General features: G+C 57.7%; 27 protein-coding genes across 44 annotated transcripts; 9 read left to right on the forward strand and 18 right to left on the reverse strand.

Moving 5' to 3' along the window:
* Positions 1 to 10,754: 10,754 nt before the first annotated feature.
* LOC117644009 lies at positions 10,755 to 12,210 on the reverse strand (the record flags this gene model as incomplete). The annotated part of the gene is made up of 3 exons (XM_034383196.1): positions 10,755 to 10,782; positions 11,697 to 11,880; positions 11,952 to 12,210. Coding segments are annotated over 3 exons (471 nt in total), but the record flags the coding sequence as incomplete, so codon positions are not given.
* A 7,399-nt stretch (positions 12,211 to 19,609) lies between these two features.
* LOC117644010 (sodium/potassium/calcium exchanger 4-like) lies at positions 19,610 to 27,455 on the reverse strand (the record flags this gene model as incomplete). The annotated part of the gene is made up of 7 exons (XM_034383197.1): positions 19,610 to 20,615; positions 20,711 to 20,812; positions 20,912 to 21,106; positions 21,543 to 21,918; positions 22,059 to 22,246; positions 22,327 to 22,515; positions 27,326 to 27,455. Coding segments are annotated over 7 exons (1,506 nt in total), but the record flags the coding sequence as incomplete, so codon positions are not given.
* Positions 27,456 to 28,443: 988 nt separating this feature from the next.
* On the reverse strand, positions 28,444 to 40,002 carry LOC117644130 (protein ELYS). Its single transcript, XM_034383366.1, has 27 exons — positions 39,484 to 40,002; positions 39,254 to 39,369; positions 38,844 to 39,153; positions 38,607 to 38,744; positions 38,357 to 38,531; positions 38,033 to 38,267; positions 37,804 to 37,945; positions 37,587 to 37,716; positions 37,259 to 37,473; positions 36,981 to 37,171; positions 36,574 to 36,895; positions 35,763 to 36,492; positions 35,560 to 35,672; positions 35,322 to 35,466; positions 35,044 to 35,210; positions 34,741 to 34,942; positions 34,456 to 34,635; positions 34,204 to 34,345; positions 33,763 to 34,115; positions 33,423 to 33,665; positions 32,385 to 33,337; positions 31,914 to 32,282; positions 30,417 to 31,835; positions 30,196 to 30,338; positions 29,926 to 30,103; positions 29,637 to 29,847; positions 28,444 to 29,559 (listed from the first exon to the last, which is right to left on the reverse strand). Exons 1-27 carry the CDS (start codon positions 39,602 to 39,604, stop codon positions 29,295 to 29,297), a joined length of 7,908 nt encoding a protein of 2,635 aa, XP_034239257.1. The 5' UTR covers positions 39,605 to 40,002; the 3' UTR covers positions 28,444 to 29,294.
* LOC117644132 (N-alpha-acetyltransferase 80) lies at positions 39,908 to 41,926 on the forward strand. 3 transcript variants are annotated; one of them, XM_034383370.1, is made up of 5 exons: positions 39,908 to 40,043; positions 40,297 to 40,433; positions 40,560 to 40,696; positions 40,777 to 40,852; positions 40,938 to 41,926. In XM_034383370.1, exons 1-5 carry the CDS (start codon positions 40,041 to 40,043, stop codon positions 41,275 to 41,277), a joined length of 693 nt encoding a protein of 230 aa, XP_034239261.1. In that variant the 5' UTR covers positions 39,908 to 40,040; the 3' UTR covers positions 41,278 to 41,926. The 3 variants fall into 3 exon arrangements, with proteins under 3 accessions (XP_034239261.1, XP_034239262.1, XP_034239263.1); XM_034383371.1 differs by having other exon boundaries at positions 40,783 to 40,852; XM_034383372.1 differs by lacking the exon at positions 39,908 to 40,043 and adding an exon at positions 40,065 to 40,211.
* Positions 41,830 to 43,642, reverse strand: LOC117644131 (flavin reductase (NADPH)). Of its 2 annotated transcripts, XM_034383367.1 has the most exons (7): positions 43,484 to 43,642; positions 43,316 to 43,397; positions 43,077 to 43,241; positions 42,912 to 43,001; positions 42,692 to 42,823; positions 42,439 to 42,573; positions 41,830 to 42,138 (listed from the first exon to the last, which is right to left on the reverse strand). In XM_034383367.1, exons 2-7 carry the CDS (start codon positions 43,386 to 43,388, stop codon positions 41,987 to 41,989), a joined length of 747 nt encoding a protein of 248 aa, XP_034239258.1. In that variant the 5' UTR covers positions 43,389 to 43,397; positions 43,484 to 43,642; the 3' UTR covers positions 41,830 to 41,986. The 2 variants fall into 2 exon arrangements, with proteins under 2 accessions (XP_034239258.1, XP_034239259.1); XM_034383368.1 differs by lacking the exon at positions 42,439 to 42,573 and having other exon boundaries at positions 43,484 to 43,641.
* Positions 43,643 to 44,094: 452 nt separating this feature from the next.
* Positions 44,095 to 46,927, reverse strand: LOC117643649 (tektin-4). The gene is made up of 12 exons (XM_034382651.1): positions 46,900 to 46,927; positions 46,678 to 46,780; positions 46,563 to 46,590; positions 46,229 to 46,482; positions 46,022 to 46,160; positions 45,729 to 45,950; positions 45,497 to 45,657; positions 45,181 to 45,403; positions 44,942 to 45,096; positions 44,436 to 44,604; positions 44,288 to 44,357; positions 44,095 to 44,205 (listed from the first exon to the last, which is right to left on the reverse strand). The coding sequence occupies exons 2-11, from the start codon at positions 46,752 to 46,754 to the stop codon at positions 44,310 to 44,312; spliced, it is 1,476 nt and encodes a 491-aa protein (XP_034238542.1). The 5' UTR covers positions 46,755 to 46,780; positions 46,900 to 46,927; the 3' UTR covers positions 44,095 to 44,205; positions 44,288 to 44,309.
* Positions 46,928 to 54,704: 7,777 nt separating this feature from the next.
* LOC117644011 (homeobox protein MSH-D-like) lies at positions 54,705 to 57,821 on the forward strand. Its single transcript, XM_034383200.1, has 4 exons — positions 54,705 to 54,775; positions 55,172 to 55,305; positions 55,388 to 55,557; positions 57,555 to 57,821. Exons 1-4 carry the CDS (start codon positions 54,705 to 54,707, stop codon positions 57,819 to 57,821), a joined length of 642 nt encoding a protein of 213 aa, XP_034239091.1.
* A 240-nt stretch (positions 57,822 to 58,061) lies between these two features.
* On the reverse strand, positions 58,062 to 61,453 carry LOC117644013 (DNA helicase MCM8-like; the record flags this gene model as incomplete). Its single annotated transcript, XM_034383201.1, has 13 exons — positions 58,062 to 58,265; positions 58,338 to 58,499; positions 58,578 to 58,800; positions 58,887 to 59,020; positions 59,116 to 59,328; positions 59,409 to 59,569; positions 59,658 to 59,880; positions 59,958 to 60,113; positions 60,196 to 60,557; positions 60,634 to 60,787; positions 60,866 to 61,098; positions 61,172 to 61,333; positions 61,408 to 61,453. Coding segments are annotated over 13 exons (2,433 nt in total), but the record flags the coding sequence as incomplete, so codon positions are not given.
* A 600-nt stretch (positions 61,454 to 62,053) lies between these two features.
* Positions 62,054 to 64,241, forward strand: LOC117643306. The gene is made up of 9 exons (XM_034382140.1): positions 62,054 to 62,211; positions 62,347 to 62,531; positions 62,641 to 62,737; positions 62,816 to 63,002; positions 63,115 to 63,244; positions 63,325 to 63,448; positions 63,524 to 63,654; positions 63,731 to 63,911; positions 63,996 to 64,241. Exons 2-9 carry the CDS (start codon positions 62,392 to 62,394, stop codon positions 64,185 to 64,187), a joined length of 1,182 nt encoding a protein of 393 aa, XP_034238031.1. The 5' UTR covers positions 62,054 to 62,211; positions 62,347 to 62,391; the 3' UTR covers positions 64,188 to 64,241.
* A 460-nt stretch (positions 64,242 to 64,701) lies between these two features.
* Positions 64,702 to 66,923, forward strand: LOC117644014. The gene is made up of 3 exons (XM_034383202.1): positions 64,702 to 64,996; positions 65,405 to 66,562; positions 66,662 to 66,923. Exons 2-3 carry the CDS (start codon positions 65,406 to 65,408, stop codon positions 66,921 to 66,923), a joined length of 1,419 nt encoding a protein of 472 aa, XP_034239093.1. The 5' UTR covers positions 64,702 to 64,996; position 65,405.
* Positions 66,924 to 66,952: 29 nt separating this feature from the next.
* LOC117643310 (1,5-anhydro-D-fructose reductase-like) lies at positions 66,953 to 68,777 on the reverse strand. Its single transcript, XM_034382146.1, has 7 exons — positions 68,572 to 68,777; positions 68,340 to 68,510; positions 68,055 to 68,264; positions 67,738 to 67,982; positions 67,492 to 67,651; positions 67,312 to 67,409; positions 66,953 to 67,236 (listed from the first exon to the last, which is right to left on the reverse strand). Exons 1-7 carry the CDS (start codon positions 68,635 to 68,637, stop codon positions 67,200 to 67,202), a joined length of 987 nt encoding a protein of 328 aa, XP_034238037.1. The 5' UTR covers positions 68,638 to 68,777; the 3' UTR covers positions 66,953 to 67,199.
* Positions 68,778 to 69,087: 310 nt separating this feature from the next.
* LOC117643309 (aldo-keto reductase family 4 member C10-like) lies at positions 69,088 to 71,685 on the reverse strand. Its single transcript, XM_034382145.1, has 8 exons — positions 71,562 to 71,685; positions 71,058 to 71,146; positions 70,528 to 70,612; positions 70,233 to 70,403; positions 69,733 to 70,166; positions 69,493 to 69,652; positions 69,321 to 69,418; positions 69,088 to 69,239 (listed from the first exon to the last, which is right to left on the reverse strand). The coding sequence occupies exons 2-8, from the start codon at positions 71,111 to 71,113 to the stop codon at positions 69,182 to 69,184; spliced, it is 1,062 nt and encodes a 353-aa protein (XP_034238036.1). The 5' UTR covers positions 71,114 to 71,146; positions 71,562 to 71,685; the 3' UTR covers positions 69,088 to 69,181.
* A 458-nt stretch (positions 71,686 to 72,143) lies between these two features.
* Positions 72,144 to 74,518, reverse strand: LOC117643308 (1,5-anhydro-D-fructose reductase-like). Its single transcript, XM_034382144.1, has 8 exons — positions 74,367 to 74,518; positions 74,084 to 74,172; positions 73,630 to 73,714; positions 73,366 to 73,536; positions 72,854 to 73,287; positions 72,620 to 72,779; positions 72,435 to 72,535; positions 72,144 to 72,359 (listed from the first exon to the last, which is right to left on the reverse strand). Exons 2-8 carry the CDS (start codon positions 74,134 to 74,136, stop codon positions 72,302 to 72,304), a joined length of 1,062 nt encoding a protein of 353 aa, XP_034238035.1. The 5' UTR covers positions 74,137 to 74,172; positions 74,367 to 74,518; the 3' UTR covers positions 72,144 to 72,301.
* Positions 74,519 to 74,943: 425 nt separating this feature from the next.
* On the reverse strand, positions 74,944 to 77,201 carry LOC117643307 (1,5-anhydro-D-fructose reductase-like). 2 transcript variants are annotated; one of them, XM_034382142.1, is made up of 8 exons: positions 77,125 to 77,201; positions 76,855 to 76,935; positions 76,537 to 76,621; positions 76,251 to 76,421; positions 75,711 to 76,123; positions 75,454 to 75,613; positions 75,271 to 75,368; positions 74,944 to 75,188 (listed from the first exon to the last, which is right to left on the reverse strand). In XM_034382142.1, the coding sequence occupies exons 1-8, from the start codon at positions 77,184 to 77,186 to the stop codon at positions 75,128 to 75,130; spliced, it is 1,131 nt and encodes a 376-aa protein (XP_034238033.1). In that variant the 5' UTR covers positions 77,187 to 77,201; the 3' UTR covers positions 74,944 to 75,127. The 2 variants fall into 2 exon arrangements, with proteins under 2 accessions (XP_034238033.1, XP_034238032.1); XM_034382141.1 differs by having other exon boundaries at positions 75,693 to 76,123.
* A 581-nt stretch (positions 77,202 to 77,782) lies between these two features.
* LOC117643311 (aldo-keto reductase family 1 member A1-like) lies at positions 77,783 to 80,524 on the reverse strand. Its single transcript, XM_034382147.1, has 5 exons — positions 80,294 to 80,524; positions 78,844 to 79,221; positions 78,431 to 78,678; positions 78,098 to 78,352; positions 77,783 to 78,015 (listed from the first exon to the last, which is right to left on the reverse strand). The coding sequence occupies exons 1-5, from the start codon at positions 80,363 to 80,365 to the stop codon at positions 77,970 to 77,972; spliced, it is 999 nt and encodes a 332-aa protein (XP_034238038.1). The 5' UTR covers positions 80,366 to 80,524; the 3' UTR covers positions 77,783 to 77,969.
* A 989-nt stretch (positions 80,525 to 81,513) lies between these two features.
* LOC117644015 (uncharacterized protein DDB_G0271670-like) lies at positions 81,514 to 83,048 on the reverse strand. Its single transcript, XM_034383203.1, has 4 exons — positions 83,030 to 83,048; positions 82,079 to 82,938; positions 81,707 to 81,999; positions 81,514 to 81,619 (listed from the first exon to the last, which is right to left on the reverse strand). The coding sequence occupies exons 1-4, from the start codon at positions 83,046 to 83,048 to the stop codon at positions 81,514 to 81,516; spliced, it is 1,278 nt and encodes a 425-aa protein (XP_034239094.1).
* A 1,810-nt stretch (positions 83,049 to 84,858) lies between these two features.
* LOC117644016 (mucin-2-like) lies at positions 84,859 to 89,651 on the forward strand. The gene is made up of 3 exons (XM_034383204.1): positions 84,859 to 84,889; positions 85,115 to 85,267; positions 87,400 to 89,651. Exons 1-3 carry the CDS (start codon positions 84,859 to 84,861, stop codon positions 89,649 to 89,651), a joined length of 2,436 nt encoding a protein of 811 aa, XP_034239095.1.
* A 146-nt stretch (positions 89,652 to 89,797) lies between these two features.
* Positions 89,798 to 90,429, reverse strand: LOC117644017. Its single transcript, XM_034383205.1, has 3 exons — positions 90,262 to 90,429; positions 90,149 to 90,187; positions 89,798 to 90,069 (listed from the first exon to the last, which is right to left on the reverse strand). The coding sequence occupies exons 1-3, from the start codon at positions 90,427 to 90,429 to the stop codon at positions 89,896 to 89,898; spliced, it is 381 nt and encodes a 126-aa protein (XP_034239096.1). The 3' UTR covers positions 89,798 to 89,895.
* Positions 90,430 to 95,444: 5,015 nt separating this feature from the next.
* On the reverse strand, positions 95,445 to 96,188 carry LOC117643753 (fatty acyl-CoA reductase wat-like). Its single transcript, XM_034382828.1, has 3 exons — positions 96,001 to 96,188; positions 95,694 to 95,936; positions 95,445 to 95,596 (listed from the first exon to the last, which is right to left on the reverse strand). The coding sequence occupies exons 1-3, from the start codon at positions 96,087 to 96,089 to the stop codon at positions 95,452 to 95,454; spliced, it is 477 nt and encodes a 158-aa protein (XP_034238719.1). The 5' UTR covers positions 96,090 to 96,188; the 3' UTR covers positions 95,445 to 95,451.
* A 117-nt stretch (positions 96,189 to 96,305) lies between these two features.
* On the reverse strand, positions 96,306 to 97,748 carry LOC117643612 (fatty acyl-CoA reductase 1-like; the record flags this gene model as incomplete). The annotated part of the gene is made up of 5 exons (XM_034382594.1): positions 97,556 to 97,748; positions 97,080 to 97,310; positions 96,862 to 97,004; positions 96,654 to 96,763; positions 96,306 to 96,487 (listed from the first exon to the last, which is right to left on the reverse strand). Coding segments are annotated over exons 1-5 (852 nt in total), but the record flags the coding sequence as incomplete, so codon positions are not given.
* A 256-nt stretch (positions 97,749 to 98,004) lies between these two features.
* LOC117644019 (potassium voltage-gated channel subfamily H member 6) lies at positions 98,005 to 142,322 on the reverse strand. Its single transcript, XM_034383206.1, has 26 exons — positions 141,967 to 142,322; positions 132,364 to 132,618; positions 132,127 to 132,267; positions 131,905 to 132,028; positions 131,586 to 131,802; positions 131,238 to 131,502; positions 130,656 to 130,748; positions 129,730 to 129,857; positions 129,577 to 129,657; positions 109,819 to 110,062; positions 109,553 to 109,734; positions 105,571 to 105,725; positions 105,355 to 105,475; positions 105,071 to 105,191; positions 104,824 to 104,984; positions 104,603 to 104,751; positions 104,373 to 104,515; positions 104,103 to 104,296; positions 103,728 to 103,996; positions 103,413 to 103,598; positions 103,153 to 103,294; positions 102,971 to 103,071; positions 102,632 to 102,728; positions 101,541 to 101,623; positions 101,315 to 101,474; positions 98,005 to 101,227 (listed from the first exon to the last, which is right to left on the reverse strand). The coding sequence occupies exons 1-26, from the start codon at positions 142,040 to 142,042 to the stop codon at positions 101,141 to 101,143; spliced, it is 3,975 nt and encodes a 1,324-aa protein (XP_034239097.1). The 5' UTR covers positions 142,043 to 142,322; the 3' UTR covers positions 98,005 to 101,140.
* Positions 142,323 to 148,399: 6,077 nt separating this feature from the next.
* On the forward strand, positions 148,400 to 152,358 carry LOC117643686 (PRKCA-binding protein). 6 transcript variants are annotated; one of them, XM_034382713.1, is made up of 11 exons: positions 148,400 to 148,694; positions 148,950 to 149,071; positions 149,437 to 149,505; positions 149,602 to 149,736; positions 150,234 to 150,342; positions 150,440 to 150,568; positions 150,657 to 150,930; positions 151,012 to 151,145; positions 151,228 to 151,421; positions 151,510 to 151,768; positions 151,856 to 152,358. In XM_034382713.1, exons 2-11 carry the CDS (start codon positions 148,989 to 148,991, stop codon positions 151,958 to 151,960), a joined length of 1,491 nt encoding a protein of 496 aa, XP_034238604.1. In that variant the 5' UTR covers positions 148,400 to 148,694; positions 148,950 to 148,988; the 3' UTR covers positions 151,961 to 152,358. The 6 variants fall into 6 exon arrangements, with proteins under 6 accessions (XP_034238604.1, XP_034238605.1, XP_034238606.1 ...); XM_034382714.1 differs by having other exon boundaries at positions 148,954 to 149,071; XM_034382715.1 differs by lacking the exon at positions 148,950 to 149,071.
* A 1,385-nt stretch (positions 152,359 to 153,743) lies between these two features.
* LOC117643563 (endothelin-converting enzyme homolog) lies at positions 153,744 to 165,047 on the forward strand. 4 transcript variants are annotated; one of them, XM_034382512.1, is made up of 15 exons: positions 157,252 to 157,536; positions 159,416 to 159,580; positions 161,450 to 161,557; positions 161,637 to 161,787; positions 161,867 to 162,079; positions 162,230 to 162,519; positions 162,595 to 162,864; positions 162,944 to 163,092; positions 163,176 to 163,398; positions 163,489 to 163,612; positions 163,722 to 163,878; positions 163,956 to 164,134; positions 164,218 to 164,364; positions 164,454 to 164,593; positions 164,681 to 164,857. In XM_034382512.1, exons 2-15 carry the CDS (start codon positions 159,521 to 159,523, stop codon positions 164,855 to 164,857), a joined length of 2,388 nt encoding a protein of 795 aa, XP_034238403.1. In that variant the 5' UTR covers positions 157,252 to 157,536; positions 159,416 to 159,520. The 4 variants fall into 4 exon arrangements, with proteins under 4 accessions (XP_034238406.1, XP_034238403.1, XP_034238405.1 ...); XM_034382515.1 differs by lacking the exons at positions 157,252 to 157,536; positions 159,416 to 159,580 and adding an exon at positions 153,744 to 153,861; XM_034382514.1 differs by lacking the exon at positions 159,416 to 159,580.
* Positions 165,048 to 170,770: 5,723 nt separating this feature from the next.
* On the forward strand, positions 170,771 to 173,601 carry LOC117643541 (cingulin-like). 2 transcript variants are annotated; one of them, XM_034382474.1, is made up of 11 exons: positions 170,771 to 170,926; positions 170,993 to 171,142; positions 171,218 to 171,405; positions 171,472 to 171,866; positions 171,944 to 172,039; positions 172,118 to 172,307; positions 172,385 to 172,449; positions 172,523 to 172,598; positions 172,683 to 172,856; positions 173,144 to 173,394; positions 173,469 to 173,601. In XM_034382474.1, exons 1-11 carry the CDS (start codon positions 170,782 to 170,784, stop codon positions 173,488 to 173,490), a joined length of 1,752 nt encoding a protein of 583 aa, XP_034238365.1. In that variant the 5' UTR covers positions 170,771 to 170,781; the 3' UTR covers positions 173,491 to 173,601. The 2 variants fall into 2 exon arrangements, with proteins under 2 accessions (XP_034238365.1, XP_034238364.1); XM_034382473.1 differs by having other exon boundaries at positions 171,218 to 171,866.
* Positions 173,594 to 189,945, reverse strand: LOC117643539 (1-phosphatidylinositol 4,5-bisphosphate phosphodiesterase). 2 transcript variants are annotated; one of them, XM_034382471.1, is made up of 20 exons: positions 189,808 to 189,945; positions 182,241 to 182,430; positions 181,870 to 181,929; positions 181,543 to 181,680; positions 180,187 to 180,266; positions 179,789 to 179,924; positions 179,615 to 179,715; positions 179,376 to 179,542; positions 179,093 to 179,303; positions 178,757 to 179,015; positions 178,497 to 178,685; positions 178,279 to 178,411; positions 178,029 to 178,186; positions 177,590 to 177,961; positions 177,314 to 177,518; positions 177,013 to 177,216; positions 176,704 to 176,881; positions 176,428 to 176,631; positions 176,109 to 176,355; positions 173,594 to 176,030 (listed from the first exon to the last, which is right to left on the reverse strand). In XM_034382471.1, exons 2-20 carry the CDS (start codon positions 182,400 to 182,402, stop codon positions 175,962 to 175,964), a joined length of 3,273 nt encoding a protein of 1,090 aa, XP_034238362.1. In that variant the 5' UTR covers positions 182,403 to 182,430; positions 189,808 to 189,945; the 3' UTR covers positions 173,594 to 175,961. The 2 variants fall into 2 exon arrangements, with proteins under 2 accessions (XP_034238362.1, XP_034238363.1); XM_034382472.1 differs by lacking the exon at positions 180,187 to 180,266 and adding an exon at positions 180,876 to 180,955.
* A 1,787-nt stretch (positions 189,946 to 191,732) lies between these two features.
* LOC117643792 (mitochondrial ribonuclease P catalytic subunit-like) lies at positions 191,733 to 194,888 on the reverse strand. Of its 4 annotated transcripts, XM_034382890.1 has the most exons (9): positions 194,512 to 194,888; positions 193,820 to 193,994; positions 193,485 to 193,615; positions 193,276 to 193,398; positions 192,975 to 193,153; positions 192,629 to 192,869; positions 192,399 to 192,529; positions 192,126 to 192,306; positions 191,733 to 192,042 (listed from the first exon to the last, which is right to left on the reverse strand). In XM_034382890.1, the coding sequence occupies exons 1-9, from the start codon at positions 194,548 to 194,550 to the stop codon at positions 191,743 to 191,745; spliced, it is 1,500 nt and encodes a 499-aa protein (XP_034238781.1). In that variant the 5' UTR covers positions 194,551 to 194,888; the 3' UTR covers positions 191,733 to 191,742. The 4 variants fall into 4 exon arrangements, with proteins under 4 accessions (XP_034238781.1, XP_034238778.1, XP_034238779.1 ...); XM_034382887.1 differs by having other exon boundaries at positions 193,485 to 193,994; positions 194,512 to 194,887; XM_034382888.1 differs by lacking the exon at positions 194,512 to 194,888 and adding an exon at positions 194,286 to 194,421 and having other exon boundaries at positions 193,485 to 193,994.
* Positions 194,889 to 195,936: 1,048 nt separating this feature from the next.
* LOC117643567 (26S proteasome non-ATPase regulatory subunit 1) lies at positions 195,937 to 208,259 on the forward strand. Its single transcript, XM_034382519.1, has 12 exons — positions 195,937 to 196,102; positions 196,472 to 196,589; positions 196,700 to 196,869; positions 196,943 to 197,142; positions 197,237 to 197,449; positions 197,530 to 197,778; positions 197,866 to 198,092; positions 198,176 to 198,428; positions 198,512 to 198,700; positions 201,442 to 201,722; positions 206,684 to 206,915; positions 207,111 to 208,259. Exons 1-12 carry the CDS (start codon positions 196,084 to 196,086, stop codon positions 208,044 to 208,046), a joined length of 3,087 nt encoding a protein of 1,028 aa, XP_034238410.1. The 5' UTR covers positions 195,937 to 196,083; the 3' UTR covers positions 208,047 to 208,259.
* Positions 208,260 to 221,369: the final 13,110 nt, after the last annotated feature.

Raw genomic sequence — 221,369 nt, forward strand, 5'->3', positions numbered from 1 at the left:
CTTTTCACACGCATTCGAAGCTAGGGTCGCCAACCGGAGCGACCGATAAGACGAGTTCGTTGTCCCCACGACCGCCCACGACGGATTTGGTGCCAGGGTTGCCTCCGGGACGGGTCGCTTTTTTCCCGCGGGGTACGCAGTGAACAGTCGCCGTCCTGACCCCCGGCCCTGGCCGGCACCGCACGGCCCCTGCAGGGACAGTGTCCCCGCCAGCCTGACTCACGCGCCGCAATGGACACGCGCCCACGCCAGTCACGCCGCCGAGAAGAACAAGAGGGCCGTGGGCTTGCAGGGCTTGCAGGGCCTGCAGGGCGCCAAGGCCGAGCGTAAGAGCGACTCCAAGAAGGCCGCGGGCCGCGGCGCCGTGGCCAAGCACGCGGAGCTCGAAAAGTGAGGGAGGCTGCGGAAATGTGAAGGCCGGGGCACGCGGGCTCCGCGACACCGCGCCGGTGACGCGGGTGCCGTCGCGTACCCCAGCGGGGCCAGCGGCGAAAGGTTGCTCTCACAATCAAGTCGACAAAATGGTTATTTGCTTTCTGCTGGCTTGTAAAGGAAAAACTAAACTCTAAGAATACAATGTGGGGAGTAAAGGCTGCGTCGTGGGGTGCCCGAACATGAGAACGTCTAAAGAACGAGACCAGGAGGGAAAGAGAAAGAGTGAAGAAAGCAGCCGGGTGGGCTTTCCTTTGCCCTGTGCAAGCCTGCGTGAGGCACTTGTGTGCACTTTGTCGTAACTGACGCCCTAACGCTCGCTCGTGCCTGAGCACCGGGTGGCAGAGAGCCTGGCGGGGCGGGGCGGGGCGGGGCGGGGCGGGGCGGGGCGGGGCGGGGCCGGCAGGGCGACGTCTCGGCTAATCTGATGTTGCCTCATGTCCACCAGGCTGCCGTGCCCGGCGAGGCCGTTGCGGGCCTCCTCCGTGACCCACGACATCAGCCCATCCGCCCTAAAAGCTAGCGCCCGCGACACACTTCAGCGGCGGACTTACACTGCGCCGCTCCAAAATAGTGCCTTACGGGAGATAATCACGAATTGTTGACGTTCGTCGCTGTTTCCACCAACTTTGCGGCAATGCTGCTCCAACATCAAGCCGGTCAGTGGCACACCCTCGCAAGGGCTCGCGCTGGGGAGGTCCAAAGACTACCGCCCTGTAGAATGAGAGCGATTAACCGGCTTGATCGGCCGCTGTGGCCGCCCAAAGTCAGCCCAAATCACGACTTCCAAACACTTTAACCGTTTTCTACGCCAATTCTGCGGCCACACTGTTAGGTCCCATCACTCCGGCGGGCCGGACCACCCCGAGGGCCCACACCTCACATCTCGGCATCTTATGTTGTTTTGTCTTTCTTTTCCAGGTGGGACTAGGGGGACGGGTTCGAATCCCGTGTCGCATTGGAGATTTTCCCGGCCTCCTGATACGCGCTGGCCTGCAGCGTTCACCTCGTTCGCGAAATGGACTTCCTCGCATTGTCTCCCAATGGGGCGGGCCGCTTGACAGGCCGCGGGCCGCGTGCTGCAGGGCGGTCTCTGGGCGGTCCGCCGCGTCGCTCCGTCTCCGTCGCACCGCCGGGGCGCTACGGCACGGCCCGCGAGTGCGAGAGAGACGGAGCAGCCTGCAGGCCGCTCACGAGGTGCATCGCGCGGTGCATCAAGTGGTGGCAAATGCAGCGGCAAATGGAGCGCAGCAATGTGCCTTATGTAAACAGTGGAGTAATGCCGCCAGCCCCGCCCCGCCACGCCCCGCCACGCCCCGCCACGCCACGCCCTGTAGAGCCCAGGGCTCGTGCCCCGCCAGCCCCGCCAGCCCCGCCACGGCGTGGCGCCAGCCAGCCAGCCGACAGAGACCTGACCCGGACCCGACCCACATCGCCCGGGCCGGCGCGGCCCGTCGTCCCGAGTCGCGTTTATGGAGAGGATTAATTAAAATCATTTGTTTTAGGCAACCGAGCCGCGCCGAGCCGCGCCGCTCAGGCCGCCGCGCTGAGCGTGGCTTCGGCGGGCCTAGGCTTCCTGGAGGTGCGCAACGACGCCCCCGAACCCAACATGGCACGCGTCGCGGGGCTCCCGAAAACGGGAGGCGGAAAAAAAACGGAAAAAGAGGGCCGTGGACGCGGGTGTTTGAACCGCGGTCCCTGGACGGGACGGCTTGTTTCCCTGACTGCCGGCGTGGCGTTGCTGACAAGCCAGAGTGCCGAAGGCCCGTTCATCACCTCCTGGGCGATGTCCTGGACGATGTTCTGGACGATAAACGTCGCCGGGTTGTTCGCCTGCTGACTTTTGAGGCACGAACTCAGCCTGATTACTTCTCCTTCTTCTTCTTCCCGGCGACGAGGGGAAGCGTGGCGAAGAAAGGCATGCAAAGCGTGATGACGCCGAAATGTGTCGAAAACCGCGGCGAAGCGGCAGAGGGAGGGGTGGGGGCTGCATTGCAGAGCGGAGTACAAGGGGCGCTGGGAGACGTGCTGTGCCGTGCCGTGCCGTGCCGTGCCGCCAGGCTGTGGAGGACGGGTTAAACCATTCGAACGACGAGGCAAATGTGTTTCGCGCAGATTTAAACTTATGGATGAGCACTCAGGTAACTCTAAGGTGAGATTCTGCGAGTACAGAGTGGCTTGTGTATTTGGAAGACGCCAGTGTCTGCAAAATTGTGCATGCAGAAAATGAAGAGGGTAGCCTCTTCTTAAAATGGCGCTCGGCTGGGAGGAGAGCGGGAGTCGAACCCACGACCTGCCGTCGTCGTCGTCGTGCCTCATGGGTGGATGGGTCAGGGCTCTCGGTAGCCCTTCACCGCGGGGCGTGGCGCGACGGGACAATGCGAGACGCGACGCGCGACCGCCCCGCCCCGCCCCGCCCCGCCCCGCCCCGCCCCGCCCCGCCCCGCCCCGCCCCGCCCCGCGGCTTCGCAGACCGAACGCGAGGATGAGCCCAGGATCGATGGCCCACTCGTGACGAGGGCGTCTCGGAGGCGTGACGTGGTCGTGACGAGGGCGGGGCGGGGCGGGGCGGGGCGGGGCGGGGCGGAGCCGATGACACGCGTCACGGGGATAATGGTTACGTGTCGCGGACCCGCGGACTGACTTTTACGCCCCACTGGCGGCCCGGGGCGCGGCCAGCCCGGCCAGCCCGGCCAGCGCGCTGCAGTCACGAAAACCCAAAGTGATTCACGGCGAAAAATGCACGCGAGTCAGTGAGTCATTATGACACCGCGTGGGAATCGAGTCGGCCGGTTCACACGAAAAGACGAAAATAAAACCGCGCGCCGATAACGACGACCCCCCAGTCTGCGTCCGAGCGGTCGCTCCGTCTCTCGCACCCCGGCAGCGGGACGCCCCCCGAGCGCGAGAGAGACAGAGCGACTTCTGAAGCAGACTGCTGGACGGCGCATGGCTGCCGCGGCTTGGCTTTGGGGCCGATGGCGGCCGAGCCGAGCGTCGCGCCGTTCTGGTCCAGTTTCCGCGATGATCCGCGCGAGGTCGCCACCATCGCCAGCATCGCCCGTAAATCAGCATCGACGTAACGTCCGCGAGTCCTGGACCATCGCGGCATCGCATCGCGCGGCCCCACGGGGCGGGGCGGGCGGGGCGGGGTGAGCCAGGGCGGGGCTGGACCTACCGGTAAGTCACGAAGGCGACCTTTCAGGGTCCCGGGCCGCCCCGCCCGCCCCGTCTGACGGGAGCTGCAAAAAGGAGGCGCACCCACCACCGAGCACAGGCCCTTCTGGACCGTCGCGTCGGCTTGCGACAGGCCTCGTATACCAAGGGATGACGCGCTCGCTGTCTCTCTCGCACCCGGACGGGACAACCCAGGAGTGCGAGCGAGACAGAGCGACTAAAGCAGCGAGCCTGCTGCGGGACGCGCCCGCCCGCGCGCGGGTTGCCTACACTGCCTACACGGCACGCAGGAATGCGGAGTCGCCGCGTCGCGTGGTGCGGTGCGGTGTGGTGGAAGTCGTATTCCGGGACCAGTCGGATGCGGGCGGGCCGGGGCGGGTGGGGCGGGGCGGGGATGCGGTGGGCTCCAACGTGTGATTCGTCCGGAAGGTGGACAACTTTATCGACTTTTATGCAACCACCCGTGGCCGCTTGGCCGCCTGCAGGCTGATTCCGAACGGTCCATCGTCATCGTCCCTCCCACCCCTTCGGGACGCCGCTCGAGTGCGAGAGAGACAGAGCGACGGGCAGCCTGCCGTCCGGGGCGTGAGGTGGCGCCGCGCAGCACCCGCCTGGCAAGGACGCCGGGCCGGCCGGTCCTGAGTCACAGCGACCACGGCGGCCACCGCGGCCACGGGGGAGGTGCAGGATTCCGCCGCGTTCTGGGACTTGCCCCGCGTCGAGTAACGCACGCTAAGCGACGCTGAGTCACTCGCGGCCTTTCTGACGCCGCAGCTTGAAATACCGATAGGAAGCGTGAGTCACTCGATCACCTGCAAGAGCAACCCTCGCTGGAGCACGCTTTCAAAAAAAATATTTTTAGCAGATGATACCTTTACACTTGAAACATACTTAAAACTACTATACACATGAAGGTGTCAGCGTGCTTTTACTCTCGAGTCCAGAAACGAAGCGCGTATCCTAAACAATATAATAGGGGCTGGCTGCCGGGGCGGGCTGGTGCGTGTGGCTGGCTGGCAATGAGGCGCAGCCTGCGCGGAATTCGACAATCCCTCCTCGGTACAGCGCCAGCGGCACCGGGCGTAAACAATGGCACCCCCTCCTCGCTCGCGACGGCCTGCCACGGCCTGCGCGCAACATTGACAATCCCTCCCCGCCTGCCACGGCGCGGAATATCGCGCAACAATGCCTCCCGATTCGGCCCGGCCCGGGGCACTCGGGCCAGCTCGGGCTCGGCGGCGGGCGGTGCAGGCCACAGCTCGGCACGGCTAGTACCAAAGTACCAACACCGGTCACCTCGCTCGGGTCTATATGTTTTGTTTCATACACAATTTTAATTACTATCTTTGGAATGAGCCCGCATACTACCCCGTATAAGGAAACCGAACAAGTATTGACTGAGAAATTTGAAAGGGAAAAGAAAAAAAATTGAACTCTACACCCCCTCCCCAGTCTTAATGGGGAGGCCTCCTGCTTTACTTCGGTGTTCGGGATGGGAACCGGTGCTATCAGGTACCTGGGGTTAATCCCGTCAGCGACCCAAGCGTTCGCCGGGGGACCCAGTAGGACCCCAAAGCTCAGACAGCTGGGTCGGAGCACCCAGTGTGAAGCTCTTAGAGGGGCGGGACGTAGAGTGAGACGACAGAGAGACAGAGAGAGACTCAGACAGAGAAGAGGTTTGGTGGGAGCTTCTTGGTTTCGTAGGGTTGGTTGTGTACCCCATGGTACCCCCACTGTCCGGCGCTCCCGTACCGAACATACAGCGTTTTAGGCCAGCTTCAAAGGACTTATCATCGCCTCCCCGACGAATCGAGGAGGCACCACCCGCAACCACACACCGGGTGGTCTGGATTGATGGATCAAATACGCCATCGCTCCAGTGCCGAGGCCAACCCGCCGAAGCGGATTGCTTTTTAGACACCCACAGCGGAGTGGCCAGGTGAATGTGACTCTGACCACTACGCTATCACGCTTGTACGTCTGGCAGCGTGTTGGACGACGGGTTTGAGTTGCACTGGGAGGAAGGCGGTCGAAAAATGTAATGAAATGTAATGAAATGATGGGATTCGATCCCCGGACCCCGCCATCGGGATCACACGACTTTACGCTCTCGGCCGCCACGGCCCATGATGAGAGGGTCGGCGTGAGGTGGGTTCTTGACGCAACAGGACTCGACCGACCCGGTCAAAATATCGCAAGAAGTTGGGGGAGTCGAACCGCCGACCCTAGCACTTGGAACCGACGCCTCTACTCCCTGGACCACCACGTCCCATGCTCGGAGTGGGCTCACGTTTACGGGTTTGAACCGCACTGGGTGAGGCAGTAAAATCAAATGGAAATATTTGTTAGGAGTCGAACCTCCGGCATGTGGGCCTGTTGCACACGGCTCCGCTCGGATGGCCTCGAACCACCACCCTAAGTAAGTCGAAAAAACGTATGTGACGCTGGTATTCGAACGCCCGCCTGCGGTAACTCGATCCCACGTCTCTAACCTCTCGGCTATCACAGCAGTTGTGAAACGCGATGGATCATCTGCTTTCATTAACGTTCGTTGAATGAGATTTTTTTTTTTTTTGGTTATTGGAATGTGTGCGCAGGGAGATGAAGTGTTTGAATTCGAACCAATGTGTGCGCGGCAACTTCGAATTTGTTTCTTCTCCCTAGCGACGCCAGCCTGACTGCACCTTACCTCTCTCCTCTCTCTATCTGTCTCTGTTGATTGCCCACCCCTCGCAAAGGTCCGGCCTTGCTCCACAGCAGTCTGATGATTCCGACCAGTGCTTTCGTCGCTGTCTCCCTCGCGTTCCAGGGCGCCCCATGAGTGCGAGAGAGACAGAGCGACGAAAGCAGCACCGCTCGGAACCAGACTGCAGTCAGGGCGGCGCAGCGCAGCGAGTTACAGCCGCCGGGATGTGACCTCGCCCCGCGCGGCGGCCTGCTCCAGTGATCTCACACACACTCTCTCTCTCTCTCTCTCTCTCTCTCTCTCTCTCTCCCTCTCTCTCTCACTCACTCTCTTTCGGGCGGCTGGGCCAGGGCGTTTGGGCCTTCGGCCTTTCGGTGGACCACGATGCCCAGAGCGATTAATCGGCAAAGCACTGCTTTCCCACGAAATGGACCGCAGCCCCGCGAGCTGGCCTGCCGTGGCCTGCGCTGAGCTGGCCAGCGCGTAATTCCCCTAAATTTCTCTCTCTCTTTCTCTCTCCGCGGCACGGTCGCACAAGGGCCAGCAGGACCACTCGGCTCGCTGCAGCGCGTAAATACCGCCGGACAGTGTAGCTCTGTCTCTCTCGCACTCATAGGCCGTCCCGTCGGGGTGCGAGAGAGACAGAGCACCGCTCGGAATCAGCCAGTCTTGGTCCTGGTGATTGCCGCTGGCTTTTCGCACCCCGGCAGTGCGGCCGCCCGGACAACGGGTTGTTAAGCCGAGTGGCGCCGACGCAGCGCAGCTGCCACCCGCGCCGAGCCGCGCCAAGCAAGCAGGCACACTGACGAACGCCCAAATGAAACGTGTGAAATTTGAGCGAGGCCATCGGCCTTGCGTAAACAGTGGATAGCACGACAAAAGGCAACGCCCCTCTCAACCAAGGGGATGCATTTTCCGTCCGAGGCTGTAACTGGGGGCGCCCAGACGTTTCTTCATCGGTTTAGCTCTCATTGTAGTACAAGATTGGCGTGACTTGGGCGCCTTCGGCGGGCGCGACAGCATCCTGAGTTAAGTAGCCTTGCTTGGCAGGGTTTGGCAGGCGAGGCTGCTGGGGCGGGGGCGGGCCAGCGGCGCGGCGGTGGAGGTCGGTTGACCCCTTGGCACAGCGGGCTGCTGCGGGTGCGCGGCGTGGCGGCGGGCACGGCACGGCTGGGGATTGCAGCGATCAGGCTCAGTCAGCCTTTGCTCCAGAATGCGGGGAAATCCCCTCCCACGCCACGCGCTGCCGCCATGCTGCCGCCCCAGCCCCGGCCTTGACCCCTGACCCGCCCTCCTCGGGCCGCACGGATTCAACGCGAACCAAACGTATATACCTGCGGTTCCCAACCTTTTTCGGTTCGCGACCCCAAATTTGTAACAAAAAATTTCCGCGACCCCCAGGAAAAATTTCGCGACCCCACGCGACCCCTCCTTTAGCATGCCTTTGATACAAAGTGCGATAATCCACCTTAGTTTGGGAGCAGCATTGCCGCAAAGTTGATCAAAACGGCCACAAATGTCTTTGAAAAATCGTGTTTTGGGCCGACTTTAAGCAGCCTTTGCGTCTGATTCGAGGCGGTATTTCGTCCTCCCTCAACGGGCATTTGGTCTTTGGACCTTTCTTTAACATGCCTTTGTTACGGAGTGCGATTATCGGCCTTAGTTTGGGAGCAGCATTGTCTCAAAGTTCATGAAAACAGTAAAAAATGCCTTTGAATGCCATTTTGATCCACTTTGAGACAATACTGCTCCCAAACTAAGGCCGATAATCGCACTCCGTAACAAAGGCATGGTAAGGGAAGGTCCAAAGACCAAATGCCCGCTGAGGGAGGACGAAATACCGCCTCGGATCAGACGCAGTTGCTGCTTAAAGTCGGCCTAAAACACGAGTTTTCAAAGGCATTTTCGAACGTTTTGAACAATTCTGCCAGCCGGGAAACAGCCGCGATCCCAGGTGACCCCAACCACCTCGCCGCGACCCCTCGAAATTTTTCGCGACCCCAAAGGTTGGGAACCGCTGGTATATACCACAGAGCCCGCCCCAACCAAAGCAACATCTCTTTTGAAACTTTATTTGTTAGTGCGGCAGGGTGGATGCGCCGCCACTGCGGGGAGCTCTGACACTCTGGCAGGACATGTCAAGGACGATGATGCGAAGAAAGTCGTCGCGCATGAGACGGGCCGCGACGGGCCACGGGTGAAAGGGCGGTCCCAGTCCAGCACACTCCGAACGAGCCCTTTCGTCGCGCTGTCTCTCTCGCACTCACGGAGCGCCCCCCTGGGGGTTGCGAGAGAAAGAGAGAGACAGCGCGGCGAAGCACCGTTCAGAAGCCTGCAGGGCAGCGCGCGGTGATGTGATGACACGTGAGACAAGGGCCACGTCGCTGTGTCTCTGTCTGTCAGTCGCGCACGCAGCGATACCCCGCGCGTCAGGCCGCTCAGCAAGCATCCCTCCGCAAGGCACTGGCCACGGAGTATCGGAGGCTCGTTTACTTCAATTTTGGTGTCGAGTGTGCGAAGCCATTGATGCGATTGATGCACTGTGAGAAACGTTCACGGGAATCCCAACGAGATGCTAGTGAGAGATTCGCGCGTCGAGTCCCTTCCTGGCGGCGTCCTGGTCCGAGCGCAGCCGAGCCCAGCCCAGCGCCCGCAGGGTAGGCAACCCAACGGGCACCCACGCGGTGCGGGCGAGCCCTCGCGGGCCCAGCCAGGCGGATGCAGGGCCTGGCGACGAAGCACCTGGCTAACCTGTCTGACGAACCAACGACTCACCAGCTGACGGAGCCAATTCCCCTGAAACTCGCGACGTTGATCTGACGCATGATTTCTCCCAAGAAGAGTCCAAATCCATTTCAGTTCCACAGGGGGTGACTGTCGGGTCAGTTTCACAGTGTCTGTCTCTCCATCGGCTTAGATCGAGTAACCGCGCCTCTCCCCTGTCCTGTTGCTCTTTGACGCGCCGCGGCGCCACGCCTCAGCCCACCGAGCGCTTCCGTTTGGCAATGGTCTTCGCGGATTCGAGATCCGAGTCAACGACATGACGAGTCGCCAAGGGAAACTCCACAAGGGCAGTGCGCAACACGCGACACGCACGGCACGCATCACGCACACGCACACACACACACACACACACACACACACACACGCACGCACGCACACACACACACACGCGCGCGTGCACACACACGCACACACACACACACACACACACACACGAGGCAGTCACGCAAAAGTGTGATCTCATTGGCCCCCGGGGGTGGTCGTAAGTACTGGTCGTGAGAGGGGAGGGAAAGCGTTGCGTTGGATTTCAGCGTTACGGGATGGCCGGTGTCATCCTCCTGTACGGAATGTTTTTGTCATTGTTTTGTTTAGTTGTTGTTTTGTACCCCATCTCTGGCTCACTCCTTGCCTCGACGCGCCGGTCTGACCCGTGGCTAATGAAGAGCAGCCAGCCACTCCTTTGCTTTTTTTTCTAACTTTTTTTTTCCACCGCTTTCCAAGATTCTCTGCACCGCCGCGCGAAAGACGCCGATGCGCGAATCAGGCATAGAAGGCCTTGCCGCGTCCTTGGTCCACTAAACGCGGCACATCCAACTGCCGAATCAATTAGCATCATGTTGTTGTTTTCCTTTGTTTCTTTAGTTTCTCCTCGCGTTCGACCGTCTTCGTGGCGTCTGAGAGGAAGCTTCGAGCCGCGTAGAATAACATACCGCTGTATAGATTGTGCAATGAATCTGGTGGAGAGAAATTAACATCGTAAAAAGAAATGTGTCGTACGGACGGTCACTGCTAGACTAACGGGGCGGTGCGGCGTGGCCGGGGCGGGGCGGGGCGGGGCGTGGCGGGGCGGGGCGGGGCGGGGCAGGGCGGGGCGTGCTAATCACCCCATACCACGCGATTGCCGCTCGCTGCAGGCTTACCTTTGGCAATGGCGAAATGTGCCAGCGAACTCTTTCCGTCTTCATGAACATGGCACACCATTGCTTCTCGTGTTAAGTGTTGTTTGATTACGTTTTTGTTGCGCTTCTTTGCTTCTCATTGCCCTGCAGTCGTGCGCGGGGGATGGGATCGAATAAAAGACAGTTTTCACGATTTTCAGGTTTATCACAGTTGAGAACACTCAAGTGAATTAGTTTTGGACGGGGCCTAGTCTGGCTGCGGGGACTAGTTGACACGTTAATAGCAGCTGCTCTTCTGGATGAGTTTCTTTCTTTCAGCTCCTCGTACACCGCCGTTTGGGTCTTATTATTTACAAATGTATAGGCCAGCATACGAATCAACCAGAAGAACGATCGCATTGCAGGAGATGTTTTACCTCCAGCTCTACATGTAGGCCCTCATAGAGAACATCATACAATCGAGTAAACGAATTTTGAACGGCTTTTTTTGTCTTAATGCTATAACAGTTCTCAGAATTAAAAAAAAATCTTACAACATTTCTCACATACACTCACACTCAGGCACATGATAAAAAAATGAAGTGTCTAAAAAATAAAAACAACAAAAACAAAACAGGATGAACAATCTTTTCGCTATGTGTTCATGGCTCCCGGTTTGTGACAGACTCACTCGGACTCACTATCCGATTTGCACACACCACACCACACCCCGTCACTGACGCAAAAATGTCGACGGTTGCCTTCGAAGCGCTCCTGCCCTTTCACGTTGGAAACGGTGACGTTTTTTTTTTTTCAAAAAGATTATAACAAGAAAAATACAACAAAAACAACGCGGAAAATATCCAGTTTTCAGTATGGGCGGGCACCATGTCAAGAAGTTGACAAGTCAAAATGTGGATGTCGCAGAAACGAGTCGAAGGGGAGATGGGGAGGGGGAGGGGGACGGAGGAGAAGGCCGCCCGGCCCGGACGGCCCGGACGGGCCACTGGACAGAGCCCCGAGCTGAAGGTGAGGTTGGACCACCTCGTGGGGCCCATGTCGCCCATGCCGCATTCCGCGGCCCGCCTCGCGCCCTCGCGGCACTGCTGGCAGTGTGCTGGCAGTCCGCTGCTTGACCGGCGTAGTTTGACTCTTCTTTCCGCGACATTGGTGCAAAGGAGCGACAGAAAGGGGAGCATGGGGTGTCTGACAGAGTCGCTTCTCCTTCATCCTCTCATGCAGTTCGTGGCGTCCTCGGAGACGCGCACTGACATCGCGCACTGGTCACAGATTCACTCTCACTCACGCACACTCTCGCTTTTTCGCACTCGCACACTCACTCACTCACACATTCACAGAGTCACAGGCACTCTCGCTGGCCGGCCGGCGCTCACAGCCGCCGACTCCGCCCGAACGCCGCCCTCGACCTGTCGCTGGCCGCGGCGCCGTCGGCTGGCTCGCTGGGGGTGGCGGGGGTGGCGGCGGCGGGCGCGGCGGCCGCGGCGCCGGCCTTGAAGGGCCTGAGGACGGGCGACGACGGCGAGCCGTTGAACTTGCGCGCCGAGGGCGTGGGCGGGCGCGGCGTGGTGTTCGGCGTGCTGGCAGCGCCGGACTCGCTGAACTTCCGCTTGCTGTTGTTGTTGCTCACCGAGTAGGGGTTGGAGTTGGACGCGGCGCGCACGTTGTTGGTGGGCTTCTTGGCGTCTGGGCAAAACGACAGGGAACGCGTGAGCAGGTTTGTTGTGATGGGTAATGCTTGAGCACACGCTACTCACTGTTGGCGGGCTCGGCCCTGGGCGTGGTGGTGGACGTGGTGTGCAGGGCGATGACGGGGCCGCCGGCCGCAGCCTGCTGCCGCCTCCTCTTGAGGGCCGCGATCAGGTCCTGGTTGGAGCGGAAGGGCCGCAGCACGCCGTTGCCGACGCGCTTGCCCTTGGAGGCCTCGGTGGTGGTGGACGACGGGCCGTCGGCGCCCTCGGCGCCCTCAGCGGCCTCCTCCTCGGGGTAGTCGCCCTCCGCGCCCTCCTCCTGCTGGGGCTGGGCCGGCTGCGCGGCCTGCAAGGACAAGAGCAACGAATGTAGGCCAAGGTCACCGCCGAGAGGCATTCTGCTGGGGGTGGGCTGTCCACTCACCGGAGCGGCGGCCGCGGGCTTGGCGGCCACTGCTGCCTTGGTGGCGGGCAGTGGTCGCGGTGCTAGCGGCGACGGCGCCCTGCCCCTGGCGGCGGCGGGCAGTGCGGCGTGGCGAGCGGGGGAGGCGGGCTTGGCACCAGGGGCGGCCGCGTCCTGGTCCTCCTCGTACTCGGCGTACTCCTCGCTGACTTCGGCGACAGCCGCGCTGTGCGCCGCGGCGGCCAGTCCCAGGAGGACGAGTAGACTGTAACGAATAACGACAAAGTCACGACATGACCCGATGTGGCGCCGCGCCACGACGCCGTGCTCGAAGCCTTGCGACACGCCGGTGCCGGGTGGCGTGGCGCGGGGCGCGGGCCGTGCAAAGGTCACAGACTCGGAGACTCGGTGCAGCACCGCGACGTCCCCATCGCGCAGCATCGCGCAGCATCGCGCCACACGCCGCCCAGCCTCCGCGTTTCGCCGCGATTCGCCGCGTTTCGGGACTCCCGGGGGCATCCAGTGACATTTGTGTATCGGGGTCGCCGCCACCGCGCCGCTTGCCGCTTCACGCCGCGCGGGGAATTTCCCTCCCCCTCTCCTCCTTGACGGTGGCATGTCTCATGTCCGTGGGTCCGTGGGTCCGTGGGTGCGCAAACGATCAATGTGACGAGATAATCGTCGGCGTGCGGGGGTTGTCGGGAGGGCCCTCGTCAGAGGAGGCTCCCGGTATCCCGTGTGTGTGTGTGTGTGTGTGTGTGTGTGTGTGTGCGTGTGCGTACGTGTGTGTGAGCATGTGTGTGTGTGTGAGGCTCGCCAAGGGCAGCCCCCTGCCTAACCCAGTTCAACTGGATGGACGGGACGGGCAGCTTCGGGCGCGGCGGGGCGGGGCGGGGTGCGGCGGGGCCCGACGTTGTCACACGTGTATTGTGTGGATGACGAAGGCGGGGACAAAGAACAAACACCCTGGTGGCAGGCTGCCCCGCCCCGCCCCAAAGTTCATGTCGCAATAAGTGCTCGCCGCGTTTGTTCGAAAGCCGGTGGGATGACCGTCGCGGACCTGGCGGCGGCGACGATGACGTTGACGGGGAGGGCGACGAGGGGTTCGGCTGCCCCCGGCTGCTCCGCGCTCCACTCCTAGGGAACGCGCCGGAGTGGGTCTCCTTGGGGAAATGAGGGCGGCGCGGGCGCGGCCCAGACTTAGCCGGCCGGCCGGTCCATGACGTGATCGTGATCGTGCGCGCGGTGCGCCGCGGTGCCGCCGGCAGAGCCATTCCGAACAGTGTCCTCGTCGCTCTGTCTCTCTCCCGCCTGCGGAACGCCCCACGCGTGCGAGAGAGAGTCCTGAGGCCGGCGTGCCGCGCCGAGCGGCTTTCGGCGAGCCTTTGGGCGTCCGCTCGGCGTTGCTCTGCCTCGCTCTGCGTCCTCGTGTCAGAATGCTCGGCGCGGTGCAGCGCGTTTGGCAGGCGGAGGCGCGAGCCCGGCCGGCCAGGGTCGCGCCGCGGAAGCCGTCGGTCGTCAACGTGATTGCGGGCCGGCATGCCGGCCGGCCGGCCAGCCCAGTCAGCCAGCGCTACAGTTGCGGCGGCCCGCGGCCCGCGGGGCTGGCAGGGGTCCAGACACATGGCGTGCAGACAGACAGGTGTCGCGACGCGGCACTGCGCGGCGCCCTGCCCTGGCGGTGGTGCCTCCCTTCAAGCATCGACCAGCAGACTGATTCCGAGAGTCCCTCCCGTCACTCTGCCTCTCCCGCACCCATCAGTGCGAGAGAGACAGCGCCGAAAATGCAGCATGGCCCGGAAGCGACTGTAGCCGGCCTCCAGGACGACGCTGGCCGTGGCCGAGGTGGCCGCATAGGGGATCTCCGCCGCCTCCGCCGCCGCCTGCGCGTTCGGCCACTACTTTCGCCGGCCGGCTGACGGCTTTACACCGTCAGGCTGCAAGGCTGGAAGCGCGCTGGAAGTGAGGAGACGATAAATGGAAAGTAAAATGGCGAGACTCAGCGTAGGCAGCGGTTTAGACGTAACTCCGTTACATTGGCGCTGCTCCGCGGTGCTCGCTGCTCCGTGGCGCAAGCGGCGCCGCAACCTCCGCCATCGCCATGGTGGCGTGGCCCCTCGGCCCGCACCGCCCGCACTGCCGCACTGCACCCGTCATCGTCATTGCACATTGTCAGGCCCAGGCCGCCGGGCCGCCCTGCCCGCAGTGACCTTACAGGCATCGCAGGCCGGTCAACTTCCTCGCTGCGCCTCCGCCAAGTGCACCAAGCCTAACCCTTCCTGCGGCTGGTCAACTCGTGTCGGGAACACGCCGGCCGTGGCCCCTCGCTCCCGTCGCTGACGCCAGGCCGCCGGGGTGCGTTAGCCTTTACGCCCGGAACGTTATCGAAGAGTTCGGTCGGCGTGTGCTTCGGGTTGCCGCTCGGGTCGCCTCAGGTCGCGCTTCGGGTCGCAGCGGGTCGAGCCGGGTCGGGGCGTTATGCAACAGGCGGTGCCGCTGCGGTGGCGTGGTGGGGCCTCACCGTGGGGCCCAAAGGCGGTGCGACAGAGACAGCGCTTACCTTCTTGTGTCTGACGGCCTCGCGGTGAACTCCACGGCGCCTAGCGCCACGCCGTTGCACCGCGCGGCCTGCAGGCTCGCTCCGAAGAGTCGTCCCGTCGCTCCGTCTCCGTCGCACTGGCAGGGCGGCCCGTAGGGGTGCGAGAGAGACAGAGAGACGAAACGACTCTTCGGAATCGGCCGGCTGGCTGTCGCCGACCGCCGCCGGGCGTGCCTAGTCGCGCATGTCGCCGCCGGGACAGCCAGGAACAGGGAGCGGGGCGATGGGAGGGAAAGAAAGGGTCAAAGAGAACGGGCAGGTCAAAGGGAAGGAGCCGACGTCGCGGTGCCGCCGAAAACGAAGAGTCGCAAGACGCCGAGCGCCACTCGACCGCGCGCTGCGGAGCTGCGGCCAGTGCGTCGGTGCGGGACCGCGGGTCCCGCTTCGTGCCGGGCAGGGCACCCCGGCCTCAGGCCCGCCCTGGCCGCCGCGATCCGCCGCGACGCCGCGACGCACCCGGGCTAAAAATACCCCGGCCGGCTCCACTTGCCCCACTCGCATCGACGGCGTGGTTCGGTTCGGTTCGGTTCGATTCGGCCATTCGGGTCGGTCCGCCGGTCCGCCTTATATCACTCTTCTCTCGACACCTGAACGGCCTGAACGGCCTGAACGGGAGCGCTGGCTGGCGCGGTGGCTGGTTGCGTCACGCGGGCGGGGAAGGGGCGGGGCCTGCGACGGGGGAGGCACGCTGACGACGCTCCCGAGCCGCTGCTCCTCGTGATAATGTGGTCCCGGTCGCCGTCGTCGGCCGGGCCTCGAGTACTTCGGGTTCCTCCGGGTATCTCGGGTACCTCGGACCGAGACTTTCGTCCTGCCGCGCGTCGAGGTCTCCGTGTCTCCGCGGCACACAGTGTGCCACACACTCGCTGATACTCACGCTAGGGTCGGACGCATGTCGCTGCCGTTGGTGCACACACACACACACGCACACACGAGTACACACTCACACACACACAAACACACGGACGCACTCTGCACACACACGCGGTCCGACTGCCAGCCGGTGGACTAAACGCGGGGGCCGCGGCGTGGCCGTTTTATACTGCGGTGACGTCACCGGTCTCCCTCCGGCTCCCTCGGGACCCCCGACCCCACCCCCTCCCCACCCCCTCCCCGTCTCCGCGGAGCCGCGCCGCTTGCCGGTCTCCCTGCGAGCAGCCCCACCATGGCTGTGCCTCCTCCCGCCCCCGTCCCCGCCCCGCCCCTCGCCCCCTCCCCGAGCCACCACCGCCTTTAACCGTTAAGTGGCCGTTTTCAATCTCACCGCGTCGATTCAATCGCAAGTCACCTGCGATCGGCCGGAGGGAGGCGCCCATACCAAACAGCAAAACAAAGCACCTGATGAACCAACCCGAAACTCCGAACCCATCCCGGTTTCGGCGAGTGCCGGGCGTCAAGCGTTTCGCCGAGACGGAATTAGTGAAACGTGGCGTTGTGTCAACGCCACTGGCAAGATGGTGGATAAGAGAACCCCGTGCGACCGCCACCGAGTGCCGAATGCCCTTCTTGGCCAGGGCGAGCCACGGCCCCAGCTTCCGGTGGGGCGGGCGGTCCGACGGCCCCACCCCACTCCGATGCACGCGGACTACGGACGGCCCGTCATTTTGCAAGAGGGCTCGGGGTCGCGGGCCACTCCTACACTTTTGGCGCTGCGGAGCGTGGACGGCCGGACGGCTGGAGAACACACAAACGTCTCAGTCTGCCGGCCCGGGCGGCGAGAGGGCGAGAGAGGGTGGAAAGGGGGCACAATGACTCAGAGACACTTGGCAGAGCGACGCCCACTCGGTCGCATAATGTTGACGAGGGTAGCGGCCTGTAAGGTCCCCGTGGGCCGGGGGGGGGAGGGGGGGCACCGCAAAACCGCGTCAGCGCCACGCACACAACCGCAACGTAACGGAAGCGAGGGGGAGGGGAGGGGGCGGCACAGTGTAGGAGAGGCGCCGTGACACGATCGCTTAGCTTCGCAACGCGACGCCGCCAACACGTCCCCGGGAGGAGAGAGGATTTGAAAAAGATTTTTCTTAATTAAAAATTGAAGAAAGAAAGAAAGAAGAGGCGAAATGGGCGACATTCCCGGCGCGGTCGCGTAGGTCACGACGAGGGCGACTTGGCGCTGATGCTGGCGCTGCTCTTGCTGGCTCTGCTGGCGCCGCCGCGCCAAACTCGTTCCCTGTTTTGCGGGCGCGGTGCGCGGCGCGCGGCGCGTTCCCGCCACGCGACACGGCGGGCACGTGAAACTGCACAACGGCCTTCCCCTCGCTGGCGGACGGCTTTTTGATCAAGGGTCGATCGACATACGAAACGGCCGGCCGAATTCCGGAGCAGTTCCGGGTCGTTGTCGTTATGTCACCCCTCCGGGCCCTCCGCCCTGAGGGACGGCGACGGACGACCCGAGGGAGGACGAGGACGGCCAGGACGCCGAGGCCGGGCACCGAGAGGACCGACGTGCACCTCCAGCAGGCCGAAGGCCGAGGTTCCTAGACGACGTCGACGTGGACGGCGACCTGGCCGCGTCGCTCTTGACGGCCACCTCTCACTCTTTCCGAACGGATGGCTTGTTTGCTTGGTTCGGCTGCCCCGGTAATGGCGGGGCGATGGCGGGGCGATGGCGGGGCGATGGCGGGGCATGGCGCGGCGGCCAGGCGCCAGGGAGGCGAGCGGCGAGCCCGACCGGTATGCAGAACTCGGGGAGAAAAGTAAAAAGTGCACGCTGCACGCCGAGTCCGGAGAGTACTTTTGTCTCTCCGTCTCTTTCGCACTCGTGGGGCGCTCCCTGCAGGTGCGAGAGAGACAGAGAGACGAAAAGCCGTCTCGGAATGAGTCTGGTGTCTGCCGCTGCTCGAGTGCTTGTCCGAGCGGGCTACCCGTCGCCGCGGCGTCGCCGGCCTCCACGCTGTCCGCGGCGCAACGCCGACCGCGACTGTCGGGAGCGATTGTGAGGTGATTCGTCTTTTCAGCGTGATTCGTATTCAAGAAACTCTTTAAACTGGTGGCATTTTTAGACAAATATCTGTCTGTTTACGTTTGCATGGCGGACTGGTTCGTTCCGACGAGAGCGGCACAGCCGGGCACAGCCTCGGGCAAAGCGCCTGGCAGGTAGGCCGAGCCGCCACAACGCCGTGCTGCGCGGGCCTGCCTACTCGCACGGCGCTCAGCGGACTCCTCGCGCGAAGGGCCATCCAGCAAGACCCTCGCGAGTTTGATGCCAGCCCTTCGAGTGAGGATTGAAGTCCGAAATGCGCCGTCCGTCCAAACATGTCTTCTGGCCCAGCGACCCCAGCGTAGTGCGTTGGCCAGAGCGTCATATCGTATTCGAGGGACGGCCTGTCGGTCTCCAGCGTGCTTCCGAACAGTGCTTCGGTCTCTCTCGCACCCGCACGGTCGGCCCCGTGAGTGCGAGAGAGACAGAGCGACGAAAGCACTGTTCGGCGCGCGTACAGTGCAGTGGCCGCGAGGCGCGCCGCGTGGCAGTGCAGCAGTGCGGCCAACACACGGGCGGCACGCAGCACTGCGCTGCCACGCCGCGCTGCCACGCCGCGCTGCCACGCCGCGCTGCCACGCCGCGCTGCCACGCCGCGCTGCCACGCCGCGCTGCCACGCCGCGCTGCCACGCCGCGCTGCCACGCCGCGCTGCCACGCCGCGCTGCCACGCCGCGCTGCCACGCCGCGCTGCCACGCCGCGCTGCCACGCCGCGCTGCCACGCCGCGCTGCCACGCCGCGCTGCCACGCCGCGCTGCCACGCCGCGCTGCCACGCCGCGCTGCCACGCCGCGCTGCCACGCCGCGCTGCCACGCCGCGCTGCCACGCCGCGCTGCCACGCCGCGCTGCCACGCCGCGCTGCCACGCCGCGCTGCCACGCCGCGCTGCCACGCCGCGCTGCCACGCCGCGCTGCCACGCCCCGGGGTCGCGGAAGTCTTGTTGGTGTTCCGAAGACGTGCCGGTGTGGGTGCGGAGCGTGCGGACAGCGGACAAGCAACGGGCCGCACCGGAAACAAACAGCGCCGCAAATTCCTCGTCGACTGCGCTCGTTAAAAAGATGAAGTTAGAGAGTGCTGCGGCGGCTCGTTCGGCCCGAAGGGTTGGTTTCGGGACTGCTGTGAGAAACGATGGAGAGTAGTTGGGCTATCTTTGGGATAAACAATCCCTAAGTTTCGGTTTTCCTGTTGGCAGCGTTTCACCGACAGCCACTCGTTTGCTGACAGTGCACTCTCCAGCCAGGCCTTGCTGTAGCTTTCGATTCCCTCACGCCAAGTGATCGATTTCCGTAACCCCAATTATCTAATCCACCGTGGCCCCGGTTGCCTCTGTGGCCTCGAGACCGATCCCGGCCGTCGGGGCGGCACAGCGCGCAGCGCGCAGCGACCCAGCAGGGATGCATGCTGCGGCAATAAGGATGAGATGACACGGCCCGAGAAAGAGAGGGAGAGGCTCCGTCCCTCCGTCCCGTTGACAAGGATTACCGAGACGAGCGACCAGTCCGGTCGAGCGAGGCAGACGACGCCGCGCGACGCCGCCACCCAGCGCGGCGCTATTTCAATGTTCCCTTTGTCTCTGTGTCATTTTTACGCTTGCTTGTTCCTCCTTCGTATTGCTGTGACCGGCAAAAAATTGTTGCGCCGAAAATGTGGTGTGCTCGCAGGTGAGTGTCCCATGAACTCCGGGTTCTCATTTGGGATAAGACTTTCGGGGGAGGGGGGGGGGATAAGAATGAACCAGATAATTAAGTACAGTATAGACAAGATGTATTTCATTAGACTAGACACAATTCATATCTTGCAAGAGAGTGATAAATAAGTACAACGCATTTACGCATAAAAATAGACTTACATACACACATGCATACAAACACAAAAAAAAACAAGACAGACACTATGAGCACAGCCAGTAACGCTTCAGAATCAAATAATGGAAATACAACATCATTGGTTTATCGCCGATATTTACGGGATTTCCTTTCACTATCTATAAAGGGCCATGGAATAATTTGCTTACGTCATCTAAACACGCACAAAGATGTCTTTCTGTGCCGCTCCTTTGCTCCGCAGGCCAAAAAAAATAACACAATGCAGGAAGGTTTCCATAATCACTCAAGTACATAGTTACGTTAATAATAAATACTTCCAGCGTCGACAAACTATTTCTTTTATAAATGTTTTTTTGTAGTCGTTCGACACTTTACATCACAGGTTCCCAACAGGTACGTCCGCGTCGCACGCACGTTCGGTGCACGCACAGGCCTGTCGCGCCCCGCGTCGCGCGGTGCACTCCCAGTTTAGTATTCGGCGCCACACTCGCAGGGCGCCTCGAGCTTCGGGCTTCGAGTTGGACTCCAGTTTGCTGTGCCCTCCGCGAAGTGGAAGCCTGGAAGGCAGGCCGGGGCGCGACCGCCACGCGGTCAGGTCACTCGGTGGTGCACTCGGACTTGTGGTACAGCCCGAACACGTTGAGCTCGATGAGGACCAGCACCACGATGAACAGGAAGTAGACGATGAAGGTGGCGACGCCCTGCATGCGGCAGAGGCGGTAGCGCGACGCGAGCAGCACGAGGTTGAGGACGACGACGGCGCTGACGAGGGTCACCAGGTCGTAGGGCAGCCCCTCGGACAGCACGGTCCACGGCAGCCCCGGGAACACCAGCGAGCGCACCAGCCAGGGCATGCCCAGGTTCATCAGCATGTTGAGCGTGTTGGCGCCCAGCCCGTTGGCGATGCCCACCGAGCCCACGCCTGCAAGTGCAAGTCACGCGTCAGCCACACAGTCACGCAGTCACACAGCCAGGGCAAAGGACCGGGCCTTCGGGTCGTCCGACAGTGTACCGTACCTTTCCTGGACATGATGATGGCGCTGACGGCCTCGGGCGTGCTGCCTCCCGCGGCCAGCAGCGTGATCCCCATGACGGCGTCCGAGATCTCCAGCGTGTTTCCTGCGACAAGACGGCGGTTAGACGGGGAACAGAGCGCCGCCGTTGCAGTGTGCCCGCCTCGCAGGGCCGCAGCCGGTGCGGACCCGAACTCCGACTCACCGATGACGGCCAGCATCCAGGACACGACGTAGGCGGCCAGGGCGATCCACACGACGCACAGGACGAAGTTGAGGAGGTAGAAGCGGCGCAGGTGGGGCTTCTTGGTGTCCATGATGGTGAGGGAGATGGCCGTCCTCACGGGCCACGTGGCTGCGTTGAAGGCGCACCACGCCGCCCTCCGCCAGCTGCAGCCCCCTGTGGGAAAGGAGAGGCAGACGCCGCCGTTAGCGCTGGCCGACCAATCAGAGACAAGCAGCCTGTTTCCTCGGCGGTTGCGGTAGGTCGGCGTTCCGGCAAAAAAGACGAGCAGGCCGCGTCGCTGCGTCGCCGCGTCGCTGCCTTTAAGGCCGTAAAGCAGACGACTCGCGGCAGGGCGCATCGCCCCGCACCGCCCCGCCACCCGGGGGCCCTGTCTCCCTCGCACCCGCACGGGCCACCCCATGAGTGCGACAGAGACAGAGCCACTGCGGAATCCACGCGGCCCGGCCGAACCGCAGAAAGTGAAAAGGCTACTCCGGATCGAGAGGTGGCTGGCGGTTGGGACGCGGTTCGGGAGTGTGGAAGGCGGTGCGCTCCTCGCGGAACAGAAGGAGATGACCGTCAACACACTATGCGAGAGAGACAGCCGTACCTTGGTTCCCCGCCGTGAAGCTGATCTGGTTGGCCACCGCCACCGCCACCTCCGGGTCGGGCTGGGGCTGCGGCAGCGGCGCCGCGTCCACCACCTCCTTGGCGGCGACCTCGGAGCTGACGGAGGAGATCTCGTCGGGGCGCGACGCGTTGGTCAGCACGACGGTGGAGTTGGAGCGCGCCAGCAGCGAGCGCGCCCAGTGCGCCAGGCGGTGCTGCGAGAACATGAAGGCCAGGTAGGCCAGCGACAGCAGCACCATCATCAGGGCCTCGTACCACTGCACGCTGCCGTCCCACACCACGGCCGTCGTGACCGCGATGGCCGCCATGTACAGCAGGGAGTCGCGCACCACCGGCACCGCGCTGATGACGATGGGCTGCGGGCAGAGAGCAGGGCCAGCAGGGAGTCAGTTGGGCTGCCTACCTGCACGGCGCGGCATCTGGCGTCACGCGACGCGCGCGGGGCACAGCGGCCGGTGGTCTACCAGTGGAGCACACGGCGCACGAAGGTACTCACCCCTCTGGCGGCCAGCCCGATGAAGGAAGCCAGCCCCAGCACGTTGAAGGTGGCGCTACCCACGGTGGTGCCGACGCCCATGGTGCTGCGGGTCACGAAGGTGGTGACCACGTTGACGAACAGCTCCGGGGACGAGGACGCCAGCGACATGAAGGTGGCGGCGGCCACGTCCGGAGTCAGCCCCAGCTCTGGAAGGGTGGCAGCCGGTCAAGTCAAACCACCCCTACACCCTGGACGAGTGGCGGCTGGGGGCACCGCGTCGCCTTACCCTCGCAGATGATCTCCACGGTGGGGAGGAAGTAGAACTCGCAGACCACCGCGATGACGTAGAAGCCGTAGAAGGCGACGACGAAGTACAGCACGATGGCGCCGTGCCGCAGGTCCTCGGGCGAGAACAGGCTGCCCGGGAACAGGGCGTCGGTGTCGCACTCGGGGACGATGTCGGCCGGCCCGGAGTCTGCGCCGGAAAGTTTAGAAAATGGTTAGCAAACGCGCGCGCTAATTGCTTCAATCAAGGACCCATTGATAAGGAGGGACACTCTTTCGACCATTCTCTGTTGCCGACTAGCCTAATCTTAATCTTGAGGCTCGCCATCATAAACCTTCACCGAGGCCGGATAACAGAAACACGTGCGGCAGGGCAGGCGCGTCGAGGAGGCAGGGCGGGCAGGGCGGACAGGGCGGGCAGGGACGCCTCCAAGTATTTGACCGTCGTTTCGAGCCCTCTCCACGCCCTTGCCCCTGGTTCAGCCTGTGCACTGCAAGGCCGATAGCGCCAAGACAAGGCGCCGCACTGGATTCTCGGCACGTAGGGAGGTCAAAAGGTCGCGGTTTGACCCGACTCAAGTCATCGAAACCAATTCATAAAATGCGACAGTACTGACGTTGATCGGCTGTATTTGGCGAGTCGCTTTACCCCTTTCGGGTTCGGCCTCGCCACCTCGGTGCGAGTAGCGTGCGAGGCGACGACGCGCCGCCACCGCCAGGACGGCGCCAGACAGCACAGCAGCACGCCGTGCGCGGTGCGCGGTGGCCCGGCGGTGGCGCGGTGGAGGTGCAACGGAAAGGGAAAGTTCGCGAAGACGGCCCAGGCCCGGCCATGGCCCGGCGGCCCCCTGCAGCCCCCCCCGCAGCCTGCAGCCTGGGCCTCTAAATCACTCGGACACAACGGCGTACCCGCTACGGCTTGCCATGTCACATACGCCACAGTGTTGCCACTCAAGTGGCCGAAAATTCCCACGAAAGGGTTGCCAACCTCAGCCTGCCTACTAGGCAACTCTCGAGAGCCAAGCCGTAGGTTGCGGTTGGTAAACTAGTGGCGGTACCGCCGAACACACGACAAAAGTGGCTGGCTAGAGACAGCCCTAGGGCTTCTCTCGGGATCCTCCGAAGCAGGTCACTGCCTATCCTGGCCTATCGCGTGTCGCCCAACTGCCAAACTGCGGCAAGGTGTGGTGTGTGGTCTGGTCAGTGGGAGCGGCAGTGCGACAGTGTGGCAGTGCCGAGAACCAAGAGTGAAATGACGCAAAGAGCCCCGTTCCGTCGACGTGCTGTAATGCACGCCACTCTTCAGACGAGATTGGGGCTACTTCAGCTTCAGCCTTGCCCTCGAGTGCTGTATGCACTGCATGTCGAACGAGGGGGCGTGGGTGTGCCCGCCAAGCCCGCCATCCGCTGCGGTTCCGAGGAAATGTTTTCTTCCTGATTGGGTGCTTCGCAGAAGGTCCGAACTGACACTGACCACCTACGACAAATTCGCGAAGCGCATCAACGTATTCGCAGAAAGTGCGGGAGAGGCCGAACCAACGACATGATCGAAAGTTGACTGCAGACTGCTTTCAGAAATCAAACCTTCATTGAGGTCTTTTGTTCTAGGACGAGTGCTCCCGGCGCGTCCATGACCACGGTGTGCTGGCCAGGTGGTTGGCACACTAATCAGGAGAGTGCTTGAAGAAGTTAAAACCAAGTTTTGAGTCGAGATGGATGAATAGAATAAAATTCTATTGTTATAGTACTATAGTGATCCCAAGCTCCTCTAGAATCAAAACATTATTCCTGATTTTTTTCTGGTTTTATAGCCATTCTTATCGAAGATAAGCTGGGCCCTAGGGAAAACTATTCAGTGCACAGAGAGAGAGACGACACATTGCTAGAAACGCGTCATAAACATACACATACGTGAACCGCCAGAAACGTAGACGTTAACTAGAAAATCCTCGATTTTGTTTTTTACTTTGAGCTTCTTCTTTTATTTTCTGATGATAAGGTTCCCTTCACAATGGCCCCATCGACACCGCGAGGCTGAAAAGTTGCACCGCATGGTCACAGAGATTAAACACATTGTGATTAATTGATAAAAAGCTAGCACAATCCATTCATGGTTTTTTTTGTACTGTTTTTTTTTTAATGATGTCAAAGACTGCCTGATTACAGAGCGAAGTGGAGAGCCCCTGACCACGGCCGGGTAGGCAGTCCCGTTACACAGGCGTGTTCGGCGGGACTGTCTACCTCGCGTTACCATTACCATTAAGGGCCAGGCCACACAAGATCGTATGCCATTTCGGCCCCGACACGCTCGCCTGCACTGCAAAACGAGACATGGCCGTTCTTACTAGGGTAGGCGGCTGTCCTCTCGATCCTTCGTGGGACTGCGAGCCAAGTTTGGCAACAGGTTTGGTGTCGATATATCGATGTATCAATATATCAATGTATCGATATTTTTAATTTTTTTTTAAATTTTTTTAAATATTATTTTTAAAATTTTTGTCTGCGCTTGCAACTAGACAAAAAGGACAATCAATATCGAAAGCAAATCGGCGACGGGCGTGAATGACCGACCGGTCCTTCTTATCTCGAGTCTAAATGGGCAGGCAGGATCGCCAGGACAGTGACACTGCTGGCCGCCACTCGAGGAAGCAAAAGCCGAATAATCATGATGGCGAACGAATCGACTCGGCTCTGTCAAATGGACGCCGTCCTCGCCGGGCGTACGGGGCTGGAAGCTAGCGTCTGTTTCCCTTCGCAGGCGAGGTTAGGTTAGGTTAGGTTAGTGGCGCAGCCCCAGGACATCGTTTTCCTCGAAGAGGAAATCGCTCCGCTCCGCAGCGGCGCTCTTCTTTGAACGGCAGTTTTACACCGCAGATAACACGCCGGGAACGGGGATCCGCCGAGGAAAATCCACGGCCTGCGCGTCCGCGTCCTTCGTGGGAGGGACGGTTCGTTTTGTGTTTTTGGGACTTAGGCGGGACAGATTCCTGCAGGCAGAGCGATTCCAAGAAGAAGTACGTGCTGATGCGACTTCCTTCGACGCAACACGTGTTTGTGGGTGGGAGAGAGGGATAGATGGCGCGTGTGCATACCTACGCTCACAGCACCGTGCGAGGGCCACGCGCATGTAAACACGGCGAAAGCCGCAAAGAACATTTCTCCGAAACGGCTGTGCGTAGCGAGGCAGGGCCACCTCGACGTAATGAAGGGGGGCAAGGGCGCCCGATCATGATCCCCGAGAAATCAGTGCAGCCACACCACACACTATCGACTATCAAGCCGCTCTTGAGTAGCTTGAAGCGGCCGGCCGCCAGGGACGCCTCCGATAACTGGCTGACTGGCTGGCGGACTTGAAAGCGTAAGCGTGCGGCAAGCGTGGCTGGCTAGCCCGCCGCGTCCTCTGCAGAAAGGCAGTCCCGCACCGTGCGCGCGGTGCACCACCGCGGCGATGCCTCTGGGTCCTGAACGAGGTCCTAGAAGCAGCAGCAGCGGCAGTAGCAGCAGCTACGCGCCTCTCGCAGAAGAAGTTCCGCGAGATGTTTCAACAGTTTTATTTCCTTCGCAGCGCGGGAGTCGTGTGGAGACACGCTTGTAAGGGGCATCCCCGTCCGGCCGTCGAACAATGAGAAGGAGAAGGAAACCTCTCGGACTAATCGACTTAATCGGCAGAGGCTTTGAGGCTTTCCTCAACGGAGTGGCTTAGGTCAGGGATTGCGGGCCGCGCAAGCAGCGCGGTGGGGGGACAGCGGCCCCATTTGACCACCGCTGGAACCACCAAAGAAACATTGGACATGGGACCCGTGACCGAAAAACAAGCGGATCCGCCCTTTCAACAACAACATCAGTAAAAATAAAATTGCACGTTTTTCGTGAGTGAGCGGTCCCCTGCCGTCTGATAGACTCAGATAGCACTGCATGTTTTGACTGCCGAAACGGCATCGCCACTCGCGACAGTGAACAAGAGGACACGTTTTGCGCGCGTTTCGTGACAGCTTGAGGGACGGTGCCTCTGACGGTGCCAAAACTGAGTCGAATGAAGTGGAAAAAAAACACTTGTGTGGTCTGACATTTTATTTTTCATTCAGTCACTGTTTAGAGCTTTTGTCTATTTGGTAGGTGCGTTGGCCACAGGTTGATTGATGAGATTTAAGACCGCAGACTGACCAGATCACTGTAATGACTTTCATCTCGTTTGTCACTGACCCTGCCCTCCTGCCGATTGCCTTCTCTGCACGTTCCGCGATTAGTCATCACGTCAGTCCGACTTGGCGACCAAAGACCGAAACCTTCCAAAGGGCGAGCACTTGCCGCGCGCCGACGCGCCGCGCCGGACTGTCGACCCACCGTGACAGCTGGTTATCGCGATGGCACACCGACACGTCCACGGGCGGGCGAGGTCCGAGATGCCAGCCATAAGTAATTAGTAATTGCAGTGCAAGTGGAGTGCCGTCTGCAGTCGCTTGTCACTGCTTGTCGCCAGGACAGTCCTGGCGGGGCTGTCCGCGGCGCCCCGGGCCTGGTCCCGGCTGGTTCACACTTGGCGGCAGGCGCTGGCCGCGGCCGCACGGCGCAGCCAGTCGCCCAGACACGAGCGGCTCCGTTGACAAAGGGTTTCGAACTGAGCCGCCGAAATAGCCTTTGTCTCGTGTTTACTTGAGCTCAACAATAGCCAAAGCCGCAGTTTGGACATGCCTTCATTTACATGAGGAACTAATCAGGTAAACGTGAAAAAAAGGATCCCACTAGCAATTGGTTTGTGCCAGGTTTATTGAAAACGCTCGTTCAGTTGTGAACGGTATCATTTAGGACAAAAGGAACTTTTCCACCAGGTCCGCTGGGTCTTAATAGGGACTGGGTGTCCTCCGTTCCACTGGTCTCGTTTGGCGCCATCACATGCTCTATGCTCAGTCCTACCTGTCACCGCCTGGCTGCGCTGTGCAGGGAGCCATGTTTGGACCCTTCTCACACACCATATTGTACGCGCCGCAGCGAATGCTTACCCAAAGCGCGTCCCCAAACGGGGTCCTCGGCAGGGGTGCGGTTGGCGCCATGGTGGCCGTCCGCGGCGCTGAGGCTGGTGACGGCGCGCGGGGGTTGGTCGACGTCGACGTCGAGGCCGGGTGCGGGCGGAGGGGCGAGGGCGGGGGCGGCGCCGGGGGCCGCGGACACCGCCAGGAGGAGGGACAAGGCGCACGCCACGCCGGCCACGCCGAGCACCCGTAGCGCGAGCGCGTCTGTCATCGCGGGGGACCAAGGCTCACTGAAGGAGGCATGGCCGGGCCGACGTGCCGATGCCGACGCCGACGTGCGGCACGAGCCCGCAACGTGCCGCCCCGGCCCGGCAGCCCCGCAGCCCCGCAGCCCGGCCAGGCGAAAGAGCCCCGCCACGGCCCCACCTGGGTTGCCTTATCTCCTTCGCGCATGTCCGCACCCAAAGTAAGAGTACTAATCCGCATCGGCGCGGTCCGGATCGGATCATCCGCGACTCCAGTTCTCTGTTCCGTTCTCCGCCTTCTCGGCCTTCATGGACTCTGTGCTGTGGCACGGCTGGACCGGCTCGGGGGAAAGCCCTCCGGATGGAACACTTCTTTGGCCGCAAACTTCGAACCCGGGAGATCTAAGGCAGACACCCAGTGTCTCCCTCATTTTCAAACGGCGCCCGGGGAAATTGACATCCAAATTTGGAATCGTGTGCGTTTTGTCCGCCGTGGCAAACTGGCCCTACCATCTGGAAGGATGCTCTCAAGAGCCGGGATCGGGCTCAAGAGCTTGAACTGAGGGATATTGTGGAGACACCCGGTACAGTAGTTACTTGCGTCCGTGTGCCCTAGACCAACGTACTCGAGGCTGCACTTGACCACTTCCGGACTCGCTCGCAGATAGTGTCGTCTCTCGTCTGCGGTATTACCTCTGGTGTGTCTGGAGTTTATTAGCTTCATTCGGGATATCGATGAGTAGGGTTGGAAGGTCTGAGTCCTTAAGGACTCTAGAAGGCCTAAGCGGCTGTTTTGAGTGAACCTTTTTTTTTTTTTTTTTTCAGAAAATGAGAATTGCGCGGGTTTGCTGATCCAAGAAAAGGAGGCCCATGAGGTGACAAAATAAAATAATAAAACAAATGTTTCATTCATCATTTATTACAAATCCCGCTGCTGACTACAGAATCATCATAAGTTTCTCTTATACAGTACATGTAGAAAACCCACCATTTCAATATATATACAACTATGTACAACGCCAAAACGCATGCAATAGTTCTCACCCAAAAAGACAAAACAAAAATTAATAAAATAGACAAAGGGTACAAAGAAGAGAAAACTCATTAACTGACACTGGGGCATTTCTTTATAACAGATAATAAATATAAAAATCAGTGGCACTCAAGCAAAAGGGAAATAACCAAAACCTATTAATAAATTTATTTGGATCTCAGGATCGTATATCTGACATTTGAGTCCCAAGTTGAAGTATAGAAATTAAGAGAAAATGAGCAAAATTAAGGATGGGATAAACCAAGATAAATGCCAATTGCAGTTCAGCACAGAAAAAAATAAGTGTTCTAATTATTGTCAACAGGTTAAAACACAGTATACAAAGGATGTGATATTAGCTTCCACTGACTGACACAAAAAAAAGCATCTACAAAAATTCATTAAAGTGAGTCACATTTTTCAAAACTTTATTCAATGTACTTATCTGGAATTTCATTCCACAAAATATGATCAATCTTGTTCTTCAGCAAATTCAGTTATCAAAAATGTTACTTTCATACTGAGCTTTGAAAGAAAGAAAAAAACAAACCTGATTTAGTTTCACAGTCATGATGTATGAAATAATGTCAAAAGCAAGTTATAATGCATAGGAGCTAGCAACAAGTTTCACAGCCTATTTTATCTGTCACAATCAATTTACAACTTTGAGTCCAGTTTTGATAAACTACTTACAAACTAAACCTTTACAAACAAATTAAAGTTACTTCTTTTGTTTTCTGCTAGATGCTGACTGACGGGTGGTTCTAGTGGTTTTAACCACCTGCTGGGCCGCTTCTGTACTTGAGTTACTGTCTTCACTTTCAGTAATTTGAGGAATTGGCGCAAGAGAGATTTTTTTCAGTGGGTATGTAGTGTGGTAACCCCGCGTAGCTTTTTTGGTCTTCGTTTGAGGCTCAGGTTTTTCTGGAACTAGATCATCACCTTCCTTTGTAGGTTCCACGAAGTTCCAGCTTGGCCGGCCTGATCTATATTGGGTATTGTCTGAGATTAGAAAACCATGAAATCTGACAAATGTTATTTGTGTTACAGGCCATACAATTACCTCCTCACTGGACTGGCAGACACAGTATCCTCCTCACTGACTCTGCTGACTGATGACTCTTCTTTGATAGTTTGTAAAGCAGCTGTTTTAGATTGGCGAGTACTTTTCTTTGAAGCAGAACTACTTAAGTCGCTGCTTGAAGATCTAGATTTGCTTGGAGTAGCAACAGTTTTAGGAGGTGAGAAAACAAAATCCTCACTCATTTCAACATCTAAGGGGGATAAAAAAAGAAACATGAAAAGAAAATAATGCAACATTACTTCCATGTAACTTGAGCACTAAAACCCACCAGGATTCTCTGCCACATTTGCATGCTCCACTTGGGGGGGCGCAAAAGCGTACTGTTCACTGGGAGCTTCTGATGAGATGCTCAGACGCCGGCCTGACCTTTTGGTAGAACTTTTCCTTCCAGATGCTATTGATGATGGACTCATGGAAGCAACAGAATGGTTGTCTCCATCTTCACTCTGAAAATACAAGGCAAAAATTAAAACCCTTTATGGAACTAGATTGAAAAAATAAAATACCATGTCCTTTGACAGTAAAGTTGATTTAATACCTGCTGTGAAACACCTTGCAACGCACAGATACGAGATGATCTGCGGGTAGGGGTTCCAGAGAGGCTAGTAGGTGTACCAGGTTGAATTGATTTTCGCCTCCTAACAGAGCTCACAGGTGAAGCATCTCGATTTATTTCTGAAACTATGAGGAAAAGGGTCATCACCAAACATTCACATAGAGAAAGTGGATAAATTACAGAGAAAGAAAAGAAACACTCACAGTCACTGCTCATTGACTGGCGTCTGCGCCTTTGCACGGTGGGAGTTAGAGCAGGATTTATAACAGTTGAAGCAGTGGAGCTAGGTGAGTCAAGCAATTCTTGTTGCTGAGACTTTGCACGCAAGCGTTGAGATGACCTAACACTGCATACTGACATCTTGTCGTCCTCATCATCTGATGGTACTGCTCGATTCCCAACTTCTGCCACCTGACTTGGCCTGTTTAAAGAAGCATGACTCACTGCAGAGTTCATCTCAATGCTTTTGGCTAACAAAGCACGCTGATGTCTAGTAAGCCTTCTGCTAGTTTCGTAGGTTTCCATTGCATTTGAACTTCCAGATTCTGAATGCCCCTCAGAAGGCTTCACTTGGTCTTCCAATGCAGAACTACTCTGTTCAGAAGTTCGACGTCTGCGAGGAGTTTTTAAACCAGGTTTGCTAGTGGAAGTAGTCTCTATGTTCTTACTCTCCTTGACAACAGAGCTTGAAACTTCCTCAGAACCTTCCTCTGAAATTTTATCTAGTTTATCCTGAGCTACAACATCATTGGCACTCTCAGCAACAGAGGCCTGCGATGAGGTTGAATTCCGCCTTTTACGAGTCTTAATTTCAGGAATATTCAATTCTTCTGTAGCTTCGCTTGAGACAGAACTCACAGAACTTTGCCTGTTCCTCGCAGCATTCTTGGAACCACCTTGAGAACTAGCAGAGGCTCTTGCAGTCTTCTTTGTTTTAGTGGTAGCTTCAGTCTCTTCCAAAACCTCTGGAATTAAAGTCCTAGTTTCAGGAACATTCAAATCTTCAGTTGCCTCACTTGTGACAGAACTAAGGGAACTTCGCCTGTTCCTCGCAGCATTCTTGGAACCATCTTGAGAACTTGCAGAGGCTCTGCTAGTCTTCTTTGTATTAGTGATAGCTTCAGTCTCCTCAAACACTTCTGGAATTGTTTTTTGGTGAGATCTTGTTACTCGCCTGGTAGGCACATCATCTTCAAATGATTCCGATTTTGAAGAGCTGACTGATAATCTACGAGCTGTTGCCCTCCTCCTAGCAGACTTTGGTGTAGCTGGTTCAACAGGATTCGCAGAGGATGGTGTGTCAGCTACATTTACAGAAACTTTCTGTGGACTAGGACTGTAGTCTCTGGAAGACTTTAATGAGTTGGTATTCTGGATATTTCTCTCCTCAGAAGCAACAACAGCAGTGGCCTGGTCCACGTGTACAACTTGCATAACTTCAAGAGGGCTGCTAACTGAGGGAGGCACAAGCAATGCCACAGTATCAGAAGAGTTATGGGGCATTTCACTCAAATTCTCGGTAGAAGCTGCAGGTTCCAGTCTAAGCTTAGGCATATCATCATGATCCAAATCAACGGTATCTCTACAAGCAACTTCAACATGAGTAAGTTGATGATCATAAACTGGAACAAAAACCACAAAAAAATTAATCCAATGTAATGTGTTTTGTACAAAATAGAGTAGTCTTAAATTAATCTTACCAGTTGATTTTTCAAGATGCACAAATGTTTCATCAGTGCGCGTTTCAGGCTCCACATGTACAAGAGCTCCAGCCATGGTGATACTCTCGTGGTGAGGGGTATCTTCCTCAAGTTCATGTACACTGGTACTAATGTCCTCTGACTCCATGGCACAGGCATCATTAAGCCCAGCACTTTCTTCTGACACCTCAGGCTCAATGTTACCTGCCGTGTTGAGATCCATCCCCTCAGTAGAAATTTGAGCTTCAGAAACTTCAGTTACTGCCCTGGAAGTTTCAGATTCAGAATCGTCTGAAACTAGATTTTCCACATCTTGTTTGCTTTGAGACGAATCTGCACCACTGTCCAAGCTTGATTCTTCATCATAGTCTAGATTGTTAGGGAAAAAGTGATTGGTTAAATTTGAAAATGCAAGTTATAGAAAGAGTATGTACACAAAGAACCAAGAACAAATAGATGTTAAATTCTTACCAATGTGGCTGGACCTGAAATACTCATTGCTGTTCTCACTAATGAGTTCTCCACAGTCAGAATTCTCATCTTCCTGAGAGGAGTGCGAACTTTCAGACTCCTTACCTACATTACTTTCCCCTGCATTTTCAGTAATATCATCGCTTTCATCATCAATACTAACAATTTCGACTGAGCTGTTAGATTCAAGAGTTGTGTCAACTAGAACAGTATTTTCTTCTTTTTCTTCAGAAGCTGGCTGTGCTTTTTCAGGAGAAGAGCTTCTTATTTCCTGTTTGGCATCCTCTGTTAGATGAGCAGCCACATTTTCTTGACTTTGGACACTCACTTCATAAGAGATAGATTGGGCGGAGTACAATTCTAAGACATCAGTGGTTTCTGTACTGTCATTAGCAATTGCATTGAAGGCACCCACACTGGAATGTCCTGGTCCTGAGCTTCTAATTGGAGGTCTTGTTAGGCTGCCACTGGTGAGATGAGTTGTGGTGGTTTGAACACTAGTTTCATCAACACTTAGCTCTCCACCCCCCACCGGTTGTTTAGAAGAACTCTCAGAACAAGATTCAGTAGTCTGAAATTTAGTGTCCTTGACATTGTCAGGTACTAGCCGCACATCGCCCAACGATTTGGCAGAGAGACTTGCAGAATGAGATTTATCTTCAAGCCTGGCTGATTTGCGGACTTGCTGCACCCTATCAGAATTGTTCTTCTGGCTATTAGCATCATCGCTATCACTATCATCATGTTGTGTTCTTTTGGTACCAGTCACGCGCTGAGTTATTTCTCTTACTGATGGTCTTGCAAGGCTGTGGCGGAATGTAGGCGAGTACATGGTTCCTTGAGCTGAGCTATCAGCACTCAAAAACACTTCACTGTCTTCTGTACATGATAAATCTTCTTGAATATCTGATGCTGTCATACTTCCAATCCCAGAAGTCTCCAGACGCAAAGGCCTGCAATTTTTCAAAGATGCAGATTTAGACTCAAGTATTTCAAATGACATGACAAAAACAAGTTAAGCCAACTATAAATGCAAACCTGAATGTGGAAATATCACTTGGTGCTAATTTGGAAGAATCCTGGTTCTCACTTTCTTGAGAGTCGTCATCCATCACAGGACTCTCATCTCTGCAAGGCTCCTGGTCCACAGTATCATTACTGCTCTCATCTTGTACAGCCACTTCTGAATCAACTGGTTCATCTTGGTCATAGACACATATAGATCCTTTTCCAAAAGTTACACTGTGACCTGATTTCCCAGCCTTTCGAGCTTCAGATAGACTATCAGGAGAACACAAGAAAAAAGGATGACCATTACACATGACACCACAACAATAACATCAGAAAGAAAAAAAAGACAATCACAACAAATACTTACACAACCATTCTGGACAAACTTTTTTCAGGTGCCAAATTGCTTATACAGGATTTGGAGGGCGATTTAGGTGGAGGAGTAGGGGACTCAGAGGCAACAGAAACAGACAGGTCTGAGGACAGATCAGAATCGAAGTCGATGATTCTCCGAGCAGTGACGCCAACACCCACAGGTCCAACTTCCTCTTCATCTCCAGGTTCTGAGTCTGTTTCAGATTCCCCTTTATTGACTGTACGGGTTTTCGCAAAGGGCTCTGATTCACTGTCCTCTTCAGTAAGCTCCGGGTCGTTGGAGGTGGCACTAATTACGGCCCGACGCTTCGGAGACTCCGACCTCGATGCGGACGTCTGCCGCACCTTGAGGACAGAGTGAAATCAGTCATTAGAATGGTTCAATAACCATGCCTGTCTCCAAATGTCTCAAAATGCCACCTTATTCATTTACCTTTATGATCGATTGAGGGGTGACAGTTGAGTGCCCAGGACTAGAAGCAATCATTTGCTGTTGCAGTTTTGCTCTGGAACTTGGGGAGCGACGCTGAACAACAGGGGTGTTCAGGAGCACCAAAGTGTCAGCACATGAGTACCTACGACAAAAAATATCAAGGAAAATGATGAATTTTGAATAACAGGTTACATACACCCCCCCCCCCCCAAAAAAAAAAGGGTAATATTTTTAAAAAGATGGTGATAATACCTTGGTTCATAGGTTTTCTGTCTCTCCTGATGCTGAAGTTCGGCAAGAGCTGATTCCAGGTTCTGGAATCTACTACGCTTGCGGAAGGAGCCATCCATGGTTTCTTCGTCTTCATCACGGAATCTTTTCCGATCCCCAACTTTGGATTGCTCTTTGGACTCCATTAAAGCAGATGCCGGCCTTAAGTTTTAAATATGTATTCATTAATTCAAAATGAACTTCACAATTTAAGTCAAAGAAGAGAATAAAGCACTGATCAAAGACAGACAATAGGTCAGAACTTGCCTTGAGCGAATTGGTAATTTAGTGCGAGGTGTACACAAAAATGGGGTAGATTCGACTTCAGACATCATTGGAGGCACATTGCTAATTAGTTTTGCCCATGTTTCACGACTCTTTTCAACAGCCGCTTCAAGTAAAGATGATTTATAACGCATTTGAGGAGAAGCAGCCTTCAGATTAACAAATAGGGGAGTTGGTTTTTCCACTGGAGAAAACACAGGAAAGAAGAAGAATGTTTTAAATTATTTAGAAATTAATCATCACAAAATACATGTAGCAACAGTTGGGTCTAAATGAAGACATTACCTTGTGACCATGACTTTAATTTGGTCTGTTGCTGTGCACAATGGACAGCAAGCTTTCTGGTAACAGATGGCAGAGTTTTGTAGAATCCGTTGACCACAACATCCCTTGTTCCTCCAGACCGACCTTTCTTCCTCAGGTCCTGATTCACATCAAGAGCTTCCACATACCTGAAAAAAATCAAGGCAGGATTTAAAACACAAAAGCAAATCTTAAAGTAACAACACATATGAAGTTAAAATTATTAAATCAAACACCAAACTACTTGGTTAGATTTTCACCTTGATCTTTTAAGCAAGTACAGCACACGCAAATCATCTGCAGCTGGATGCCTTGAGGTTTCTAAGTACCGAGAGAAAGTAACCTCTTCTTCATCATCGAGAGAAAACTGTAAGACTGTTCGAAGATGGTTGCGCTCCTCACAACCTGAAAATATCAGTAGGAGGCGTTATTGACTCATATGCATGTGCTAGGGATTTAAGAGGTGAGCTTGTCAAATGAGATGAACAGCATTGATACCTTGGAAGAACTGGGATAGGAGACTTTCAAAATTGGCATCAGTGCGATGATTTCGTTGGTACATGAATGCTTCATCAATAAGGTCATTAGCTAACAACAAGTTAAGATGTAGCCTGTAACAGCAAAGATTTTACAAAAAAATTAACAACCACAACATTTGCTAGAGAACAGAGCCAGCACAACATCAGATTAGGAAATCTTACTTTATGTCAGAAGGCTCTTGAAGGGGAGGACGTCTTGCTCGAACATATCGAAGTGCCATGTTGGCTTGACCTTGCAAGGTGAGTGAACGAATAATGCACCTGTGCTGCCAGGGCACAATGTCTCGTACAGACACCAAAGGATCCAACAACATGTCTAGAGCAGTATCAAAGGCCTTGTGGTCAAGGTGCCAAAAAGCTTGTATCAGTCTCATGTTACCAATAGACATAGAGAAAGCAGCAGGAAACTTCATAAAATTCTGGAGGGTTGTCTGATATTGTTCATTGTCCAGAATATTGGCTAAATCCATCAGAACATAAATCACAATGCTGTGTTTGACTTCTAGAGCCACATCCTTGATGAGGAATGTTCGGAGAAGGGCCTGTATTGAAACTGGCGGGTACCGCCCACTCCCAGGACTTGCACTTGTACCAGCATCCCTTTCCCACTCTGAAAACACATTCACACCTCCTGGTTGTTTTCTAATAAGACCATCAATTAAAAGCAAATCTTCTAGATTTTCTAAAGCTTCATTGTCTTTTTGCTGCTGGAGCAACTGATTCAGTTCCAAGCGCCTGGAATGATAAAATGAAGCAATCATGTGAGCTGGATAAGGAACTGCTGGGTTCAGACCCTCAGGCAAGAGCTCCACATCAACCAGCCACTGAAGTACATCATAATACTGGCACTCAAGTTTTAATGCATCATTTTGCAAGTTCACTTGGGGCCACTCTGAAAAAGAAAGAAAAGTATGAAAAGAAGATCAACCATGATACATCACACATCAATCAACTGTTATTCACCAAGTCTCACCATTTAAAGCTAAGTGCCATTTGTTCTGTACCACATTTTCAAACAGGGTCTCCAACAAGTGAAACACTCCAACTATATGTTGCAATTGCCTTTGGGCACTGTTCTCGAGCTTTTCTCCTGAATGATCAAATAACTGTGCACAGATTCGGATGGCTAGTTGTTTCAAAACTGCAGCACGGTTCCATGCCACAGAAAGTAACCAACTCATTGTGCACCCAGCAGCAGACAAACGACCATCAGCCCATTCACGAGCACAGCGACAGACAAAGCGCCCTAAACGTTGTTCCAATGCCACACAAAGAACAAAAGTACGCTGTTCGTCCTGTAACAAAATTTCGCATTAAAACTAATTCTGTCGTTGAGTTGGACTGAGAGTAAAATTTAAAATTTAAGAATGATCAACTCACGACAGGGACATTGATAGCTCTGCTGACATCCATGAGAAGAGGACGCAAGCCTAAAGCTAAGCACTCATGAAATAAGTTAGAGGGAGTCATGAGAGCTCCAGGTCCACTTGAAACCAGATTGGACAAAAGTGCTCTCTGGACACCTTCATGTCTCACATGCACAACTTGGCGCTCCATAAGCACCTCAGATACTAAGAAGGGAGGAAAAGGCACTAAGTTAGACACAATAAAAAAGATAACAATTGAAGTCAATAAAATTCTAATGACTGATGACATACAGAATGACAGTGAGGACGGTCGAGTAAACTCCTCAACGTTTTGAACAGAAGAAAATTGGACTAGTGAGTTAGGATTCACTCGGACATCCAGCAACAGGCCACCACTAGCACTCACAGCACTTCCAAGATCATAAGACACTAGGTAACTAGCTACAGATTTGTGTCTAGAGGGACCTCCACGTTGAGGTAAGGATGATGGCATTTGATCAACATACCTAAAATGAGAAAGCAAACAAAAATTTTAAAAGTGGTTGCTTATGATTATTATTATTAATCACAATAATAATCAAAAGTTCTTTAGCAAAAAGTTTCGAATAAAATTACTCACCATTGGTTAATATCAAAAAGTGTCATGTGAGTATTTACAGGATTAACAGAGCTGGAGGGGCCAGTAGGCCCCCAGGTTTCCCAGACTATCAGACACAAACTGATAGCATTGCTGGAAGGTCCCATAGAGCCTAGATGCAGGGCAAACGAATTGATGCAAATTCAGAAGAGGTAGGGAGAAGAATATTTATAAATTTCAAGGTACAAATAAAACTCACTGCTGTCTTCTGGTGGGGATTGCACAGCACTTGACCCTACCATTCCCCTGCTTGCAGAGTACAAAGAAATGAGACGGCCACCTACAGTTTCATTTCCAACACACAGGTCTAGCTCAAAGCCGGTAGAGCAAATCATAAATCGCTAAAAATAGGAAGAAACGTGTCACATGCAAATTTGCAGAATTTTACTAGGTATTAATTTAAGTTCCATAAGTTAACAGGTCCTTACCTTGTAAAGGTGTCCATAATCCTGTATCCAAACTTTTTCATCATAGCACAGTGAGAACATGGTTGCTGCTGGAGGCCCAAACACTGGCACTGGGTGGTCCAAGTCACCTACTGGATCACTACGACTGAGACCACCTCTGACAGCCCACAGATAGCAATAGGCATTGGGATCATCACAAGCCTCTTGGAAAGAAAGTTGCACAACAGGATTTGGTTCATTCAATGGAAGGGTATAGCTGTAAAAAATAAGAGGACACTTGTAAGGCTGTGGTTCAGTAAACTGGCCAAGTTTGGAAATTTTCTATTAAAAAAGAACAAAACTTACACAAGGGACAGTGACTCAAGAGACCATATCTGAAACGATCCAAACGCAAATCCCACACACAAACTAGCAAGCTGAGGAACATGGAGAAGAGACGTAATTGTTGGGTCATCAGGCATAAAAGCATCACAATCTCGAAATTGCACAACTAATCTTTGATGTTTCAAAAAATGTTTTTCTGGAAGAAAGAAAGGCATGTAATTTAGTGCCTTAACTGAGTAATAAACTTGAAAATGGTCTTGTGGTTACTTACCATTAAGATGGAGATACAGATGGTCATGAGGGTATTCTTCCAAAAGATTGGCATCAACAGTTTTCAAAGATAGCAATCCACAAGGCTGCAGTTCATCCCGTATTCCTTCCCAATGAGTCAAATGGCCATACTTCAAAGCTGTTTTCACAAATTCAAATTTAAAAAGAAAATTAGAAGGATCCAATGATAAACTGCAGCAAACCATGACTATTTGGGAAACAAAGAAATTAAACTTACCTTCATCACATTCATTTCTTCTTAAATCAATGAGGAGAACTTGCCCATCGTTGGTGCCGACAGCAGCGATCCCACTCATTGTACTGAAACACTGATGGAGCGGACCAGTGGCTTTGCCACCCAAACTCACAATGGTCAATGCAGTTACTTTTGAGGGGATATTTATGGCTCTCAATATACGAGAGCCTGCCAAGCTGAACAGGCACAACATGCCACCCGTCAATTCGCATTCCGAGCCAACTACTATCTGATCTATAGGGCCCGATTGCCCCGAGGGCTTCAAATGAGGTAGCTCTGCGACACATGTTACCTGATAATGAAAATCAAACGTAAGGGTGGAAAAAAATTCCAAATACAATATTTACAAAAATCTAAACGTTAACAGGGACACAGAGAATAAAAAGAACTACCTTGGTCTTGAAATCTCTCACAACTGCGCCAAACGTCCAGGCAGCAATTTTGGCCCCATCAGAGACCTGCACTACTTCAAACTGAGGACCTTTCGAAAGCCAAGCTAGTTTTGAATCTGGAACGAGACCAAAGGGAAACCACATATAAAAACGCTGCTCAATGACTTTATTCAACAAATGGATAAACTAACGCTAGGACCCCCATAACCTCATAGGACACATTAGGATACCTGATAAAATGCCACCCAGCAAGGGGGTAGCTTCGTCTCGCTGATCTCGCAAACAATGTGTGACAGCTGCTGAGAACTCGACCTGCCCAGTGGCATTACAAGGTGCCCGGTCGGATTGCATGACTGCATGACAAAACGCACTCCCGGCTGCTTCAAGATCCTCACACGCGACGGCTACAGGTTTTAGAACGATCACAACTCTTGAGATTCACCAACGACCGGCAACTTCTTGTCAGTGGCTGCCACCGGCAATACTGTCTTCACCAAACGCTCTCACTAAGGCAGACGATAGTTATTTCAATTTTCAATTCGCCTCGAATTTGACTTCTTGAATGTATTTCATTTTCCCTCCTTCCTTCTGACTTTGCTTTGATTTTACAATTCTACGAAAAAGAGGAAGAAGAAAACACTTTTTGTTCTGATTATTGGCAGCCGGCTTGCAGGTGTTCCTGCCAATAGTGCTCCTGTCAGCAGAGCAGAAGACATGAGCCATTTAACATATTCAACTCTGTTAACTTCTTTGCTTTCATGTTCGAAGTAGAAATTTGGTGTCGACAATGGTAAATGATTTTTTTGTTAGATGCAACTTCCTCCTTCTTTAAAAATAAGTAGCACTTGCAAGTTATCTGCAATTATCAGTGTGTCCCAAATACTCATTGAAACCGTGATTGATACCTATGATAACACATGAAAATTTTTGTCTCATCGTGTCTTGATTCATCCCTTGGGTCGGTCCCGTAAAACCCCTCTCTATGTCTAAATGAAGTTTTTCGTAACATTCTTGTTCGTCCTGACTTAATATTAATTTTCCAGCCTCAACCACCGCCCAAATTGTTACCCCCTGACCCCGAAAATCCATGTGTCCTTGTACCACTGCATCAATATCCCGAATTCACCCTTGCGTGCGCGACTCTCCTAAATATGGAATGGCCCCGGAGTCAACAGGCCAGGTCAGTTTCCTGTCTTTGGTTTCCGAATTCTAGTTTACACTATTTATTCTTCTCCCTTTTTGTCTGTGTTTCATTCCAGTCTGTTATGAATGCTTTAACATATTTAACTCTGTATTTTTTTAATAGGTTGAACAGTCTGTCATCATGCAGTGATAATTTTCCTGTTGGCATGGTTCTGGTGCAATCTAATTCTCGGCAAGCTCTTGGTTTTTGCAAAGTATCCCTCATTCCAAATCTAAAAGATGCATGTTTTGTAGAGTCTGGTAGGTTTTTAACTTTTATGCTCATTTAGCGTCTTACTGCATAAAATTAGTGTCTGAATACATAAGGCTAACTTTTACAGTTATAGTTCATCCTCAAAACCGTGGAGAGGGGCTGGGATCACTACTAATGAAGAAGTTAGAAGAGTACGTTATCAGGTATGTCTCTTTCAAAGTTCTTTCAATGGTTGATTTATGGATTTTTTTTTATTTTTTTTAACAAGCTTTTCAATTATGTCTACAGCCGCAACCTTCACATTGTTTATTTATCAACTTTGGGTCAAGAAAAATTCTATAAGAAATTAGGATACAATGAATGTGAACCAGTGTCATTATATTCATTTGGGCTTCGGTCAATTTCCTCAGGGCCAAAAGATAGCAAAACAAAAAATATGGAAACAGAGACTTGCAGGACAATGATTGACAGAAAAATTGCTGAGGTTAACAAAGAGATGAAATGTCTTCTAACAGGTCCACCACCACCTCCTCCACCACTTCCAAAACAACCAATAGGTCATAATGTAATGTCAGTCAAAACATACATGAAAAAAGAATTGGCAAAACCCTGGGACTCAAAAGATTGAAACTAAATTATCATGAGTAACATGTTGCATCCATGTTGACATATATTGTCAGGCTTTTACCAGAACCTTATTTATTTCTTGTTAATTTGTTCCTTAACTATTTACAAACTAGCAAATGAATATCAGTGGTTTATGATGTTTTTTGTGGAACCTCATCCTGCAACTACTAACATTCTGTGATTAATTAAGCTGCTCTTTTTTTATCGAAATAACGCTTCATGAACTCTGTGATTGTAATTGTGATAGGTAGAAGGCTTTAATCCTAGCTTCATCATTGCTTGCATTTATTTAAGGCATTGCCAAGGTCACATTATTTTTGTATTATTTTAATACATGCTTTACTGTTCCTGATGGCACAATTTCATCTGCTTTCTTGTGTTCAGAAATGTATTAATTTTTTTGGTGTGTGATATTTTGATTTTGGTCTGCTAACCTGTGGTTAGATTCAACTCATCTATTACCAGAGGACACAAATTTTTGTAAGTCTATTGTTCTAAATGCTGAACACTGTACACCATACAGGGTCAAGGTGGTCAAGGACCAAAGGCAGTGTTTGTGATGTTTATAATGTGTTTATGATCAAATGATAACACAGTATTTTTTCTGATGTGATAAGATTTAACAAAATACATAGAAAAATTAAAGAATGTTATGATTGCTCCTAATTTCCTATATTTGGCACAACTCATGCATACCGGTTTAAAACAAATTATGCCTGGGGTGGTTTAGCAATACCAACCATTTGGCGATAGTGTTCAGGTTTATCCAAACAATCCACAAGGAAGAAGCCCAGGTCGTACTTAGAAATAACTCTTCCAGGAGATGACCCATGTTTAATTTGGTAATTTCCTGATGGCTCAGCTGCAACAAAATAAAGAGTAAGATTGAGATATGAAGTCAATCACTGCAATTACATCACAGAAGCACCCAAAGCCACAGAGTCAAAAATTCAATAGCATTGCACACTGAACTGAAATGACACTGTCAATAGCAAGCAGAAAGAACATAAAAATCTCATCCACACTCCAATTTGCTAAGAAGGCAAGACTTCAAGTTATCAACAAGGATAACTAGAAAACGAAGGAGGATGTGCCGGGATGATATTTAAAAATTAGTAGCCCACACCAACTCAAGGATGAGGGGAGAAAGAGGAAAACCTACACTCTGAGGTGGTGAAGGGCTTAAGCGCTTTGCGGCCAAGCCACAGGACAGACATGGCAGAGGCTGCAAGGACACCCATCATTCCATGTCCAGAGCTGGCCAAGCTTCTTATGGCAGGCCATGAGATCTCCGTGCCTGAGCACAAATTTTAGGGAGGAAATTGAGACAATGATTTTCTTAAAATAAATCTTGAAGCCTCATAGCATGCGTTACAAGGATACTATTAGAGCTGACAAGTTAGTAAATATCTTACCCGCAATGTGAGGTGGACAGACGGCAATCCAATCGCGATCACTGGCCTTGAGAGCATCGAGCATACGAAGATGATCTTTAGTCAGGTCACGAAGCATGGGAGTAACTTTATCAAGTTCCATAAAAAGGAAGGCTGAGGACAACAAGAGGCGATGGAGAAAAAGGTGATAACTGGTACAGATAAAAATGGAAGAGAGATATTTATAAAAATTTATACTTACAGGACATGCATCCTGAAACTGGTTTAATATTAGCTTCCTTCAACGCATTTAGCACATTTTTGGTGCCCTCAGACATCATTGTGGTCGGTTCTAAACAAATTTGATAAGATTTAAAATGTGTTCGAAGTACAGATATGAAGTGAACGTCCATGGTTCAGTACTTACTAACGTCATTCCGAGTACCCAACACGATGACAGCACCATCAACTCCCTCTACCGTCTTCTTCACATCATCATAGTTCAGCACATCACCCTGAACAATTTCAACTTTAGAAGCAACATCCTCAGGGAATTTGGAGGGGTCTCGTGCCAATGCACGAACTGCGAGTCCTTCAAAGGAGGCAAATATACATGAATGATGAAGCTGAAAATCTATATTATGTAAATTCAAGATGACTACAAACCTTTCTTCAGCGCTGCATCAACGGCGCACAGGCCGGTGTTGCCGGAGCCACCAAAAATTGCGATCTTCTTCATATTGTGGATCTGTCAAAGAAACAGTTACAACACTTCTACTATGGTGATACTAGCACTTACAGAAGTGAAAGGTTCAAAGAGCCGGTGAGACGAACCTCCCCTACGTGACTTGCAGCAGAATGATTAGATAAACCGACGTAGCACAGACAGGTTTAGCTGTATCTCATCAACAACGCCCAGCTCGCTCAACAACAAGCGCAAGCGAACGGCCCTCTCTCTTCCCCTCTCTCCACCTCTCACCCGCTCTCTCCAGCTAGATAAAGGCAGGAGGGGGCGGAGGAGGGAAGGGGACACCCTTCCCCCCTCTTTCCCCCTTCCCACTTTGCCACTGTGGCACCAGGAGAGTTTCGTGTCTTCAAACGGGCATAAACGTGGTTTCGATTGAGGAAACGTTTCATTTTTAAGTGCTGGTATTCCGTGCAGAAGGGTGTGTGCCGAGAAAGCATCGTTAAAGTAATGTATCGTGCGAATACGAACTATGTATAGGTTGGCAGTCCCGGGTCACGTGGCGCACTGGTCTGGCGCGCGCCAACTGACGAACAGTTTATCGTTGTAATTTGTCCTTGTACGCTGTGTAAGTGGTGCACTTACAGATGACTTTGAATTGTTAATGTACATCTGAACTTGCAATACACCGAAACTGAAAATTAGAAGCGGTTGTTTATCACTTTTTTTTTTTTGAATAATTGTAAAGCAATGCATTTTTCTTTTGAATTGTTTCCTAGCACGTTTTTCAGGAGGTCTAGAGACTTGAGTGGTTCTTGAAAGATCCGCCGCAGGTTGGTAGTTGCCGCGCTCGCGCCCTCCTCCACGCAGCCTGGCGGCACATCGTGAAAGGACACTGTAACAGGGGCAGAATCGAATCCAACGCACAAAAAAAGGCAGTATGACAGTAGTACTTAAACAAAATGAAGAGCACGGCTAGTGCAGGCCAGTGAGAGCGGCTGCAGGCGGGTAGTGTTGGCGGATCTGGAATTAAAAACAGGCTGTGAGAGCGCTCTTAAGCTGCTTTTGGCTTCCGAAACTGAAAATGAATTCCTTGCCCACCACTTGGATGCGGTCGCGGTCCAGGTACAGGTTCTTACGCTTCTGCACTATGTCCTTCTCGAGGTGGTTCCGCGTGTCCACGAGGCTCTGCAGCGTGTCCTCGGCCTGCTTCAGCTGCCCCAGGAGAGCGCTGCACTGCTCCGAAATCGACTTGACCTCGTCCACCAGACTGGAATCAGTTGTCAAAACAATTTAACCCCGATCATTTTCTCGATTGACTGATAAATTCCCCCTCAGCCGCCGCAGGCCGCCGCCACCATTCCCTGGCGGTGTGGCTGCGGCGCGGTGGATTCGGTGGGGGTAGGGTGGTTTAGGTAGGGGAGGGAGCCGCGGTGGCCGTCGCACTCGTCGCACCGCGACACGACCCGCGGCCTGGCCGTGATGGCCGTGATGGCCGTGATGGCCGACAGGGCGAGGCGGCTCCGTCCCCTCCCCATCCCCGCCCCGCCCACCAAAAGTGCAGGAAGTGACAGCCGCTCTTTCAGCTAAATTTTATCCTAACTCACCCATACTGCGGGCAGTCCCTGCAGTTTTCGATGCGCGTCCTGTCCATCCGGGTGCTGAGGCGCGTCTGGGCCACCTTCAGGGCCATGTCCAGCTGCCGCAGCGCACGCTTCAGGTCCGCGATCAGTCTCTCGGTCTCCATGATGCGGCGCAGGATCTAACAGAAGAAGACGCCTCTCCAGTTTGACGGGCTCGGCGTTTGACGACGGCGCGGCTTGGACGCGCCGCGGCGCGTACGCACCAGGGCCAGCTGGTTCTCCAGCTCCTGCAGCAGGGCGGTCATGACCTGGACGCGGCGCTGCACGGCCTCGTCGACGCGAGCCTCCTGCTGGCGGAGGTCGCGCGCCGCGTCCTGCACCGTGCTGTCGATGAGGTTGCGCAGCATCACGGACTTGGCGCGCTCGTTCTCCGACAGGCAGATGTCCTCGCGCGACGCCGCCTCCCAGCTCTCCGTCGTGGACTGGCTGCGGCCGTGCGGCGGAGAAGGCGGTCAAGTCCGTGTTGCCCGCGTTGCCGTGCCCGGGCAGGGCCAGGCAGGGCCTCCCCGTTGTTCCGACCTGTCCGGGAAGCGAGTTGCGCCCTCGTAGAACAGCGCGGTGGGGTCCGCGGTGCGCAGGCCGGCGCCGAGGCTGTCGATGTCGTAGGCCTCCTTCTTGTCGCTCCAGTTGGTGCTGAGGCGCGCCTTGGCGGCTTTGCTGGACCGCTGCTGCTCCTCCACCTGAGTGCGCAAAGTCACAGCAAACAAGAAAACAACGCGCGAAACCGGTGCTCGAACCGCCGTCTCCCTACCCGGAGCAGGCATCGCTTTATGAGGCCGCGGACCTCCTTGATGAGGGCGACTTCCTTGACGAGCTGCTCCTCGGGCTCGTCGCGCACCAGGTCGGGGTCGCAGCGCTTGGAGCGCAAGTCCAAGCACTCGCCCGCCACATTGGCGCACTTGGTGAGCACGCACAGCAGCCGCCGCAGCCGCGCGCGGTACTTCTCCAGGTCCTGGATTTCGTCCCACAGCGCCTGCCGCGGGGACCGAGAGGAACCGTCAAGCTTCTCGCCGGGCCCGACGCGCCCCGCTGCAGGGACCTCACCTTGTGGGCCTTGCGGACTTCGGCCAGCCACCGGTGCAGGTCCATGGCGCGCTGCTCCAGGCGGGCCGTGCAGTCGGCCTGGTTCTTGTCGGCCTCGGCCGCCACGTGCTGCATGCACGCCTTGCTGTTAAAGTCCACCCTGCGCCACGGAGAATATTAGAAACGTGTATCTTGTCGCTAATTTACCCAAACTCGGCCAGTGCCTACATGCCGGCGTTGTGGTTGTCGCCCGCGGCGCGCTGGAAGGTGTCCAGGTTGTTCTTCCGCCACTCGGGCACCGAGTAGCGCGTGATGGAGTAGCGGTCCACGACGGGCCGCGTGCCCGTCATGCCCGCCAGCGGGCCCCAGTCCGCCTTGCCCTGCGCCCACGGCCCCACCGGCTCCATGCCCTCCTGGACGACCTGGCAGGGGTGCGCGTCGTCCTCGGGCTGCGGCAGGAACGGTGCCATCCGCCCCTCCACCTTCGCGCCGAAAGAAAGTTCAGCGTAGGTAACACGGGGACGTGCACTGTAACTAGTATTGCGGAACCCGGATCACACACCTTGTGGAGGTCGGAGTCGTCGCGCTCCCTGGAAAAGAACGTTGTTCGCTAAAGGGAGGAAGGAAGTGGGGCCGGGAGTTCAAAGGACCCTTCCGACGGGCAGCGCGGAACTCACAGGTCGACGACGGCGTCCTCCAGCTCCAGGTCCGCGACAACCTCGGGCTCCTGCTCGTAGTCCATGTCCGTGTACATGTACTTGTCAGCCAGGGCGCTGCGCTCTGCAAAGGCCAAGTGACGCTTCATGCTCGCGGTCTGTTGTCTCACTTGCACTCATGGGGCGACTCGTGTGGGAGAGAGAAAGATAGAGCGACGAAACACCTGGGGGAAGGACACTCACTTGCCAACCCGCCGCCCGTGGGCCGGCCGCGAGCTTTCTGTGCTGCCGCACCTCCCGCCGGGCCCGCCCCCGCCCCCGCCGGGCCAGCCCCCGGCTGTCCGGATCCTGGACCAGGCCTCCCCGCCCCGCCGGCCCGCCCTAGATGAAAACAGAAATCAATATGTTGCAAAAAACGCGCGCGCACCCCGCCGGGACTCGAATCCACGTACCTTCCCCTGCACCAGACACCACGCCGCCGTAGTCCGTCGCCACGGTGGCCCTGGAGGGCGAGCCCCTGCCCGACAGGCACTCGGAGTTGAGGGTCATGGCGGAGCCCGCGGTGCGGATGGAGGGGCCGTGGGTGAGCGACGTGGAGGTGGAGTCCATGCGGGAGTACCCATCGTGGCACACCGCGCAGTGGCAGCTCGGCTGCAAAGCATCTCAAGCATTTCCGGTTCCCGCGTCATTTGCCACTTCTGAACCTGGGTTTTGATGCGAGTAACTTGGTCACCACTGACGTCGTTCTTCTTGTGTGACGGCATGCTCGCGCCGGTGTCGGCGGCGCTGCCGCTCCGACGGGGAAGTCCAGGGAAGTCACTCGGCCGTCACACTGCCACCCCTGGAGTGCCGCCGGGCACCGCGCCTCACCATGTCGCACTGTTTACAAACACGGGGTACGCGCGTTGGCGTGCGGAGGTTGGTAGTGGTTGGAAGGGGCGTCCCGCGCGTCCCGCGTTGTCAGGGCAACGCCAGAATGCCGCCAGAATGAAAGCGCTTGCCGCGGCAAAATGAAAACGGCCATCTGCACCGCCCCTTTCTTTGAGGCGTCAGTATTTACCAGGGGCGCCCCTTTTGCATAGCATGCTCACTCGCTGCTGCACCGGTGCACACGCGTGCGCACACACGCACACAGACACCGCGCCATCCTCTTATGTCGGCTCGGCCAGGATCATTTACCACATTATGGCACCTGCCCGCACATCACAGGAGCCGCCTACGCTGTTCAGCCGCAGCCCGCAGCCGGCAGCCGTGCGGTTTAGCAGTGCGGGTGCCGCCGGGGTTGGCGGGGTTGGCACCACTGCGTGGTTCGTGGCACACTGTGGCACACGCTGCCCATTGTTTCGCAAGGTTGGCGGCCTGCAGCGCCTCTGAGAGGGTCCAGGGTCCTGCAGTGCCGCCGTAATCTGCGTATGTTTGTCCCCGGCGCGCGAAGACGCGTCGTCGAGGACCGTCCGTAAAGTGTGGTGCGGCAAGGAGGCTGACAGTGGCTGACAGCTAATTTCACTGCAACCCAAGAGGGCCAAAGTCCAACTTCCAGACACGCAAAAATTTAGCAGCCCTTGACATTGTAAGAGGGAAAATGATGGAAGGTCTCCAGGGGCTGCTGCCACCGGCACGACGTCAAGGGGTTGATGATGGAGGCTGCCTGCAGGCCGGGGGCGGCGCCTCGCCTCACTAAGCGGCCGGCCGATGTCCAGTCCGATAATGGCGCTTACAGTGGCTAATAGCCTCCATTGAGCGGCCCAGAGCGGCCAGAGCGGCCAGAGCGCGGTCCCCGAGGACGCCGTCGAGGCCGTCGAGGCCGTCGAAGCCCGCTTCCTGGAAGCTTTCAGGCCGGACAAGGCTGCCGACGATATGGAAATAGGATTGTGCGCTCAGCCCATTTTATCGATACTCATAGTGTAGGGGCTGGGGCCGCTGGGGCCGCTGGGGCTGATCCGGTGTGAATGAAGCGCCGGTCAAAGTCCCGCGCCGCCGCCACCGCGCCACTTGCGGGCCGGGCGCCTCAATGGGCAGCGAGGAGGCGCTACACCGGCTGGACACGTTTTGAACTTGCCTCAATGGGGCGCCAAGCGCATGTTTAGTACCAGTGGATTCCGCGTTCGAAGGGCAATCCACAAAATTTTCCGCATATAGTTAGACTGGTATTCTGGGACACTGTCAGTGCCCTGGTCATCGGGGTGCTTTGCTGACGCGCTGACCGCGCTGATTGCCCTGCCCGGGTAAGTGAGCTACTTCCCTGCTCTCTGAAGAACGGAATGACTCAACGACAAGCGGATTACACGCAGTGCCCGCTTTTTCGCCGATGACGTCCGAAAAATGATTGGTCGGGCGAGCTGAATGAACGCGCGCTGTACGTAGCGGGCACATCGCAGCCGCCGTAACAGTCTTTCTCTTTACTGGCCACTAAATTATTCACATGCCAGGCTGTGATCGCGGTCCCCGCGGAGAGTCGCGAAGGGGAGGGAGGAAGGGAGGCCGCCGCTGGCGAGCTCGGCGAAGGTGTATCACTTGCAATATTACGGGGTAATCATCCACACAATGCAGTAATCCAAACAAGCTGGAGCGCTGCCCCCACGCTGCCCCTCCCCTCTCTCCCCTCCCTCCGTTTTCAATCTTGTCCCTCCGGACTCCTCTGCACTCGCTTTTTCACACTCACTGCGTCCGAATGGGCCGGGGCCAGCCGGGGCCGGCCGAGGCCAGGACGCCATCCCCTGCTGGCCGAGGCGGGCCGAGGCCGGGACGACGTCAGGGACGCGACGGACGGTGGATCCTATTACCCAAACGCACCGACAGGAGCACGGCCCTGCACACTGTGATTCCGAGAGTCGTTTCGCCGCTCTGTCTCTCTCGCACTCGTGGCGCGTCCCGAATGGGTGCGAGAGAGACAGAACGACTACAGCGACTCTCGACATCAGTCTAATGTGCAGCCCTGTGGCGCGGCGGCGGGAGATGCAACGTGGTAATGTTGGCAGTAGCTGGGGACGGGCTACATGCGCGCGTTTATGTGCGTGAGTGTGTGTATAAGTGAGGGGGGAGGGAAGGGGAGCAAATTGTTGTGTGGATCGGTAGCGAATGGCCACAAACACGCGGCAGGCACTACAAGTGACACAATTAAAACGCAAAACCGAAAAGCACCCGTTCCCCATGATGGCAGAAGCTGTCTCTAGCCGTTGGGTATGGGAGCATTCTTCGTGTCCAGGGAGTGTGTTTTCATGAGGACAATTCCTCCACTCGGTGGGGTCCTTCTGGAAAAAGGGTTATTCCTGGACCCGTCTCGTCAGGTCGCCGTCGATCCCCGTGATTTGTTATTGATCGCCTGACCTGGAACTCCTGGAACAGGCAACAGGCAAGGCCGGCCCAGGGGTGGTCTCCTCCAGTGCCTCCAGTGTGTCAACGCGGAGGGAAGAAAGGGGAGAGGCAGCCACGCAGAAAACAAATATTAATTAATAAAAGACGCAACGTGATGTCAGGACAACAGAATCGTCCCTGTTTCAAATAAAGTCGTACAATGTGATACCCTGCCCACACCCCTGCTGCCCGGTCGGCGGGTTCGCTGCCCGCCACCGTTGGCCCGCTCCAGCCCCGCTCCAGCCCCGCTCCAGCCCCGCTCCAGCGAAGCGTGCGAAGTTGATCCCCTCGGTTGCGGCGAGGCCTATTGTTGCTCGCGTCATGTTTTCCTACCAGAACAATCATAAGCTTTTAATTCTGCGGCCTGACTGCCGTTTTGAGGCTGCGGACCCCCCGGCCGTGGCACGCCGTCGTACGCAGTGGCGGGGCCCGGCGCTGGCGGTGGCGCTGGCGGTGGCGCTGACCCCCCAGGTCGTGGAGCGCCGCGCCGCCGCGCCGACCCAGACGGCAGAGGGGCGCCGACGACGCCGACGACGCCGCGGCGCGCGAGACAAAGAAGTGCCCGTTTCAGGTCAGGCGGGTTGCGCCTTTTCTCTTAGGCCGCAGTGCTTTCGGAAATTAGATTGGTGGGCGGCGTTGTCCGGGTGCAGGGGAGGCCGCCGTCAGAGGCAACCATTTGCTGGAGGCGCGTATACCGCGTACCGCGAGGAGGATGGCGATGTTGCGTTCGTTCTTGGTCCTTGGCCCTACTGGCCCGTCCACCTGGTCGGTGCCCTTCGTGTCCTTGTCCTCCATGCGAGCAGGGTGGACTTGTGCGGGGAGTTTCGGAGCTGCCCATCGTCGTCGTGCGTCCGCGCGAAGCAAGCCGAGTGCGTGTCCGGGTCGTCCAGGTCGGGTTGCACTGCAAAGTGTTGCAGTTGGCTGCAACCGGACACTGGCCGAAGCACGCGCACGCACGCACCACGACACTGCACGCGAGGCCGGAGAGGCCGGCGCCACGACCGAGAGGCGCAGACGGCGCCAGCACCACCTCACCACGTCCTCCCACTAATCCTCTGCTTCCCCGGACAGGGGACCGGAAAGATGCAAAACCGGAGGCTGCGCGCAGCAGCAGCGCGTTGTAGGAGTGTGTGTGTTTGTTTGAAAGCTTGTCACAGCTTTGCCCGAGCCATTGTCTGGCCTGGTCCCCGACATGTCCATCAGCAGCGGTCAGATACCATCAGATACCGATCGGACGGACGGACGGACAGACAGACAGGCAGACGGACAGACACAGCGATTGACGCGACAAATTAGCAGGGGACTCACTCGGATTTCACGCGACCGGTGAGAACAGGCCTTCGAGGAATAGCCGTCCTGTAGTGAATCGCCGGTCTCGGAACGATGAAATTGACTTGGCTGTTGCACGATCTGATTCAGCCCAGTCAAAACACCGCTCTAAAAATAGACCGTATTTATCACAGTAAATATTATCATATCAGTTAAGTCATATCTTATTTAAGTTTAGTGTGAAATGTTTGTTTATTTTAACTACTGGCCTGTCTGGTCAAGAAAGAAAGACGCCCCTGGCGTTCCGATTCGCCCTGCGCTCCTCCGCGCCCCTCGTGTTTCGCGCCGCAAAGGATACACAATTAATTAATTTGTCTTGAATAATGCTGCTCGTAGCGCAGAGCTGTGTCGCGGAGCGGGGTCGGCGGTCCCGCGCCTCTCGAGTAGCTCTCGAAGAGCTCTCGAAGCGACCCGATGCTATCGACGCCCACTTGTCGCTTCTCTGCGGTTCTCCGCTCAAACTTGCTTTTTTCCGCGCCGCTTTTCCCGATTCGTTCTTCGTTCCCACCGGCAGCTGTTCCTTGTCGCCCTCGTCGCCGCCGCATCGTATTATGTCATTATCTGCCATCGCGGGCGCGCGGCTCGGTCGCACACATTCACATTGCAATTCGCCGTGCGTTGCGTTGCGAGTTCAAGTGGCGTGCGCTGAGCGCTGTGTGCTACCACCGAACCGAGGCGGCGGCACGGCCCCCGCAAAGCGAGCGCAAAGCCCTCGGCCGAGGGAGGGAGGGGGTTGGACTCGTCGGACTGCGATGTCAACCGCAGGGCACCGCCGGGCTGCAGCAGAGAGATTCGGAACGGCCCGTCGTCGCTCCGTCTCTCTCGCGCCCTTACGGCACGCCGCATGAGCGCGAGAGAGACAGAGCGACGAAAATCAGTATTCGGAACGGCACTGCTTGGCTGGCCGGCCCGGCCACTCACAGCCTCTCGAACATGGAGGCCGTTTCATCTCTGCGGTCCTCGGCGTCCTCGGCGTCCTCGGCGTCCTCGTCCTCCACGACGCCCTCGCGAGGCTTGCGGCGCACCTCGCCCTTGACGGCGGCCTCGGTTTGACAAACCATTTGATTCGGAGATGCCGCAAAGACGGACCGACCCATTTCGTGGGAAGAGCGAGGAGCGACCCGGCGGCGCATCTGTGCCTAAGTCCTCCCACACCCGCACACGCAGACCCACAACACAAGGGCATCAACTCTCAAACGAAAGTTAAAATTTTTTATCAACATCCCGCTGCATCCGGTGTCGAACGTTCTGCGTCTATCGTCAACTCTCAGACATCTCTCTCGCCCGCGCGTACACACACAGTGCCAAAATATAGATTACCTGCACGCCGCGCGCTTCCATCTCTCTCGCGCTCATGGGGCGTGCCATGGGGGTGCGAGAGAGACAGAGAGAGACGCTCGCTGTTCGGGATGAGTCTGCTGCTACCCGCGACGCGGACTGGTTTCTTCCCGCTCCCCTCCTCTGGGCGCGCAGGCCAGTCAGGCCACGCCTCTCCGCGGCCAGCGGCGGCCACCCCGAACCATCCCCACCGCGACCACGGCGACGACCATGGCGAAGACCACCATCCCCCATCGATTCGTGGAAGCCGTGAAAGTAATGGAGACGGCCGTGTTGCTGTTGCCATCAAATATTGAGGCGCGAGCCGCTCGAATTACATGCAGCCAGCTGCAGGGCAACGCGCCGACTAGCCTCGCACAGTGGGCCAGAAGACCGGCGGAGGCGGCCAAAACTCGAGACGCGTTTTGAGCTCCAGAGTCGCTAAATGGGACTCGAACCGAACGTGTGACCCCATCAATGGATTGCTCTCCGAACGAGGAATCCATTGGTGGGGTCACACACTCGATTCGAGTCCTGTTTAGCGACTCTGGAGCTTAAAACGCGTCTAGAGTTTTGGCCGCTCCACTGGTCCTCTGGCCCACTGTGCCTCGCCTCGCCTCGCGCGGACTCGTCCAATTTTAACGAGTCTCAGTTGCAACGCTTTCGTCGCCCTGTCTCTCTTGCACCCCTACGGCACGCTCTGTAGGTGCGAGAGAGACGGCGTAGTTCGGCAGCCTGCAGGCAGGGCACCGTGGATGATGGAGGAGAAGATTACAGTGGCGAGTCCCCGCGACCTGGAAGGCGCAGTACAGTATTCACTGCGAGGAGGCTATCGTGCCTCGTGGAACGATCATTTGTGGGCCAGCCGACAGCCGTTAATAGCAATTGAAATAGCAATAGCAAAAGTAATAACATTAGCCTCTCTTCGCGCCTGCCGTGTAGGCAACGCGCGGGCAGCGCGTCGAGGCGGGACTGCCTACCCGGCCCCTTGGGGGTGCCGCGCTAAATGCCGCCTGCATATGATTCCCAGAGTCGTATTTGTCGCTCTGTCTCTCTCTCTCTCTCACCTATTCGGCACGCCCCATGAGTGCGAGAGAGACAGGGCGACGAAAACAACTCTCGGAATCAGCCTCTGGCGGGGAGACCTCGACGCCTGGGACTCGCAGTGCACGCCCGAGTTAGTAACTTACTTGGAACCCACACGCATGGAGTATGGAGTATTTGAATGTAGGCACGGCTGAATTGGTTGACGAGTGACTTCTCGAAGTAGGCTGAAAGCGATCGAACCTCCGCTATCGAAAAATTTAATTTTCGAAGTTTATGTTCTTGTCCTTATCTTCAAACACGCGTTCATCCAGCAGTGCTCTGAGAAGAAAATTATCCAAACTACGCGTTTCTTATTCCTTTTCAATTTTGCACATCATAAACGTTGCACGAATGCGGGCTGGATGGATAGCCTGGCTGGAAATGAGAGGCGTACTTCATTTAAGAAGACAATAGCCTCTTTAAACAATGTTACCGCCTCACTGCACTGAGCTACTTAGCGCACCCCATCGCCTACCCCTGCCCAGACTTCCCCTCCCCACTCCCACCCTGGCCAGGCTCCACCCACCTCTCAGATCGCCCACCCCCACCCCCACCCCGAGCCTTACCTGGCATTTAAATCAGCGGGCAAACCAAGCAGCCAGGCCGGCAAGGCGGGAAGCAGGGCAAGCAGGGCCGGGGGTGCCCGGAGTCCTTCGTCCTGCGCCACGCCGCCAGTCCGTCCGTCAGTGTCCCAGAGACCGCCCCGCCGAGCGCACGCACCAGCCTCCTGCTCATCCCGATCATCCCCGTGATCGTGCTCGCACTCGTGCCCCTGCACTAGGGTCGTCACCTAGAGTCGTCATCGACAATACATCCGCGCACCGAGCGATCTTTTTACTTCGACAAAATTTGACTCGCGAGTGAAAGTGCCTTTGTGATGTGCTGAGCACTGTGGTGGCATGGACGCAGCGCTCAACCACCACACCGCCGTCGTCCCCTCCCAGCCCGCAAACGCCACCAGCATGGCCGTGGAGGTGGCCGTCAACGCCCCGCGGTTCCACACCGTGCCGTGCAAGAAGAGGCCCTTCTCCTGGTACAAACCGCCCGCCAGCCCCGGAAGCCCGACCAACTTGGCGAGCCCCGCGAGCCCCGCGAGCCTCGCCAGCCCCACCAGCCCCTCGAGGGTCGGCAGCCCCGGCAGCCCCAGCAGCCCTGGCAGCCCCGCCAGCCCTTGCAGCGCCTCCAGCTCGTCGTCCGGCGGCTCCGGCCGGTCCGGCCACGAGGACATGGCGTGGACGCCGTCCGTGGCGCCGCTGCTGTGGCCGGGCGTGCCGTACCCGCCCCTGCTGCCGCCGAGCTCGGCCGTGCTGCACGCCATGGCGCGGTCCTTGACCACCTCCAGCGCGTTCGCCCCCCTGGGCGCGGCCGCGAGCACGCCGCCGGCCAGCACCCCGCAGCCCGCCGCCGTGCGCAAGCAGTCCGACTTCAGCATCGAGCACATCCTCAAGGACGCGGGCCGCACGTCCACGTCCCCGACCTCGTCGCCGACGTCCACCACGGCACACCCCGACGGCCAGTTCGAGTGGCTCAACTGCACCAGATACCGGCCGCCCAAGCTTCCCCGTGAGTACGACCGCACTGTAGGGGTGTCCCTTGTTCCCATGTGGAGCTCTCCATGTGACTCGCTGACTCGCTGGCTCCACAGGTACTCGAAGGCGCGACGGCCCCGCGCAGCGCCGCCTGGGCCGCAACCCCCGCATCCCCTTCTCGCCGCACCAGGTCGCCGTGCTGGAGGGCCGCTTCCGGCGCTCGCACTACCTCAGCAGCGCCGACGTGGCCGACCTCTCCACCGAGCTGGACCTGTCCGAAACCAGGGTGAGTAGCACTCCAGAGGTTCTGGAACCCGCGGCGGTTCAAAAGACGCGCCTTGGCTTCCCCCAAAACGATTTCTCTTGGCCGCTGAGCTGCAGTGCACGGCAGCGGGCGCATAGCCCGCCTGCTACCGGTGTAGGGGTGCCGCGTCCAACGCCTAGCGACCCGTGATCCGTGCCCGGACCAAAGGTTTGGTGGCACGAAATATTAGAAGCCGAACATGCAGCGAGGTGACGGGGCGGGAGCCCCACTTCCCCGCCGACCCCCTCCCCTCCCCTGCCCCGCTAATCGAAACTCGATATCCGCATCCAGGGCATCCAGGGAGTGCCGGTGCCGATGCGATGACGCGCTGCACCCGAAGCAAGGCGGGGCGAAGGGCGAGGTGGAACGAGATACTCTGTTAAATTATTGAGTCGTCGTTGAATCAATGGGCGGTGGAGTGGGTCGCCGGCGGCCGGCTTGCTTTGAGGTCCCCGCCTTGGGTCCTCGGTCTCCTCGGTAGCATCGTGACCCCCTCCCCCTCCCCCGTTTGGCGTGTCGCGTCGTCGCGTCCACTCCCGGTGACGGTGTCCACGGTGTCTACGGTGTGCTGCCCACTCGGCCGTGCTCTACTCCCGGCCGGCACTCGGCCCTTGGCCCTGGCGGAGCGGAGGGCTTCTCTCCGTAATCGACTTGTTTTTATTGTTTCCTGGCCGGCAGATCATATGCAAAAGGTGCGACAAAGTGGAGGGGCGAGGGGCGCACGAGAGAGGAAGGGCCGATCAGTTTGGCCGAGTGAAAGAGGTCGCTTTGATTTTTTTCGGCGATCGCACAAAGGGCGGCCGGCCGGCCTGGAAGTCGGCATCATGCCCTCGCTTTGCTTCGCCTCGGCCGGGCTTGGCCAGGCTCGGCCACCGCCATTAGCGAGTTGATAAGGTTTCGGCGCCTTCCGGGCAGAGGAGAGGAAGGCGGCCCTGGGCATCCGCTCGGCTGGAACGGCCCGTGCTGTGCTTCGTCGCTCTGTCCCTCTCGGGTCCCCATGCGACACTCATGAGTGTGAGAGAGACAGAGCGGCCAACGAACGGCGGATAAATGGCGGAGATTCGGGTTGATGCCATGGAGATGCATAGAACAGCCGACCGGTCGGGTCATCTGGTGGCAGTGGGTTGCCTACCGCCCCTGCGCCTCCCTCCTCCGCCTTGGTAGGCATTCCTCGTACGAGGCCTGCTCTAGTTGAACCACTCCGCGCATGATTCATGCTCCGTGGGTCTTGCAGTCTTGCTTGCGGCGCCGCCAGTGTCCCGGTCCCCCAGTGCATCAGGCCGCATTGTGTCCTTGTGCCAAAACAGATCGCTTCCACCTGTCGAGCGCATGCACACATGCAGTGCCACCCGACCGAAAGTGTTTTCACAGCGGCCTATTGTCGCGCGTCCCGGCGTCTCGCCTCCCGTCTCCACTAAGCCCCCCGACCTTGGCTGCCTTGGCATGGCAGGCTCAACACCCCCAACACCCCGTCGCCGAGTAGAGGCGCCCCGCCCCGGGGTCGAACAGTGAGCGTAGTCCTCCAACTTTGCTCACAACTTTTCTCCGGGGAATTGGATCCGATTCGTGAATCCGAAAGGGTTGCACCTTGCCCCATTGTGTGAAAGTTGTCCGCCTCCGCCGCTACCGCTATCGGGTTGCATACATGGCCACGGCGTGCTTTACCTGCTCGCTGGCGCGTCTAGCGGCGTCAGCGCGCTAGCCAGGACGGCCTGGCGTGGGCCTGGCGTGTTTCTGCCTCCAGCTTCGAGCCAGGCGGGCTCCGATTTCATGGGCCCCAGCCAGTCACTCGGCGAAGATGACTCACTCCGCTAGGTCCGAGCGGAGGGAATTCCCCCGGGGGTTCACTCTGGCCAATGACCGGCCTATTTTTTAAAACCAACGGACTGAGGCATTTCAAAAAAATAAAAATGTTTTGGTTCCCTTGAAGCTCTAGAGTGCCCAAGTGCTAACGAATGCTGTCTGCTTGTGTGTTGCAGGTGAAAATCTGGTTTCAAAACAGGAGGGCCCGGGAGAGGCGCGATGGCGAGGGTCGGTCGACGGTAAGTCCGCCGCAGCAGGGCGTCCCGGCGCCCGGCGCCCTCGCCAAGGCCGCCGTCAAGGTCGTCAAGGCACCCACGCCCTCCCAGCTGCCCAGGTCACAGGTGTCGGCCTTCTCAGCGCCCAAGTCCCACGTCAGGGCCAGCCCCTCGGCCAGCCCGGAGAAGTACTTCACCCTGGGGCTGGACAGCGCCAGCGCGCCTTGAAGCTGTGTGAAGCATCTATAGCTTTTAAGTTATTCTAACGAACTGATTTGAATTTAATGGCTGTGCAAATTAGACAAATGTTTAAGAAATTGTATTTTTAATAATAGCAAAGAAAAGTGTACATTTTCATTGTAAATATATCTCACTTGTACGCAGTACAAAATCACAATAACATTTCAAAAATTGTATCACAGAGAATGAAATATCTTCCAAATTCTAGATATCCCTGAGCTACTAGATTTAGTGGCCCCCTGACAATAACTGATAAAATTGTTTTCCCTTTTTCAAAAGAAATCCTTGAGTATTCAAAGTATTAACAAAATCAAAAAAGTCAGCTCCATGGACGCCACAGGTTTGAGCAACTTCCTTCATTTCAGAGACATCAAAGACAACTTTTGATTGTATGTCTGAGCGCCTTTGAAGGATTGCAATGAACTTTTTCGCCTGAAAAATTAAATGGGTTAAAAGTAGAGTATTGAATCCTCTGGCAATTCCAAACTGTATAAAAATATCTACCTTGTTGCGGCTGCTCATGCCAGACCCATTCTGAGATCGGTTGAAATCCAGCACACCCAGCTCATCTGCAAAGGAATCCACTAAGCTGTATCGGAAAATCTCTATAACTTCTAATGCGTCTTGTTCAGAAGCAGTTTCACGAAGTTCCAGCTTAGCTCTGGCCTGGAGGAAAATTATTTTGTAAAGGAAACAATTTAAAATTCTTAGATGAAACCAAAAATTAGATAGAAAATATTACACCTCAGTAAGTCTTATAAGAGATTCCAGTTGTCTCGTTGTCACGGGAGTAGAATCAGCAGTGTGGTGTTTCTTTCTCAAATCTAGATAGAATTGCCTTATAACTGCACCAGCTTCTTCTGACAAACTGGGACAAACATATTTGCGAGCATAGGCAATATATTTCCGCAGTAGTTGATGAGGAATTGGGTCAAAGGCTTCATTTGGATATAGCCTAAGTCGTTCACTACAACAGAAAAACAAAGTTTAAATAAAAGTGGACTCACTGCAAATAATTTGCAGAACAAGGCTAGAATGAGAATTCAGTGTTACCTCAGAGGGATATCCCCATCACCAGACGGCCTAGCTCTTTGAGACTGACTTGAAGAAGAACAACTAACACTGCCCCGGCTGCGAATGCCAGAGTGAAGAGCCATCACATGCTCTGAAAGAAGATTGTCTAAATGCTAAGTGTAAAAAAATCATTAAAAAAATGACAAATTTTAATTTTAAATTTTTATTAAAACTACCCTAAATATTAAGTTCTACATAGAAGACTCACTTCATTGGGCTGATCCATGAGTATGAAGATAAGGTCAAACCGAGAGAGTAATGGTTGACCCATACGGAGATTTTCAGACACGGTTTTGGCCCTGTTGTAATGACCACTGACTGGATTGGCCGCAGCCAAAATTGACGTTCTTGCAGGTAGTGAGCAAACTACACCAGCCTTGGCAATAGAAATGCTCTGTTGCTCCATAGCTTCTAAAAGTGCCTACAGATAAATATTCATTACAAGATATTTAAAAAATCAAGGATTCCAATCAAAAGAATAAAATAGACAAACTCATTCACCTGGTGTTGAGTAGACATTTTGTCAAATTCATCAATGCAACAGGAGCCTTGGTCAGCCAGAACTAAGGCTCCTGCCTCAAGAGCATAGTCTCCACCACTTTCTCTGGACAGAGTTACAGTAAGACCAGAAGTTGTGCTGGTGTTCCCACAAACATAAACCCCTGCAATTATGAACAACTGGTCAAGGAAAAGAAAACAATGGGTGGCACAGTTTTTATTGAGTTTTAGTGCCTGATGTGCGATACTAACCACGGGGAGCTACACTTGCACAGGCTTGCAGCATTTGGGACTTCCCAAGGCCAGGGTCACCAACAACCAGAATATGTGCATCACACCGGCTGTCACGGCCAGAATAATGGGAGCCTCCTGCCAAACCGAGGAGAAGACCAGCTTTCACAACCTCATGTCCAAAAATAGTTGGACATAGTGAATTCACAAGGAGCCGAAACAGTGAAGGCTCCGAGTGGATTTCCTGTAGGATAATTGGTACCGGCATATAAAATATTAAATGAACAACAGCAACCAGCAAAGACAGTACACTCCACTCACTTGTATTGCGTAATAGTCCTTCATGTTAAATTCTATGCCAACTGATTTCTTTCCTTTGGCAGTATTAGTCTTGCTGCTCATTATAGAAGCAGCCTCTATGTAAAGGAGAAACATGCTTGAGTTCTTCTGCTTGATAGTCTCTTCAGTATTGTGAACCTTTCAATGTAAAGAGAAAAAAAAAAGATTAAAATTTTAAAAAAATATTTAATTAACACTTTTAAGAAAATTAAACACCTACCCTCATTATTCCTGTGACATTTACAACATCACCCGGAACACATGAATCAACAAGGTCTTCCATTAGTTCAACTTCAACATTTCTTGGCACTCTGCCACCTTCTCGGTGTTCATCATCTGCTATTTCTTGTACTTTGATGGATTGATAATTTACGGTCTGAGTGAATGGTGAGGAGTGCTTAGGAGCATAGGAACGTGAACGACAATTATCACCACTGCATTTTGAGGGCAGGGTGTACTTGCCCTGTGGTTGTCGGACACATTGGATACTACCACAGGTATTACAGGAAAATGCCATCCATACACTCAAAAGTTTCAAATTTCCCACTCGGATGACGGTTCCTCTAATTGAGACAAGTTTACCTTGGAAAAGCAAATTTAATAGTTATTAGAAAATAACACAGTCAATCAAGACCACTAACAATGATTGCACATTTACCATAATAGTTGGCTTTAAGTGTCTTCAGCTGGAGTACAGGCTCATGGTTTAGAATTCTGGCACGAATCGCAGGGAGATTATGGGGTGGTAATTGAGCCTTTTCAGCCTCTGTTAAATGAGCACGGGTCTCTTCTTCCAAAGCTTGAAGTACGACCTGCGTGTTTCAGTAATACATGAGATGAAGGGCTTTAATAGATCAAGTTGAAATTAGTCACAAATAGCAAATACAGACCTGATGCATGCCGAGACCTAAGCACCCTAAAGTATGTTCCGGTTCCTCATCCAAATCATCTTTGAATGTAGGCCACTCAGAAATAAAATCATCATCAATTGATAATGTTTTCAGATCTAAGGCAAATGATCTCCTCTCTTCAATTTCACTGGGAGGGTAGAGTCGACGATGTTTTTTGATAAATGTTTCTGCAGCTCTAACTTTTCTGACAGTCACTGATCCCTCAGCAAATCCTACAAAGTAAAGTAAGAATTAAGGAAGAACAATACAAATTTTGATGGTAATGGGAGTGAACGATGATGTTACCTTCTAGATGGAAGTATAATTTCCATCCACGGTAAGGGCCTGGTACAATATCAAAAAGATTTGTGATTCTTTGCTGTGATGCTTGAGAGATCTGTATAAATTGTGATCCAGAGGCGTCACCAGTGTTTCCGGATCCATTGTTTTGACTGGCTCCACCTCCTCCTGAAAATACAATTTCCTCAGTTGATTTTTCAAAACACTGCATTGAAAGGCACAAATCAAGTCTCTAAAATTACCTCTCCAGCCTCCGCCTCCGCCACCACCCCCGCCTCCACCCCTACCCCTCCAATTTCCTCTCCAGCTGCCCCGGCCCCTCCAGTTGCCTCTGCCTCTCCAGCCGCCTCCTCCACCACCACGGCCTCGGCCTTCACCTCCTCCTCCTGGACCATCACTCATTTCACCGTTACTTGGTGATGTGCATTCCAAAGCTAGTCGTCGGCACAGGAACTAAGATGGAGATAGGCGCTTGCTATACAAGATGGAGAAGAAAGATAATAATTAGATTCACAAACTAGTTTTTATGATCGATCTTTGATCTTTTGATCGACCACTATTGGAGAATAATTAAAATACTTAAATACTTAACCTGGTTAGAGATGATGGAAATTTGAACAGTTCTTAGTGAGAAAAGGAGGCAGGTCAACACAAAGTACAATTTAAACCGGGTAAATCAAATCAAATATTGAAACGTCTGCTTCGAAAGGTGTCAATCCGGCAAGCCAAAGTAAAATACAAAACTTGCAAAGTTCGGAAAGCTCCAAGTCACTTTGTTTATTTTTGATTTCTGTGTGGCGCCAAAAGGACTACCAACACTAGTTTTGATGTCCCCAACTTCGATGAATCGAATCTCCTTTTTCTTTACACGTTGGCTACACTGTGTTTGTTTTGTTTATGTATGGCCGCCCACCTCTTGCCGTTTTAAATCGTGCAGTAATGCAGCGATTCTAGTTTTTAACAGCTTGAACTACACACAATGGCGGAACGAAACTACCGCCTGAAGCATCTGCTACAGGCCTGTCAAAAATAACCAAGTTTCGACGGTGAGGCGGGACGGGTCGCCCGTATCCGAATTGACGCTCGAACAGCGTCCTGTTCGCCAACAGCATAAATTATTCTGTCGTAATTGCTATTCTGACTTAAGTCATCTTTGTCACGCACTCTCTCAATATTAACAGGATCGCAATGTTTCATTTGAACTCGACGTGATCTGAGGTTCGGCAATGGACGCCGATGACTCAGAGTCTGGAAGGGAGCCCCGCCACAGCCACAGGGAAAGTCCAACTCGCTCTGCACGCTCTGCCTCAGGGGCGGACGGCGCGGACCTCAGGGGGAGCGCCTCGGAGAGACACAGCTCCAAGAGGTGGGAGGCATTCGGTCAACACAGTTCAATTTCACTATTTTAAATTTTTAGCAAATTTTGTGTTTAAAGGGAAAAATTATTTTAATGTCTTGATTGATTGTGTACCTAGGCGGTCCAAAAGGAGTCGTGATAGAGGCTTAGAGGAACGGAGAAAGCAGACTCAAAGTCGTCGGTCAAAATCACACCATGAAGAAATGCATGATTCAGTGAGTATATTGCTGTTGTAGATTTAAATACCTCGCAATGTATTTACTATATATTTTCACAAAGAAATGTCTTTGCAGCGATCCTCAGCTGGTGCAGGAAGAGGTGAACATAGTCGTCACCATAAGAAGAGAAGTAGATCAAGAGATGCAAAGTACGATGAGTATATGGAAACTCCTGTCACTAGAGTCCTTCGTGAGGTACCTGATGATATTTTAGATACGCCTCGTCCTAATGTCTATGGTGCTCAACAACATGCTTATTATGGTAAGTTATTTTTTCTGAAAATTATTTCATAAAATATGGCATAGAAATGGAAACCTAAGCCTTGATTAAATGCTTATTTGTAATTTCTTCTTAATTTCATGTACTTCTGAAGGTGATGGAGACAGCGAACACTACAGGATTCAAAAGGGCAGAGATTGTGTTTATGTTGAACATTATGATGGTTTCTCCTCCATTCCACGGCACAGTGCCTTCACAGGCCACGGCAGTGACCTTGATAAAAGGTAATCCTTTCTTTGGTCCCAATAAAAGTGTACTTGTTTCATGTGTATTACCTTATTTTTTTAATATTTTATTTTTTAAGGTGGTTTGATTTGAACACAGCCTCTTCTCTTGATGTTGCCATAGCTGTGCAAAAAGTGTGGATTCCACTTACTGACTTTTGCCATGGACTATTGGCAGGTGTTGCTCTGATGCAAGCAATAATAGTATGTCACAATGTGATTGTCTTAATGAGAACTCCAAAAAACTTATTCTCATTCTAAATTAATTTTTTTTTACAGGTCGATAGACTTATTGGATTTTCTCCTGAAGAGACAGCACATTTTGTGTCTTTCTACAGCAACTTTTCTCTAATTTTCACCACTATTTTTCTTCTTCTTGCCAGTGTGTGCCTTGTTTCTATTTTTGATAGGTAAGTGATCATGTTCTTATAAAATAATGAAATTCTTAAATTTTTTTTATGAACTGTATTATGTTTATTTTAACAGATTGGATCTTGCCCGAGGGGACTGGCCATATTTAATGGACCTATTTTCTGTACGTCCTCGTATCCCCTGGCTTTTAATTCCTGTCTACATTTGTGGACTGATTCTTGCACTTGCTGCTGCTAAAGGAGATGACTGGATACATCTCTCTCAATACAACCACTCTAATTTTACTCTTCTCAAGGTAAGTCTTGTTTTTCTGAAACCACTACTTGATTTTCTCATTTGTATCATTTAAAAATATTTATTGTTACTCTTGTTTCTGTAGGGAGACTTGGACATGCTGAGCTCTTGGCATATATTGAACTCTTTACGGTGTGCCTGTGTTGTTGTTGGATGGCTACTAATTTCAGTCAGTCACCCTCCAGATCTACTTTTGAACCTTCTAGTCGACATGCTTTCTCACCAGAATGCTGAAACCAAACCAAAAATTGAAGCTGGACAGTCAGCTTCTCACTAAATTATAACAGTGTACATAATTTCATTCATTTCCAATAAAGTCATTTTATTCATAGTTAGATTTTATAAAAATCTTACAATAAAATTCTTAGAAATGTTTGAATTTTGCCTGTGTGCTGCTTGAAAAGTCCCGCGCCACGTGCCAGCCCCTGGGCAGCAGGCAACCCAACTGCCACCGCCTGGGCAGGGTAGGCTACCCAACCGACGCGAGTTTCGCCGTGCGAATGTGAGGATGACTTCGTCCTTGACTCGCTCGGCGGACTTCGCGAAGGTTGCCGCTGCGTTTTCAGGGGCTGTGCACGGGCACGGGCTGTACCCTGTTGCTGTTTACTGGCAGTGCGGCCGGGCCGCCGTTTGGCTCGAAAAGCCTAGAGGCCCTCGCCAAAACACGCCGTGTCGTTTCGGCACCGTTACCTCGATCACTGCCTGCTCTGCCTCGGCCGGGACCGCGCAGTCGCCCACTCCGCCGCGGCCCGTTCCGTCCTGGCTAGCCCTGGCCGCCTGGCGGTCGCCGCCATGCCCTCGGGGTGCCCGACGTGCCCGACGCGGCGCGCGCAGTGTGCGCGGGCGGTGCGGGCGTGGTGGTGGTGCCTGCCCTTGTTCGCGCTCTTCTTCGTGTTGCCCGGCGCCTTCGTGAGGCCGAGCCGCGGCGCCTTCGCCAGGACATGCGGCGCTGGTCCCAGCGAGCTGTGGGCAGCCGAGGTGGCCTGAAGCGTCAAGCCTGAAGCCGCCCTTGCAGTGCTGCGTCCGCCCCCGCGGCCCAGTCCTGCAGTCCATCGGCGTCGCGCGAACACACTTCGGGAATTTTGAGTGAGTATGGCAGAACCGCGGTTCAACGCGGCAGTGTGGCTTCTTTTAAAATGGCGCAATAGTGTGCGATTGAAGGCGATGGCGTCAAGCGGGGCAGCGAAGCCAGCAAAGCCAGCGCCGGCAAGACAGCGCGACGGCGTCGCCGCGGTCCACCTGGACGCGGGCCAAGTGGTGCGCCGCCGCCGCCGCCACCGCCTCACCCGCATTTAATTAAAAACATCCGGCCGGCGGCTTGGCAGTGCGGCAGCACGACGGATCAAACTAACGTCAAGCCAAGCCGGTGCCAAGCACTGTTTTCACGGTTATCTAACGGAACGCCTGGCAGGCTGGCAGCCCACCACGCGGCGCTGTACCCGCACTGCCTACCCGCACGGCGCTCGCCTCACAGCGTGTCTGCTTGACTTGCAGGATGGCGACGACGCAGGTGCAGTCCCTGAGCCGGCTGTGCCTGACCACGCTCGCCGCCCCGATGCTGCTGGCGGCCGTGGTGGCGGCCCAGGCCGACGACGAGGCGGAGGCCGACGAGGGCGGCAAGCAGGAGCCGCAAGTGGTGGCGGAGACGCGCTGCTACCTGGAGACCGCCCCCGGGGACGTGCTGGAGGCCCTGCTGCAGGCGCTGCTGTCCTGCAACGACGTGCTGCCGTCGTCGCGGTACTGGGCCATGCGCATGCTGCTGCGTGCCGACGTGCGCTCGCTGTCCGTGGGCGTGATGCCGTGCGAGTGGCACGCGCGCGCGGTGGGCTGCGTGCGTGAGCACGGCAAGGGGCTGCGAGCGCTGGACCTGAAGGGCGCGTGGCTGCGCGGCGACGACCTGGCGGCCTTCTGCGACGCGCTGCCGCACCTCAACGCCCTCCGCGTGCTGGGCGTGCCGCACGCCGCCACGGACGCCCTGCTGCAGGCCGTGGCCGAGCACTGCGGCAAGCTCACCGCCCTGGACGTGTCCGGGGAGACGTCCCTGTCGCGCAAGGGGCTGGAGGCGCTGTGCCGTGGGGAGTGCGCCGCCACGCTGCAGGTCCTGGACATCGGCAACCTGGCCGAGGCCAGCGTCAGCGCGGAGGACGCGGTGCTGCTGCTGCGATCGCTGCCGAACCTTCGCTCCCTCGGCACGTACGCGCGGGTCGGCGCCGCCCTGGTGGCCATGGCGGACGACGGCGTCGACACCAAGCCACTGCGCCTGGAGTACCTCCGCGACATCGGCACGACGGCGCGCGCGGCGCGGGCTGTGGTGGCGCTGTGCCCCGCACTGCAGGCGGTGTACCTGGACGCGCCATGCCACGGTGCCCTGCCCCTGCTGGCGCAGCTCGACGCGCTGTCCGACATCAAGCTGCACCAGTTCGACGTGGTGGAGCTGGACGAGCTGCTGGCGCTGTCGGGCGCGCGCTGCACCGACCTGGAGCTGCTGTTCGGCCAGGGCGGCGCGCTGGACCTGACGCGGCTGGCCGCGCTGTGCCCCGCGCTGCAGCGCCTGGAGTGCTACTTCGTGGACTGCTCGTCGTCGGGCGGCGCGGCGTGGCCGGGGCTGCAGTCGGTGGGTGTGTTCCACGCCGCCATGCCGCGCCACGCCCTGCTCGACCTGGCGCTCGGCGCCCCCAAGCTGCAGCGGCTCGGCGTCGGCTGCTCGCTGCCGGACCTGAGCGACGCCGACGTGGCGGACCTGTGCGGCAGGGAGCTGCGCGAGGTGTGGCTGGCGCAGGCGGGCCGGCTGAGCCAGGCCGCCGCCCTGTGCTTCCTCACGGGCTGCCCCAACCTCACCAGCCTCGGCGAACTCAGCGGCTGGGACCTCGACGCCTTCCAGGTGGACCAGCTGCGGCTGCACTGCCAGCGCTCCAACCTGGACGTCAGCCTCTGGTACTTCCCCCGCAGCGACGCGCTGGACGGGCTGGGGCTGGCCGAGGACCTGGCGCAGATGGTCATCGCCGCGCCCTGAGCGCCGTGAGGGCATGAACCTCCATTCGAATAGGCCTGCTGTGATACTTGTGTACAAAGAGTGTTTGACTGTGAACTGCAATGATGGAACGATGGCCCACAAAGAAAACGCCCGTTTGGTGCTTTAAATGTTGTAAGTTTTGTTCCTTTGCATAGTGATAAAACAAATTAAAATAAATATACAGTATATAGGTAGTATTGAGTTCATTTCATTTCGTTTCTTGCGAAGCGACAGTCGCTTTCAATCGGCCGCTTCCCTCGTGGTCATGACGTCGTGTCATGTCTTCCACGGGTATTCCGGATGGTCCTCGACACTGTAGCCAGACACCCATTAGTACAGTATTGGTCCAAGCGAAGCTTAAAGCATGTCGTGGCACACTTTTCCTCACCCTCCGATGAGCTTCATGGTGAAGATGCGGCCCTCCTCACCGCGGTCCAATCCCGACAGCACCTCCACTTCCTCTTCCGTCAGTTCAAAGTCAAATATCTTGCAAGAAAGAAAAACATGACACAATTTGTCACGGGCACCCGCCCGGCACTCATTGAAACTGGGTAAAACCTCAACGCACTTGGATGTTTTTCTGGATTCTGGCCGCGTTGGTGCTCTTGGGCACCGCGAGGATGCCTTGCTGCACGAAGTGCCGCAACAGCACCTGGGCGGGGGTCTTCTCGTAGCGGTCCGCGATCTCCACCACTTCCGGCAGGCTGAAGAGGTCGGGCAGCTCTTCGCTGACAAACACAGTCAAATAACGGTCGTTTTTAAGTTTTTTTAAATTTATTGAACATTATGCTAGTTTCCTTGCTGCGCGGCCCACCCTTTGGACGTGGTGAGCCACTTGTTGGAGCCAGGGCTGCCGAAGGGCGAGTAGGCCGTCACGGTGATGCCCTTGTCCTTGCAGAACGCCACCAGGTCCTTCTGCTGCAGGTACAGGTGCATCTCGACCTGGTGGTTGGCGGGGGGGATGGTGCAGTTGTCCAGGATCCTCTGCACTTGGCTCTCGTTGAAGTTGGACACGCCGATGGCGCGAGCGCGCCCCGCCTCCACCTCGGCCTCCAGAGCCTGCCAAGAAGTAAAACAAAAAATATAGCAATAAATCAGTATTAAATATCGCGTCATGCAGGAAATACTGACCTTCCAGATGGCCAGGTGGTCCGTCTCCATGTCCAGGGCCATGGTGCCCACCCCGCCCGCCTTGATGTCGTCGGTGGTCTGCATGGCCTCGCGCAGCATGCCGAAGGGCACGTGCACCAGGTACAGGTCCACGTAGTCCAGCTGCAGGTTCTCCAGCGACATCCCCAGGAAGTGCGACACGTCCTCCTCGCGCATGCCCATCATCGGCAGCTTGAAAGGAAACCAAATAGAATGGCGGCCTTTGCATCAGCGTGCGTCACTGAGGCCCTGCCGGGCCCTGCTTGCCTTGGTGCTGATGAAGAGCTCCTCCCTGGTGACTTTGCCCTCGTCCAGCCAGGCCTTGACGACCTTGCCGACCGTCTTCTCGTTGGCGTACAAGTAGGCCGTGTCGATGAAGCGGTACCCCGCGTCCAGGGCGGCGTTCAGGGCCCCCTCCAGCTCCTCCTCGTCCGTGGCCTGCCCACAGCGATTGTCACAACACTGTCGAGACAAGCGACGCTCGAATCCGCTCACTGACCTGCCACGTCCCCAGGCCCAGCATCGGCATGACGGCCCCGTTGGCCAGGGTGACGGTCTCCGACATGGCGGTCGCGAAGCCGCGAAGCAGACGCGCCGATCCTGGGCAACCTGGGCCCCTGCCTGCCGGTGTCACTCTGAGAGGGCCGAATTTGGCCACGGGTCGTTGCAATTGATCCCCAGGGTACGACGGGGGGCTTGGCGGGGGCGGGGGTGATTATGACCAGCGGCCCGTCACGATGCCCAGTGGCGGGGCTCGGGGCCAGGACACTGTAATTTGTGGAGGTGCGCGGCCTCGGCCACGCCACTGCAAGGGGGTGGGTCGCGTGTCCTTTAAACGGGTCGCAGCACTTTGGCTGGAGGGTGCCTTGCAGTGCCTCACCAGACCTGCAATCAGCGCGCCATCCGTGTCAATAGGCCAACGGCAATCTGTTTGCTTCGCCTTGGGGCAGCTTCATTTAGTGGGGGAGCTCCGAGTACAGCCCTCCCACACGTAGACTTAATTAAATACGCTCGGGTGTATTGATTCAATTTATTGTTACTTCATTTTGGGTACAAATGATGTAGAGTGCAACTGTCGGGTTGTTGGGTTGCTCTGCAATGGTATGCGGTTAGGCGACTGGCTTGTCAAGTAGTGCCGTCCAGGGGTACTCGGGGTGGCTCTCCGACCTGGAAAAGGCAAGGGAAGGGGAGGTTCAGCACAGTGTACGACGGGGTGCTCGGGGCGCCTCCCGCGTGCACTACACCTACCCCCCGATGTGCTTCATGTCGAACAGCTGGCCGTCGAGGCCCTTGTCCAGGGCGTCCAGGGTGGCGACGTCCTTGCCGTCCAAGCTGAAGTCGAAAATCTGTCGACAGGCGCGAAAAAGAATTGTATAATTCGGAAAATGAAGCCGAAAAAGTTCCTCGGGGTTATACGCACGTCGATGTTCTCGCGGATGCGCTTGGGGTTGGAGCTCTTGGGGATGACGGCGACGCCCCACTGCACGGTGTGGCGCAGGAGTACCTGTGCGGGGGTCTTGTTGTGCTTCTGGGCGATGGCCTTGACATCGGGCTGGTTCAACAGGTCGGGAAGTTCCTTCCTACAAGGAGTGAAGAAGACATTCCATGTCACACAGCTATACTGTGCATGATGCCTCGTTTCGTTGCGTCGAAGACTCACCCTGACAACAGCGTCAGCCACTTGGAGCCGGGGCTGCCGATGGGCGAGTACGCCGTCACGGCGATGTTGTTCTTCCTGCAGAACCTGATGAGGGGCTTCTGCTGGTGGTACAGGTGCAGCTCGACCTGCAGGTTGGCGGGCGGCACGGGGCTGTTCTTGATGATGCGCTCGATCTGGGTCTCGTTGAAGTTGGACACGCCCAGGGCCTTGGCGCGCCCGGCCTCCTTCTCGGCCACCATGGCCTTCCAGATGGCCAGGTGGTCCGTGGTGAGGTCGGTGCCGTTGGCGTCGATGCGGCCATTGTTGTACGCCTCGCGCTTAACGGCGAACGGCATGTGGATGAGGTACATGTCGACGTAGTCCAGCTGAAGCTTGGTGAGGGACTCGTTGAGGAAGTACGGCACGTCGGCAGGCCTCATCCCGTAGACGGGGAGCTGCAATTACCATCAATGTTTCCACTGTCCTCAACAAAGGGTCGATCGTGTTGGTGGGGACCGTACCTTGGTGGTGATGAACAGTTCCTCGCGCTTCACCTTGCCCTCCGACAGCCACCGCTTGAGCACCTTGCCGATCAGGTGCTCGTTGCGGTAGATGGTGGCCGTGTCGATGTGGCGGTAGCCGGCCTCCAGGGCGGCGTCCAGGGCCTGCTCCAGCTCGCGGTCATCGGTCACCTGGACGACAGAGTCGAGCGTTTGAAGGCGGCAATCATAAATTTTCTTCATTGATCGAAGGAGTCAGCGATATGGCCGTAAGGCCGTACTAAACGGATGGACGGACAGACAGACAGGCACTCACCTGCCACGTGCCGAGCCCCACGACGGGCAAGTTGACCCCCGAGTTGAGCACCACCCATCCGACGTCGCTGGCTTTGGGCGGCACTCTGGAAACATGCATCGCGAGTGGCGCGCATTAGTGGGGCGGGGAGCGGCACGGATCGTCGCAGATTGCAGCGAAGTGCGAGAGGGCGAATGGGTGGGCACCGCATGCGACACTGGCGGAAAAGCCGACCACTTGAAATGTGGATGAAGGGGTACATAGCGCACGAGGTAGGTAATATGAAAGGCCGAACCGAAAACAAACATTAACTTTCGGTTGCTGGGTACGCATCCGTTTTCGCTCCGCGGTGAAGCAATAACTTGAAAGGGCCCGGCTTGGGCGTTGATCCAGCGCAAACAGGGACGGCGCCTCGGCTTAGCCAAACCGTGGTGGGGCAGGCTCGGCCCGTTCGAGGCCGCACGCCGGTGCCGGAGCGTCGGCCGGTGCTGCGCGGGGGGCTCTGCGGGGGGCTCTGCGGGGGGCACTGGCCTGGCGTCCTACAGACTCACCCGTTGGCAACAGCGAGCACCGCCAAAGCCACGCAGAGGCGCACAGACATCATCATGACTTGTTATTGTTCCAAACCAGTCCTGGACAACTGAAGGAAAAACAAACAGAAACACAGAGCGAATTTTTTTTAATTTGCTCTGTGAATGTGAGTAACAGACCGATTAAGAATTAACAAAGTATGTGCTGGCGGCAAAAGATTCGGACTTTTCAATTGTACTTAATCAATAATTTTGTGCCAACTAGAGTGGTTTACACTTCGTAAACAACGGAGCCCAAGTTGATCCATGAGATCATGGAGGTCATGCAAGCCTGGTGCAGGCCTAGACCTTGAGACTAGACGCTCATTGTCGTCAGCAAGCGCGTCACTAGGTAGCCAAATGCCTCGTCATCTAATTAGTGACGCGCATGAATGGACACAAGCCACCCGCGGTGTACCGCGTATATGTGATTTCCTTGTCATTATTTAACGATCCAAGTTCGGCGAGGTGGGCTTACAGGCTTACCTGGCTGGCGTGGTGGTGCGCGTTGTCTCTGGAGCCGGACTGGGCACTCCACTCCTCGCCACTCCCCGCGAGCGTCTGCGCAAAGGTGTCTGCGGCGCCGCGGCACCTGGATCACCCGCCTCGCGGATGCTGCGGGGCGCGCGGGGCACGGGTCGCGGGGTGGGGGTGGTTCTACGGCCCAGCCGGCCTGGCCGACCACCCCGTCAGCCCCCTCCCCCCCTCTCCCTTTTCACACCGGAAAATAAACAAACCACACCCACCTGGAGTTCTCCCACAAAGATCAACTCCTTCTAATTTTTTTTGTCTGCTTGCTGTATTCCGCGAGGTGGAAGGCGTTCGCGTACAGCGAAAATTTTTATGGCTAGTGTTGTGAAGCCGAGGGGATATTGCTCTCCTATAACGGGTTGGGTGCGATCTCTCGCTCAGACGACCGAGCGCCCGGCGGGGTAGGCCACCCATCGTGCTCGTCAGGGAAGTTCTAGTCTCGTGCGGGAAGCGAGCGAATGACTCATCTGGGCACACACTTTCGTTCTCTTTTCTTTGTTTCAATCGAGAAGGGTTTCAAAGTTAAGACACCAAGAATATGCGATCATCATTTAATCTTTGAAAAATCAGAAATGAGCAGAAAACAATCACGGCTTCTGTAGGTTAGGTTGCCTTGGAGATGCTGAGGTGTGAGCCCAGCAGAGCGTGAAGGAAGTTGAAAGCGACGGTCTGCAACTGCACTGCGAGGCGAGCGCCTAGGCGATGGGCTCGATGCGGAATGCTTCCCAGGGGTACTCGGGGTGGAACTCCACTCTGCAACAGGAAAAGGGGGATGATGTCACAGTACACGACGAGGGCAGGCACCACCGACGAGCACCGCAACCGCACCCGGGGATAAAGTTCTTGAGGAGGAAGAGCTGGCCGTCGATGCCCCTGTCCATGGCGTCCAGGGTGGCGACGTCCTCGTCGTCCAGGGTGAAGTCGAAGATCTGTCCGCAAACGCGAAAGAGAATAATTGTAAGCAGAGCGACACGTCAAAACAGTTCAACGGGATTGGGCAGGATGAGACGCACGTCGATGTTCTCGCTGATGCGCTTGGGGTTGGAGCTCTTGGGGATGACGATGATGCCCTTCTGTGTGATGTGGCGCAGGAGCACCTGTGCGGGGGTCTTGTTGTGCTTCTGGGCGATGGCCTTGACCTGGGGCAGGTTCAACAGATTCGGAGGTACCCTCCTGCAACAAAAAGAAAACATTCTCCGTAATTCAGAAGCTGCAACATGAAAACGCGAATGAAAACATTACAGAACCTCGAGTCGACGACGGCCTGGGTGCCGGGGCTGCCGATGGGCGAGTACGCCGTCACGGCGATGTTGTTCTTCTTGCAGAAGGCGACGAGGGGCTTCTGCTGGTGCTGCAGGTGCAGCTCGACCTGCAGGTTGGCGGGCGGCACGGGGCTGTTCTTGATGATGCGCTCGATCTGGGTCTCGTTGAAGTTGGACACGCCCAGGGCCTTGGCGCGCCCGGCCTCCTTCTCGGCCACCATGGCCTTCCAGATGGCCAGGTGGTCCGTCGTGGGGTCCACGGAGTTGTCGTCGAAGTGGACGCCGTTGTGGCCAGCATCGCGCTTCACGCCGAACGGCGCGTGGATCAGGTACATGTCGACGTAGTCCAGCTGCAGCTTGGCGAGGGACTGGTTGAGGAAGTATGGCACGTCCGAAGCCCTCATGCCGTTGACGGGGAGCTGCAATCGCCATCAATGTTTAAAAACCACAAAAAACAGCGACGAAGGGTGGGTCACGTTGACGAATGCGGTAGCTACCTTGGTGGTGATGAACAAGTCCTCGCGCTTCAACTTGCCCTCCGACAGCCACCGCTTGAGCACCTTGCCGATCAGGTGCTCGTTGAAGTAGACGGTGGCGGTGTCGAAGTGGCGGTAGCCGGCCTCCAGGGCGGCGTCCAGAGCCTTCTCCATTTCGCGTTCATCGGCCACCTGGTCATGAGACAGGCAATCGAAAAGTTAGCGAAAGAAGAGGACGATGATATGGCCCTAATGCTGTGCCGATGTTCACAGACATACACTCACCTGCCACGTGCCGAGCCCCACGATGGGCATGGAGGACCCCGAGTTGAGCGCCACCTTGGTCACGTCGCTCGCTTTGGGCGGCGCGCTGGAATCATTTTTAAGTGATACATATTATTTTGTTCTTCCGCGTGGTAGCAGCATTTTGAACGGCGACTGCCTCCTCGACAGGGCCGGCGCCCAGGCTTAGCCAAGCTTAGCCAAGCTTAGCCAAACCGTGCGTGTGGCATGGCAGGCTTGGCCAGTTCAAGGCCGCGCGAGGTCCTGCAAGAGGCAGGCGTCGGCTGGAGCCTCGCGGGGGTGGGGGCACTGCCGGGGCACTGCCGGGGCACTGCCGGGGCACTGCCGGGGCACTGCCGGGGCACTGCCGGGGCACTGCCGGGGCACTGCCGGGGCACTGCCGGGGCACTGCCGGGGCACTGCCGGGGCGCCGGGTACTGCGGCACCCGAGACTCACCCGTTGGCAACAGCGAGCACCGCCAAAGCCACGCAGAGGGACGGAGACAGCATCCTCGGGTGTTAGTGTTCCAAGTCAGTTCTGGACAACTGAAGAAAAAACAACGTAAAGAAACACGGAACAATAAGGAATTAATGATCAAACAGCTTTGTTAGACACTGCTTCAAAACAAAAAAGGTGAGGAGAGAGTGTGCTTTCTGTCGAATGATGACGTCGATGGGTTTAGACACCATCTCTTCCGTTTTTCTATCTTCTCTATCGAGCCAAGTTTTGAGAGGCTTACCTGGCTCGTCGGCGTGGCGCTGCGAGTCCTCTCTGGAGCCGGACTGAGACTCTTCTCACCGCGAGCGTGAGCCGGTGCCACCTGCTACCGCCTCGCCTAGCGGAGGCTATCCACGGAGCCCAACTAGCCGCTGGCCCCCACTCATTCTCATTTCCCCTCCGGCCCCTCGAAGTTAAACAATCCGCCTCCACCTGGGGCTGGCTCTCCCACTAGGATCAACTCTGTCCAACATTCTGTGCCCAGCCTATACTGGGTTCTGCCTGGTTCAGCGGGGTGGCCCGGCCCGGCGGAAAGTTCCACGGTTGGTGCAGCCGAGGCGAGGCGGCTCCCCTAGAGTTGGCTGGGCGTATACTATCATCGATAGGCCTATGATTTTTTGATTGTTCTGAGATACAGCGCAACACGCCTTGCAGTGTAGGCCACCTTTCCTACGCGCGTGTCGTCAGGGCGGCCTGCCCACCTCGCCTCAAGGGTTGCCGATGCGCCGGGCGCTAGAGCTCTGTGGCCCAGAGGCAGACTTGCTACGTTCTGTTTCCTTCATTTATCCTGTGAGGGTTGCAAGTAAAAACACAGAGTATGTACACATAAATAACTGCTTTAATTTTAAACTGTTTTTTTTTTCTTTCAAGGAGTTGACTCGTATCTTGACGCCCCAAAAAAGCATGGGCGGACGTCAGCAAGTAGAAAATGATGTGGTGTAAATTTTCTGGTGCTCATTCTTGAACGCGGATGGATGAATGAATGAATGATGTTGGAGCTGCTTAGGCCTTCTGTGGCGTGTTCCGCAGGGCAGGCCAGGGATACTCAGGGTGGTTCTCCGCCCTGAAAAAGGAAGACACAAGCATCAGGGCGAGCTCAGAGCACGACAGGTGCGCGGCACTCCCACGGACACAACCACACGTACCCGGCAAAGCCCTTCATGTTGAACAGCTTGCCGTCGATGCCCTTGTCCAGGGCGTCCAGGGTGGCCACGTCGTTGTCGTCCAGGGCGAAGTCGAAAATCTGTCCACAGACGCAAATATTATGATTCGGGTGACCGGCCAGATTAGTTTCAAGGTGTGAAAAAAAGGGGGGCGCTCATACGCACGTCGATGTTCTGGCTGATGCGCTTGGGGTTGGAGCTCTTGGGGATGACGATGATGCCCCTCTGCACGGTGTGCCGCAGGAGCACCTCAGCCGTGGTCTTGTTGTGCTTCTGGGCGATGGCCTTGACCTCGGGCAGGCTGAACAGATCGGGGAGATTCCTCCTACAACAAAAAGAAGGCGTTCTCTGTTATGCTGCACAACATGATAGCGAGCGTACCGTCACAGCACAGTGTAACACACCCCGATAGGACGACCCACTTGGCGTTCGGGCTGCCGATGGGAGCGTACGCCGTCACGGCGATGTTGTTCTTCTTGCAGAAGGCGACGAGGGGCTTCTGCTGGTGGTAGAGGTGCAGCTCGACCTGCAGGTTGGCGGGCGGCACGGGGCTGTTCTTGATGATGCGCTCGATCTGCGTCTCGTTGAAGTTGGACACGCCCAGGGCCTTGGCGCGCCCGGCCTCCTTCTCGGCCACCATGGCCTTCCAGATGGCCAGGTGGTCCGTCGTGGGATCGGTGCCGTTGTCGTCGAAACGGCCGTCGCTGTACGCCTCGCGCTTCACGGCGAACGGCATGTGGATGAGGTACATGTCGACGTAGTCCAGCTGCAGCTTGGTGAGGGACTCGTTGAGGAAGTACGGCACGTCGGCAGCCCTCATGGCGTACAATGGAAGCTGCAATCGCAATACGTCAGCTACAATTTATCTGGCACCCTCAACGACAAAGGAGCATGGCCTTAGAGGTAACGCTTAGAGCAAACGCGCATCCCCCGACAAAGTTTCACGTGGTTGGGGGCTGTACCTTGGTGGTGATGAACAGGTCCTCGCGCTTCAACTTGCCCTCCGACAGCCACCTCTTGAGCACCTTGCCGATCAGGTGCTCGTTGCGGTAGACGGTGGCGGTGTCGATGTGGCGGTAGCCGGCCTCCAGGGCGGCGTCAAGGGTCTGCTCCATTTCGCGTTCATCGGTCACCTGGACAAGGGAGTCTACATGAAACCTACACTGCTGATAATATTCCAGGAACTGTACGTGTGTAAACAAGAGGCAGCGCGCAAGAAGGCCGAGCACACAGACTAAATGGACTCACCTTCGACGTGCCGAGCCCCACGATGGGCATGAAGGTGCCGGAGTTGAGCGCCACCTTGGTGACGTCACCGGCTTTGGGCGGCGCGCTGGAAACAGGTGACACGGCGTTAGAAGGAAGTGTAGGTGCAAACAGAAAACGGGCACGGAGACGGGTGCTTCAAGTCCTTATGGCGAAGCAGTCTCTCGACCTTGAATTTGGAGCTGTTCCAGCACGGCTCAGTCGGACCATAATAGAGTGGGATAGAGGGTTCAATGCCCCAACAGGTGCCGCGGAGAAGGAGGGAGAGGGGGGAGGGGCTTTAGCGCGCAACAGACTCACCCACTGGCAACAGCGACCACCGCCAAAGTCACGCACAGGTACAAAGGCACCATCCTCAAGTCGTAGTGTTCCAAATCAGTCCTAATTAAGAAAACAAAATAACTTTAAAAAAGACAAAAATTGCAATTTGAACCAGTGGAAAGATATTCCTGCACTCGGTCATCACTCTAGTCACTCTAGTAAACTAGAGCCTGACAAATTTCTTACTAGTCCCACGTACTACATAGACACCGGTGTCGAACGAATTGCCACGTCAACATCATTACATACCGCCAAAGACAATTCATTGGTGCGTTAGTGGCAGTACTATTATCACACGAACGGTACCTCATGATGTTTCTCAGTCGTCTTTTCTTCGCACTTTTGGAGGTCCATGAGCTTACCCGGCTGGTCGTCGTGGCGGTGCGGGTCGCCTCTCGAGCCGGACTGAGCGGCCAGCGCTCCGCGAGTCCGTGACCGCTGGGATGCTGCAGAGAAGCGCTTTGTCTCTCACGCACTCCGAGCCATGAGAGCGATAGAGACAGAGCTTTTGATTCGCCCGGCAGTGCGCGCGGCCTAGCCACGAGGGCCGGGCCAACGCAGTCGGCCCGGCAAGGGTCTCCCCTCTCTCCCCCTCATGCGGCATCCCGTGCGGGTGCGAGAGAGACAGACCTCTCGTTCGGAATCGGCTTGCTGAGGCGCCTATCTTCGATCGAGCGCCTGGCGGGGTAGGCAACCAATGCCACGGGCACGCCTTCTGGGCGGCCTACTCCTTGCCAGTCCTTGCGGCCCTGCGAGCGCGTCCAATGGGCTGCCTAACTACTAGGCGCCGGCGCTCTGTGGCTCACAAAAGGTGTTCGTGTCAATATCTGCTCTGGTCAGAGTCTTGCCGACACGTCCTCTTTATTTCATTCAATGGAGCGGGGTTACGAGTAAGAACTCAAAGACAAACGAATAAATAAGCTCTTTTAATTAAAAAAAATCATTTAAAAAAGGCGCTATCACCCGTATTTTGAATAGAGTATCGCAGTGTAGGAAATAGTCAGCAAACTGTGGATGTGTAGTTGAGACAATAATAGAAGTAATACTGTCGGTGTAATGGCTCGGTGGGTAGTCGCCGGCTGCCGGCTGCCCGCTCAGGGGTACTCGTTGAACGGATATGCCGGGTCAGTCTTCTGTGCACTGCAAAAGGAAACAAAAGTGAGTTCCAGCTGCATCCTCGCCGACAGTAGAACCGCTTTTCAACGGTTGCCTCCCAGCTCACCCAATGAACGTGAAGTCGAAGATGCGGCCGTCCGGGCCGAGGTCCAGGGCGTCCACCTTGGCCACGTCCTCCGGGCTGAGGGTGAAGTCGAACAGCTGGATGTTCTGGATGATGCGCTCCTGGCTGCAGCTCTTGGGGATGGCCGCGATGCCCCTCTGTACCACGTGCTTCAGCAGGATCTGCCCGGGCTGCTTCTTGTACTTGGCGGCCACCTCCAGGATGACGGGGTTGTTGAACAGGTCGGGGACTTCAACCCTGCAAGATTGGACTACGTGAGAACGTTGCCGGCGGGGAAGTCCCGGGGAGTGCCGTGGCGTCGCAATGCATACTCACTTGGTGCCGAACCTCGACAGGAACGTGCTGGAGCCGCGGCTGCCGAGCGGCGAGTACGCCGTCACCACGATGTCGTTCTTCTTGCAGAACTCGACCAGCGGCTTCTGCTGCATGTTGACGTGCAGCTCGATCTGCAGGTTGGCGGGCCGGATGCGGCAGACGTCGAGGATCTTCTGGATCTGCCTCTGGTTGAAGTTGGAGAGGCCGATCGCCTTGGCGAGGCCGGCGTCCACGAGCGCCTCCATCTCCTGCAAGGGAAAGTGTTCAGTCAGGTCGCCGACGTCTCAGCGCGTCGCCGACGAACGGGACGCAAAGCAGCGTAATTACATCCCCGCCGCGAGGCTAGAGTCCTCCTCGTCACGACTCCACTAGCCTCGCGACGGGTCGCGCCGCGCGTGCAAAGGCCTGCGCACCTTCCAGATGGTGACGATGTCCGGGTCTCCGTTGATGGGGATCTTGCCGTCGGGGCCGACGGGGTGCATCTCGTCGCCGCCCTCGATGGGCACGAAGCCGAAGGGTGTGTGCACCAGGTACACGTCCACGTAGTCCACCCGCAGCGCAGCCAGGGAGCGCTTCAGGAACTTCTCGGGGCCGCCGGGCACCAGGCCGACGGGGGGCAGCTTGGTGACGAGGAAGAGCTCGTCGCGCGTCATGTTGTCCGTGTCGATCCAGCGCTCCTTGATGAGCTTGCCGATCACGGCCTCGTTCTCGTAGGCCGCCGCCGTGTCGATGTGGCGGTAGCCCGCGCACAGGGCCTCCTCCAGGGCCTCCTCCAGCTCGCCCGACGCGCACTGTCACAGAGAGCAATCAGGTTTAGCCACGGCTTAGCGAAAGTTGACGCCGTTAACACCGCCCGCCGGGCGACGGCGCGCACAATGTGCCGCACATCAGGCATCGACCGAGGGGAGACAAGTGGCTTCGTGGTTTGATGGATTCGGTCGGTGGGGCGACAGAGAGGGCAGCAGGTGTAAACTACGACACTAGATGACGGGATAATTGGGGTAATTGGGGCTCAAAATAAAATAGTTCGGCCCCACGCCACGTGCACATCGATCGCGGCGGTAGTCCTTCGCTTCGTCTGCCACCTTCCGATGGCATCGCTACCCAGCCATCACGCAACCGAGGAATGGACGCGGGCCTACACCGCAAAACAAAACTGCAAAAAATCTTTCGGTCAAAATGAGGCTGCCCGCCACTCGTCCTCGTTTGGCAGCGAGACATGGGGGAAGCGCCTGCATCGACAAAGATCGTTACATTTGACTGACCGACTTTTTGTTTCGGGCTTCAGGCAGCGCACGGCGGCTTTTTGGTTCGGGCATCCGTGATGCTCCACGGCGCTACGCCCATCACTGCGCCGTGACTCCGTGACATTGCAAACGCGGCACGGCACGGCACGGCGCCGCGTCCTTGAGAGAGGCAGGGAGGGACAGGGACTTCCCGGCACCACTATCTAGCTGGAGCGCGACAAGAGAAGAGACGCCGCCGCCGCCAACAGGAAGGACATGCAGATGAGGTCGCCGCGGCGCCGCGTCGCCGCCACCGACACACATTGAACAGTCTCGGCACCACGCACGCCAGGAATTTGCCGCCTATTGTGTACTGCTCTGCTCCGCACTGACAGCAACTGACAGCTCCACAGCTACACCTCTGCGGTCACGGTCAAGAAGATGGTGTGGCTGGAGCTAAAACACTTAGTCTAATGTAGGAGCAGAAAGAGGCCGGCCTGCACTGCGCCAGGAGTGCACTCCTCCGCCGCTGCGGGTTCAGACGGTCCAGACGACGCCAACATAACCTCCCGGCCGCCGCGGGCCGCGCCGCGACGCTGCTGCACTGCGAAACGTCACACACCGCCGGCTAACGTACCTGCCAAGTGCCGTAGCCCAGCAGGGGCATCTTGGCGCCGGTGTACAGCGTCGCGAACTCGGGGCAGGCCATGGTGGTTCTCGGTTCGAGTCTCCGAGTTCGACACAAACTGACTGATTCCCTGTGGGTCGCTGGGCGGGCCGGGCGAGCGTTTCCAACTGCACTGCACGACACCCAGCGAAACGCGTAGACACTCCCACCGAGGGGCCCGCTGGCACCGCTGGCACCGCTGGCGCTGGCCGGCGAGCCGACGGTGCTGCTGCGACGCGGCCGGCGAGCGCACTACGGTCGCACGCGGTGCCGCGGACGCGTTCGAAAACCGGCGCCATTTGTGGGAACTCTTTCGGCCGTCGGTCTGGGTACTGTACGCGAGAGAGGGGGACGGACGCCACACGCCTTTCACACGCGGCACGCCCCCTCCTCTTCCCGGTCTCGCGGCCCGCTCTAGTGCTGCCTCTGTAGTGCTGAGGAGAGGACGGCGGAAGCTCGAAAAACACGGGCTGCATGCTAGGCCCCTTTTGGCGCGAAGTTTGAAATAAAGTGGCGTCGATGATTCGGGAACTGAACGGCCCTGTTGTTGTCGTCGTTGAGTGACAAGCGACTCGGCCCAGTTAGCTCATGCCAACACCACTGTCACTTCTTAAGCTTACTTGTCCGTACTTTCACTTGTTTGTCCGACCAATGCGCCCTTTCCTCGCTCGTACTCTCTCTCTCTCTCTCTCTCTCTCTCTCTCTCTCTCTCTCTCTCTCTCTCTCTCTCTCTCTCATAGACGCACACACTCATACGCCCTTTTGGAGTGACCTCCGTACCCACCGGGTGCTTTCCGATAACTCCGGGAAGTGCCAACGAGATTAGCAGCCCGACCGTTTCTTATGGCTTTCCCTATCGCCCCCAACACTCGGGTTTAAGATTGTCAGCGTAAATCAAACAAAGGGTTACAAATTTATCACAGGTAAGAATTTATTTACAGTTTTCGTCGATTTCACAGCGAATGACGAACGAGTATGTACACGGGCGTCTCGCCACTCGGAGCAAGGCGATGTCACGGGAGGCTCGAAAAATGGAGGCGCTGGTCACGCGACATGGCGTCACTCGGAACGAGCGGTAAGTGTCCAGTAAGTCCCGACGACGGCGACAGTTTATGGCCGAAGGATGATTGAGCGCGGCGGCTCGGCCTTCGACGTGATGCTGCTCGCGGGGATTCCAGCCTCCAGCGGCCCTAGCAGGCGAAGGCCTCGCACTGCATGGCGGCGCCCTCGGCCGCCGAGCGGAAGGCCTTCCACACGGGGTGCTCCGGCGTGGCGGGGTCGGGACTGCGCAGCCACCTGTGCCAACACACCAAACCGTCAGTCAACACGGTCGCCGTCGCCAAGCGCGGCGCAGCGCGACAAAAGTACGAATTGGAGACGAACCTGAGCACGTCGGGCGTGGACTGGTAGGTGCTGGCGTGCTGGCCGAGCAGGCAGGCCGCCCGCTCCAGGCACTGCGCCCGGGTCACGCCGTCCACGATGACGCGGGCCATGGAGGCGCGCGTGAGCCCCAGCACGTTCAGGATGATGGGCAGGTTCTGCACCACGAGGCGCACCAGCTGCGCGGCGCCCATCACCGCCACCGAGGCCAGGAAGTTGACGGCCACCACGCGGATGCCGGACATGAAGCTGCCCAGCACCGAGATGAGCGTGGCCATCGGCATGGGGGACGCCGTCTGCGAACACCGACAGCGTGATCAATGCCGAGGTTGAAACGTTAAATTTTATTTTGAGCAAAAACGGCGCTATGCTTACCTCGCTTTCGCTAGCCGACGTCGAGGATGAAGACGGCGACGATGACGAGGAGGAAGAGTTAGCGTGGAGGTAGGGGGCGATGGCCTCCTCCAGGACGGACAGCGCCCCGGCGGCGAGGGAGCCCGATGTGGAGGACGAGGGCGGCGTCGACGGCGCGGCGGCCGGGGGGTTCAGCAGAGTGGGCACCGCGCTCTGGGGCACGTAGACGGGGCTGTTGGGGCCGCTGGGCACGGCGGGCAGGGGCTGCGACACCAGCCACGGCGCGTACGGCAGCGGCGGCATGCTGGCCACGGTCATGGGCCCCGGCATCACGGACTCCGACGCCGGCATGGACTGCACGGCAACGAGCGCCCCAGTGGAGGGGAACGACCCCATGGCGGTGCCGGCAGAGCCCAGCGATCCGGAGGCCATGAACGAGCCCATGGGGTTGCCATTGCCACCAGCGCTGAGTGACCCAGAGGACGTGAACGAGCCCATGGGGTTGCTGCTGGCGCTGGACCCTCCCGAGGACATAAACGGTGCCATGGGGTTGTTGCTGGAGCCGAGCGACCCCGAGGACATGAACGAACCCATCGGGTTGCCGCTAGTGCCCAGCGACCCCGAGCCCATGAACGACCCCATGGGGGCGCCATTGCCCAGCGACCCCGTCCCGGAGAAGGAGGCCGCAGGATTGGCCGCTCCGAGGGTCGCGAGCAGCGAGATCAGGTCCCCGCCACTGAACTGGCGCTGGGGCGCGACGGCGGGCGCGGCCACCACGGGGCTGTAGGGCAGGCCGTTGTTCGGGGCGGCGGACTGCAGCCCCGCCGTGATGAAGGGGTTCAGGAGCAGCTGCAGCAGCCGCAGCGCTCCGGCCGTCAACACTGAACACACACAAACACAATCACCGCACTGTCGCACTGTCGATTCGTTATTTCGTTGTTGTCTCACTGCACTGCGTTGGTCGAGACTTACCTGACCCGTCCAAGTACATGTTGCCGGCGAAGATGGCTATACGTGCACCTTGGCGACTGATTCGGGAGAGGGCTGGCGGCGGACTGCGAGCCACCCTGGGCGGCCCCTCTACTTGAAGACTTCGGCTCACCTGCCCGCCCCCACCGCCCCCGCCGCCCCCGCCGCCCGTCACTTTCCGGCCCGGAATGCGATGCAATTAGGCCGGGCGGCCTGCCGGTGCGAGCCTAGCCGCCCTGGCGCGGCCACTCACCCTTCACGCCGGTCGGCGGGGCGGCAGGGCGGCAGGGCCGGACCGAGTCAGCTCTGTCTCTCTCGCTCCCTTACTTTACCTTTAAAGACGCTCCATGAGTGCGAGAGAGACAAAGCGTCACTGCACGGCCTGCAGCCCCTGGCTGCTCTCTGCCCGCTGGCCGGCCAGGTGTGACTGTAGCTCAGTGCAGTCAGCCGGGCGGGTCACTCGGTCGCAGTCCATGCCGTGACGTAAAGCGTAAGCAGAGGCTGAAAAGAGAGCGTGCACTTTAAAACACACGACGGGCGAGGCCTCATTTCCCTGGCCTCGTTGATGGCTGCGCTGTTAATGAGCCTGCAGTCGACGGCCACCTTAACGGTTCACTTGGTGACGGTGAGGGGGTGTCTCGGCAGCCAGCCCCTCGCCGACGGGACCAGCTGGCTCTGTCTCTCTCCCACTCGTAAGGCGTTTCGCAAGGGCGAGAGAGACAGAGCGATGAATCGCGGTTCGGGTTCGGAGCCATCGTTCCACTGCCGCTGGCGACGGGGCCCAGCCGGCACGGTGGTCGCGGTGCAGAGCGGGCTCGGGTGCAGGAAGTGAATGGAAGTGGCCATTCTGGCGCTGCGCCGTGGCCGCGCCGCCTCGCCACGCCCAGCCCCGCCACTGGCGATTCGGGATAAGGGGATGAGAGGGATGAGTGTGTCGGAGACGACACAGGAGAAAGTGTAAATTGGAATGGTTAAATTTGGCTGCGTTAGGTTAGAGACTCCTCGCTGTCACGGCCGATGGCAGGCAACCCGATCGACGGCCACGAAGGCTTGTGAACTCACGCGTCGCGGGTGTCCGCGAGGGCAGGTGGACGCAGGGTGGCGCTGGCCAGGCCGCCAGGGCGCCAGGCGAGGCCCACGCCGGCGGGCCAGGCCGGCGCACTGCACTGCGCGGCTCCCTCGCGGCGTCATGGCGCGGCCGCGTCGTCGGCGTCACGCCGCCCGTATCAGTGGGCAGTATGGCGGTGCGGTTGGTGGCCGCCAGGGCCGTGGCCGCCAGGGCCGGGCTGTGCGCCGTCGTCGTCCTGGCGCTGGGCCTGCCCGGGCCGCAGCACGCCGCCAGCACCACGGTCTCCACCGCCGCCAACACCACGGCCACCACCGCGGTCTCCACCGCGGCCACCACCGCGGCCACCACCGCGACCACCACTGCGACCACCACCGCGGCCAACGCCACGGGGAACACAAGCACGACGGTCAGCGCGTCCACGGGGGCAAGCAACGGCACCGGCCGCCAGCTGTTGTGGGACGATGACCTGTACTCCGACCCACACCGCGAACTCATCCTTCCTGGTGAGGTGCAGCGCGTGGCCGCCAGCGGCGCCAGCGCACGGCGTCGTCGCGAGCCCCAGGACCGCGCGGACCGCGCGCAGACCGCCAAAGAGACATGCCGCGGACTCAGCAGGCGGCCGTACTTCAAGTGGCGTGGTGTTCCAGGCCGCGACCACGGGCTGTGCACCGGGCTGCGGTGCAAGGAGTGCAAGGCGGACTACCGGCCGGCGTGTGGCGTGTGGGACATCAACAAGTACTTCCTGTTCGACAGCCTGTGCGACATGCTCTACTTCAGCTGTATGACGGAGCGCAGTATGTATACCGTGGCCAGGGAATGAATTAGGGCACTTTAAACCTGACAGGGATTGAGATTAATTGGCAAGGAATAGGAACCGTTTCAAGTGACGAAATATTGACGCACGCTAAATTAATCCTAAGTTTAGTTTGAATCAATTATTGAGGCGGCTGGGCATAAATGACTGTTTACTTACGACACCCGGTTCACGTGTATTAAGAGTATTCTCCTTCCTTGTACAGATTACGCCCAGGTTGCCCTTGGCATGTGTACGGAGACTGAGCCGTCCTCCACCACGGCCATGTCAGCCATGCCAGCCCGGCCGACCAGCAAGCCGCTCAAGCCGAGCACCAGCATGGTCGTGGCCAGCACGAACATCGGCGCCGTGTCCCCGAGTAGCGCCTCCGCGACCGCATCCCCCTGGGCACCCACCCGCCCCACCCCCACCCTGCCTCCCGCACTCACCTTCCCGCCTTTGCCAGGCTTCTCCGACGGCCTGGTGACGGCGGGCACCCCGCCGGCGCCGCTGCAGCCCCTGGTGCCCCTGGTGCCACTGCAGCCGGTCGCGCCCTCGGTCGGCCCGGTCGGCCCGGGCGGCCCGCAGCACCCTGTCACTTGGCCAGCGCCGCCCACAATGCCTCCGATGCCCGGGATGCCAACCCTGCCGCACTTCGGCGTCCTCGTCAGCCACGCGGCAGCCTCCCACGCACCGCCCTCGCCGCCGCAGTCTGGCGGTGGATCCACTCTCAGCCCTGCCCCCGGCCCAGGCCCCGGCCCTGCACCCCCCACGGCTGTCATCCCCGGAACAGCCCCAAGCACAGCCCCAAACCCGCAGCCGGCTCCCTGGACGTCGCAGCACCCCGTGTCCACAGCGACCGCGTTGCCGCCTGTCGGCCCTGCAGGACCTGCCACGTTGCCATCGGCGGCCCCCACGCACGCTCCAGCACCTGGGTGGCCGACGCAGCCCCTGGCCCCGCCAGCCATCACCTTCCCGCAGCACCCAGCGGCCCCCAACGTGCCGGCGGGGAGCGTCTACTTCACGCTGCCCAACCTGCTGCCCTTCCCGCCGGCGCCCACCCTGCCGCCTTTCCCGGGCGCCCTCTTGCCCACCATGCCGCCCGGCGGGCCCCACCCTGCGCAGCACCCCGGCACGCTCGCGCCGTCGCACTCGGCTGCTCCTGGCTATCCTGGCTACCCGCAGCACGCCACTTCAACGCACCCTGGACTCCCTCCGCCACTGCCGTCTCCTCCCCCCGTGCCACCGCCGTTCCAGCCGCTTGTACCTCCACCGCTCCAGCCTCTAGTGCCTATAGTGCCTCTTCCGCCGCAGCTGCCCGCCACGCCCTCTCAGACGCCAGCACCTCCCCAGCACCCCCCTGCGACTCCCCCCGCCGCCTCGCCGGCGCCACCCTCAGCGACTCAGCATCCTTTGTCCGCGGTACCCCCTACACCCCCTACTTCGCAACCACTTGTGCCTCACCCGCTGGTTTCCCTGCCGCCGCCGCCGCCTCCGCCTTCGCTGCTGCCGCCCCCTCCACCACCCGTCCCGGCCCCATCTCCCCCGCAGCCGGTGGTGCCGTCCGCGACCGCCGCCAGCCCCGCGAACTCGTCCCCGAACTGGGGGCTGTTCCCGCCCTTCTGGCCCGTGGGCGGCACGTTCCCGCCGATGCCGACGCTGCCGTCCATGCCGACCCTGCCGTACTTCCTCAGCGGCTCCACGACGGCGAGCAAGGCCACGCCCCCGCAGCAGCCCGCCGCCCCCGGGCAGGGCGACGCGGACACGTCCCTCGCGCCCGGCGCCCCGCCCAGCACCCCGCCGCCCTTCCCACTGTGGCCCGGGCTGTACTGCCCGCCGTGCGTGTGCAATTGCCAAGTGAAGGACAAGGACAAGGACCGGTAGAGGCGCAGGCACCAGGCGCAGGCACCAGGCGGCACGCGGGGACGCGGAGACGCAGGTGCGTTGTGCTGTGCGCCACTCCAGCGCGGTGTGCTGACGCTGACGTCGTTCTGATGCCAGGTGGCGTCGGAGGAGCCATGGGGCGCTGCCAGTACATGCCGGTACTGGTCGGCACGCTGAAGGTACTTCCTCACTATAAATCATTTTGTTTAAACGGACCATTTTGTACGTACTCGACTGATTCAATCCAACTTACTTATTGGAATACCTGAGGAAACTCAGTAGGCAGTGATAATGACTACGTCAGGTGTGTTTGAAGTTGATGTCGAACATGTGTTTTTTACTTCGTGTGTATGGAAATAGCGATATTTGATTGAATTTGATGAAACTAATTAATTTTTTCTTTCTTTTGTTCGGCTCCACACTTATCACTCCCGCAGAGAGGGACCAAGTACGTCAATATGTCGTCACTGTATCGGCACGATTCGCATTTTCAGAGGGGTTTGAAGTAGAGTGGTCACAAATGCGACAAGACTACCAACTCTTTAGAAATAAAAACAGTAACGCACTATATTCAGACAGAAGCGGTTTATTTTGACGAATTGTCGACACGCTGTTTCGTTTCCTCAGATTACGCTTTGGTTGAGAGTGCTCTGTGCGAGTTGTACAACTCGGAGCCGACCGTCACTGCAGTGGTGCCAACCGCGCCGACAGTCGCCAGCAATCCACCGCCGGTGTCGCTTGCGCCCCTGTCGACGCCCAAATACAGTTCCAAATCGACCCCGCGCGATGTCGCCGTCACGTCCAGGATAAGCGGCCAGAGCGCCGTGTCCACGAGGCAGCTGACGTCGCCGTCCACGGTGCCGACAGTGGCGGCCACCGACGCGGAGCCCTGGACAGGCTCCTCGAGCTACCGGCCCACGGCGCCGCTCGGCTCCTTCACTGACGCCAGCGTGCCGCCCCCGGTGCACCCCTTGGGCGCGTTCACGAGTAGAACGACCCCACTGGACGTAGGCGACGCGTCCAGTCCGCGGCCCACGCCCCGGCCTCCGCAGCACCCCTTGGGCGCCTTCACGGAAACAGGCGCAGCCAGGCCGACGCCCAGGCCGACGGTCAGGCCGACGGTCAGGCCCGCCACGCACCCCCTGGGCGCCTTCACGGAGGTGGGTGACGCGTCCAGGCCGACGGTCAGGCCCCCGACGCACCCCTTGGGCGCATACACCGGAGGGACCACCTCCACGGAAGCAGGGGACGCGGCGGTGTCCACGAAGCCCACGCTCAGGCCCCCACTGCACCCCTTGGGCGCCTACACGGGCGGGACGACCTCCGCGGACACAGGCGATGCGGCCACACCTCGGCCCTCGTCCACGTTGTGCTGTGAAACGGACACGGCTCGCCCCAGCACGCGAAGGCACCCCACCACGACCCACCCCTCGCAGCCAACGGGGCCCAGCCCGGCCCCACCGACCGAGCCACTCGTGCCCACCACCCCACCAGCGACCACACTGCCGCTGCCACTGACGAACCCCCGTCCGCTCACCTACCCCCTCGGACCGGTAGTCACCTTCGTGGAGGTGGTGTCCAACGCGCCGCCACCAGGGAGCTCCACCACGCTCCGGACGACGAGCATCACCTCGCCGGGCACCCCGACCCAGCAGCCCCAGACAGCCACTACAGTGCACATCCACGCGGCCACCACTTTCCGGGACTCTGACGAGCAGACATCAACGGCAAACGTGGAACCCACAACCCAACTACAGCATACTACACCCCCGCCGGTCACGCATTCCGCAGCCCCACTGTCTACGCACTCAACACCTCCACAGCTAACGCACACTCCACTGGCAACACACTCTGCATTCTCGTTGTCTACACACAGCACACACCCGTCGCCCACGCATACAACGCCTGAAACACTTACGCACACCACGCTCACGTCGTTCACCCATTTGTCTCCACCGACATCATCGCATTCTCCAGCCGCACCGTCGACGCACGCTGCAACCGTACCGCCCACACGCACTACACCCTCTGCAGCAACGCATGCTACACCTCTGCTATCAACGCACTCAGCTCCCACTCTTTCCACGAACTTCACACCCACGTCGTCCACGCACTCCACTCTCCCACCCACGCAGCCCATTCACTCTTCGTCCCCTCCGCCCACTACGTCTTCTCTCCCTTCTTCTTCTTTGTCCTCTCCTTCCTCTTTTCCGCCCGCTTCCTCTACTCTGCCCCCTTCATCCTCTCCATCCTCTTCTGGTTTTATTCCCTCCTCGTCTTTTCTTCCCTCTTCGTCTTTTCTCCCTTCTTCGTCTTTTCCGCCCGCTTCGTCGACTCTGCCCCCTTCATCCCCTCCACCCCTCCCCTCCGCCGGCACCACCCCTCCGCCCTGGTCTCCAAGCACCACTGCGGCGGGCTCGACGGAGCCAGACTCCTTCTCCGCCAGCCAAAGTGAGGACGAGTCGTCCACTTGGACGCCTGCGACCGACGTCGGCTCACCCTCGGCGCCGCTGTCGACCACCGCGACCTCCCCTCCGACGACGCCGAGCTCCCCGTCCGAAAGCACTCATGCGAAGTCGTCCCCCGTCCCCTCCACTGCCGACCAAACGACGGGACGGACGACCACTGAGTCCTCGGACACCACGACGCGCAGGGCGACCGCCGAGTCCTCGGACACCACGACGCGCAGGGCGACCGCCGAGTCCTCGGACACCACGACGGGCAGGGCGACCACCGAGTCCTCGGACACCACGACGCGCAGGGCGACAGCCGAGTCCTCGGACACCACGACGCGCAGGACCTCGCGGCCCACGACGCAGGACTTGCTGGACACGGACTTCCCCGAGATCCTGACCGAAGCCACTTGGCCCGTGGATTGACCGCATCCACGTCGGCTTGCTCGTTGCAAGGTGACAGGCTGGCCGGGGTGGCCGACGACGACAAGGCGCGGCACGGAGGCACAAGGACCAGTGCAACGTGGGGCGTGGTGGCTTAAAAAACAACTAAAAAGGCTATTTGAACCGCATATTTTTTTGACATTTCTTGTTTCGTCCTTGAGAAAACACAGTGTGGGACAGGCGTGCGTGCTCCTGCTTTACTTCGGCTGCAGTGCTCTCTGTGCACTCAACAGGAACAATTGCAAGGCGGCCGGGTGTGGGGCCTGGGCCTGGGCCTGGGCTTGGGCGTGGGCTGGGGATAGCCCTGTCCGTACAGCCAGTACATGAAAATGAGTGTCGCGCTGACCGCCATGGAGCCGAAGGTCATCTGGAGCATGAACCACACCTGGTAGCCGATCCCCTGCCGAGAGAACCGATCTTCGTTACGAGCAAATGCCATACAAATCATGCGATTCACAAACAACCGGGAAGAGGTTTACCCTGGACACCACATTGTTACTCTGGGAGGATAGACCAGTCTGCAAAACAAAATAATATCGAATTGAAAAATAAGAAGAGGACACTGCTGTCATCTGGGCGGCCTGGTGCGTACCGTGTTGCAGGGACTGGGTGGTGCGGTGGCGTTGGCGTCGCTGGCCCTGGCGGTGGAGGCCGTCCCCGCGAACCGCGCCGCGCACGCGAGGCTAGCCGCGAGCAGCAGGGCGGTCCGCGCTGCGGCACTGCCACCGGCACTGCCGGCTCCAAGTGCAGACCACTGCATTGTGGGCCCGGCGGCCCGACACTGGCCGCGCTCGGGGAGGGAGACACACACACGCACAAAAACACGGCGCCAGCCGCACGGCCAGGACCAAGCGCCTGCGGAGCGGCGGGTAGGCAACCCAGCGCGCTCGCGTGCACCTGAAGTGCCTACCCAGCAGGCGCTCCACAGTCCCGGCGGCGAGATTTGGCGGTGTAGCAAGAGCAGGGCTCCGGAAGAAAATGTTTTATTGCAGCACGCCTTGATGCTAACCACCGAAATTTTGAATTTTTTGGTTGCAAGGTAGGCAACCTAATGATCAGAACTGCAGACATACGAGGAGATAACTTAATATTGCACCGGCGGCCTAGAACAAAGACAAAACTTCCTCGCGTTAGAGAAAATTAACTGATGCCTGTCGCCAAATTAAAGATACCGCAGTTTAAGCCAGCGGTTTACCTTGATCAGAATGGTGTATTGGACAGATATGAACCCCATGAGTTGAGTGGACACGGGACGCTGGACAAGGTACATGGAGAACACCAAGAGCTCCTCCCTCTCAGCGGCAGATATCCCCTCCACGTTGAGGGCGTCGTGAACCAGCTCAAACATGAAGTTCCCCTGGCAAAACACAAGCCGTTTTACGGACATCGCTTTTGTCGCACTGTCTCTCTCGCACCATGTGGAGTTCCATCAAGATTCGAGAGATACCGAGCGGTGAAACGCTGTGCGGAAGAAGTTTGCAGAAGGCTATCGAGGACACGGGATCGTTGCAGGGAAAGAGTACCTTGTGGAGTATCCTCTGGCCGACGTGGACGACGATGAACACCGAGAGCACCTCAGGCAGCAGAAAGACCACGGTGAGGACGCTGCCCCAAGTGCGGAAGGACACCAGCCTGGCCAGCGCGTCGGTCAGCTGCACGCTCACCGTCAAGAAGATGAAGGTGACCTGGATGAGGGACGGCGGCAGTTCAGTCGGGACAGTCTGGCGAGCTGAAGAAGTGGCGTCCTGACTCAGACGGACCTGCGTGCCGAAGCATCGCCATAGCTGCCGGTGCACCGTGCCGACGTGCTGGTGCCGCACGCGCATGGCCGCCACCAGGCCGTAGCGCGGGCCACAGCAGGCGCCCCGAAGCAGCGCTCGGATGAAGGCTGCGTTGACGCGGACGTACTCGTAGGCCACGGCGTGGGCCAGGGTGCCGAACAAGCAGGCCTCCGCGGCGGTCACGCAGGAGCACAGGTGGTTGCCCGCACCGTACACCACGACGGCGGGCAGAGGGAACGGGCTTTCCTGGAAAGCCTTCATGGACGGCAAGATCATCAAGGTCGTGACGGTGCAGCGCAAGGCGAGCCCCGTTAAGAGCAACGCGGCCAGCACGGCCATGGCCACGCGGTGGCTGCGCGGCGTCCGCGGCAGGGCGGGCGCCAGCTCAGTCAGGATGGCGAGCAGGTCGCTCTGCTGGCGGCGCACCACGGTGAGGCACACGCCGCAGTAGTTGAACATCACCATGCCCAACGCGAGGTAGGTGAACCACGCCAGGGGGGGGAAACGCAGGGCTAACGCCACAAAACCTGAAGAGGTTCATAAGTTGTGTAAGATTTCCGAGGAGGTTTCGTACCAAAACCCGCTACAGAGCCGCCACGCGACGTTCCACCAACCCAGGACTTGGTAGGCGGCGAGGAGGGCGAGGAGGGCCGCGCCGTACGCCCGCCAGGTCGTGGAGTCCCTGTAGGACGCGGGGCGGTCGGGAGGGTCGAGAGAGGCGCCCTGCGAGCGGCGGTCGACGGCCAGGTCGACGACGCAGGTCGCCAGGCCGCACCACCGGGCCGCGGCCAGCACCCTGAGGGCCGTCTTCATGTCCAGGGGGCCACGCGCAAAGTACGCCAGACCCACCATCAGCGCGGCCACCGCGGCCCCAAGCCCTGCTCCATTACGCTGTCACGAGGGCCGTGCTCTGGACCCCATCATTTGTGTAAGTGTAAGTGAGGGTGCGTGTGCGTTGTGTGCGTGTGGTTTAGCGTGTGCATGTGTGTGAATGTAGAAAAGAGGTAAATATGAAGCCTGTGGTACGGGTTAGCCTTGAAGAATGCAGAAAAGTAACAAACTGAAAACAGCCCCGAACGTCTGTGTTGGAGGAAGGAGAAATGAAAATCAAAGAGACGCTCTTCGAGCTCATATTATGGGCACGTATTGGCTGACGTCCAACAACCGTACCTTGATGATGAGAGGAGGTTCAATTAAAATGAACCCCATCATGCGGATTTGCACTGGCCGGTGAGAGAGAAACATCGCAAAGATGGTTAGCTGCAAGGAAAAATATTACTTCAAATGCCATGTTTTTGAATTTTTTTTTCAATTTCACTAATCATTACCTCGTCCAGTTCCTCGGGAGAAACGTCACTTTGGCCCATGCACTCGTGCACCAAGTCCAGGGTCCGATTTCCCTTGAACACATTTCATTAGGATATGAATGTGTGTAAAATGGATGCAGGCTAGACAGGCCTACAGGAATAACAGCACGGCTTACTTGCGACAAACACCTATCGGCTGCCAAGGTGATGATGATGGGTGGCATCGACCTGCCCACGTTGTTGACGAAGAGGTCGCTGTAGAACAAGGCGCCCCGCGCGTTGGACAGGGTGGCGGCGGTGAGCACGGTGAGGCGGCTGATGCACCACAAGCAGGAGATGGTGAGCGGCACGCCGCAGCTGTCCCACACCTGCTGCTTGAGGTGGCCCACGGCGCGGTGCTGCCTGCGGATGTCCACGATGGCGCCGTGCCGACCGGCCACCCTGAACACCGCGCGACCCTCGCCGCCGCCAAGCATCACCTCCCGGAGCCTGTCGTTGACGGCGGCGTACTTGTTGGCCAGCCCCTGCATCAGCACTGCGAACAAGCAGCACTCGACGAAGTAGAGGACGGCCACGATGTAGATGCTCGTGAAGTGCAGCACCTCTATCCACGAGGAGGAGTTGTACGCCTGCTGCAGCCTGAAGCCGAAGGCGGTGAGCAGGAAGGCGGGCACCGTGAGCACCTCCAGGACGGCGCGGAGGTCCAGGCGGCGCTCGGGCGGCGCCAGGGCGGCCAGCGGCATGGCCAGCGTGTTGTACTGGCCCCGCACCACCACCACGCACATCGTCAAGGTGGCCGCCAGCACGATGGGCTCGTGTGCCACCACGTACCAGGGGTTCGTCATGAGGATCGGCCAGTGGATCACAAAGACTGCCAAGCACACGACGCGGCCTTAGCCCTCGCCTTCGATTTCCGTTTTACCTCAAGCCCCACTTCAGAGTGAGACGCAGCCGGATGTGTGAATGTGAGTGTGTGTGTCGGGTACCCGCGGTGTGGAGGACGCTGACCGCGGAGAGCATGAGGACGCCGTACTTGGCCCACCCCGCGGACTTGGTGAGGGTCTTGTCCTGCTGCAGCACGTAGGGCGCCAGGCCGCACCAGCGGCATGCGGCCAGCACCGCCGAGAAGGCCCTCATGTCGGCGAATGCGTTGTAGAACGCCTCCCTTCGGCCCGTGTCGGCCTTCGGCAGACAGGCCGATTTCGTGTCAGTGTCAGAGCGGCCCAAATGGATCACTGTCCCTGTCAGGTCGCTGCGCGGGGCGGCGGGGCGTCACCGCTTACGTTGCGTCTCACTGTGGCCGTGGGTGGCAGGTTTGGCAATTGGCACGAGAATGGGGTTTGTCGAGGGTATAATGATACAAAATAGTAAGGTAACCTAGCACGATAGTTTGCCGTTCTCGCAAAGGACAGATATGCTCAATGGTCTGCTGTTTCCGTTCTCCAGGATCGTCGACCACGGCAGGTCGGCGTTGAGGGCGGTCATCTGCTTGGTGAGCTCTTTGAGGTCGCTGTCGTTGGCCTTGGGGTCCTTGAGGATGGCTCGGATCTGCTTGGCGGGGAACGTGGAGCACTGCGCCAGGCAGTTGGCGGACTTGGCGATGCCCTTGCTGAGGATCTCCTCGTCGGAGGGCAGCGGCCCGATGTCCGGCACGGTTGTGCTGCTGGAGACGCCGCCGCTGGAGCCGCTGGAGGCCGTGGAGGGGGCCGTGGTGAAGGTGGCCACGGCGGCGCAGCACGCGCGGCACAGCCTGGCGGACATGGAGCAGGCCACGGAGCAGGGCGATGGCAGCCCGCGCGTCTTGCACGCCTCCGTCATGCCGCCCAGCTTCGCCTGCGCCGGGGCTCGCTGCGAGGCCCGCGGCCGGGGGAGATAAACAAGTTCAGAAACCTCGTAATCAAAGGTTGGTGGTGTCTGCGCCACCTGAGGACCCTCACCTCTGATGGCGACGCGGCGCTGGCGTGCAGCGCGGCGCACAGGGCGACCACGGCGATGAGGATCCTTGCCGACGCCATGCTCCTGGAGGGCACTGTGCTCAGGCCCGGCCGTCCGGGACTCTTATAGCGGCGGCGTGGCCCCGGACGGCCTCCGGATGGGCAGGCCTGCCGCTAGGGCCGCCGCTAGGGCCGCCGCTAGGGCCGCCAGGCCCTTGACCCAGTGGCCCAGGGGCAGGCGATCGTTTCCGAACAGTGGCTGCCTCTCTCACACACCTACTAGCCACCCCAATGAGTGCGGTAGAGAGCGATCTCACGGCTCTTCGGCATCGCTCGGCAGGCCCAGAGAGGAAGCAATAGTGGCGTTTATAGTGCGGTGGCCGCGGTGCGGCACACTGCAACGACACCGCCAGACGAAACTTTTTGAGGCGGAAAGTAATATTGTGCACCAATGAAAAACGGACCTATAGATACATCCTTTTTTTTCGGGGGGACTCATATCGACTCATATTCATATTTTTATTCATTAAAATGTTGGCTTTACAAATTTAGCGGGGTGGGTCAGCGTCTTGGCTTTCTACATTTAGCGGGATGGATCCATTTTGACCTACATCTCAGTTGGGATTAGACTGAGACATTATTTATAAATTATTGCACGGGGGGAGGGGGGGGGCTTGGGCATAAATGACAAAACGCATTTGAATTTTTTAAAAATATTTTAATACTTTTATGATTGATGATGGTGTGGTGTGATTCAATATCAGCACTTGGACAGGACGAACTTGATGAACTTGACGGTGCTTGAGGGCCACAGCCGGGCCAGGTAGGGCCACGTGGCCCAGCCCAGCAGGGCCAGCAGGACGGACGCCAGCGCGGTTTGGGTGAGTCGGTGCAGAAGGTACAGTCTGAGACAAAACAAGGGACAAAACGGTCAGAAAATGCGAGAACGTAATCGAAAGGCAGATAGCTTCGAAAGGCTAATCTTTGGAAACGGAGGCGCACCTGCGGGGGTGGCCCACGGCGCCGTCTTCTTTAAGCAGGTAGCGCTTGGAGCCCGCCAAGGCCGCCTTGCAGTAGGTGTCCCAGTCGATGGCCTCCACGTCCAGGGGGAAGAGCACGCGGTCGCGGCCCGACAGCAGCGACCACAGGCCGCGCACGTTGTCGTCCTTGAAGTCCCAGTCCGTGATCGAGAAGGGGCTGATGGCCTCCAGCAGTCGGATCACCTTCCGCGTCTTGCGGAGCATCCTGCAACGGTCGCTCATTGCTGCAGTGGCGGGGGAGGGGCGCGGCGGCATGCACCGGTACTCACGTGGCGGGCCTCTCCAGCAGCGGCGCGATGACGGCGTCGTGGAAGGCGGCGGGGAGGATCATGGTGAGGAAGCTGCACAGGCGGTACATCCGCGGGGAGGTGGTGACGTAGAGGAACGGCCACCACACCGCTGTGGCGGGCGGCTGCTCCCGGGCGCGATACAGCCAGCACGGCACCAGCTCGCTCCACAGCAGGGGGTTGTGCGCCCCCGTCACGCAGTTGTACACCGTGGGCCGCGCAGGGGTCCGCGGCGCCGCGCCGACGAGGTCCTGGTCCTGCCGCGCCTCGGGTGGCCGCCGCCTCGCCGTGTGCCACGCCACGGCCAGGACGGTGTTGACCACCAGGTCCACCGGCACCAGGTCGACCACGCAGTTCACATTGATGAGGGAGCTGCGCACCACGCCCTGGGCCAGGAGCACCAGCGGGCCCATCATGCCGTTGGCGCTGTCCGTGTACCCGGGGCTCGGGTCGCGCCACGCCCAGCCGACTGCCGGGCCAAGAGAAAATGAAGTCAGTCATTCGCAGCCCAGCGGCTCCGAAGAAACGTTTCGTCGCTCTGTTCCTCCGCACCCTGTCCGCGGAACGCCCCACGAGTGCGACAAGAAAGCGGCGAAACGATCCTTCAGCTAACTGGGAGCAGCGCGCTTACACACCGATAGAAGGCCGGACGATCGCAAGCGGCAGGTCCGCCGCCTCCTCCACCAGCAGGCTCTCGGCCAGGGCCTTGGTGAAGGTGTAGGTGTTGGGCCGGTCCCCGATGAGCCTGCACACAAGGGCCGCGGTGTTACGTGGAAAGTGCACACCGTGCACACGCCTCGCCGGCACGGCGTACGGCGCGCGGCGCGCGGGGCTGCTACTCACTGCGTGGCGTCCCTCTCCAAGCCGTCGGGGTCCTCTTTGGCCCTCCGGATCATGTCGTGCACGTCGGCGGGCGGCGGGTACACCTCCTCGCGCACCGAGGGCAGGTTGCAGTTGCTGTACGCTGTGGACACGTGCACGAAGGCCTTGAGGGCGGAGGGGGCTTTGGCGGCGCGTCAGGGCATCCTTGCGGCCGCGCGACGGGGGTGGCGTGCACTCACCGCCAGCTGCTTCATGGCGCGCGCGAGCTGCACGACGTGGCGCACCGACTCCACGTTGAGCAGCACGGCGAGCGGCAGCGGCTCCGTGAAGATGATCGTGGCCGCCGAGTGCAGCACGACGGACACGTGCGACACCAGGACGTCGCGGTCCTCGTCGCTGAGGCCGAGTCCGGGGACGGACACGTCACCGGCCACCGCCGTCACCTTGGCGATGGGGCACCCCGCGAACACCTGCCGAGCGCAGCCGAGCGCCCCAGAGTGGGCGGTGTTCGTGAGCCGTTTCGGCGGCGAGGCGCTTACCGGGAGTGAATGGATGCGTGCCGCTACCCCGCGCGCAAGAGACACAATCATTGGTAACGTCGCGGAGAATCAGTGAAAACAACCCCCGTCGCCACTCCGCGCGCAAGTGCCCTGAAAGCACGTCCTGCGCGTGGGGTATCGGCAGATCCATTTCGTTCGCTGAGTCCTGGACGTACCGGCAGCGCCAGCAGCTGGCTGAGCCGCTTCTCGGCGCTGACGCCATCCTTGTCGCGCACCAGCAGGTAGAGGCGCTCCACCTCCGGGCAGCACCGGAGCAGCTTCTCCACCAGGGCCTTGCCGATGAAGCCCGTGCCGCCCGTCAGCAGCACGCTGCGGCCCCGGTAGAAGTCGGGGATCTCCATGGAGGAGCCTGCGGGACTGGCACGGCACGCGCCACAGACTGACTGGCGACGGCCAACGCGTTGCCGGGCCCCGCTGGGCCCCGCTGGGTCCCGCAGGATCCCGCTACGCCCCGCCACCGGGGCCTAGAAACACATGCAAATTTTCGGTGTGCCTTAAAGGTGTCAATTGGCAGGCAAGACGGTTCTATTTTCTCCACAGTCTGCGCCACACCATGTTGTGAAGGTCACTGCACAACGGCAAGGGAAATGAAGAACAACTGCCGTTGAGAATCGGATATTTATTGCGTTCAGACGAACTAAGAACCCATTTCAATTGAAATGTCTAAGTATATTTACAACAAAGATGCCCGCGGCGTCAAATAAAAATACAGTATTGAACAAGTACAAATATGAAACAGGATTTAAAAAAAACAGAGGCAACTGACTTGTTTCTCGTATAGTTTAGGAGTAGGGGCCCGTCACATACCACGTCAACTGTTTTCGTAAAAAAGTATGAAGTAGTGACGTCTGGGACGTCAATTTAGTGGAAAAAGGGAGGGGGCAATTAAATTGCGAATCATTTTTCCATTGGTATGTAAAAGACCCCTTACGCGCTACAGGAAAGTCTTCCACTTGCACTTGCAACAGTCCATGACTTTTAAAAAATACAGCGTCGGAAAACGTCTTGGCCTTCCATAATTTGTAATGAGCTTTGTCGGAGTTTTGTCCATAGGGTTTATTTTGATGAAATAAAAGACCTAAACATCAAAAATCTTAGACCTCTGACAAAGACGTACAAAAAAAGTTCGCTGCGCAAAAAGAAGATACGCTTTTGTCTGCCAATACTAGATAATTTGTGCAATTGAGATGACTTTAATGGAACTGCGAACCTTAAGTATCTCGTTTAAAGGCTTAATACATTCTATTATCTGGAAAACCTATCAAATCATTACACAGCCTTGCTACATATAGACGCACCACTGTCACATCGCGTCCTCCTACATGCTAAAATGGAATCCTTTCTCAGTATGGATACGTGCCAACGATATTTAAAAATTCGAAAACTCATCAAAATTCTACACCGTTTTGCGTAGATAACGCCAAGGGGGGCTGACTCTCCCGAACCGTGTACGAAGTATTATATATTATAGGTATTATAGAGTATTATAGGTATTATTCCGAACATTTTATTTAGATAATTGTGTCGTTTTAAGTGGTTTTCCGTGTACCAAAGGTTTCCGAAATACGCAAGTTAGTTGAAAACAAGGATTCCGGCTTGCGCTCCTGAGCCTCAAAATACTACCGCGCATCTTTAAGAGCCTCAGCACCTTGTCATCAGCCTTAGCGCCATTTCCTTACTCTAACGATCCGTCTAAAAATCGCTGAACGCCTGTTCACCACAATTTTACAAAACTTTCTCATTTTGAACCCGAAACTGCACTAAATGTGCGGCATTTTTTGGTATTATGGATTATAGTATTATAGGTATTATACAAGTATTATAGGTCTGTGTACGAAGTATTATAGGAGTCAGCCCCCCTTGGATAACGCATACTACTTTTTTCTTTCTAGCAGAAACAGCCAGTTCTTCACGAACATTCAGAAAACGACCTAACGATGAAATTAACACACTGACATAATTACTGGTAGTTTGAAAGCAAAAGTACTACTTTTCACACGACTCGATTACTTAGATGAAAGCGCGAAATATCATGGGAGGGACGGGGGAGGGGGCGCAGAGGTTCCAACCACACAGTTGGCAAATCACTTCAAAGAACCCCCTTCCTAGCGGTTTTAAGAATTACCCTTGAGAACCACTTCATTTAAATGGTTCGTCTTATTGCAGAGTCGGATACCAGGTTCATTTAATCATTAGTCTATAGATGACCTATGCCAGCATGGTCTTTTATAATCTCTCACGTTAATCCTATGCAGTCTTTTTCACTTATCAATGGACGACGCCAAAGATAAAAACACAGAGGATAAATTTCAAAACGCATACTCCTTTTACAGTATGAATCAGGAACACAAAAGAAGTTTAAGAACCATTCCGGTTGATATACACATACATTGAATTGGTGACTCGCAACTTATGCACCCACCACTTTGAGCAAAAGGCAAATATTTTAGTTTGAAACTCGTACCCTGTGGCCTCTGTGGCTCGTCCAAGCAAAGCAAAAATGTTTCTCTTCTTCATATTCAATGCCGAAAAAAATAAATCATGAATGTTTTTTTTTTAACATTAATGCATGGAATGTAAATGTTACGGTGTCGCTACACTTCCGTCGTCCGGCAAACTATCCCTTCAAATCGTTCCTCAAATTTCTTCAATTTCTGTTCCAAGTTACTTTTTGACAAAAGAAAATTAGAATATGCAAATATTTTCTTCGTTCCAATGAAAGGAAATAATTATACACGTGACCTCGGGTGTAAAATAAATTCCGGCTAATTAAAAGCGGTATGTGAAGTCCAAGACTCCGATCAGCAGCTATGCGCTGTTAGAAGACAGGTCGACGGTAACTCCTACAGGCAGACACGACAGTTTGTGCACTACTAATCACCCAGAAGAGGACACCCTCTATCTTTCGGGGCGAGTCATATTCCACTACACACCAAGAATTTTTATATATACGCACAGTAAAAACAGTTTGGTTCTTTTCTTGAAAGGCAATTATACAGTCAGTGTAGAAAAAACACTATGTAAGTTACTCTTTTGATACGCTCAAATTTGATTCTGTTGTCTCATTTTTCAGCCTCGTTAAAATGATAAATAAGTGAAAACCAATTTTTACGATTATGAAATTAAAAATGAACAAACTTTGACACACGTTGACAGGCTGAGTATTTGGCTGATTTTTTAAATGAACAGGTCAAGTTAAATTTCCACGGCACATTCCTTTTGCGGACGGCTTTCATTCTCTTGGGGGCTGAGTGAACACAATAAATAAACTAAGCTTATGGTAACAAATGGAATTGACCGAATAGAAAGGTGAAGAGTACACGTGTACGAAAACAAGTTTGGATATCATATTGCACTTTGTGAAAACATTTAAATTCAGTAGCGAACTACACCAATAATAATACTTAATAACACTTAGTAACACAGAAGGAGAAATATGATTAATACGTAGAAGATAAATTGGAGCGAAGTTCCTTTCGCATCGTGTGAGATCTCGTGTGAAATCCCAAAAATTTTCAATGATAGGCAGTCACGAACCGACGAATACCAACATTCCATGAGCAAATAAAGATATAACACAGATAAAACAAACCCTTACAAACATTACCCAACAAAAAAACACGTCGTACTATCCGTCTATTCTCACATTCTTCCAAATTTCACATTGAGGTGTTCTATCACAACATTAATATCACATTCAGATTAAAGAGGTTCATGCACACATGCACACCACTGCGCTTCTACACCTCCGACGACATCGCTCCTAAGTTGCCTCTGGAGGATGACGCAGAGCTCGTCGGCGTCCGCGACTTGGTAGATGTGGAGGCCTGAGACAAAAGAAAGAGAAAATGTCGGTGAGAAAGTTTGTTTACAGGGCGTCTTAAGGGTGGCCGAGGGAGGGCGAACCAACACACCTTGTCCAGTTCATCCAGGGACTCCAGTCGGGCAATGGGTGCCCCCCGCACAGTGCATTCGGGAGGGGGGAGGGACTCCCTAGGGAACGGCTCCCTAGGGATGGGCTCCCCAGGGAACGACTCCCTAGGGAGGGATGCGTCCCGTGCTATTGGCTGTGGACTGTGGAAAAGAGCCCTTTTATTGGCAGTGCAAGTCGACGTGCTAACCGAGAGACGCGCCACGTACCTGAGATCGATCCGAACGGAGCTGGCGGGCAGCGAGGACTGCGAGGACAGCGACAGCTCGCGGCGACTGGGCGACGGGGAATGCTGCAAGCCGAGTGTCGTTAGTTTAAGGACGGCCCCTTGGCCTCGTTGCCCCAGTGCATCACAGGTTCGGACTGGCCCCCAAAAGGCCCCAGCGGATAAGACCGCAAAAGGCCCCCAATCATCATTATGTTTTTACCCTTCATGACCAACTTTGTGAGGCTACCGCTCCCAAACTAGTTGCGGTCAATAGCCTTCCCGATACAGGGCATGAAAGAGTAGGGTCTTAAGAATACTAGGGCGTCGAGGGAAGCCTTTTACGGCAACTAGATTGGACACAGTGGCCCCCCAAAGTCAACAAATTTCCGAGATTCGACCATTTTTTGACCAACTTGGTCGAAAAATCGTTGCGGTCAAAGCCAAAATCGTTGTGGTCAACTTCTTCCCGATACAGGGCATGAAAGAGTAGGGTCTTAAGAATACTAGGGCGTTGAGGGAGGCCTTTTACGGCGATTAGATTGGACACAGTGGCCACCCAAAGTCAGAACAATCAGCAAATTTCCGAGATTCGACTACTTCTTGACCAACTTGGTCGGAAAATCGTTGCGGTCAAAGCCAAAATCGTTGTGGTCAACGTCCTCCCGATACAGGGCATGAAAAAGTAGGGTCTTAAGAATCCTAGGACGTCGAGGGAGGCCTTTTACGGCTACTAGATTGGGCACAGTGGCCCCCCAAAGTCAGCAAAATCAGCAAATTTCCGAGATTCGACCACTTTTTGACCAACTTGGTCGGAAAATCGTTGCGGTCAAAGCCAAAATCGTTGTGGTCAACTTCTTCCCGATGCAGGGCATGAAAGAGTAGGGTCTTAAGAATACTAGGGCGTCGAGGTAGACCGTTGGCCGCAACTAGATCGGACGAAGTGGCCGCCCAAAATCAGCGAAAACGGCTACTTTCGGAGATTCAGTCACTCTTTGACCAACTTTGTGACGTTACTCGTCCCAAACGCGAAGGCCCCGGTAGATTTTTCTGCCTGTCTGCCCTGGCCAGCCCGAGCCTGGTGCATCAACTCACCTGGATGAGATCAAGAGGGCTGGACTGACTCCTGGGTGGCGGCAAGAGTCTCAGCTGGTGCTGTGCCAGCCTTGCTGATGACTTTGGCGGCAAGAAGCTGACGAAAAAAACAAACATTGTGAACCGTGGTACCGTGTTTGACGCGCCCTCCACGCCATTTCTGTGACGTGGCACCCTCGTCCTGCTAAATAATTTATCGTGCACCCTGTTCGCTGAACTGAACACATTAGGATGAGTGGTCGGGCAGCGGCACTGAGGCGTGGCCGTGGTGGCCGTGGCTTGCCGGCCCCCACCGAGCTTGCCGCCCAGCCACCCATCCTGGGTGGACGACACCCTCACCTGGCTTGGGGGAGGGGGCTAGTCCCTGAGCTTGTGTTCTGGGGAAGGCTTGAGCTGCGCTGAACCGGGTGTGCGTGCCGCAACGAGCTGTCGGCCGCTACCTGCATCCATAAAATGCAAATGAAAAGAAATTTTTTTAAAGACTTTTTTACTTTGTTTGTCAGACGAGACGGCGCGCGCACCTCTCTCGACTCCGCTAGCTCCGCCGCGTGTGCACTGGCAGCAGTTGCCGCAGTGGCAGACGCCGACTGGAAGTTGGCCTGCATGAGGGCGAGGATCTGGCGAACGTCGTTGCTCATGTTCTCCTCCAGTCGCTGGAGATGCCTGCACAGAAAGCAATTTTGCCGGCATCCGAAGCAATACGTGTCAGCGCGTGTCTGCCGGTCAGTTCCGCCGGTCAGTTCCGCCGGCGCTGGCGGGACGCTGGCAGGACTTTACTCACTTGGTTAGGCGCTCCACCTTGGCGCTGAGCTCCGCCACTTGGGGCGCCAGCGTCGGCGAGCTGTCCGCCGCGGTGGTGTCGGCGGACGCGCCGTCGGCGTGCCTCTGCTGCAGTCTGAACACGGCCACCTGCGGGGCCGCCCGGCTGCCCCCGTCTTGCCGCACGTCCAGCTTCACCACCTTCTCGCTGTTGGGCAAAGAGCGTGTCATTGCGAGAGCAGGGCAAGGCGATGTGAAGAGCGTTCACGCCGAGGAGGTAGGTAGCCCAACGCACTCCGCGCTGATTGGGCTGCCTAGCCGTCGGCGCGGGCCTTACCACTCCGACGCGGACGTGTCGTCGCTGGCCTGCCGCGGCACCGAGGCCTTCCTCTTGGCGCTGCCCGGGCCGCCTTCGCCGCCGTCGGGGTCGCCGCCTTGTCTCGCGGCGTCCGCGGCCTGCCCCGTTGCCTTCCTCTTCCGCGGGGCCTTGTCCCGCGGGGCCGCGCGCCGCAGCTCCGTCGACTCGCCGTCCACGTGGTCGTCCGAAGACGAGCACCTGGACGCTCGGTGGCGGAGGAACCGCGGGTCCACGCCGGGTTGGTCCTCCTGGACGGGAATCACCAGTTACGACCACGGAGGTACTCCACGTCTACGGGTAATCCAGGCACGGGGTATCGCCAGCGGGGCCTACCGGGTTCCACCCGCTACTCACATCTCTCATGTTGAAAGTGATCTCCAGGTTGCTGGCGAACTCGTGGTAGAACTCCGGGTACAGCTCGAGCACGTCCAGCAGGTCGTCCCGGTGGATCTTGTGAAGGTCGCAGTACGACAGCGCCCGGACGTTGCACGAGGACTTGCCCACCGTGGCGTATTGGCAAGGACTCTCGCCGAAAATGTCGTTTTTCCCTGAAAGGGGTTCGTTAAGGTTACAGACCAGCCCTCCGCATTATGCCATCCGCTAATTAGTGGGGACCAGACTCACCCAAAATTGCCATGACAACATCGTCTTTGAGAATCTCAATGGACCCTCTGGAAATGAAGTGGAGGCTGGTGAGGACGTCCCCCCGATGGACCAGTGTGTCTCCGGGGGGAGCGTGAGTTGTTTTGAACTTGAGCGACAGCGCCCTGTGGGTATGAAAGTCAAATACGAATACAGAACAAAAAGTACACAAAAATATTAGGAAAATAACTGTTACCAAGAGACAGCCTTACCGGAGACAACCAGGCGACGCCCCCTCAAAAGCAGAACAGTTGTCTAACAGTGTTCTGTTGAGATGCAAGCAAATATCTGCCTGGAGGCATTCGGGAAAGCCTTTTAAGACACTGTTCATGTCAATACCGTTGGTGTACGCCCACGCGTGCTGCAAAGAAAGCATTTGTTTTTATTTTCTATCGCAAAGATGTATGTTCTATTAATGCAAAAGAAAAGTTACCTGGAAGTACTCCTCTAACCGTTGCCGGAGCGGGTTGGGGATTTGGTGAAAACGAACGAACTCTCGCACTCGCAACATCTGCGTGTGGTAGCGAGCCGTCCCCGAGTAGAGCCGCTGGATGATTGCACTCACATTACCGAAAATGCTCGCGTACATCAGGGCTGCAAATTAAACACATACAGTAGTCAAACAATTATCACTTGGTTTCGTCTTTTTTCATATGAAAATTGTTTTGCAGAATGCTTACAGCCCACCAGCATGACACAGATAGTGAAAATCTTCTCTCCATCCGTGTTCGGTGCGACGTTGCCGAAGCCAACCGACGTCAAACTGCTGAACGTGAAGTAGAGGGCCGTGATGTAGCGCGACTGTACAGAGGAGCACAAAAGGGGTTAATTGGACCTGTCATTGCGGAGCAATTAAATACACCCAGCGCTGTCCCCTAGCGCGCTCGCCGATTCCACCAAAGATTCCCGGTCCGATCCCCTCCGGGCCTGACCCCTATTTTTTATTCATCCGCTGAATATTCACCTTGATAGAAGGGCCGCCCGTGTTGTTGGGGCCGTAAAACTGGTGGGTCTCGTTGGCCAGAGCATCCAGCCAGCCGACTTTTGCCAGCAGCCTGGGGCGCTCGGCAGTCCCAATGGCATACCTGCAACAGCCAAGAAGAAGCGCCCCAATTTTAAGAGACGCCATTTCTCTCTTATTTTGCCACTCAAGAACGCGCGCCCGCCGTCGTTTCCTCACCAGATGCAGGCCAGCCAGTGCGCCGAGAGGGCGAACGAGGCCATGAGCAGCAGGAGGACGGCCGCGCCATACTCGGAGTAGCGGTCGATCTTCCTCGCCACTCGAACAAGCCGCAGCAGCCGGGCCGTCTTGAGCAAGCCTATCAGGGTGGTGGTCTGCAGACAAAGAGGGCCGTCAGCCTGGGCCGGGACACACTGCCGAGGCACTGCCCTGCTCGTCGCAGCCATTCCAAGCGTGCTGCGCACTGTGGGTAAGGAGGCCAGTCTGGGCGGGCACAGACGCCTCCGAGTTCCATGCGTCTTTAATGAGAGTGCCAGGCCGTTCTTTGTTTTAAGGGCAATCCATTAGTGCCATCGTTCGCATGAACCGAACTCCATGTGATGAGCATGGTGGGCCCAGAACGTGCCCCAAGTCGCGGCCGCCCCGGCCTTCCCGCCCAAGCGTGCTGCGATGCGCCCGTTCACCATGCAGGCACCGGAGCTCAGTGAGAGTGGTCGATGAGGAGTTATGGGCCCAGGGGCGCGTGTTTGTGTCAGATGCGTGTCGTATCTACACTGGGCGTATTGGATCTCGCGGCGGCTAGGCTACGTCGTGAGCAAAGCGGGCTAAAGCGCAATGAACAAGCCGGTGGTGGAGCGACAACCAAAAAATTTGTACCTAAAACAGTTTGACTGAAAAAATGCTACCGGGTGAAAAACTCGCTGGCAACCGCATTATGCGCCATTTTCCAATCTTCACTTTTGATTGTACTCTCCAGTTCTACTCCGGTGGAAGTCGCCCCACGTACTCCACTACGCGCCACTACGTCTATTTACAGTAGTCGTGGCGAGGCCACACTCCATAATGGTACTCATCTACAAAGCCGCACACAGAGGTCTGGTTCCGGACACAGCTACGTCACTCTGTCTCTCACGCACCCCTACGGAGCGCTCCATGAGTGCGAGGGAGACGGAACGACTGTTCGGAAGCAGCCTACTGGCGGTCGTTACTCATCGCGCACGCGGCGCGCACTTGTAGCAGACGCAGACGGGCCTGGCCCGGCCTGGCCTGTCCTAGTCTGAGAAGGACAAAGGGTTTTGCGGCGTTACTTCTACCGTGCGGCTAGACAAGCCAGACGCAGCGGCCTGGCCTGGCGCCGCCTGGCGTGCATCACTGAGCAGCAGCCGGCGACGTGTACCGCTACTCATTCCCTTGGCGTTGCCTCTCCGGGCAAAAAGAGCCCGGCGAAGCCAGACGGTACTGGTTTACCTCCCATCTCCGTCGGCCTCGCCCCCTCGGCCCCGACGGCCCGCCGGCCCCGCCGTCCTTTCGGCCCTTCTGTGCCCGGTGCTACACTCTCTTCCAGCCCTCGGGCCCTCCAGGCCGTCCGCCCTCCAGGCCGCGTCCGCCGCCGCCCTTCGGGTTCACAGCCTCCCTTCGCGCGCATGCGCCCTCCGCGACCGCCGCGCCGCGCGCCGCCACGCTGTGCCCGGCGATATCGACTGAGCTCCGAGACTTACACTCGGCGTGGGTGGCGTGGTGCAGCGCGTTGACTCCCCTGCCGAATGCACCCCGCCCACCGGGCCCACAGCGTCGACCGGCCCACCGGGCCAGGGCAGCCCAGGGCCCACCGGGCCAACCGGCGAGGCCACAGCGTGGCCCACCAACTGTCTCAACCCCAGCCTCGGCTGCCTCGGCCCCCCGGAGAGGGTCGCCGCGGCACGACAGCGCCGTCAGCGTCTGATCCCGCGTCACAATGTCTCTCGCCTAGTTAGAGGGATTTCGCGGACGCGGCGCTCATCCATAACGAGGAGAGCTTTACGGGGTTCGTGACCCCGGCCCCGGCGCGGCCCTGGCACGGCGCTGCACCGTCACGCTGCAGATTTCTATCCCGCCTCACCGTCGCCTCGAGGTTGTTGGCAGCGAGCCCTTCCTCCGCTGGCTCCAAAAGTGCCCTGCACGGGGATTCCCCTGGCTTGCCTGCTGGCCAGGCATCGCCAGGCGCAGGCGAGCACAGCCAGGCATGCCGCCAGTAGTAAGCATCCCCCATGATCGCGGGCCGCCATTTTGACTCCCCATTGATTCCGCATTGATTCCCCGCACCGCTTCGCGCGGCTCTCGCGTTGCAGAACGATCGAAAAGCCATTCCGACACCGCCCGACTTTCATCCAGCCAAACACGACAGCGATGCATGCAACCGCGGTGAACCTGGTCGGTCGCGGGGGCAGCAAAGCTCTCCACCACTCACCTCCTCCCCGCTCGAGGTCGGTCCCGTGCCATTTGTGGAAGCCCCGCCCAAGAAATCGGCGAGCCCCTGGAAGTCACATGCAAGGGACAAGCCGAGAAGAATAAGCGACAGAAGAAACACAGCTTGCGGATCAGTCGTGCCGTCGTTTCGTTTTCAGTTAAAATGGCTGGAGATGGCAAGCTGAAATGGCTCCAAGGACTGGCTTGCATCAAGTGTTAGTACATGGATGGGTTGTCGTATTAGTGTCGTGGAGTTAAAAGACCATGATAATTTGATTGAATCATCATTCGGACAAGAGTTTAGTGCAAGGAGTAACGGTCATGCTCCAAAACGTCAAAAAAAGTCGAAAGCCGTGCATAGAAAATACTTACAAACTGAAGAATTCATGCTTTCAAACATGCAGAGCTAGTGCGCCAAACTTAAACGATGAATTTAAAAATAAAACTCGACAGAGTTGAAGCAGTGGCATCATCGAGGGGCATTCACGTTCACTCGCTCAGTATGCAGGCCAAATGTCGCGAATTTTCCAGTCAGCAGACTTTAAGCTCGGTACGAATTCCGAAACTGATGCACAAAAGAATATAAGATGAAAGTTTAGTGCAGAGTGAATGTCAATACCGTCTGGCCAAGCATATGCCTACGAGACATGTTCAGATTCTTTGCCGTTTGTTAAGGACACAAGCGATGAAAAAAAAAAATAAGTCCCCCTCTTTTGCTTCATACCAAGGGTAGGGTAAAAACATTTGTTTTCGTGCTTGACATAAATGTGCATCCGTGATAAAACTGAACCACCCCGATTTTTTTTCGCACATGTTTTCCTTGGGGGAAGCATAGGTGGTGCGAAGCTGCCTATGATGTTGACTAACCTCGTCTGCATCCAAGCCCAACTGTAAAAGGGCAAAAACATCGATGATAGCTACACACAGAAACACATCAATCACAGCATGACATGGCGACTAGAAATATGTGCATCCCCAATAATATGATACGTGAATAAATAATATTATCAGACAGGACAAAGAAAATAGTAGAACAGAAGCTCTGCAGTAGACGGGGCGATGACTTTAGATTAAGACAACATCGATTAATGAGCACACACCATAAACTACTATTATAAAGCCACAGAGGAGAAGAGGAAGAGACTGCTTTCGCACAGAGAAATTATAAGAAACATGCTCCGGAAGGAGATTTCATGCGCCAGTCCTACTGATTCTCACAATGCGGCATGCACTCCAGCGTTATACATAAAATTTGGAAAGGTATCTACACAGGAAAACCAAATTAAATTTTAAAAATAAATGAATGAAGGATTCTAACGAAATAACTTTCAAACAATGTAGTTTGACTGCAACAATCGAATCATACAGTCACACTACGCATGCTTTAAATCCTGAATAGATTAAAGGATTGAAGGAAAGAACGTGTAAGTGATTTAAAGAAAATCAAAAGTGTAGAGTCCGAGTAAATGTTAATGGTTAGTCTGGATTTCACCTGGATTTTCTATTTAACAAAACACAAATAATTCACAACAACTCCTTTAAGCATTAGTCACAAATTTCTGCTGCTTAACTACTGCCTCGCAATGAAAGTTAGATAGTTCTAAATAATTCATCGTGGACAATCAACCACCCCTTTGTCCGATGACCAGAGCAGTTTTAAAGTAATCATTAAACATCCGCCGACCGCCTGTGAGCCTTTCATCAAAGTTCTGAGGATCACCTCCCCTCCCAGTCTTCCCAGCAGAGGTTCGCTCACCTCGTCCGTGTCGGAGCCGAAGAGCAGCAAGTCGAATGGAATGGCAGCCACAAGGTCAATTATAAACCAGCCTTTGAAGTAGTGGATCGCTATCTTAGCAGGGTGCGAGACCACCTCGTCTGCTCTGTTGACGTACGTCGTTCGAAAATTAATGAGGATATCCACTATGAAGGTCACGTCCACTGTAAGAAGGGTAGCGAGAGAGTGCACGGTGAGAAAGAGGGAATATGTACAAGCTATGCGCGGAGAAAGGGGGGAAGCCTCACCAATCAAGTCGATGATGACTATGGGGTCGTCCCCGTATTTGCTTCTCTTGCGGCTGTTGAAGTCGGGCTCGTTGAGCAGGAAGGCGGCCACGTAGGGCGTGAAGATGGCGGTGTACAGCACCAGGATCAAGATGAGCCAGTCCCAGGCCGCCTTGAAGGGCGAGTAGTGCAGCACCGTCCAGTTGTGCATGCGCGGTGACTGAAGCTTGTACTCGGGCAGCACGTCGGCGCCCAGCGACAGCACCTGCAACAAAAAAGCGCGCCGGTGTAGTGGGCAGCGGGCAACCGAACCGACCCTCTCTTGCCGCGGCGCTCCTCGAGTTTCCCAAAGTGGACCCACAGCCCGCAGTGGATAACACGGCGAACAACGCGCACCCCGACACGGCGCCAAAGCACACGTGCGGTGCGGGGAAATTGAACACTGCGGGCAGGACGTGCTTGGCGGTAGGTGGCCCCGCACATGCCCCGCACGTGGTGAAGGTCGGTGCCCCGATGCTGGCCTCCCCCACCTGCCCCCACCACGTCCACGCCACGTCCACGCCACGTCCGTGCCATCCATGATGCAGGCCGGAAGTTTGGATCGGGTAATGCGCTGATGAATTATGGTAGCGGGATGCCACCCCGTCGTCGTTACCTCCTTGCCGATGGCCTTCGCCTCGCCGGTGACCGGCTGCAGCACGATGTTGGCGGCGCCGTTGGCGCGGGCCTCTCCAGCCGCCGCCACGTTGACGGACGTCTCCTTGAGGGAGGACCATCTTGGCTCGGCGAGGGAGGTCCGCTTGCGCTGCCCTTCGAGGCATGATGCGAAGTTGCCCTCGCTGCCGCCGATGTCGCCGTACGCGTGCCCGGGGCCGAAGGGGCCGTAGCCCAGGCGGTGCCGGGACTCGACCTGCGGCCCGGGCGGGCTGCCGCCCAGACTGCCGCTGCACACGCTGCGCCGCTTGCAGTCGTCGCCGGACTCGCTGCGAGCGCGCCGGCCGTGGCGGACCGTGGGGCCCGTGGGGCCCGTGGGGGGCACGATGACCACTTCAGCGTGGTCCTGCAGCAGGGCCTCTTTGGCCGCGTCTCCGGCATCGTCGTCCACCGCGCAGCCACCGCACTTCATGACGGCAACGCTGCAAGACCACGTCCGAACTAATGGGTGGGGCCTCATCCACTCTATCTCACTTTCACACACACACGCACACACTGTCACAGCGACACACACACCCTCTGTCGTACTGTCTTACGCATTCTCTCGCGCGCACACACCCACTGCGGACAGCTCCACTAATTCTATTGCGTTCCCGGGGCGCCGGGGTGAGGGCGGCAGGGCGCGCTGCCGAGCGCTTGCTGAGACCGCGGCGAGGAACCGCGCAGCAAACGGCGCGCCTGCCTCTGCCTGCCTCTGCCTGCCTCGCCCGCGTCCCCACAGGCTCCACAGGAATGGAGGGTGTCAGCCGGAAAACGGGATTAGACTAAGCGGTGGCTCTACTGTGTGGACCTGTAGCGCCCTCGCCGTCGTCCTCGCCACCGTTCGCAGACGTTCCACGCTCGCGGTGCCCGGAGGCGCCTCTAGGTTTACAGCGCCCTTCCCGCGCCGTCGTAATTTGTTTTACGGAGTCCGGCGTGGTGCCTTTGGCCTACCTGGAGTCCGTGTGAGTGTTGCCTATCTATCAGAGGTTCCCTTAAAAGCCACATTTATGCCACCTCAACTCCACAGTAGTAAGGAACACCCCAAGTTACTTTCCGCCATCTTGCACCCCCCTCTTGGCGATGTGCCCGAGCCACGCCAGCCTGCCAGCCGGCCAGGCGGCCAGGCGGCCGGGCCCCGGCGGTGCAGGGCATTACACTTTGTTGTGATTTGCGTGGCCGACCTTGGCGTGCGCGCGGTGCGTGTCACACGGTCTTACCCGCGACACGGGTCGATATGAGAGGCCCCTTGTTCCAAGTAGCTGCGAATAATGCAACGACACGGCTGCAAATAAGCAACGTGTGTGTCCGCCTGTTTCCCAGAAACACACTGGGGTACAGAAACACACTCACTAAACTTCACGTATGTACGGGTCGCCTCGTCACTTCGCGCTGCCCGACGCCATTTGCCGATATTCTCATCGGGTGCCGCGCACTGCCGAGCAAGGCTCCAGCGGCTTAACTTTATGACATCGACTCGTTCCACTTTCACCCTCTCCGCGCGGCGATGCGGCGATTCCATGGCCTCGCCCCCGCCTCGCCCCCGCCCCGCCCCCGCCCCGCCCCCGCCCCGCCCCCGCCCGGACAGCGCAGCTCGCTGCTCTACACAAATATTCCCGGCGAATTTCCAAGCGCCTCGCAGCCTCGCGGCCCGCGGGGCTCGGAGCGAGGAGCGCGTGGCAGTGTCGGGGCTGATTGAAAGTTCGCCGCTACGGGCAGATGGCAGGCCGAGGCAGGCCAAGGAAGGCCGAGGCAGCCGGCGTGGCGTCTACGCCCACTTTTTCTCCCGCCCACCGCGGCCACCCCCTTCCCCGGTCCCTCTCCGGACACCCCACCCCCACCGCCACCCCAGCTCAGACACCATCTGGGCCCTCAGGGACCGACCACCACGGTCGGGTTTTCCAGGACGGGAGCGGCCAGCCTCGCCGGAAAAACAGGCAACGCGAACGGACAGCACGGTGAACATTCCGTCTGGGACTGGTGGTCCGGGCCACGCTGGCTGCTCTCCGCATCGCATATTAGATTTATTAGGACGGACAGCGCGTCCCACCCCACGAACAGTGTTCATTTCCCTTCGTGGGGCCGGGGGTGGGGGTGGCGGAGGGGCCAGAGGGGCCACTGGACGGGGGCGGCAAGCGGCGGACAAAGCAGGCGGCAGACCTGCCCGGCCCTGCCCGGCCCTGTCCCTCCGGGGGCAGCCATCGATAACGAGGTCCCCTCAAAGGAAACAGGGTATGCTTGTTGTGGCCGGGATGGCCGTGCTCTGGCACTGCTGCAGCGCGCAACACGTCGAGCACGCCCCCTCCGTGGAGGCCTTCCCCGAGGCCTTTGCCTTGCCAGCCGCGTAGCCGCGTCTGTGGCGCGGCCCGCTGGCCTGGAAGCCTGGAAGCCTGGAATCACGCAGGGGGTCAGGCAGCCGTCAGGCAGGCTGGCACAGAGTGGTGTGCGCGGCCCCGCAGCCACCTAGCCGCGTTTCTCTGAACCCCTTTGACGGCGACAAAAAGTCACAAACGATCCCAGCAGGTAGTCTGGGGGCGAAGCAAACAGGGACGTCGCGTCGAATGAATGAAAATGGCACAAAGGTGGCGAAAATCCTCTTTTATGGGCGAGTCGTGGGGACGAGATCCTAATTCAACCCAAGGTCATGAGCACAAACAAGGCGCTCTTTTCATGGAACTCAGCCTGGACTCTGGAATCTCCGCTCCACACGTTGACGCAACGCGCGTTACAAAACCGCCCCTCTCCCATCGAAAAGCAAGGGGACAACGGAAAACAATTATGCGGCACAGGTCAGCCCCGACAGGTTGGGATTAGGTTGGAGCTATTGACGCGGCGAGCCCGCACGCCACGCCACGCCACGCCACGCCTAGGCACGTCCCGTGTTCCGCACCCCGCCGCGCCGCCGCGCCGCCACACCGCCGCCAACAGTGCGCCAGTTTGATTGGCTCGGTCGGCGCGGGCCCGTCGTCCTCCCCGTTGGCGTCGCTGTGTCGCGGGGCAGCAGGCTGATTCCGAACCGAGCTTTCGACGCTCCGTCGCTCTCTCGCTCAGAGGTACTGTACAACGTCCCGCTGGGGCGCGAGAGAGGGACAGCGCGGCAGCGCGGCGAAGCGCTCATCAGAATCGGCCAACTTTTGACGGGAACTTTAAGCGGCTCTGCTGGTGGTCATTGATCGTGGCTTTCGTCGGGTTGACATTCAATCGACCCGGCTCGGCTCAGCCGAACGACGGCAGGGTACCGCACTACACGGCACAACACGGCACTACACGACGGGGGCTGCTGGCCTCAGGAATCATGCAAGAGCTGCCAGGAACCCTCCTCGGCCCTCCTCGGCCAGGATTGCCCTTTACGGACAGGGCCCTCGGCCCGACCGCCGCGCCGGCGGGTGGCGGTGTGTGCGTCCGCGCGTCTGCCCGTCCAGAGTGGGGTACTCACTGGGCGGGCGACCTTCCAGAACCGTGTTCCAGTATTTAAACTCGCCACGTCGCCGCTACTCCGGCGAGGCCAAGGTCACGGCGACGCGGCACGGCGCCCCGCGGCACGGCGACGAATGGCTGTCATTCCAACCGGAAGGAACGAGGGTGTCTGGCGCCGTCGCCGCGTCGCCGCCCCGGCTGTCAAAGAGTGCCAAACCCAGCAACTTTTCCCGCACGAGCCCGCAGGGGCCGAGGGGGACGCCGGGCCGACGGGGACGGCAGGGCAATACTTTTGCAGCGCCATAGACCACCGCCACGCCCACAGATGTACGAGCCCCTCCACTGGGTGCTGGATGGGAGGGGAAGGAGGGGAGGGGGTTGCTTTTCACTGCCGACCGTAGGGGGACGGGGACGACGGGGAGCCCCACGAGCTGGCTCACGCGATTACTCGAAAAACCGGATTGATTTTGGCATGTCGCGGTGGGTTTGTCGTTTGTTTCGGTGTGGATGTTTTTCTGCCGCCACTGTGTCTCTGCCGGCGGGTCATCGCGACGCCGCGGCCCGCTCGATTGTGAGTCGGATCGAACGGTCCGGTCCGGTCGGTCCGGTAATCCCCGGCAGCCTTTGTTTGACGACTCCGAACGCGTCCGGAAAAGGGGCGGGCGCCAAGGGTCAGGAGGCCAGTGTAGGGCACAACGACTCCGGACTCCGGCGCAGTTCTGAAATGGGACAAAGCACAGGCCTGACTCGAATCAAACGTCTGACGACAGGGGCTGCCGTTGGTATTCGAACGATGCTTCGGTAGGCACTGTCATGGGTGTGATTAGGCCCTTGTTTCAAGACTGCCTGGCTCCTGTCTCTCTCGCGCCTCTGTGGGGTGGGACGCCCAGAGGACGCTTCTCGAGTGCGACAGAGACAGAGCGACGTGGAATCAGTCTGGCCAACTTGCACCACTTATGCCACACAGCAGGATCAGGGGATCTGCCCCGCGGGACGAGAGCAGCCACAGAGCTCAGGGGTACGAGAGAGACAAGAGGCCATGTTCGGAATCGGACTGGCGTCCCAATCACGGGGACAAGAGGGCTTCCCCCAAATCCTGTGCCCCGCCGGCGGAGTGTCATCACTAAAGCGCACTTCCCCTGGCTGGCAACGGCGAGCCACCCCCAGCCCCCGACAAAACCCAAACAAACACAAACACTGTTTCCCTCGTTGTCCGTCGTCCCGCCGTCTTTCATTTTCCGTGATTGCGCCGCTCGACGCCAAGCGCCAAGGCTCTGTGCAGCTAGTCAGCGCACTGCGCACTGCACCGCCGGGAACGTTTCCAGGACGCCGCGCCGCCCTTGGATTACGCGCCAGGACTCGGATATGGCGACGCGGCGACGCAAAGACCAGTGAGACGCCCGTCCCCCGCGAGGCGCGAGGGCCCGCGAATGTCCCGAAATCCGGCACGCCGTGAACAGCATTCGCAGTGGACTAGAAAGTGGATTGGCAGTGCCATCGCAGTGCGACGGGTCCTCGGAACAAAAGGCGTCGTTGTTTCAGAAGTTCCGGTGTCTCTGGCTGCTTTTGGAAACGGTCCGCGGCCGCACTGCTTTCGCACTGCACTCGCAGCGACTTTGCAGCGCATTCGCGGTGCATAATGCAACGGGTCTTTCTTCGCCCCGCTGCTCCAGGGATTCCAGGGACTCCAGGGAACTGCGAGGAGCCCCCGGGGTTTCGTATTCAACAGCAGTGCAGCCGTCGGCTGGCTAACTGAATGCCAATAGAGGGGCGCGGTGCGGCGGGCGCGGTCGTCGCCGCATTTTCCTTTCCCTTGCCGTTTCCATGCCCGCCAATCCCTCGCCGTCCGGAGTCCTGGAGTCCTGGATCGGACACATCGGACGGTTCCCGGGGCGCTCCGGTGGCTGCGAGCATTTTGCAGCAGACAGCTGTCTATCGGCGTGACCGGGGCCAAGCCCACGGCCGTGCCTGGAGCGGCCGAACCGGAGAGCCCGCCGAAAATAGCCCCGCCAGCCCCGCCAACGGACAGCGGCGTGGTCCAGGCCTGCGTGGCGGCTAGCGCCGAGGCCAGCGCCGACTCGGGGACGCCGGGGATGCCCGCAGTGGGGTGGAGAGGCAGGCGGCGGGGTGACGAGGTTTCTCGCACACCCCGCGGGACGCAGGACGCACCGCACGTGAGTGCTTCTAATGGAAATGAATTACGGCGCGCACCGCGAGCGTGGGGCTGCCAGGCCGCCCCCCAGGACCAGAATGCCGTGACGCCGATCAGGCGGGGGCGGGGCGGGCGGTCCTTGGCGGCCTGTGCGTGGCCGCGGACGAGGACTGGACGCTGAGGCTGCGCGGAGTTGCCTATCCTCCCGCCTTGGTGCCGAAATCCACCCCCTTGATTTATATAGCCACGCTGGGAGGCCTTAACCTTTTCGCCTCCGGCGGAACAGGTGTCCCAATTCCAATAAATCACCCGAAACGAGAGGCACCGTTAAAAGGACACGTCGCCAACACGGTGCCCTCCTCCACCGCACGCACCGACACCTGGGGCTGAACCCACCCCGCCCCTCCCACCGCGTTCCGACGCGCTCATACATAAACACACACAGTCTCCCTCTCACTCATCCAATCATACTCAAACAAACTCGCACAGACACACTCGCGCGCCCGCAGGCGGCGTGGACCCAGACGCACCGGGTTGCACCCGACACCGCCGAGCAGCGTTAGGTCGGCACGGCCTCGCCGACTCGGCCTGCATGACGCACTACACCAGCGCGACGCGGCACGGCGGGACGCGGGCGACGCGGTGGTCTTCGAGCAGCCCTCGGCGGCGGCGGCGGCGCGGTGGCGTGCTGCCGGCTGGGGCGCCCTGTGTGTACTGGAGCGGCCGAGGGCGCGGGGCGACGTGCGCGACGATGCCCCCGCCGCGGGCCGCTGGGGTGGTGGGGCGGAAGGGCGGTGGGGCCAGTGCCGGGGGTGGCGGCGTGGGCCGACGGGTGGCGGGGGCGGCGAGGTGGGGGCGGTGGCGCAAGGTAGGCTCGCGCGCCGACGGCGCAGGGCAGCGGCTTAGGGCAGCGGCGCATCGCCCCCGGCCCTGGCTGCCCCGGGCTGCCCCTGGCCTGATCGGTGGCCCGCGGGCCACACGCTTTGCCGGCAATTGGGGCGATCCCCCGGGCCGAGCCGAGGGCTCGGAGGGCCCCAGGTCGCAGCGGCGCCGCATCAAAGCCACCTCTCCGACCGAGTTCCAGACCGCGTCTCTGACCGCGCCCGAACCGAGCCCCGAACCGAGTCCCTTACCGGCCGTGTGCCGGGCCGCGCTGTTCCAGAATCCCGCAGTTTGCTTAGTGTTCTGTGGCCGGGCTCCACTGGATTCACTGCGTCGCGAAGAGCGAAGAGCGCACGAGGCTTGTTTGCTCGCTGTCCTTGGTTCCGAGGAGGCCTCGCTTTCCGCTCTCCGACTGGTGGCGGCGCTGCTTGGGAACGTGACGTCTTGTTCACACACACGCACTCCCACCCCACGTGCGCACACACGGAGGCTGCGGGGCGCTGCGGAGCCACGTCACGCCGCACGCTTTCCTCCGCGAGAAGAAGACTGTTTTCCTCCTGTAGTCTTCAGCGATCGCGTATGCTCCAGCGAGCAGTACGCGCACGCGCCACTTCGCACACAGACATACCTCTCCCCCTGCACAAACAGTCGGGAAACTCATTTGATGTGGCTGCCATTTAGCAGGGATTGAGACGGCGGTGTAGCGCACAGTGGGCCAGAAGACCGGTGGAGGCGGCCAAAACTCTAAACGCGTTTTGAGCTTCAGAGTCGCTAAACAGGACTCGAACCGAGCGTGTGACCCCACTAATGGATTGCTCTCCAAACGAGGAATCCATTGGTGGGGTCACACGTTCGATTCGAGTCCCATTCAGCGACTCTGGAGCTCAAAACACGTCTAGAGTTTTGGCCACCTCCATCAGTCTTCTGGCCCACTGTGTAGCGCCCGGCGCGTAGGCAGCATCCCGCCTTGACGGCACGCGTGGCCGGCGGGCAGCCTACCCGGGGATCCGCAGGCGGCAGGCGCCCGGCGCGTAGGCAAACCTCGGCCTTCTCCGCACGAGTGCGCGGCGGGAGGCCTACCCGTGTTTCCGCAGGCGCTTTCGGCTGGAGCGCTGATGCTGCGGCGCCGTCGTCGCCTCCTGCGGGTCTTCATTCTCCTCCACTGCTTTCATCACGCGGCTTCAAACGAAGTGGTGGACGCGGTGGTGGTGGTGGCGGCGGGCGGCGATGGTGGTGGTGACGGCGGCGGTGGCGGCGGTGGTGGTGTCGGCGGCGGCTCCCATTGTCCTCGGCACTCAGCGCTTCGACGCTTTGTTATCTGGTAACCGCTCCTCTTTCTTCCTTCTTCCGGGACCGCCGGGGGACCGCGGGGAGCGAGTCGGAGTCTGGTCGAGTCGGCCGGACATTCATCGAGGCGATCAACAAGTTCGTTTCGCCGGACGGGCCGAGCAGAGATGTCGAGCCTGCCCGGGCTGCGGCGGGGGCATGGCCCGGCCGGGCACGGCCGCACTTGTGTGCTCTCGACCGCCCCTGCCTCTTCGGCCCGTATACCGCAGCCTCTTCACTGTAGTGTGGGGCATGAGCAGTCCCTGCCCTGCTGGCCCTGTTGGCCCTGTTGGCCCAGGGCGCAGAGGGGCAGCCTCGTTCGCGTCGCGGTGCCGCGGTCGGGGACTGGCCCGGTCCCGAAAGCACTATCGAGAGACGAGAGCGCGACCCGCCGCCACTCCGCGTTCGAGAGACTCCCCGTGTAAACCTCGTGTGTGGACAAAGTCGGCGTAACAGAGCCATCCTCTTTTCCTTTGACTCCGGTTGCCTTTAGGGTGCAGCAAATAAAAAACAGCTTGGACGACAACGACACACCGAGAGCAAGGCAATACGGAAAAAGCAGAGTGAAACTGAACCTTCGCCGCGCAGCGCGCAGCATGTGACACTGAATGTGACGCCGCGGGAAGAGGAAGAGAACTTGTCGCACTGTCTCTCTCGCACTGGATTGGGCTGCCCTGCGAGTGCGACGGAGACAGAGCGACTCTTCGGAACGGCTCGGCAGGCGTCGCTGCCGCCACTAAATTGCAGCCCCCTTGATCTGTTTGAAAGCGGAAGCGCAGCCGCTTTTCCGCGTCGCCGGAATTCGAGTTTTTAACTGGAGCGCACTCACCGTTCGGCACTGCAGCGCCTGCTGCACGACACTCGTGAAACTCACCTGAAAAACGAAACAAGAAACATCGCGTTACTCCAGTTGCCGCGCGTCAAGGCCGAGTTTCCCCGGACGGCGCACGCGGGGTATCGCCGCGGGGATACGCCGCGTGGATACCCCCTGCGCCGCGGGGCGCGGGGTAGCGACGCCACTCAGGCAATACGGGATGCGCGCGCCGCGGCTTGTTTTGGCCTCGGCCGGGGACGCCGCGCCGGGGTGAGCTTGGAGGTGGAGGGGTCTGGCAGAGGACTCCAGCTGAAATGTCACGAAGCCCTTTTTCCCACACAAACAGTCCCTCTCACTCGCTCTTACACACACACACACACACACGCGAATACACAATTATTGCGACTTGCAATATGGAGGATGGATGTCTTGGCAGCCGACCAGTGGCCCGGAAGCAGAGTCGTTACACCTAACGGCCATTATCACACATCAGCTTGTGCTGCTTGCTGCCGGGGACGGCGTGGAGTGGGGGGCGTGGTCGAGTCCCACGTCAGGACAGAAGTCTCCACGGGGGTCACAAATACATTCTTGTGATTGTTTTTTTATGTTTTTTTTAAATTGTCATGCGCACTGAGTTTGACTGAGTGGGACGGGAAATTCGAACCGTGTCCTGATTCCCCTCACTCCCCTCTTGGCGTGAGAGAGGTGAGCATCATATGGACCATACAAACGAGTTCCATGCAGAGTGAGGAGACACAAACAGACACGAAAAAAAGAGGGCATCAGCTTTTGTTTCAGTCTGGGAATCGAGCCCGTGAACTTTCCCCCGCTCGCTGTGTTCGGTGGCGCCGCGGAACACGATCAAAGCACTGGCCAAAACAAAACGGCTGCACGCACCGCCGTGGAAGCGGACGAATAAAAGAGTTACGAAACGGCGCAACCTAATTGGCTGTGCAACGGAATGACGAACGACGGGTTCCGTTGCGGCCGAACACCGCCGTGGACTTGGACATCGGGCGTCGACTGCCCTGAGGTTGCGCTATTTTTTCTCAGTGTGCGAGGCTGAAGCCGGCAATCAAGAGTGAGATTCCACCTCCTCGGTACCGAGAACCGCAACCCCCCGGCCGGCAGGCCCTGCAGGCCCTGTCGTGGTCGTGACCCTGGCCAAGCTGGCCGAGCCGAGCGGCCGGCCGGCCGATGTTTGGATCACGCAGCCGTCGGTGTGTCCGTCAGCCCATCACCCCGGCAACCCGTCAGGGCGGCCTGCCGGGCCTGCCGGGCCTGCCGCCTTGGCTTGCCAGCGTCGGCCCGCCAGAGTATTAGTATACTGCGCTCGCCAGGCACACGCCAGAGGACTGCCCAGGGTTGCCCAGGGCTGCCGCGGCCCAGACGCCTGGCGTAAACCATTGTTCAGTTTCCATACTGCGAGCCGGACCGTGGCCGGCCGCGGCAAGGTAGCGGAGGGCAACGACGCGCCGACCGTCTTTCTTGGTTATTTTCGCGGCAGGACATCCGCCGCCCCCGGCCGAGCCCCGCCGCCAGCGTGGCTCCGCCCTGCTTCGCCCTGCTCCGCCTGAGCGCTGCCTTCGAACAGTCATTGCGGCGCTCTCTGTCCGCACCGAACCCCAGTGGGGGTGTGTGAGAGTGACAGAGCGACGACAGCAGTACCGTCGGGACGCTCCCTCCACTGCAAGAAAAAGTGTGGATAGTGCAACAAAAGTACAACAAAAACTGTACAATAAAAGTACAACAGGGATTGTAGAAAGTACAACGAGAATTGTACAAACCACAACGAGCCCTGGACTGCACAGCACTCCTTATGCCGGTGTCATTGTACTTTGTACAACAATTGTTGTCCTTGAAAAGTACACTAAATTCCTGATAAAAAATTTGCCAGAAATTTGTGTACTTTTGTTGTGGTTATTTCCTGCAGTGTCGGCCCCCCGCTGGTGCACGGCTTCTGCACGTCTGCGTCACGCGGCGGGGAATCATTTCCAGACTTCCTCAGAGAGCTCTCCAATCAGCGCGGCGGTAGCTAAAGGGGGGCGCAATCACTGACCGCGTCTGCGGTGCCACTGGACGACGACGGCGGCGGCCGGACGGCGACGCTCCTTGGAAACGGATGCCGTTTCAGTTTGCGTTCTGCCGAGCAGACCAGCGAGGAGCGAAGCAGCTGTGCCAATGTGTCGATATCTTTGGATGTGAGTGGACGAGGGGCCTCGCAGAAATGGAACAGGCCGCGTACGTGTCTTTTTATGATTTCTACGAGGCCTGTTTTATCGGTTGTATTGACTAGCGGCTTTGCTTAAACGCACTGCGACGATCCAAGAACAGCGGCACGCCACGCACCCTCCTTCCCACTGATTGATTCGAAATCGTCGCTCTGTCTGTTGTCTCTCTCGCACCCATGGCGCTTCCCCGAGGCGTGCCTGCCGGGCTCGCTCAGCCAGTAACTCTGCGGCCCACAGTGGGCCAGCCAGAAGCCGGTGGAGGCGGCCAAAACTCTAGACGCGTTTTGAGCTCCAGAGTCGCCAAATGGGACTCGAACCGAACGTGTGACCCCACCAATCGATTCCTCGTTCGAAGAGCAATCCATTGGTGGGGTCACACGTTCGGTTCGAGTCCCATTTAGCGACTCTGGAGCTCAAAACGCGTCTAGAGTTTTGGCCGCCTCCACCGGCTTCTGGCCCACTGTGCGGCCGTGGCGGCTGCCCCTCCCCGCGTAACGATGACGGGGAATGCGTCCGGGACGCGGGGGAGTCCAAGGAGGTCCAAGGGAGTCCAGTGAACACTGCCATGGCGTTCTTCCCCGCAGCCGATGCAGTCGCGCATTAATTTAATTGGCCCTCCCAGCGTCCACAAGGCCGTGCTCCACTCAGGACGGTCGCCAGCGTTTCTTTCACGTGGGTCCAGTGCTGTCGAGGGGACTGCGAGGACAACGCCAGGACGCCGCCAGAGGCTGATTCCGAACAGCCCTATCGCTGCTCTCTCTCTCTCTCCTCTCTCTCTCTCTCTCTCTCTCTCTCTCTCTCTCTCTGTGGCGCTGGTGGGGCATCTCCGCAGGGGTGCGAGAGAGACAGGGAGCGCGAAGGAACCCTTTTCGGAATGCAGGACGTCTCCAGAACAGCGGCGAGGATGGGCGCGAGGGGGCACGGAGGGCACTGTGTGCATGCATATGCGTGACTCGGCATCGTAATACGCTGACCCAGCCATCCACACTGCAATGCGGGGGCAGCGCCTCGCGGGGGGCGGTGGGGGCGGCGGGGGCGGCGGGGCAAGGCGGCCAGAGTAGGCCAAAGCTGTCAGCTGTTTGTGTGCGGCACAACGGCCCTGCCCTGACCCTGGCGGGTTCGCCAAGGTCCCCCGAGCGTCGAGCCCACTAATTATTTGTTTAACCTGAGCACGATTGTCACAAATCAAACCGATTGCACCGCCTGGAAACTCCAACGCAAAAGTTACTCGCTGTACCCGTGCCAGGGGCGGGCGCCCCGCTCCAAGGTTTTGGCTGTCCGACTGTACCGAGTGTACCTGTAGGCAGTGCGGCCCGGAGCACGCCGCCACGTCGTCGTCTTCCGCCGGTATCAATTTGTCACTTTCTTTGGCGGGAACGCCGCCGGCGAGTGGGGAAGCCCCAAAGCCCTGCCGGCTGCATCGCCGCCATGGCGCGCCACCTCCACTCGGCTTATGAGGGTCGAATCGACCCACTCGGCTTTTCGACGCGCCCATTTTTCTGTAAGACAAGATCTAAAGGTCGATCCGCCCTGCGTCCGTCAAGTCGAGCGAAGCCTAATCGACGTTTTCCATTCCGAGCGATTCCGAGGCCCCGGCCTGGCCCCGGCAAGGGCCCCGAGGCCCCGGGGACTTGCAGTGCAGCCGCCAGCTTGTTTAACGACTCGTCCAAAACAAACGGTGTTATGCAAGCAGAGCGAGGAAGGCGCTCTCGTGCGGCTGTCACGGCCTCACGGCGTCCGGAGCACGCGCACGCACGCACGCAGCCCCTGCCGGCGGGAACGTCTCGGCCTGGCGGTCTATGGCGGCCTACGGTGGCCTAGCGGGGGAGCACTATGCGCACTGCAGCACACGCGGTGCGGCTGATTCTCATTACGAGGCCGCGAGCCGCAACAACAGGGCGCCCGCCTTGCGACCGCCGTCTCGACGGTCTGGCGACCCACGACCTTTTTTCCGTGTTTTCGTGCGCCACCCTGCGTCCGCGAGGAGAACAACAACAAAACGACCCTGCTGCAGAGCGCGGGGCCGGGCCACGCGGTGCCGCGTCGCGCCGCGTCACGCCGCGCGGCGGCTGGGACATGCAGCCCTCCATCAGTGACTTGGACTGACGGGTGTCGAAGTCTGGCTTCGACGCGGCCGCCCCGCCCGGCCCTGCACGCGGCCCAGTGCCCTGCACGACGCCGTTGACGTCGGCAGCCTGCTGCTGCTGCCGCGGGGCCGCGCGGGGCGGTCGGCCACGGCGAGAACCCCTAGGGCCCTAGGGATTCGCTTTGTTGCTCCGGCCACTCCGGCTTACCCTGGCCGAGACCCTGGCCAGGCCGTTTTGACTCTTTCATGAGGGCACGCCGAGGGGCGCCGAGGATGGACGGGATCGGCCATCCGAGACGTGTGCAGTCCCGGGCCGCCCCTTCGGAGGGACGGGCGGGACTGCCGGGACACCGCGGCGCCGCTCACCTGCTCCGCCCTGGAGGTGGGCCTGATGAGGGACTCGTCGTCGTCGGCGAGGCTGGCGGTGGCGGTGTCGCTGCGGAAGCTCCTGCTGGCGTGGTAGCGCCGCCGCCGAGTGCTGGCGCTCACGCTGGCCGGCTCCGACGACCTCGAGAAGGACAAGGAGCGGCTCCACCAGAACAGCCCGCGACGCACGTCCGCGTCGAGCTTCGTCGTATCGGCCTTCTTGTCCTCGGACGCCTTGTCCTCGAACTTGTCGTCGGCCACCCTCGCCGTCTCGGCGTGCGCCACGTCGTCGCTCTTCGCGGCGCCCTCTTCCACCTCCCTCTTTCGTCCCTGGTTTCCGGTCTGGTCCTCGTTCTGGTCCTCGGCCTGCTCCGCGGCCTTCAAGTCGTCCCCGCAGCACTCCTCGGCCGGGCCTTCGGGCAGGCGGGCGTGCAGCTCACTCAGCGGCAGGGCCTCGATGGCGTGGAGGTCGTCGTCGTTGGCCTGGACGCGGCGCCGCCGCTGCAGTGGGTAGCGCCTGCTCGTGAGCCGCGGCGCGTCCTCCACCACCACCTCCACCATCTCGGGCTCCTCCAGGCTGCGGTTGAAGCTGAAGCCGGGGAACTCCGGGTGCAGGAAGCTCGAGTTGCTGGAGGACGAGCTGCCCTGACGGCAGGGGAGCCGTCTGCCGCCGCGGGTCGGCGCGGGGCTGGCCGCCGCCATGTCCTTGCCGCCGCGGCGGGCGGGGCTCGGTGACGGAGACACCTTGCCGCCGCGGCGCGCCGGGCTGGACGTGGTCGTGTCTACGACGGCCAGGCCGTTGGAGCCGACCGCGTCGGCGCTGGCGGGCGGCGGCGCCACGGGGGTGGTCGTGGTGGCGGCGGAGGGCGCGTCGGCGCCCTCGGCACCGGGTAGCAGCAGGACATCGTCGTCGTCGCCCTCGATGCGGGAGTACGACAGGAGCATCACGGCGACCGCGAGCGCGCCACTTCCATAATCAGCACCGGCGCTGCGTCGGCGGGTCGCTGTCGTGGCGGCAGAGACATGTCAGTACCTCACGGCAGCTCGAAAGAATCTCTCGCGCGGAGGGGTGCCACCCTTTGTGACTTTTAAATTGCCGGTCGGTCTACCCGAGCTCATCATGAGGAACGGGCCGATGGACGAAATCAAACTAAAACTAAAACGAGATTCGCGCGAGCTCTTTTAAACTTTCCATCCGACCTAGCCGTACCCCAACGGTGAAGAGGGAAAAACTGTTGAAACACTCGCTCAAGACTCTGAAAAAAAAAAACTTGGGGAAGCTGAGATGGCCCTCCCCCTTCCCCCGCCAGGCTTCGTGCTTCGCTAAACGATGCCTGTTGGCGCAAACCCTCTGCTACAATCACACAACAAGGTGTAATGGGCTGCACACTGCAAGGGATGCGAAGTGGCGGCCGAGTGGCAGTCTGCCAACCGGGGCGATGATTTAAAGCCAGACGCCAAAGGGGCCGACGCGGACCCGTCATCTCGGCGACACACCGTTCGCCAAACCAGCCCGAGGGGAGGGGGGAAGGAATCTACCGTGCTCTGCTGAAACGTATCGAACTTAGTGCCCCTCTCGCCGCCTTCTCAAAGAATCCTCGCCGCGAGCAAAAATCACTTGGAGCGCCGCCAAATGGTCGCGCACTCTCTATGCCTCACGGAGGATTTGTAGGTAATATGGTGAAGGGTGGGCTGTCATAACAGCGACTGCCCCTCTCTTTTTCTGGCGAGGTGCTTTGAATCGCGCATTCCTTCGCGCCCGATTTCTGGCAGTGTTGTCGGAACCGAAATTCCATTTCCCTCGTCCGGGTTCGGGAATCATTTCCGTCCCTCAGGAGGAAAGTCCAGCGTGCCGCTTTTCGGAGAAGGAAGCAAAGGCTGGTCACTGAGACGGAAGGCAGGTGCCCCCCTGCAGCCCGGGCCCGGACTCCCCGGACTGCCGAGGCGGGCTCGTCGGCGTCGCGTCGTGCACAACAAAAACGGCCCCTGGTTTTCTTAGAAACGTCTTGGAAATCGCTTGACTCTCTGTCCCTGGGAAAATCAGGTACCGCTTTCGCCATGTGGTGCGGAGCGCCTGCGTGGCAAGCACGTCTCCGGCGTGCAGCACAGCACGTCATGGGGCTGCCTACGTCACAGGCGCTCCGGGACAGTTGTCGCCGAGGCTGATGTTCTAGGGCTGGCCATGGCTGGCCCGCACCGCGTCGCTCAGTGGGGGCAGCCCAGTGGGGCGGCCCACGGCGACCACGGCCTTTCCGGAGGGCATGAGGTGCATCGCTTGCGCCGCTTGCGCCGCCGCCTTGACCCTAATAGGAGCCTACTGACCCTTCGTCCCTTCGCTCGCACGGCCCCTCGGCCCTCCAGCGCCTCCCCGCCGTGCCGCCGTGCCGTCGCAAACGAGCCCCAGCCCCGCGCAGCCCTCGTCCCGTAGGCGTGCATTAATCGAGGGAGGGGGGCTTATCATGCGCACTTTAAAGACGCGCAGGATTGGGTTAGTGAGTGTGCGTGAGGGAGGGGGGAAAGGGGGGACCCCTCCGACACGGGCCGGCTACAAACCAGCTCCGAAGGCTGCTGCCAAAACAGGGGGATTAGCTCTAATCTCGTGACCGGACATGCTTCCCCAGCACAGCCTGGCCCGGCGCAGCGACCTGCCGCCCCGCCGCCGGCGCGGCGACTGGCGACTGCGGCAAGGGCTGCGTTGCACGGCGGCGAGGAGTAGCACCGCCCTCGGCAGGGCTTGCCGGCTTGCCCTTCCCTTGAGCTTTCTTTTCAACCCTCCTTCCTGCCGCACCGCGACCCGCGGCCCTCGGCGGGGCTCGGCAGCCCCCCGCGGGGGCGTGCCCGCGAGTGCCCACACAGCCCCGATGTAGGCGGGGGCGGGCCCACGCCCTGGGCCGGCCCTGGGCCCCATCGGGGTGGGCCCCATCGGGGTGGGGGCGGCACTAGTAATAAGCGAGCCGAGCCCCCTGAGGGGCCGGAGGGGCCGCGATTCGATCCACGAACACCTTTACTACTACTACTCGTACCGAGGCCCCCGCAGCCCCGCGGCCCCCACCGCATCCCTCCCCTCAATGTCACACGGCGGCAAATCAAAAACGGCGGCCCCTCGGCGGCGGCGGGGTGGGGCGCGGGCCGGGCCGGGCCGGGCCGGGGGTGCAGAGCCAAGCCACCCGAAACTTGTTTCCGACGACAGGGAAAGGAAAGAGGGAGGGGGAACAACGGGGTAGTGGTAGGGCGCCGACAAAATAACTTTGCAGCTACACGACGTCAGATTGTTGGCATATGACCCCGTGCTGCGGAGCGCGGAGCGCCACCCGAGCGGGGGAGCATTTAGTGTGATATCGGGGTGACCCGGCTAGCCGGACGTCCAGTAGTTGCGAATCCTCCCCGTTTTGGGCGCGCGGCCCGACCAAGGCCCGACCACCTCCGGCGGTGCACTATATTCCTGCCAAGACCCCCACCCCACCCCCTCCCCCTCCCCGTTCTGAAAAACAAGCCCTGTGTCGGCGGGCCAGCGTTGGCGCGGACCTTGACGGCCATGCGGCATGATTTTGCGGAGCAGCCCCGTTTAGGGAACGACACTCGAGAGAGCTTCCCGTCCCATGGCACTTTGGGTGGCGACACCTGGATGACGCCCCCCCCCCCTTCTGTCGACTCTGCAGCCTGAGCAACCTGTTAGTGATGGAGGCACACGGTGACACGGCGAGGCCCAGCCGAATGGGTAATGGGTACGCTGTGACAGCGTCGAGCGGTCACTTAGTAAACATGAACCAACTTGTCCCACTTCCAAATCTCTGCACCCCGATGACCCAGTACAGCAGTCAGGCCGAGTCAGGAGGACGCGCAGGGGTAAGTACGGGGCTCGTTTTAAAAATTGACGCAGTAATTGAGGTTTCTTCTGGGGGGAGAACTTATCAACACCGACGCTATCCTATTGGCGGCACCCTCGTCGAGAGACTCGCGAAACGGACAACAACAACCCGTGAGGAACTGACATGGCCACCACCACTGGCAACGCACACTAAAAGCAGGCCGAACGGAACCGCCAGGACATGACGATGCTGCACTTGGCTGAGCGGCGCGCGGCGGTGGCGCGACGGCACGACGCACGCCCGGGACCGCGGCGAGGCGGCGAGGCGGCCTTCCCCGTATCGGCCTCCTTCGACTCGGCGGCGCGGGCGTCACGTTGCTGACTGCTGCCGGCGCCGCGGCGCCCCCAGACCATCCCGCGGCGCCCGCCGCCGCCCCCCGCCGCCCGCCGCCCCGCCGCCCCCATCCGGGGAGGGGAGCAGTGCGGAGCAGTGCGGCACCAAGACGCCGCCGCGGAGAGCGGCCCTGCGCGCAGGGCGAGGCGGCCGAAGCGGCGCAGCGGCGGCAAGGGGGTTCCCGGCAGTGACTCACAGCCCTTCGGCCGGCCCTTCGGCGCTTCGGCCCCAGCGCTTTCGGCCCTCGGCCCTCAAAGAGGCACGGCGCACAGTGGGCCAGAAGGCAGTTGGAGGCGGCCAAAACCCTAGACACGTTTTGAGCTCCAGAGTCGCTAAATGGAACTCGAGCCGAACGTGTGACCCCACCAATGGATTGCTCACCGGACGAGGAATCCATTGGTGGGGTCACACGTTCGGTTCGAGTCCTGTTTAGCGACTCTGGAGCTCAAAACACGTCTAGAGTTTTGGCCGCCTCCACCGGTCTCCTGGCCCACTGTGCGGCGGCGCGGAGCGACACGTACTCGGAACGCGACTCATTGCCGCTCGCGACAAATGGAGCCGCTTCCAGGAAAGGGAACATCGCGGCTCGTCACGGCCAGGGCCTCGGCCAGGGCCTCGGCCAGGGCATGTCGCGACGGCCGAGGGCTCCCTTGGCACGCCGCACCGCCGGCGGTCCGCCGCACTCCGCGCCAGCGCGCCAGCAAAGCGCTTCGGGCTGACGCCACCCTTGGCACGTTTCGAGCTCGAGGGAACTCGAAAGGGGCTTTGAATCAAACGAGAAATCCATCGCTACCCACAATGCGTTGGTTGAGTTCGATGCAGTTGTCGAGTTCAGAGGATCGTGAACAGAGCCGCTGCTATGTCCGCCCAAACTGTTCCTACGGCTCACTGTGCGTTGTGGGGTTGGCCGCTGTGCACGGCGCGCTGAGAGTGGGCTGGGGGCGATTGCGGAGGCATTCCTTCGCAAGTTTACAAAGCAGCCAGTCACTTAGCAAAGCAATGCAATCCTCCGCCAGGTTTAATCCGCCCAGCCTCCGGAAGGCCTTTGCTGCGCGGCCCAGTTTGCGTTTCCCCGGAGTGCCTCTTTGACGGGCAGCTCTGCGACGACGCTGTGAGTCGCGCGGCCAACGCTCCCGCCAACAGCACAACCTACCTGCAAGCAAAGACAAACAAACACACCGTGAGAGGGACGGCCTCGGCGGAGTGGAGTGGACTCGGGGTAGCGCTGTGCAGGGGCAGCAGGGGCAGCCAGGCCAGCCAGGGGCAGGGGGTAGCGGCGCCCGCTCCAGCGCGGCGTCCAGCGCCCTCCAGCGGCCACGAGGGGAAGCCGGCTGGAGTCACGCCGAAGTCAACGGCCCGTTGGCGGACCGGCAAGACGGTGTGGGTGCGAGAGAGACAGAGAGAGGGGGAGTCGCGGCACCGCGCTGATGGATCCAAGGGGCGGAAGGGAGGTTCCAAGCTCAGTCGCGGCCCGGCTCGCTTGTCATTATATTCGCATCAAATGAAGGCCGCCCGGCTTAATAACTGGCTCCATCATTGAAAAAAAAAACACAATCTAATGGGGCTGGCCGCCAAGGTGATGAATTTGCGGGCAACTAGTTAATGCCTACCTGAGCAACCTTCTCCCCCATGTTGGACGTGTGCAGCACTCCTTGAAAGAACTTGGCCGATCCATTGTCCTGTATGGAGAACTGGAAAACAGGTGGTGTTATTTTCTTGAACGTCGAGACGCACCGCAGATAAGCGACTACAGTTAATGCTACCTTGTGGCCGAGGTTGCTGAGCGAGGGTGACTTCCGTTCCCGACTAGATTGGTCCCAGTAGGAGGCGCGATACTTTTGCAGGTCAGACTCGGATGAAGTGTTGGGGAAGACGTTGGCAGCCGCACGAGCTGTGAGGCAAAGACAAGTACGGTAGAAAACATTGGCCCAGTTTTGCCCGAGAGTCCAAAATAATTTCGTTCAATTACTGAAACAAAGGTGTCAAAAAAGCGTGTTAGTACAGAAAACCAGGGCCGTTGAGGTGTTAAGACAGAAGTCGTCTCTAGACTATGACTATTCAATTAACAACTATGTAAAAAAAATATGGCACTGAGAATACACAACTTAGAATAACACAACTTTTCAGCATCAACTTTCATGGTACTGCGCTGCAAAAAAATATTACAAAGCTACTACAATACTCCGGCGAGTGGGTGAGTGTAAGCATACGTCGTTTTCTATTTTTGGGTGTGGCGCTGCGACGGTGGAATGGACTAGGACCACAAGGTGCACGTCAACGTGCCTACGCCGTGAGACTTCTTACCTTACGCGACAACGCGTTGGACAGAGGAAAAAGCAACAAGTAGAGGGTGTGGGGACGAAAGCCGGAAAATGAAGCAGTTCTGTCGAAGCGAATGGCTGGGGCGGGGCGGGGCGGGGCGGGGCGGGGCGGGGCGGGGCGGGGCGGGGTGGCTTGGACTGGGCGTGGTCGTCCCGTTGCAGGGCCATGGCCAGGGCAAAGGTGAGCGCCAATCATTAACTCTCCGGGCGATCGTTTAATCTGGAAAGGCCGGGGGCTGTTTTGCCGGTTAAGCGTTGGAGTGCGCAAGCGGCGTGTCGGGAAGAAACATTACAACGGGCGCATCATCCGTCAGTAGTGTGGTTGCCTGTCGTTGTTGTTGTTGATGTTGCTCGAAGGGGGTCTTTACCTGCGCAAATGTTATCTATAGTATGTGGTCGGGGCAGAGGCGGTGGAGCCTGGAAGGCTGGGTCCAGGCCGGCGAAGGGGGCCGCCCCACTCACTGCGGACATGAACACGTTGTGGTAGAGCAGCAACTGGGGTACGTCGGTACCTTCCGGCTGGGCGGCAGAGCGTCCCCCCACCCCTTCCCCACGCTTTGTCTGTGCTGACGCGGCTGACGCGGCTGACGCCCATGCGTGTTACACATTGCACTAACTCACACACGACCGCTACCACACCAACAAGGTGGACATTGAACATGGAACATTGAACAGGCTACCGGTGGCACATTTAACAGGTTGTAAGTTCATTGGCTGGGCAAAGGGCCGCGTCGCTACTCCGCGCGATGGGATGCCCCCGGAAGGTCAGGCACCGAGTCTCTCGCGCGCCGAGTAGCGACACGTCCACTCTCCCGCCGCTGACAGGCCGACTCCACCCAGCGTTTCCTCACCCTGTCTCACTCGGACCTCGGGGACGCGAGGTGCGAGGGGGACACAGCGAGGACAGCGGCGTTCGGACTCAGCCCGCGGGGCACTCCGACGACACTCACGTGCTTGTGCGGTCGCGGACCGCGGCGGCGGCCTGCCGACGTGCGGCGCCCGGGCGCGGGGCGCGCTGGCCGCGCTGGCGGCCTGGTTGTTGTGGCTGATGGCGTCCATGGAGGCGGACTGGTGCACGTTGCGCGGCGCGCGCTGCAGGCTGGGCTCGGGCGGCGTCATGTAGTGCGGCGGGTCGTAGGGCCCCGTGGCGGAGCAGTGGGGGCGCGCGCCCACCCGCGGCGGGATGCCGTAGAGGCCCTCCCAGAAGAAGGGCGCCTGCACAACGGCAACAACGTCAACGACGTCAATGACTCGAACGGCCGGTGTTGCGCGGACTCCAGCAGGACTCCGGGACTCACCCCGTCGGCCTGTGCCGCCTGCAGTCCGCTGGTCCCCGCGACGGACTCACGCGCCGTCTCCGGCGGCGTGGACCGCGCCTTGACCTTGGTCGCGTCCCTGGCGGGGTTGCTTGTGGGGTCCCTGGCGGGGTCCTGGGGCTCCGCCGTCGCCTGGTCCCTAGCCCTGCCGGGCTCCGTGGCCGGAGCCACCACGGCCCTCACCGGCGAGGAGATGAGCCTGCGACAACCAGCACGCCGTCGAGACTCGGAGCCGGGCCGCCTGTCCCTGGCTGCCCCGGCCGCCCTGGCCGAGGCCGTGGAGGCCGCGACGCGTACTGACCTCTGCTCGCCCTCCTCCTCCGCCACGGCCGCCTCCGCCGGCGGCGAGAGGATGGAGTTGAAGCGCAGCGAGCGAAAGCCGCGGCCGCGCAGCGACAGTCGGAACGACCGGCGGGCGCGTTGAACTGCAAGCAAGTCCGCGTTGTAGCGACGCTCCAAACCGTGACGCCTTTGGACGCGAATAGCGCGCCGCCCCTTTCAAGCTCCAAGTCTCGACACTCACATCTACTGAGGCGGACCGGGTCGGTGGCGAGCAGTGGCAGCGGCTCCGGCGTCAGCTCGTCGAAGTTGATGATGTACAGCATGATGTCCTCCTCCACCACCCTCACCGGCGCGATGGTCTCTGAGCACAGGAATTTGGTCCCTGCCGGCCGGGGAGCCGAGGTCGAGATCGGTTAGCAGAAGCAGTAACAAACATTTTTCTCTGGCGAGCCCAGCATCGGCGCACTGTCACACTGACCATCTTTTCTGTAGTACACGACTTCGAAGTGCTGCTCCAGGTAGTGCTTGAAGGCCTCCCGGATGGACAGCACGGCGCACGGCGAGGTGAGCGGGCCGTGCAGGAAGTCGCACACGGCGGAGCGCTGCACCACCTCGCCGCGCGAGAACCCCGACATGGTGCAGAAGCCGTCCGAGCAGTAGATGATGAAGGTCCTCTCCCGGAACGGGAACGCGTACGGGGAGTCCCGCTCGTTGGCCACCACAAAGGAACGGCCTGCAACACAGACCGTTGTTACACTGTGAGAAAAAAGTACGGAACATGTCTGGTCAATAATTTGCCTGGAACGTCCGTACTTGCCAACTAAGGAACGTTCCGTACTTTTTTTCCGTACCCATTTACATGGGTTCATATGTACCTCCGTTCTATATTTTTCTGTACCATTTCCGTACAAAAGTACGGAATTTTTTACAGTGTACCCTCGCGGCGGTCGTGAAAGAGGAGCGAAAACACGCCAACTACAAACAGAACGAAATTTGAATTTTTATTCGCGGGGTGGTAATCCAGCCAGGAAGGTTGTTCTCAGTTCTCGGCGAGTTTTTACTCCTGCTTTATACTGTCGATCCCGCCACACGCGACCGCTCGGCGTGCGGCGGGGTGCGGCGCACAGCATTCCATGCAGTGTATGATGCAACGGGAATAAAGCGCGGAATGACGGCGGCGAGCGGCAAGCACGGGACCGAGCTCCGAAAAGTCTGGCAGTGTTCCCGCCACTTATAGAACAGTGCAAGGAGCAGCCGAAGGCAGCCGAAGGGAGAAAGAAGGGGCGAGGCTGGGCGAGGCCGGCAAGGGGGTTCATATCCACTTTAAGGGTTTCACAGTCGGCTGGCAAATAGCGGCCGCACTGAAATATTTGCACGACTCTCCACTAAAGCCACCCCCTCGGCCGGCGCGGCCCCGCCCGGCCCGGGCGCACCCCTTCGCCACGCCTCGGCGGTGCGAGAGAGACAGAGAGACAGGCTTCGCGGTGCCACGGCGGTGCCACGGCGGTGCCAACGGGGCCGGCAATCTAATCCCGTTTTACGGTTGCACTTTTTTATGGACCGGCCCGTCCCATGCGTGCCGGCGGTGCCGGCGGTGCCGGCCGAGGTGGTGCTGCTGCCGGGGCTCCTTTTGGCCGTGTCGGCCCACTTCCCGTGCCTCGTGCCCCGTTCCTTGTTCCTAATCAATATTTTCCAGCCGGCTGATCCCGTTGTTCAGACGTCCGTCTGGAGGGAAGATCGGCGTTCAACAAGACGAACCCCTCGTGGGTTTCACAGTGCTGAGGTTGGGCCCACCACCGCATGAACCTCGCCGGAGCACAGTGGGCCAGAAGACCGGTGGAGGCGGCCAAAACTCTAGACGCGTTTTGAGCTCCAGAGTCACTAAACAGGCCTCGAACCGAACGTGTGACCCTACCAATGGATTCCTCGTTCGGAGAGCAATCCATTGGTGGGGTCACACGTTCGGTTCTAGTCCTAGCGACGCTGCAGCCCAAAACGCGTCTAGAGTTTTGGCCGCCTCCACTAGTCTTCTGGCCCACCGTGCGGAGTGCACCCGAATGGCGCATCAGGGCTACCGACCCGGCTGGCTCATTTGCATACGCGACAGCGAGTCGGAGGATCGCGTGTGTGGTGGAGCGACGGCGCGGCGGTTCCGGAGGCAACAGGCGAGCACGGCGACGTGCTTCTCGAAGCGGTGCAGCACCGTGCACTCCGAGGGCCGAGGGCCGAGGCAGGCCGCCAAGGGCGCGGCGCCCCGAGGGCCGAACTGTTATGTAGGTTATGCCGCCCCGGCCTCGACACCTCGCGGCCAGCGACCAGCAGGCAGTCGCTCCGTCTCTCTCGCACCCCCGCGGGACGCCGGGACGTCCGTATGAGTGCGAGAGGGACAGAGCGACGAAGTTCGGAATCAGTCTGCCGCGCACCCGCCCGCAAGTCCCCCGGCGCGGCTCTGCAGTTACGAGACTTCGGCCGCGCTGCGCCGGGCGGAGCTGCCAAAGTTTGATTTGATTGGCAGACGCCCGCGCCGCGCCGCGCCTCGCCACGGGCCCGGTGGGCAGCGCAGCACGGCAGCGCGGCAGGCCATTTCAATGACCGGAATAGACCGGCCACGACACCCAAAGGTTTTCAGGGCGGTCCCGCGCAGCCTAGGCGCCCTGCACGTCGCGCTGTCTCTCTCGCACCCCTGCCGAACCGCCCCGTAGGTGCGAGGGAGACAGAGCGACGAAGGCACTGTCCGGAATCAGGCCGGAGACGCCCTGATTGGCGGGTGAGTTGGCCAGTCAGGCGTAAGGGCCTCGCGGGGCGAACAATAGGTAATTGGTCTCTAAGAGCCGACCCACCTAGTCTGATTCCGAGAGTCGGTCTTATCGCTCTGTCTCTCTCGCACTCATGAAGCGACCCTCATACTTGCGGGAGAGACAGCAACGAAAGCGACTCTCGGAATCAGTCGTCGATCCGTGGAAGCAGTGCAAAGGGGTGGATGGTCGCGGCTGCCGATCGGTGCACATGCGGTTGCCTGCCTGCTGCCTGATTGCCCGCCTGCCGGAATGGATTGACTCCCCACCGTAAAACCTGGGACGGGCAATCGTCCGAATAAGACCACTGCCAAGGCCACCACCACGACCACCACCGCGACCAACACCCTGACCACCACCCTGACCACCACCCTGACCACCACCGTGGCCGTGGCGGGCCGCTTTAGCCGGCGGCATGGCATGGCGTGGCACGGCGTGGCGCCTAAGCGGATTCCTCTAACAGCAGCGCGCTGGGGCTTCGGGCTTGTGTCAAGTGTCAGCGGGGGGCGACACGTGATGCGGCAGAGCGATTCCGAGCAGAGTGCGTCTCTCTCGCCTGCACGGGGCTTGGCATGGGGCGCCGCGGGGGTGCGAGAGGGACAGAGCGCACAGTGGGCCAGAAGCCGGTGGAGGCGGCCAAAACTCTAGACGCGTTTTGAGCTCCAGAGTCGCTAAATGGGACTCGAACCGAACGTGTGACCCCACCAATGGATTGCTCTTCGAACGAGGAATCGATTGGTGGGGTCACACGTTCGGTTCGAGTCCCATTCAGCGACTCTGGAGCTCAAAACGCGTCTAGAGTTTTGGCCGCCTCCACCGGCTTCTGGCCCACTGTGGAGCGACGGTTCGGAATCAGTCAGCTGCGGCCCGAGCGGGATGCAGTGGTCGGCGAAGCGCGCCGTTTTGCTCTCGCGAGTGGAGACACAAAATTTGGGTGCCACCCCAACCCTTCCCCTTCAACCCTTGATCCGACTCCGCCGCGGCTGGCTCCGCCGTCGTCCTCCTCGACCCGTTCGGATGGCGGTATCAGGCGCTCCCGGGGGACGGGAGGGGAGGAGAGCGGGGAAGGGGAGGGGGAACATAAAACCGGTTGTCGTCGCACGGCCGTGGCACGGCGGCACGGCGGCACGGCCACGGCGCAACCCGACAAGCAACAAAGGGCACAACATGCTCCCCTGGCTCCGCGCCCCCAGCCGCCCCTGGCCGCCCCTGGCCGCCCCTGGCCCTGGATCCGCCACTGCTTCGGTGCGGGAACCTTTAAAAAGTTTGCCATTTCGCGTGACACACTTCGCTGCCCCCGCCAGGAATTAGCCCGAAACAGTGAAACGGCGAAACGGCGTCCGTACCTGTTGGGACCTTGGTCGCCTTTTCGTCATGAGGACTCATACCGCGGCCGTCCTCAACTCTCGAAAACGAACCGAGAATTAAGGACCTCGCGACAGAGACATCATGGCACGCTGCATTAAACATGGACTTGGCCGCCGTAATTGTCGAGGTAATTCGGACTGACTGACACGGCGCGGTCGATGTGAGTCCAAGTTCGACCGTGGCGCGCCGTGGCGAGGAGGGGCGGCACTCCCGGCACTCCACACTCGTCAAGCAAGCCTTCGGCGCGGAAGGCAGGCCGTGATACGCCACGCCCGGCGTCTGTCTCTCTCGCACCCTCGACGCCGCTGCCCGTGAGTGCGACAGAGACAGAAGCGACGGCACGACTCTGTCTTCGGTCTGCGCCTGGAGTGCGCGGTGGTGGGGTTCTTGACGGCCGCCCCTCACAGTGGGCCACGGGGCCGACGGAAAAAAGATTGAGATGTCGAACGATGGCACACGCTCGCTAATCCCACGACTTTAACGGCTCGGCTAACCTACCAAATATGAATCGGGACGGAGAAAATTAAATGTTATTTTCAGCTATAGTAGCGGAGAGGAGAGGTTAGGTAGCATAGGCCGGGCTACCGGCCATCTCAATTTTTTTCACCTGGCTGTCCTAGGGGGGGTGGGGTGGGGGGGGGGGGGGCATCAGAGCGTAGCGTTGCATCAGGCCCACATTCAAATTCAATATTTTTATTCAGGTCGGTCAAAATAGGTAGGTTAGTTGTCGGCGTCAAATGATAAAGGCCCTTGTAATCCAAAACAAGAATAATTGAAATATGCCAGCAGTCGGTGAGCGCTTGACGCTTGTAAGCACAGCAGCCTTAATTTCGCGGCCTCGACGACAAAATATAAAAACAAAAACAGCGTGTCATTCAAATGGTCGATATTCGGTGCAGTCCGCCCCGCCCCACCCCCGGGGGTCCCTCCCACTGTCCCGCCCCAATCCCGTAAAAAGGTCTACACACGCAATGCGGCATGATGCAAAGTCGGCCAAGAAAGCGACAGGCCGGCCGACCCATTGTCCGGCTCGAGAAATAATAACAATCTGCCAGTGTGGGTCTGCCGGATTGACAAAACGGGCGGTAAATCTTCGTTAGCGTGCCACGCGCGCGCCGTGACTCTGTGACGCCGAGGCCGAGGCCACGGGGCAGCCGGTGCGGCGGCACGGTGGCACGGCCGCGCGGCCAGGTCGTTTTGCGAGTGAATAATGCAGGGCAGCCAATAGGACGGGGACACACTGTTTGAGGCCCCCCTCCCGAGCCTCCTCCTCCAATCCACGCGGCGTACTGCTGCTGTCCCAAGCAGCTCGTATCGAATAACGATACTGCAGCGCCCAAAGACCCCCGTGGAGCACTAGCCACTTCTGGTCTCCTGGCGACTCGGCGGACTCGGTGGACTCGGCGTCAGTGCACTGCTGGGTCAGGGGCGCGGTAGAGACGGGCGATTTTGCGATTAATCGCAGGTGCGATGCGATTTTTTCAAAAAATCGCGGTGTGATTTCGGTTTTTGAACCTCGGCGATTAATCGAAAAATCGCTAAATCGCAAAAATCGCACCGTGCATGGATTTCGCGACCACTGCACCGAACGAGGCTGGCGCGTGTTGTCGGTGCCACTAGCCTGCCATTTGACCACTCAGGAATTTGTTTGGGCACTTTTTAAAAAGATTTTGTGCCGTAATGGGTAGTATATAAGTATTGTTGCGTTTGTTTGCGATTTTTGCGATACTTGCGATTTTTGCGATTTTTGCGATTTTGCGATTAATCGCATGAAATCGCGATATATGAGAAATCGCAATCGCGATACTAAAATTTGGAAATCGCCCGTCCCTAGGGCGCGGCGGCCCCGTGGGGAGTGGGACCCCAGGCCCCGACTGCACTGTGAGTTATTCTTTTTGAGGATGAGGATCGCCCTCACGAACCGCGACAAAGCGTTGTTGTTGTCGTGTTGATGTATTTTTGCAGTTCCGCGAGAATGATATAACTTGGCTGTGCATTGCCATTCTCATCCCGGGGACGAACGACGCGCCCGGCGCGGCCGGGCGCCACGACGACGGGGCACAATAAAAAGAGAGGCAGCTTAGAGGCGCTGCGCTGTGCGCCGCCTGTTGGTTTGGGGTGCACACTGGAAAACGGAAAACGGGGAGGGGGGAGGGGGCTGTGCGTTCCCGGGGGAGGGGCGAGGAGGGGAGGTGGAGGCTCGACTCGCCGGAGATGCACTCCAGAGGCGCCGCTCCAGGCTGGATCCATGCTGGAGCCCGGCTGGAGGCTCCAGACAGGCTCGCTCTGTCTCTCTCGCACCCATACAGTATGTGCCATAAAGGGAGAGAGAGTGCCCCCTGCATCGGTCTGCTGCACTCAGATGACCGCTGTGGTTTCTTTAGTAGGATTTTTTTTTTGGCCGGGGAATCAGCACTAGTAGGGGTAGTGTGACTAAACGGCCCGAGAACGGGGTGCCGTCTGAGCGGCGCAAGGAATTGTAAGTCGGAAACGGGATTTGCATACTTGGCCGCTGTATCCACACTCTCCCTCTCTCTCGCACACACTCATACGCGGCCCGCACAACGTCCGTGTTATTGGCGCCGCGAGTGCCGGTCTAGGCTTACCCAAGGAGTGCCCGGCCCGAGGGGTGCCCGAGGGGAGGGGAGGAGACTCGGGTGGAAAGGGGGAAGGTGGAAAGGACTGCCCCCACCTTGTGTGTTGACGCTGGCCCCGGCTGCCCCCGGCTGCCCCCAGCCCCCACTCCAACCCCACCCCCCGCCCCCCGCGGCCCGGCGCGGCCTGGCGAGGCCTGGCCTTGCACGCTAGGGCGCACCGCTGCAGCCAATAAGGGTCTCCCGAATGCTGGTTTTGTGGCGGCCACGGCGGCCACGGCGGCCACGGCACTGCTGACCCTTCCCCCACACATCACCGCCCTGGCTGCCCGGCCGGGGCGTCGCGCGCGGAGCCGCCAGCCAGCGGAGAGAGAGCGGGCTGCTTGAGTACTTAGATCGATCCGGTCACTGTGAATAATTCCAGCAATGCCGGCAAACAGTCCGCGCCCGGGTGGCTCCGGTGATGGTGGCCAAGGACTCCAAGTTTCAAGGGCGAGGGCGCCTGTCCGTGGCGTCAGGCCCATGGACATGCAGGGCATCGGGGCTCGTCGCGGGCAGCGTCCACGTGGTCGCCTGCCACCCCTGCAGTGTTCCATCGCTCTGTCTCTCTCGCTCCCCTACGGAACGCCGAATGGTTCGAAATCTGTGGGTTCGAGAAAGACAGACTGACGGGACTCCTGCGCGGAAATGAGCCTGCTGCTGCTGGGAAGGCTCCCGCCGCGACCTTCCTGCACCCTTGCTACCGGAAGCCGCCTGACGCGAGGCTAGACGCGAGGCTAGACGCGAGGCTAGACTACCCGCCCGCCTCAAGGACTCCCAATGCCTCCGTGACTGGCCTACTCGGTCACCCCCCCCCCACACACACACACACACACGGCCGGTAATGGGTCGCTAGTGGCAGGCGCACTCACACAGACACAGCCCTCTCCCTTTCCTCTGCCGGTCGTTGGCATCGCGTCCGAGGCATGACGGGCACCCTGGCCCTGCCCGGCCCTGCATATGCCACGGCGAAGAATAACATTGACAGGGGCGTGTGCGACCGGCTGGCGGGGCTGGCGGGGCTGGCGGGGCTGGCGGGGCTGGCGGGGCTGGCGGGGCTGGCGGGGCTGGCGGGGCGGAACCGACAACTCACGGGGCTTTTCATACGTCGCGCTTTAGTCAGCCATCCGGCATTCGGGTTCGTCAGGACGACACGGTGTTGTTTGAGTTTCGCGGGGGAAGGGGGAGGGGAGGGGGAGAGAGGAGGGGGAGGGGGAGGGGAGGGGGAGGGCGAGGGGAGGGGGAGGGGGGAGGGACTGAGGGAACGCTCCCCATGCAATAAGGTGCGCCGCACATTCTACCGCCAGCATCCGGTTTTGGAGACGCGGATTCCTTCCGGGAGAAAAAGGGCCGCACTGCGATGTCAACAACAACAACAACAACAACAACATCAACCAGGGCAGCCGAGACAGAGCGAGAGAGGTAAGAACGGTGAGACGACGTACACCTGCGCCGTGCTGAAGTGCACTTCAAGACAAGTTGCTCGTTGTATCGGCACAAAGGAGGAACCGAAATCAGTAAGCGGGGGCGGCGGGTTCAAACGGCGAAGTTGAAGTTCAAAGAGCGAGTGGCGGGGGTGCTTCCACGTTGCACGCTAGGGGCCTAGCTAGGCGCGGCCCCTGTCGTCGCCAAAGCAGCCAGAGCTTTCCAGCGGCATCCTTGCAAAGTTCCCGCCGTGCCGCAGTGTCCCGCATCGCGTCCCTCCGACTGTCTCTCTCGCTCTAAAGCGCGCGGCTCGCAGTCATAAATCGGCGGCAGGTCGAAAGCAGAGCGCGGAGGCCGCACGCGGGCCGCACGCACCCCGCCGTCAAAAGCACGCCGTCAGAGGTGGCGCACTGCGGTGCCTCGTCGCTCTGTCTCTCTCGCGCACCCCTGGCCCCGCGGCACGCAGCGTGGGTGCGAGGGAGACGGAGCGACCTGGCGCCATAATGCGGCCCGCACGCCAGGCTCGCCAGGCACGCCAGCGACACGGCGAGGCGGGGGCGGTGCAGCACTGTAGGGCGGCATGCCCGGCCTCATGGCCCGGCCCTAACGGCGGCCAGAGCGGCCAGAAGCCAGAACAACAGGTTGCAGTGCGGGCTGCGGGCTCATCTTTCACGTCATTCACTCTCCCCAGCTTTGTTGTCGCTTCTGCCCTGTCACTCTCGAAAATTATTCAGTTCGCCTGCACGGAAAAAAAGGATTAGTTGTAACAACTAACATGTTGGTTGGAATGCGTCCAAGGAAGATTTTAGTTGCTGCGGCTAAAAGTTTGCTGCAGGAGCAATAATATTAGTTTGACCAACTAACAAATTAAAGTTGGTACAAGGATAAAGTTGATTGTGCCTACAATATGTTAGTTGTGATGACTAACATGAGCGTCACGAGAGAAAATAAGCTTCGTATAAGAAAAACCTTCAGCGGGTATCGATCGCGGAATCTGTGATCTGAGAGCTGCTGAGGCTATCCACTCCGCTGTGGTGAGCTGATAGCGGGAGAATGCCCAATGACGCTGATACAGCAAACTAACCGATGCTAGGACAAGCGACGATTAAATCATCGCCCGAAAGTCGGGTCTCCTAAGAATGTCCGCAGCGCAGTGGGCAGCGTCTCTGATTGACAAACGACAGATCCTGAGTTCGATTCCCGCCGCAGACTTTTTTCTGTGCGTGGTTTATTTTCTTCCGTGACGCTCGTGTTAATCCTCACAACTAACATAGTGTAGGAATAATCAACTTTATCCTTGAGCCAACTGTAGTTTTTTAGTCGTTTCAACTTATAAATTCGTTCGAGCAGCAAACTTTTAGTCGTGAAAACTAAAATCTTCTTTGGACGCTTTTCAACTAACATGTTAGTTGTCACAACTAATCCTTTTTTTCCGTGTGATGCGAGCCCGGCGGCCTTGTCGCGGCGCGTCCTTTCACGACGTCAGGCTGAGTTCAAGCAGCGGTTTGTCGCTGTCTCTCTCGCACCCCTACGGAACGCCCCATGGGTGCGAGAGAGACGGAGCGAGCCGGAATCGCTCGGCTGGCGCCGATTGTCCGCCGGAAGGGAGGGCGACTGCACTGCCAGCATCCACTTGCACGGCGCGCCACGCGGCCTAGCCTCGCGGCGGGGGCGTTCCATTCATTTCCCGGGAGGGGCGTTCTTTTCATTTTGCGCGCTTTCGGCGGCCAAGCCGTGCTGTCCTGTTGGCGGAGGAGGAGGAGGACTACGCGAAAACGCGACGAAAACGCTGCTCAGGGTGCTCGCCACGACGGGCGGGTGACAGCGGCCAGGGCGGCGGCACGGCACCACTCCACTCACAGTGCGTGTTGAACTTCCGGATGATGGTCTCGATGAGGGTGGTCTTGGGGGCGATGTGGCCCCGACGCATCGCCATCGCGTCCGCAAGGTCCGCGGAGCCCTCGGCGCCGTCCTAGCCGTCCGAGACGTCCCCGTCGACCTCGGTCAGTGGTCCACCGCCGTGGGGAGGTCATGTCCCCGGCCCATCAGCCCCCGGAAGCAGTCACACGTCGGCGGGAAGGTGCTGCTGCAGGGGCAGCCGCCGCCGAGGTGTCCCGGATGGTCCCGGACGCGACTCCGCGGCGTGCGCGTCGCGTACGTCAACAAACGACCGGGGCCCGGGACCTCCCTGTACAGCCCAGCGCGCTCCACCCGGCGTAGCAGACGACGCTCGACTGAGCAGGGCGCCGGCACCGGCCCTTCCCCGCGGCGCTACTACCCCCTCCCTCCCCCTGCCGGCGCCGCGCCCCGCGCCCGCCCCGCGCACTCACTAGCAGGTAGTGCTGCCGAAAGGCACCGGCTACACAAATAAACGGCCGGGCCGGTCGACGAGTGCGACGAGTCCGACAAGTAAAGTCCCGCACCGGCACCGGCAGGCAGTCGGTATCTCGCGGCCCGGGGACAAGGCCGGCCGGCGGGGAAGTCCCACGGTGGACCCAATCACCCAACCCCCAGGGGCAGGTCGTGAGGTCCACTCCGGGCAGTGCCCTCGACGCCCTGTCTCTCTCGCACCCGTTGGGGCGTCGCGTTGGAGAGCGAGCGAGACAAAACGCGCTTGCTGCCGTCCTCCGTCCTCCCCGACAGCGCTACTTGGCTTGTAAAGTCTCGCCCGGCCCGGCCTGGCCTGGCCGGGCCCGCGCAGCGCGCTCTGCCTCGATACATTCGATTCGATAATACCGCTCAGCGGGGCGTTCACTCGACACATTACCGGCTGGGGGAGGGGGAGGGGCGCGCTTCGACTCTCTAGACTCCTCTCTTGATCTCGTCTCACGCGCTGCTCGACGTTTGGCGCGGACGGAGAGGATAATGAGAGAACCTAGCGTAAGAAGAGAGGCAACGAAAATAGCATCTCATCCAAGCGGGTCCCGAACAACACACTGCCCTGCCTCTCGCTCTCGCAGTCTCGCCCCCCCGGGTGGAAGGGAGTGCAGTTTTGACTGAGTGCAGACTACAGTCATAAACTGCAGTTCAGAAACGCCAGTTTTAAAAGTACTTTAAATGTAGTTTAACTCTGTAGATCGAAACGTAGTATAGAGGGCATTTTCAACAGCAGTACAGGTACAGTTAAATTGCAGTCTCACGTGCAGTTCTTAAATACAGTTTTAACTCCAGTGTAGTCGGAACTTAAATTGTACTTCCGTTTGCAAAAAGCAAGCACACTTCGGGAGTGTAATTAAATTGTTGTTTGACTACAATTTTGGTTGCCCTTTTTTGCAGTTGTTTAAGCAACTTCACAGTTCAGCCAAATCAGTGTTCTATTTTGTCCCAATTCCAAATGATTTCACGAAATTCTCCAAATTTAGTTCCTTTTGTGTGTTTGAATAACCAGAATATTGGTGTTCAGTCAGTTGCACGGAATTCGTTAAGATAAAGCAACGGCAGCAGTTCTAATACGGATTCTTTTGGCCCTATCGTTTATAAAAATTATCCGCTAACAAAATTGTGAGGCTTACGGTATAAAACGTGAGTTTGCGTAGAAATTGTGATAGCCAAGTGCACATTATCTATGGTTATGCTGCATTAAAACTGTAGTTGAACTGCAGTGCCCGATCAGTGGGTCACGAGAGGGGGTCTTGTCATGTGGTCCGGGTCGTGCACGTCTCCGGACACGCCCGCCTGCCAGCGTAGTGGTCAAGTCCTCCGCTCCACGACCCGGAGGACCGTCGTTCGAATACCATCACCGCCTTCAACTTTCATCAACAAAAGTCGTTGAGTAACGAAGGAGAAGGGGGTTGGGTGGGTGGGAGAGAGTTCCCGAAGAACAAGGAATAAAGTTTTAAAAAATAAATTTTAAAACTGTAGTTAAAAGATACTTCGCAACTCCAGTTTTAACTGCTATTTTAAAAACGAGAGATGACCGTAGTCAAAACTGCAGATTCGACTGCAGTATTACAAAAAAACTACCAGTTTATTTGCAAGAAAACTGTAGTTAACTGTAGTTTAACTGTAGTTTCACTACAGTTAAACTGCTGTAATTACATAAGTCCAACTGCAGTCTAAGTATATATTTTTTTGTATGCAGCCTGCCATTTGTAACACTAGATAAACTTCAATTTGAGTCCAGATGCAGTACAGTTATTGTAGAGTTGTAGATGCATTTTAAAATTGTAGATTTGACTACAGTTCGTTCCACCCGGGCCCCCACCACACACACACACACACACACACACACACACACACACACACACACACACACACACACACACACACACACACACACACACACACACACACACACACACACACACACTCTCACACACACACACACACCGAGCGGGCAGAGCAATAAACGCCTTGCAGTCGCTCACCTTTTAAACAGAGCGCGAGCAGCCGTGCCAAAGGCGCCACACTTGTCGCGCGAGCACGTCGAAGTCAAGCAGCCAGGCGGCAGGGCCTCGACGGCGTCGACGGGGGGGCGGACGGCCGGGAGCAACGCACGTTCGAGTGGGCCCTCCCGCGACGCGCGGCGCGCGCGGACCCGGCAGAGGCACTCGTGCCTTTTGTCCCAGCTGTGGCCAGCCCGCCCCGGCCTCCACTAAGTGTTATAACGTGAGCCCACTTCCGGTGGCGCCCGTTCCGGCACTTCGGGCCGACCCAGTTCCCACGGGCCGACAACAAGGTCGACAACAAGGTCGACAACGAGGCCGGCCGAGCCTAACAGCTCTAGACGCTCTTGCAGTGGGCAGGCGGTGGGGGTTTTCTCTAACCTGGAAGGTCCCCCCCCCCTCCCAACTCCCACCCCGATGCACTGGCACTGACGTTTTCAGGAGCGCTCCGCTCGCAGTGATAGAACGGTTCCCCGGGAGGGTCGCCCCACGGCTGCATGCACATCGTGACTGAGGGCTCAAAAGAAGAATGTTTTAATGAAAAGAGCTTTGCTGCTGTGCCTTTGCTTTTTCCTCTCCGCACAGAAGCGAAGGCTGTCTGCTGACCTTGGGAGGGAGGAGAACCAGTCCAGGGTTCGCCACGGTTGTTGAGGGAGAACGGCACTGGCGGCGGCGGCCCGCGGCACGGACTCTCGGGCGCGCAGGTGAAGTGTTCGGCGGCGATAGCGACGGGAGGTCGAGGACGGCGACGAGGAGGAGAGGGAGGCACCGCTCATGGCGACCGGCCTGCCTTGCCTGCCTGCCTTGCCTGCCGGCCGCGGTTGGGGTATTTTCGGGCAGCCGTGACGTCACGCGCGCTGCCGGCGTGCGCCAAGGCGTGCGCGTGGCCAGGCGGCCAGTGAGCGAATATTTCGGTGGCGCCTCTACACCGTGCCGACGTCACACCAGACAGAGAGAGGGAGAGAGAGAGCGCCCGGCCCGCAGCGCCCCGCAGCGAGCCGCGGAAAACGACTGGATATTTTTGCCCGCCTCGACACGTTCACACCTACCGGCAGCGGGGCCCCGACCGGTCGGCTACTTGTCAGTCTGCCCTGGTGGATCGGTCGGACGGGATCCGGACGCCAACCGTGGCGTCCAGGTGGCGTCCAAAATGTTTCAAATAGGACCGTTTGTGGACTGCGTCCCTGCGAGGTCCACCGGCGTCCAATTATCGTCCAGTACGCCCGCGCAAGGTCCATAAAGGGTCCACAAAGGGTCCATGTGGGTCCGTTGGGGTCCGTGGGGGTCCGTGGGGCGTCCGTGCTAGGTCCGTTGGGGTCAGTGTGGCGTCCATACTGCGTCCGTTGGGGTCAGTGTGGCGTCCATACTGCGTCCGTTGGGTCCCGTAGGGCGTCCGTACTGCGTCCGTACTGCATCCGTTGGGATCCGTGGGGCGTCCGTACTGCGTCCGTTGGGATCCCTGGGGCGTCCGTACTGCGTCCGTTGGGACCCGTGGGGCGTCCGCGATGCGTCCGTTAGGGTCCGCACGGCGTTATCTAACTGGGGCCCAAAGGGCTCTTATAGGCGCTTATGGACGCTAACGGACGCACTTCGGACTTTGGATGTGTGGACCCATAAGGACGCACTTAGGACCCTGGTTGCGACCACTCGTTGGAAAGGTCTCACCAAGACCTGTTCGAATCTGCAATAAAAAAAAATTGTTGGTCACCCCCCTTTTTTCAAGATACTGATTTTTTAACTCTATTTTGAAAAAAGGGGGGTGACCAACAATTTTTTTTTATTGCAGATTCGAACGGGTCTTGGTGAGACCTTTCCAACGAGTGGTCGCAACCAGGGTCCTAAGTGCGTCCTTATGGGTCCACGCATCCAAAGTCCGAAGTGCGTCCGTTAGCGTCCATAAGCGCCTATAAGAGCCCTTTGGGCCCCAGTTACATAACGCCGTGCGGACCATAACGGACGCATCACGGACGCCCCACGGGTCCCAACGGACGCAGTACGGACGCCCCAGTGATCCCAACGGACGCGGTACGGACGCCCCACGGATCCCAACAGACGCAGTACGGACGCAGTACGGACGCCCCACGGACCCAAACGGACGTAGTATGGACGCCACACTGACCCCAACGGACCTAGCACGGACGTACCAGGGACTCTAAGGCAAAACTCAAGCGGCGTCGCACTTCGGACCACTAGCGGACCTTTGGGGCGGACTGGACGGACGCACTGCGGACATATCCTGGACTTCCATTTTTGACCGGCTTCGGACCCAAACGGACTTACCAGGGACTCTCAGGCAAAACTCTCGCGGCGTCTCCCGCCGGACCACTGGCGGACCCTCTGGTGACCATTCACGGACTTCAAGGACGTATTGCGGACTTCGTAAAGTTTTCTATGAAGTTTGGCGGACGGCAGGTGACCCAATGCGGACGCTTGACAGACGCTGTTTTCTGTGCGTGGACCAAGCAGACGCAGAGTGGACCAACTTCGGACTCGAGTGGACTCCGAAAGGACGCTTGGGACCCTTATCGGACGACGTGAGACCGTGGACGCGCCGGGACGGCGAATGGACTGAAGGCTCCGGACGTCGCAGACTACAGCAGGACTGACTGTGGACCAGGAAGGACGCACTGGACTCAGTTCGGACTAGTTATGGACCCCCCAGGACCTCACGGACGGCAAGCAGACGCCATCTTTGCGTCCAGATCGGGTCCGAACGATCCACCAGGGTGCCGTGTGGAGCGAGAGGCGTGAGCGAGAGAGAGGGACAGATATTCTTCTAAATGTCTCCCGGCGAGCGCCTCACAGGCAGGCAGCCAGCCCCGCTCCACACTTCCATGCCGGCGTGTTGCCTACCCCGCAGGCGGCCTGCTCCCCCACTGTGTGTCCGACTGTGTCGCAGTGACCGCAGCGCAGGCCAGGCGCCACTCCGTTACATCGCACACAGTATACACTGCGGAGAAACGTAGCGCCGCCCAATCCCGGGCAAGGCTCTCGCCTGGCTGGGCAGGAAGGCCGACCGAGGCCGACCCGGCTGCCTGCATAAAGTCATATAGTGGGGGCTGGGCCGGGCCGGGCCGGGGGCTGCACCTCTCACTCCCTGTGGCAGTAAGTCTGTTTATTCTTGAACAGGAAGCGCTTTGGGCTGTCTAGGCCGCCGCGGTGCCGCGGCCGTCTAGAGGCCTCGAGGTCGCCTGCAGGACTGCTGCAGGACTGCTGCAGGACTGCTGCAGGACTGCTGCAGGACTGCTGGATCCGCTCCTCTTTGAATTGCAAAAGGGTCGGCACGCCTCTCCCTCTCGCCGCATGCAGCCACTGCACTCGGATGCACACGCCGTGCTGCTTCAATTGGCGCGGCAGGATCGAATCTGGGCCACGGCATGAGCCGACGCCGACGGCGGCCGACTGCAACAGAGAAGCCACCGAGATTGGGTTTGGCGCCGCGGCCTGTGTGCTCCAGTGAGTCCGGCCGGAGATGGGACCACGGGATCAGCAACTATCACGCCTGTGCCAAATCGACTGGCCCTATCTCGATGGCATGGGTCGCGCGGCGCGCGCAGTATCAAAAGTTTCGAGCAGAATGGACGTCCGTGGTCCGAACCCCCGGCAACCCCCCGGCCGAATCCGGGGCGCGGTCCTCCAAAATAATAGGGGTCTTTCCGATGGCTTCAGGACCGGAGCTCGTGAAACATCGTTCTGGCAGTGATTCGAGATTCGATTCTGTGAGTGTTCCGAGTCGGCGCCGCCACCCACCGGCCTGCTCGCTGGCCGGCTGGCATTCCCCCGTCCCGGTGGCGATGGCGATACCCCGCGCCCGCGACGCGCACCGAGTATCGCCAATCGCCAGCCTCGGGTGCTTGCTGTTGGTGCCGCGAGAGGGCGCCAGCGGTCGGGGGGAGTGTCTAGCAGACGCCACCAGCAGACGGCGACAGCAGACTACGTCTAAACTAATCGGAAAACGTAAACCCGGCCAGCTGCTGTCATGTCCTCGCCCGCAGCTTTTCCCTAATCAGCGCTTTGCTTCCTGTGCGTTTCTGCCTCGGTCGCTGGTCGACGGCATGGCGCAGGAACTGCTTCCAACGCCGACAGTGCCGCGGCTCTCCAGGGAATAGCTGACAAGGGCGAAGCGAAGCGAAGCAAACGTTCCCGCAGTCACAGACGCGCCATGGATTTCTTTTCGGACGGTCCGTCAGATGAGGACAAAATGTAAGACACGTTTTCTCTTAGTGTCAAGTGTCAAAATTTATCAAATATCGTCCAAATCATCCTGGTTTTGTTTTGTTTTGTTTTGTTTTGTTTTGTTTTGTTTTGATCCATGCTAGGATTTGTTTTTACACATTAACCTCTTTCATTCAACCTACATAGACTTCTATTTTAAATATCCATTCGCAGTCTTTGATTTAGTTTTCTATTCTCAAAGACAACCAAACTACTTCTGTTTGCTATTTGAATCGTTTTCAGCTAGTTAAACAACTATTGCTGGTTTGACATTCGTTAGAGATGTTTATGCCGCCACCCCTTGGGCTCCACTCTTCGGATGTGGACAACCGCCAAAGGGGTCCTTGTGGAAGAGAAGATAGGAAGTAGGTGTATTTATCAAGTTCTTCAAGTCACTCTGGGGGGCCTGGTGACGGTTGAATGTTGTGTGGTGGATCTTCCAAATCTGTAGGAATGAATGCGTTCAACGGATTCATTTCCTTCACTTCTATTCTCTCTCCCCTACAATAATTTTAATGGATAAAGACTTAAGAGAAAAATTGCTTTTGGGACTTCTGGTGGTCTGTCTTGTAGTGTTTCTGTGCTTTCTGGATTCCACAAGGGCCAATTTTTATATGTGTGTACTATGGGCTGTCTGCTATTTGAGTCACAGCCTCTCATTTCATGTGTATTAGCAAACAAAATCTTTATGGCAAACTCAATTATGCAAGTCGTAAAATTCTTTTTTCAGGTTGCTTGACTTGGGGGATGGTCAAAGCAACCAAAAGGAGAAAGTTGCAAAGAAGCAGCAGCCACAGAGGTAAATGTTTGTGTTAAAATTTAATTTGAGTGGTACTTGAGTACTTCAATACTTTGTTAATTATAAGATATGTCCAAACCCACCTTTCTTGATCAGGAGCCACTCCTTGGACAAATTGAATAAGGAATCATCAGGGAGGGAAGCATCAGGGGAGGCAGTTTTTCCGAGTCATGAGTATGGAGTGGAAGCTTATGGTGATGACTATCTTATGAATGGGTATCAAGATACAATGTGAGTTCTAGTTGTTGATTTACACTTAATAGTCTAGTCTAGTGGTGCTGACTTCAGTTCCCCATTTATGTAACATTGTTGTAGACCCCAATACATCAGTCGATTGATTTGCCAACTCAATTTGTCGCAGTATTATCTTTCCCCTTGCTCGCAGCATTGTGGATTTGAAAATATTTTGTTTGTGTACATAACTCTCACCATGATCAATGTAGTTTGCTGCATCACATTTTGTTTTAAAGATTATTCCACTTTTTTTTTTTTTTTTTTTTTTTAGAGAAATGTTGGACCAAATGAATTTTGTTTGCTCCTTTGTATGTGGTCCTATGGTTGTGGCCTATTATGCATGCCTACTGGAGCTTTCATTTTGGAGGTGTTGGATACATCCATGGGGTTGCTTTCAATATTTGTTTTGCACAAAGTGTTTTTCAGGTGTGGAAATGTTTAAAGTTCTCTCAAATTCATAATTTTTATTTCATAGCTCTGTTCAATAATTTCAGGGGCATGACTGTCACATCTGGAGTTGTCACTCTCACAAAGGAAAATAACTTTGTTGGTATAAGCATCGGAGGAGGAGCTCCCTTGTGCCCTTGCCTTTATATAGCGCAGGTAACAATAAAAATATGTTGAGCTTAGATGAAATTTTTGTGATATCCCCACTCTTTTAATAACAAAAATTAAATTTCATGTATTTTTTGCTTTTAAGGTTTTTGACAACACTCCAGCTTCCCGAGATGGCACATTACAGAGTGGCGATGAAATCATAGGTGTGAATGGAGTTTCATGCAAAGGAAAGACTAAAGTACAAGCTGCTAAAATGATCCAAGCCAGTAAAGTAGGTATTGTAAGGCTAATAACTCAGCTAATTATCACAAATGTTGTCTTGGGTCTAAATTGCAATTTTTATGAATATCTGTTCACAGGAGCTGGTGGCAGTTACCTTTAACAAATTACATGCAGACCCAGCAATGGGAAAGAGCCTTGATATTGTTCTCAAGAAAGCAAAACATAGACTAGTCGAGAAAATGAGTGCTACCACTGCTGATGCTTTGGGACTCTCACGTGCCATCCTTTGCAATGATGCCCTTGTTCGTAAACTAGATGAATTAAAAGCCATAGAAACTGAATATAGAGGAATGGTAGAACATGCAAAACGAGTCCTGAAAGCTTACTTTGAACTTCTGCAAGTGTATAAAGGTACACATAATACCATTCATTTTTCAACATCTTTTTAATACATTCAATTGATTTATCTGACAAAATGTTTTCTCCATGCAGCTTTTGGATGCACATTTGCTGAAATTGGCTCCAGAGAGCCTCAGCCTCGTGCTAGTGAAACTTTCACACAATTTGCCAACTATCATCGTAATCTCGAGAAACATGGAATTCAAATGCTGAGAACACTTAAACCGGTGTGTTTCCTTTCTGTGTAATGTTTTTGAGATAATAAGGTATAAGCTATTATTTGTTTTCTTATTTTTTCTGCCTCCACAGATTTTGTCTGATCTTGGAACTTATCTTCACAAAGCCATCCCAGACACACAACTAACAATAAAAAAATATGCAGATGCCAAGTTTGAGTACCTTAGCTATTGCCTGAAAGTAAAAGAAATGGATGATGAGGAGAAAGCCTTCAATGAAGTGAAGGAGCCCTTGTACCGTGTAGAAACAGGAAATTATGAATACAGGTTCGTTTCTTTTCTTTATTATTTATCAGTGCGTTACTTTGTCATAAAATCCTCATGCACACCCTTTATCTATTTTGTTTGAATCTAGGTTAATCTTAAGATGCAGGCAAGATGCTCGAGCAAAGTTTGCTCGTTTACGATCTGATGTCCTAGTCAAGCTAGAGCTTCTCGACAACAAACATGTCCAAGATATATCAGCTCAGCTAGAAAAGTTTGTTGGTGGTTTGGCGGCCTATCATTCTGCAGCATTGCAGACCTTGGATCCTCCTGATACCAGGCCATTATTTCCTATTGAAATGGATCTGTCCAGATCGGCATTTCAATATAAGAGTACTACCCCATTACAGGTAGGTTGTTGTGTACTCCTAAACCTATCATCATGGACTCTTCGTAAAAGTCTTGTCTCATGACTCTCTTTTTTTTCAAATGACCAGAATGATGGACAAGATGATGATGAAGATGATCAGCTTTTAACTGGTGAAGAAGCAAAGGAAGAGAAACGAGACGAGCCTCCTCTTCTTCTTCTTCCTGACCTTTAAACTTGTTCCAACTTTTCAATGAGAATGTTGGAAAATTAGCAGCGTAGACAGTTATCTATTTCCTAAACAAATTTTTACTGAAGAATGTGTTAATTACTATACAGTTTTATTATTTCTTACAAAACTTTCACTAAGCAAAGAAAATTAAATGTCAAAACTTGATCTAAAAATTATATGGCTGTTTGTACTTTAATTAATTGTATGTATTTTATTGAACATCATTTCCAGTACGTTGCAGCAGTAACTTGTATCATTCCAAAGAATTTTGTGATATATTTCCGTCAGTCCCAGTATTCCAAACATATGAAATGCATTTAAACTGTTTGCTATTTATGTGTGTGCGTGTGTGAGTGTTTTTGTCTGTGTCAAACTACAGTATTAAAATCACCTTGAATTACTGTTTGTAATATTTATCGGAGTAGATGACTCTCTTACATAATCACAGTATTATATGTAGAAACCTTAAATCTCTATGGGAAACAGCAAAGGTGTAATAAACATTCCTTTACCATTTCTTTGCTTGTTAACATATTTTTTTATTTATTTTTTAAAATCCTAATTGTGGTGTATTGCACTGAGTTCCAGTTTCATGACTCATTTACTGTTGTCTACGAGAAAGCTAGACATTTTTATCTTTCTACACACACTCCCACATCGCAGGGAAGGCCCACCTGTGATTTCAGTGTGGGACCATTTCCCTGTCGCGTGTGAATAGGCCTCCATTCCACCGCCGAGGAGTAAGCACAGAATGGAGGAGGCCCTTGTTTTTCTCGAGATGGTCGCCGAGACCCGCCGGCGCCAAGCCAAACGCCCCTGGTGAAACACCTCTGGGCCGAGCCACTGCAAAACAACAACAACTCAGCGCCGTGTTTTCGGCTTTCGGCCCCGTGCGTGTTTACTTCGCCCTTTGACGGAGGCAGCGCAGCCAAACAAAGGGCTGATTGTGCCCGCTGCCCTGTGAAGCGAAAGCGAAGAGAAGGGCACGAAGGCTCCGAAGGGGTGACTGCCTGCAGCCAGCAGCCCCAGCTGAGCTGGCCGGTGTGGCGTCGCAAGGCGCGCAGCCCTTGGCGCAGCCCTCCGCACATCCCCGCACTGCCCCGCACATCCCGCTAGTCCAGGATGACAGCGACGCCGCGTGTGCGGCGTGACGGACACCAGGGCCCGCGACGCGGCGACGCGCCACCATATGTTGACAACCACGGAGCGCCACCATGGGCTGCCATGGCTGCCATGGGCCCGCGGCGCTAGGCGCTGCCCATCCTTACAGCGCCATGGTTCCAAGCAGTCTGCCAGCCTGCCGCTCTCCGATCAATACGCCCCTCGCGGGGGGAGGGGGGGGAGGGGTTACGCGTGGGGAGGGGGGCGCAGCGGCGGGGCGCGGCGAGGGAGGGGGCGACGTGCAGGGTGCCGCGGGCACAGTGCCTGTTTAGTCCCTGTGCGTGGAACAAGGACCCAGGACCCCGAGTCTCAGTCTGTGGCGGAGGAATTGTCGTACTCGTTAGCTGTAGCCCGGCCCCGCCGCCACGCCGCCACGCCACCCCGCACCCCTAAAAACGAGTCGTTTGTTCTCTTCGGCCGGCCAGACAGGCCAGCCGCTAGACCCCACCCTGCCATGACGCCGGCGCCCGGGCCTCCGCCGCCGCGCACAGCGCCGTGCCTCCGCCTCTGCCACGCGCAGCAGCTGGAGCCCGAGTGGAGAGGGTAGGGCGGCAGGGCGGCAGCCTCTCGCAGGGGTAGGCCCAGGCCCAGGCCGCTCGGCGGGTCGCACTGTCGCTCGGCACAGACACGCACTGCACCAGCACCGCAGCATCAGCACCGCCGCCGCACCGCGCTAGCACCGCGCCAGCACCGCAGCCCTGGGGGAGCCGACAGCCGCCGGCGTCACCAACATGTCTGTCAAGGTGAGTGCACACGTGAGTGCAGCCGAGCGCCCTTGTCGGGACGAGACCCCGTAGTACTCCATACGCCGAGCACCGCCGCACCGCCGCACCGGGCGACGCCGCGCCGCCGCCGGGACGCCGAGAGCGAGAGGCCCACGCGGCCGAGGGGTGCGGGGTGCGGCGCTTCGCTTCTCCCTGCTTGGCAGTGCTTCGCGCTTCGCTTCGCACGGGGAGGGGAGACCTGGGGGGGCACTTGTCCTTGTTGGCCCTGTCCAGCCCTGTCCGTGATGGACGGCGTGGGCAATGCGGCGGCACGGCGGCGGCAGCACCCTGCCGACGCCCTGGTGAGTGGCGCGTGGGTACGTGGGTACACGGCGTGGCGTGGCCAGGCAGTCCAGGCAGCCCAGGGCCATGCCTCAAGGTCACGGAGCGTCGCCGAGCCAAATCCAATATCGCGCCCAGTCTGCCTTTCATTATTTTATCCGCTATTGGGGCGGGCCGCACTCGGCTGGACGGCGCGGGGCGCTAGCACCAGGGCGACCTGTTGGCGGGGGAAGCCGGGGAGGTAGGAAGGCTCCTTGGAGGGATGGCTTTTTCAATCTCAATCTCAGGGGGGCTTGTACTTCAAAGGGCGCCAACGTCGGTGCAGGATTTGGCGTCTTAGCGGCGTGGTGGCACCGCGGACGCCGTGATGGCGCCGCAGACGCCGTGGTGGAGAAAGCAGGCGTCCTGCGGCCGTGCGACCTGGGCGACCTCGGCCCCTCCGGCAGCAAGGGGAAATCTGTCACCCTGTCGGGGCGCGGGGCGCTGGGCCAAGCGCGGGGCACGCGAGTGCAAAGAGACGGGACTCTGCGTTCTGCTCGGCGCGTGTAGCGGCATGGGGTGGGGAAGGCTGGGGGTGGACGGGACGCAGAAGGCAATTAAACGGAGGGGTCCGCGTCGCCATGTCGCCGTCGGTCGCAGTCAAGCGGAACCCGCAGCTCGATTCCAAACATTGCCCGCCGCCCGCCTTCTCGCCCTGTCCTGGGGGGCGCCCCGCGGGGGTGTGAGGGAGACAGCGAGGAAGCGCTGTTCGGAATCAAGTGGCTGGACCGACGGTCCGGTACGAAGCTCGGGACTAACGAGGAGGGGACCTAGCAACCCCTTGTTACGGTCACAACGGTGCAGACTGATTCGCCCTGCGGGTGCGAGAGAGACAGAGCGCCACTTCAATGCTGGCGTGCGCCCGGGTGACACGGGTGCGGTGCGCCGAGCCACCAATCCAATCTCGCAGTGGTGGCCGTCAAAAGCCGAGCAAACCAGAGCCCCGCCGGGGCCCCGCCCCGCCGTCGAGATCAAAGCGACCATGAAGCGACATTCGCGGAGCGGCTAAATACAGGAACCCGGACGCATGGGTGCGACAGAGACGGAGTGAAGAAAGCACTGTTGGGGGCTAGCAGGGCGCCGCCAGACACCCCGCCAACGCTAGGTGCCTAGGCGCCCGCCAGGCCAAGGGCCTTATCAATGCTGTACTTGTTGTCGGTCCGACGGGCTAAGGTTCGCGGCGCGGCCCGCTCTGCATACGGGCTGCGCGGCCCTTTTGTTGACCCCGAGGCGAGGGAGGGGTGGGGGTGGAAGGGCCGGGGTGGCCGGGAAGGTCGTTTTGCCGGGCGCGTCCTGTTTGGCGTGCACACAACACACAGCGCCCTCGCACTGGGCAGGGCACCATGGGGCCCTTGGCCGTAGTTTGTGTGCTAGGCCCCTCAGCGCGACTATGTTGGTTGTGAGGAGCAGAAAGACAACCCCAGGGCCAAAAACAAGAAAAATACATGTTCCGCTGATTGGCTGTGAGTCGCGTCACTGCAAAAAGATAGAGCAGGAGAGAGCGCGGTGCGGCTTGGGCCGAGGGGTGCGACCCCAATGCAGCGTGCAGCGTGGAGAGTCGGAGTCCGGGCTGGTTCCGCACAGCGCTTCGATGCTCTGTCTCTCTCACACCTATGCGGGACACTCCGTGAGTGCGAGAGAGACAGAGCGACTATAAGGACGTTCACTGCGCTGGCTCGCCTCGCCACCCCAATCAACCCCCGACCCCGTGAAAGCTTTCAGCGAGTCAACAAAGCGAAACCAAGCGAAGCGCACCGTGCCGTGGTCCGCAGTCGGATGCACGGATCCTAATGGCAACCAGCTCGAGCGGCGCGGGCCACGGTATCAGCAGCCCGACTCCGAAGAGTCGTCTCGTCGCTCTGTCTCTGTCGCACTCATGGGGCGCTCTGCAGGGGTGTGAGAGAGACAGCGCGACGCGATGAAACTACCCTTCTGAATCGCTCGGCTTCAAGCAATAACAACTCCTGCAGAGGGAGCGTATATAAAGAAGTGGTTCTGTCTAGTCGAGTTTTAGAAAAGGATTTTATTCGGGAGCGCTTGCGTGAAAGAAGCGAGAGAGAGTCACGCTTTCGCCAACCGGCGAGGCAGCCGCCTGTTGGAAGGCAACCCACTCGGCTCCGAGGCCTTAAGGTGAAGGTGTCCGATGGGTTGCCTAGGCTGGCAGGCGCTGAGCGCTCTCAAATTCGAACTTGAACTTGAGAGGCTAGACCGGCTGTTTCCATGGACGAAAAGAGTTTCGCGCAGTGTGACGACCCCCAGGCCGGGGCAAGCTATTTTATTTAACGGAATTGAAACCAGCGAAATTAATGTTGAAACGGGTGATGTCGGCGGCACCGCTACACTGTACGCGGCCCTACGCGCCACCGCCGCGCCCCTGTCTCCCAGCCCTGCAGCGGGCCGATTCCGAACGGTGCTTTCGTCACTTCGTCTCTCTCGCATTCACGGGGCTCTGGTGTGGGTGCGACGAAAGCAATGTTCCGAATCAGCCCCGCCGGGCGCCCGGCGCCCCGAACTTTAAATTGAGATTAATCTCGTGCCAGCGTACAGGTGTGTCCCCCCCCCTCCCCGCCTCCCCCAGACTACTTTTCGCGCGCCAGCGGCGCCCTTGGGTCGATTCCCCCGCCAGAGATAAGAGGCTTGCGGCGGCTCGGCTGTCCGGAACAGGTTAGCCAAAGTGCGAAAATCAATTATTGTTATTATTACCGAGAAGGGGGAGGGGGGGGGCGGCGACGCGCGAAGAGACGCGGCCATCCTCATCCTGCGAGTCGTGTGGTGACGCCAACGAGTGCCCAGACGAGCCATTACTGGCTTGGGCGGAGGAGGAGGAGGAGGAGGGGGGACACAGAGTGATAACTAATCGATTGCCACGCGACTTTGACGAGCCCGCCGGACAGTTTCAGCCGTACCCGCACTTTATTTGCTTTTGTTTCATTCCCCCTGCCTCATCGGCGGCCTGCAGTTGGGCTGATTCAGGGGCGAGAGAGGGGGGGGGCGGCGGCATAAGCGCGGTTCGGGCGGGTTGGCCCGGTCGGCACTGTGACTGCTGCTCTGCCCGTCATTATCGCTCCACCACACTGTTCGTTCGAGTGCGAAAGCGGGCGGCGACGCGGCGGGGGTGTCAATGGGTCCCCGGCGGCGGTCTCCCCGCGCGCTTCTGCTTCTGCTTTGAGCCGCTCTTTGTTGTTGTTTGGTGGCGATACGCCGCGACGCCGTGTGCAGTGATTGGCGCGTCTCGAATCCGCCGCTTCGAATCCTCGCCAGACTAGCCTTTATCCGTGCCTCAGTGAGTGGATTCGTGCCCGGGTCTCATGTTCGGCGATGTTCGGCCGGCAGGTGAGTCGTCGTCACGGGAACTTTCCTCTTTCACCCTTTCATCCCCAAAAGTGAACCCGCCTCGGCGCTCCGCTCTCCGTCTCGCTTCGCTTGCGTGTCGGTCCCGCGTCCATTTCAAGAAGCACAGCAGCCGCATCTTGCCCAACTTTACTGCCTGTCGCGGACTTGCAGACTGACCCCAGTAACAAGAGCCACAGAATGAGTCACGTGAGTCGCGGTCCTCCCCCGTTGACGGCGGCAACCTACTGCTTTGGCTGCTGCTGGCCCGCCCTGACACGCCACTGCAAGGCCACGGCTGCCGACTCTGCCATATGGGCATGGGCTGCTGGAGTACCGATTGGCGTATAATCGCGCGCGTGTGTATGCATATCTGTGTGTGCGTGAGAGAGAGAAATAGAGTCTAGTGTACTTTTCTTATCAGCTGACGACGGGCAATCACAACAAATGGCTCTCCTCTCTCTCCCTCGGTCTCTCTCGCAAATCCCTCTCCGGACCGGCTCACACGAGCACCATTTTGGTAAGTACGCCGACGTCCATGTCGGTGTCGGCGTCGTAAAAAGGAAACACGAGGCTTCACCTGTAGCTCTTACCGCGACACGCCACGCCGCCTCCACCCAAGCCGACCCGGTGCTCGGCTGCCATGCAAACAGTGTAGTGCCCGCGGCCGCTACGCCGCCACGCTCCCTTCGTCGAGAAGCAGCAGCCGCCTCATTGCGAGCGATCGCTTTTTCGTCGCCCTGTCTCTGTCGCACTCACGGGGCGTCCCGAAGAGGTGCGAGAGAGACAGAGCGACGGACCGGTCCTTCGTATCGCTCGGCAGGGTTCACCGCGTTTTTTCGTCTGTTTGGCAAAGCTCGCGGCCGAGGGATCGCATCGCGGCATCGCGGCACCAAAGTCCATGCTAATGCATTCGGCGCCGTCACTACAATGCTGGCGCATGCTGGCCTCCCCGAAGCGAGACCGCCGACACGGCCGGGCCGTCGGGCGCGTGCAGCGAGGGGGCGTGGCTTCACGAGGAGGGCCTCGACGTGGTGGTGGCGGGGCGGGGCGCTGCGGGGGAAGTTCGCTGCGCCGCCGGCCGGCCCAGCGAGTTATCAGTTTAGTCCCTGCGGCCCTGCGGCCCTGCGCTACGACAGGAGCAGGCGGAGCAGGCCGAGGCCGCGGAGAGACGCAGCGTGCCTAGTCAGTCAGTCAGTGAGTCAGTGAGCGCGCGTCGAGCGGCCCTGCCAGCCTGCCCGCCTCACCGCCGCCGGGCTCAGCCGGGCTAGAGGCTAGAGGCCTAGCGCGCGAAGGACGCGGCGACGCGGCACGCCGAGCGGCACGCCAAGCGAGCGCGGACGCGGACCCGACCCGCAGTGCCCGTCCCGCGTCGAGCCGCGAGTCGAGCCGCGCGCACATGTGTTTACGCAGTGCTATTTGGGCCGACGCGAAGGTCCGCGACGCCGACGGCACGCCGACGGCACAGCTGGCAGCGTAGCGCAGCGCAGTGCCATCCGCGAGGTCCGCGACGTACGCCCTCGTCCTCGACCGCGCGCGCCGCAGTCCGCACCACGACGGCGGTGGCGGTTCCGATCGCGCCGTCGTCAAGGACGTCGTAGAGGACGCCGTCCGGACCGGATTCCGCCACTAGTCCGCGCGGCCGTGTCCAGGGCGTGTCGCCGCGGAGGCGCGAACGCGCGAAGTGAGTGGGGGACCGGGAGGGCGCCACGCCGCCCTGCCGCCACGCCGAGTCCGAACACTGCCGGCAGCAACAGCAGCACAGCACTACTTGTTGCTCGCGGGGACGCGTGCCCGTGCCGGCCGCGGGGACGCGCGCTGGCCACTCCGTGTCGCCGACGCCTCGCTGATGCCGCCCTGACGCTCTATTTGTGCGGACCAGGTGGAGCCCGGCCTGCCAGCGTGCCTGCACTGGTGATGGTGATGGCGGTGGTGGTGGGGTAGTTTCTCTCTCTCGGACGCCGCGGGCCGCGCGCTGGACTGCAAGATGAGTCTCGCCGTCGTGGAGGTATCGGCGAGCGGGCCCGAAGAGGAGACCGCGAACCTCGTAAGCCGGACTAAGCTGTTTGCTTGGCGCTTCGCAAGCGGCATGTCCTGGGGGTCCTGGAGACACTCTCCGTGCTGTACCGCCTGTGCTTCTCTTGCCAGCTGGGGGCAGCCGCCGCCGGTTCGCATGCCTGGCGGTGGCGGCGGAAGTGGACCCTGAGGCCTGAGCTCTCTCTCTCTCTCTCTCTCTCTCTCTCTCTCTCTCTCTCTCTCTCTCTCTCTCTCTCTCTCTCTCTCTCTCATGGTGTCGCGGCGTGTCGCGGCGACCACCCTCCCCTCCCCGGATGTGTCTCTTCCCGCCTGTCTTGTGCATCCCACCGCCTCGCCGCCTCGCTGGAGTGGTCTGCACACTTCCGAGGAGTCACTTCGTCGTCCTGTCTCTGTCGCTCCCACAGGGCGCCCCATCGGGGAGCGAGGGCGACAGAGCGACGCAACGCCTCTTGAGAATGGCTCGGTTGGGTCCTCGCTGACGCCGCGCTTCGCCACGCCGTGGCACTGCCGCGATCCACGCCGTCCGCTTGCCGCTCGGCCCGAGGCTGTAGACTGGGTCGTTTTCGTCGCTCTGCCTCTCTCGCACTCACACGGGACGCGCCATGAGTGCGAGAGCGACAAGAACGACTCTCGGAATCAGCCTGCAGGGCAGAACGAACCCGGCTGCCAGCGTCGCTCACAATTGACCGCTGAACTCGACGCCGATGACGATGGCGATTTAATCTTGCAGGCTTGCAGGCGACCGTGCTGCAGCCTCCTCCGCCAACTAGCTCAGCTTGTCGCCAAACTCCAGCCGGGCGGCAAGGCCCCGCCGCCGGCGACCGTGTCTTGAACGGCTGCTTTGCAAGGCCTCGCTGGCTGGGGCTCTGGTCCACGGAGGGAGTGCTGTGTAGCTTGCGCCGCTATTGGATCACAATTCAATTAGTGCAGGGGAATGGGAGGGGGCATCTCGCCAGCGCGCAAGGAAGGCGCCTCGGCGACCAGCAAGCTGATTCCCAAAGTCATGGGGCGGTCGGCAAGTGTGCGAGAGAGACAGTGACGACGCTCCGCGCAGACTCACGCATTGCGCATAAAGAGGTCAATGTTGGGTGATCGCTTAGCGATGGCGCTATCCATCACATCACGCACGTCTTCGGTAGTATAGCGGCTTTCGCCAATACCCCTGTCTCTCTCTCTCTTTTCTCTCTCCCTCTCTCTCTGAAGAACGCTCACCCCGCGGACCTCTCCTGGATGCGTCCGCATCAGCTTATATATCCCGCCTGACGTCAAGGGAACCGCCCGCGAGAGCTAATTATAAACCCGCGATGTCGGCCTTTTGGAGGCCGCTTTCTGGCGCGGCCGGCGATCACGCTGCTCTAATTGGCAAACCCCAGGCCTCCGGGGCGTTGTCGGGGAGCAGCGTGCAGCTGAAGCGGTGTGCGGGCGTCGTTTCTGGTCGGGGACGCACGGCGGGCGACGCTAGCGACGCGCACGCCGCCTGGCGGCTGCGCTCCGCACTAACGGGACTGCCGGGCTAAGGCTACAGCCCGCCAGGCCAGGGCGGGGCTGAGGGGCAGGGCTGAGGGGCAGGGCCAGCCCTGGGCTCGCCGTGACCCTAGCCAAGTAATGGAGAGGCGTCCGACTTTAGGGCCTGGTGCCTGATGCCGTGCCGCTCCAGTAATGCACGGCTTTTGGCGCGTCCCGACCAGAGTCCTGGCGAGCTGCCCAACGGGCTGCCAGCTCGCCAGGCTGCCGGACCGGTGCAGGCGAACTGCATGGCTTGGATCACTTTGAATGAAAAGTTGTGGACTCGCGTACAGCACTCTGTCTCTCTCGCACCCCTGCGGGGCGTGCCATGAGTACGAGAAAGGAAGAGCGTTGACCGGCGTCTTGCTTCCAGATGACGCGGTACAAGCACGCCGAGCTGGAGGACGACGCCAGCAGCGTGGGGTCCGTGCAGCTGGGCGAGGGTGTCTCCAGCACCACCACGCACATCCGGTACCACCCGGTGAGTCGGCGGCACGACTTGAGCCCTTCAACCCCAGCCAGCGTGACTCTGACTCTGCTTGTGTTCTGTTCCCGCGCAGGGCACCCCGATCTGCCCGCCGCAGTGGACGACGTACTGGAAGTCGCGCAGTCGCCTCGAGAAAAGCCTCTTCTGCCTGCTGGTCGGCTTCTTGCTGCTCTTGGTCATTGCCCTGTTGCTGCTGGCGACACATCCCGGGTGTCAACGTCAGAGTGAGTACGCGGCGTCAATGGGACTAGCCGGCAGATTCCAGTGTGCAAGTTCAAGGAGACGCTGTCCCTCTGGTTGCAGGCGCCGCGACGCCCTGCCTGACGCCCGTGTGCGTGCAGGCGTCCGCCAGCATGCTCCGCGCCATGGACGCGACCGTCGACCCCTGCCAGGACTTCTACGGCTACGCGTGCGGCGGCTGGGTGGCCGCCAACCCCATCCCGGACGGCAAGTCCATGTGGGGCACCTTCACCAAGCTGGAGCAGCAGAACCAACAGATCCTCAAGACGGCGCTCGGTGAGTGTGGGTTCGAGTCCCGGTGACGACTCGAAGAAAGCGTTGTTTTCGCGAGCCAGCGCAGCAGACGAGCGTGGTGGCTTGGCTGCCTGCCCGCGGGCGCTGGCCGGTCTGGTCTGTAGAGCGGCCGCGCGTCGCGTTGTGTTGCAGAGCGGCCGTACGACGAGCTCAAGAGCGAGTCCGAGAAGAAGGCCAAGCGGTACTACGCGTCGTGCGTGGACCTGAACGAGACCATGGAGGCGCTCGGCGGCAAGCCCATGCTGGCCCTGCTAGAGACGGTGGGCGGCTGGAACGTGACCACGGCCAACTGGTCGGACAGTGCCACCAACTGGAGCCTGCAGTCCACGCTGCACTCGCTGCACAACGGGCTCAACATGGGCGGGCTGTTCACCTGGTCCATCGGCGAGGACGACCGCAACTCGTCCAGGAACATCATCCAGGTCGGCCTTCGAATCCCACCCACTCTTGACTTTTACATTTGTTTGAGGTTAGTGATTTACTGACGTGCGATGCAGATCGACCAGGGCGGGCTGACCCTGCCCACGCGCGACAACTACCTCAACAAGACGGAGAACGAGAAGGTGCTGGCCGCCTACCTGGAGTACATGACGAAGATCGGGACGCTGCTGGGCGGCGAGGAGGCGAGCACGCGCAAGCAGATGCAGGACGTCGTGGACTTCGAGACTCGCCTCGCCAACATCACGGAGCCGCCGGAGTTCCGGCGCGACGAGGAGAAGCTCTACAACCTCATGTCGCTGGCCGAGATGAACGAGAAGGCGCCCTTCGTGAGTACAACGTCTCGGGTTCGACTCCCGCCCGGGCCGACGACTTTTTTCAGCGCTAATTAGCGTTGCTTTGGTGCAGATCAACTGGGTGGAGTACTTCGGCAACGCGATGAAGCTGGTCGGCGGGAAGGTGTCCGCCAAGACCTCGGTCGTGGTGTACGCCCCGCAGTACCTGCAGAAGCTGACGGCCCTGCTGAAGGAGCTCACCAACACGATGGAGGGCAAGACGTGAGTACGGTGCCGAGGGAACACGAGGGGCGTGTTTAGAGTGCCCCGACTGACGCGTTTGGTCCGTTTGGTTCTGGCCGCAGGGTGCTCAACAACTACCTGATGTGGCAGACGGTGCGCAGCCTCACGGTGGCGCTGTCCAAGGCCTTCCGCGACGCGTACCGCGGCCTCCGCAAGGCGCTCATCGGCTCCGAGGGCGGCGAGGAGCCGTGGAGGTTCTGCGTCACGGACACCAACAACGTGGTGGGCTTTGCCACCGGCGCCATGTTCGTGCGCGAGGTGTACCAGCCCGACATCCGCCCTGGGGTGCGTTCTTGGCAAGGTTCTTGGCGGGGTGTCCCTGCGATGTCTGTGCAGTGGATGTGGAAGTTCATGGACCGCCTCTCCGTGTTGCAGGCCGAGGAGATGGTGGACATGGTGCGCAACGCCTTCAAGCGGAACCTGGACCGCCTGGACTGGATGGACGACGAGACCAGGCAGGCCGCCATGCAGAAGGCCGACGCCATCTCCAAGATGATCGGTAAGGAAGGACCGGTGCGAAGTACCAGTCCACTGTTAATTCAGAAATATAAAACTTCTGCCGGTTTTGCTAGACCTTGAGTCTATGTCATTCTGTCTGCTTTCGATAGGCTACCCGGACTACATCCTCAACCCAGTCGAGCTGGATAAGAAGTACCAGGACCTCAATTTCAACGAAGACGAGTACTTCAACAACAACGTGGAACTCAGTCGGTACAACCTCAAGACCAACTTGAAGAAGCTGGACGAGCCGGTCAACAAAACCAGGTGCGTTTCCTACGACCCTCTGAGGGTTCTTTCTGGTCCTTTTCGATTCACTCGAGATAGAATAAATCCTTTTGCAGGTGGAGCATGACCCCTCCGACGGTGAATGCCTTCTACACGCCCACCAAGAACCAGATCGCCATCCCGTACGGCATCCTGCAGCCGCCCTTCTACGACACGCAGACCCAGCACGCCCTCAACTACGGCGCCATGGGGGTCATCATGGGCCACGAGCTGACGCACGCCTTCGACGACCAGGGTGGGCAAACCGACCATCTCTGTCAAGACTTTAAGTTTGGTTTGCTAAAAAATATTCATGTTTTCGTTCGGAACTGTTTTCAGGCCGCGAGTACGACGCGGGTGGAAACATGCACAAGTGGTGGAACAACCAGACGATCGAGCGCTTCAAGAACCGGACCGCCTGCCTCGTGAACCAGTACTCGCAGTTCAACGTGAGCAGGAAGAACGTCAACGGCAACCTCACTCTCGGTGAGCGCCACACGGCCACGCGCGACTATTCGCAGCGTTCCAACCTTTTTTTGGTGGCGTGTTTCTAATCCCACGCCCCCGCGTTCCAGGCGAGAACATCGCGGACAACGGCGGACTGAAGGCCGCCTACCACGCCTACCTGACCTGGGCCGGCGAGAACCCCAAAGAGCCGCCCCTGCCCGGGCTCAACCTCTCCCAGAAGCAGCTGTTCTTCGTCGCCTTCGCACAGGTAACGCCCCACGGCCACGCCACTGCGCGCGTCAGCCAACCGCTCCGAAACAAAAATACAACAACAAAAACAATTTGTTTGCTCCAGGTGTGGTGCTCGGCGAGCACGCAGGAGGCGGCCAAGCTGCAGCTGGAGAAGGACCCGCACGCCCCGTCCATGCACCGCGTCCTGGGGCCGCTGTCCAACATGGACGAGTTCTCCCGCGTGTTCCAGTGCCCGCTGGGCTCCAAGATGAACCCCGTGCACAAGTGCGAGGTGTGGTAGGCCCCGCCCTGGCGGTGGCCGTGGTGGCGTCGAATAGAACAGAGTGGTGTTCGCTCTATTTCGGCCGGGACGCTGAGGCTGTGATTGGCGGCGAGGCGCGAGGATGGCGTAGTGCCGTTGTGGCTGTTCATGTCGACTGTGGTGGCGTTATTGAACTTGATGAATATATGGATCAATCTCTAGTCATTTCCTTTCCCTCGCTTCATTGGCCGGGGCCGCGGGAAGCAGCGCGAAGGGCTGGACGGCGAGACTGCTTGGTGCTCCATGTGTTTGCCGCTCGTGTCCATCTTGCCCTTGGAGGCGCGCTGTGCATGTGTTTGTCGTGCCCGTTCCGGAGAGGCACGAATATCGGATGGGTATTTTTTAGATTTACGAAACTATCATATCTATCGAAGTTTTGTGTGATATACTTGATGTATGCTTAATGTACAAACTAATTATAGAGTGCTGCTGCATTGATTATTCAATTGGTTTCTTGTGACGAGAATACTAGAAAAGAAACGCCTTGTTTTTAGATTCTTTCCTACGCCGGTGATCTCGTTACATGCTGTTGTTGGTGATCGGCAGCTGATGTCACGGATATTTATATCTTGTAGAACCTAAGGATGTCGTATTGTTTTGTATTTAATTCTTTTGTTTCTTTATGGGAGGCAGTCAGAGGTAATTACGACCAGTCCCTCGTAAATACCTAGTTTGCGTTTAGAGACGCGCTGCACGCCAAAAAAAGATTGCCTTTTACCGCCAAAGTGCCAATCAAGGGGGAAACGACTGAGAAATTTTGTGTACATTGGATAGGGATAACCCCGGATAACCCGCGGATTACCTCCGGATTACATCGAAAAATTTCCAGGATTACCATTGGATTGCGCCGGATTACCCCGGATTACCTCAGAATTTCCACGGATTACCCCGGATTACATCAGAATTTCCCCGGATTACTTCGAAATTTCAGGTTATCCGGATAGCGGATAACCAATTTGCTGTACATCGGATAACTGAAGTCGTTTCCCCCTCGGTGCCAATAGTATTATCGAACCTATGTGAATAAATCAATTAGTCTTATCCTTTGTGTGCAAAATTATGAGAGATTTTTTGCGTTCCCGCGCTTTAATCGTGTTCTGCTTGTAGCCATAATTTTTTGCGGACTGTGATTTGACTTAAAAAGACGATTGCATGTATGTGGTGGAATTGGACAGACGTGTCTAGTTAGGTGTCTTTGAACAAAACATTGTTAATGTTAATGGAAAGCTTTTTTATTTTTTTATCATTTTCCTCTTGAATATTATCTTGAGACAGATTACCGAATTACTTAGTGTCCTTCGCCACACTACATCCTCATATGTGTTGGGGCCATGCCTATGCCGGTGTCTAGCTGACCCAGCAGCCCCAGTTTTCTCTGAGGGACCAGGAACCCACTTAGGGAGGGAGCGTCCGAAAATTGTATTTTCCATTTGTATTTTTACTCCCCATTTTTTCCGACATGGTTTGAGGGTATGAGGCCCATCGTGATGAGGCCGCGGATGCCGGAGCGGCAACCAGATCGGTCGTTACGAGCTTCACGTGATGAAGGTGAGAACTATTTTGGTTTTGCATCACGAAAGGGAATTAAAACCGCATTCTGTGCTATGTATTTTATCTGTAAGTGCCTTGTTTGAAGATATCGTTTATGTATTACTTCTTGTCTTAAATCGTCCCTCGTTATTTTTGTATCAACATAATCATCACGAACCTTGATGATTATGTACAATTTTGCTACTTGAGTTAAGATTAAATTATTGTTCCTCCGGCAGACAAACCCACTCCCTCACCCTGGCTCTCTGACCCTCTTTGGAGAAGTCCAGGGACTGGAGAGGGTCTTGGCGGAGTCTCATAACGTAGTTCCTTGATGCCAAAGACCCTCTTTGTTGTACTCGGTTTGTTGCTGTATCAATTAAACGAATCTCATAGATAGTGGTTTCAATTAATGCCGTCCCTCCTCTGCAACACGGGCCGTACACTACACCGAGTCCTGGCTCGGGCGAACTGTGTGGATTGTGCGCAGATCTCGCGACCACTGCAGCCGCAACTGCGCCGAAATAATAGGCATTGAGCCGGGGCCTGGCTGGCTGGCTGGGCTGGATGGCTTGGCTGTGGTGGCTCGGCCCGCTGACGCTGGCTCGTTCCGAACACGGCGCTATCCGCCGCTCTGTCTCCCTCGCTCCCACGAGTGCGGAGGGAGGGAGAGCGCCTCAAGCACGGTTCGGAACGAGCCTGTCGGGCCATGGCAGGGCCACCCTTCTGGCACTGGGTGGTCGGGGTCCTGCGGTAACAATGTGTTGCCGACAATGGCCGCCCTCGCCAGCCTCGCCAGTCCGCGCCGTGCCCAGCCGTGCCTCGCTGCTTCGCTCCGAACCGCCAGAGGCAGCGGCAGCGGCTGCCCGTGGCGAGGCGAGCGGCGGCGAGCTGACCTGGCGGTGCCTGGCGGCTGGAGCACCGAGCAGGCCCTCGAGTGCACGCGGCTGGCGGCGGGGCTGCGTGCGGGGCCGCGGGGGCGCCGCAGGGGCCTAGCACCGCCACATGGAGGGGAGCCAAAACCACGAGCAGTGTGGGGGCAAGTGCAACGAGTGTTGGATGCAGTTCGGGCTATGCGGGCGACCAACACCACACACACACTCACGACGACGCGCGTACATATGCACATGTCGGCAGCAAACCAGAAATAGTACATGGCACTGTCCTCCACTCAGGCGCGCGCGCGACAGCGTGCAAGGCAGCCGTGCACGTGGTGTTGCCTACCCTCTGCCTTGCAGGCGCTCGGCCCTCGCGCTGCGGTGCACTGCGGTGCTGCCTGACGCTCCGCTCCGCTCTTCTCGACAGATAACAGCACCGGCCAGGTCGCCGACATGAGCAAGGACGCGGAGCCTCCCTCCCAGGCGCCGGCCAGGAGCGCCAGCCGCATCCCCCTGCCGACCGGCGACCATGGCTCCAAGAGCGTGAGTGCGCTTCCAGGACAACAAGTCCCCCATGTCGATCCACATTGCCTTGCAGTGCCCTGCATGGCCCCGTCGTCGGGCCTTAAACAGGGAGATGCCTTCCCGCAGGCGACGCGACTCGCGGCCCTGGTCGCCGGTCCCGGCCCTCCTGCGGCGACGGCCTCGGCCGGCGGGGCGGCCCCCCTCCCCCCTCCGGTGACCACCCCCGGGGGGCTCTCCGTGCTGGCCGAGGGAGGCTCCAGCCTGGCCTCGCCGGCCGCGTCGCCGGCCGCCACGCCCTGCAGCACGCAGAGCGAGGCGATGATCGCCGCGCCCGTGGACGTCCGCCCCGCCGGCGACAACGAGGCCATGGGGGTCGCGGAGAGGGAGCGCGCCGCGCCGCCGCAGCGCCAGCAAGGTCTCAAAGCAACAACAGTAAAATATTTTTAACTTTTAAAAAAATATCCATATTTTACCCACAATTTTTTCAATTGTAGCCCAATTTTTCTCTCTTCCAACATTTCCTGCACCTCTTTTCCTATCCGAACGTAACGGAGCTTGTGTCGAGGTGAATTATTACGCGATTTCACTGAAGGATAAGCCTGGGCGGTGCAGGTGACGCGACCCGGAACCCCTCCGGAGAAGCTGTGCCCGAAACGGCCTTGGTGCCCCCCACCGCCACCCCAGCCGCCCCAGCCGCAGCGCTGCCACCCCAAGTGCCCCCCGCCCCAGCCACCGCCACGCCGGCCCTCGCCGCCCCGCACGCCCCGCACGCCCTTCTCGTCCAGGTAAAGAGCAGGTTGGGAAGTCGCGGGAAACTTTTCTGCTCCTCCATCATCCGTGAGAGGTCGCTTTTTTCTTTCTTTTCATACGGAAGCAAAAAGTGACGAGTTTGTGTTTCGGCAGGCGGTTTGCAGCCGCAGCCAGCTCGCCGCGGCCACCTCGGGTGAACGCCTCGCCACGGTAAGGCGGGAGGGGGCCGAGGGGGGGGGGGGAGGAGAGGAGATGCGGGTCGAGGCAGTCCGCCTCGGTTCCACCGCCCTCGTCGCCAATCCCTGGAGGCACCGAAACGAGTTGATGTACCGGTGCCGGCGCTTCGTTCCCGTTCCGCTTTGTGGGCCGTTTGCCGCCCGTTTGCCGTTTGCCCGCTGCCGTTCTATTTCAGTGCCGGCCGGTCCGGTCGGTGAGAGACTGGCATGTGCCAAGCGCGCCGCTCACCGCTCTGCTTCATCCCCACCCTGGTCCGTAGCGCACGTACAGCACTCTGCAGCGACAGGGCTTGGCGTGCAACTTGAAAATGCGGCGGCGCGGTGATTTGTGAGTGACCTCTGACCCCGCCCCGAGCCTTACCCTGCCTGCTCTGTGGGCCAGACAATGGCCGCAAACACTCGGAGTAAGAAGCAGACGGGCCGGCTGAAACACTGGGCTTGTCCCCGGACCGCCCCGCCGACCGAACAGAGCGCCTCAACTCAGCCACTACACTGCGGACTCATCCCGAGAGTCGTCTTCGTCGCTCTGTCTCTCTCGCACCTATGCACTCGCCCCAAGAGAGCGAGGGAGACGGGCGGTCGTTCTGCTGCGTTCCTTTTGTCATGGAAACTCTCGGCCCGCGGCGCCGCGAATAGAGCGAGGTCACCGGGCCGTCCTTCGTCCTTTGTCCGCGGAGACGCTCTTCTTCGCGTCCTCAAACCTGCCAGCAGCGCGGCCCTGCGGCTCAACAGTCTCAATCCTTGCAGCAGAAACCGCCTTCGGAGCACGCCGCCGGGGAGGCGATCCTGGGCCCGCAACGCGCCTCCACGCCCCGCGCCGCGGCCATCACCAACTTCGCCGCCAGCGTCTCGGACGTGTTCCTGAGCACCTCCACCAGCCTGGACCAGGGCCTCACGCCCGCGCTCGCATCGGGCCCCGACGACGCCAAGGTGATGCGATATTCGCCACCTTTTTAGGTTGATGGGTACGGGCACGCCGCGAGGCCGCGAGGCAGCACTTAGCGGGAGGGGCCTTGATGGGGTTGGCGGAGTGGCGCGGCGCGGCGCGGCCCTAGCCGGGTCGCTCTACCAACCCGCCTGCCTCTTTGCCTGCGCGCGGCCAACGTGCACTCTATGAAGAGGCGCGGCACTCGACTACATGTTGGCTCTGGTTACGGTGGCGTGCCCATTAGGCGCCGAACATTCCCTCGGTGATCGTGACGGCCGCCACGCCCGTGCTGGGCTCGCCGCCGGACACGGGGGACGTTGTTGCGACGCCACCGCCTCCGCCCGCCGCCGCCCCCTCCGGAGCCACTGCCCCCGAACCGGGAGCCCCGCCGCCGCCCCCACCCACGCCGGCGCAGGACAGCCCCCAAACCACGCCCGACCGGAAGATCTCACCAGTCGCGTCCACCGCGGCGAAGAAGGCCCCCGGCGGGGCGAGCAAGACGACGCTCAAGGCGGTGAGTAATACTTGGTCGGATGAAATTCGGAAAGCGAACTCGGGAATTCCGACCGTTTCGACCCCCAGTTGGCAATCGGTTCCGCTGCCCGTTCCAGGGGGTTGCCGCCAAGCCACCCCTGCGCAGGCCACTCGTGTCCAGCTCGCGCCACGGCGGCTCCACGGGGCAGCTCGGCGTCGTGGCCAAGGACGGCAGCAGCGTGACCACGCTCATGGCGCCGGGGCGAGGCGCGCAGCGGCCGCCATCCGCCAAGAGCGCGCGCAGCGCCACCACCAACGCCACCGTCACCGACGCCGCCAAGGCCGCCGCCGTGTCCGTCAGGGGCAACGCAGCGGTGCAGAGAGCCGCCGCCAAGAGCGCCTCCGCCACGGTCAACCGCAAGGTGTCCGTCACCACGGTACGACAGAGGCTGGTTCAATCAGGACTACCGGCACACCAGCGCCGCCTTGCGGTATGATTACGAACTGTGGTTCGTCGCTCTGCCTCGGAGTGCCCCTCGTGAGTGCGAGCGAGAGCGACGGAACCGCAACGCTGCTGACGTAATGCGTGTTGCCGCGCAGAAGGCCGAGCCCGTCACCCCCAAGCTGGAGCCAACAACCCCGCGGCCCAAATCGACGCACGGCCCCAGCCCCGGCTCCGCGCGCGCCAAGCTGTCGAGGGAGGGGACCGCTCTCAGCGCCAGTGAGGGTGCGTTTTAGGCGCGAGTAGGTCGAGGCCGGAAAGGTCTTGGACTCCAACGAGGCCCTGTTGCAGGCGGGGCGGCTGCAGCGGGCAAGGCCGACGGGCACCTCACCCTGCAGGCCAAGAAGACTGCTGCCGCCGCGCCGCGCCACCCCACCGGCGTGAAAGACAAGCCCCTCGCCAGCGGGGCGGGGGAGAACGTCGCCGTCGTCAAGGCCGAAGGTGGCGGCAGCGTTTGGCTCTGTTCGGACAGCTAACCACCGCGAGAGAAACCACGATCGTCTCTTGTCTCAGCAGGACCGGCCAGCGCGTTGGAGGAGCATGAAGGGCACCTCAAGGCCATGTTGGCGCCGTTCTTGGTGCTGGTGGCCGAACTGGCTTCCCGACACAGCCTGCTGCTGGAGGCGCACAAGGGCACGGACGTGTACAACGCGGAGGCCCCGTTCGCCGCCACACTGTCGCACCGCCAAGCCGAGGCGCTACAGGTAATGTCCCCAGTCGCACTTGGTGTGAGTGTGGGAGTGACGCGCCGACACGCATGCCCCGCACAGGCCGTGACGCGGCACAGCGACCAGGCCGCCAACATCATGCGCACCACCGTGGAGGAGAACGCCCTCATGCGCGGTCTGCTGGAGAAGGAGAACTCGGACCTCATTCAGAAGCTGGAGGAGTGCACCAAGGACCTGGAGCGAGAGCGCGCCGCCGCCGCCAAGCTCAAGAATAGCAAGCTGGCGATGGACAGCTCCATCAAGCAGATGCGCACCAAGATCAAGGATGTGGAGGCCACGCTGACGGCCAAGGTGGCGGAGGACGACGCCAAGCTCAAGGAGCAGAGCGCCCTGGTGCACTCCCTCAACCAGAAGATGCGGTCGCGCAACGTGGTGCTGGAGCAGCGCGGGAAGGAGCTGGAGCAACGTGAGAAGGAGTTGCAGGCCGCGTTGACCAGGTACAACTCGCCGTGGACTTAACACCAAGCTTAAGACTCTTGGAACGGTAAGGTAACTCGAGCCGGTCTCTCCGCAGAATCGCCGAGCTGGAGTCCGGCGACGTTTCCAAACAACAGCTCAACAGCCGCCTTAGCAGCGTGACGCAGATGCTGCAGCTGGAGACAAAGAACAGGTCCACGTCGCATGGAAAAGAAGGCGGGATTAAAAGCAAAAACTAGCGACAAAAACAAGCAACCGGCTGCCTTTTCAGGGAGAAAGCCGAGCTGAAGCTGAAAGCCACGGCGGCCAAGCTGTCCCAGATTGGGATGGCCAGGGAGGCGGGCGACGACGCGGCCCCGCCGGCCAAGACAGACCTCCAGGCGGAGCTGGAGGCGGAGCTAGAGCAGCTGCGCGCCAACAGGGACGGACTCAAAGCGCAGCTCGAGCAGCTCAGAGAAGCGGTACGCCGCGCCAGCCTCCGGCCAAACGAACCTACCTACACTGCGGTCATTTTTTCGCGGTTCCTTTTTTGCTGTAGAGTTCGTCGGACATATCGGAGCTTCGCACCGAGCTGAAGTCGGTCATGGGGCAGCTGGAAGCGAGGTGAGCAGAGCGTGGCGCAAGGGGAGGTTTCTCTGCGGCTGCCTCATCTTTCTGACGGTGTTCGTGTTTCCAGGAGTCGTCAGCTGGAGAACAAGGACGCCGAGCTCAAGCACTACCTCGCTCTGCGGCCGGGAGAAACGACCCGAGAGGTACTCGTCGCGCACAAAAGACAACGAAAGTCAAAAAAAAATAAGGAAAGAAAAATGCGACTTTGGGTGGATTTGAACCCGCAGGAGATGGAGGCGATGAAGGAGATGTTCGCGGAGCTGGCGACGCACAACGAGCGCCTGGACCAGGAGCTGGGCCAGTGCCGGCAGGAGCTGGCGCGCCGCGACAAGATGATGGCGGACCAGGAGAACGTGCTGCGCGTCCGCGACAACCTCATCAGCGTGCTCCACAACAGGGAGGTGCGCGTCGAGGGGAGGGGCACGGGGCACAGTGGGCCAGAAGACCGGTGGAGGCGGCAAAAACTCTAGACGCGTTTTGAGCCCCAGAGTCGCTAAATGGGACTCGAACCGAACGTGTGACCCCACCAATGGATTGCTCTCCGAACGAGGAATCCATTGGTGGGGTCACACGTTCAGTTCGAGACCCATTGAGCGACTCTGGAGCTCAAAACGCGTCTAGAGTTTTGGCCGCCTCCACCGGTCTTCTGGCCCACTGTGCGGGTTCCTTGACCGCGAGTCTGCTCCAGGGCCAGGGCCTCCAGGGCCTGCAGTGGCCGCAGGAGGCGGCGGCCGGCCGCAAGCTGATCGACCTGCACGCCATCGTGGAGAGGAAGTCCGTGCGCATCAAGGCCTACGAGCAGCAGATCAAGCAGATGGAGAAGCAGCTCGAGTCCTCGCAGGTGCTGCGCACCACCATGGAGACCAGGATCGCCCAGCTCGAGCACATGGTCGCGGTGGCGGGGATGACCAAGCAGGCCCTCGGCAAGCCGCCGTGCAGGTGAGGGCGCACCACTGTCAAGGTGTAACTTCTCTGTGTTATAGAATGGAGCGCTACTGGCTGTGTCGTTGCAGGGTCAACGTGGCGTCGTGGTGACGAGACGACGCTCTGACAAACGTACGAAGCGTTTCAAAGCGGTCCTTGAAGTTCTGTTTTGCCGCGGATGGGCTGGTGGGATGAATAAAAAGGCCAAGGCGAGTTGCAGTTTATTTGTCTTCATTCAACTGTTTATTCATGACACCAACGATAAACAAGAAGTACATGATATAATAAACCTCGTTTACAGAAAACTCTCAATGAAATTGAAGGACATTATAACATAGCTACTAGCGGTATCCTAATTAAGCGATACCAACAAAAGAAAAAACTGAAAAAATCGGGTTATGATATATACGCCACCGTCAACGCGCACAATAACTGTCTTGTCTTCTTTGCAACTTATCAACACTCGATCTCACTCTGGTCCCGTGTACTCACGACTAAACCACCTACCGTCTCGGTACCGATTCACAGACATTTCATGGGGTGATGTACATATTATAATATGTTGGATGGCATTACACAATTTTAAACGCCCCGTAAACTGGAAGGAATTTGATTGAGCGAACGTGCATCATTCCACTGTCCACGAACTTCAGCAACAAAGACGGCTCCCTCGGATGATATACGACTTCTTGTTGAATCCAGAAAATAATTTCAGTTTTACCACTCACTGTTCTGTTTCTTTCAGTAACGCAGTAGTAAAACATCACAAATTTGTTGCTATAGTTCTTTCGGCACAGACGATTCTAAGTTGCATTAACAACAAAAAGATCAAAGTCCATCAGACACCAAACTCGCGTCTTCAATAACGGCTCTGATCTCAACGATAAGTCACCTTAAAATAAACGCCATTCCAAAGTATGGCTAACAATAAATACTCTCAAGGGTATAATAAATAGAAAACTAGGAACAATAATAAAACTTCTAAAATTTAAAGTTAAATCTATTAAGTATGCACCATCCTCCAAGGCAGAAGGTTTGGCACAAACCTGTGGTTTATAAAGGAGGGCGTTCGGGAGAAACGAGAATTGCCCTTTCAGTTACGGAAGAAATTCCACAAATTAAGAAAAAGTAAGTTGCAAGATCTCTTTTGATGAAAGAACGCCCATCCTGTATCAGTTTGGCAACAGCTAGGAATGCATTTATTGGACCCTTTCATACATGAATGAATCAGGAATCATAAATGTATGAAATAATTGTAGCTTTAAACTTGAACTTTAAAATGAGAAATTCTCATGATTTTCTTCACTTGCGCTTTTTCTAAAACATGATTTGATAGAGCGCAGCAAGCATTACTGAAAAATTTAATGCGTAAACTCCCTTTTTGCTGGTACTGTGCAAATCCCCTCATACGGGTGTTGCACGATATCTTTTAACAATCACATTTGCCATCAATAAAGATCGACTGTCAACACATTAAACACTACGTGAAAACTTGCTTGGGAGGTCTTTAGTTTTTAAAAGTTAATAATAATATTGGACACAATGCCATGGACGAATTTGTCTCGCTGGTATCAATTGACCCCTTGGATGAACTTTATCTACGTTGCAAGCTCTTTTCTACCAATCACGCGCTTTCAGTCAATAAAGGCAATACTTTTCCAAATCTTTGGCCTACTAAATCACAAATAGTACATCTGCCTAAGCTTCCTACCAAAAATAAAACCGTGTACTAAGCGTCTGTGTTACGTGCATGCAATGCTACGCTGCACACGCCCGCATCCGCCACGTGGGCACCGATTACTACAACAAATCTGGGCGTCATTAACACACATTTAACCTACACAACAATTTTGCAGAGTTCATGATTGAAACTCCATTCTTTAAAGGCAGAAAAGGTGGCCGTACTTCAGGCTTGTTCCAAAATTCTTTGTCAATTAACATAGGTACTGAGAGACCCCGGTATGGGCTGGGCATAACCATCTATGTTTGACAACTTCCATAACGGCTAGTAGATGGTACTTACGCTACCTATATTTACATTGGACCAAGATATAACCATTATCCTACGTTTAAGTAAGTTACTAAAGTCAAAGTGAATGTTGACTGGGGAAAAATCGAGTACAAAGAATTATTCCGCTGGCAAAAGATGGGGCTCAGAAGTAGCACACCACAACTACTAGGAAAGTAAATAAGTATGAAGAGGGAATGCTTAGAAATTAATTCTATATTAATATCACAATATGAAAACAATTTAAAAATATCACCTCATTTCGTATTTCGTATCGTTCTCAATGAAAACTTCGTTCTGAGAGTGCATACGCCATGGAGAGATATCGCACAGCCCGGTGTTAAGTAGAATTATGATTGAGATGTTATTTCACCAAAAATTAAGGGTGACACAACTTTTACCTCCCTAAAGGAAAATTTCTGATTTCGTTTAGAAAAAGAATATAAAAACAGGAGAAGGATTACACACGCAAAATGTGTCCATCACTTCTAAGACAGTTAGGCCAACCAGTTAGGCCACTTCAGGTGGAAGCAGGTCGTCGTTACAGTGCGACGCTTCCCGGTCGAAAAGACATCTACGCGTAGAACTCATCTTTGGAGCCCAGGTCGTACTCCGCTTCTTCGTTGTTGTACATTTTAACGAGCTGAAACAAACGTGACAATATGTTAGAAAATCTGTTATTTTTTACATGGCGTTTTTGATACTTAAGGGAGGAACTGACGTTTTGGACATCTGTGGTGAGCGCTTCAGTCTCCTTCTCGTGCTTCTTCTTAAGCTTCTCCTTGTCCTTGCCCTGCTTCATTTGCGCCATCTTGCGCTCCTCCATGAACTTCTTGGTGTTGTTCTGCTTCTTCTCGCGGAGGCGCCGGTCCTTGTCACCCTTCGTCTTGAGGGTCTTGTCGTTGGCGACCTCCTTCATGGTCTCCACGGAGATCTTGGCCTGGCGGGTGTTCATTTCCTTCAAGTCTCTGTCGGAAAAACAAAGAAATTTTGTAAAAAACAAAGAAAATTGGCAACTTTTTTCGGTAAATGCGTTTTACCTCTCGTGCTTGGCTTCCAGGGCCTTGACCTGCGCAGCCTGGGTGGTGGTGAGCAGCGTCTTGAGGATCTCCTCCTGGTCCGCCACCTGCTGCCGCATGGCCCGCCACTCCGCCTTGCGGTGCCGCTCCACCATCTCGGACCACTGGGCCGTCTGCTCCTGCACCAGCTTCCGGATGACTGGGTCGGACATGCACTCCTCCTTGCTGCGGGCGAGAAGGGGGTGGGTTAGAGAGAGAAAAGGGGATGACTGGAGGCGCCGAGTGGTTCTGCCTCACCTCCTGCCCTTGGCCAGCTTCTCGATGGCGGCGCACTGGGCCTTCTGCACGGAGAGGCGCTCCTTGGCGTTCTTCTTGTGCAGCGCGTCCAGCTCCTTGTGCTGCTTCTTGGCCGTCTTCTGGAAGCCCTTCTCGTCGCGCAGCGTCTCCACCGTCAGGGCCTCCAGCTTCAGCTCCTCTGCGCACAATCGGTTTCCGGTTACCTCGCGTCAGGGCGCCGCACGGAACAGTGTACCTCCCATGGGTTTTCCATTTGACGTACGCCGTTTCGTCCGGTCGCCCGCTTCCCGCCCCACTTCCGGTCCTTACCCTCCTTCTTCTCCTCCGCCTTGCCCCCCGCCGCGGCGCCGCCTTTCTGGCCGGACTTGGAGCCCTTCTTGATGGCGCCCGAGCTGGGCACCAGGTCCTTGGTGTTGATGTCGGTGGCCTCGATGCCCATGGCCTCCATCTGCGCCGTGCGCTTCTCCTGCGCCGACAGGAAGGCCCGCGGGTCGGACAGCGCCGCCATGAAGTCTGCGAGGAAACGGACACATTGCATCACCCGGGAAAATTCGTGTTGCGTAGAGACCTTAACACGTCTAGGACTGTAGTGTTTACGAAAAGCGTGTACCTTCCATGCCGTCGGGCACGTAGATCTTGAGCTCCACGTTACAGAACAGCATGGGCAGGGACATGGGGAAGTTGGCCTCGGTGCGGAGGGAGATGTGGCGGTAGCCGGCCTGCAGCCCGTCGAGCGGCAAGATGCGCTGCCCCAGGAGCTTGCCCGTCTCGTCGAACACGCCGAAGCGCAGCACGGCCAGGTCGGGCAGCACCACCTGCACCGGGAAGAGCAAAGTTACGGGCTGGCGCCACCGGGACTCGAACCTCGTACAGCACGGGGCGCTACCTTTCTGAACAAGAAGGGCTCCTCGTTGTAGACGGGGTTGAGGCCGTTGGCGGGCACCATGCGCGTGCGGAACTCCTTGCGGATGGTGTCGGTGGGCAGCCCGTACATGTCCACCTCCACGTACGTGCCCACCTTCTTGTCCGACAGGAACTGGCCGGCGATCACCTGCACGGCGCACTGCGCCGCGATGACGCCGTCCACGGGGGACTCGGCGAAGGGGTCGAAGCTGCGGTCCGCGCGCCGCATGAAGTCCGGCTTGAGCAGGTAGCCGCAGTTGCCGTTGTACTCGAACTTGCCCTGGTTCAGCTGCATGGGCAGGTCCGACGTCTGGAAGTTGAGGGACACCATCTGGCAGCCCGCGTTCCAGAACACCTGCAAGCGGAAGGGACGTGGAGTCGCTGTAGGAACCACCGCCGCGCCGGGCTGCAGGGCTGCCTACCTGGGGCATGTAGTTGGAGGAGTCGGCGCGGGTGCCCCTCGGGTAGATGCGGCTCATCTGCCGCTTGTTGTAGTTGACGAACTCGATGGCCTGGCCCTTGAGATAGCCCAGGCCGGCTGTCTCCGCGAAGGACGACATGTTGTGATGGATGTTTTTCTCTGTAAACAAGAGGATAAATCACGGTTCACTCGGGCGTTGGAATACCGAAGGCCAGAGGGAAGGGGGGCTGCGCGCTGCGGCCTATCTTTACCCTCTGCCACGTCGAAGCCGGAGAACTTGACGGGCTGGGCGTAGTTTATCATGGAAGACAGCCAGGGGTGCACGTTGGTGGTGGAGCCAGTGTGCTGGACGGGGGGCGGGGCGTCCGGGGCGCCCTCCTCCTCCTGCAAGTCACAAAGGCCGTCAAAACGAGCCTCGGCCGCCACAGCACAGTGCGCCAAGCACCGCACGGGTCGGTGCGACCCTCACCTTCTTCTCCTCGGGGGGCGGGGCCGCGGGGGCCGAGGCGTCCTCCTTCTCCTCGTCGTCCAGCACCAGCTGGCCCTGCCGGAACAGCTCCAGCTCGCGCTGCTCCACCTCCTTCTTGAGCCGCTTGTTCTTGATCAGGATCTTGCGCTTGAGCGCGCTGGGCGGCGGCAGCGGCACGCCCGGCTCCAGCTGCAACCACAACGCAGGTTAGAAGCTACAATGCCGGCGAGTCGGCGCCGTCGAAAGGATCTGAAACCCACCGGGTGGTCGGGGAGCGGCTCGGTCTGCAGCAGGTCGCCGAAGATCTCGTCGCAGTACTTGGCCATCTTGAACTGCTGCGTCTTGCAGCAGTGGTTCTCGAAGGACAGGACGATGGGGTACTCGGAGGTGACGAAGGCGCAGTCGCGGATGGCGTAGATGACGTCCTTGAACAGGATGTCGGTGCACATGGCCTTCCCGTGGGTGATGATGGGCTCCTCGTCCTCGCCTTTGCCGTCCCAGCAGTCCAGCTCCACGCACCTAAAAACCGAAAAAAAAGACAGTGAAGCAGCGCTCTTACCGGGAGTCGAACCCTAGCCGCGGGAAAACCCTCGCACCTGCACCCCGCCAGCAGTGTCTGCCGGTACATCTCGACCGAAGATTTGCCACCGAACTGGCGCCCGGACAGGTAGGTGTTGTGGGACGAGTTGATGTAGTAGTGGGCCATGGGCTGGTCCATGTCCATGTAGATGTCCAGGCGGTCCAGGAACACCGGCGCGTTCTCGTCCGACATGAGGTACCTGATGAGCCCATCCTTGGACAACTTGCCTGGAATCGAGAAGAAGAAAAAGAAAGATGGAGACATTGTGGACGCTGTCCGCGATGCGACTCGACACTCACGTTCTTTCTTGACGTCCTCGCTCTGCTCGTACGTCTCGATGATCTGCGTGGCTCTCTTCTCGTCGTACAGCGGGTACAGGATCTCGTTGAGCCGCGGGTCCCTCTGCTTCTCGTTCATGAAGTCCACGAACTGGGTGATGTTGATGGTGTCGGACTTGCCCTGGGTGCTGCGGCAGAAACAATCAACGTGCTCACCGCGCCGTTTTACACTGTCGTCGTTTCACTGTTGGAGCACTCACATGGACTGGAACAGCTCCTCGATGTCGTTCCGCGGGCAGATTTTGTGGTACAGAGTGTAGAACTTGTCGAACGTGAAGGCGTCCGGTTCGATCGAGTCGTTCTGGAAAAGAGAGTTCAATCGCCAATCGCCACAACATCTTTGGACCAGCAAGGCGATCGCTGAGATCCTTTACCTTGCCGCTGGGTAGCTCCAGGTCGGCCAGGCACTGGTACACCAGCTTCTCCGTCTTGCCGGACGCGAAGGTCCTGGCGATCACCTTGACGGGCACGAGGCCCTTGGCGTCCGTCAGCATCTTGAGGCGCATCCAACTGCGGAAGGGGAAGGGGGTTAGTCGGGGACAACCACCAACCGTCCGTCTCCTGCGTCCACGGATATTTTATGCTCGATGCTCGATTCATTACTTGGGTTACAGATTTTATCAAGACTTGAATTGATTTTATTCGCGAACTATTTTCCAGAAGGCGTCCTGGTGAGTACGGTAGACTCGAATGGCCTGCCTGAGGGGATTGGCGGGTCTGTGCGAGACACAAGCGAGCAAGCACTCGACGGGCAAGTCCGTCCACAACTCACTGCTTCATGAGACTGGTCCGTGGGCAAATGTTGTTGATCTTGTTGTTATGGGTGATCTTCCGCAAGCCAGCCTGCCAGGTCTACGCATGCAGAGCGGAACAAAAATTATAGTCAATGTCAGGAAGGCATAAGGAAGCATAGAGAGAGGAAAAAACATGATAATATCGACAATAGCGCAGTCCGTCATCATGGCCAACAGTGTCGATGCTGTGCGTGCGCGGTGCCCGTCCCTTCGGGTACGCAAAGCGAACCGCCCCGGAGATCGTGACATGACGAGTGTGAACAGCTACACCCCTAGTTGCATGCCTTATTCACGTGAGTCAAGAGTCAAAACAGGAGCAAAAATAGAACAAAACGTGTTTGTCATCACAAATGGTGAAAAGGTTTAAAGTCTCCACGGTCGCTCATGCCATGCAGTTTGCGTCAAACTAATTCTGAGGTTATTTTTTTTTAATTCACAGTGCGCGTGCACTGTTCCCTCCGTAGTCAAATGTTCTACGCTACTGTGAAGAAAAATAAACTTTTGCCGCAAAAAAAAATTCAAGAAGAACGCAGTTAAAAAATAAATAAAACTGGAGGGCGTCTACCATCCTCCTGCGATGCCGCTTCGAAGGCAGGCGCAAACTAGTGCACGCAAACTCTATCACTGCTATCGCACCGCTATGTACAGCCCTCCTACTCGCACTTACTGCTTTTTCAAATTCGTCATGGGACACACGTTACTAGCTTTAATGTTGTGCGTGATGGCGCGCAGGCCGTCAACCCACTCCTGGAAACCACAACGTCGCTTTCAGAGAAGAAATATAAAAAGAAGTCCACCGATTTGGTCCAACGTTACAGCCCGCACCCATCCCTGTCGGCGTGGAAATTTAGAGGGTCCCTGATAAAAATGCATGGGGCGCCTGGGAGGTAGGCAGACCGAGGGCTCGGTGGTTACGGGCGGCCCGGACAATCTCCCCCCCCTTCCCCCTCCCCCTTTCCCGCGCTCTGCCGAAGCCCGGCGCAGCCCGGCGGCAGTGGCCAGCCACAGCGAAGCCTACAGTGCACTTGCATGGGCCCGAACGGGCCCGACCCAGCAGCATAGGTCGATGGGTTTGCAGGGAGGTCGAAACGGTTCACGCCCAGCAGAAATCCCTCCTACGCCTCGGCCAAGTTCGCCAAAGTTTGAACAGCAGGGGTTCGGCCAAGGCTTGGCCGAGCCCCGCAGTGACGCGGTGCACAACCAAACCAGGCATTTATGTAAGGCTCTAAGGGGTGTGGGAGGGCAAGTTGGTATCACAAGGGACGCAACGGCACTCCGATTGGAAAAACAAAAACGTTAGTCCCGCACTGATTTGCAGAAATGGCGTCGGTTACCTTGGCCGTGTCGCTGTTGGGGCACACGACGTGCTGGTAGTTGATGTTGATGTAGTCCGTGCCGCTGCAGATGGTGAGGGACTTCTCCTCCAGGTCGGTGCCGTGCTTGGCCTGCAGCTTCTCCGTCAGTTTCATTTCCTGTGGACACACGGTGTCGCGTGACACGCGAGTTCGACGCCGCCCTCCGCCCTCGAAGCGGACCGTAACTGCCGAGGGCATTCTCCGCAGTTGCGGTCGTTTTCTGCGGGCGACGGCGGGCGAGTTGGCGACGCTAAACGGACAAGGCGCTCCATTATTCCGCGCCGGGAAAATGAATTAGTGAGTTACCTTGGGCAGGCCGCCGGCGCGGATGTCGCTCACTTGGCACAGCTCGATCACGTCCCCATCCTGGGCGGAGGCAAACGACGTGAAAACGACATGGAAAGGTCATAAAAACGACATGAAAAGGACGCCCTGCAACAGAACTTGCGCACGACGCCAGTGGGCCAGAGGACCGGTGGAGGCAGCCAAAACCCTAGATGCGTTTTGAACTCCAGAGTCGCTAAACAGAACTCGATACGAACGTGTGACCCCACCAATGGATTCCCCGTTCGAAGAGCAATCCATGGGTGGGGTCACACGTTCGGTTCGCGTCCCATTGGGCGACTGGCGCTAGAATTTTGGCCGCCTCCACCGGCGGGCCACTGTAAGGCACTGACCTTGCCCTCGCTCTTCCAGTAGATGAAGAAGCCGAACTCGTCCACCTTGAACATGCATGCCGCCTCGATGCCGCCCTCGTCCGTCCATCGGTCGAACACGCAGCCGTCCAGCAGCGGCTGCGGCACGGGGATCTGCCAGTCGAAATCGAACTTCTTCGTCATGGTGCCGCGGAGTGGTCACCGTCTGCACCTGCCAACCAGAGCACGGTCAATCCTTTTTTTTTTAAGTCGGAGTGGTGGCGCAAAGCGGCGAGCTTGGCCCTCCGCGCTCTCTTCGCACACTTCTGGCCTGGAGTGTGGAACTCAAAATGGGCTGGAACGTGTTTCATGGGCCACGTACGACAAATATACGCGACTCACGCCAGCAGTTTATAAAAACTTAATCAAACATTGTTGTTTTTTTTGCGGTGTACGCCCGCACGCCGCAGTCCCTAGCGGCAGCGTGTGGAGCCAATCTGTGAGCGTGCGGCCGGTTGAGGCGCTCTCGCAAACTAGCAACTAATTTGCTTCCCAAAGTTGGCCACGCTCCCCGGCAACATCGCGCAGGCCGCGCGCCCCGCCCCGCCCCGCCGCGCCGGGCGGCACGCTGTCCACATAAGCCAATCAGGATGTGGATCACCCGGGGACCGCAAAGGGGGAAGGGGGTGGGGGGGGAAACGTGAGGCGTTACTTTGCGGCGCCCGCTCGCTTTTGTCATCCCTCCCCCCTTTTTCCGTGACACGCGGGAAAACGCGGGAAAATAAAAAGGCCCTCTCGGATGGTCGCCCTTCATCAAAAAAGTAACCGGGCCAGCGCGCCTCTCGACGGAGGAGCTACTCGAAACTCTGCTCGGCCGACTAATGTTCTTTGTTTTTGTTTCGCTCCGCGAAATAATTAAAAGCTTGCGACGTGAACAGCAAGCGAAGCGGCCAGGGACTCGCATTCCGAAGTGCTTTTCGTCGCTCTGTCTCCGTCGCACTTGTGGGGCGGCCCGCGGGGGTGCGAGCGAGACGGAGCGATCCGCCCCGACGCTACAATTCCCCGGTCTAATCTCGGACACTGCCTGGCAGTGCCTGGCAGTGCCTGGCAGTGCCGCACTCATCGGAGGCCAGACCGGCCGGACCATCATCACGACGGCCTTTGCCGCCTCCACCGCCCCACTGGCGGGCATCTCGCCTCGCGTCAATTCGATCCGAGCCGCCCCAGACCAATTCGTGTCAACCCCAAGCCGGGCCAGCCAGCGCCGCGCCGTATTGGCCCACTAGCGGGCCTGGAGTGCCGAGAGAGAGGGAGAGAGACAGCCGAGTGCAAATAGCAGCGTCTCGCCAACGGCACGGAAACCCTCTTTGTTGAGACCTTCAAACATGTCGCCGCCTCCATTTGATCGCGAGACTGATTGATGACGGTACACTGGAAAAGGGAAACGTTCCAGAAAGAAGAGCAACGCGCGCTCCCTCCAGCGAGGCAGTCTCGAGTGGAGTCAGCCTGGCGGGTAGGCAACCGCCCGGCAGCGAGCGCAGCGTAGCCTTGCCGCGGCCTACCCGCCAGGCGCTCGCCGCGGGCCTTCTTTGTGGACGGGCCCACAGTGGGCCAGAAGACCGGTGGAGCCGGCCAAAACTCTAGACGCGTTTCGAGCTCCAGAGTCGCTAAATAGGACTCGAACGGTACGTGTGACCCCACCAATGGATTGCTCTCCGAACGAGGAGAGAGGTCTCACGTTCGATTCGAGTCCTGTTTAGCGACTCGGGAGCTCAAAACGCGTCTAGAGTTTTGGCCGCCGGCGCTGGTCTTCTGGCCCACTGTGGGGCCGGGCCGCCCGCCCGGGGTGGGGGTGGGGGTGGGGGAGTTTGAGTGATTATAGAGGGCGGAGCACGGAGCACGTGGGGTGGCGCGAGCCGCGCGAGCACACCTTGAAGCTGGGGCATCGTGTTGCATAACGCAGTAGCGGCCCGGCCTCACCTACACTCTAAATGTAGGGTGCCCAGTAACTGGGCGCCTTTGTCGCCCGCCCCACTTTTTAGGGTGCCAAATGTCGCCCAGTTTCTGGGCACCTTTGTCGCCCAGTCTCGGCGTGGACAAATCATACAGCAACCGGCCCTCTCCCATGGTAGAGGATGCACAGGTGTCTAGTTCCTGGGTGACTAAGGTGCCCAGATTCTGGGCACCTTTGGCACCTTAGTCGCTGCTGAGCCATGGGTGAAGGCAGGTTCCTTTGTGGATTGTCCACCCCTAGACTGGGCGACAAAGGTGCCCAGAAACTGGGCGACATTTGGCACCCTAAAAAGTGGGGCGGGCGACAAAGGCGCCCAGTTACTGGGCACCCTACATTTAGAGTGTAGGCCTCACATCCCGAGCGGCGTCGCTCTGTCTTTCTCGCACCCCTGCGACCTGCGGGACGCCCCTCGAGTGCGAGGGAGACAGAGCGGCGTAAGGTCGGAATGAGCCAGCCGGCCCCGGCGTGGCGCCGGCGTGGCCCCGGCGTGGTCCCGGCCTGACGCCCCGCACCCATCCCAACGAGACTCCCAGAATGACAAACACCCGATGCAATGCAATGTCTGAAATGGGAGGCGGATCGCTTGTCTCCGCGGTCTGCGGCTCGCGTTGCATGTAGGCCGACGGCGCCTCGTCGCATGCATCATGCAGGATGCATCATTCAGGATGCATCATGCAGGATGAGCCGATTGCCAGACCAGTGTACACGACGCCCCGTTAGGCCAACGGCGCGCTTCTCGGGGTGGCCGACCGGCGGGCAGGCTGGAGCGCGCCGCCGCACAGTGGGCCAGAAGACCGGCGCCGGCGGCCGAAACTCTAGACGCTTTTTGAGCTGCAGAGTCGCTAAACAGGACTCGAACCGAGCGTGTGACCTCACCAATGGATTCCTCGTACGGAGAGCAATCCATTGGTGGGGTCACACGTTCGGTTCGAGTTCCATTTCGCGACTCTGGAGCTCAAAACGCGTCTAGAGTTTTGGCCGCCGGCGCCAGTCTTCTGGCCTACTGTGCGCCGTGCCGCCGTGTGCAGTCCTCGCAGGCACGCCGATTCACCAGGCCACTAGGAACGAGTCGGCCCCCGAGGGCAAAGCGTGTAATGGACCCGTGGGGCGCGGTCCCGGTAGTCTCCGTCCCTCTCACACCCCTACAGGGAGCACTCCGCGAGTGCGAGAGAGACAGCGACCACTGGGACTGGGTTCCGGGCATGCGGAAGAATCGACCGGCAAATCGGTTAGTCGTCGCGTTGTGTAACCGATCCGGACTAAAAATAGCCCCCAGTGTAATTCGTGGGCAACGAGTGAGCATTCCGCGAACCCCAACAGTCCTTCCACCCCGCGGTCTACCCCGCCCCGCCGCGCCCCGCCCGTCACATGCAAGCATGCAAGCCCCGGCAGGCAAATTTAATGCAGTCTGCTGCTTGCTGCTCCGGGCTGCCTTTTCAGGGCTCCAGCGGAAATGGTCGCCGTGCCTAGTGATATTGAAATTCTCCACCCAGAGGCAGCCAGAAGCAGCCAGAGGCAGCCAGACGCTGGCACTCACACCCCGACGCCCCCGGACTGCTGATGGCCGGGCATGACGACACGCGCGCGCGCGCGCGCGCGCACACACACACACACACACACACACACACACACACTTCGCTAACCCCCGCCGAGAAAACAAGAACTTAGTCGTGGCAACAGCAGAAAATTACTGTTTTTTGGACGAAATTAAATAAATAATGAATCCGAATTAATTCTCACGGGCACTTGAAACCAAAGCGTTTTTTACGAAACTGGGAAAAGTCCGGCCAAGCCGTGAGCGAGGCAATTATTGAAGTAAATAAGGAGGATTACTAGGCTCTTGGCTGCCGCAACAAACTCCTTCGGTTTCTGTTTTGATTTTGCGTATCGATTGTAAAGCTCGGTCGGTCCAGCTTGCGTGGCACAGCTCGTATCGTCCCGCGGTGTTCCCCGCCTCATCTAGCGCCCGCCCCGCCCCGCCCCGCCCCGTCATGTCCTCGGGATGAATAATAGATGAAGCCAGCCGAGGCGAGGCCTCAACGCCGAACAGGAGTTTAGCACTCACTCGTTGCGCGAAAAACGCAGTTTTTTGGAAGAGTGAGGCGGGGCCCGCAGGGCGGGTAGGCAACCCCCTTGAGTCCTGCCTCACTGCTGCGCTGCGCACACCACCTCACTCCGCTACTCCCCTAATCGACCGGGTTCATGCATCCGCCGTGGGCTTGGACTCCCTGCTGCCTCGGCGTTTCGGCCCGGAGGCGGGGCGGCGGCGCGGCGGCAAAAACTCGCGCAGATGTCCGGATTGAAGATGACGACGGCTGGGGGCTGCTGGCCCTGCTGGCCCTGCTGGCGCCAAGGCCACGGCGTTCAGGGGAGCGGTATCCCCCCAGCCCCTTCCTCTTCCGGGGGCAGAATCCGGCGGCAGGGTATTCCGTATCGCGTTTCGCGTTTCGTCCCGAGCTGCTGCCGCCGGTTTTCGTTTTCGGCCAGAGGGCCGTGTGGCCCGTGCAGCCCGCGCGGCGGCCGCTCCTTTTTATTTTCAAAGTTGGTGTCCTTGAGAGTCCCGCACCGCGCACCGGGTGGCCGTACAAGCATAGTATCATCTTTTTCCAAGCGGTGGCCGGGCGCACAGCCCGAAAAGATAAGGATATACTTTTGAGGTTGGTGCCGCTGTGGCTGGTCATTTCGAAAAGAGTTGCATTATTTTTTGGACTGCCACACGCCCCTTTTTTATTGTACGAGACACGCCTGGAAGATAGGCAACCTTTATTTACTCTGTCGGAATTTATCAGCAAAAAGCAAGAAATGGGCCTCGTCGAGGCATTTTTAGCTCCAAACTTCTTTCTCTCTTGTTTTTTCTTTTTTATACTAGGTCAAAGTACTATGTCTACAATTGTCTACTAACCGTCTACAATGGACTGCACTCTAAATGTAGGGTGTCCAGAAACTGGGCGCCTTTGTCGCCTGCTCCACTTTTTAGGGTGCCCAATGTCGCCTAGTTTCTGGGCACCTTTGTCGCCCAGTCTCGGGGTGGACAATCCACAAAGGAACCTGCCTTCACCCATGGGTCAGCAGCGACTAAGGTGCCAAAGGTGCCCAGAATCTGGGCACCTTAGTCGCCCAGGAACTAGACACCTGTGCATCCTCTACCATGGGAGAGGGCCGGTTACTGTATGATTTGTCCACCCCGAGACTGGGCGACAAAGGTGCCCAGAAACTGGGCGACATTTGGCACCCTAAAAAGTGGAGCAGGCGACAAAGGCGCCCAGTTTCTGGACACCCTACATTTAGAGTGTGGTTGTTATATTTTCGTGCGTTCTTGCGTGGGGCGTGCCTACTTCACATGGGTATTTTTCGGGACGCTTTTGGCAGTGCGGTCTCAGATCCCTTTGACCTGCCCACGGCGAGGGCGTGTCAGACGGTGTGTGTGTGTGTGGGGGGGGGGGGGGGTTGGTGTGTGTGTGTGTGGAGGGGGAGGGCGGCCCCAGGCACAGGGCTGTCATTATTTGCCACGCAAGATAGCGCGCCGTGTATTACAGTGGGCTAACAAGCGCGGCATCCCTGCAGTGAGGGCCACGCGCCACGCGGACACGGGCCTCTGTGTTTCACGTCGCTCTGTCTCTCTCGCACTCACGAGGACGCCCTACGGGTGCGAGAGAGACACATGCCTGCCGCACGCCACGCGAGCGTCAACCAATCAGGCATTCGGGACAATTTGCGAGGTGGCGCTCCGCTACCGCCCGGAAACGGGGTTCAAAGTGCATGCCGAAGTGGCCACTGGAGTGATTGCGTGTGTGTGGGCGGTCGGGGAGGGTCGGGGTGTAGGCTCCCAACCTGCTTGTGAAATATTCAAGTGTGACCCGCGACCTGGGCCAGGCCAGCACGGAGTACATGGGGAAGGGGGCGAGGAGGTCGACCTCGTAACCGACGGGAAACTCGTCCAGGCAACCCAAGAGCATGCCCAAGAGCGAAGAACGCCGACGCCACCGCGGCAGAGCACCGTGTTTTGGAAAATCGAGGCAACGAGGCCGGGGAAGTGGATTTTCAAAAGTAGGTTACGACACGTGAAGTGGGCGGCAACGGCGATGTCCTGACTCCAGCGCGCAAGGCACCCCCGCCCCCTCTCCGGATCGCCTGCTGCACTTTTTGCAAGCCTCTCAATGGAGTTCCCTCCTTCTCCCTCCTCTCGCAAACACGGCTTCTTCCAACACGAAACGACAGAGAAAGACACCGCTGCGACAAATTCGTCGACCAGCCAGTTACTCTGTGTCGCGGGACCGTGTGGCCGGGCTGCCTGCCTGCCGGGCTGCCTGTCGGCCTGCCCCACTAACAGATAGAGCGACCCATGTCACGCAATCGAAACGAAACGACGAGTCGTAATCGTGTGTGCTGCTCAGAGTAAGTTTGATGATCCATATATGAGAAAGTTTTGTCTTTCGTCTCCGTGACTTTTTAAATTTTAGTGAGACACGACACTCGTCTGTGAGTCGCCGTATCTCTCCTGCTCGGCTATTCTTTCTATCACTGAGCTGACAGAGTTTCATTGAGCGAGCTTCTTTTGAATGAGAGGACTGTCAGGAACGAAACAGTTCCTGTCGAAAAATTATGACAGCTGACAGACCGAGCGGCATTCCGAATTCATTGACATTGTGTCATTGTATCTGTTGGGCTGCAGCCGTCCATTGTTAACTGTGTGACGGCACGGCACGGCAAGGCACCCACCCCTAGCTTTGGGGTGGGTGGGCTCCGCAGGCTTCAAGCTTCGCCACCTCGCTTTCTGTCGCCCTTTTCCTCACCGCCCAGCCCTACCTCTGACATTTCGCTCTCCATGAAACACAAAGGGAACCAAACAAACGTTTTCACTAACGGCCCTATTCTATGTTTGTCGGGTGCTGTCGAGAAGATACCGGTCGAGGGCCATCTTCGTGCAGTACTGAAAGAAAGTGCAAACGGCGAAAAAAGTGATAGGCGTCCTCAATTTGTTTGCTGGCACACGTAAGTCAATGGCCACACGCATGCATGGCGGCCCATACCAGATTTCCGCTTCTGTACATCCGGTATCCCCAAGGCCTCATCACTGCATTGGCGGTGTGGGCGCGAGTGATGGCAACAGCAGCGACCACCCGGTGCCACGGGCCACCCGTTTGCAGCCCCTCGGCTCGGCGCGGCTCGGCGTGTGAAAGCAGGGCGACCCTTCTCCTTGGCCGTGCTTCGCCTCGCCCTGCTTGGCCCCGGCGCGGCGCTGCTCATCGTCAGTGCTGGCAGCGCCACTGGAAGCGACGCAAGCGACGCAAGCGGCGTGGATTGAGCGGCCTTCCAGGCTTCCAGCGGGCTTCCAGCAGGCTCCAGCGATTCGCAGCCACCCCCTGCCCCCCTCCCATTGTTTCGCTAGGAAATGCCGCTCGCCGCCCGCCTTGCCGGGCTGTGCCGCGGCTGTGCCACGGCTGTGCCGCTGTGGCGGGCCAGCAGCGCAGCCAGCGCAGCCCCACCCCCTCCCTTGGAGGTCACGCGGCAGCGCGGCAGAGTGGCTGGTCCTTGCCGGCGTGTGCAGCGTGTGCACCCGGCCCCGTCGCCCCGGTCTACGGCCTACACTCTTACCTGCGTGCATTATCTGGGGCTGCCGGGGGTGGGCACTTCCCGACGCGTGCTGGCGGCTGGGGCTGGCGGATCGGGCTGGCGGCACGCGGGACACGCGGAGAAGGGGCAGGCAGGCAAGGCAGGCAGGCCGCTCGGCACTGCCGCTCTGCCGCTGGCCGCTCGCGTTGGCCCCACTCGTCCCTGCCGGCGTGCGCGTGGCGCTTGCTGTGGGCGACTGGTGCGTCTGGCTGCTTCTAGTGCCCCGGCCCGGCGCTCCCTGCCGCCCAGCTTGGGCCCAGCCAGCCCAGCCCCCCGCCACGGCAGTCGCGGCCAGCGGCAGGGCGAGCAGGCGGTCACAGCCACGTAGGGGGCGCGAGGCGCGAGGGGGGCGGGCCTTCGGGTCCCGCTCGGCCGGCGCTCGGCTGCGCGCTCGGCTCTCGCTGCCAAACCACCCCCGCCCGCCCCGCCATGCCAGCGTGCCAGACGAGGCGCCCTGTGTAGCCTACAGGGCGTGATGCACCCCCGCCCGCCCCTGCCCCACGGTGTCAGTGAACGCGAACCCGCAAGATAAACCACTCGGCAGGGGGTGACCATCCCTTCGGGACCCTGGGGACCCTTCGGGAGGGAGTGAGACAGCGAGGCAGAGAAGGGCGGCCAATCCGCGCATCGGCGCCACTAAGGCTTTGCGGAACCTCCTTGCCGGCTTGCCGGTCGAAAGGCACGGCCGCGAGGGACGCGGTTTGAAACGGCGGACCAGGAGGGGCTGGGCGTGGGGCCGCGCTGAGTCACCGGAAATTGGGAATTTGCCGTCGGGGGAAGTCCCTTTGACGCGCCGCGCCTTGCCTGCGCTACACAGTTAGGGTTGCAAACCTGAAGAAAATTGAAAGATAAAAACAACAGCTGCTTTTCCGCTTTGGGTGCAGTATCCATTTGTCGAGACGTGCCTATTGCTGGATGTCCAACTTCCTCAGCCCGGGACTCGGTGGTTGGCACTACCGGTTCCCCGGCCTAGAGACGGGACGCGGCAGAAAGCCTTTCCCCTTTGGCTGCCAGTGCCCGCCAGTGCCACGCCGGCCGGCGTAATGGGATTTCAAGATCGAAGCGCGGAGGGGCCGGAGGGGCGGGCTGCAGCGAAGCCGCAATGTCACACACGCCACGCCATGGCTTCTAAGGCATCACGTTCCTGGCTATGCTCTGTTCGTCCAGGAAAAGAAGGGGATTTTTTTTTAAAGATGAAACGGAATAAATGCTGACGCGGGACTTTCCTACTAGGCGGCCGGCTGTGTGCTTGCCTCGTAACGCGTAATTTAGAGAAATATTGGCGAAAAAAATCGCAGTTGGTTCGCAGCTTTAATTTTTAGCAGATGATACCTTTGCTACCTTTGCTTTAAAATATACCTAATACTACGAGACACAAAGGTGTCAGCTAGCTTTTACTCCAGAGTCCAGAAACGAAGTGCGTATCCTAACAATATAATAGGGGCGGGCTGCGGGGGCGGGATGGTGAGTCTGTCTGGCTGTGGCGCGGCGCAGCCTGCGCGGAATTCAACTATGCTTCCCGGCTAGGCTCAGCCCCGCGGGCGCCCGCGGACCCCGCGCGGCAAGGACTCTTGGAACCATTCGTTGGGCTATCACAAAGATGAGAGCATCCTGCCAAAACTAGCACACACGACAGCACCAGACGAGTATCATCTGCTTTCATTAACGTTCGTTGAATGAGATTTTTAACAACTATGCATATTGCTGCATATGGTTCCAACAGAATGGACTTTCCAACATGTTTTAATGCAGCGCCATTTTGACGAATAGTGCTCCTGTTTTCACAAACTAGATCAGTCCTAGCAATGTGGTGGGTGGTATGGGCGGGCGGAGAAAAGGGTAACACTTCATCAAATATAAAAAAAATCAAATCAATTTATTTGATGAACTATACGTGAAGTCAAGGAGAAGACACAATCAATTCACATTTATTAGATTTTTGACAGATTTAGTATTGTTTTTGCTGGATTCAATCTTCTCTCTGACTTGAATGGCATGGTTTCTGAAGGCAAAGTGTCGATCTACATCTTCAACATCAAATTTCCTCACTGGCCATAATGTACTGGATTTACTCTTTTGTTCCTTTGTCACATTACGTTGAATGCAGAGCCAACCTGATGGTGAAAATGAATTTCTAGAACTATTTGGCACTATAGGAATATGGAGTGCAGAGCCGTCCTCTGACTTCTGGCAAATTGGAGAAAACTCTGGAAGTACCTGCAAAAGTGGCAAAAGGGTACGATAAGAACAAAAGTTTAAGATGAAGTCTCAAAAACTTTGTTGTTACGCAGAGTGCTGACCAAATTTGCGGCTAGATATCCAGTGCCCACAACTTGATGACTAAGCTGCCACTTCCTAAAAGCAGCACGGGATTCTTGGGGCATGCGTGCGTAGTAAGTTCCATAAAAGTCATTTGAAACAAGAAGGGTATTAGGGCCTCCGGAAACCGCTGCATAAATTATATAGGCATCATCCACTGAGCTGAAACATGTACAGTTAGAGTTAGTTTTGCACATACAAATGAAAATTTTCACAGAAAATTTTGATAGAATTATATAAACAAGATAATTTACCGGTCTCTGACAAAATATGTTATGTGGTTCTTGAAAACGGATGTGAAGCCTGTTTTGCCTCTCATATGATTCCTACCAAGGAGTAATATTTTGTGGCCACGATCCTCAAGATCCTTTACTGTTTTCTTGGCCTGTAATCAGGTGAGAATAAAGAGAATTGAAATGAATGCTGGCTCATAAAGAGAAAACAGGACTGAGGAAGATGTTAGATTAGAAGCGAATAAACTTACAATGGCGAAAGGATTTGAACTGGACTTAGTTCTGAAGAACAGGTTTGCACCATCGATAACAACCGTGAAAGGAGGAGACATCTTCAAAAACATTTTGAATTCGTGAAGCTCACCTGCTTCATAAGTTGTAAATTTGCAATTCACCTCAAATCTTTTTTCAACACTTTTCAACAAACTATCTTTCTCTTCACTAGTCAGTGGAATTTTCTTGAGTTTCCTTTTACAGCAGCTACAGTGACCGCTGTAAAAAAAAGAAGTTTGTGAGTTTTTGTCAAGTGAATAAAAGTAATGATCACAAGTCAATAACTTCACATTTTGAAAGGTACACAGTTCTGGATCCTCATACCTCAGCCCAACAGTGGAAAATCGGGAAACTGTTTTGACATCTTTATTTAATATACTATCAATTTCTTCTGCTACACTAACAGGAAGACTGAGGGAGAACTCTTGAATGAAATCAAACAGCTTTGACAGTAGTCCCTCATTTGGATAGAGAATGTGGCTTTCAACTATACCATGAAACAACTGGAAATACAGCATAGTTTGGATTCAACACAGAGATCACAGGACTTTACTTAGACTCTAATTTTTTTTTTTTTAGATAATTACAATTCAAGCATTTTACTGTGCTCTAAAGAAAATTTTACCTCAGGGCAACAATTAGTTCCTCCTAAGAATGCTGCAGCCTTCCTCAGCTGATCCCATGCATAATCAAAGTCACCATGCCGGAAAGCCGCAAGGGCTGATAATTCAGGCACACAGGCATCATGCTGGAAAATTAAAAATTTGGAATAAAGACCTACCAAGACAATAAATTTTTGAAGACAAGAGAACAAACAATAGGGAACCTTCTTACCGTGCTCAACATTGATCCCAAAAGTTCACATTTTTCTTTCCACGATGAAGTAACCCCTACTCCAAAAAGGAGTGGCTTTACTATATGTGGCGTTAGTACTTGGAACTTGTTTGTAACTTCATCAACAGTATCTAAAATAAATTTGTGGTCATCTGCTGTACAGTCAGCTTCATACATTTTAAACACTTGTAATGTCTGAGCTTTCAAAATCAGAGAGAGGAAGTTCTCTTGATGAAGAGCAGCAAATAATATTTTTAACTCTGACAAACCAGGATCTTTAGAAACTAAGGCAACGAATGCTTGATATCCAAATCCTCGCTCAGAGCAAACCTTACTCAGCTTCCTCCAATCTGAGACGGACAGTTGTTTCTTCATGTTTAAAATATTCCTCACGGTTAAATACACCTTGCAGTCAGATCTATTAACATTCTGTGCAACTTCAAATGCTGAAGGGAGGAACTGCGCGATAACTGCTTTATTGATGTTGCACAGTCTTCGGAAGAGACGCATCTGCAGGACAGATAAAACAAAATTTAGCACGTGAGACACAGAGACAGGCATAGAACAGCCTAAGTGCTCTCATAAAATAAACATGAAAGCATCAGGCTTGCAGTGCCAACAAGGTCTATTGATGAGAATCATGAATTATGTTTATCATAAAGCTGCATAAAGCACGTTATCTGAGGTTACGTCTCCCATACACTCTTCAGTAAACGAATTATAATAATGATTAAAACAGATTGTTACAAGAAAGTTTCAAGACGAAAGTAAAGCTTCAGAGTTGCAATTATTAGAACGTACATTGTAATAGTTCTTTAAACCGTACGTTGGTAAGCATAACAAAATGAGCCAGGCCAGGCCAGAGCCGCTACTCGTCCCAGCGTAACCTTTCCAAATCACTCCGCCAGTAGCCAGAGAACAGAAAATAGTCCCGCAGGTAATAGGATTTTTAAAAACTAATAATCAATTCTAGACCGTTGCGATCGTAATAAATCGTATAAGTAAACAACGTTGAAAAAATACGAACAATCTCAGACGTAATCACTAAGCATTCCGGGTTCTGCATTTCCGCGGGCAGACGACGCGCCGGTCCGAGCCCCTCAAAACACCGGTCTCTCGGACCCTCTTTTTGCACTAAGATTGAGTGACTGAAAGAGATATCATAATGACAGCTTGCATTTCTCTAAACCTAAGACGTTGTTGTATGCCCAGCTGGCCCTTGTCTTTCGAAATTGTGCCTTATTATTCAGAAATTTTGATTTGAGTGCACAAGGCTGGCTTCTCCTCTAGACCGAGCTCCCAACTTTTTAGATTATCTTTGAGCAAGTGAAAGAGATTCAATAATAACTGCTTATATCAGTGAAAGCCCCACACATTTTTGTCTGCCGGAATCGCCTTTATTTTGCGAAACTTTGCCTTCTTGTTTAGATATCCCGGATTGTGTGCGCGAGGGCGGCTTCTCCTCCCGACCGAGCTCCCGACTTTTTAGATTATCTTTGAGCAACTCAAAGAGATTCAATAATAACTGCTTATATCAGTGAAAGCCCCACACATTTTTGTCTGCCGGAATCGCCTTTATTTTTAGAATCAATACTTATTTCCTGAGGATTGTGAAATAAAATGCGCCGATTTGGGGAAAAGACGGACGAGGGGCTACTTTCGGAAAGGTTACGCTGGGACGAGCAGCAGAGCAGGGAGCAGACGCCGCACAGTCGCGCAAATTACAAACAAAGTCTCGATCTGGCGAACGAGAGAGTTGAGTCTCGATGTCTCGATGGGTTTTGCGTGAAAGATATTGCTTGAATATATTTACAATGTTTAAGGAGAAAGTCTACAAACTATTTACCATTGCGTTCAAGTAATAGGTACCCAGGGACCATCAATATTTGAGCTGGTAGCTGGGTTAAGAGGCAGGTTATGAGTCGATATCTCGATCAATAGAGGTCCTCCAATGCTGACGTCACGAAGCTCACTGAGTGGCAAAACCGCGCGAGAATTCGAATGCGGAGACGGCGGTGGGTCAGGATTTATTCGGGTATGCGAACACGTAGGTGGCTGACTGAGTTTCAAGACTCATTATCACGACTCAAAATATATTTCCTGTAACCAAAGTATGCGATTTATGCGTCCATCTCTTTAAGACATTGTCAAACTCCGGCCCCGGCGCCGACTCCAGATTCAAACTCGCGCGCTCCCTGCCACTCAGTGAGGAAAGTGAGGATGGCCCGGTATGGCCTCTATGTTTCAAATCCGACGACAACTCTTCCACCACTGTTCGTAGAATTCCTCTTAAGGAATTTTGAACATCAAACAACGCTCTTTAAATAAATTTCCAGTGAAATAGCGAAAATTAAAGTGGGAGTGGTTTTGGGCCGAGGAAGGCGGTGTGAGTGTCACGTGACCAATGGAGGATCTCTATATGCATCTCGAATTACTTTCGATTTCGTCACCGTCACCGGCTTTCGAGACCCAGCCTGCGCTCGCTCAAGTGGGCCGTGATTGCGTTTTCGCTCGACGTTGACGTTTGGAGCTGGAAAGGCTGATTTTTCTGTCGTTTTTAGTTTTTACTCTGCTCTGATCTGAAGCAAACCGAGTCAAGATGAATGTAACATCTGCAGGTTTGTTATTTATTCCCTTCCTGGCTTGTTGGTCTTTGTATTATTATCGGACTTTCAATGTTGTTGTCGTGGAGAAGCACTCCTACCGGGGGGTTGCAAGTCATTGTCATCGCAAATTTTCGTAACTTTTCCCATTAAATGATTAATATTTTAGAGTGCTCCGTACATATTTGTATTTGTGTTCAAGTCCTTATCTTCTAAGCCAGATTTCGCAATCTTGGACTGTTAAATAGTTTGTTCACCCGTTTTTAACCTCACTTCGACAAATACTCAATGAGGACAGTGTTTTCATTGTCTGAATGCCATTCATGCCATTCATGCCGTTTTGTCGACCCAAGTCATTGATTTGTTTGTCATCTTTTGTTTCAGCGGGGGTCATATCCCTCCTGGATGAGCCAATGTCTGAGCTCAAGGTATTTGCGTTGAAGAAGCTTGATACTATTGTTGATGAGTTTTGGCCTGAAATATCGGAAGCTATTTTGAAAATGTAAGTATAGTGCTAGAGCGTAAATGTCCTTCTTATTTCTCAAACTACTTAGCCTATTTTGATACTCACGTTCTCACCTTCTGGTCCTGATACCTGTGTATTTCTTACAGCGAGATTTTGCATGAAGACAAGACTTTTGACCAACACAAATTGGCTGCCCTTGTCGCCAGTAAAGTATATTACCACTTAGGGTCATTTGAAGACTCTCTAAATTTTGCCTTGGGTGCTGGTGACCTGTTTGATGTTATGTCTCGTTCAGAGTATGTCGACACAACAATAGGTGGGTTTTGTCCCTGACCTTTATTTTTTTTTTTTTTGGTATTATATGTTTTTACACACTGTTTTTCTTGCAGCAAAATGCATTGATTTTTACACTCAGTACCGGAACACAAATGCTGAGGGTGGGAAACAAAAGGAAATAGATCCTCGACTTGCTGCCATTGTTGACCGCATGTTCCAACGTTGTTTGGACGATGGCCAATACCGCCAGGCTCTGGGGCTTGCTCTGGAAACTCGTAGAATGGATATCTTTGAAAAGGCTATCAAACAATCTGTGAGTAGTAATGATATAGATAGAATAAATTTTTCTGCTCATGTTGTGTGTTTTGAAGGGCATCATCTCTAACTGGTTATTCATGTGCCCACAGGATGATGTTGGTGGCATGCTTCACTACGCTTTCCAAGTTGCTATGAGCCTCATTCAGAACAGAGGTTTCAGGAATTCTGTTTTGCGGTCTTTGGTTGCACTCTACAGAGATCTAGACACCCCTGACTACGTCAACATGTGTCAATGTCTCATTTTCTTGGATGACCCGCTTGCTGTGGCTGATGTCCTGGAGAAATTGAGCAAGGATAGTGAGGTAATGCTTATGTCTGGGTTTGGTTTGAGTGCCTAGAAGCTTTGAACTTTTATTGACTCTCTTTGTTATTTTGCTAACAGGACAGCACGCTGATGGCATATCAAATTGCATTTGATCTTTATGAGAGCGCTACTCAGCAGTTTCTTGGGCGTGTTCTGCAAGCACTTCGTGCAACTGCACCTATTCCCTCCCTTACTGATAAGCAAACCAAAGTTTCTGTGGAAGGTATGGTTGCAGCTGCAGCTGTTGCAAATGCTGCTGAAAAGGACAGTTCAAAATCTGAGGAAGATCCAAAAGACACTAAACCAGAGAAAAAACTGGAGAATTTGGTAATTTAAAATTGATAGAAGTATTAATTCAATGTAAATGTTTGATTTTTTTTTTGTACTTTGTTTAAGTAAAACTTTTCTTTTCAGACTGAATCAGAAAAAGTTCTTCAAACTAGGGTAGAGAAATTGGCTAGCATTTTAAGTGGTGAAGTTTCTATAGATCTTCATCTTCAATTTCTCATACGCAGTAACCATGCAGACATGTTGATTTTGAAGAATACTAAAGATGCCATCCGAGTTTCCATATGTCACACTGCTACCGTGATTGCTAATGGTTTTATGCACAGTGGAACAACAAGTGACCAATTTTTGAGGTGAATACAACCGCAATGACAGCCTGTTCAAAGGAGACTGAAATTAAATCCTGTGAACTTACATTCTTATCTTTCAATTTCAGAGATAATCTTGACTGGTTAGCACGAGCAACTAATTGGGCCAAACTCACTGCCACTGCATCTCTAGGAGTTATTCATCGGGGACATGAACATGAAGCCCTTGCACTTATGCAGAGCTACTTGCCTCGCGAGTCGGGTCCAACATCTGGCTTCAGTGAAGGTGGTGGCTTGTACGCACTTGGTTTGATTCATGCCAACCATGGCGGAGCCATCATTGACTACTTGCTCGGTCAACTCAGTGAAGCACAAAATGAGGTTTGACATGATTTCCTGCTCATGTGCTTTTGTTTGACGGTGAACACATCTCACTCAATGTCTCTTTTGATGGTTTCTTTCAGATGGTCCGTCACGGTGGCTGTCTCGGCCTGGGCCTGGCGGCCATGGGTACCTACCGTCAGGATGTGTACGACCAGCTCCGCGCCAACCTGTACCTTGATGACGCCGTGGCGGGCGAGGCGGCCGGAATCGCTATGGGCATGGTCATGTTGGGCTCCAAGGAGGCTCAAGCCATCCAGGACATGGTCGCGGTAAGCATCTCCCTTTGAACCTTGGGTCTGACGGAAAAGAAAGAGAAGGAAAAAGTAGAGGAACAGCGGACGGAGCTAAATAATTGCGGGTGGGCCAAACAGGGTCAAATTTTTGTCGCTCGAGAAGGGGCCGGTGCTGGCTCATTAAAAATTGCCGCTCGGCCTCGTCTCGTGCCGCCCGGGCCCGGCCCGGGAGGCTCGGCAGGCCCGGCAGGGAAGTGGCTAGCTAGACGCGCTCGCAGTGGCCGGTGGGCCGGAGGCTGAGGTGGAGGTGCTGCCACATCGCTACACCCTGCTCGGTGCTCGATCCACGATCAGCGATCCGGTGCTGGATTACCTGTAGCGCTGTGGCGCGGTGAGCCGTGATGCTGTCCCAGGCCAGGGGGCGTGTTTGGCCCGGCTCGGCCCGGCAGGGCCCTGTGTGTGGGTCATTAAGCTCGAATCCAGTTTCACGTGCCGTTTTCCAAGGCAAACGTCGCGGCCCGCCAACATTTCGGACTCGCGCCATTAATGCAACTAGTGCCCCCTCCCTCCCACCCTCCAGTCAACTTTTTCGGTAGGCAAAGTTGGCAGCGTTTGCTCTCGCATTCCACCTGGATTGAACTGTTAATATTTACCCAAGGACAGCCCCCTCCCCTCCTCCACACTGTGAACGCGTGTACGCATGTGCGTGCGATTCCGGGCCTCACTTGTGTGGAACCCCAGGAAACAGGAAACGACGTCTTTTGTGCCGAATCCCCCCGAGGTTGGCGGCACTGCTAGGCCGCTTGCGGTGTCGCGGCAAAGTTATGCCCGAGGACGGTCCGACTCGCCTTTAGCGTGTCGATGTTGGCCGTTATCAATTTCTTTTGAATCGCCCTGATTGGTTTGAAAGTCGGACCAAAGGCTTGATTATTTTTTTTTTTATCATATTGCCTTTGAGAGAGCCTTGCGTTTTTTCCCGCTGCCGTGGAAAAACGAAATGAAGGCCAGCATCAGTTTATGGAAAGTCGATAACGCGAATGGAGGTGCGGGAGAGCAGTCATTTCACGGACGGGGGCCGGGAAGGAGAGCGTGGCGGCGACGCGGCGACGGATGCGACTTTGTCTTTTTCTCGTGATGTTGTTTTTATCTGAGCCGGGTTTGGGCCGTGCTTTTCTCTCTTCCAACCCGGTCCTTGCTTATTCGGTTTACCGCGAGACGCGGGGCGGCGCGGGGCCCCACGGGGCGGCGCGGGGCCCCACGTGGGGCGAGACGGGAGTGGCGCGACGGGGCGACGCGAGCGCGCGACCTCGGGGAACACTGCTGCGCTGAGGTGAGGCTGTAAAGTTTCCTTGTGTAAACGACAGCCTCCCCTCAGGCGCGTGGTTCCGTGCCGTGCCGTGCCTTGAGCAGGCGCGAGGCAGCAACACTCCCCTTTCCAACCCCCAACCCTAGCTTCAGATTTATTTTTCAAATTTATAAAGATCAATGGGTGATCAACCTCAAACTTCAGCTGAAAGCTTTAGGAACAACTTTGAAAACGCTCCATTTTCGTGGTTTTAAGGGTGGGAACATTCCCGCGGACTCTTGCCCTATGTCACCCAGTCTCGCGCGGTGGACTTCGGCATGAGGCCGTTGTGTTCTAAATCCTTAAAACTGGCGTTTTGGGAACCTTCGCCAACGTGAAGATTCCCGGGAATTTCAAAACACTTATCCTGATAAAGGCTACGCTTGTAAGCGGGCAGCGCGGGGCAGCGCGGCGTCGCCTCGGTCGAACTTTACCAATGACGGAATGCCCCGGGTCGGTGGGCCGGTGCGAAGTGTCTTCGTCTCGACGGCGCGGCCCGGCGGTGCGGCCCAGGCCTGCACCCTTCGGGGAAAGTAGTTGCTTGCAAGCCCTCACGTTGTTGCGCGCCGTTGGCTGTCACCTCTCAGTGTGGTGCCGGCCGGTTTCTGCCCCCTTAAGTCCACGCCAGTCGACGCCAGGCTACGGGGAGTCCCGGCAATCTGTCCTGCCTTCAAAGAAGTGAGGCCGGGGGTTAAAAAAGGGGGCGGGGCGGGGCGACAGTCCCCGCTCCTTTTTGTTGTAGCCCGCATTCCTTTCTTTGCATCCTGTCCCCCGCAACTGATTGCAAGTCAATGGGGGCGCCGTCGGGGTATAAGAGACCTACTCGCGGAGAGGCGCGGCACGACACGGCGCGGGCCCCGGCATTTGCATGAAAGCACAAGGGCTTCTGCTTTAGTCCGTATGCAGCAAGCGGTAGCGCAGAAGGGGAAAAAGGCGAGCAAGCGGCGAGCCTTTTAAAAGAGGAATTTGGTTGGGTGGCGTTTTTGGTGGGGTGCTGGCAGTGCTGGCTGTGCTGGCTGTGCTGGCGGTGCTGGCTCCTGGCGGCTGTGATCCCGCCCGAGATCCCGCCACCTCCCGACGGGACGTGGTTTACCATGGCTGCCCCGGTGGCCGTGGGAAAGGGGGGGGGGGCAGCGCTATGCCCCGGAGAACAGCCCCTCGAGGCACCCTGGACTTGGATTCCCCCGATTAGGATTTACAGCTCAAGTTGGCGTCGGGCTGAATTGACATTTCTATAGAGTCGTCTCGCCGAAGAGGGGCTCGCTGTAAGAAAGAGGGTGAGCGAGGGACGGGGCGTGGAGAGCGAGAAGCCCCGTCTGGCGCGGCCCCCGTCGAGTGCACCACCCAGCCCTGCCCCGTTCAGACCTCGTTTGCTGTATTTCTTTTTTGTCAGTGTAAAGTGTGGCTAAGTCCCGCCAATTGCTGTTTGCAGTACGCCCAGGAGACGCAGCACGAGAAGATCCTGCGCGGCCTGGCCGTCGGCCTGGCCTTCACCATGTACGGGCGCCTGGAGGAGGCGGACCCGCTGGTGGCGTCGCTGTGCCAGGACAAGGACCCCATCCTGCGCCGCTCCGGCATGTACACCATCGCCATGGCCTACTGCGGCACGGGCAACAACCAGGCCATCCGCCGCCTGCTGCACTTCGCCGTGAGCGACGTCAACGACGACGTCCGTCGCGCCGCCGTCATCGGCCTGGGCTTCCTGCTCTTCAGGTGGGTACACTGCCGCCGCCCGCGGACTCCGGGGTAGGCAACGCGTCTGGCTGGCGCGCGGCGCCGCGCTGCGGGCGGCCTACCCGCTGCTTGACGGGCGCTCCGCAGTGCTCCGCCAGTCGACAATTACCTCGTCGGCCTGCTCGGTGCTTATTCACTGGCGGTTTTGCTGGCTTTTTACGTCTCTGCCCCGTTGACCCCGTTTTTGTGTCGAGAGGCTGGCTGGCTGGCTGGCTGGCTGGCTGGCTGGCTGGGGTGGGGCGCGGAGAGCGCTAGTCACACGAGCCGGGGCGGTGTGGAGCCGGAAGTGACGCTGTGGCACTGCTCGCCCAAGTGTGTAGGCGCGGTGGCGCCGAGAGGTGAAGGAGAGAGGGAGAGGGGGGGGGGGATCCTTCGGGAATGTTAATAGAAAATTCCGGCGAACTTGTTTGAAGGGCTGCTGCAGACTACTGGCTAGAGGCGCTGCCAGTTTACCCTCTGCGCTTTTCTTAGTCGGTTAACCCACCCCTCTCCTCTACCTTGGACTCTCCTCCAGTGTGCCCGCTCGCCCCGAAGGTCGCGCTTCTTCGAGTCCATCGCCTTGTTAGTTGTCGGCTCCCATTGGCCGCCGGTCGCTGTTCTGGTCGCTCTGCGGCGGTGCAGTGCAGTGGAGTTTGCACAGGGCCCGCCCCGCACTCCCGGCCCCGCTGCGAGACGAACCTCTCAATGGCTGGAACCTGTTTGCCCTCCGCCCTCCGGATTTGCATTGTGCAAGTTTCGCCAAGTTTCCCTCTTTTTAATTTTTTTTTTTTGGGGGGGGGGGGGGAAATCCATACGTTTTGCAATTTTTGTGGAGCGTTTTTTGTTGTTGTTGTCTGGGGCGGGCAGGTCATCGGTGGCGAGGAGGGGCGGGGCATCGGACTCCCTCGATGTCCCCGCAGTGCCGTTGGCATAATTATGATATTAATTTTGCCGCGGCAGGGACGACAGCTGCCGGACGTCGCCCGACTAATTGTCGAGACGTCGAAGGGAGGGGAGAGGGAAGCGGAGCAGCCGTTGTGTACACGGGGCACAATTGACGCGACGGTTCGGCGAATGGTTTGCGTTTGCGGGGCATTTCCTCGCTTCGCCGGCCGTGGTGTCCGAGGCCTTGCTGTCCGAGGACGTCCTCTCGGAGGTCAAGGCCGTGTCCGAGGAGAAGAAAGAGACGGTGGACCGCGGCCGTCGAAGTAGAGTGATTTGGCGGGATGGCGTCGTGGAGACGACGGCGGCCTCGCTCCTCGTTCCACGCCATTGTCATCGCCCTCCCCGTGGTGGCTCAACTCGTCATCTGTTGTCGCGCATTATCCCCTACGCAGTGGGCCGTGCAATGTTTCCTTTCTTTTCGTTTTGCGCCCTCGAGCGTCGATGGGTTTGCAGTTGAAATGGAAGAGTGGGTGGAGCGAGAAGGCATGATGCACTTTTTTTTCGCCCGCTGGGTTTTTTTTTGTTCTTTTTTTTATGGGGTTCTAGACGTCTCGGAACGGAAGTGGCGCAGTGCTGGAGGCCTCGGCGAACAGTTGGCGAAGTTGTGCTGCTGGTGTGGAGGCCGCGGCGCAAGTCTAAGTCCACAGAGGCGGCGCGCCGATGCTGGCGGGCGATGTGTCGCGGTGATGCTGGTGGACTCGTTGGCCACGGCGGCGGCTGGGCCCTTGGCCGGGCCAGACGGGCAGTCGTAGGGCCGCGTCTTGCTGTGAGTGCCGCGTCGTCGCCGCCCCGAGCGCTCTCACTCGGAAGAAACGACTCTTTAAAATTTCTGGGCACGGCGCGTCGCGGCGCGGCGGTGGCACCGGGGCTTCAATCATCGTGCTCCCCACCATTCTGCTGTCGTCGCTCTGTCTCTCTCGCACCCGCACGGGACGGCCAACACAGCCCGTGAGTGCGAGAGAGACGGGCTCGACCTTTGCCTCCTAATTGCAGTGGACGCGGGCCCCGCTCTTTTTGCCGGCCCCCGTTCGTGGCCCCCTCCCCGCTTTTTTTGTTGTCCTTTTTTTTAGCTGTGTCCTCTCCATTTCCCGCTCTCTGCCGGGATCGCATATGGCGACACATTTGGTTGGGTGACGTTGCGTGGCTGCCGTGTAATGGATGGAGCGGCATTTGGCGGGGTCATCAGGCTCGGCTTGGTCCGGCTCGAGCGTCGAGTTCTTTGGCCAGGCGAGCTTCTGGCTTTTGGCCCCCCTTCTTTCTGTCCGTGCATTGCAACGTTCGCTGCGTGCGGCTGCTGCTGCCGATGCACTGTGGGCTTTGTTCTGCTGCTTGTTCTCGCCGGGACAATGTTTGGTCCCAGTGTGGTGGAATGCGGTCGGCGCGCGGGGAGGGCGAGGGGGTGGGGCTCACGCCCTCCGCCGCCCCGCCGTCGCCCAGCCTTCGCCACCGAGGACCGGTGCGTGGTCCGTGCTTGTCGGTCGAGGTCCGTGGCCGTGGTCTCTTGGAGCAGGGTGTCGTGGCGGTGCACCGTTCTGCCGATGATGGCCGTGGGTGTTGGCAGGTCGTCTCTCTCTCGCTCCCACCCTCGCCCGGGCCGGGCCGGCCAGTGCCTTTCCAGGCCTAATGGGCTGCACTCCACTCCACTGGACGGTGGGTGGATTGGTCAAGTTGTCGGGAGCAAGCCAGCGGCCCCCACGCCCCGCCCCGCCCCGCCCCGCCCCGCCCCGCCCCGCCCCGCCCCGCCCCGCCCCGCCCCGCCCCGCCCCGCCCGCGGCCACGCCCAGCTGTCTCACGTTACCGCGGCCGCGTTGGTGCTTAACGAGGGGCCCCGCTGCCTCGCCGCCGCGCTGCCCGGCCCGCCTGCCCGCGGCGCCGCGCGGTGGTGTTTGCCAAATTTGTAAACGGGGACTGGCGGCCTCTGTGACGCTCGACGGCGGTGGCCTCGCCTTTCTGGCGAGCATAAAAAGGAAAAGCATCTCAAAGGAGTGGCTGGGGTCCCTCCGTGGGCCCGTGCGTGGCGCGGATACCCCAACCTGCCCCTGCACAGTGGGCCAGAAGACCGGTGGAGGCGGCCAAAACTCTAGACGCGTTTTGAGCTCCAGAGTCGCTAAATGGGACTCGAACCGGCCGTGTAACCCCACCAATGGATTGCTCTCCGAACGAGGAATCCATTGGTGGGGTCACACGTTCAGTTCGAGGCCTGTTTATCGACTCTGGAGCTCAAAACGCGTCTAGAGTCTTGGCCGCCTCCACCGGTCTTCTGACCCACTGTGCCCTGCTGGGGCCCTGGTGGGGTTACGCCCCCGCTGGCTGATGGAGCCCCCCCGGGACGCCGCTAAACACTGGGCCGTGGGAAGTGGCCGCGGCGAGTCACACGGCGGCCCGGCCCGGTCGGCGGCTTGCAGTGCCGTGACGCTGTCCTGCCGCTTCTTCTGGCGGCGCGAGGCGAACGGTGGCGGCGGCGTCCTTGGTGTCCTCGTGAAGGGAGCGGCTGCGCGTGGCCCGTGCCTGCAGCTTGTGGGTTCTCCGAAAAGAGCTTTCGTCGCTCCGTCTCTCTCGCACTCCCACGCCGCGTCCCGCAGGTGTGCGAGAGGGACGGCGAGCCGTGCGCACGGTTCCGCACTTCCTGCCCGTAATCCAGCAGGGCCGCGCCGAGCGTCCTGGATGGTCCTGGCCGCAGGAAACAATGGCGACGCTTGGGCCGGCTAACGCGGCCAACGGGCGAGAGAGGGATAGCAGTACCGGGAACAGGCCGCGGCATGTGTCTGCTGGGCCGGCGGGGTGGCTCGCGCGCTACATCGCCCCATGCTGATACCAGGGGGTGGCGGCTCATAGCGAGTCAGCGCCGTTGATGTTGTAAAAAACAAGCATCAAAAATGCCCGTGGGAAACCGAAATGAACAAGAGGCAGCGAAATATCTTTAAGAAGCGCATGGAAAAAAAAGGCAAGTCTGGATGTGAAGAGCTGACTCAAAATCAGTGTACGCTCGCTTCCCGGAGTCCCTCGGGCGATAGGCGGCCCAGCCGTGCGCAGCTGCGGCTCTGAATGAAAAGAGAAGGGGGGGGGGGTAGAGGGGAGATCCGGGCTCTTGAAGGGCTCTGGGTCTCCTTTCGCCCGCCTTTGGACCGGTTTGAATGTGAGGATGGAAGCGGGCTGCGCCGCTCCGCCCGGCACCGCCTGCACGCCGAGACGCCCACGATGGAGTACCGCCCCCGCCCCGGCCGCCCCGTCCGTCCCGGACGCGTTTGGACGTCCTGCCTCGCCCTTTATTACGTGCCCGCCCTCCGCGCCCCCTGACCTCCTGACTCGCTGGCCTTGAAAGCGGCGAGGCGGGCAGGTAGGCGGGCGCGCCTCTTTCGTCCTGAAAGCTGTCCAAGAGGGTTCGTGGTTCGCGTGTGGGGCGCCGGGCCCGTTACGCGGCTCGGCCTCAAGTGCCGTCGGAGCGGACAAGACTGCAGACGCGTCTAGCCCTCGGGCCTTCAAATCGGACCAGAGGCGTGATGGTGCCAACGGCTTCCTCGTTGAGACGGCGAGCCATGAGGTGTGTCTGTGATTCGGGTCCCGTTGCCTTGTCCGCCTCAACCGGTGTTCCGGCCGCTGTGTTGTGCAGGCAGCTCTGTCTCCCTCGCGCTTCGCGCTGCCTGGGCGTGCCGCAGGGGTGCGAGGGAGACAGGGCGACGGCACCGGTGTTCGCAGTCGCCCGATTCGCGACACGCCGTGTTCATCGATCGCGGCTTCGCGGCCGGGAACTAAACGGCAGTAATGTTATGCCGGGAATTCGGGTTCGCCGCGCCGCCGGGACGGCCGTGACGCCGCCACTGAGTTATGGCAATTTGGCGGAGCGCCGGAGCGGCGTAGCATGACGCGCGAGGGCTCTTCGCGCCCCGCCCCGCCCCGCCCCGCGAGCGTGCACGTGAACGAGCTGGAAGGCTGAACTGATTTGAATGCCGGCGTGCTCCGCGCAGCTCCCACACTGACTCACCGACACTAACAAGGGAACGGCTGGATGTTTTCAGGAACCCCGAGCAGTGCCCCAGCGTGGTGTCCCTGCTGGCTGAGAGCTACAACCCGCACGTGCGCTACGGCGCGGCCATGGCCCTGGGCATCGCGTGCGCCGGCACCGGCCTCAAGGAGGCCATCACGCTGCTGGAGCCCATGACCAACGACCCCGTCAACTTCGTGCGCCAGGGCTCGCTCATCGCCTCGGCCATGGTGCTGATCCAGCAGACGGAGGCGGCCTGCCCCAAGGTGAGTGCGACGCGCTGCGACGCGCTGCGACGCGCTGCGACGCGAGGGTGGAAGCGGAAACGCCCGCGGTGCGCGGGGTAGGCAACGCGGCGCGCGCTGGCGCGTGACGGGACGGCCCACCCCTCGCCTCGCAGGCGCTAACGAGGTCTTCTTTCCCTTGACTTTACTCTACTGACGTGGGTTTGGCTTTTGCAGGTCAAGGAGTTCCGCGCCCTGTACTCCAAGGTGATCGTGGACAAGCACGAGGACGTGATGGCCAAGTTCGGCGCCATCCTGGCGCAGGGCATCATCGACGCCGGGGGCCGCAACGTGAGCGTGTCGCTGCAGTCGCGCACGGGCCACACCAACATGCTGGCCGTGGTGGGCGTGCTGGTGTTCACGCAGTACTGGTACTGGTTCCCGCTGGCGCACTGCCTGGCGCTGGCCTTCTCGCCCACCTGCATCATCGCGCTCAACGCGCAGCTCAAGATGCCCAAGCTGGACATCCGCTCCAACGGCAAGCCCATCCTGTACGCGTACCCGCCGCCGCTCGAGGAGAAGAAGCGCGAGGAGCGCGAGAAGGTGACGACCGCCGTGCTGTCCATCGCGGCCAGGGCGCGCCGGCGCGAGAACGAGCGCCGGTCGCGCGCGCAGGACAAGAACAAGGACGCCGACAAGGACGACGAGGCCATGGACGTCGACGAGCCCGCGCCCTCCAAGAAGGAAGACAAGAAGCCCACCGTGGTGGTCGGCGGAGCCTCCTCGTCCAAGACGGCGGCCGCGGCCTCACGCGTCAAGATCGAGATCAAGGAGGAGAAGAAGGACGACAAGAAGGACCCCGACAAGGACGAGGACGACAAGGCCAAGAAGGAGGACAAGAAGGAAGAGGAGAAGAAGGAGGAGACGTGGGAGATGCTGAGCAACCCCGCCCGCGTCGTCAAGCCCCAGCTCCGCGTGCTGTCCATGCCCGAGGGCAGCGCGTACGCTCCGCTCAAGGACCTCAAGATCGGCGGCATCGTCATGGTGCGCAGGCCATGCAACGAGGGCCACCCCGCGGAGGAGCTGGTGGAGCCCGTGGCGGCCTTCGGGCCCAAGCCGGACGAGGACAAGGAGCCCGAACCGCCAGAACCCTTCGAATACACCGAGGACTGATGCATCGCGCTGCTAGTCAGAGGAGCGCTGCTGCTGATATTTTTGTATGGCCTTCTGTTGGAGTGCAGACTAGGTGTTGTAGAGTTTTTTTTGTAGTCTATTGTCGAATTAATCGTACTTACTGGAGGAACATTGCACATGAAATGTAAGTGCCGGAATTTTTTTATCTGTATTATATATGGTATAATAAAAATAATTAATAGTACTATTAAATCTTGTTCCTGTTTATTTCCCTGAGTATCTTTCCAAAGACTGTGGCGGCCGAAAGCCATCAATACCAATCTCATGCAAACGAGAAACTATGGGCGTTGGTCCGAAACACGCAAGATTCGAAGCACGAAACAGTTGCCGAAAGCTCAGAGCAGCATTTCACATCCACGGGGATCGATATTTTTGGTGGGTGAGAGTTTTTTCGTGGTTTCGGCCATCAAGCGGGTTGTCGAAAGTTGGCGAAGTAGAACTCTCGATAGCAGGAGACTGCTTACCTGTGAGCCACACCTCCACCGTTTTTCCTACTTGAGGAAGCGTCTCGCACTCCGCCCCTCGCGGGCAGGCCTCCAAAATTTACAGCGCAGGGGCCTTGGAGGTGCAAAACTGGCAGTCATTTCGCACTCGCCTTACGGCTGCGCCGAAGTGGGGGGGGGGGGGTACGAGGCCCACAATAACGGCAGCTTCCCCGCGGCGCCGCCGTTTATGGTGTCAATAAAACATATTTCGCGTATCTTGTTCCGCATTCTGTCCGTCCCGCGAGAGTCACACGCCGGGTTAAAAAAAAAAAAAACAGGTTTACACCAGCGGTTCTCAACATTTCCCGGCTCGCCACTGTTAAACGGCAGCTGAAAAATTACTATGGTGACACCACGCGCAACATTTAGCCCTGGGTCCTCCACCTTATGACTTACCCACTCATACGATCAAAACAATTTTAAATTTGGTAATTAAAAAGTCTATTATTTTTTAAAATATTGGGTTCTCCCGGTTCTGCTCTCGCCTCGCCAACTTCCCCGAACGGTCTCTGGAAAATGGCAGAAGTTCCGGGAGTTGAACCCCGGCCTCTCGATTGAGAAACAGCCGCCTCCGCGTTCTCCGCCACTCGCGTTCGGGGTTTTGCGTGGGCGCGAGAGAGACAGAGACGGAGAGAGTGACGCGGTGCACCGCTTCCAATCCCTCTGGGGGCGGGGCCCTGCGGGGAGCCGTAAACGACGGGGATAAACCGGTTATGAATACGACGCGCCAAAGGCCGCGCCGTGTCGTATAAATCGAAATTTGGGCCCACAGCGCTTGTGATTCACCGCGTGGCGGGACGCACTCCTAAAATCTGTTAATTGGTCAAGTTAACGGCCCCTTGGGTGAACGTGATGGCCGGCGTGGGGGCGTGGGGGCGTGGGGCGTGGGTGGGCCGTGTGGCCCGGGGCTGCGGGAGAGACAGCACACTGTGCTGATCGGGTTGCGTTGGTGGTGCGGGCGGCGTGGGCGCGGGCTGCATTCAGGACGCGGTGCGCTCCGGCGGGGTCGGCCACAGACTGCCTGCCGGCCTGCCCGCCTGCCCCTTGACCCCCTCGAGGCTGCGGTCCCAGGCCAGGCTTGCAGCTGAGTCGAGCCCCTGATGCGGACAGTGGGGTCCGTGCCCTAGCTAAATAATAAGGCAAACACTGATTCTAGCAAATACTCTTCTCTTTATTTCTAAACTTACTCTAACTTCACAGTGCTCACGCTAGTTACAAACTAAATTCTAATCACACTACCCTACTCCCTAATTCTACTACAGGTGACCAACCCAGATTCTTCTTCGCACTCACTCACCTCACAGGTGTATCCAAGTGAATCCAACAAAAGGGGGCACTCTCCTGACGTAGCTCTCCCAAACTCACAATCACTACAAATCACAATTCTCACTCGTCACTCTTGCACACAATTCACACTTCCCTCTCTCGTCACCCCTCACTCCCTTCTCTCTCTCACACTCTCCCACTCACTCTCACCCACTTCCCTCTTCCGCTTCCTCCTCGCTTCCACCGCCTCGCGACTCCATGGCTCCACGTCACCGCTTCCCCCCCTCGTGCATCCGCGGAGCCGCCGCCTTGTTTCCCTGACCATGCAGATCTTCTGCCCCTAGCCCAGTTCAGGCGTGCTCCCCCCTCCTCCACGCGATTCCTAGGCCTAGGGCAGTTCTGCCCCGCACAACACCCCAAGCCCAGGCCAGGCCAGGCCAGGCCAGGCCCTCGAAGCGCACGGCGGGCACTAAGCCCTTTCTGGCTCACACTAATCCCGGCGCCCGGGCCGCCTCGCGCCTCGCCGCCCTTTTACACTGTGGCTGGAAAGCGAGCAGGCGGAGCAGGCCGCGGCCTTCTTGATGTCGCTCGAACAGCATTTGAATAATTTGGCGCAGCGCGGCGCTCCGGCGGCTGGCGGCTCCTTCCGAACACTGCTTGCGTCGCTCTGTCTCTCTCGCACCCCCGCGGGCCCGGCGGGCCGCACCCACGAGTGCGAGGGAGACGGAGCGACGAGAGCGCCGTTCAGACGCAATCGCCTGTGTGACGTCTGGCGGCGACGCGGCATGCGAGGCGGGGCGGGGCGGGGCGGGGCGGGGCGGGGCGGGGCGGGGCGGGGCGGGGCGGCTTACGCCGAGTTTCGGGAGGCAATGTTCCGGAAGAAGCGTCTCGGAGAGCAGCGACTTCACTCGGTGGAATCCCGCTTTCTTTGTTTGCCTCGGCGGCTGTCACTTGCCGCGATTATCACGAGATCACTCAAATGGCGAGAATCGACTTGGAAGTGTCGCGGCGCGCAGAGACCTTTGTCTCATCATCACGCGGCGCCCCCGGTGTGGGACGATGGATGTACAATGTACCCCCAAGGTGGATGTACCGGACTGGGGCACAGCCATCGCGCGATGGCTGTGCCCTCTTCCGACCGGATTTTACGGGGTACGACATTGCGGATTTCGCACTTCATTTTCAACAGGGCCTCTTTATTGCACATGGCAGAATTTAAAGCGAATCGAATCGCGGCGCTCGGATTGGGTTCCGCCGGGGAATACGACGCGAGGGACGCGGTGCAGCGCGTCAGGCGAAACGGATTCGCAGCGGGGGACGCGCCGCGCCCCGCCACGCACAGTGGGCCAGAAGACCGGTGGAGGCGGCCAAAACTCCAGACGCGCTTCGAGCTCCAGAGTCGCTAAATAGGACTCGGAACCGAACGTGTGACCCCAACAATGGATTGCTCTCCGAACGAGGAATCCATTGGTGGGGTCACACGTTCGATTCGAGTCCAGCTTAGCGACTCTGGAGCTCAAAACGCGTCTAGAGTTTTGGCCGCCTCCACCGGTCTTCTGGCCCACTGTGACCCGCCCCGCCACGCGCACCGCGCACCGCCCCGCGTCCTGGTCCGGCCGAAAGAGGATCGAAGGGAGTAGAGGGCGTAAAAAGAAAGGCACCGTGAAAAAAAGGGAGAAAAAAATTGGTTGAGCGTCGCATAGTGCTCGAACACCCGTTCCTTGTAAGTCCAGTGCAAAAGAGGAGAAAAGAAAAGGGGACTGGAGGAGGAAAAAAGAACACTGTAGTGACAGTCGAGATGGAATGGGCGTGTTGCGCGCACATGTGCGGATGGATGGAGAAAAATAATACATATATCGCGGAACAAACAACACTAACAGTATGCAGGTGTTCACTCAGCCTCTCCACTCCTCTCAGGCCCTGGTGCGGCAGCTGTGGCTGTGCCTCACAACGTCGGCTGTTCCAAATACACGTGCCCCCTCCCTCCTCGTGTCCCTCGTGGTTCCCTGTCCCCCCCCCCCCTTCCCTCCAACTGGTCGTCGCGTTTTATGAGATTGAATTGGCGCTAATCCCTGCGGAGATTGCAAAGCCGCTTCATATTCAATTTATCCCCCGGAGATAGATGCCCGCACGTTCGCCCAGTGTGCCCATTCCGAACAGTGCTTTCGTTGCGCTGTCTCTCCCGCGCCGGGGCGGGACGCGCCGTGAGTGCGAGAGAGGCAGAGCAACGAAAGCACCCTTCGAAAGCAGCCGGGCCTGCCAGCCCTGCCTCCTGCCCGCCGAGAGAGGCGAAACAAAAACACCAGACGGGGGAGAGGGAGTGAGAGAGATGAAGTGGTACCGCAAGCAGCGCCGACACGCCGAGTTCCCGTTCAAGGGAAGCCCTCCACACGCCTCCACACCGTCTGCGCCGTCGCCAGGCCGTCGCCCGCCCCTGCAATCCCCCCTCGCCCTCCGGGGACCCGTCGCGGCGTCGCGGCAACCAACACAATGACAAAGACAGATGACGAGTCGTCGGGCTGGGCGGGCTGGGCGAGGGTGCGCGCGTCGACTAGACAGGCTCGGGGCTCCGATTCAAATTAGGCTTCGGATTCAGATTCGTTGACGCCGACCCGCGCGCGCCGCCCGGCAGCGACAGGCCCGGCCTGCTGGCCCTGCAGACGTTTCGTCGTTCTGTCTCTCTCGCACTCATGGGACGTCCCCCATGAGTGCGAGAGAGAGAGAGAGAGAGAGAGAGAGAGAGAGAGAGAGAGAGAGAGAGAGAGAGAAAGAGAAGAGAGAGAGAGAGAGAGAGAGAGAGAGAGAGAGAGAGAGAGAGAGGGAGAGAGAGAGAGAGAGAGAGAGAGAGAGAGAGAGAGAGAGACCGACGAAAGCGACTCTCGGAATCAGTCTGCCGCTGCTTTCCTATTGGCTCAGAAATGTGGCCGCCTGCACGGTCTGCACGGCCTGGGCGGCCTGCTCGGCCTAGGCTCGACGGGCCGGCTGAATAAACACGGAGAAGAGTGGCTCCAGGACCTCCAGGAGCGGGACCGATTTGCAGCGTTCGTGAGCCGCTGCCTACGGCTGCCTTGGCAGTGGAGGCGGAACCCCCTGCACGCCACTGTTTGAGCACAACGGGCACGGGGACACGACCGTCCTGGCCCAAATGAATTATTCGCTCCGACTGGAGTCGCCGAGCCCCGGGCAACATCAACATCCTCCTCCCCATCCCCCTCACGTCCTCCTGGACCGACTCCCGTTTAGACAGAAAGTCCCAAAGTCCTGCGCTGAATAAATCCCTTGCAGTGTGCTCGCTGGTGTGCGATCCGCGCGCCGGCTCATCGGCCGTGTTGTCGGCCTCCCCGATTCCGAACAGTACTTGCGCTCTCTCTCACACGCACACGAGTGCGAGTGCGCGAGAGAGACGGAGCGACCAAAGGACTGCAGTTTCCGGAATGAGCCTGCTGGCCCGACGCGGTCCGACGCGGCCCGACACGGCTCACTGACATGGCGGCTCGTGAAGCCGGCACTAAATGGAGAGGCTTTGTGACAGCAGCGTTGCAGTGCGGCGCGGAGCACAGCGGCGCTCAGGGACGCACAGCATAGCGACGCAGCCAGCCAAACACTAAGCGCACCTTGGCGTAGACTGGCGGGCCGGGGCGGGGCGGGGCGGGGGCGTACCGCACCGCTCTGTTCTACAGCACCCCAGTCGGCTGCTTCATCGTTCGATGTTATGGGTACAGGGTGCCTGTGGGGCTCATCGTCATGGCCGCTCTGTCACTCGCTGTGTGTGAGTGCGTGTGCGAGTGAGAGAGAGAGTGTGTGTGTGAGTGAGTGTGTGCGCGTGGGCTCGCGGTATGCACGTGGAGGCGGCCGCTACGCTCCGCCACGCCGTTCGTCGCGCGACCGCCTTCATAATGCATGCGAGGGGAATGTGCCGGGGCCAGGTGAGCCGAGCCAAGGCGGGGCGGGGCGGGGCGGGGCGGGGCGGGGTGGGGCGGGGCGAGGCAATAGGGCGGATGGCGGATCCGGCAGGCCCGCGCGGAGTAGAGTGTTTGAACAGGAAAAGGCCCTTTGGCGCACTAGCTCTGCGAGTAGCGGCACTAACGGCCCCTCCCCCTCCCCTCCTCCCCCTTCCCCTTCCCCTGCCCCTCCCCGCCCAGCAGCGCGGCCCTTCAAGGAAACGCCATCACACGTCGCGTGGTTCAGCTTGTTACCACAGGTAGTACACTGCTGGAAACTTCAGCACCCGCCACCGCGCAAACGGCATTGCCGTGCTTCTCAGACGAGTACTTCTTTCCCGGCCGAAAGTTGAATTTCACAGTGAGGGGGCCACGCCAGGCAGCGCCGCGCGGCGTGGATGCCGGGCACTGGATTACAGTTTGAAAACACGAAACGCGCGTCCGTGCGCCGCGAGCCCACCAGGCTGGCCGGGCTGGCCGGCTGTGCTGTGTACAAATCTAATAAAACATGTGAGGCACAATTTTCTTGCCGCCAGCCTTCCCCGTCCCCGGGGCCTCCCGGCCTGCCCCCCGGCCTGCCCCGCGGCCGGCCCCGCCGCTGCTTTCGCCCTGTCAAATTTAATTGTGGCCCTTCGCGAAGTGGCGTGGCGTGCCCGGCCAGCGTCCCGGCCAGTGTGCCCGCCCAGCCACGTCTCCCCCCTCGTGGACCTCATCTAGCACATCATAGCGGCGCTCTGTCTCTCTCACTCTCCCACTCCCCGCAGCGCGCCGCTCTAACGTCGCGAGACCAGGATTGTCACTGTTCACATCCGTAGTGCGTACCACGCAACGCGGTGCTTCTCTCCCCCTCCCCTTCTTTGTGACGCGGAGGACACGTCCGTGCCGTCACGACGCCTCGTCACGCCTCGTCACGCCACCGGTGTGACGCGTCACGCCGTCACGGTGCACAGCTAATTATCAGATAATTACTGTAGCCTCCCACCCCTTGCCTGCTCCTCCGCGTTAGCTAGTCCACTTTTTTGCCCTCCCCCCCCCCTTCCCCCCTCCCCGCCCGCCCCCTTTTCGACGGCGCACGCACCTCGACGTACTTCACACTGCCAGGAATCTCCGACAGGCGTTCGACTCGGCTGGTTGAAATAATAGTCTCACCCCTCTCGGGTCTTCATCAGATCCGTTCATAAAATTTCAGAAACGTGTAGCCTACGAAAACTGGTTCAAGGATTTACCCCTCGTAATTACTCGTTTTTAGAAGGATATAAATAGACCCCGCAGGCCGCCCGAGGAAAATCTCTCGGAGGCCCTTCCCTTTCCCGGAGTTCCACACCGGTAGTCAATCATCGGAAGGGTTTTTTTTTTTGCGTGTGCCGGCGCTGATAAATTACAAATGGGACACAGGTACTGCATTTGAGTCCTTCCCTCGTCCTTCCCTCTGGCCGTCGCGTCTCGTTAGCGCGCGGGAATGACTCATGCGGCATGCGCGAGAGAGACAGCGCGCTCATTGTGGGGGTGGGAGGGAGACGGCAAGCCCTCCACCGAGGGAGAGAGGCGGCATGCTCTCCACCGTGGCGTGTGGGAGGGAGACGGCAAGCCCTCCACCGAGGGAGAGAGGCGGCATGCTCTCCACCGTGGCGTGTGGGAGGGAGACAGCAAGCCCTCCACCGAGGGAGAGAGGCGGCATGCTCTCCACCGTGGCGTGTGGGAGAGAGACGGCAAGCCCTCCACCGAGGGAGAGAGGCGGCATGCTCTCCACCGTGGCGTGTGGGAGGGAGACGGCAAGCCCTCCACCGAGGGAGAGAGGCGGCATGCTCTCCACCGTGGCGTGTGGGAGGGAGACAGCAAGCCCTCCACCGAGGGAGAGAGGCGGCATGCTCTCCACCGTGGCGTGTGGGAGGGAGACAGCAAGCCCTCCACCGAGGGAGAGAGGCGGCATGCTCTCCGCCGTGGCGTGTGGGAGGGAGACAGCAAGCCCTCCACCGAGGGAGAGAGGCGGCATGCTCTCCGCCGTGGCGTGTGGGAGGGAGACAGCAAGCCCTCCACCGAGGGAGAGAGGCGGCATGCTCTCCGCCGTGGCGTGTGCGAGAGAGACGCACGCTCAAGCTCTCCAGCGCGGTCGGTCGGTTCGAATCAATGCCGGCACAATGCCTGTCGCATTGTACCGGGAACAAACAATCTTATCGTGTTTGTCATTTAGCCCGGGCAGATGCCCGCGGGGTGGGTGGCGTAAACACAAGGTGAGCTGCACCGTGGCCGGGGGCAGGCCGGGGGCAGGCCGGGGGCAGGCCGGGGGCAGGCCGGGGGCAGGCCGGGGGCAGGCGGGGCCGCGACCCCGTCCCAACTCACTGTCACCACCTCCTCGCTCCGAGCACTCCTACGTCTCTCTGTCTCTCTCGCACCCCTACGGGCACTACGGGACGCCCCATGAGCACGAGAGAGACAGAGAGACGGAGCGTTCGGAATCAGCCTGCAGAGGGTGCCGGCACCGCGCTGCCCCGGTATGGGGCCGTGGGCCCCCCACCCCGCCCCACCGTGCCCCTGTTTCCACCGCACTTAACCGTGTAGCGCGCGTCTCATTTTTAGTAAACGCTTTTCCAACTTTCAACTGTTTATTAAGTTAAACTTTGACACTCTGGCCGCCGTAATGCTGTAGCCATCCCGCAGGCTCGTTCTGCGCGGCCTGGCGGCCGACCGAGTCGTCCCTCTCTCTCGCACCCAGGCGGGGCGCCCACGAGTGCGAGCGAGACGGGGCGACGAAGCGCGACGCTTCCAAGTCAGCCTGCTGGTTAATGTTGCCGCTCCTACACATGAATTGTTTCCGAAAGCGGCCTGGCGGGGCCCGGGCGGGGCCGAATTCCTGCCGAGTGTAGCCACGCTGTAGCCAGTGTGCCAGCCTGCTAGCCGCGGCTAGTCACGCGGGGCGCGGGTCTCGCAGCCAAACTTTGCAGTTAATGTGGCCGTGTAATCAGGCGCAGGCCCGGGCAGCCCGGCCCAGCCGCCCGCTCTGTCTCTCTCACACCCATAGGGCACGGCGCACGAGTGCGAGAGAGACAGAGCGACGAAAGCGACTCTCGGAGCCGGGCTGCAGGGGCACCGCGGCAAGCACCGACCCCAGCCGCCAATTTTAATTTTGCGCCGCCTCCCGAGTCAGTCCTCTTCGAGGTCCTCTTGCTCGCTGATTGTTTTCTGGTCGGAGGGAAGCGATTCCTCCCCATTGTCTGCGGCCCGGCTCCCAGCAGTGCGCCGTCTCTCTCGCAGTGTGGCACAGTGGGCCAGAAAACCGTGGAGGCGGCCAAAACTCTAGACGCGTTTTGAGCTCCAGAGTCGCTGAATAGGACTCGAACCGAACGTGTGACCCCATCAATGGATTCCTCGTTCGGAGAGCAATCCATTGGTGGGGTCACACGTTCGGTTCGAGTCCCATTTACCGTCTCTGGAGCTCAAAACGCGTCTTGAGTTTTGGCCGCCTCCACGGTCGTCTGGCCCACTGTGTGTGGGCGGGACAGAGCGCGGGCGCTCTCGCTCGGCGACTAGGGCGCGAGTCGCCGGAAATTGGGAGTCGAATCTCACCGGACGTTTTAATATAAATAGCTTTTTAGCGCGGCTGGCGCGTCCTATTATGTGGACCGGGGCCGCGGAGCCGCGGCGGCAGCGGCGAAGTTGGAGGGGATTGATTGGGGGCGGTTCACAGGTACGCCCTGGACACCGCCTCGCCCCGCCCCGCCCCGCAGCAACACATCGGCACGATATCCGGCAGGGCGGGCCTATTAATTATCGGCCAATATGGCGAAGTTAAGTCGATCCCCAGGCCCAGGCCAGAGACAGGCGGGCCGACTTCAACACACGCAACAACTACACGCCAAAGAGGAGTTTCAATGAATCGTTATTCCTCGAGCCAAGAATCTTTTTCTGTCATCAGACGTCCCCGCAACGTCCCACAACGGTCACTGCTCACCCCTTCCCCAGGGAAAACTCAAAACCACTCTTAGTTAAGCCTGCCAAACCAAGAAGTGGACTAAAGTCTCGTCATTTCTGAGGCACTGCCGAGACACTGTGAAGGAGCCCCACTGCTAGCCTGTGACGTAAGGAAGGACTCATACCGTGCGGACAACTACTACTCTGCAGGCAGCAGGAAGCGGGCCAAAGTAGACGAAGACGAAGGCTACACTACAAGCAGGACCCGCGCAGGACCTCCCTCCCTTTTCCCTTGATAATTACAGCGAGAGGGCGCTGTTAAAGACCGTCGGCCAGCCCGGGGCCTCGCCCGCCTCGTCAGTGCGACTGTCGCTCTCTCTCTCTCTCTCTCTCTCTCTCTCTCTCTCTCTCTCTCTCTCTCTCTCGCACCGTGGCGCGTCCCGCGGGGGTGCGAGAGAGACATCGCGACTGGCGGCGCGCGGCCATTTAGCGGCGGGGGCCGTCGCTACGCCGCGCCACTGTGATTCGGGACGATAAGAAAAGGCGGCAAAGTGGCGCGAGCGAGACAAGCCGCCGCCAGCCGCCGCCAGCCGCGCGAGAGAGACAGAGAGATGTTCGTCACCGCCTGCGAGCTGCGAGCCTCCCCGTGTCCCGGCGTCCTGCCGCGCTGCCGCCCAGCAGACTGATTCCGAGAGTCGTTTTCGTCGCTCTGTCTCTCTCGCACCTATAAGGGACGCCCGATGAGTGCGAGAGAGACAGAGCGACGAAAACGACTCTCGGAATCAGTCTGCAGAGCGCTCTTTCTTTTTCCCCGCCACCGCCTCCGGAAAAAGGGGGCGTTATCGGCGTCGTCGACACGCCAGCCAGCTCAGCTATCGTCGCTCCGTCTCTGTCGCACTCGCGGGGCGTGCCGGCGCGCCGCTGGGGCGCGAGGCAGACAGAGCGACGAGCCTGCCGGTAGGATTGATTGAAGCTGGTCCAGGTGGCGGGCGGGACGTTCGGGACGGGACGGCCGGGACCGCTTTGAAGGCCGCCGAGTCGGCGCTCCGCTCCCTCCGCCTCCACTCGCCTTCCCCCGTCGGCCGCCTCATTCCGTCGCTGTCTCTCTCGCACCTCTTAGGGACGCCCCGCGAGTGCGACAGAGACAGACGCCCTTCCTCCCTGCGCTTCGCCTCGGCCTCGCCGAGCACGACAGAGCCACGATCTTTAATTTTGTAAACCGCGGCCTCCGCGGCGTCCGCTGCCTGCTGAATTATTGCACTCACCATTCCTGGTTCCTGGTCGCCTCGCGGCCCTCGCGGACAGTCCGGGCCAGCCCACAGTGGGCCAGAAGCCGGTGGAGGCGGACAAACCTCTAGATGCGTTTTGAGCTCCAGAGTCGCTAAATAGGACTCGAGCCGAGCGTGTGACCCCACCAATGGATACCTCGTTCGGAGAGCAATCCATTGGTGGGGTCACGGCAAAAGTACCGCCTGGGATTCCCAGGCGCATCATAAGGAAAAGGGCCTATTTTCCAGGCACTGCCTGGGAATCCCAGGCGGTACTTTTGCCGTGGTCACGCGTTCGGTTATCCAGTCCCATTTAGCGACTCTGGAGCTCAAAACGCGTCTAGAGTTTCGTCCGCCTCCACTGGCCTCTGGCCCACTGTGCAGCCCACTTGACAGTGGCGTTGGCAGCGAGCCTGGACAGGCCGGACGGACAGGCAACTCTCTGTCCCTCTCTGGCTTCGTGTTCACCAGGTGGCATGCCGCACTGCGTCACGGCGTGTCACCCCCCCCCCCCCCTCTTTTCTGCGGCTCTACGAGAGAAGCAGCAGCGCGGTGTCTGATAATCGAAAAGCATCCCGAGTGCGTGTGGGTGGTCAGTGTGCGAGAGAGTGAAGGGACGCAGACAAGACGCAGGATGAAATAGCTACCATTCTTTATTCTCTACGATAGAGGTCACTACGGTAAGAAGTCACACATTTTTGGAACGCACATGAACCCTCTCTGCGACGCACGGCGGCGAGGCACGGCGGCGGGGCGCGGTGGCGTGAGCCTCGCCCCGCCCCGGGAAAATGAGCAATTTGCCAACGCCTACGTAATGCCGGCAGAGTGAAAGTAATTGCGGGACGACGGGGACGTCACCGACGTCACCGCGGAGTCTACGAGCCGGGTCGGGTCATTTTCTCCTTTTCCACGCACCGCGCGCACAGCGCGCACCGCAGAGGCCGGGCCGTAGGATAATTTAAGATACGAGGTTAAGTAATAGACGCGTATAGCATGGCACGCAGATAGTTACTAATATGATTAGCGTACGACTTACAGCCTTTTCCCCTTCCCTAGTTCGTGCGGCTAAACCGGACAAACTAGGCCAAAGAATGTCACAAACACATAACACCGAAAACAGAACACAATCATCATCGCACACAGCGCGACTTATAAATACTTACGTTAATGAGGCAAGATCTCTATACAATATTTATACGTATAACACTTAGCAAGGAAATAATTATTTAATAGTACAACATTTAATTAGAAACATTTAATCTTACAAAAATAAATTATCCATTCACGCTTAGCATACAGGTATGCAAAGAATAAAATATCACTACATCGCAGCCGTTGGAAAGGGGGACAGAGAAACAAGGGGAACGCAATCGGAGAGTGAATTTCGGCATCCTGCCAACATTATTTGTAGACGTTTATAAACTGCAGTTTATAAACGTCTACAAATAATGTTGGCAGGATGCCGAAATTCATGGGCGCCTAAGCGCGTTTGCTTATGACCTTGTCAATTATTCAGGGGGGAAACTTGGCCTTTAAAATTCGACCCACTCCAATTTTAAATTCGGTTAAAGAGTCGTTCAGGGTTTCCAAAGATAACTGTTTCTTTTCTTTTCAGTTCGATGAAAGAAGGGCTAGAACAAAGCTCCACCCGAGGTATTGCAGTCACGACACACCAGAAATGCAAAGACAGAAAAGCTCGTAAAGGACGCAAAAAAGGGGAGGGGAGGGGGCACTCAGGTACAGAGCGTGGAGGTTCGAGGCGAAGCGGAAGGCAGCCCACGTCCACACACATATTCAAACACATACACACAGAATTCACGCACGCACGCACGCACGCACGCGCACACACACACACACACACAGTACACTACGCAGGCTCACGCGCCCCCATGCGAGCACGGGCGCGCACACACTCACACACACTCAACACTTTTACACCTCTAAACATAAACTTACGAACTAGAGCACACGCCCGCACACATCCTCACGAAACCGAACTATTTTCCTCTGTAAATGAGATAATTGATTCCGGGTCGAGTGACAGTCCCCGACTCGTCGCGGGGACCACTAGCTTTGGCCGTCCGCGCTGGCGAACATTTATTGATGCAGACCCCGAGCCCTGCCTCGACTCCCAAGCTTACTCTAGTTGCTTTAAAACACCGACCACCATCTTGACGCGTTTGGGGGTCCTTTAAATGCAATCAGTCTAACACGTATTTCAATTCAGTCAAACGAAAAAAATAAACAACAAATTAATATCTACGTTATGGCACATTTTGGTTTCATTCTCCACTGCATCCAAACAGCGAGTTTTCAGGAAACAAGAGAGGGGTTGATTGTCACGGGCGAAAGAATCTTTCTCTGTCCGTTTCAGTCTAATTATTCAGAGGGCCACGCCGAAAAGAGAACGCAGTCGGCACTTTTCGCATTCTC

Source organism: Thrips palmi, unplaced genomic scaffold (genome assembly GCF_012932325.1).
Source record: "Thrips palmi isolate BJ-2018 unplaced genomic scaffold, TpBJ-2018v1 HiC_scaffold_17, whole genome shotgun sequence".
NCBI lineage: Eukaryota > Metazoa > Arthropoda > Insecta > Thysanoptera > Thripidae > Thrips > Thrips palmi.

Bases quoted from the DNA above. Each gene is read 5' to 3' on its own strand.
- LOC117644130 (XM_034383366.1), bottom strand. From the start codon at position 39,604: ATGCAATCCGACCGGGCACCTTGTAATGCCACTGGGCAGGTCGAGTTC. The intron at 39,370-39,483 runs GTATCCTAATGT...GTCTCGTTCCAG, and splicing joins GCTGGGTGGCATTTTATCAG to ATTCAAAACTAGCTTGGCTT. The intron at 38,532-38,606 runs GTAAGTAACCAC...TCTTTCTTCCAG, and splicing joins TCTGTATCTCCATCTTAATG to AAAAACATTTTTTGAAACAT.
- LOC117644132 (XM_034383370.1), top strand. The intron at 40,434-40,559 runs GTCAGTTTCCTG...TTTTTTTAATAG, and splicing joins CCCCGGAGTCAACAGGCCAG to GTTGAACAGTCTGTCATCAT. The intron at 40,853-40,937 runs GTATGTCTCTTT...TTATGTCTACAG, and splicing joins TTAGAAGAGTACGTTATCAG to CCGCAACCTTCACATTGTTT.
- LOC117644131 (XM_034383367.1), bottom strand. From the start codon at position 43,388: ATGAAGAAGATCGCAATTTTTGGTGGCTCCGGCAACACCGGCCTGTGC. The intron at 42,824-42,911 runs GTAAGTATAAAT...TGTTGTCCTCAG, and splicing joins AGTTTCAGGATGCATGTCCT to CCTTCCTTTTTATGGAACTT. The intron at 42,139-42,438 runs GTAGGTTTTCCT...ATTTTGTTGCAG, and splicing joins GCCCTTCACCACCTCAGAGT to CTGAGCCATCAGGAAATTAC.
- LOC117643649 (XM_034382651.1), bottom strand. From the start codon at position 46,754: ATGTACACGGACATGGACTACGAGCAGGAGCCCGAGGTTGTCGCGGAC. The intron at 46,591-46,677 runs GTGAGTTCCGCG...GTTCTTTTCCAG, and splicing joins GAGGACGCCGTCGTCGACCT to GGAGCGCGACGACTCCGACC. The intron at 46,483-46,562 runs GTGTGTGATCCG...TTCGGCGCGAAG, and splicing joins ACGACTCCGACCTCCACAAG to GTGGAGGGGCGGATGGCACC.
- LOC117644011 (XM_034383200.1), top strand. From the start codon at position 54,705: ATGGCCGTGGAGGTGGCCGTCAACGCCCCGCGGTTCCACACCGTGCCG. The intron at 54,776-55,171 runs GTACAAACCGCC...GTCCGACTTCAG, and splicing joins AAGAAGAGGCCCTTCTCCTG to CATCGAGCACATCCTCAAGG. The intron at 55,558-57,554 runs GTGAGTAGCACT...TGTGTGTTGCAG, and splicing joins TGGACCTGTCCGAAACCAGG to GTGAAAATCTGGTTTCAAAA.
- LOC117643306 (XM_034382140.1), top strand. From the start codon at position 62,392: ATGGACGCCGATGACTCAGAGTCTGGAAGGGAGCCCCGCCACAGCCAC. The intron at 62,532-62,640 runs GTGGGAGGCATT...TTGTGTACCTAG, and splicing joins GAGAGACACAGCTCCAAGAG to GCGGTCCAAAAGGAGTCGTG. The intron at 62,738-62,815 runs GTGAGTATATTG...ATGTCTTTGCAG, and splicing joins ATGAAGAAATGCATGATTCA to CGATCCTCAGCTGGTGCAGG.
- LOC117644014 (XM_034383202.1), top strand. From the start codon at position 65,406: ATGGCGACGACGCAGGTGCAGTCCCTGAGCCGGCTGTGCCTGACCACG. The intron at 66,563-66,661 runs GCTCGACCTGGC...CCTGTGCGGCAG, and splicing joins GCCATGCCGCGCCACGCCCT to GGAGCTGCGCGAGGTGTGGC.
- LOC117643310 (XM_034382146.1), bottom strand. From the start codon at position 68,637: ATGTCGGAGACCGTCACCCTGGCCAACGGGGCCGTCATGCCGATGCTG. The intron at 68,265-68,339 runs GCAAGCAGGGCC...TTTCCTTTCAAG, and splicing joins AGCTCTTCATCAGCACCAAG to CTGCCGATGATGGGCATGCG. The intron at 67,410-67,491 runs GTGCGTTGAGGT...CTTTCTTGCAAG, and splicing joins GAATCCAGAAAAACATCCAA to ATATTTGACTTTGAACTGAC.
- LOC117643309 (XM_034382145.1), bottom strand. From the start codon at position 71,113: ATGATGATGTCTGTGCGCCTCTGCGTGGCTTTGGCGGTGCTCGCTGTT. The intron at 69,653-69,732 runs GTGAGTCTTCGA...CACTCCTTGTAG, and splicing joins TGGCTGACGCTGTTGTCAGG to GAAGGAACTTCCCGACCTGT. The intron at 69,419-69,492 runs GTGCGTATAACC...GCCTGTCGACAG, and splicing joins GCATCCGCGAGAACATCGAC to ATTTTCGACTTCAGCTTGGA.
- LOC117643308 (XM_034382144.1), bottom strand. From the start codon at position 74,136: ATGCTGTCTCCGTCCCTCTGCGTGGCTTTGGCGGTGCTCGCTGTTGCC. The intron at 72,780-72,853 runs GTTCTGTAATGT...TTTTTGTTGCAG, and splicing joins CAGGCCGTCGTCGACTCGAG to GAGGGTACCTCCGAATCTGT. The intron at 72,536-72,619 runs GTGCGTCTCATC...GTTTGCGGACAG, and splicing joins GCATCAGCGAGAACATCGAC to ATCTTCGACTTCACCCTGGA.
- LOC117643307 (XM_034382141.1), bottom strand. From the start codon at position 77,186: ATGAGGTACCGTTCGTGTGATAATAGTACTGCCACTAACGCACCAATG. The intron at 76,422-76,536 runs GTGAGTCCATTT...TCCCTTGTCCAG, and splicing joins TGGGGCTCGGCACGTCGAAG to GTGACCGATGAACGCGAAAT. The intron at 76,124-76,250 runs GTACAGCCCCCA...TTGCGATTGCAG, and splicing joins ACCTGTTCATCACCACCAAG to CTTCCATTGTACGCCATGAG.
- LOC117643311 (XM_034382147.1), bottom strand. From the start codon at position 80,365: ATGGCCTGCCCCGAGTTCGCGACGCTGTACACCGGCGCCAAGATGCCC. The intron at 78,353-78,430 runs GTGAGTATGCAT...CCAATCTTGCAG, and splicing joins CTGTCGAGGTTCGGCACCAA to GGTTGAAGTCCCCGACCTGT. The intron at 78,016-78,097 runs GTGAGCTGGGAG...TTCCTTTTGCAG, and splicing joins TTCGACTTCACGTTCATTGG to TGCACAGAAGACTGACCCGG.
- LOC117644015 (XM_034383203.1), bottom strand. The intron at 82,000-82,078 runs GTAAGCATAGCG...CGGTGTTCGCAG, and splicing joins CGTCGGCTAGCGAAAGCGAG to ACGGCGTCCCCCATGCCGAT. The intron at 81,620-81,706 runs GTTCGTCTCCAA...GTGTTGGCACAG, and splicing joins TCCACGCCCGACGTGCTCAG to GTGGCTGCGCAGTCCCGACC.
- LOC117644016 (XM_034383204.1), top strand. From the start codon at position 84,859: ATGCTCTACTTCAGCTGTATGACGGAGCGCA. The intron at 84,890-85,114 runs GTATGTATACCG...TTCCTTGTACAG, and splicing joins CAGCTGTATGACGGAGCGCA to ATTACGCCCAGGTTGCCCTT. The intron at 85,268-87,399 runs GTAGCGCCTCCG...TCGTTTCCTCAG, and splicing joins CATCGGCGCCGTGTCCCCGA to ATTACGCTTTGGTTGAGAGT.
- LOC117644017 (XM_034383205.1), bottom strand. From the start codon at position 90,429: ATGCAGTGGTCTGCACTTGGAGCCGGCAGTGCCGGTGGCAGTGCCGCA. The intron at 90,188-90,261 runs GTACGCACCAGG...TTTGTTTTGCAG, and splicing joins CACCCAGTCCCTGCAACACG to ACTGGTCTATCCTCCCAGAG. The intron at 90,070-90,148 runs GTAAACCTCTTC...TTCTCTCGGCAG, and splicing joins GTAACAATGTGGTGTCCAGG to GGGATCGGCTACCAGGTGTG.
- LOC117643753 (XM_034382828.1), bottom strand. From the start codon at position 96,089: ATGTACCGCCTGTGCAGCTTCCTCACCATGATCCTCCCCGCCGCCTTC. The intron at 95,937-96,000 runs GTGAGTACCGGT...CGACCGTTGCAG, and splicing joins CTGCTGGAGAGGCCCGCCAC to GATGCTCCGCAAGACGCGGA. The intron at 95,597-95,693 runs GTGCGCCTCCGT...GTTTTGTCTCAG, and splicing joins GCCGTGGGCCACCCCCGCAG to ACTGTACCTTCTGCACCGAC.
- LOC117644019 (XM_034383206.1), bottom strand. From the start codon at position 142,042: ATGGCGATGCGTCGGGGCCACATCGCCCCCAAGACCACCCTCATCGAG. The intron at 131,803-131,904 runs GTCAGTACGCGT...TGGTTGTCGCAG, and splicing joins GAGGAGGAGGGCGAGCAGAG to GCTCATCTCCTCGCCGGTGA. The intron at 105,726-109,552 runs GTGAGCGAACCT...CTTTGTCTGCAG, and splicing joins TCGGCTCCGACACGGACGAG to ACCACCACCCTGATAGGCTT.
- LOC117643686 (XM_034382713.1), top strand. From the start codon at position 148,989: ATGTTTATGCCGCCACCCCTTGGGCTCCACTCTTCGGATGTGGACAAC. The intron at 149,072-149,436 runs GTAGGTGTATTT...TTCTTTTTTCAG, and splicing joins TGTGGAAGAGAAGATAGGAA to GTTGCTTGACTTGGGGGATG. The intron at 149,737-150,233 runs GTGAGTTCTAGT...CAATAATTTCAG, and splicing joins AATGGGTATCAAGATACAAT to GGGCATGACTGTCACATCTG.
- LOC117643563 (XM_034382512.1), top strand. From the start codon at position 159,521: ATGAGTCTCGCCGTCGTGGAGGTATCGGCGAGCGGGCCCGAAGAGGAG. The intron at 162,520-162,594 runs GTCGGCCTTCGA...CGTGCGATGCAG, and splicing joins CGTCCAGGAACATCATCCAG to ATCGACCAGGGCGGGCTGAC. The intron at 164,365-164,453 runs GTGAGCGCCACA...CCCGCGTTCCAG, and splicing joins CAACGGCAACCTCACTCTCG to GCGAGAACATCGCGGACAAC.
- LOC117643541 (XM_034382473.1), top strand. From the start codon at position 170,782: ATGCGTGTTGCCGCGCAGAAGGCCGAGCCCGTCACCCCCAAGCTGGAG. The intron at 172,308-172,384 runs GTACGCCGCGCC...TTTTTGCTGTAG, and splicing joins TCGAGCAGCTCAGAGAAGCG to AGTTCGTCGGACATATCGGA. The intron at 172,857-173,143 runs GTGCGCGTCGAG...AGTCTGCTCCAG, and splicing joins GCGTGCTCCACAACAGGGAG to GGCCAGGGCCTCCAGGGCCT.
- LOC117643539 (XM_034382471.1), bottom strand. From the start codon at position 182,402: ATGACGAAGAAGTTCGATTTCGACTGGCAGATCCCCGTGCCGCAGCCG. The intron at 178,187-178,278 runs GTAAAGATAGGC...TCTTGTTTACAG, and splicing joins CGGCTTCGACGTGGCAGAGG to AGAAAAACATCCATCACAAC. The intron at 177,962-178,028 runs GTAGGCAGCCCT...TTCCGCTTGCAG, and splicing joins CCTCCAACTACATGCCCCAG to GTGTTCTGGAACGCGGGCTG.
- LOC117643792 (XM_034382887.1), bottom strand. From the start codon at position 194,550: ATGCAGAACCCGGAATGCTTAGTGATTACGTCTGAGATT. The intron at 192,870-192,974 runs GTATGAGGATCC...TTTTTTTTACAG, and splicing joins TTTTCCACTGTTGGGCTGAG to CGGTCACTGTAGCTGCTGTA. The intron at 192,530-192,628 runs GTAAGTTTATTC...ACCTGATTACAG, and splicing joins GTTCAAATCCTTTCGCCATT to GCCAAGAAAACAGTAAAGGA.
- LOC117643567 (XM_034382519.1), top strand. The intron at 198,429-198,511 runs GTTTGACATGAT...GGTTTCTTTCAG, and splicing joins TCAGTGAAGCACAAAATGAG to ATGGTCCGTCACGGTGGCTG. The intron at 198,701-201,441 runs GTAAGCATCTCC...TGCTGTTTGCAG, and splicing joins CCATCCAGGACATGGTCGCG to TACGCCCAGGAGACGCAGCA.